Below are 244657 nucleotides of genomic sequence, written 5' to 3'. Positions count from 1 at the left end.
ATGCAGTTGTTACATCGATATGGTCTATTTCTAAATTTAGTTCAGTAGCAATGGAAAACAAAATTCTCAGTGTGCTATGCCTCACTACAGGTGCAAAGGTGTCCGTATAGTCAATGCCCTCAACTTGACTAAACCCACGGGCAACCAGCCTAGCTTTAAATTTGGCAGGCTTACCTGACGTGTCGAGTTTCTTCTTGTAAACCCATTTACACTTAACGATGTTTTCATCCGCAGGTCTGTCTACCAAGATCCATACCTTGTTTTTAATTAAAGAATCATACTCACTCTGCATTGCCCTCTGCCATTCATCTTTTTCGGAAGATTTCATGGCTTCGCGGTATGATATAGGCTCATCTGGCGAATAGCCTTCTGCCATCATGGATAAATCATAGTCTGTAAGATGCTGTGGCACATTACCTCGTGTTTTACGTATGGGACGTGAACGAGACGTGTCGGAAACAGCCGGCAGCGTCGGCTCACTTGGTGCTGACTCCGGCAGAGAAGTCATGGCACCCCTTGGAGTACCAACCTCATCACCGTCGTCATTATTATCAAATGATGACTCCGGCAGAGAAGACCTGGCACCCTTTGGGGAGCAATCTTCATCACCGGGACTGTCATTTGCACCTTCATCGCCCGTACAGTAGTGTTCAGAGAGTGGCGACCACGCCGGTGACGTTGGCGTCTCTGCATCTGAAAATTGATGTAAAGAGGTTGAGCACTCAGCTGATTTATATTTTTCATTATTTTGAATGACATCATTAACATTAAAATCTTTGTTAAAATTAGTCATTATTAAAATTATTCAATGCATTATTTTCATTAGTGGGCATTGGAATAATAACATTGTCTTTCTCGATATAATAATTATAAAAATTGGCTCCACAAGTCTTTTTACAACTGTCATTTTTTGCAAAAAATTTATCCTCATTAAAAATAACCGATCTGGACTGTATGACTCTGTGAGGCTTAGTGGGATGAACTAAACGGTATCCTTTAAAGGTTTCACCATAACCAACGAAAATTAAAGCTTTTGCTCTTGCATCAAGTTTTTGACGCTTTTGACTAGGAACATGTGCATAAGCAGTACACCCGAAGACACGTAAATGACTGATGTCTATAGGAGACCCAGTCCATAAGCTCTCGGGAATTCCGCCTGAAAGCGCTCTGGTAGGAGACCTATTTTTCAGGTAAATGGCTGTCATAACTGCCTCTCCCCAGTAACGGTTACACAGGCCGGATTCCTGCAGCATAGCCCTAGTTTTATCAAAAATAGTTTTAAAAGCCCGTTCCGCTGTTCCATTTTGAGCAGCATTGTAAGGGACAGTGGTTTGGTGTATAATACCATGGTCTTTAAGATAATTGGCCAGTTTATTATTTGTAAACTCAAGGCCATTGTCACTGCGCAAAATCTTTATTGATAAACCAGATTGTTTCTCTATCATAGTCTTAAAATTTATAAAATGTGAACTCACCTCTGATTTGTGCTTCATAAGGTAGCCCCACGTCTTGCGGGTATGGTCGTCTGTGAAGGTCAAAAGGTAACGAGCTCCACCCCAAGTTTCGACTTGCATAGGTCCAGCCACATCTGAATGGATGAGTTCAAGAGGTTGGGTAGTGCGCTTTGTGCTGACAGCAGGATACGGTGCTCGCACCATCTTGCCTGTCAAGCACGGCTCGCAACTACCATTGATGGTGTCTTCTTTCTGAAAGAGTAAGTTCATGCATTTCTTCCCATCACCTAGAATCCTCATACCTGGTTCAGACAGATGAGCTAGACGTCTATGGATTAGGTCCATTGGCACAGTCGAAACAGCATGAGCATTCGCTGTCTCTTGCCTGGTCTGCAAGAGCTTGGAAGACTCCTCCTCAAGGATGTGTCGCACTTGAGCCTTATATTTATACAGACCATTTTCCTTAAAGGCAACTAAGACTTGATTGCCAGTGACTTTAACATCATCAAAGACTTTACAATGATCCCTATTAAAAATGACAGTATAACCCTTGTCAGTAATTTGACTAACGGACAGTAAATTGCTGGAGAGGTCAGGCACATGGAGAACGTTTGATAGGCTAATATTGGAGCACAAAGAGACCCTACCAGTACAATTGCTATGTAACTTATTACCATTAGCTATATAAATAGTAGAATTTTTACCTCTAGGTTCTTCCAGTAACTCCTTATCAGCAATCATATGCTGAGACGCACCCGAGTCTACCACAAAGTCATGGCTGCTGCTGCCGCTGCATACCATGGCTGATGCAAACATAGTGTGGTTCTCTTCATTGTTCTTCAGCTCCTTCTTGCGTTTAAAGCAACGCTTGATAGTGTGTCCGCTCCTTTTGCAGAACTGGCAAAACATAGGCGATGACTTCTTCTTTTTGTTTCCTAGGTAGGCCTTCACTCCTTCCTGATCACTCGCATTTCTCCGGTGTTCTTCTTGCAGCAATCTGGTACGCACGAGCTCCACCGTTAGTGTGCTTGCAAGACAGGCAGTTTCCAGTCCCGACACCAGGTTGTCAAATTCCTGTGGTAGACCACTCAACAGGATTTCCGCTACCACATCATCGTCTATCTTCTTGCCCATATCGGCGAGCTGTTGAACGAGCCGCATAACCGCCTCGACATACTCCGACATGCTGCTGTACTGGCTGTATTCAATTTTATGCAGTTGACGTAACAAGAGCACTTTCCTGTATAGCCCTTTGGACTCGAAGGCATCGGCAAGCTTCGTCCAGGCATCTTTTGCCGACGTGGCATTTCGCACGTACTGGTACAACGCGGGCTTAATCGTTAAGCATATCTTTGCTAAGGCGCGGCTTTCGTGGGTCGCATCGGTATCCGTACCTTCCACACAGCCCCATAGACCATCCAGCGCAAGTAGCATTTTCATAGCAAATTTCCAATTTGAATAGTTTCCCAAACCATCCAGTTTCTCGACGGGAATGTGCCCGTTGTGTTCATTATGTGACGACATTCTTGACGACGTTATTGTGATGTTAGTTAAGCAAACGAATACTAGGTTATAATCACGAGGGCAGTGAATAAATAACCTCAAAGTGTTAATGTTTCCGACATACCTTTCTTAGGTTTTCAGTTTCCACTTCTAGTTTCCTCGCGGCACTTACATCTGGGCCCATAACCTGATGTGCAGGATGGAGGCGCAGGGCTCTGCGTTGAAGTGCAGCGAAGGATTGTGGAGATTGTCGACGGAAATAAAATCGTATTCGTGCTTAACAAATATGTAGTTTTAATTTGCTATAAATCACACTACATTTCGTTCTTGTCAACGATTGATTAAAATAGATTAGAAATTGTCACATATTATAATAAGTACTTTTAAAATTGGGAAAGACTTATGCAGAGCTACATATCGAAAGAAGGGCAACGAAAGACAAACCGGATACGGTCGTAGAGCGGTAGCATAGAGAGACAAGTAGGTGTTGCCTGTATATATATATCAATAGACAATACATGTAAAGGGTATACTACACGATTTCCAACAATAATTAATTACATACCTGTATCAGTGTCATATCAATTTTATGCAAATAATAATAAATTATGCATATTTTATGATTTATAAGAATTAACAAAAAATCTTTCACATAGCGGTGACAAAACGCAACGCGTAATAAATTAAATAAATCGATCGGCGATACGGATTACGGATAGGTACGAGACGCGCTAGTCACTAGAGTCAAAGATATAACTCCGTACTCCGTGCTGTAATGCGCTGCGTAATGTAGGAGATGCTGTAATTTGACCATCACGCGCGCGCCGGAGCGCTGTTTCTGTTTCACGTTCGGGTCATGTTTCGAGTGATGAGTGATGTGATATCTCAGTGTACTATTACGTTTTCGAAAAAGTGATGTGATATAGCATCACTTTTTGGAGCACTGTTTCGCGCATGTCTAGTTTTTAGTAGTTACAGTTACACTAAAACTGTTTAAGCTAAGTATATTAATATCATACAACATGCCTGCGCAAGGCGTGCAATATTAGCCTGCTGTGCAAGCGAGTAGCAAATGTAGCAATTAGTTCAGGAGTTTATTAACCAAATATTGCTACTACAAAGCAATTATGATACAAGTATCTATTTAACATGTTTTTCAATGTGTAATAATGATTCGCCTCCATGTAAATCTCTGCCTACGCAAGGCATTTGAGAAATTATTTACACTTTCGTTTTGCTGCAAAAACACACCTCACTAATAAACATTAAATTTTCCCGGGGAGACCCTAAGTCTTAATATTATAAGACCCTAAAAAGATAAAATAAGCCATAACACACTCACTGCCAGCGACCCGCTAGGCGGGTTCCCTTTCGTAGGCGCTTTTCGCTACATACTTTTTCTCGTGTTATTAGCTACGCTAGCAACGCGTAGTTCGCGCTGGCATTGAGTGGGTTAACTGGCTTTTAGGGCAGTAAGATTAGAAATCACCATAAGCACCATGAACCCCGTTTTTAACAAACCAATCGATTAGGCTAGAAGTGGGTTCAGACGCGGTTCATTCACTCAAGCAAATAATTGTGTAATTCCTATGCCAGGGCCAAGGTCACGATTTTATAAAGTTCATGATACTAATCGTTGAACTAAAATTTTAAAATTTAATTTTGTTTGCCATAACCAGTGGGCCGCCCCGGCGCCACATATGATGCAAGTCATTGCGATTGCAAGTTAATGGGCCACTAGTGCCTGAAATAAAGTTGTTAATTTTTTCATTCATTTTCAGTTTATTCATTCATTAAAAGGTAGAAATACATTACTCTTGACGGGCTCAGGCCAAAAATTCATCATTTAATCCCATGTGGGTCAAAACATTAAGAGAAAGGTTCCTTCTCTGCATATAATTATAAATGTTTGATACAAGGTATCCCACCTGCAAGGGTGCATTGTAAGAAGTTAACTTTAGATTCCCTTAACTTTGTATTGTCTTCAGGAAAGACGTGAACGAGGTAATCAAATTACTATATGTATAAAATGTGTATGACTCTCACATTGCAACTCATCTACTCAGAGTATCAGTCCAAATGAAACAAAGCCATTTTGTTTATCAATCCAGATGAATAACACACGTTAATGTTATAAATGTCCTAGATTCCCTAGACAACTTCAGGTTAACAACAGAGCCCTCGCAGGCTCGCACGTTTTAAGGAATGGGGACAAAGGTATTTTCTGGAAAACTGATCCAATCCCTTAAGTTAATAAGCTGAAAGAATTTACATACATGTATCAATGGGTTAAAATCCAACAATAAAAAAAACGGTCAGTTTGTTTCTAAATATCAAAAGCTAAAAATTACTCAGGAAGCAGTATTAAGGTAATCTCGATGGTTATTACTGTACTAATGCTCATTAATTGGTGTCCGGTGAAATTCTTCCCATATTTATTGTTTTTGGTAACAATATTTTAAAAACAGTATTAGCTTTGTGAGAATGGTACAAATACATGCGCGAATCAGTAAGCTCACTCAGATAACTATTATTTAAATCATCCTAATATAGAGGGTTGATAAGATTTAAAGCTAGGTGCCTGCGCTATAGCCCAGGCGGCGGGTTGAATTGGTGCTCAAATCACGTTTGACACTTCAAGGCACTTCATTTGAAAGCTACATCACTATCTTTCTTTCGTTTCTCTTCAAAAACATAAAAAGAAGAAGGGTGCTTAATGCCAAATGATTGAATGCTGATCATTTTACACGCGAAGGCCATTGACCTTACCTACCTAACCCGCCAGATAATAATATCTTACTGTTATTCTTGCGGTAATACAGCTCTCGGATTAATATTATACTTACCATCAGTTAAATCTATAATCTATATATAAATATATCTTGCTCTTCCTTGAGCTGGCACTACGGGTAGTACAAGTAATCCCGAAATAAGGTGCTGTTGTAGACAAAACGCCCTAGCTTTGTAGCCGTCTTCCGGGTAGCATGGCTGTTATAGGTTGAAATTATGCGAATGCAAATATTTGTTTTGAAACACTACGCAGATCTGTCGTCTATGCACGGGCCAAACCTTGGCTAAACAGAAACGCAAACAGAGTACCTAATGTGTAAAATATCAAACGGCACAAAGAACCAAGCGGAAGAGCAATTCTCTGGACAGAGCTTAGATTCAGTTGTAGCTGGTTAACCGAATTTGACGGGGTTTTTATTACCAATAATACAGCACTTGCTTATGACTTTATTTATTTCCTTTAAGTACAATTTTAATTTACATCATGTTGTTCATAAGAGCAGGAAACGATTCCTCCGTACTAGTAAAAACTGTATGACAGTAGGAAGCACCACCTCTCCCGGATCACATTTAATCTTATCTAGCAGTAGGTATACATGTATTTGCGCAGTACTAGATGTATATATATATATATATATATGTAATATTGTATAAAGATGACAAGAAAATGAAAAAATAAAACAGGTTGCAACAAGAAAAAAAAAACAAAGCAAATAGCATTGGAAATAAGTGTTTGTGTATGTGCGCGCGTGTGAGTGTATGTGTGTGTGTGTGTGTGTATGTGTGTGTGTGTGTGTGTGTGTGTGTGTGTGTGTGTATGTGTGCGCGCGCGTGTGCGTGCGTGTGTGTGTGTGTGTGTGTGTGTGTGTGTGTGTGTGTGTGTGTGTGTGTGTTGTATGTGTGTGTTTGTGTGTGTAGTTGTCATCACTAGTGAGATTCTAAAGATCATGAGAAGCATAGCATGTATGGAAGCATATATGGATATATGATGGATATGTAATATGTGAGGGAAGCACAACGTATATAGAAAAAAAATAGATATCAAGATTATCAAGCATTGCGTGTTCATTTTAAGTGGAGGGTAATTCTTTAAAAGTCCAGGTTTTAGTAAGTTAGGTAACCTTTTTGTATTAATTGTATTTAGTTTAGTTTAGACAGTGATTTTTAGGAGTTTTTCAGTGTCATCGTAGTCGTATAGTTTCAAGAAAGATGTAACGGCCGCTTTACAACGATTCACTGTTAGCTGAGTTAAGTTAACATTTTTCGAGATCTTGTTGTACAGAAATGGGCCAAGGAAAAAGGCAAAGTCATGGGCAAAGCTAGTTCTACTAGGTGGATTGATAAAAATTCGGTTTCTCCTTCTCTCAGAAACTGCTGAAGATGGTGCTTTTTTGTGTTGTTTTAGAATGATGGACTTTATATATAATTGTCTTACCGATAGAACATTAAATTCTCTATATATAGCGGTCGTTGAGTATCTGAAATTTTTAAATGTAGCTACCTTAATAACTGCTCTTTGAGCTCGTTCTATTGCAATCATATGAGACTTTTTGGCACCTCCCCAAGCTTCAATGCCGTATGCTATAATGGACTGGCATAGTGCAAAATATACATTTTTGACAACAGTAGGATCCCTCAAATGCCTAATGTTTTTAAATATATACATTAGTTTTCTTACTCGAGAACATAGAGTATTAATGTGGTAGTTCCATTTTAGATTTTGATCTATATTTACACCAAGATATTTAACAACATTAGTTCTTTCAAGTGTGTAGCAGTTGCAGGGAGCCGCGTAAGTGTCTGGACAAGTGTAACCTTGAATATAAAAGTTAGATGGTTGCATGGAGTTCTTTATGCTAAACGTAACATATTTTGTTTTGCTTAGATTGAGAGAGAGGGAATTTTGATTGAGCCAATTCATAACGTGATACAGGCCTTTTTCTGCAGTGTACTTAACATCATGCCATGATGTTCCATCAAACATAAGTACAGTATCATCAGCAAAGGTCACAATAGCTGCATTTCTTAGTTTAAGGCGACAGAGGCCATCTATATATATTAGAAATAAAGTAGGGCCAAGAACGCTACCCTGCGGTATTCCGAATTTTACCAGAGTCTCATCACTTTTATGTTCACCTATTTTAACAACTTGAGTTCTATCAGTAAGATAGTCAGTGAAGAGTTGGTGAGGAGTTCCTCTTATGCCTAGGTTCTGTAGTTTATCAAGAAGGATTGGGATAGAGACAGTGTCTCTATCCTAGTGTGTGAGATAGAGACTTTGATCAGATACGGTCACTACGTTTTTAATCTAAAACCAAAGGCCAAGTTAAGTTATATATGTCGTACGCCCTAATATACTAATATTATATACATCTTGCACGATGTTACATATTTTCACAAATAGTAATGAGAGGAACACGGCTCTAATTATTGCTTGTGTAATAAAATAAAACCACAGAATAGGTTGGTTAGTATGGGCTTAGGCCCTGGAATATTTTGGAATACTCTGGAGTTAGACCTTACCAACATAGCGACTAACATAGAAAAGTTTAGTTTTTTACAAAATGTATATACCTATAATAAGGGCATTCACATTATGAATAGCTGAGGCTCAGCTGCTAAGCACTGTACCTACACAACGGCAGAGAGTTCATGTGGGGTACCTGGCTGAGGTAACTCCTTCAGATGGGCAACAGAAAGTTGTTATAGCCCTACCGAAATTAACTTGTCAACATAATATCATTCACGATCTAATTGTTATTCAAGATTGTACCATAGCTAGAAAATAATGGTAGCTAATGAGTTAATCCTTTAATTGATTGACCGAAAGCCTTGATCACGTTTACACTGTGGTGACAAGTGCACTTTACATGTTAATTACCTGCCTCAAATACTAAGACTTTTAAAAAGAAACAAGTGAGGCTCGGAGGAATGTATTGAAAACTCGTTTTTGGGTGCCTGTAAAATAAATTGTATCCTGCCTTATCATTACTAATGTCTGGTATTATTACATGGGTAAATGACACTTAAAATTTTCAACAATCAAGGTTTATTTTCCTCTTTGCAAGGTAAATACGTTGAATACAATAATAAATATTGAAAAAGAATACAAACACAAATTATGGCCTGAATACATTTGTGGGATGGATGAAATAAAATATAATAAGGTTGTCAGAAATAATTTTTAATAAACATACTGATATCTATATACATTCAGTTTTTGACAACCCTAATTACCCACCTATAAATAATTAGGTGTAGTAAAATATGTTACTTCACACTTAGCCCATTAGTCTATTTCACATTCATCCATGTACCCGGATTATTAAGTGCACTTGTACTAGTTGTTTCCACCAGTTTCACTTATTGAGTATAAATGAGTCACATAAGTCACATTGGCGTTTTCTGACCACCAGGCGATCACAGACACGTCTCAAATATTAAAATATAGGCTTCAAATAACGGTACAGAAGCTTAATAGCAGCGTTTTACCTTACAATAAAACGCTTATTAAGCGAAATACCTTATTTGAAGCCTATATTTTTAACTTCGCCTGTGGCTACAACACTCAGTTGCAATAAACCACATCACTTTTATTTTATTATGCCCGTTGAGGGTACTTTTGGCACGCTGCTTTTTATCCTATACCATGCAATATGCAAATAGCAACATCTACTGTCTTTACAGTTCAATGCCAGTGCATACCAGTGATACCAGTGTATGTCTTTGTTTTATTACACATCGGAATAATAAATGAACTGCAACCCTTTGGTAAATGGTATATTGCAACTTTGTTTTATTTAGGTATATTTTGAGACCCAATGAACCAAATCCGCGGCCGCACGCCACGGACGGACGCTGGTGGAGGGGGTTAAAAATGAAATTGGTAAGGTAGAAACATGCCGGTAGGTGTCAGCACAATCATGAACCGGAACCGCTCGTCACTGACAAACTGCATCGCTCTCTCAAATATTAAAATATAGGCTTCAAATAAGGTATTTCGCTTAATAAGCGTTTTATTGTAAGGTAAAACGCTGCTATTTGACTAATTTTTGAAAATGGTTTTAATTTATTGTTTATGACTTAATAATTACACTACATTAATATTTCCGTGAAATTTCCTGTATTAAATATAAAAAAACAATGTTAAAGTTTATTTATTTTGAACGCGCCTTAAACGCTGTTTTTGCAAAGGGGCTAATCACGTGACACGTGTGACGTCACACGCGAGTAAACTCAGTCAATGACCTTAGTAAATCTTATGGTTTATGTGCATTGAATTGATTATTTCACTGTAAAATGGTATATAAATGGTGTATAGTGCCGCAATGTTTAAGTACGACTATAAAAAATCCAGATAAATTGTTTGTTTCCGTTCTAACGAATCCCAAAAAAATAAAAATGTGGTTAAAACTAGCGCGAAGAGACCCAAAGAGCATTTAAGCGCATATAAATGTTTTTATCTGTGAAGACCACTTCGATGTAAGTAATATTTAACTGTAAATAAATATGGTAATTAAAGCAGCGGATTTTGTTATTTAACGAAACAAGATCTAGGTATTTAATGTATTACTACATAACCTCATAACATAGCTCTTTCAGCATTAGTAGGTAGTTAGTAGCATACTTTTTCTTTCAAACTAAAGTGCAGTACTATGGAGATATTATTCTCGTCATCGTATTCTATATTATATTATTATTATTATTACGAGCCTATTGTGTCCCACTGCTGGGCAAAGGCCTCCCCCCTCTTCTTCCACTCCTCCCGGTTTTGAGCTACATCTGGCCAGTCGCTCAAAAAGGAGTCCAAGTTATCCCGCCATCGCCGACGAGGTCTGCCGGATCCCCGGTTTGACTCATGGGGCACCCACTCTGTGGTTATTTTGGCCCACAAGTCATTCGGCATGCGGCAGACATGACCAGCCCAGTCCCACTTTAACTTGTCCGCTTTCCGAGCTACATCTATTATTTGGGTTTTAGAGCGCAGCGTGGTGTTCCGGATGCGATCCCCGAGTTTCACACCTAATATATTATGCTGCGCTCCATACCTCTCTGACAAACCCCGAGTTTGGACTTTTGAGCTTCCGTCAGAGACCAAGTCTGAGCACCGTAGGTGAGGACTGGAAGTATGCACATGTCCATGAGCCTACGTTTGAGTGATAGAGGTAGGTCTCCCTTCATGAGGTGTTTCATGGACCAATAGCTCTTCCAGGCGTTCTCGATCCGTCTGTCGACCTCTTTTTCTTGTCGCGCCTGGAAAGAGACTTTTTGGCCCAAATAAAGGTATTCATGGACATATGCAATGTGTTCTCCGTTTACCTCAATCCTACGTTTTGTGCTGTTAGTCATGACTTTGGTCTTTGACATATTCATCTTCAGTCCAACCTCGAGGCTTGCGTAGCTAAGGTCTTCTAGCATATGATGTAGCTCGGATGCCGTTGAGGAAAAAAGGACAATGTCATCGGCGAAGCGAAGGTTGGTTAACCTTTTCTCTCCGACAACCAACCCCTTGTCTCCCCAACGCGGCGCAAGCTTCTGGAAGACATGTTCTAATGTGCTGGTGAAAAGTTTCGGCGATAGCGGATCTCCTTGTTTTACTCCCCTTTGCACTTCGAAGGACGGGCCAGAAGATTGTAGTTTTATGGCGGCTGTACTATGTTTGTATACGGTGCTTAGAAGTTTGATGTAACTAGAGGATATTTCTTGGTGACTTAGAGCTGTGAAGATGGCATGGTGTGATATGCTGTCAAACGCTTTTGAATAGTCTACGAAGGCTAAGTAGAGGGGGAGATTATGTTCGTGGCATTTTTCGATAACTTGGTTTAACGTGTGTAGGTGGTCGGTGGTAGACAAGCCAGGGCGGAATCCCGCTTGTTCGGGTGGTTGGTGCAGATCAAGTTGACCCGAAATGCGGTTTTCTATTATTTTTATAAATATTTTATAAAGATGGGATACAAGGCTAATAGGGCGATAGTTGCCTATATCAGCCTTGTCGCCCTTCTTATGCAACAGGATTATGTTCGAATGGCACATATTTTTAGGAAAAGATTGAGTTGCTATAATTTTATTAAATAATTTACAAATGTGAGGAATTAATGATGGCTCCCCAACTCGCAACGCTTCAGTTGTGACGCCATCCTCACCCGCGCTTCTGCTGTACTTCATTTTCACATTCATTTTCCGATTCTATATATATATATATATATCGTCGTCGTATTCGTATCATCGAAATCGAAATGTTTTTACATTTCTAAGTTCCGCAGCATAGTAATCTGGATTATCTTTAAAGAAAAGTGTAACCATTAATGCTTCTGTCTGGTAGATTGCGCTATCAGCTTTCACATATTTCGGCTCCATTTTGAGATTCTTATGAATATTGTGCTACAAGATATACGGATAAATCGGAATATATCAGAAAACTGTGGAACAATAACTAAAATTAACTTAGGTAAATACAAATAAAACAGTTAAAACACTCAAGGCAATCAAGAATTTTTACCCGCGTGTGACATCATCCGAGCGTTGACCAATCACAGAGCGTTCACGTCCCTGATGAAATTTCAAAAAATATTAAATTTTCTTTCGTTTATTTTCCAAAAAATAAACATAATTTACATTCAAATATAGTGAAATATACTTTATTAGTTTATTATCTTTCAGGATGACAGCAATTCGTTATATATTTTTAATGTTGTCAAATACCCTATTACTGCAATGTCCTTTTTTAGTGCACCGTAGAGTAACTTATTCATACTGTACCTTTAACAGGTTTTTGACAAGTTTTCAGGGGACCTACCGGAAAACTCGAATCCGAAATTTCGTTATCTAGCTGCCTCTTTATCGCTCGAATACGCAAGAGTGACAGAGATGTTAGATAACGAAAGTTCGATTTTATTGTTTCGCGATAGACCCTCAAATTGTGATAGTGGCGCCACCTACGCCGAGTTTCGCGTAATATTCCCTATTATTAAATAAAAAAAATATATTACACGAACGTTTTTTTTTTTCATTTCCTATTTGGTACAGTCAGCTGCAGAGAAAAGGTACCCCACGTCCATACTAATTTACAGAACTTTGTATGCAGGGGGGGTGCCTTTTCTCTGCAGCTGACTGTACATGACTAGAAACTAAATTTAGTCTTTTAGCATTAGAAAAAACGGTAAACCATTTCCACGTGTCTTTTTATTGACAATCTTTTTTATAAATATAGCAATATTTTACTTATGAAAGCAAAAGTATGTAAATGATCGTATATTATATTTATTGTGACTTATTTTCAAAGTGTTTTTCGATAAAACGACACGTTAAGATCGCTCGCCTTCTTTCTAATGATAAAAAAACGAGAGGTATAGTTAGACGGTTCTGAGTGGTAGACTGCAAATGAGATAAAAGCTATATTAGGTACATGCATTAATCCTCATATCAGGCGGTTCTTTGATTCCAAGGATTGCATAATTTTTATACTTTTTAATGATTTTTAGAATATGAAAATTATAAAAAGTATAAAAGTTATGCAATCCTTGTATTCCACGCATTTCATTTCAACGAGCCGCCTGCTACAGATTTCTTGAAATTGCCGCGTTTTTTCAGGTTCAACTTTCATTAGCCAGACTATTATCAATTTGCCAATTTCGTGATTATTCTTTTACACGGCACATAAACTTATGCATAATTTATCGATATAAAAAGTCGACACAGTTACATCCCTAGCAAATTATCAAACTTATGACACCGTACGTAAATGAGAAATAACAAGCATATATGCATCTCTTTTCGGCACATTATTTAATTCGTAAGGAAGTAAGTACGGGTATACATATTTGCGAAGCATTTTTGCCCGACTTCTATGCTTTAGTCATTATTCTGAGTGTCAGTCTATGGATGGTATAGAAAGGATCGCAATCTCTTATGGTAGAATTCAGCGGCGGCTGGTGATTCTATATTATGGGTGTTCACTATCACAGTAAAAAACTACACATTCAATTAACCGACACAAAATACGGTCATTGAACTCTCTTATAGAATTTCGCTATTACGAATATCTTGACGACCGATAGACGCTAACTGCAGTTCATTTTACAAATGGATTCTAGGTTGTGAATGTTGTTTTAAAATTTTATGTAAATATGTGCTAAATTGTTAACACATCGGTTTCGGTCCAAGCAAACTCACCGCACAGCCGTCGCCCGGGCCGCCCGCGCCCGCTCCAAACAAGACATATGTACTTAGGTAGGTAACACGATAAACTAAAACACCTAGTTACTTTTATCACAGCGACATAACACAACCACGGTGTTTTTGCATATTGATCTTATTTAATGACATATAAGTTTTTGTTTTTGACGAACATTGTTACGAAAGTTCAAGGTTTTCCTTTTATATTGAACTCGAGTCGATTTTGTAAACTTTTTTCACATTCTCCCGTTAAATTCATTCATTTTAAATACCTCACAACAAACAAATTATATGCACTTACTGCTTAAACTCTTGGTTAATTATTTATAATAAAAAAATGCCAAAATTCCATTCACGCGCGTACTTTAAAATTGACTACTAACTAAGGTCTGTTTACAAACAAGTGACAATCTGACAATATGGCGCGCACAATGCGCGCGCATTCGACGAGAGGGCGCAAGGTCAAACGGGCTACGGAGCGCCGCTCCAATTTTACCTCTTTCTTCATAGAAAATCTTCTGTTTCACGTGCGGAACTGTAGCGAAACTTCTCTTTCGCTCTCATTGAAATTCCTATTGATTTTATGTACTAAATCTTTTTCATAGGAGCGCAATCCAAAGCGCTCCGCTTCGCGCGTTACCTATGATTCCTATGAAATTATAGGAGTAGGCCGAGTAGTATAGGCCGTCTATAAACTTATAATGAATAAAGGTAATTATTTAATTGGTATTTTACTTTTGTACGATAGATCTTAAAGAGTAATATATTAATTAGGCACTATAATTTCATTATGATTATTTATGGGAGTGCACTGCACAAGCGCTCCTTAGAGGAAGCCGCGCCTGGTAGAATTGTTGTAAAAGTGACCGCGTTAAGCTTTAAATAATAGTTCCTAATCTCTCCGGTCGCGCTAGTTAGGCTCTGGATTCTCTCTGTCTACGTTTCAAATGAGACAGTCCTTTGACAAACTATATATGCAACCTTCTCAATGTTGTATTCATGCCTTAAAATTGTATCAATTTTATAGAGACATCTGGTGATGTAGTTTGCAAAATCGAAAGCATCGGAAGTCTCCTAGTGAGTATTATATTCTTTGATCGGAAGTCGACTTTACGCAAAAGTAGGTTGTCTGGGAGCAAGATATACAAATCGCCTGCATCTTTACTTTACCGATGTGTGTCCCCCCCCCCCCCTGGTGACTACGTAAAACTAAAATGATGACAATCTCTTATGGCAGAATTGTTGCAAAAGTGACCTCTTTCAGCTATGGAAGGTAGAGGTAAGGAAATGAATCTTCATGTATCAAAAAGTGACCGTAAAAAAACAGTAAATAGGCGGCGCCACCATACACTGAAGTGCCTAGACCATACACATAGTATTTTATATAGATGTTCACCCGTACGACCGTGAGGGACAGAACATACGCAATTTCAAAAAATTAAAAACACGTTTTAACATTCCTGACAAGATACCAGAAACAACCTACGTAATTTGGTCGGGTTATTTGCTGCCCCTCCCCTATTTCATATCTACATTATTATACCTCTATGGTTCATGTCATAGAGTGTCCTATATATTACAATACTCTTTGGTCTCAGAGCCTACCTAGCGCCACTGGAGAGATTAGGAACTATTATTTATTGCTGAAAGCGGTCACTTTTGCAACAATTCTGCCATAAGAGATTGGCATCCTTTCTATACCATCCATACTTTCAGCTTTAAATAATAGTTCCTAATCTCTCCGGTGGCGCTAGTTAGGCTCTGGGACATGAGTATAACATGAACCATATAAGGCAACAAATAACCCGACCAAATTACGTAGGTTGTTTTCGGTAGTATTTCGGTGTATGGTGGCGCCGCCTAATTACTGTTTTTTGATGGACACTTTTCATCTGAGCTTTTCATACATAGAGATTTGGTTCCTTTATATAGTCTCCATGCTAAAATGACAAGCATGCTTGACATTTTTGACATTGGGATGAGTGGCGAGTGCCCTTTCGGCTTTCGGTCAGCAAAGTAGCTAGCGGAATATATTTTATAAGTGTAATATTTCCGAAGTGTTAAATCGTTTAAGACATGGCAGAGTAAGTACATCAATTCATTCTTTATTCATTTTTTTTTCTTTATAGTTTAGCCTTGCAACCACTATTTGTGAGTTCGTCCACTTTATCGATATAATTTCAGAGCATGACTTGAACCTACGTAATGGAATTGTAAATACTGTTAAATAATGCTTGATAATTACTGTATTACGTTACTAAACATGATACATTAATTGATCTTTATATACATATTAACTCGCCACCCTAATATGTTACTTTGTAACCTGCGGCACCCTTTAAATCTGTTAATCATAAGTAGATACTTGTTAAGTAGTTTGGCATAAGTGAAGGCTTTTATACCTTGAAGGTTATCTGAAGGTGACACCTAGTAAATGATTGGAAGTTTACTATCACTAGCCTGAATTAGTGTGCCGTGGGGGAAATGTTCATATATATTATTTTAATTATTTTAATATTAGTTTTTTACTTATTTTTAAAGATACGTTAAAGTTTTACAGTTTAGTTCCTCTTTAATACTAGCAATGTTAGGTATAGGGTAATTTAACAAAAAGTATTATTACATTTACTTACAATTTTATATACTTATTGTAAAATTACTAATTGCTTAATTATTGCAGACCAAAAGCTGACATTGCCCTCATTGGGTTGGCTGTGATGGGCCAGAATATCATCCTCAACATGGATTCTAAAGGATTTGTAGTTTGTGCATTTAACAGAACAGTTGCCAAGGTATTATATATAATTAGTATATACTTTTTATAAATTAACACTCTTTAGTGATGTCACGTAAAAGTATACTATGTGTTGTGGTTTTCCTGTTCCTATGAACATGTATTTTACAGGTGGATCAATTTCTTGCTAATGAAGCAAAAGGAACAAAAATTATTGGAGCTAAATCCTTAGAAGACATGGTTGCAAAACTCAAAAAGCCAAGAAAAATTGTCATTTTGGTAAAAGGTAATAAGACATTCTAATTTAAGCTAAAAGCCTCTGATTTTATATCAATACTAATATTATAAATCCAAAAGTGTGTCTGTCTGCCTGTCTTTTACCTCTTCAGGCTTAAACCGCTGGTCGGATTTAGTTTAAATTTGGCATCTAGATAGTTTGAGTCCTGGGGAAGGACATAGGATAGTTTCCCTAAAGAGGGTGAGAAGGGGTGGAAATGAGAAAATTAATGAATTGCCTGTTAATTGGTGTAACCAATTAAGCATATTAGGCTCAAAATGATTGCCATTAGATTTTATCTGGAACTAATTCCATGCAAAACCTAACGTAACTAACGTAGCATATGGTGTGTGGTGAGCAGCTGTCGGACCGTCAGATCCAGGGCATACATTACTATTATTAAGTTTAATTGAACGAAGCATACAAAAGGTCTACGTTTTGCTTTTGTATGTCCGGATGTTCTCCTCTGCAGGTCTAGTGTACAGTGTACAAGCGCAATTCCAAAGAGAAACCGCAAATCAATGTACAGTTTAGCTATTTGGCACACTCATACTAGAGGTCAAAACAATGTTTTTGACCTGCAGTTCTTAAAAAACTTCCTTTAGGAGGGAAGTGCTAAGTATGGGATTGTATGGGATTTTTTTATTTGTCAGAAAGGTATCGCGTGTGGTATCATATGAAAGGGCTTTTTGAGGCGATTCCAAAAATATACCACATCATTACATTTCAGCCACTTTTTTTAAATTAAAACGAAAATTATTTTCAAAACAATGCAAATTTGGGCTCCTCCAGATACTAGGAGGATATAACCAATCGGAGTAGCCATTAACAGGCATTCCCCTCTGTCGAAAATAGTCTGCCAATGGTCATACACAATGTATGGACTGACGTTTATCTGACATGGCTATTTTGACGTAACGTATACATTTGACGTTCCCCTCAAAAATTGGCAGACTTTTTTGTACAACAAATTACATCCTCCTTTGGTTATATCCTCCTAGTCCAGATAAGTTTATTTATTTCATAATGATAAGTTACAATATAAATTATTCTTACACTAAAAAAAATACAGATATTGAGAAAATCTTAAACTAGTTACAGTATTTAAAAAATCCACAATGCAGGCTTCGTCTGGTGGCTACAAATGCAAATCAGCAACATGCTTTGTCCCAAAAATACCAATGATGATATCCGCAACAGGCCTCGTCATTTTTTTTTGTTTAAATAAAATAACCGTCACGAATCGTACCTGGCTCAAATGTCCCCATTACGCTGGCAGCGTTACCGCGCTGAATGGCCAACGAGATCTGTTGGACCAGGTACGATCCGACCAAGGGTCGCACTCGTACCCCCTGTCCCTCAGCCGCCGACCCAAATCCCTCACAAAGTCCCTGGCCTGGCCTCCACAGTCCAAGGTCCCGCAGTCTCGACTGCAACCGGCACAAAGTCGTACGTTGGTTCCAGGGCAGAGTACTTGGCATGCTTCATTTTGGCGGCATACTCCGCGGCAGTCCCAGCAGACCTGACAGTGAGACTCAAGTGGGACGGCGCAAATGTACTCACGCACGTTGCATCCCACAAGAGGCATCGTCTTATCTGCCATGGAACCAATGTCAGACCATCAGGCCTCTTGCCATCCGTGCGGCACAACCCTGGAGGCTCCAAAACGCAAGGAAAATTGGCCGACACCAAAGCCCTGCGGATGACATCATTGATGGCATGATGCATGGAAAAACGGCCCGCGCACTTCATGCAGCTTAGGCCATGGTGACCGTCTTCTTCAACCATGACCCCACAAATGCATCGATGCACTATTGCATATTTTACACTAAATATGAATTTATATTATGATCGTCAATAATTTGGAATGCAAACGTAGATTAATTGTAAAATGTCAACAATGATAATTAAAAAGCAATACAAATTACGAAAACTAACAATAAAATTTATAAGTTAAAAAAAGGTATTTGAAAATTACCGTCAATTCAAAACTAAACTAGTAGTTCGCCCCGAACTGAGAACTCACGGTTCGCCAAAAAGTTAGATCAATTGAATGCAGTTGCATTGCGGTGCGATTTATTGCAACGCTGATAGATTTAAGTCACCATAGAGATTAAAATGTGTCGTTTTCAAGCAAAAGGTACCACATTGTCGCTTGCCAATAAGAACGCTCTAACAGGTTATTCATATAAAGATGCAAGCAAATTTCGTCCTCATTGTAAGCGACAATGTAGTACTTTTTGCATGAAAACGAGACAAATAAACTGTATCCGTCATAGACGTATCCGTGGTAAGCCGTAATCTTGTCATATGTAAAATACCTACCTACAGTCTGGGAAAAGTGTGATAGAGAGAGATTCGCTACGGAACGAACGACTGGCATCTTGGCTAGGCATCCAGGTTTAGTACCAACAGTTTTCGTTAAAACTCCTTAAAACCAAATCTGTAGCTGGCCACTGAAATGGGTAATAGAAAAGCGTTCCGTATGTGTTTCGCTTTCCGGATGACCAGGGTACCTAGCCAAAATGCCAACTGTTTACGCTCCGTAGCGAACGAAACGCAACCGTCTCTGTCGCACTAATATGGAAGAGTGATAGAGAGAGATTACCCTATCGTTCGCTACGTTAAAAACCGAAACCCATGTTGCAAAAAAGGTAGAAATATCTCAAATTTAAGCACAAAAAGTGAAGTCAAGTTAAGATTAAGAGCTAGCAAGAGCTTATCTGCCTCCAAAATAGTGATGCTAAATGAAATTTGTATGCAAAATGTAGGGTATAAAAACGTTTGATCATTTTTAACGTATTTGAGTTTGTTAAGTGTTAGACGATGGATTTTATAGAAATACAAACTTCAAACAATAACACAGAATAAAACCTTTGACATTCCATAAGATTGCAAGATAAAAATAATGCTAAGTATCCCCATTATTTATTGGTTCAGCAAGTGATTAGTGATTATATCGAGCGTCGCCGTTAATTAATTCGCATAAGGGACATTGACCATAGAAATATATGCAAATAATATTTGCGAAAATGACCTCAACCTATTTTAAAGAAATCACATCCCACAGTTACTATTTTGGTAGCATTCATCGTGTTGTCACTGCACTATAACAGTGACGAAGGGGTATTATCACGATAGACATGCTGACAATGCCAAAAGGGTACTTTTGGCGGATGGTTCTAAACTAAGGCTGATGGCAATGGACTGGGTCCATATCAAGGAATATATGATAAAGGCACCTGTTATCAACTAATCCGCAAATAACTCCGGTCTGGACTACCTAAACATACGGTAATCATGTCGTGCAAAGTGCCCGTGTCCTAGTCATCACAAAGTCTGTGATATGTCAAATCCTGAGCCTGAAATGAAAGTCTAGTATATTAGCATGATAAACTATAATATTTGCAACTATACATATTTACATATGTTGTCACATTGTTATAAGAAGGAGAGGAGTGAAGGTGAAATGAAAATCCACTGAAAATGCATTATGTTACAGCTGGGTCAGCAGTGGATGAATTTGTTTTAAAATTGGTTCCACTATTGGAGAAAGGTGATATAATAATAGATGGTGGTAACTCTCAATACATGGACACACAGCGCTGGTGCAAGGAGCTGAAGCCCACTGGGATCCACTATGTGGGAATGGGTGTAAGTTCATTTATTTTATTAAGATAGGTACATGAGAAGGATGCAAATAAAAAAACTCTAATTAATTGCTTTATAAAAATACATTAATAATGAAATGAAGTAAATAATAATACATAAGTATAGTCCGACAAGAAATTATAGAAAATAAATGAGGGCGCCACTTCCTACGTAACTCACATTTTTGACGTAAAATGCTTAAACATGGAAACAATTTAGTAGGGATTTTTTTTAGTTCCATTTTATTTAAGAGGCCGTAGTCGATTTTGGAGCAAAATTGTAAAATTGATAGATTTAGTCGTTGAAATTATGCACGTTTTGTTACGTAATATCTAAATAACAAGTATTGGTTTCTATTAGCACGTCTTCTTATCTTGCCTTTTAATAATGAGGTCGCGAGCGTGCGTCACCGGTAATATATGAAGAGAAGGGGCAGTTTTTAAAAATCAATCAAAGCATCAAAAAATTATGGTGGTAAATTATACAAATTGATGAATAAGAATTGTTTCAGCAAATGTTGTAGATTGTTTAAGTATCAAAATTACGTTGAAATTAAGTCGATTTTCAGAGAAATTGTCACTTGTTTTGAAGTAATTTCTGGAGAAAATTGAATTCGTTTATCTTAAATTTACCACTTTTAGCAGTCCACACTTTACGAAATTTACAAATAAGATCGACAAAATCAGTGCTTTACGCGCGTTTACCTAAACGTCCATGAGAAAAAAAAAACATTTCTAATTTAGTGTCTGTTTAAAAAAAATATCCGATAAAAAGCAAGATAAGAAGACGTGCTAATAGAAACCAGTACTTGTTATTTCAATTAGGTAACAAAAGGTGTACAATTTCACCGACTAAATCCATCAATTTTACATTTTTGCGACTAAAATCGACACCCGCCTCTTAATAAAATTGCTAGTAGCTAACAGAAATTTTTGAACTTAATTTCAACAGTTGAATATTTTTATTAAAGCAGTTGTAGGTAAATGTCAGCGTGGTTAGATTTACAATGTAAATGTGTATGATCAGATACATGAAATATACGTCGCAGGTGAGTGGGGGGGAAGACGGCGCCCGGTACGGCCCGTCGCTGATGCCCGGCGGCCATCCGGCCGCCTGGCCCCACGTCAAACCGATATTCCAGGTATGTGCTCTCGATCAACCATTCCTAAGGTTGCTTTCCATTTTCTCATAAAGCCATGAAGAATCGGTCTCATATTATCCTCTTTGGAGAGGCTCAAAGTGGGCTCTCAATGTTGCATTTATTAGCTATATGATATTTTGGATTTGTTTTAAAAAATGTGGAAAATTGGGCTACAATAATTGTGGTACTGATATGATACACTATCATCGCTAGGTTCACTTGTGCTTTAGTCTGCAGTCAAAGAATGGTTGAATGAATATATTTCAAATTCAAAGTCAAGTATGTAGCTCATTTACTGCTAACCTATTCTTGTTTTTTTTTAGGGTTCCGTACCCAAAGGGTAAAAACGAGACCCTATTACTAAGACTGCTGTCCGTCTGTCCGTCTGTCTGTCTGTCACCAGGCTGTATCTCATGAACCGTGATAGCTAGACAGTTGAAATTTTCACAGATCATCTATTTCTGTTGCCGCTATAACAACAAATAATAAAAAGTACGGAACCCTCGGTGCGAGTCGGTGCGCGAGTCCGACTCGCACTTTGCGGGTTTTCTAACCGACTTCAAGATTTCAAAAGGAGGAGGTTTTCAATTCGGTTGTATGTTTTTTTTTATGTTTGTTACTCCATAACTGTCATTTCTGGACCGATTTTGAAAATTATTTTTTTGATTGTATATACATACAGATTGGTCCCGTTTTTGTCAAAACGCAGTTCTGATGATGGGATCCATGAGGAATCGAGGGAAATCCTCAAATGTGAAAGGCATACATATAGTGATTTTTGTATTTTCATCAACAAATCCAGCATTTCCATTTAAAAAAGTGACATTTGATGAAGTGGAGCTGCTGATGATGATCAGAAATATCAGAATGGAACTCTTTAATGACGCATAGTTCACGTTTGGCGTTTTGACTTCTTTTTATGTTTCTTAAGCAAGTTAAGTTTTAAAAACACATTTTCGTCAAGCTCGAGTTCTGATGATGGGATCCATAAGGAGGAACCTAGGGAACTAAATGTGTTATTGTTGTCTCGAGGCCGATGACTCGACGCTAGCGCTGTGGGCGGCGGGGCGACGAGCGGCCGAGCAAGGCCATTAATACATTGCTCGCGACCAAATGTATGAAGGGGGTTATGCGGCCGCTCGTCAAATCATGGTTTCTGTGCAGGCTATCTGCGCTAAAGCGAACAACGAGCCCTGCTGTGACTGGGTGGGCGAGGATGGCGCCGGCCACTTCGTGAAGATGGTGCACAACGGCATTGAGTATGGCGACATGCAACTCATCTGTGAAGCCTACCATCTTATGAAAGACATTTTAGGTATTTTCTTTTTTCATTTAAAAGTCTTCACCTTCAATGCTAGAATGCCGATTTGTGGTCTGACATGGTTTAATTTATATAACCTTAATAATGAATAAACAAAACACCTAAAATCAACTTTTTAGCATTAACAGAATAGCATTTTGCAACTTTGTGAATGATTAAGAAATAAATGAACGGAAATTAAGCTCGTTTTGTATGTTTGGGGTTATTGAAGCCAGTTGGAACTGCGGAATTTCAATGCAATATAATCATATGGTGCGTATCTTCTGTGTACCTCAGTGTTCCTTTCGTAGAAATCATTGTACCTCTCCCTAAAACGAGATATTAAAACAAAACTTTTCCACGAAATCAATAATCGCATTACATCTTTTGGGTTGGAAACGTGAGCTTCATTATCAGGTTATTTAAATAGTAGAAATAAAACACTTGCGTGAAATAAGTATTAAAATGAAACACAATAAACCATGTCTGTGCCCTATTCAAATTTTCAGGTATGGATCAAGGTGAAATGGCGCGTGTATTTGAAGAGTGGAACAAAGGCGAATTAGACTCGTTCCTTATTGAAATCACAAGAGATATTCTCAATTTCAAGGATTCTGATGGTAAGTATAGTGTGAATAAAAGCTTGTTCTTCTGATGAAATGATAATATTACGTAAAAAAATAGCTTTTAGCAAAAACTAATCCATAAAAGTCGATACCTATTTGTGTTTACCAAATATGTGTATACATAGAGGTTAGAGGATAGATAGAGAGATTTATTATTCAAAAATTATACATACAATTTATACAGTTTCCTGCAAAACTGTTTTCACAGTTTGCCTGCAGGTGTGCAGGTAAGATAGTTAACTAAATTATTCTACTTGCTATGCTACTTAACTTATTGCTTGTTATGCTAAATGATAATTATTGGCACGCTATATGTTTAGCTGTAGGTAAGTAGAAAGACGTATAGGTATTATAAAGCGGGGTACTGCAGTATTGTGAATAGTGTTTACAACGGTTTGTTTGTTGTAGGTAAATACTTGCTGCCGAAGATCCGCGACTGCGCGGGTCAGAAGGGCACGGGCAAGTGGACGGGTATCAGCGCGCTCGAGTACGGCGTGCCGGTCACTCTCATCGGCGAGGCCGTGTTCGCGCGCTGCCTGTCCGCGCTCAAAGGTCAGCTCACGTCCATCATAGTAATCACACAAATAAATAATATTATAATTATAATAGATACGTTATACGCGCTCCAAAATTGAACCACGTGACGATCGTACAGTTTGCTCTTGGTCGTCGAGTGCGTGTTCGACTTTATCTATGACGCGCAAGTGACAAACACTAGTCTCTTTTTAGGGTTCCGTAGCCAAATGGCAAAAAACGGAACCCTTATAGATTCGTCATGTCTGTCTGTCTGTCCGTCCGTCCGTATGGCACAGCCACTTTTTTCCGAAACTATAAGAACTATACTGTTGAAACTTGGTAAGTAGATGCATATTTTGGGGTTCCTCATACATAGAACTGAAAATCAATTTTTTTTATCAAAACCATACGTGTGGATACGTATCTATGGATAGGTCTTCAAAAATGATATTGAGGTTTCTAATATCATTTTTTTCTAAACTGTATAGTTTGCGCGAGAGACACCTCCAAAGTGGTAATATGTGTCCCGTCCCCCCCCGTAACTTCTAAAATAAGAGAATGATAAAACTAAAAAAAATATATGATGTACATTACCATGCAAACTTCCACCGAAAATTGGTTTGAACGAGATCTAGTAAGTAGTTTTTTTAATACGTCATAAATCGTAAACCGCAATTTACCTTTCACTCACGTTTCACATAAAAAAATACATTGTTTAAATTGTGTAATGTACGGAACCCTCGGTGCGCGAGTCCGACTCGCACTTAGCCGGTTTTTTATTTAGGTATTGTTTTAATTATGCTTTCCTTTTTACGCCTTTTGCGTATGTAGGTGTAAAAACTATAAACATATTGGGACCGTGCACGACGACAGCTCCACATAGCGGTTGCAGCTATTTTAACTATTTAAAAGTAATTGTGTTGTTTTATGAAACCACGATGCAAGTGAAACTTTTTTGCGGATTGTAGGCATTTAACTGAAAATTTTCGGAAAATTATTCGGTTTCGGGTTTTAAAATTGCGTTTTTAATCTCAACCTAATAAATATTCTCTTACAAATTATTTTACAAAAGCTCGCCAAACGCCAATGTAATTCAGCTACTCAACACGGAATGGAGCTGTAATTAATTATCGCTTATTTATCATACGCGAGTCAAGGGCTAAAGAAACCGGTATAAGGAAGCACTCCGATTACCTATAGGTTGTTAAGGATCCCACGGTCCCCTTACACTGGGGTTTTCGAGATGTCTACACGCTTGCGAGTACCCAACCATTGGGAATTGTTTGACGGAATCGTGACGTCCGTGTCCGTGACGTTCGAAAACAAAAAGTCGTATGTGACTGTAATCCCCACGCACGCCTTATAAATGACCGGGCCTGAAAACCTGAGAGTTTATAACGGAGATAAAAATAATAATAATAAGCCCGCAGGACAGCTTGTGGCGAGCGGTTGGGGAGTGACGACCCCACGGACCCGAGTGCTCCAGAGAGTCTGTCAGGGTCTCCGTCTCCGGCGTGTCTTCGTCGGTCGGAGTGGACCCCAAGGGGACCCGCAGGACTCTCAGCTCTGGCTTGCCTTCATTGGCCGTCCAGAGGGGAGTCGTAAGAGCTATATGCTCCAGGGGTTGAAGTGAAAGACGCATAAGACGCGAGTTGGCACAGTGGCTGTTAACATCAGACACTGGGTAGAAAGCGGCGCACACCTCTCGACACCCCTGAGCCGCTCACACCGGTGTTGCTCCTGGTCGTCTTCACGACGGCAGTTTCAGGGGCCCATCTAGTAAGCGGCAAGTCACCACCTGCCTCGATAACGTGTGTTAGCATTGTTATGGCAGGTGTCCGGACTTCTTTTCAATAGCCCAGTCTCATTATCCACCCAAACTTCAATCCATAGACCGGTATACTGTTCACTTTTTCTACAATAGTCCCAATGCCTGCTGCGACCGGTTCATGGGTGTCTGTTGTTGCACCTGTGAACGGGTTCCAGCAGGCGTTCTACATGACATTAAAGCTCTCCAAGGGGCCTCTACGTGTTGGATCTATATCCCCACGCAAGCCTATCAAAAGACCGGGATTTATAGGCCCGTGAAATCCGAGGAGATACAAATAATAATAATAAGCCCGCAGGGCAGCTTGTGGCGAGCTGTTGGGGAGTAACGACCCCACGGACCCGATTGCTCCCGAGAGTCGGTCAGGGTCTCCGTCTCCGGCGTGTCTTCATCGGTCGGAGTGGACCCCAAGGGGACCTGCAGGACTCTCAGCTCTGGCTTGCCTTCATTGGCCGTCCAGAGAGGAGTCGCTAGAGCTATATGCTCCAGGGGTGGAAGTGAAAGATGCATAAGACGCGAGTTGGCACAGTGGCTGCTAACAGCCACTGGGTAGAAAGCGGCGCACACCTCTCGACACCCCTGAGCCGCTCACACCGGTGTTGCTCCTGGTCGTCTTCACGACGGCAGTTTCAGGGACCCATCTAGTCAGCGGCGAGTCACCGCCTGCCTCTATAACGTGTACAACATTGTTATGGCAGGTGTCCGGACCTCTCAGCAATAGCCCAATCTTTTGACCAGCCAAACTTCAACACCATAACCGGCACTCTTTTCCACTGTGTTTATAATAGCCCCTACGCCTGTTGGAACCGATTTACGGGTATCTATTTGTACCCGTCAATGGGTTCTAGCAGGTGTATTACATAACAGCAAACTTCTCCAAAGGGCCTCTATATTATTATTATTATTATTTGTATCGCTAGATATAAGTGAGCTTAGTCTGACAATGAAGCTTATTTCAAATACTATGAGCTGTGAGCTATGTACTAGAAATAAAGTAGAATTTTACTAATGTTGTAATTCTGTAATGCGACATGCTAAAGACGGACCAAAAAATTTTAGGCGATAGAATAAAAGTTTCACTTTAATAATAAATAGTACATTATTGTCGAGGTTCGGAAGTAGCTACTTGCTGGCTGAGGATTCGTTTTAAACGGACGACCTTGAGAGTCCGTTTAATTGAATCCGAAGCCAGCAAGTAGCCTTCCAGCCGAGTCATATACAGTCATGTATAGTGCTTTTCTCAAAAATGGCGCAATAAATGCAAATATAATAGAAATATTTTACAGAAGCAACATTCTTATGTATATATTTTCACAGAAAAAACTAAAAAGATTTGCTTTGCCGCCGTTTTATTTTTTTTATTAAAATTGAAGTGTATTTTTCTGCTGAAAATACGCCAACCTATTTGAGACACCTAAATAGTCGCGGTACCAACATTATAATAATAAGTACTGATCATCTGTTTGGCTGTTTAATGAACCTATGCCTTCATTTGATATGGCCACTTCAACTTTTAAAAAGTATGGAACTCGACAAAAATGGAATTTGTATGCAACATTGCAGTCCCGAAATCGAGACTGCAATGTTTTTAACATAACTATGCACTTCGCGACCTACTTTTTAACCGGTAACGTCGACTTTGCTGTCCATTTTTGAGAAAAGTGTATTGTTGTAGAGGAGCGAGTGAAGGCGAGCGGTGTGCTGGCCGGCGCGGCGGGCAAGTTTACGGGCGATAAGAAGGCGTTCCTGGAGCACCTGCGCAAGGCGCTGTACGCCAGCAAGATCATCTCGTACGCACAAGGGTTCATGCTGCTGCGCGAAGCCGCCAAGGTGAGAGCTTTAATAACTTGCCTTTAGTACAACACCTATAGCCGACCACTAACCACTAACCGCCTAACAACCAATCTACCGCCCCTAAGACCACCTGACCAAACGTGACTAAGACCGCCTGTTGTTTACCTACCTCTGCTTGTGTTGCTGTTTTCTTTTATTGAGGTGTGCAATAAAGAGTATATATGTGACGTTTTCAAGTAAAAGGTACCACATTGTCGCTTACCATAAGGACGAAATTTTCTAGTATCTATACGAATAACCTGTCAGAGCGTCCTTATGGCAAGCGACAATGTGGTACCTTTTGCTTCAAAACGACACATATCTTATTATATTGTACCAGCTTTTGCCCGCGACTTCGTCTGCGTGGAATTAGTAATTTGTGTACCTTAATTCTTAAACAAATCTGCTATTTAATCCATCCTTTTTTCACCCCCAAATTGGTCCACACTATACATTTCCACCCCATTTTTTACACCCTTAAGGGATGATTTCGGGGATAAAAGTTATTCTATATCCTTTCCCACAGCTCAAACTATCCCCATACCAAGTTTCATCTAAATCGGTTCAGCGGTTATTGATTCCCCATACAAATTTCCACCCCCCTTTTCACCCCCTTGAGGGGTGAGTTCTGGCATAAAAAGTATCCTATGTCCTTCCCCGGGACTCAAACTATCTGTATACCAAATTTCAACTAAATCGGTTCAGCGGTTTAAGCGTGAAGAGGTAACACACAGACAGACAGACAGACTTTCGCATTTATAATATTAGTATGGATTAGCTGAGGAGCCGGCGATGCTAAATGTGTAGTTACTCGAGCGTCGTAGAGACCTATTGGAATCGAAAGATTAGGTGATAGGAAGACAAAAAGTTTATATTAAGTTTTCTTTTCCAGCGTGCGGGAAAAAGTCTACAGATTTTTTTAAAATTTCGGGGGGTTGGTAGAGGGTTACAAAAATCGTTAAGTAGATTATGGATTTGGTCGTTTTAAGACAAAGACAAAGGATTTATTGCGAACATATTACGTACATAATTACATAATATGGACCCTGAAAGGGCGCAGCAATCTTACAACTTAATAACAAAATAAATGTCTTCAAAAAACTCCTGTAGCGTGTAAAAGGACATCTATTAGAAATACACCAAGTGCTTTTTTGAAAAAAATATGGTTTTCTACCTATTTTATTGGTTGCGGAAAGTTTATTGAAGATTTTAATACACATCATGTGTGGTCCGGAGTGAAATATTTTTAAGCTAGAAGTAGGTAAGGAAAGGTAGTTATTTTGACGGAGATTTAATGGTTTTATATGGCGGTCTTTAGCTTGCAGAAAAAAAGAGCTGTGTATTTTGATGAAAGTCCTCCAAGTTAATGCTATATTTTTTCTATAACTTAATCTGACAATTATTTGTACACATTTCCTTGATTTGACGATCACAAGTTTGACGCCCGATTTCACATTGTAACCGTCAGTTTAAGGAAATAAAGTCGTCGTCAATAGAACTTGCAAACAATGTAAACAAATATGACAGATTTTATTAACGTTTGACACATAATAGTAAGTAGTATTCAGATAGTGACTTTTATCTCTCTGTACTGATTTTCTTTTCCGCACCAATTGTAAATTTTCTGTTTGGCCCAATAACTTGACTGGTAGAGAATGCCTTATGGCATCAAGTCCGCCATTTGTACTTTCTTGTACTGTGCAATAAAGGTTAAATAAATAAATAACCTAACATATTTACGAAGGTTATTTTCTCTGAAATATTAATAATTAACATTTAATTTAACTAAAAATTTATATAAATAAAATATTTAAGTATACGACTATAGACTGTTGATAAGGTCATAGTTGTCCTTTTAAAGAGCGAGATTACGAAGTAATGAGAGTAAAACGGTTTGTTTACATTGTTCGCAAGTTCTATTGACGACGACTTTAATAGCACAATTTTAATAACAAAACTTCCGTGAGACGTGGGACGTGAAAAGGCGTAAGGGACACGTTATTAATATATTTAATAGCACATTTATAGCATTTAATTTAGACTAAAATGACCAAATCCACAATCTGCTTAACGATTTCTTGAACCCCGCGCCAACCAACGGCTCAACATAGACGGCTAAAAGTGATTAAGGTGGACTCCACGGGGTAGCAAGATATCGCTCACATCTTACTGACGCGCTCGAGTAACTAAATAATCCCTTCTTGGGCTCCCCAACCATATTGTATAACCATTAGCCACGTGGCCGACATAACCATAGGTTTGGATACCACAGGATTGAAATTGGAACCATAATAGTATGACAAACTATTACTGCTGTATGCCCTCTTTCCCCTCTCTTCCCTAAGTGGTGGATTTCCAAAAAGTAACTTATGTCATGTACTCGACACCCTAGTGCTTACATTTTAAATATAAAGAAGCGGGGGACGTAAAAATACTCTTTTGAGATTCGCTTGCGGCTCTTCCGAAATTCCGATCTTCTAAAAAATTACAACGGATATTTTCTACCTGATAAATGTGGTATTTTCTATAAAAAGGGACCTTATTGTCGATGGCGCTTACGCCATTATAAACGATGCTCCGATATAAATACAATGCCGCGCGACGCTGTGCGGCGTAAGCGCCATCGACAATAAGGTCCCTTTTCATAGAAAATGCCCCAATTTGATTTGAGAAGATTTTGTTTGGTACATACTTTTTACCTAGATTAAATGGTACAATATTAATAAATCTACCAGCACTCATTTCTTGGAAGAGGTTAACACATACCTAAAGGAGACACTTCATGGTAAAAAAGAAAGTAACATTCTCTGGAACGATTTCCACACGTTCTGTCTAAAAAGCGCCGTAACTCACTTAGGAGTATCGAAAGGCAAACTGAAGACGAACAAAGACCCTACATGGTGGAATGAAAATGTGAAATCCCAACTAAAAGAGAAGGACTCTTTTAAGAAATGGCAGGAAACAAAACTGGAAAGCGACCGCCTAGATTATATCCTGCATAAAAAGAAAGCCAGAGAGTGCGTAGCAATATCGAGAGCGACTTCTTTAGACTACTTCTACCAACAGCTAGACCATGCCCAATCAGACGCAGAGATATTTAAGCTGGCTAAACGCCGTAACAACAATACTAAGGATATCAAACGCAACAAGTACATCAAAGACTCTTCCGGAAAGCTGCTGACCACCAGCAAAGACATCAACAATAGGTGGAAAGAATATTACCAAGTGCTCCTCAATGAAGAGTTCTCGCAACGGCCACTTTCGCCATTACCACCAGTTGAAGGACCAGTTGAAGAGATTACACAACAAGAGGTCAAAGCAGCTATCTCTAAAATGAAGAATAGGAAAGCAGCAGGACCCGATGAAATCCCATCAGAGCTTTGAAAACACCTAGGGGAGGCCGGTATAGAATGGTTGACAAATCTATTTAACATAATCCTAGTGAGTGGTAAAATACCAGATATGTGGAGATCGAGCAATCTGATACCTTTTTACAAAAACAAAGGAGATGTTGCCGACTGTCGAAATTACAGAGGCATTAAGTTGACTTCACACACCCTAAAAATTTGGGAGAGCGTCCTTGTTAAAAGGCTCACACGAATACTCCAAATCACCCCAAACCAGTGCGGATTCACTAGCGGAGTGGGTACAACAGACTCCATACTCGCCGTACAGTGCAGCGCAGTACAAAATGTGCAAAAAGGACCTCCATATTGTATTTATAGACCTAGAGAAGGCCTTCGATTGCGTACCACGAAAACTTATCTGGCAGGCGCTTCGAGCTCAAGGTGTCCCAGAACTCTACACGGAACTGCTAAAAGATCTGTACCACAACATTACATCCAGTGTCGTCAGCCCAGCAGGAAGAAGTGAACGCTTTGAGGTCAAAGTGGGTGTCCATAGTAATATAATAATGGCTTAGTCCCACATTATTCAACCTAGTGATGGACTACATCACGAAAGACATCCAGAAACCAGCACCGTGGTCGATTCTGTACGCGGACGATATAGCCTTGATAGCAGAAACCCTAGAAGAAGTGCAACAGGATATCACTACCTAGCAGGATTCCTTAGAGCAACGAGGGCTAAAAGTCAGCACACAAAAAACCGAATATTTGTACTGCAATTTCTCTGGTACCAGCACAAAAGATACTTCATGTCCTTCCATCTCAGATGCGCCACTCAAGAGAGTCGAAGATATTTAAATATCTGGGCTACCTTATTGCACCAACAGCCAGCACGGAGAAAGATATTCAAAACAGGATCAAGACAGGCTGGCTCAAATGGAGATCTTTCACTGGCGTTTTATGTGACCCACGTGTGCCTGTAAAAATAAAAGGAAATGTGTATACAAGAGCAGTGAGACCCGCTCTTCTTTATGGCTCCGAATGCTGGCCGACACGAAAAGTGGACGAACAGAAAATGCACGTTACAGAGATGAAAATGCTTCGCTGGTCTGGGGGAGTCACGCGTTTAAATAAAATAAGGAACGAATACATACGCGGAACTTTTAAGGTTGCTAGTATTCCAGACAAAATGAGAGAAGGCCGTCTGCGTTGGTATGGCCACGTTATGAGACGCGAAGATGACCACATCACCAAAAGAGTACTTGCCATAGAAGAGGGTAAACGAGGCCCGCGACGACGACCAGCAACCTGGACACAAACCATTCAAAACGACCTGAAAGCTATAAATGCAGTACCTGAGACAACCCACAACCGTGTGATGTGGCGCAAAAATACTAGGAGGGCTGACCCCAAGTAAAATGGGATAAAAAGCCAGGACTACTTTTTACCTAGAGTTCGTTTTTTATGTAGACGGAATTTAGTTTTTGAACTTATTTACTTTGGTCACTTTATGAAAATTTAATTTTGTTGTTTTGTTGTTATTTAGAGCAAAAACGATCTCAACTCTCGCAACACAAACATGTATATGTTTATTCTCAAAAATGGACGGCAAAGTCGACGTTGCCGGTTAAAAAGTAGGTCGCGAAGTGCGTAGTTTATGGTCAGTCAAAAAATTAAAAAGTTTAAAACATTGCAGTCTCGATTTCGGGACTGCAATGTTGCATACAAATTCCATTATTTGTCGAGTTCCACACTTTTTAAAAGTTGAAGTGGCCATATCAAATGAAGGCATAGGTCCATTAAACAGCCAAACAGTGATCAGCTCTTATTATTATAATGTTGGTACCGCGACTATTTAGGTGTCTCAAATAGGTTGGCGTATTATAAAAAAATAAAACGGCGGCAAAGCAAATCTTTAAAGAGCGAGATTACGAAGTAATGAGAGTAAAACGGTTTGTTTACATTGTTCGCAAGTTCTATTGACGACGACTTTAATAGCACAATTTTAATAACAAAACTTCCGTGAGACGTGGGACGTGAAAAGGCGTAAGGGACACGTTATTAATATATTTAATAGCACATTTATAGCATTTAATTTAGACTAAAATGACCAAATCCACAATCTGCTTAACGATTTCTTGAACCCCGCGCCAACCAACGGCTCAACATAGACGGCTAAAAGTGATTAAGGTGGACTCCACGGGGTAGCAAGATATCGCTCACATCTTACTGACGCGCTCGAGTAACTAAATAATCCCTTCTTGGGCTCCCCAACCATATTGTATAACCATTAGCCACGTGGCCGACATAACCATAGGTTTGGATACCACAGGATTGAAATTGGAACCATAATAGTATGACAAACTATTACTGCTGTATGCCCTCTTTCCCCTCTCTTCCCTAAGTGGTGGATTTCCAAAAAGTAACTTATGTCATGTACTCGACACCCTAGTGCTTACATTTTAAATATAAAGAAGCGGGGGACGTAAAAATACTCTTTTGAGATTCGCTTGCGGCTCTTCCGAAATTCCGATCTTCTAAAAAATTACAACGGATATTTTCTACCTGATAAATGTGGTATTTTCTATAAAAAGGGACCTTATTGTCGATGGCGCTTACGCCATTATAAACGATGCTCCGATATAAATACAATGCCGCGCGACGCTGTGCGGCGTAAGCGCCATCGACAATAAGGTCCCTTTTCATAGAAAATGCCCCAATTTGATTTGAGAAGATTTTGTTTGGTACATACTTTTTACCTAGATTAAATGGTACAATATTAATAAATCTACCAGCACTCATTTCTTGGAAGAGGTTAACACATACCTAAAGGAGACACTTCATGGTAAAAAAGAAAGTAACATTCTCTGGAACGATTTCCACACGTTCTGTCTAAAAAGCGCCGTAACTCACTTAGGAGTATCGAAAGGCAAACTGAAGACGAACAAAGACCCTACATGGTGGAATGAAAATGTGAAATCCCAACTAAAAGAGAAGGACTCTTTTAAGAAATGGCAGGAAACAAAACTGGAAAGCGACCGCCTAGATTATATCCTGCATAAAAAGAAAGCCAGAGAGTGCGTAGCAATATCGAGAGCGACTTCTTTAGACTACTTCTACCAACAGCTAGACCATGCCCAATCAGACGCAGAGATATTTAAGCTGGCTAAACGCCGTAACAACAATACTAAGGATATCAAACGCAACAAGTACATCAAAGACTCTTCCGGAAAGCTGCTGACCACCAGCAAAGACATCAACAATAGGTGGAAAGAATATTACCAAGTGCTCCTCAATGAAGAGTTCTCGCAACGGCCACTTTCGCCATTACCACCAGTTGAAGGACCAGTTGAAGAGATTACACAACAAGAGGTCAAAGCAGCTATCTCTAAAATGAAGAATAGGAAAGCAGCAGGACCCGATGAAATCCCATCAGAGCTTTGAAAACACCTAGGGGAGGCCGGTATAGAATGGTTGACAAATCTATTTAACATAATCCTAGTGAGTGGTAAAATACCAGATATGTGGAGATCGAGCAATCTGATACCTTTTTACAAAAACAAAGGAGATGTTGCCGACTGTCGAAATTACAGAGGCATTAAGTTGACTTCACACACCCTAAAAATTTGGGAGAGCGTCCTTGTTAAAAGGCTCACACGAATACTCCAAATCACCCCAAACCAGTGCGGATTCACTAGCGGAGTGGGTACAACAGACTCCATACTCGCCGTACAGTGCAGCGCAGTACAAAATGTGCAAAAAGGACCTCCATATTGTATTTATAGACCTAGAGAAGGCCTTCGATTGCGTACCACGAAAACTTATCTGGCAGGCGCTTCGAGCTCAAGGTGTCCCAGAACTCTACACGGAACTGCTAAAAGATCTGTACCACAACATTACATCCAGTGTCGTCAGCCCAGCAGGAAGAAGTGAACGCTTTGAGGTCAAAGTGGGTGTCCATAGTAATATAATAATGGCTTAGTCCCACATTATTCAACCTAGTGATGGACTACATCACGAAAGACATCCAGAAACCAGCACCGTGGTCGATTCTGTACGCGGACGATATAGCCTTGATAGCAGAAACCCTAGAAGAAGTGCAACAGGATATCACTACCTAGCAGGATTCCTTAGAGCAACGAGGGCTAAAAGTCAGCACACAAAAAACCGAATATTTGTACTGCAATTTCTCTGGTACCAGCACAAAAGATACTTCATGTCCTTCCATCTCAGATGCGCCACTCAAGAGAGTCGAAGATATTTAAATATCTGGGCTACCTTATTGCACCAACAGCCAGCACGGAGAAAGATATTCAAAACAGGATCAAGACAGGCTGGCTCAAATGGAGATCTTTCACTGGCGTTTTATGTGACCCACGTGTGCCTGTAAAAATAAAAGGAAATGTGTATACAAGAGCAGTGAGACCCGCTCTTCTTTATGGCTCCGAATGCTGGCCGACACGAAAAGTGGACGAACAGAAAATGCACGTTACAGAGATGAAAATGCTTCGCTGGTCTGGGGGAGTCACGCGTTTAAATAAAATAAGGAACGAATACATACGCGGAACTTTTAAGGTTGCTAGTATTCCAGACAAAATGAGAGAAGGCCGTCTGCGTTGGTATGGCCACGTTATGAGACGCGAAGATGACCACATCACCAAAAGAGTACTTGCCATAGAAGAGGGTAAACGAGGCCCGCGACGACGACCAGCAACCTGGACACAAACCATTCAAAACGACCTGAAAGCTATAAATGCAGTACCTGAGACAACCCACAACCGTGTGATGTGGCGCAAAAATACTAGGAGGGCTGACCCCAAGTAAAATGGGATAAAAAGCCAGGACTACTTTTTACCTAGAGTTCGTTTTTTATGTAGACGGAATTTAGTTTTTGAACTTATTTACTTTGGTCACTTTATGAAAATTTAATTTTGTTGTTTTGTTGTTATTTAGAGCAAAAACGATCTCAACTCTCGCAACACAAACATGTATATGTTTATTCTCAAAAATGGACGGCAAAGTCGACGTTGCCGGTTAAAAAGTAGGTCGCGAAGTGCGTAGTTTATGGTCAGTCAAAAAATTAAAAAGTTTAAAACATTGCAGTCTCGATTTCGGGACTGCAATGTTGCATACAAATTCCATTATTTGTCGAGTTCCACACTTTTTAAAAGTTGAAGTGGCCATATCAAATGAAGGCATAGGTCCATTAAACAGCCAAACAGTGATCAGCTCTTATTATTATAATGTTGGTACCGCGACTATTTAGGTGTCTCAAATAGGTTGGCGTATTATAAAAAAATAAAACGGCGGCAAAGCAAATCTTTACTTTTTTCTGTGAAAATATATACATAAGAATGTTGCTTCTGTAAAATATTTCTATTATATTTGCATTTATTGCGCCATTTTTGAGAAAAGCACTATATATGACTCGGCTGGAAGGCTACTTGCTGGCTTCGGATTCAATTAAACGGACTCCCAAGGTCGTCCGTTTAAAACGAATCCTCAGCCAGCAAGTAGCTACTTCCGAGCCTCGACAATAATGTACTATTATTGTTCACGCCTCAGGTGCATCAATGGAACCTGAACTATGGGAGCATCGCTCTGATGTGGCGCGGAGGCTGCATCATCAGGAGCGTGTTCCTCGGCAATATCAAGGTACAACAACTATTATTTCTCCATTATGTTGCCATAATAAGTTTATTGCAAACAGTCAACTCCCTTAAAACGTAACTGAGAACTATCTCGACAGCTAATGGTGTCCCACACTGGCTTATTTAACAATGTGCAATGTAATAAAACATTACCAATACTATAATTTTTACGATTTTATATAATATTATATAAAAGCCAGTGTGGGACCACCATAAGACATTCCGATCCGACAAATACCTGATTGGGGTCTACAATGTGACTATGAAAGAAAAATTATAAGACTGCAAAAAAATAGATATAGGTGAAACTAAGTTCGCTGGGTTATCTAGTGCTGGATAATTTTACCTCGACTCTTATGCAATTTTGTCCCAGTAGCATTTTGCATGACCTAAATGACATAGACATAGTTTTTATTCCGTGTAGTATGCGTGTTGTTATTTCAATGCCAAAGTCACATTGCCGCGGTACATTGTATACCTAAATATTCAATTGAGTTTTGGAATTTTAACAAGTGTCCATTTCATTTGCAAAGTACAATACCTTACTCAAGCATATTACGATGTGAGTATTGACTTAATTCACAAAGCAAATATTGAACCAATTTCGCTTAAATAGACAATCTATGAATATGAAATCCCACTGCTATGTTATTTCTCCTTTAAGATATTAATTTTGTCGGGCGATCGTAAAATCCGCCAGATCATGAAATTATTAGCATATAGTGATTGCCATGATTTGCCTAAATTGTACAGGTACAGTACACCTATATCAAGATGTGCCGTATAAATATAATACGGCAGATCGATGGTACAGCATTCATTCTATTAGGCCAGGAAATTAATGCTTTAAAAAAGCTATAATGGGAAATGCTTGGAACACAATTTTTGACTTCATAGCTTTGTTTGGACTAGTTAGGAGGTGAACATATCAAAAGTCCCCGCCCGTAGAGTAAGTAAGTTTCCAAGATATGTGAAAAACCGAAAAATTTTACCTTCAAACCCCTCTCCCCCCCGGCACCAGGGTTACGGTCGGGGACTTTTGATATGTTCCTCTCCTAACTAGTCCCTCTATACCTACCTTTTTATTGCTTGGCCTATATAGGTCGGTTTTTTTTTACTATATCCTATGGGCGTTCCATACTATTTCCTATTATTATTATTTATTTAATAAGGTACATCGGTATTCTTAAATATAGTCGTAGCCCCACCAAACTCAACAATGAGTTTGACTGAGGGGTCATCAGTCTCTAGTTAATGTAACTAAAATAACTCATTGGTAGTATTGAACTGAGTATTACTGCAATGTATGACAGCACATCGTAAAGTAGTTACATTTGTAGACCCTGGTTGCCACCAGGGCCACTATCACAGTCCTAGGTTATAAGGTAATACTGTGTATAATGTGATCAGGACGCGTTCACGAAGAACCCTCAGCTGTCCAACCTGCTGCTGGATCCGTACTTCACGAAGCACATCGGCGCGTCGCAGGAGTCGCTGCGGCAGGTGGTGGCGCAGAGCGCGCTGGTGGGCGTGGCCGCGCCGGCCTTCGGCGCCGCGCTCGCCTTCTACGACGGCTACCGCACCGCCTTCTTGCCCGCTAACCTGCTACAGGTAACTTCTTCATTCAACTTATGGACCTTATGGTACTGTTACTTTCATTCAATAATCATCATGGACTCATGGTTTTCTACTAGAGCATAACAATACATTAATTAAAAAGGTAAAATAATGAAATTTAATCGCGTTACACCCGTTAATTACTTTGATTATGAATACATATTAGAATTTATATCTTGCACCAAACTTGTCAATTATCTAGGGGGGGCGACGGAATTTGTCTTAACCAGTTGATATCTGCATAGCCGCTATTTTTTGTGAATTAAGTAATTAAATAAAGCAGGCTTTCTTTTATTCATGATTTATGAATATTTTATTTTTGCCTCCTGAATTTTTATATTATATTTTTGTTCAGGAATCTGGTTCTGATACTGATTTAAGTTGTGTCGTTTGTAAAATCTAAAGACAATTACAATTTATTGTTTTTCTAGGAACTCGCCGTGATACTTAATACAAATACAAATACAAATAGTTTATTATCATAAAAGTTGTTTACATGTGCATCGATATATCCGTCAGACTCCAAACTAGGCTGAGCCTGTATCTTGGAAGTCTGCGAGAGCGATTGACAATTATGTCCACGTTATTATACATATCTTAATACTAAAAGTAATTACTACAATACAAGCTAAAGAATACAGAAACTAAACTAAAAGATCTAAACATGATATTCAAGTTTGGGTGTGAGCGTGTGTTTGTGTGGGTGGTGTGTGTGAGTGTGCCAAAAAGGAGTGTGTGCATGTTTGCAGGTTTGTATTATGTGGGTAGGTTAAGCCTTCGTTGTCAGTTTTTCCGTCTCAGCATAAGATGAAGTATTCAACCATCTTGTCACTTTAACTTTGACATTGTGAACCGACAATGATTTTATATCTAGAGCCTATCACTTTTTCATTCGGTCGATCCAGTTTTGAAATCACGTATTTCACTCCGAAGTTGAGGCTCTAAATGGCCGTTTTGTATACGTCTACCGCCTCTTCTTGGGTTCGGTACCACGAAGACATTGCTTGATTTTAGGGAACGCAAACAAATCATTAGGGCTCAAGTCAGCGCTGTACGGCGGGTGGTCCAGAATTTCGACGTTTTGCTTTTGTAAAAACGCAATTGTTTGCCGGGAGGTGTGAGCTTGCATTGTCATCAGTCATGGCACTCATGGCGCAGTACCATAAGATGTTTTCGGTTGATTTTTCGGAACTCACTTATGGTTTCTAGTAAGCAAAGCAAAGTGTGATATACTAGTCAGGGTTAACTGTTTTGTGATATTCTAACCTGATAGTGGCAACGTTTCGTTTCGGCGACAAACGAGGTGACCTTTTTTTTAAGTACTTATTGAGCGTATGATTTATTTGGTCGTTTTCGGCTCGTTTTAGAACACTCAGACGGTGGATTGCTGTTTGGAATCTGGATCTTAAACATGAATCCAAGATTCATCACCACTGACAATGTCACAAACGAGTTTTGAATCTCCTATATCGAATTGTTATTGTAGATGTTTTTTTGGTTGTCCCTGAAATGCCTATAGAAGCTTCTATCTGACGGTATATCACATGGCGATCAGCTGCCGTACAGCATCAATGTTTTCCTGGTTTTCGCGGTTTTCGCCCGACCTTCACCCAGTCTGTCACTGAGACTAAAGCAATCGCGTTAAAATTTCAAATACCAGCGTTACACAGTCAGAAAATTAGAAGGCATGATGCTGTGTCAATGAAAACAGTAGACAGCTCTTTAAAGCACTGAAGTCGCGTTAAACCTCAAACCTCATTTAAAGTTATAGAAAATAATCGCACGAAAATTTTCCTATGAAATTTCCATTTTCACAACTGACTTGGCAACTTTGACTCGACGCTGTACTAAACAACATACAGTCCGTTAACTCTCAGAATGATAATCGATTTTCGGGTAAAATCGGACGTAATCGCGTAATAGATAATGACACTAATGACAGTGTCTTACTGATTTAGTTGCAATCCAACACCCAAAGCATGGAGACTATATAAAGGAGCCAAATCTCTATGTATGAAAAGTGTCCATCAAAAAACAGTAATTAGGCGGCGCCACCATACACCGAAATACTACCACAAACAACCTACGTAATTTGGTCGGGTTATTTATTGCCTTATGTCCCAAAGCCTAACTAGCGCCACCGGAGAGATTAGGAACTATTATTTAAAGCTAAAAGCGATCACTTTTGCAACAATTCTGCCTTAAGAGATTGGCATCCTTTCTATACCATCCATAACCCAAAGTGTGCAGTCGTCTTTTCAGCCTTAAATTATATAGAGTAGTTAATACCACAATAACTAGTAGGTAAATATTTAATTTCATATTTTTCGGCAATTAATTTAATGGGGACTGATCTCAAAAAGGGAATTTCTGTAAATTGTCAATAACGAGAAATCATATATAAAGTATATAAATATTTTTGAAAAGAAGCGGAAACTTTTAAGAAAAGTGATAATTGTAAATATTTTAATAAAATTCAAGACCGGGTGATAGAATTAACAGGAATTTCAAAAAAATACATTAAGAAAAATATTAAGCGAAGCCGACCAAAATCCATGCCCATTGAAACGCCAAAGAAAAGGAGACTGAAAAAAAGGACTTGTGTTAAATCTGGATAGCTTTGATTACGATGTAAGATATATCCGAGGGGGATATATCCGAGGAGGATATATTCTAGGATGGTATATGATTTCCATAATAGATTCAAAGATCTCCCAAATTTGAAAAATTGTATAATTTTACCATATGAATTGAAATATGTAACTGGTATTGAACTCTATATAATTTCCACCAGAAGTAGTAAATGACGGTGTGACGTTCCTTTTTCAAATTACCTCCGGATGAATTTCAAATTCTGATTCTATTTTATTTAGATTATGATAAAAAGTCAAATCGCACTATAGTCATCAACCGAATATTAAGCATAATGTCATTAAATTAGGGCTTATTATACATTGAGACAATAGGCATCCTTAACTTTTTGTGAGTTAATAAGTATCACCTTCGCGTGTCACCGCCGATACCCGATGTATCTTTCTTAAATCAGAAGGTCATTCTCAGAGTTAACCATGAAGTTATACCCTAAACAGGAGCGAGCTGTCACTTTTTTTGCCATACTAAATTGAACCTTATCACCGACCCAGAAAGGTGTTCGTACCAGACTAGAGAAAACGGTCCACATGAGATAGCAAAAGTGGGTCTCGGTGTCCCACTTGCACATGTTGCCAATGTTAAAAAAATACCATTTTGGTAGTATTTATACCAATAACTACTAAAATTAAATACCTTCTTATATTATTTAAGTGCTATATTCAGAGTGCGGTTCTGATATCTTTTACGTAATTTGTAAATAGTTATAATGTCAATATTATTAACTGATTTAACCAAGCATGTGCACAACAAAAAATACATTAATTTTAATATGGTAGACATTGTAGTAACTTTGAATATTAATTGGTATCCCCAACTTGATAAAGAAATTTTCAAAATACATTGTGTGTTACAAAGATATTGTGTGAAAGGTTGCAGAAGTGAAAGTTTTGTTGATTGTGGTATATCTTTTCACAGGTAAGCCTCAACTGTTAAAGTTTACGATAAAAATACAAGAAAACATTGTCAAACTCATTAGGGTGACTATGATGTCGGCACGATGTGAATCGGCCTTACAGAGTTCTTATTACCTACGTACTTACTTAATATAAATATAAGTTTACCTAAATAAGTATATCTTTATTTCGGCATGTTTAATTATTTGGTTGATAGATAGATAGATAGATAGATAGATAGATAGATAGATAGATAGATAAATGATTTATTTGTGCACGTAATGAGAGCTATATAATTGCCAAAATTTAAATCCAAAATCCTTAAATATTACAGACACATTTATACATAATATTCTATATAAGTTGAGCACACATTTCCGTCAGTACACGAAGGCGGCAAAAAAAAAAAAAAAGGTGCAATTAACTACGATGACGCTTAAAGAATAGCTGAAGTGTGCAAAAGAGAAGCCATTACGTATATGAACATACCATGAGTGCGAAAGAGGCAGACTACAAATGAAAAAAGTGACCATTTTTAGGGTTCCGTACCCAAAGGGTAAAAAGGGGACCCTATCACTAAGACTCCGCTGTCCGTCTGTCAGTCTGTCTGTCATCAGTAACAGCTTTTATAACGACTAAATTAAGTAAGGTTTTGAGAAGCGTTTTACAGAGGAGAAAAAAACTATATCCATTCTCTCTGACTTCCTATGCATGAATGAAAAAAGATCTTGGCCAAACTGTACATTCCAACTTATCCTAACATCCCACATACATATGACTTATGGTCACCCTAATTAGAAAGAGATGCAACCGCCCACTTTGACTTCTCATGTGGACACACTTTTTGGCCTGTGTACTCCATCCGGTTTATTAAAATCTAAATCCGTGGAGTTAACGGACTGTATATTATTATACTCTTTGGTACTAAAACGGTTCCGTCAATCGTAATTCGTTTATTTGTTTTTGAATTCTTAATTCAAATAGTTTGACACGATGGTATTTTTAGGGTTTCGTACCCAAAGGGTAAAAACGGGACCCTATTACTAAGACTCCGCTGTCCGTCTGTCTGTCACCAGGCTGTATCTCATGAACCGTGGTAGCTAGACAGTTGAAATTTTCACAGATGATGTATTTCTGTTGCCGCTATAACAACAAATACTAAAAAGTACGGAACCCTCGGTGCGCGAGTTCGACTCGCACTTGGCCGGTTTTTTTTAAAATAATTGTGAGATTTGCAAACGACAAGACTTACAAGGCGGCCCGCGTAGTTACTTTAGCCAGCCAGTTTTAGGTTGCAAGTTGACTGGGAACAAAGAATACAATCAATACTCATGACTGGGAAGCACTTTACTTTACTTTACTGCCTCGGTTACATTACCCGCCAAGGTGTTCGATGTTGCCGTCACTGTATTTACCAGCAGCATCCCTACTGCATTACGCCTTTTCGCATTGGTCTGCCATAATTTTAGTAGGGTGTTTTTCGTTTAGTCTGGCGATCTTCAGGAATACCCTAGCCATGTTGTCATTATTTCTCATATCCGCAGTTGTGGAAAGGCCCCTCGGGCCCTAGTTTTGAAAATACAGCAATATTTGGATAAAGCTGATATTCTAATGTCAACTACTTACTTTCCACAGCTTATTATGTGCAACGTGTATTTAGTTTAGAGCTTGTGTGTTTCAGGCCCAGAGAGACTACTTTGGCGCGCATACGTACGAGCTGGCCAAGAAGCCGGGCGAGTTCATCCACACGAACTGGACCGGGCACGGCGGCAACGTGTCCGCCTCTACCTACACCACGTAGACATGCTGACTGCATGTGCCACTAATATAATATGGTGGTATTCAACACTAGAGTAGCTACAGTAAAAAGAGAGAATTTTAATATACATTTGCGATTCATCTATTTTTCGTATAATATACCAACTTATACACGGTGGCTAAAAAATAAGTGCATTTCCGTTGCCAGGGAGGTTACTCTACTAGGTACTAGGTATACTGAGCAACTTTTACCATGGGACCAACCCAGAAATCGCGAAAAGAAATTTGGCTGTTTCATACATTTTGGCTGGTCCATTTTCTATGGGAGGGTAAATTTTTGTTTCGCGATTTCGAAGTTGCTGGTCCCATAGTAAAAGTTGCTCAGTATAATCCCAAAACCTCCCTGGCATCGGGAATGCACTTATTTTTTAGCCACCCTGTATAAAATTAGAAAGAGTAAAACTTAATTTTTTATGAAATTAATTATTTAATTTTTGGAAAGGTTTACATTTATATCATAATTAAGCGTTTATTTATTACACAGGCACCTAAATCCATAGTTTACTCTAAGTAACATTGAATACCACTTTAATTCAGCTTGCTCCATTTCTTTTTGGTTTTAGAACTCCAAGGACAACGGAATTGTATGTTTTAAACAAGTGAATTTATTTGACGATAACGGAAAGTATGTAGGTACTACGAAATAAACGCTTACTGTATTTGCATTGCCCCCAATAATTACATTGCAGTGCAGTCTTAACAATGGTCTTGACTCAGCTTTTTTGATGGTTTTTACTGTTTTTCCCTTGGGTGTGGCCATAACAGCCAAGTAATTCATTTTAAATACCCTCGATTCTTTTAAATATAGTGAGAGAGTAATCCATGTTATTGTTGAATGTTGATATTGAATGAAAACAACATAATTATGTTTTAAGTATAAGAGATAATTTTGTGTGTTTTAAATATCACTTCGAAACTATTTAATTTATTTATTACAATCATTCCTACTAATAACATTCCTTTGTCAGTCAAAAACTGAAGACTACATTAAATTACTATTACATTACATTTACATTGAATTATTATTATTTATTAAATATGGTGAATGGTAAATTATGGGGTGAAATGTAAAATGTTATTGTGATAATTTCCTGCGTCATGAGACTCATAAGACAAGTGATATAGGGCTTCCTATAATATTTTTTAAATAAATATATTTTATAAAAAAGTTGTTGTTTTTGTTCGAGGTGGTCATTCGTGTCCGTCTAAGGGTGGTTGTCCAAGGTCATTGTCCAATGTGCATTGCGTCTCACATTTTTTTAAGCAAAATGTAGTCTACATTCAGGTTACAAAAAAAGATGCTTACGAAGCTTGCACAAGCGTCACTCAGAAATGTTTTCAAGGAAAAGCAGATTTTGACTTTAACTGGAATCTACATACTCGAGCTTTGCCTCTTTGTAAAGCGCAATGGATAGTATTTCACAAAACTGTCCACAATAGGAGATATTACTGCAATGTTCTGCCACCAGAGTGCAGCACTAGCCTTTTTAGTAAACCATAGAGTAACTTATATTATACATACTTAGTTGAGTCATTATATGTTTTCAGACAAACAAATTAATAAAGTTTTAAAATTGGGGGAGAGTGGTGAATTCTAAACTTTATATTTTCTTTATAGTTTCATTTTCCCATACATTGCTTACATAGAATGACTCAATTAACTGTAACTTTAACAGGTTTGTGAAGTTTGTGGGATGTGTGTGGGAAGTTTTCAGAGATAATAAAATATGACATTGATGCATCAAGGAGGTTTGTTTACAGAGGACGTACCGAGAAACGCTAATCCGAAATTTCGCTATTTGCCTCTATCGCTCGAATATGCAAGAGTGACAGAGATGTTAGATAACGAAATTTCGATTTTCTTGTTTCGCGATAGACCCTCAGATTGTGGTAGTGGCGCCCCCTACTGAGTTTCGCGTAATATTCCCTTATCTAAAACCCCGCCCACACGAGATTTTTATTTTATTTCGAGCACTCGACTGTCACTACCGAAACCAGTGAAAAATGACCATCAACGCGCTATTCCAGTGAAGGTTTATCCTCCTACCATGTCCCTATATTATGCTCCATACTTGACGTAGCACTTGGCATGAAAACTAAGCGTGGTCCAACAGTAAATGCTACCTTATTCAACAAAACTCGTTGACTCTATAGCCTTGTCATCACATGTCATATAAATGTTTGTCACAATACGTCGTACGAAAACAAACTGGAAATATTTAATATAACGGAAATTCAGTGGTGCCTGTGGTGGGGTCGGCATGAAATTAGGAATGTTATGAAAACTACGTAAGTAATTTTACAGTTGAAATGTTAAAAGTATGTGAAACAATGGATACATATGTACCTACCTACCTACATCACTAGAATAATCTGTAAAATAATGGAGCTGATAGATGGAATAATGCAGTTCTGAATAAGTACAATGACCTACATACGACATAGCCAAGCGGTACGCCGGGCAATTGCGTTCCTCATTGAGGCCTGTTTGAAATACCATCAGGACAACATTAGAATCTTAAGTTTAGTTTAGGTGACTGCCTGATTACCTACCTACTATTAATACCATTTTCAATACATAAATAAAATCATAATTAGGGGAGGAGTGGCATATTTTTTTTTGGAAATTATTCTTTATTTGTGTCGTTTTCAAGCAAGCGTCCTTATGGCAAGCATTGTCGCTTGCCATAAGGACACTATGACAGGTTTTTCGTATAAAGATACAAGCAATTTTCGTCCTTATGGTAAGCGACAATGTGGTACCTTTTGATTAAAAACGTCACACCTATTTGAGTATGTAATTTCGTACAGAAGATCTTAAACAATATATAAAAATCAACGAAATATGCATTTTAAAAAAATGTGTCATTTGGCTCTTTCATCACTATTCGGCATTGAAAGTGCTGCTACAAGAGCCGGTACATATTACTGCGATGTATTAAATAAGGGTAGGTTAAGATTTACGCGCCTACCTACTGAAGGTAAATAAAACAGTCTCGAATATACTTGCGCGCTGTGTTATTTGACTCCCAAATATTAATTCTCAGTACATAACATTTGGCTGACGAGGATGTCGAAAACACTACCTTTTAACGTTAAGGAGTTTAATTTACGCTCGGGAAAGTGGAATACGTATATAAGTCAGTTAACGGCATGGTTTGAGGTAACAAACGTAAAAACAGAAAATCGGGTGCAGTACCTCATTGCGGTGGTTGAAACGGAAACTTTGGACTTAATAATAGATTTGTGTTATCCATCGTTGCCGGCTACAGTGAGTTTCGACGATATAGTGTCAAAAGTTCGCGAAAATTTATCACCTAAGCGATCCGAGCTAGCAGAGCGTATGACATTTCGGGCATGTAAGCAAACGGCCGACCAGTCCATTAATGAGTACGTGGCGCAACTCAGGCAGCTTGCTCATAAATGCAATTTCTCCAGTTCTACGCACTTAGAAGAGAACCTACGTGATCAGCTGGCATATGGATTGAGAAGTGATGCGATACGTTTCAAGCTGTTAACTGAGGACAAATTAACATTCAGCCGCGCAGTGGAGATAGCGACGTCGCTGGAGGCGGCGGATCGAGACTCGAATAAGGCCTGCGGACCCAGCAGCGGTGCTGGGAGCGGGACATCGGCGTCGATGTCGACGGGAGAAGAGGACGTGCACGCGGTGCGCGTCGGCAACCGGCGGCGGCGCCGCGCGCCCGCTGTCCCCGGTGCTTGGGCACGCACCATCCGAGGAGCTGCTCATTCATGAACACGGAGTGCTATGTGTGCGGCAAGAAGGGACATATTGCTAAAGCGTGTAAAAACCGGAAACATCATAGCGTCAACGCGTGCACGGAGTCTACGGACACGAGCGACGACGTCGGGTCGGAGGACGGCGACGACGAGTACGACGTGCCGTTGTACTCTATAGACGACGACACCGGCGGTGATCAACCATGGTGGCGTACAGTGACGGTGAACTGTGGCTCTGCTATAAGCGCTGTGTCTAGCAATTGTTTTAATCAGCTGTTTAAAAATGTTAAATTGTTGCCTCCTAAGACAAAGTTAAAAATGTACGCGGGACAAAAAGTCACACCGAAGCGCATTATGTTGTGTGAAGTTATGTATGGTGATAAAAAGAAATCAAATTTAAAGTTAGTCGTAGTAGACACAGACGACAGCCCGCCCATTATCGGACGTCGGTGGATGACGGCGTTAGGTATACAATGCAGTCCTGAGACTCCCGAGTCGATATATAGTATTATTAATGGTCGTGAGCGTGTAGGGACACAGCTGGCTCGAGAATTCCCGCAGGTGTTCGCGCAGGGAACTGGCAAGTTCACAGGTAAGCCGATACAACTAAGAGTGGCCAGCGATGCGCGGCCCGTATTCTGCATTTTCTGCAAGCCGCGGTCCGTGTGTGCCGCACGCACTGCGCGCCGCCGTCGAGGCCGAGCTGGAGCGCCTGCAGGCGGACGGGGTCGGTGGAGACTAGCGAATGGGGGACGCCTGTCGTGCCCGTCATCAAACAATCAGGTGAGGTGAGACTGTGCGGGGATTTTAAAGTAACACTAAACCCGGTATTAGAGGATGATATATACCCGGTACCTCGTATCGATGAAATATTCTCTAATTTGCAAGGAGGGCAACTGTTCAGCAAAATAGATTTGAGTCACGCTTATCAGCAATTACCGCTTACAGAAGAATCAAAACAGCTGTGCGTAATTGTGACGCAAAAGGGTAGCTTTTGTTACAATAGATTACCATTCGGTATTAAGTGTGCCATGAGTAAATTTCAGCGCGTCCTTGATAGTCTATTCAAGAATATGAACCTTATTGCAGTGTATTGCGATGATATTTTAGTCACGGGAGTTACCTAACGACGATGACTATTATAAACGCTTGATATATTCAAAATATTGTCTAAGGCAGGATTAAGAATAGCACAAAATAAATGCATTTTTTTTTTCAAAAATCTGTGTCTTATCTAGGTTACGTTATCGACGCAAAGGGCCTGAGCACACAGACGAGCAAAATAGATGCCGTTCAGGCAGCCCCGGTACCGGACACCGTATCGCGTTTAAAGGCATTCTTAGGGTTGGTCAATTATTACGCGAAATTCATACCTAATATAAGTACAGTTTTACACCCGCTTTACGAGCTATTAAACAAATATAACAAATTTATTTGGTCTAGGGAATGCAATGAAGCATTCATGAAAGTGAAACAAATGTTAGCCGCGAAACCAATGTTAATGCATTATAAACCAGATGCACCCCTTTGGCTTTATTGTGACGCATCTCCTTATGGGGTGGGGGCAGCGCTGGTACAGAAGGGCGAGGGGGGTGATCTGCCAGTGGCGCACGCCTCGCGAACTCTCACACCGCCCGAACGAAATTACGCACAAATATGTCGTGAAGGGCTGGCAATTATTCATTCATTTCATTCATTTATTTATTTCTATAACAATATGATATTGTGTTAGAAAAATCTTACAAACTATGTATTAGCATATAAATAATAGCGGGACATGTCAAGAAATAAAATTGCAAAAATACAATTCAAACAAAAAATGAAAAAAAGTACAGATAAAGTAGGTAATAAAAATGTCATCATTCATGTGTAAAAGTTACATAAGATAGTTTTGTAAAAACAGTTTAATTTGCAAATATCTCGTCGATGCTGTAAAAGCACCCCCTCAATAAAAATATCTTCAAGTGCTTACTAAATATTTTATAATCTGTAATATCCTTTAGATTTGCAGGTAGTTGGTTAAAAATTCGAATGGCTTGGTATCTTACACTATGCCTTGCTACTTGTTGTTTAGGACAGAAGAAGTGCTTTATGTTTTTTGTTCGTGTTTGAAAGCGCAACTCCTGCACCGCAGAAGACTCAAAATTAGCAATATTTTTCACAAAGTCAGTCAACAAAACGAGCACGTATAACGAAGGAGCTGTCAAGATACCCAGCCTTGAGAAGTGATCACGGCAAGATGCCCATTGTGGTATGCGCATTATTGTTCGGATTGCTCTTGTTTGTACTATTATGGCTCTATTTATATTGTATTTGAAGCTGTTTCCCCAAAGTTTGATGCTGTACCTTAGCCTGGACTCCACTAGCGCATAGTACACTACTTTTAGCTGTTCAATCGAGAGTTCCTCCCTTAGGCTTCTAAGCGCGTAGCAGGCTGATAGGATTGTGTTTTCTACAATCTCTAACTCTGGTTTCCAGTTTAGTTCAGCATCAATACGAATACCAAGAAATTTAACAACATCTACAATATCAATTGGTATTCCATCTATGATCACTTCTAGCTTGTCAGTTTTTTTTGTGTTGTTTTTGAAAAGCATTACATTTGTTTTTCTAGTGTTTAGACTCAAATTATTTACAGTGAACCAGTACCGGAATGCCGCAAACGCCTCCTGTATTAGTTCGCTAAGTTCATTTATACTATGGGCAGATATAACTCCACTAGTGTCTTCAGCAAACAAAGTTAATTGGCAATCAGGTACTGTTTTATCTATATAGTCAACTAGGTCATTTGTAAACAAAATGAACAGCAGAGGCCCCAAGATAGAACCTTGCGGGATGCCCCTCTTAACACTAACATAATGAGATCTAATCATTTTTGGCGTTCAAAAATTTCATCACTACCTTTTTGGTAGACGGTTTACCTTAGTTACGGACTGTAAACCATTGGCGCATATTTTTAGCCAACATAAAAGTATCCCGCAAATGGTAGCGGGGCGCTTGCAGCGGTGGGCGGTAATTTTAAGCGGGTACGACTATGAGATAGACTGTTTAGCCGATAATTTGTCACGCCTGCCGTTAGACATCATAAAAGACGAACGAAAAAGTAAGGAATCGTGCGAATTTCTGAATTTTATAGATTACGGTATATCGATAAATCATCGCTATACTTACAGCTGATCCAACAATGCTCTTTTAAGATAGCTTGCAATATTATTAGATGAAATTTCTGCCTTCCATTCAGTTGGGAGTTTATTTATGAGGTCTGGTATTATATATTGCGATGTCCTTCGTCCATAGAAGTTTTTAAATTGAGGTTTCTTTAGCACGCAATTTGTAACTTGCCTGGTCGTTTTTGGGTGATCAACTGTATGCTGTATTTCGATCCTAATATTGTTCTTTCAGCATTTGATATTCAAATTTCATGTGTACCGGTAAAACTTTGCACATTCTAAAGAGGTCTTTATCAGATTTACGATTAGTCGTAAAATTACAGACAGTTAATTTCGCATTTACATTATTGTATAATAATATTCTCAGTGCAACGGTGTCGGATTGTTGTAATTGTAATTTAAATAATAGATTATTTAAATTGAGCATGTTATGAACTTTCCTATGTTGTTGTTATATTTTATTATTGTATCAAATCTACTGCGGATGGTGTACGGAGACAAACCTTACTGGTTTAACAGTACTTTTGTAATCAAGTTGTCATCATCATCATTGGCCTTCAACATCAATTAAATGATGGTATAAACAGCGTCCCTAACACTGCGGCACTTACGTAAATGACTAGTAAGTCCAATGCGAGAGCGGCAGCCGCGACCGCATAGCGGGCAAGAGAATGTTGTGCCCGGTGATGAAGGTGGGAAATCAGCGCGCTGGTGTCTTAGTTCTCGCCTAGTGTGAAGGAGGTCAAGCCATGCTTCATCGTGTGCAGCTGCTCCCTTGCCCAGGGTTTTCCTCCAGTGGTCGCGGTCATCAGCCTCCCTTTCCCAGTCGGTGGGATCGATCCGGAAGGACAACATATCTCGCTTTGCGCAATCCTTATAACGAAGCATTGGTCGCCCAACCGGTCGCGCACGCGGAATCAAGTTGTATATTATGTGTATTTACCTGATTAAATAAAAAAGTGAAGAATATTAATACATTTTTAGACGATCTAGAAACGCATTCGTCGTCCACCGATAAGATACGGGTTTGAATAATCTCATAGTAAAAGAAAAATACAATGTTAGTATAAGCGCAAGCTTGTCGATTTTAAACCTTATCCAATAGTGTTAAAGGCGCCTTAGATTAAGTAATAATATTGGTGTAAGTTAGGCGCTCATTAGTTGCATGTTTAGTTGTAGGTAATAGTACATTATGATACAAGTGTGCTAAGTTGGTCATTACACACGAGGCGATGATGATGATGCTCTCCTGACCGATTTCGGCCACAGCGACTGTGTGCTCTGGAGTAGGCAATTTCTAATTCGCGTTATTAGCGTGTAGCTGATCCGCTCTCTGGTGCGCCCTTAGGTGGCTCACGTACCCTATCTTCTTGCTAAATACTCGAGCGCATTTTGGGCACGTCAGCGCACCACCTACATAGTTGTAGGATACAAGATACAAGTCGAGAAAGTAAATCGAGGTTGGCGGCCGAGCCTTAAGCTCATCTCGTTTCCTGTCGAGCTCACTGCGGCGTTCAGTCTCGAAATCGGTGACTCGATCGTGAATGAGGCGCCGCCACTCGGGCCGCTGCGCTGCCTTCCGCTCCCAGACCGAGGGTTGTAGTTTGCATCTCTTCATATGTCTGCGCGCAATAAGAAAGCCGATGTGTGTAATGACCAATGCACACGCGTTTCATACGACGTTTTTCAACACACTTGCGAGAAAAAAAGAAACTTTCATATTAATCAAGTTTTAATAGTTAAAACAGTTAGTATTGTGTGTTTCATCTGTCATACTCGTACTGCCGGCCGGGCTGCGCGCTGGAAGTGGAAGTGAGGAAAGTGTGACTTTCCTCACTCCAGGGAGTGAAACAATGTAGCTTTTTAATTTAGTGAAGGCCATGAACTTCATACTACGGTACGGTACGGTACGGTACGGTACGGTACGGTACGGCACGGTACGGCACGGCACGGCACGGTACGGTACGGTACGGTACGGTCCGGTACGGTACGGTCCGGTCCGGTACGGTCCGGTACGGTACGGTACGGTCCGGTCCGGTCTCGTATCGTATCGTATCTTATCGTATCGTACATATTATAATACTTTTTTTATCTGTTTATTCTGTGTAATTCGAAATACATTTTAACCTTTAATATGTTCTCAATACTGAGGTGAAAAATTACGTGTGCAACACGAGAGCAAAGTTATTTTACATCTCGTGTTTATGAGTCCCTCGCTACGCTCAAAATTTTACCTTAGAATCCCTTGCTTCGCTCGTGATTCAATTATAGAATCTTTCGCTTTCTCGGGACTCAAAATAAACACTCGCAAGAAAAACCAACTTTCCTCTCTTGTTGCACAAATAACTATTAAAATAATAAAGACCTTGTTGTCATAATTTGTAAACTTGATATCGCTCGATATCGCCGACTGAGTATAACAATAAGGTACTATTTATTATATTATAGTAAAATAGTAAACGCATGATTGATGCGGAAACCCAATATAGCGGGCAAAACTTATGTTGTAAGTATTTAGTTAGAATAAGGGTTCAGGGGTAGCCTATATGTTATTAACCAAACATGTATGTTATACTAGTAATCAGCTAGCAACGAAAGCTAGATTTGGGATAGACAAACTGACACTAAGCATAATTACTATTAATAAGGTAATTTACTATTAGGGGGGAAGGATGCGATTTATTAAATAAGGGTAGGTTAAGATTTACGCGCCTACCTACTGAAGGTAAATAAAACAGTCTCGAATATACTGTCTGTATTTTATTTACATCGAGTGTCTGTGGAAGGTTTATGAGTAGAATGATACCTATTTACAAGCTTGCACTATATTTGTACGGATCAAATCTTGCATGTTAAATTTGACCCACTTTCCAGTTTCCGATAAAGCTGAGTACCTATACATAGGTAACCTATGTAAAGTCGGTGACAATGCAATATTTTAGTCGGTACCATGGAGCTGATCTGATGATGGAGACAGGAGGTGGCCATAGGAACACTGTGATAAAACTACGCAACCTTGCTGTGTTTGATGTTTGAGTTTGTTACAATTGCCTCAATGAGTACTATAGTTGGTCAAACCAAATTGGCAGTAAATAAGAACCAAAAAAACTATACTCCTCCTTTTCTTTTGGGTGCTAGTACTAGTGTAAGACGAAGATAGTATCATTATCTCTATCTATGTTTGAAATGAGACAGTCCTTTAACAAACTATAGCTGCCTGTTGAAAGAAAAGTACAGTCAGCGATAAAAGCTTGTATCAAAAATGAAACTTTTGACAAAATACCTATTTACGAAACAGTATACTTTTCAGTTTTAGCTAAGTTCTGTATTACAGACTAGTTGTGGATCAGACTGCAAACACTGCGCACGCACACACACAATGGTGTACGAAATGGTTCTGGTAGCAGCGCTGCTTTTGATGTGGGGCCCTTGCCTCGCGGAAGGTCTTTGCGCTCCTCCGGGTCCTGTGTATGCCAAAGACCGAAAAAACCGGATTTTTATGATCTCTAATACTAAGACATGTAATGAAGGTGAATGCGGTAAATAAATAAATTATTAACATTTTGAAAATATGTAGTTTTGGTATTAAGTATGTACCTACTTATAAAATATATGTAACTTGAGTCTCTTTCTCGCTCTTACTTATGGGTGCGTCACACACGCAACGCTTTTTAAGCTCTCGTGCGAATGGAGCCTTAAAGTAAGCATTTAGTATAGGTACTTACGTAAGTTTAATAAATGGTCAAAGTAATATATTCGTACCAAACCTCCACCTTGCCCCACTCTCCCCTATCGAAATTGTTAATTTTCTAGAGCCGCTTAACATTCAGGAACACAAAAGAAAAATTGGAACCTAAATACTTACATGTAACGTAAAATTAGACGTAAAATTAAAATTACTATCTAAGGATTCCGTCTTAGGGTTCTTAGGGTTCCGTCGTACCCAAAGGGTAAAAACGGCACCCTATTACTAAGACTCCGCTGCCCGTCTGTCTGTCAGCAGGCTGTATCTCATCTCGGTTGATGAACCGTGATAGCTAGACAGTTGAAATTTTCACAGGTTTCGTATCGACAAAGTTTCTAGCAAAAAGGCTTCAAGATTGCTATTCATATTTTTTTGGCAACCGTATTATGATCTAAAAAGGCGCTACGAATTTTCAAAATTTTTGTTGGCTGTATGTACCCACTGCACCTCAAAGGTACACTGCAGGTAAGTACAATAAGTATGTATGTATATAAATATTTCATTGAAATTCCTGGAGGTTCACCGGCCATCCCGACATTCCCGACCTTCACTAATTACAAGTAGCAGATATTATATTAGATTGCGACAGTTTTTTGATTGCATTAGTAAATATGTATTTTTCACCACACGCCATTTCTTTCAAGTTCCATGAGTGTAGTACAGTCAACATCAAAAGTAGCGGATCCGACTTCGATTACTTAACAAAAAGAGATATTATGTATGCTCTATATGTATGTAGAATAATTAGACTGATGTAGATAATAAGTTTGTACGAGAATAGCGTTAACTGTAAAAATGTATCTCTATTTAGGTACAAAAGTGTTCGAGATAGCAGATGCTTTACTTTTGTCTCGTTATTTCATCCGCTGCTATGAATGTATTTGCGTTACGTTACTAGGTACATGTCGCGGGGCGGCTTTCTGAACACGAGGCGAAAAAGGAACAAATGGAAAAAAAAAATTCCATTTGTTCTCGTTCCATTATACAAGAGGATTCTGTTATACTTCGCATTAGGCAAGATGAGCTTTTTTGTGTTTCTTGTGTTACTTTATGACTCATATTTATCAGAAGAAGGTAAATAAAACACAAAATCAGTTTTTTTCTTCATCTGTAGATATAATATTGATCATAATTTTTTAAACACAAGCAACCATGAATTAGCATCTCCAATGAACATTGAACGTCTAAGTACACATTTAACATTTAGGTATTATAAGTAGGTACCGTAAGCTTGCTGAACATTCCTGCCTTGAAACCCATAATAATGGGAAAAAGATGACAAATTAGGTACAGTCAAGTGTATAAATATGGGTGCACAAATCATACTCAAAAATATGTCTATAGCTCTTATAGAACCATGGGACATATATTTTTGAGTAAGTTGTCTACACCCATATCTATATATATTTTTACACTTGACTGTAGGTACCTAATGTGAAGTAAATAATTACTGTTTATTTTCAAGCCAGGCAATGTTTGGCAATTTTGAGGCAATCAACAGTAGGTAATAACATTTACGAAACACACGAACTTTAGGTTGAACGAACTCAATTGTCTCACCATCCTCCCAACTCCTAATTTTGAATTTGTTGCGTAAGGGCCTCTCCAAACGTGTGATTCTCTCCTCTCCTCTCGCATGTGATTTACAATACATTGCGACATTCGGTCGATCGATTGAATTCATTGCTCCTACTTAGTCAGCAATTAGGTATCTAAAATCACATGTCATTAGTCGCAACGTGTGTAGAAGCCTTAATGGCAGAATAGAGTCGCAACACAGACTTTCAGAGAAAGAGTTTCAGACACCACTAAGATGGACGATTTTTTTATCAATCAACTCTATTCCTACGAGTAAATAACAACGGCTACCTACAACATCTTGGATTACTACATGCCCAGAATCAAAAGTACCTACCCGAGGTAGGTTGGCACTAGTGATTTTAATAGGTATACAATAGACCTACAACGAAGTATTGAGGAAACAGGCACTTTCTTTTCGACTATTTTCTAGCCATTTAAAATTGTGTTCTATTGTTGCACATATTTTACTACCGCAAAAACTCCTGCTATTTTAAACGTGCAGATAAATGAGGGTAATTTTAAGATGGGTTTTATTCTATAAGGATAATAATAAGTAAGTTTTTTAGATTCCATCAACTGTTAATAGTTGTTACATCCTGACGGGTGCTGGTGCTACTCGTACACCTCTGCGTGCGTGCGTCGCATGACCCATGACAGGCAAGGGCAGTATTCGCTCGGTGTAGCCCTTACATTTCATTAAGTGTCGAAAGGGACCACATGTTGGCTTTGACTACGCACAAAGGGCCGGAACATCGTTTGCGTGAACGGGAAAAATAATGCTTAAAAAAAAACGAGGTATAAAATTAAGCAAGAAGTAACTCTGTGAGGAGTGAGTCGGTCAAAGTTCATGTCAAAAAGTTGAAATCGTCGGATGGGTTACATAATGCTCCAAATTCAAGTTTCTGCCCAGGGTGCAAAGTTGTATTTTACCCGCGAGTGTGGAATTGAAACACGAGCAAGCGAAAGGATTCTATTGTTAAACCACGAGCGAAGCGAGTCGAGCGTAGCGAGTGTTTTAATACACGAGAAGTAAAATACATTTGCACCCGTGTGTAACACAAAACTTTTCCCCTCACTATAGCGAGGAAAGTGCAACATCCACATAGATCATCTTCATCAACTGGAATCACTCATTTTTTTACGATATTATAACAAAAAACTGGAAATTCTGTACTTTCACGTGAGAAGTTTTTAAGTAAAATTTTTGTTGACAATGTTGACATTTCTGACGTATGAAATGTCAATGATGCGTTTTGAAATTGCATCGACTTAACTTGTGCGTTCAGAATTATATTTAACATAATTATTAAAAAACAAACGTTTATTATGCAATTTTAAGGTTTATGACTTAAAATCATTAAATAAAGCTTAATCTGGTATTTTTTATTAACTTCTCAAACCATTTATTTAATGATAATTAATATCGAACGAACCATTATTATGAGCGTTTTACGTTTTGTTATCTGTCAAGCTACTTAAACACGCTCCATCCAAGGTCAAATTACTTTCCCCACTAGTGGATAAAATGCGTTTTTCCCCGCTTGTTTTAAAGGATAAAAGACGGCTTTCCGAGCTAGTGAGGGGAAAAGATATTTTTCCATAAAAAGACCCGTCAAGATTGTTTACCTGTTTTCTAATGCTAAAAAAAACGAGGTATAAAATTAAGCAAGAAGTAACTCTGTGAGGAGTGAGTCGGTCAAAGTTCATGTCAAAAAGTTGAAATCGTCGGAAATGCTCCAAATTCAAGTTTCTGCCCTTGAAAGCCCTCAGGGGCATCGTGAAACCAATGGAAATCATGTTTTTTATCTTTTTAGGATTTAAGAAATTTTCCTATTGTTGTGAGTGAAAGTTTCGCGATCGGGCTTGGCGTGCCAATGTATTAACGTTTAGGGAGTTATTTCCCTATGTTGGTAGGGAAAGTAAATAAATAACTACCAACTCGTTAACAAAATTAGTAGGTATATAAAAAAAAACTAAAATTTTAAATAGGGTCGTGGCCGTCGTGGGTGGTCAAGGCCCATCTACACATCTGCCGTTTTACATTTTATGATAAAATTATAAGTTTACCTAACTAGTTTACCTTACAAATAATAATACATTTAACATTTATTTATGTACGTATTAAAAAATGTTATGCTTTAAAAATTGCTAAATTTCAAATAAATTATAATTTAAATGGTACCAATTAACAATATCGTACGAGCATATCGAACAAATTAATTTATACAACATATTTCCAACAACAACGTTTAAATAATAGTCAACGTTTACTTACTTCAACTATAATGCGAAAGATAAGCTAACTAAGTGATCAGACTAGCCTATATGATACCAAAACTTAAAATACTAAAATACACAGAATGAAAAAAGTAAAAATAACATATTTAAAAAACTGAGTGGTCACTTACCTAACAAAGTAAGGTATAAGCAAAGATAGATATAACTCCGTAATAGATGGATACAGTCTAAGGAAAAAACGTGCCTCGAAAATCACGAAAATTTGATTCTCGATCAGATGGCGCCACTAGTTTTGGCCTACTCTCGTATAGAGGGCGTTGACGGTTTCGTTTGTTATTTATAATTTTAACGCATATTCGTTGAAGAACATGGGTCCAAATTATATAAAAATAATTAATGCAAATAAAAAAATCATTTATCCATATTTAAATACATTTGAACGTATTTTTATTAATCTTCATTTTTAATTTTAAAGTATGTCGATAGATGGCAGTGAATTTACAGTGGTTACAAAATTTACTATGACAGTACCGCTCTATCTTATTATATCCTCATTGGTATAAGGAAGCAATGTTGTTGTTTACCTCTTGTGCTTATATCGCTTACTCAGGCGAGTCTAAATTTTCAAAAATCTTGATCGTTGCGAGGGTTTCAAGCAGGTGTCGTAACCGGTATTTGCATTTCCGGAATATCCTTCTTAAATACTTACTTTACATTTTTCTATTTTTACTTTAAGATGGGTGTTTATTAACATCAATCTATTAAATTAAACGGTTTACGGTTATCCGAAATCATTAACCGGTTTATTGAATAAAAAATACCGGTATCCGACCCCTGGTTTCAATAAGGCACGAGGCAAAATGATTTTACCCACTGCCGAGTGTAATACAAAATTCTTCGTCTCACCTCCGCGAGGAAATTAATGTAACATTACTTACAAATTAATTAATGAGTAATGACATTAAATATTGTCTCTAAAAATGGGTGGTTTTAAAAAACTAAACCAAGAAAAAAAAAACGATTTAAAAATTGTATCAAATTACTGGATAGAATCTGTTTCCTCACTTTTTTTAAAGAATCCAAGCGGTGTGGTGAAAATATGATTTTATATAAAAAGCGTTTTTCTAATCGAAGGTATTGTTTTAGGTACACATTGTGCTGGCTTTGGAATAATAAATCTTAAATTGTATAAAATAGATTGTTCATCAATATACATTTTAATTACAAAATTATGCCTTCTACTCCATTACTACACTACTAATGACTTTCTAGAAAATTCTGATTGGATCTATAGATTTAGCACAATCGGATTAGGTCTAACTTCGAAATTTCTAGAACAGCAGAACCCCATTTAAACCCTAAAATCTGTTTTTGCAATCACATTATTTAGCCCTAAACATTTTTTCTCCATTAATTCTAGTAAATTTGTATTGCATAGCACTCGTGTAGCAATTATGGATCTACTTATGTCTATCTATTGAAATTGATTTAATAGTTTAGGCGCTAGAAATAAAAATATGATTTAATAGTCGGCATTCTTTCAAGGCGGCTGTATTCATTTTTCTTTAATAAAACAAGTGTAAACAGGTTTTTAAAGGCAAGAGGAATCCACCGATATGTTATTTAAAAAAATCCGTCCAGTATCCTAAGCTACAGGATTTACTGAATCATCAGTAATATTGTCTTCGGTTACCGCGATAGTTACTCATGAAATAAAACTATGAAAACGGATTATATCGCGTATATTGAATTTATAATACATCCCGACGTTTCGAACCCTTTACAGCGTTCGTGGTCAACGGGTGACTGAGGAAAAATTACAAAGCGAAAAAATACCCACATACTAAAAATAATGAACAATCATAGACTATAAACTTTAAGGCTGGTTGTACATGCAAAATCGGTTCATAAGGCTAGTTAAACACTACAATTATTTTCAAGTAAAGATATATATATACACGCAATAAAAACTACGCCGGCTCCAACCCTACACGTCGGACCCGAGAAGATTTAACGAACGCTGTAAAGGGTTCGAAACGTCGGGATGTATTATAAATTCAATATACGCGATATAATACGTTTTCATAGTTTTATTTCATGAATCATCAGTACTTAAACCCATAACCCTACTTTCTGGTTAAGTCGCAGTCGAGTAAAATGTTGATATTGAGTTGGTAAGACGTGTACAAATGTATAGACAAACGTGGAATTCATATACAATTAATAGTTTAAGAAATAAGATTTAAATTTTATTATAGTTTGACATGCATGAATTATTATAATGTCATTTAATAATATGATTTATTATAAATAGTATGTAAGTGTTTTGGTTTAGAACTGTAAACTTGCATATTTAGAAATAAAATAAAATTCCTCCAAGTTTCCTATTAAGAGAATATCCCCTGAGAGAGTATAAGCGATAAATCTGGATTCAGCAAGTATTTTCTATAACAAGATATATTTTTTCTGCAAAAATATACAGGACTTTTTTGTGTAGAATTTGATAAGCTGTAATATACAGGTGGCACTAGTGGCAGTCATTCTAGTAGGCTCCATAAATATGTGGTTGAGATTACATGATTTGTAAAGATTCAACAACCTACAAGTTACTGTTGAATTTTCCAAAATATTTATATTAAAGTTGCCGCATATAAGTAATTTCTTACTAGAAGGTGATATTTTAAGTAGGACAGATTCAAATATATTCAAATACATTCCATTATGAAATCCAGAATGGTACACATTTTCCAAGATGGCTGCGATTCCTCGAGGTCCCCTTATGTCAAATGGTGTGGACATTAAAAAGGGGCCTTTAATTTATATACATACCAAATTTCAGGACTGTTCTAGAGATTTCGAAGTTAGACTTAATCCGATTGTGCTAATTACCAAACGAACCTATTCAGTAAGACACGCAATTTTATTTGAATTACTTAAGTACTAATAAAAATATTCTTATATTCTAGCTTTTTGTATAACGTATTAGTTTAAAACTTTTCCATTTATTATTAAGTGTAAATATGTGTAGCTACCTAAAACTAGAATGCTTAAATATTGAGTACCTAATTGTCACTAAATAAACAAACGAGTCAATCAGTGAAACACAATGTAGGTATCTGTAATGTCAGTAATGTGTAAGGAATCAGAATACATAATACAGTTACATACAGAGTAGGTACAGTTACATACTATACAGGTTTTAGTTAAGTAATATATTATTTTAATTAACATATCTTGTTTATGTGACATTTTGTGATATACATACATATGTTACCATGAAATGTATTAGATAGTACTTTGTTAGTGCTTTAAATATTTTTCACAAGACGGGGAATGTCTGATAAACCCACGGTCATGTATATATATACATATATATAATTACATAAATATATTACTACTAAGAATCAACAGGCACGATACATTTTTCCTTAACCCCGATGCATTGGAGTTTTTAACATTTTAATAATTTTGTACATACGTAAATCAAACGCCTTAGCAATGGGACAACAGTCTCATGCGTCATATGTTTTGGACCCATGCTTCAAAAGTTAATAGCGGGAGGAGCGATAATTTCCGGAAATATTTACTTACTCAAAAAATGGTTATGGAAGACCTATCCAACGATACCCTACACCATTGGGATAAAGCAAAAAAAAAAAAACATTTTGTGTGGGATATATTGTATACTTGTATTTTTAACCTTGCCAGGTTTAAAGCACGCACAAAAGTCGCATACGCAGTGATCACAGAGATCATGTATGCAGACGACTTGTGCTTTGTGACTGAGTCCCCGGAAGGCATGCAGCAGCTCATGTCCAGTTTCGACGAGTCTTGCCGCAGATTTGGGCTCAAGATCAGTGTCAGGAAGACTGAAGTGATGGCGCTGGACGTTCTCAGTCAACAGACACTGGTCGTTAGACTCGCCGAGGACCAGCTGAAGCAGGTAGACAAGTTCCGCTACCTGGGGAGCACGTTAACATCTAAGTGCGACCTTGATGCTGAAATTAACAGCAGGATAGGGGCTGCGGCTGCAGCTTTTGGCAAGTTAGATCTCAAGGTCCTCAGCTCACATGATTTAAAACTGGCTACCAAGGTAGCCGTATATATGGCAGTCGTGCTGCCTAACCTTCTTTATTCCGCTGAAACGTGGACTGTTTATCGCCGCCACATTCGCATGTTGGATCGATTCCACCTCAGATGCCTACGCAAGATACTGGAGATCCGATGGTCTGATCTTGTTCGGAACACCGAAGTGCTGCGTAGAACAAATGTGGGTGGTATCGAAGTATATCTCATGCGACGCTAGCTTCGGTGGTGCGGTCACGTTTCGCGGATGAACAACCAGCGTGTGGCTAAGCAGATCTTCTATTCACAACTTGAGGAGGGCAAGCGGAAACAGGGCGGCCAATTCCTCAGGTACAAAGATGTGCTTAAGCGGCACATGAAAAAGTGCCGCATAGAGCCATCGCGGTGGGAGCAGCAGGCAGCCACACGTACAGAATGGCGGGCTGCGATAAATACTAAGATCACTTAATTTGAATGCCAGCGGCGCTTGGAGCTGGATGCCAAGCGTGACGAAATAAAAGCCAGACCACCTGCGGCAATACAATATAATTATATGAATGGTGTGCTCGCATGCCCGCAATGTTCGCGAATTATTTTGTAGTTTTTATTTTACCGTTCTGTCGCCATGCATGAATTATGTATCCATACCAAATTGCAGCTTTCTAGCGCTAACGATCACGGAGCAAAGCCGCGGACGGACATACAGACGGACATGGCGAAACTATAAGGGTTTCTAGTTGACTACGGAACCCTAAAAAGATAATTGGTATTTCTTGTATTTAAATTTTGTTATTATAAAATATTTTCATATAAAATTAAGCTAAAGCCTGACCAGTAATATATGATCATTGTCAAGAGGGCGCCGTTTATTCTCATGTATGGGGTGACAGTTCAGTATAGTATGAAAAAATTAGTTCTAATGAAATTCCGCAACATGGCGCGTGATCATTCCCGGTCAGGCTTTACATCAGTAATAGTCTCAAGCATTATTGTTTTTTTTTATATTATTTTTGTATTAATGGGAGAATCCCAGAAAATGTTCTGACTATATGAAAATATTATGCATCGGGGCTAGTCTATAAATTCCTAGCTTAGAATGAAGTAACATTTAAAAATTCCTTTCAGAATACAGTCATAGGAAAGTGATTTGTATACGCAATGTTCTCTCAGATAAATTTATTATGAAACGGTTAAATCGGCTATTTATTTTCGAAGAGTTAAGTACGTAGGTACCTACGTTTAAATTTAACTATAATCAAACCGAAACAAATGAGATAAGTAATGATATTTAGTAAAGTACTTGGTAACTAGTTGTAGGTGTCATGAGAATTTATTAAGTGTATAGCCGCCATATTACATAGTGTAGCTGCAGCCCGGTTCTAGTACCTACTAGGGAATGCATACCGGTTTTTAATTGTATGAAAAAAAAACTGGTTAATAAATTTCATACAAATAAAAACCGGTTTGCATTCCCTGGTACCTACAGCCACGCGACTACGTGAGTATGGCACGGTTACCAGATTTCCAAAGGCTGGTCCCTTATTCATCGTTGTAACAGCTCCTGCAAAAACTTCGCATCAGAGATGCGCAGTCAAAGCCTGTATTGAGTTTCACCATGGTCACAAAAATACATTGTTTTCGTTGGCTGTTACAAATGTAAAACTATCTAAATTTAAGTTCTCACTCTGCCCTTCGGGCTATCACATTAACAAAGACAGCACCATTTGTAAAGCCATTGACAACGCGACTTGCGTTTATTCTTCCCCCTTCAGTCCTTCGACTTGGCGCGGCGTCATTCCGCCTGCTTGTCCTTGCGGCGGCTGTTCGCGCTCTCGCTTTTGCTGCCTCCTTTGTTCCTGTGTTAAATGTATATTTATATTATTTGTTACATATCATTGCATTTAAATCGCTTCTAAACGTGCATCGTGCTTTCTTTGATGATCTGTATTGAAGTATGATACTACTCTGCTAAAACTTTTATTGCAAAGGCAATTTACAGTCAGTGGCTTAACTAGATGCCATAAATTCGCGTCTACAACGCTACGAGTATAACCTAAAGAATATGCCATTTACAAAGCACGGAGCTGGGGCAGTTCCACGTGAGCAGAAGGCGCAGGCTGAGTAAGCTACTGTAGGTACGTTAACTTATAATCTACTTATAATATTCTTGCCTTGTAAATGTCATCACCCTCCAGCCTCTTATGTGTCATCCCTCGATTTTGGAGTGCCAACCGCCTGAGCTGAAGAATGAACTGATAGAAGAGTTTAGCCACTTTAATTCAGTCCTGGCCTTGTAACGATTTCTCGATAACGATTCATGGTTTGACGTGAAAAGACATAAATTGATTCCGTCAACCGTATAACAATAATAGGTGACTGCACAAATATACTGTAATTAAAGGTAGTTAAGGACCTGTAATTTGTCTTAAGGCCGTTCCATCGGTTTGCCGCTGTCACTGTCACATTTCGCAAGAAAGAACGGGAAAGATTATACGCGCCAAGTGTCAATTTTGATCGAATTGTGTCGATTTTTATTTATTTTAAAAACGTTACCTTACAATATCGAAATTCGAAAGCTATGAAATTACTATTTAAGTTAAGATTGTTTTTTCTTCTTTTTTTGTTTATAGTATCACATAATAAATAACCGAGTAAAGTAGGATTAAAAGTCAGAGTTAGAGGTTACTTTGAGAATTAATTGTATCGAGCGAAGTGTCATAATTCGTGTATCGGAAGCTATGTTGTTAAAGATAATATAACTACATATATTTTTTCCCCGTCTACAAATATCAACGCCTCTTAGAAAAACATGATCATATAAGGCGATTTTTCGCCTTATGGCTCAGGGAACCGCCTTAAGATAATGGATTACATTGTATTACTAAAATTAAACATGTAAATAGTATAGTATTGTATTTATTGTACTTAATTCACAAACCTATTGGTTTATAGTATACGTATTCACACTTTCATGCATGTAACATAAATAAAAAAATGCTTAATGTCGTAACACGATGGAATCAATTAACTTAAGACTAAGTATAGGTCCTTAACTACGTACCTACAATTTACAAAAGTGCTTGCAATTTCCGACAAACATGACTTACATTTATAATATTTTTCAGTGCCGTAGCTTTTATTCGTTTGAGCGCAAACTACATATATACCTATATGTATAAAATATATTGACAAGACCGGGCACAAATGGATTGAAAGTAAGTATTTCTAAGATCCGTAGTCAAAATTAAAAAAGAAACGGCCAAGTGCGAGTCTGACTCACGCACGAAGGGTTCCGTACCATTACGCAAAAAATGGCAAAAAAAATTGCGTTTGTTGTATAGAAACCACTTAAATATTTATTTTGTTCTGTTTTTAGGGTCCCGTACCTCAAAAGGAAAAAAATGGAACCCTTATAGGATCACTCGTGCATCTGTCTCTCTGTCTGTCTGTCTGTCCGTCTGTCACAGCCTATTTTCTCCGAAACTACTGGAACAATGAATTTGAAATTTGGTATAAGTACATATGTAAGTTTGTGACCCAACGACTGACATGTAAGGTAAAAAAATGAATTTTAACCATGGGGGCCACTTTTAGTGGGTAAATGAGAAAAAAAAAAAAAACCGGCCAAGTGCGAGTCGGACTGTGAAAATTTCAACTGTCTAGCTATCACGGTTCATGAGATACAGCCTGGTGACAGACAGACGTACAGACGGACAGCGGAGTCTTAGTAATGGGTCCCGTTTTTACCCTTTGGGTACGGAACCCTAAAAAAAAAGATTTTCAAACTATATTGTGTTATATATCAAATGAAAGAGCTCATTGTGAGGATCTTAAATATATTAAGGTCAGTACGGGTAAGTGTATTAGCTACGAGGCAAGTGTAACTGACCTTCATATTACGTAAAATAATTGAGATTTAGATACTGCTATAATCTGTTGTCATGAGTAAATAAACTATCAATTGTAATTTGTTACTAAAGGTGACGTTGTCAAGCAGTTTTGAAATTATCGTCATTTTGAAATCTCACAATTTTTTTAATACGAGTTGACTGGGACAACAAGCGCCACAGCGTTATGAAGTGTGTTTATTCATGGTTTATTCCTATAAATAGAAGGTAATTTTTGTTTAGTTCACATATTTTTTTTCAGTCGTAAATATTTTTTTCTTAAGTGCAATTTTCATTAAAAAAGGTTTTCCACCCCAGGTTGTTACATATATGTCACAGTTACCCCGGATTATATTTTATCATAAATGATGATAACTAACTAAGTATATAGTATAGATCAAAATTTATAAATTATCATCGTTTAGTATCATGGTTACTGCGTTTTAATATTAAAAATTGTTGTCTAACGTGCACTAACAAAGTAGTCACACTTACGTCATTTTGCTGGGAAAGTGCGATCTTAAATACCATCTTTAAATCATCAAACGAACATAAAACACATTGATTTCAGCTAAAGTTGAACCGTACCATATTGTACCTTAGGGCAGTTTGAAATCCAACTTTATGATATTGATATTTATAAAAGTATGTCACACCTACCCATATTGACCTTACTTTATAATTTTAGGATAAACAGTTTAGAAGTTATTTAAGAAAATAGGCAAAAAATGACCATTTATCCCTTTATCTCCGAAACTACTGGATCAAAAATTTTGAAAAAAAATACACAAAATAGTTCTTTACCTATAGATCACAGGAGAACCTATTAGAAATGTGCAGTCAAGCGTGAGTCGGACTTAATTACTTTGTTTTTGATCCGACCCCTACGGGGTTTTTAAAGGCATTTTACTCACGTTTCACATAAAAAATACATTGTTTAAATTGTGTAATGTACGGAACCCTTGGAACGCGAGTCCGACTCGCACTTGGCCGGTTTTTAGACCACGTTTGACTTCTGATCTTCGTGTTCTTAGGCTTCAAGAAACTCGATGTTAGCAGGCTTAAAAGTGGCCATTTTTAGAAAACCAAGCAATCAATTTTTCCAAATTTTAAACCCAGTAGTTTCGGAGATAAAGGGGGGGTAATGGTCATTTTTTACCCGACTGCCAAAGGAGGAGGGTAATGTTTTTCGAGCGTATGTATGTATGTATGTATGTCTGTTTCTTTGTGGCCTCCTGTAGCCTAAACGGCTTGATGGATTTTGATTTATGAGGTATCGTTAGATTCGTCTTGATCACGGGAGTGTCATAGGATACATTTTATCCCGAAAGTCCTACGGGATACAGAGATAATATTTTCTTTACATTCACTTTGAAATAATTTTATATATGAGGTATCATTAGATTCATCTTCATCACGGGAGTATCATAGGATACATTTTACCCCGAAATTCCTACAGGAACATGTTAATTCCTCGTAAACGCAAGCCACTCACGCGTCAGCAAGCAATGAGCAAATCTGGGGGCACGGGAGTGCCCCCGCCCCCCGCCAAGTCGAGCAAAACAAAGACGCACGGCCGTACCATCTCTTTCTCGAAGCCACTCAGGCCATTTTCAACGTACTGTAATTTTGTGATAGTTAAGCTAGAACCTTGAATTTTCAGTGACGTATAGAGCATAACATGATTTAGATATATTCTCAATAACATGTAATTTGAACATGTAGTTTAAGAGTTATTGCATGTCAAAGTTCCTTAGTTTTGTCACTGACACACTCACTCACGATCATCATAATTCTAAGGTACTTCTAGCAGACCCACAAGCTCCAAATTTGAAACGTAATTAGTTTTTAGCCTATTAAGCAAATAAAAACTTAGAAATACAGCAATATCATTTACATTTTAAAGATTTAATAACTGCACAAGTAAGTTGGTAATCCTATATTAATATATGCGATCCTATATTAAGTTTGCAGTTCGTACAATTAGTAGGTTAAGTATAGGTACACTACGTTGGACGATGACTGTGGAGTATGAATGAAGATGTGTATAATTATTGTGATATGTGAATACATAGTATGAGTATGGTATGGGTATGAGTACACGAAAAGAAGGCCTGCCTACAAAAAGAGATGAGATCCCATCAAAAACATTACATGTAAAAAGATGCAAGTCTCGCAACGCAGTTCTTCTACTACAAAAAAGTTTGAGATGTAATGTGAAACCAAGTCGGTTATTTTAGTCTGTGCCAGGGGGTGTTAAAACCGTAACAATATTAGATACCTTTATTTTTTTAATACATATAATGACTTGGCAATCGCACACAATGCAACATGTCATTAGGGCTAAGCGCTATGTTAAATTAGTTAAATAGTTGACGAATTATCCTTATGTCGCTATGTAGCCGTGCGATTGCCAAGTCATCAACATTTATAAATTATAATTATTTAGTTAGTATTTAGAATAAGTTTTTATTTATTTAACTATCGATTACATACACATTTCATAGTGCATTTTTTATATTGTTTAAACGGTATTCCATAGCTTGGTTTTAGCATTTGATTAAACAATATTTCTTGTGGGGCTTGTTTTCCTCTTTTTAGCGTGCAGTCGGGTTTTTTGTTTTTTTCTAATAATTAATTTTTATTACCTATTTTCTTGAATAACTTCTAAACTGTTTATCCTAAAATTATAAAAAAATATATTTGAGATTTTCATAATGAGATCTTTCATTTGATATGTAACACGATAACGTTTGAAAAACTTTATTTTTTAATTTTCTCGTTTACACCCCAAAAGTGGCCCCCGTGTTTAAAATTCATTTGTTTACGTTACATGTCCGTCTTTGGGTCACAAACTTACATATGTATACCAAATTTCAACTTAATTGGTCCAGTAGTTTCGGAGAAAATAGGCTGTGACAGACGGACAGACAGACAGACAGACGCACGAGTGATCCTATAAGGGTTCCGTTTTTTTTCCTTTTGAGGTAAGGAACCCTAAAAATTAAGCACACGACATTATTCCTGGAGTTATTGCCTTACCATCATTCAGGCGGCCCGTAAGCTTGTTGTGAATACATTAATCAGCACATGTACGACATGGCCCTCTATGTCATCATGACATCTCACCGGCAGATTAGATGGCGCTGATCGCCGCCCATTCGCCGCCGCAAAGTCGCGTTCTGTGTTTTAAAATAGGGCCGTGTCGTACAGCTGCGTTCGTTCGTGGCCCTCAAAATGGTTTCGCCGGAAGATCAGCGCTGACTTTTGGGTTAGCATTATGCTGAGGCGGGACCATTTCGTGGTAAACTATTTATTTTTATGTTTATATTTCTTTGTTCTTTTATACTTTTGTATGTCATAGTTTATCACGAATAAATGCGATGATTCTGATTCTGATATGTCCATCTTTGGGTCACAAACTTACAAATGTGTACCAAATTTCAACTTAATTGGTCCAGTAGTTTCGGAGAAAATAAGCTGTGACAGACGGACAGACAGACGGACAGACAGACAAACAGACGCACGAGTGATCCTATAAGGGTTACGTTTTTTCCTTTTGAGGTACGGAACCCTAAAAAACAAACAAATTGATAAACTCTACCTTTTTTGAAGGCGGTTTAAATTAAAGCCATTAATTAAAAGCGATTACGGGAGCACTCAATCTCGAAAGTTAGTAAAAAATTATGTTTATCGCAACTTGATCGCCCGGGTGAATCTCCATAGTGATACCAGTGCAATAAATAAACTACCCGACAAAAGCAGCTTTTACTTTTCCATTAATATACCAAAATGTTTTATGTTAAAATTTAGTTTCCTTTTAACAAAGTCAATATTTCTGGAGTACAATATAAAAAGATTTCTAATAAATATGGAAAATATGGACACTGTACCTTGAATGCTGCAAAATTTTTTTGTCGCCACACCTTTGTTTACATTAATTTCGTGAGAATAAAATTCAGACTATAGGTATATTTCTTACCTGCTGCTAATCAGGTGTTTTGACTTTTTCTCCTTCTCCGTGCTGGTACTTGGAACTATTACTGGATTAACGGCGCCTTGTTCACTCTACAATCGAAAAATAATGCTTTATGTAAGGTATAAGTTTTTTAACACATTTAGGATATTCCTCCTCCAAAAGCCGTAATAAACTTACATCATATAGTAAACGACTGAAATTCTTTAGATTTATTTCACTAAGTAACAGGAGAAAAGTGCTAGATTTAATGTTCCTCTACAAATTGGTTAATAGTAAGGGGGCTGGATTGCCCAGAATTGTTAAGTAAAATTAAAATAACTATTCCTGCTAGGCTACCTCGTCCTGGTTTGTATAAACTGTTTAGCATTCCATTTGGAAAAACAAATTTAGGTCGTAATTCTGCCCTTTTAAGAATGGCAAAATTATACAATCACATCCCAGGCTCTGCGGGAGATGACATATTCAACGACAAACTTGAACAGTTTAAAAGAAAGGTGACGAAATATGTTGGCTCACTGGATATCCCAAAGTAGTTAGTTAGTCATAGTTTATTAAAAATTCTTAATAATACTTAATAAAATATTTATAGGAAATATTTTAGTTAATGTAATGTACTAATTTCATATAGCCATAAGTTTACTGCATGTTTACCATTGTTCACAGGTACAGACACTTATATAAGTTGTGGTTACCTATAATTAGATAAGCATCAGTCATGATTGTTATATAGATTTAAAAGGGCATGTAAGATGTTGGTAATCCTAACTAAAGAAAATGAAAATAAGTTTCCAACAGGACGAAGGATGACGAAATAAAAAACCGGCCAAGTGAGTGTCGGGCCATGAGTAATGGACGATTCCATAATACCTTCATACGATATAGAAAGCCACTTTCCGGCACTTACGTCCTTTTACTAAGTGCTGAAAAAGCTCATTAACGGCTCAACCGATCAAGGTAAAATATTTTTTTGTGAAAAGTATTTATTAAGTAGTATTCGTTTTAAATGTTTTTACCTTATATGGAAATATTTTCTGGATTAAATAATTTCATTCATTCATTCATTCATTTAGCTTTATTTTCTTGATTTTCCATATATTCCCTACTACTAAGTACTAAAAGGTACTTATTAGTTCGCATAGGTTCGCATGGTTTGGAGGCTATCTGCTACCATGGGCCCAGGAGGGGGCCAGCCCGGGGCTCACATAATCGTGGGTTGTGTCCGGATTGCCCTCCAATCAACGATGCGGTATCTGGGCATCACCCTAGACAGCCGTTGGTCGTTTCAGGCCCACTTTGAGCGGCTGACTCCGAAACTGCTGGGTGCAGCTGGTACGCTCGGGCGCCTGCTCCCGAATATAGGGGGCCCGAAAAGTTCGTGCCGGCGTCAGTACTCGGGAGTCGTACGCTCTAAGTATATCCCTGTACGGAGCCCCAGTGTGGGCTGATGGCCTTAATAACAAGAACGTCACACAACTGCGTCAAGCGCAACGGGGGATGGCAACACGGGCAATACGGGGTTATTGTACAATTTCTGGCATGGCTGCATGCGTGCTGGCTGAATCTCTGCCGTGAGATTTGGACGCGAGAGCCCTTGCGTCAGTTTTCTTCTGGCGCGGGCCCGAGATTTCTGGCCAGCACCGCGCGAGATCGAGGTCAAACAAGAAGAGCTCTCTCGCGAGGCCACTGATGAGTGGGTGAACCGGCTGGAGCGACCGAGCGCGGGCGTCCGAACAATTGCGGCGATTCGTTAGCCATAGTGGGGTCGGACCTGTCACTGCCGGCCGTGGTCAAGTCCATGGTCGACAGTGACAGCTCGTGGCAAGCTGTAAATACCTTCTGCGAGGACGTCATACAGCAGAAGGAAACGGCGGAACGCGCCAGGGAGATCGACCCAATGGCCGACACACGGCGCCGCAAGCGTGCTTGACGCAGACGGGTCGCACATGACCGCCGCCTGCCTCCGTAGGTTGACCTCAGGATGACAGGCACGGGGACGCCTGCCATCCTTCACACACGTGGTCCCTGAGAGGGCGACCGTACTGGATACGGTCCATAAGAAACCGAGGCCATCAAGGGCCTCCGGAGGCGGTGGTCCCAAACACGGACTGGTACTGGTGGTGCTGTAGAAGTAAAGCGCGAGCGTTCCTACAGCCCACCGCTACAGCACAATGGCGGCAGACGGGGGGGGGGGGGGGGGGGGGTTGTTTAGAGGGTAGACTTGGGGCCCCATTAGCCCAAAACAAAGAGTCCCACATAACCACTCGGGTTCGTCCCCGTGCCCGAGTGGTATGCGTAACCTATATAAAAAACTTAAGAAATTCAGAAACTATGTTTAACTATGGGTTAACATAAATAGTTTGAACCATGTAAGAAATAAAACACATGAATATGCCTTCGTATATGCAATGCAACATTGCGTTCTCCGTATTGAAACAATAGTTAGGTAAGGTCAATGTAGGAAATACCGTCTATAAGGGAACATCGTCTACAAACTCTTTCGTCGCTTTTACCTCCTGCGTTTTTACAGATATTCTAGTTACAGAAGGTCGGTAGACTAGAAGGAGTGTATCTCTTCCTTTCTGACTGTGTCTGAGCGACGTTCGTATACAAATACGAGAATTCATGCCCTATACTATGATGACTGTCTTCCCTGCTATAGGTCCACGTTGACCTTAAATTGAAATCAGTAGAGCGTAGCATTCATACCCGTACTGCAGCGGAGGTGGAGGGCCCCGGCTGCGGCTCGGGATGCTGCTGCTGCGACTGGCTGTTCACGTGGCCCATCTTCGACAGCGGGGGGTACTTGAACGAGTCGGAGAAAGCCATGCCGCGCCTCAATGCGGCTCTGAAAGTACACTCAATCGATAAACAATATCAATTAAATTAAATGTTGTCTTTGACAACATTACATATTTTCTAAAGATCTTAATTCAGTTAGACATGTTACTATCGGTTATCGGTACCTAGTCGGGCTGGGAGGCGGATAACTGGTGCCCCTGTGATCGGGGCTCAGGTATTGGTGATGGTGCGTGGCAGACAGCCGATTTCGTTGTAGCAGCTCTTGATGAGATTGGTATAGTTTTTCTGACGCCGTTTGAGGAGTTGGTCTGCAAACATTGTAATACATAAAATGATTTATACTTATCGGTATACCTATATACAAATACCGATTTTAACCAGTTATTGTATAGATCGATGACTGCTGACGTTACCAACAGGCTTTCGGAAAATGCTGTCGCGTCAAGATCGAAGGCAGTAGGTGTTTAAATTCTGACAACAAATTGCTTACCGATGATTTGGACAGCTTGAGTTGACAGTGAAACAGGAGAAATGGACCGTTTATCCTGTAGGCATGTATCCTTTGCAGTATTTTCGGCATGCTAGGTGCATTACTTTTTATGGCTGTACGGCTATGGCCTGAGCTAAAATTACAAAGACAGCAGACGTACGGTGGCGCAGGGCGTGCAGGTGGCGAGGACGGGTCGATGGTGAGGTCGGGCAGGCTATGCACGAGCGCCAGCACGCCGCTCTGCGGCTGCACGCGCAGCGTGTTGTGCGCGGCGGCGGCGCTCGGACTGCGCAGCGGCAGCCGAACGGACGGGCCCTATATCAACATAACATACACGTGAGTTGGTGTAAGCGGGTCTTGCAATGTAGGGAGGCAAGTATAACGAATGGTATTAATGAAATCACAGAGGAAAAACTAGCACGTATGGACTTATGAATTTCCAAATTTTAAATGGTGTGCCTACACGATTGTTGTTAATGTTTCTTTCCACGATGCATTACCTATACACAAAATCCCTATTGGTCGTTAAAAAATATTGCCATGTTAATTGCGTTCTGGTCAACAGGTAACAGCACTAAACCAGACTATTTGAGAACTTTTTAGGGTTCCGTATCTCAAACGGAAAAAACGCAACACTTATAGGATCACTCGCGTGCGTCTGTCTGTCCGTCCGTCCGTCTGTCACAGCCTATTTGCTCCGAAACTACTGGACCAATAGGCTAGATGACAAATTTTCATTGATGGTATCAATCGATTTATAGTTTTTTTATCTCTTTAATAAATTAATAAATATCTAAGTGAATAAGTATCTAAGTGAGTTTAAACCGTAAAATGATTTAATGTTAGTATGTCTCACAACAGTTTAAATTCGATTAATAAATATAAATAATGCCATTAATAGTTAGCTTGTAAACTAAGTACTACATTCTTAGAATTGTTACCTTACTATTAAACTATTGTTTTTTTCGAGTAGTTGGTTGATAAATAAAATAGGTAATCAATTTCAAACTATTTGTTATAGTCGGAACTATTTTTTTCCTGTGAATTATAGTTTGTTCGTAAAAAACACTACTACATGCCGTTTTGCTACTAGGTATTTTTGCCTATTTCTACTAAACGGCAATTCGATTAAAATTATCTTTAAACTAAAAAATGTTTTAACAGTTCTGTAAATACAATGTAGCTTATAGCTTATGTCAATATTGTTTTTAAAGAAATTGAGCATTATTCAACATTTCCTGCGTAGGTAAAACAAAACAGGTGTGGCCGGCACCTAAATACTACTTATTATGATTAAAATTGACAGCTTGTGGGTCTGCTAGAAGTACCTTAGAATTATGATGATTGGTACGATAGGCCGTTTTGCTAGTTCTTAATCGATTAAAATTATTTTTAAACTACAGAAACAATTTTTTTAACAGGTACTATACATACATACAACGTAATAGGTAGCTTATGTTAAATCAATTATTTATTGTTTCGAGATGGAATGGAACATTATTCAAAGGTAAAACTTGAATGACATTATAATATGTCGGTTAGAAAACATTTACTTACTTATTTATTTCAAATGAAGTTTTCTCAAACATACGTATATTATAGTATAATATATACGGATATTATCATTACATTCATTGTAATAGACCGCAAAATACCGTGTTGCGCTCGCTAATGCGCGTCGCAACCAAATCAGCGCTCTGCAGTTATTTATTCTTTGGCCACAATAACTCCGATATTATAGCACTTTGCTTGTGCATAAGCGAACATAGTGCAAGGAAGGCACGGAGCGACGAGCGACACAGCCTCCTCGTCTCAAAGCTGGCACACGACTGCCGGCCACGCCATTTTCAGGCTGCATACGCATGAAATGTGGAAAAACGTTCGACTTCTTAAGAAAATATTTTTTGATTAACAAAAGCTATGTTGCATTTGTAGAACCTGTTAAAACATTTTTGTTAGTTTAAAAATAATTCTAATCGATTAGGCCGTTTAGTAGTTATAAGCAAAGTTAGTCGCAAAACGGCCTGTCGTGTTTTTTTTTTTCGGTGAAACTACAAATTTCAGGAAAAAAGTCAAATGCTACAATTGTTGTGCATAGTGAAGATGCATGGCCAAAAACTGCGCGAAGCGCCTTAAAGCAATACAAAAGTCAGAAATGATAGTCAAAGTCCGACAGTCGTACTTCACTCGCGAAACGATCCTAACAAAACGAAACGTGACGTCAAGGTCACGGATAAGCCCTTTTTTAAATATTGCGTTTATGTATATAGTTGCTGTACAATCTTTTTTTGGATAAAATGTAAGGAATCGAATGGTACCCTTACTTTTTCCTGTATTTTGTATCATTTCCATATATTATTTTAATATATATTATTTTAATGGTGATAAATTGCTCATTTGCTATCTATTTTACTAGATTTTGTTATAAAATTCAACATGTGTCATCATCCCTATTAAGTTGAAATTTGGTACACATAAGACTGTGACCCAAAGACGGACATGTAACGTGAACAAATTAAATTTAAACATAGGGGCACTTTTGGGGTGTGAATGAGAAAATTAAAAATCAAAGTTATTGCAAACTATATCGTATTACATATCAAATGAAATGGCTTCTTGTGAGAATTGCAAACATATATTTTTTATAATTTTAGGATAAACAATTCAGGTTATTCAAGAAAATAGGCAAATATGACCCCCCCTTTATTTCCGAAAGTACAGGATCTAAAATTATGAAATAAATACACAAAATAGTTCTTTACCTAAATATGACAGGAAAACCTATTAGAAATGTACAGTCAGGATTGAGTCGAATTTAACAACAAAAATGCGGTTAGACTGTTTTAGGGACACAGCTAGGGTTGCCACCTTTTTTCTATTCACATATAGTATTTTTGTCAAAATATTGAAAAAATATAGTATTTACTGGGAAATTTGAAAAAAGTAGGACGCCGATTTGAGGCGAATTGAAAATCCAAGTAGCATACGATGCGATATCGGTTACATTTGTATACCCCATTCTTGAGTGATGAAAATATAATATTTTTCGTACTATATTGTTTTTGTATAATATATAATACAAGTGACTAAAATATAGTACGATACTATATATTATAGTATGGGTGGCAACCCTAGACACAGCCGCAATAGTTCCCGTGAGTTATAAAATAGAGCCATTCTTTCTTTTTTATACTAGAAAACAGTGAAATGAGGTCCGAAAATAAAAGTTACTTATATCGGGCTAGTTTTTCGGGATAATAAAAGTCTAATATCCGTAGATGTCATGGAAATACCCTTTATAACAGTGACCACATACAGCTTAGACCACTTGTCTTGATCCTAAACGGACAGAGGGTCATATACGAATTACGAACCACAAACTTTTAGAGCAAATAGGTATTAAACCAAAAAGCAATAACTGGGATAAATTGTGACTAACTACTACACATTACATTACCTGGAATACAACCAACAAATTTCGACACATAGCCCACTAATACTACCCTTATCGTATTTTTTTTTTCGGTATGACAGAAATTTTTAGCGGGAGAAACGCAACTCAAATAAAGCTGGCAATTTGAATTTGACAACTAAAACTTCAAAGAAATTTGCTTTGACACATCCATTTTTTGCGTTCTGAAATTGGTCACTATAATCTATATATATAGGTATGTAAATGACATTGGCCTTGTAGTAACTGCTCGTCAAAAAAAATTGCTTTGTGGTCGTTATGAGATCAATCACCACCTGGTTAAGGGTTAATTAAGTAAGATCTATCAAATGACATAACTTTTTTCTAAATACGTCCATGGACTGATGAGATTACTAAGTAAATACCACGCATAAGGGTTATTTTAGCTCCAAATGCGTCATTACTAGCGCAAAATGAGCGTCATCTCTGTCAACGGTGCAGTCGATTCCAACTGTTCCAAGTAATCTTAATCTTCTTTTCTAAACATATGAAAACTATGCAAATAACTAGCCTCCGCGCCATAAAACTTTTCGTTACATCTGGTTTTTGATCCGTCCCATTCCGGTTTTTCCAAGATGTTTCACTCACGTTTCACGTACATGAAAACAACATTCAAAAAAATTGTGTGATGTATGTGTAAACGCACTTGGCCGGTTTTTTTAAAGAAGATTAAATGCTGTTTCACATATAAATAGGTACGACAGATAAGGACGGTTAAGACGGTCCCTAATAAAGAAATGTTTGTACCTAAAAAAAGGCGAGAAAACTACTTACTGACTAATAATTACGTATCTTATTGAAAGCAAAAACAAACCATCTAGGTGGATGCTCAAATGTAACACCTATACGATACTATGAATTATTGATCAACAGTATCAACACTCGACCCTTGGGTAAAGGATCTTATAATGGGCTTCCTGATAACGTGCAGCGAATTTTCAGGTAATTTAGGCACCTTCGTATAGAAGCTGCGAAACTATTTACGGCGTTAACAATAATATCATCAGACTGATTATAGAATAATACTTAGTGTCAGTCTTGACGTATTCTTAATGACTTTTTTAGATCTTGTCCTACTTATATATGTGTGACAGATAAAACCTGGTCTAACTGTTGATATGTGTATTATTTTGTATTATGTACTATGTTCTAGGGGTTTGATCTGAGGGTATTTTTAAGCCATATCTGATATAATTATATTTTTTCTTTTTTTCTTTTAGGGACTTTATGGTGCTTTAAATATCGTCTAGCAAATTCATCTCGGACAAGCCTATCGAGCTTATTTGAGACTATTTTTTTTATTTATTTTTTTATTAGGAAAACTTACAGCTGAAGTAACACGTTAGGTAATAACATAGAAGCAGTGAGCCAATTACAAGTTTCCACAGATAGAACCTGCGTAAAGTGCATGGTGTGCGAAATTACAACTAATAATACTTACTAACTTATAAATATACTTTACTTATCTTACTAGAGAGGGAAAATTGGTTTAAACAGTTAACAAGAAGAACAAAAGAGAGAAAAAAGAACAGGATAGAGATACAATGTTGAGTTAACACTTTTTCAACTGTTAACACTTAACAGTGGGAAAAGTCCCGAGTCATTAGCTTACGTATCGAACTAAAGCTATCGCAGAACAGATCGATGAGATCATGATGTTTGCAAAGCTGATTGAAAGACTTACCAGCTCTTAGAAGGAAGGAGTTTTTCCTGTAATTAGTATGAACGGAGGGAATATGGAAGGTTTTTTTGGTGCGAGAGGATATGCGTGGGGATATGCGTGGGGATATGCGTGCATTTCACTGACTCCTTGGTGCGATTTAAAGAAACAAAAGGTTCAGAAGCTGCCTAAGCATGTTATCTAAGTTTCCTCTTCATGATTGCTCAATTGAGCAGCTGCGGAATAATTTTCCATCCTGTACTTCTCTACTTCACTTTTTTAAACACAGTAATTGTCTCTACTTCACTTTATTAATCGAACCATCCAAACTACAAAAAAAAAGATACTTGAGTGACAACTCGACTAAAATATGTTTCTCATGCTCGTAAACTCTCTCGTGCGTAGACGACATAAAGTTTCTTATTATGTTCTAGAGCATAAAGTAAAATCATCTATTACGACCTTTATTGATTTAGCAATAAAGTCCAAAATCTGCCAAACAAATGCCAGCCCTGCCGGCGCGCTCCCGACCGGCCCGAGTACAATTTTCTTTAGTGTTGAATAAATACGGTAAAATAACCTAAAATATTGAATACTTTTATACGTATATTTAACTCACAATCGAAGTGAAAAGCAGTGTATACTCGTAACTCAGGCATAAATGTCAATTTTTATCCTCTAAATTGCCTCGAATTAAAATGGATCGCTTTATGCCCTTATTGTACAATCTACTATTCAATGAAATGCCTGTATTATATATAGTAAACTGCGGGATGAGAAATATAATAGGGTGCGAAAAGCCCATCCGTGGCCACGTTTTGTGAAATTCCGCTGATTTAAGTGGTCGATTTAACGTCAAAGCTTTTATGAGGAGTTGAAATGTTATCATTGAATGTTAAATTAGGAAGGACGGTTGACACTTACAAAAAAGTAAGTATAGCCTTCCTTAAACACATTTTTAACCGCCTTAAAAAAAGGTTCTCAGCTTGACACGTATGTTTGTATGTATGTATATATGTATGTTTGTTAGTTCGCGATTATCTCGCGTTTGGCTCAACCGATTTTGATGCGGTTTTCAGAAAAGTGGTTGTTACTTTCTGGATAAGGTTTTAGTATACATAAAGCTGAGCTGATGCTGAACCCTGGCTGTACCTAGTGGTACTCGGGTTTGGTGCAACATAGGCACACGCTGTTTTGGTCTTCCGACACGTCTTGATGAGCACTTGGGAGAGCAGTACCCAAGATAGAGCTGATGTTGAACCCTGGCTGTACCTAGGGGAACTCAGGTTTGGTGCAACATATTAGGCACACTCTGTTTGGTCTATCTAACACGCCTTGATGATCACTTGGGAGAGTAGTATCCAAGATAGAGCTGATGCTGGACTCTGACTGTACCTAGTGGAACTCAGCTTTGGGGAAACATTATAGGCACCTACTGTTTTGGTTCACCGACTCGTCGTCGTGTGCCTATGTTGCAGGTGGATCGATCAACTTTTTTTAACCGCCTTAAAAAAAGGAGGTTCTCAGTTTGACCCGTATGTTTGTATGTATGTATGTATGTATGTATGTTTGTTCGCGATTATCGCGTTTGGCTGAACCGAATTTGATGCGGTTTGCAGAAAAGTGCTTGTTACATTCTGGAGAAGATTTAAGTATAGGTACATGGATGGTTTGAAAACCCAATTGGACCTGGTAGGTGGCGCTGCTATCGGTATACGTATCGTCTTTGATTTGCTAAAACCGATTTAAATGAAATTTTGTGTTTAGATGAAATAGTGGTAGTGGGATTGGGACTGGGAGTGGGAGTGTCTAAGGTAAACTAAATATTAGTTACAATAGGACGATACATAATACCTATACCTAATAACTAAATTTACAAATCGCTTAACACTGAAACGTCAAAGTTTCGTCGCAAATAATTATCGAGGTTGGCCATCGCCTACACTAGAGTACCTACTAGCCCAAAACTAAATGGATATTCTAACTGGACACAAACTAATATTTTAACCCTAAATCTAAAAATCTAAAATAAATCACTAAAAAGAAAAAAAAAGAAAAAAGAAATAAGTAAAAACTATTTAATAACTTAATTTAACTTCTTTAAAAAAAGGGAACCGCCTTCAGAAAATCAACCCACTGAAAAGCACAATAGTTATTTACGATACAAGTGCGGAAAAGAGGAAATTCGAAACGTGGCGATAAATAAAAACACGACCGCAGGGAGTGTTTTAAATCGACACGAATTGCGAATTACCTTTTCGCACGTGTATGAAACAACGTTTTACAGTACATATGGCCCTTTAAACTTTCGACATATACACAGTGCACTTTACGCACTAGTGCGAGAAAGTAGCACCACATGTACTGTAATGGCTATTTATGCAACAAGTGCGGAAATCATCTTTACGCACGTGTATCATACAATGTTTTACTATGCATTGTGCGAGTAATAAAGAAACATATCATGGCAAATAAGTTTAATTATTAAAAAATTGAAAACAATAAGCACTAGTGCGGAAAAGTGCTCTTTTCCGCACTAGTGCGAGAAAGATACACCATATGTACTGTAAAAAAAATTGAAAACAAAAAGCACTAGTGCGGAAAAGTAGTACTTTCCGCATGATATGGCTCCGTAGGAAACGCACTTTTCGAGCACATGCATTGTAAAATAATTTTTATATACCCCACCCCTATCCTTGTCCAGTCCCTATCCCGTCGTAAAGTAAATTTCTGCCAAAAAGTAATTAATACCTAATAATTAATAACCATCCGGGAAATAACTTAGTTTTTGAAGTCGGTGCCAAAATATTTTTATGCAAGTGCAGCGTTCTTCTAAAATTTTTGGCAGCAGAAATTTGCTTTACGACGAGATAGGGACTGGACAAGGATAGGGTTGGGGTATATAAAAATTATTTTGTGCTTTTCAGTGGGTTGGTTTTTTGAAGGCGGTTCCCTTTTTTTTAAAAGAATTGAAATTAAGTTATTATATTTTTGTTTTTATTTTGTTTCTTTATTCGTCGTTGTTTTCAAAGAAAATAAAAAATATTGGCTTGTCACGTTTTAGGGGCAGTAGGTAGTCAATGATGTGCTTTTAACGTACTGAAACCTATCTATCCTCGATCATCAATAATGTTCAGAATTAATGTGAACGGTCTTAGAAACTATATCATTCCACCTCACCCCACCACCTCCTTTCCAACTTCTTTCTGTGTTTTTAATATTTTAATCATCGGTTCAAGGTCAAGTTTAATAGCTGAATGGGTGGGTCTAGGGCGTCATATGTTTTGTGGGAACTGAATTGTCAAACCTCAACTATTGACAACCAAAGTGACAGCATAATGTATAGTGCCGCACAGCGCTGTCTACATTAAACGTTAAAATTGAAGAGAAAATTGGTCTTAGACATTACTCATACAATCAAAATAGAAAATAAAATTAGGTATTTCATATACATAAAGTACTAAATTATTAAATATAAAGTATCGCATGACGTACAAATATTCGCGCATATAAGTAAATAAATTAGTATGCTTAGGTATATGATGAGTCACTTACCGGCTGCTGATGCGACGGTACCACCGTTTCCGATTCACTCTCGCTAACCACGTTCACAGTTATTGATGTGACAGCTGGAAGGAATAGGTACATTATGCATAATTTATTTCATAAGTGAAACAGACGTTTCTAATGCACTCGTGACAAAAACACAGTTAAATACCTAAGTATTTCTAATAGGTAGTGTGTTTGTACAGATTCGTTACAGTCGGACCTAGTTCACTCTGCTCTGCACACACTTTGCAGTGACAAAGTGTGATGTTGTCACCATAGACGTCAGATTTCTATGAAAAAATGACTTTAACAATGGCACAACCATACTTTGACACGTCAAAATCGGTGCAGCTACGTCAGCTTAGACGGACGCCATATTTTATGTTTTTGCGCTTACGAAGCGTATTCCTCTTCAGCAACGCTCCGGTGCTTAAATATATCTAAATGCCTACACTCTACCGCCTTGATAATAAACCCGTGTTCAGATAATTGTGAACATTTTGGCTGCTCTACGATAGCGGGATTTAGGCTTATAGGTAAATAGTGGTTTCCATGAGGCGATTTGTTCGGTAACCGATGAGAAACAGCCATTGTAGTAATTGTTGGGTAATAAATTTCTATGGCTTACAATTTGGCTTTTTTGTTGACGACAATTACGGATAAGGGAGCACTAAACAGTAAACACCTACCATTTTAGTAAATATAGACGCTTCATGTGGACACGGTTCAGACATGAAATTTGGCGCCATTGTCCTTCGAATGTCCTTCATCACAAGCACAGTATTTAAGTAATAGTGGAGTCAATATAAAGTTTAAGTTACATTAAATGCACACTCAAATTTTTCTACATGGGTGAATTCTATATCATATTGAATACCCGTCTGTAAAGTAACAACTTGATATCAGTTCCCGTTTTTGAGAAATAAAACTTTTTTTTAAATCTTTTATACTACTTAAACAATAATTCCCACATAAGATATTTTTCGTAGAATGGGTTATGAAGCTTATACGACTACACGGTCAGAATATCTCTCGACAATAATGTAAATTATAGATTTGTTGAAACAAATTATTATTTTGTAAGTTTTTCATGACCGAGGAACTCCCACACCGAGAGAAAAGTTTACTATGGTGGTTATGAAGTAGTTGTATCGATCATGTTTAGAAATCTCCCGAGTCACTACTATATTTGTAGAATAGCAGAAAGATTTTGGAAACAAACAGCAAATAATGTTCTGCACAATTAATGGACATTTCTAGTTTTTTGCCAGTAACTGCACAAGTTATGGAAGAATAACATATTCATTTTTCTCTCGATAATTAAATCAATTTCCAGCATAAAAAATTTAAAAAGTATGCGGTATTTCCAGGCATTCACAGAGGCCAATTCGAACTTTATTTAAGATGTCAATAATATATCATTTTGTTATCATTCGCCCGACCGTCTCGCTCGAACCAAAACATATTTTAACTAGTACGAGCGAAACGCACACGCAAATTAAAAAAATGACATCTTTAATAACATATACCTTATGGCTTATGGCATTGCGTTAAGGTTCAATAGTTCAATGCATTAAGTGTCTGTCTTTATATGAAAAACGATAGCTGTCAAATTTTTATATCTATTCACAAAACGTTTAGAATACTGGATGCTGTGTCAGATATAAATAGACCCTTGAAGTCTTACAACTACCTATTATGCTTGATCTGAATCTTACTGGTTAGTAAGGACCGTCCACTTAGTTATACTTCGAATAGCCGCCCGGACAAATTATAAAGCTAATTTCGAATTTTAAATTTTGACAATTCACGAGAAGAGTAACGTAACGTCAAACGATATGTTTGTCCCTTTTCAACGGTCCTGTCATCCGATGCTTTTAGCAGCGGGAGCTGTGAGAGTGAAAAGACGCAAATGTCAGCATTTCTTACCGCTTGGTATTTGTCAGAGAGCGCATCGCGACATGTAACCAGTATGAACCTGGCCCTCGATTACGTATAATTGTAAGGAAACTTGGGATCAAGTTATATTAGTCTCAGGTCTAACAGTTGAGAATAAGACGTGCTCTGAATATACAGTGTGGAAATTTTTTATGATCCCTGAAGGGAAAGTGCCTTAAAACCTTAAGTTAGCTCATTTTATTTTTAAAAAGAAACAAAACTGCATTCAAAGGTTTTTTGAAATTCGCTTGTCTCGCCTGGGAATCGAACCGACTAAAAATTCCAAACAATAAACACTCCCTATTTTATTGTACTAGTCGATACAGTTAATGTTAATGATAACATTTCTTCAAGAAACATTAGGTCTTACACTCGTATGTCGTACAAAATTTCCATAAAATCGAATATTTAGTACTCAAGGATATTTTTAGACAAGCAAAATTGAAAAAAAAAAATTAAAAACCTTTGAATGCAGTTTAGTTTTTTTTTAAATAAAAGAATGTGTCCTTTAAGTAAAATGAGCTAACTTAAGGTTTTCAGAGAATTTCCCTCCAGGGCCCATTAATTTGATTATTAAATAATAGTGGTAAGTAAGCGCATTGAGTATGCACTTTTGTCTCAGGCGATGCCGCTTGGCACGATTGATTGTTCCTTAGGGCAAATAAAACTGATTCAGCCCGGTAGCCACGAGATCGTAACGCCCCCCAAAAGGGGGGTGAAAGGGTCGGCTCCCCAAGTCCAATCTATGCTATATTTCTTCCTGTTATTGGCAACTAGGGCAACTTATATATCATTTTCGTATAATTTAGGAACGAGGAATTCATTTTTGAAATAATTATTAGACCTATACAAAAAAAATGAGTTGTTTACAAAAAAATTAAATGTTATGTAATTTTTTGTGACAATTTTCCCTGTTACAGTTACAGTGTGGCGATTTGCACTAAATAAAAAAATGGACAATGTAGCCCATTTATTGTTCATTCTGGAAAATATCACTTTAAAGGAATAGCTGCCGAAACGCCTGTCAAAAAAGAGGCGTTTTTTCTTACTAAACGGCGTTTTAAGTTTCCAAAGTTTTTATTCCTTACTTGTTGTTTTTATTCCTCACTTGTTGTTTTTATTATTTTTTCGCAACTGTGTTAAAAAACGTCGTTCGATACACGTGCGGAAATGTCATTCTTCACTCGTCCCGAGTCTTGCCAATATACCTATCTCGGTACTCGTGAAGTAATGACATACTTTCCGCACTAGCATCGAAATGTACTATTTATTTCATTTGGGCACCAAGAAGTATGTTGGTAGTAAACCTTTTAGTGCGAGTAAAATAGTATGTAATAATGATTTAATATAATATTGTTAATTTACTAAAGTTTTATTATTGCGTCATTTCATCTCATAACCCTACTACCCATTGAATTGAATGACCTTTTTCACGTTTTCTGCAGCAATGCAGTCGACTGCAGCAATATTGAAGCGCGACATTGCTGTCGACTGCTACGGCAGTAGCCGTAAATGTCAAAATCAAATTTCCAGTCTGGATTTTGACGTTCATTTAAAATAAATAATCAAAGGGGATCATCGATTTTGGGCCCGGAGGACAAACCATCGCGTATATTATGGTACACTACACAGACGGTTACAGTAATCGTTTATAATTACTATCGTTTATATACATTTGATTACGGAAAAAGATATAATATTGGGTGTAAATGAAACGGGAATGTATTATACAAATATACAATAAAATAAATTATATCTATTATTAATTTCCGTAAATCACACCATCATCTTTATTAGCATAGCATAGTTTAACGCTCAATTTCGCACAAACCGTGAGGTTTTTCACTAAGGAGTTTAAAATTCTCTTTGCACTAAACTTTATGGTTGGTAGAAAAGTCTGTATTCTAATTTGGCACTAACTGCCACTGTCTGTCATTGCTATGTCATAGCCTGAGGTCATAGCCTCATAGCTGACATACGTGAGATATATGCCGCAATGTATGCATTGCGCGTTTTATCGGAGCTTTGCCTGAGGTGTGTTAGGTAAGCGCGCAATCAAAATTAAACATGCGTAAACAATCGTTACGCGTACCGATGAAACTGGGTAAGTTAGTCATGGGAGAATTAACAACGGTCGACCGCATCGCGAACTCTCGGCAGTTCAAGTGGACCGATCGTCTACCGCGAACATTAAAGTGAGATGGAGATATGGAAGTCGATCAAACGTTCTCTACAGTGAATCAGTACCCGTCAATTAGTGTCTGCGTGGGTAATTTAAATAGCTTGGACGTCGTAATAATTATGGTTGTATTCCATACAATATTACAAATACGTGAGAATTTTTTTGTTATTACACTAACATGAGTAAGAGATTTATGAAGGTGAAACAAAAGTCGAGTGGCCATTTTCTATAAGCAACAAAAAAAAATCGAAACAAAAATGGTTAATAGTAATTAAACGGATTCATTTACGTTAGAGATTTTTTTGTAGAATATAGTAAATATAAAGAGTTTAATTAACATGTAATTTTTATGTACACATTAGTTGTTATTTTTATGTAAAAAAAATTTTTAATAAAGAAAGTTATTGGCGGCAGATTTCTTTGTCAAGCTGGAAGAAAATATAAATACTTAATGAGTATATGCTTGAGAACAGCATATTAGAAAATCTCTAGTGTGGGATTGATGTTTTGGTTTATTTTTCTATTTTAGTAATAATTTGGATTTATAAAAAAAAATTGACATATTTTGTGGAGATTTTTTTCAAAATATATTATTTGTAACATAGGTAATCACATCTCAAAAAATCTCTAATGTGAGAATTAATGTAGATTTCTCATACAGTTTGAACTGTGCTGACCGGCCTATAAGTAATTTAATTAGGTTAGAACATTAATTAATACCATAAATACCTAAACTATAAGTTAAAATTATAAGTAGTTTATAAATAAAATTAAGTAACTCATGTATACCTACAATATTTCCTAAATAAAATAAAAAGACTGTTATATTTATAGAGGAGTGGGGCATCCTGATACAGGTTCATTCACCTAAAAGGAAGTTTAGTCCCAACCACTGATGGCAATTTGTAGATTAAGCTTACAAGGAAATAAAACAATTTTCATTTCATTTCATTGTCCTTCGAAAATACGATCGACATTTTGCGATTGTAGACTGTATTAACATTTAACTTACTTAGGTATATTAATCAATTATCTTAACAGTCATGTAAAAGATTGCTCTAAAATTGTTATATTATTGATTATTATTAAGTGATTCATACCATCGTCAGGATTTTGAGGAGGAATGACGTGCTCCACGGAGCTGCCGGCGCGGTAGTAGTTGCACCGACTGGGCCCGGGCTGGGGCTGCGGCTCATCGTGGGACGCCGCGCTATAACGCGTCACAACTATTAAGTACTACATTAAACCTTTTGTCTTTATGTTCTCACCTAGTCGGTGGTATATTAGACCTGTACCAATAACTTCTGAGGTTATAAGAATATTAATGTTGCTTATTTTTTATATATAGTTTCCAGACCATATACTAAACCTAAAAATAATATTTTGTGTCATCCTAGGTATTTGCTTAGGTAGAAATTTAGGTATTTCTTTTTTCAATCAGCATTCTGTGAAAAAAATATTAGAGACGAAATTCTTTGTTTCCCTGTAAAGGCAAAGTGGCTTCCGACGTCGACGACGCATTTTGTGTCATTTTCATCCACGGGTATAATGGCATTTAATAAATACCTAATATTGATCCTAAAACGCCTAAAAAAATATTAGAGTCGGTAAGTGAAGTGTTGTACTTTACAGAACATTGTTATATGTTATTCAAACAAATCTGTGTCAAATTCATCCACCGCTTTCATTTAAAAAAAATTTTTTTCTAATTAACACCCTGTATCTGCCACAAAAAAAAATTTATATTATTAAGTTTACGTTTACAATATTATAATACCACATTGAGACATCATTCATAATTTGGGTCATTTTGATCCACGGTTTTTTTACTATCTGGCAAAATAAAACTCAATTGAGCAAGAAGGGCGTGCGCGGGGAAGGGTACCTACGCGGGTGGGGTGCTTATTATACTTGCCGCAATATCAGCTGGCGACTGAGATCTTAATACTATCTCCTTTACCCTTGTTAAGACCAACCAAGAGTGAAAGAGATGGCATTATGAGCTGTCTCGCCACTTAGTTTTGCGATACAGTGCATTTATTTCATTCGGAGGCATAATTACATTGTCTTATCAATCTTACCGTAGTAGGTATATAAATATAATTAAAAATAAACTGTAGGCTGCACTCATCATACTGACCAACATTTGTGACGTTCCTAATCAAAAGGTACCACTTTCTCTGACAGGTTATTTGTATAAAGATATAATCAAATTTCGTCTTTATGGTAAACGACAAAGTGGTACCTACCTTTTGATAAGCGACTTAAAAATTACTTTTGTTTCGATTTTTAGTAGACTTTTTAAGTTTATTTTAAGACGCAATTTATTGTGATTTTTGTTATGTTTAAGCGTGGCAAGCAACATTAATTACAATGATGATGATGTTCATTAAATACAATATTTTTTCATACTATACTGAACTGTCACCCTATACATGAGAATGAACAGCGCCCTCTTGACAATGATCATATATTACTGGTCAGGCTTTAATATGTGTCATAATTTAGTAAAGTCCCCTTTGTGGATTCTAAGTTTCCGAGTTACAGCAGTTTAGTGAAAGCGTTTTTTTTTTTAAATATAAATTAAGGGTTGAATAAAGAGGAAAGAAAATTTGATTATTTTTGCGCTACGACGCACGGTTTAGGAGATACAGCCCTATAAAGTTATTTTTAGTTTTTTTTTTTTTCTTTTTTACATTGTGTTTTTTGTATATTACTTTGGGGTTTCATAAAGGGGAACGAAAATTTAATTATTTTTGCGCTACGACGCATGGTTTAGGAGATCAAGCCCTATTAAAAAAAACTCTTTTTTTGCGTTTTTTTTGTATAAATTAATGGTTACATAAAGGGGACCGAAAAGTTGATTATTTTTGCGCTACGACGCACGGTTACAGCCCTATATAGATTTTTTCTTTTTCTTTTGTACGTTTTTAAATCTTAATTAAGGGCTTCTTATGGGGAACGAAAATTTGATTATTTTTCCCTACCATGCACGGTTTAGGAGATACATCCCTAAAGTTTTTTTTGTTGTTTTTTTTTTTTCTTTTTTTTTTGTCATTGCGTTTTTTGTTATTACTTTGGGGTTTCATAAAAGGGAACGAAAATTTTATTATTTTTGCGCTACGACGCACGGTTTAGGAGATACAGCCCTATAGAGTTTTTTTGTTTTATTTTCTTTTTTTTCTTGTGTTTTTGGATATTATTTTGGGGCTTCATAAAGGGGAACGAAAATTTTATTATTTTTGCGCTACGACACATGGTTTAGGAGATACAGCCCTATAAATATTTTTTTTTTAAATTTTGCGTTTTTTTTAATATAAATTATGGGTTGCATATAGGGGAACGAAAATTTTATTGTTTTTGCGGTACCACGCACGGTTTAGGAGCTACAGCTCTATAAAGTTTTTTTTCCTGGTTTTTTTTTGTTTTTTTTTTAAGTATTAATTACGGGTTTCTTAAAGGGTTTTTTTTAATTATTTTTGCGATACGACGCATGGTTTAAGAGATACAGCCCTATAATGTTTTTTTTTTTAAATTTTGCGTTTTTTTAAATATAAATTATGGGTTGCATAAAGGGGAACGAAAATTTTATTATTTTTGCGCTACGACGCTTGGTTTAGGAGATACAGCCCTATAAAGATTTTTTTTTTAATTTTGCGTTTTTTTATAATATAAATTGTGGGTTGCATAAAGGGGAACGAAAATTTTATTGTTTTTGCGGTACCAAGCACGGTTTAGGAGATACAGCTCTATAAAGTTTTTTTTCCTGTTTTTTTTTTTGTTTTTTTTTAAAGTATTAATAACGGGTTTCTTAAAGGGTTTTTTTTTTATTATTTTTGCGCTAAAACGCATGGTTTAAGAGATACAGCCCTATAATGTTTTTTTTTTAAATTTTGCGGTTTTTTTTAAATATAAATTATGGGTTGCATAAAGGGGAACGAAAATTTTATTATTTTTGCGCCACCACGCACGGTTTAGGAGATATTATATCTATATATATAGCTATAATAGCTCTATAAAGTTTTTTTTCCTGGTTTTTTTTAAAGCTTTAATTAAGGGTTTCTTAAAGGGGAACGAAAATTTGATTATTTTTGTGCTACGATGCACGGTTTAGTAGATGCAGCCCTATAAAGATTTTTTTTGTTGTTTTTTTTTCGTGTTTTTTGTATATTTTTTTGGGGTTCCGTAAAGGGGAACGAAATTTTTGTTATTTTTGCGCTACCACGCACGGTTTAGGAGATATAGCTCTATAAAGATTTTTTCCTGTTTTTTTTTGTTTTTTTTTTAAGTATTAATTAAGGGTTTCTTAAAGGGGAACGAAAAATTGATTATTTTTGCGCTACGATGCACGATTTAGGAGATGCAGCCCTATAAAGTTTTTTTTTGTTTTTTTTTTTCATTGTGTTTTTTGTATATTAGTTTGGGGTTCCACAAAGGGGAACGAAAATTTGATTATTTTTGCGCTACGACGGTTTAGGAGATACAGCCCTATAAAGTTTTTTTTGTTTTTTTTTTTATTGTGTTTTTTGTATATTACTTTGGAGTTCCGTAAAGGGGAACGAAAATTTTATTATTTTTGCGCTATGACGCACGGTTTAGGAGATACAGCCCTAAAATGATTTTTTTCCTCTTTTTCTTTTTTGCGTTTTTCAATCTTAATTAGGGGTTTCTTAAAGAGGTTTTTTAATTATTTTTGCGTTACGATGCACGGTGTAGGAGATACAGCCCTATAAAGTTTTTTTGTTATTTTTTTTTCTTTTTTTTTCATTGTGTTTTTAGTATATTACTTTGGGGCTTCATAAAGGGGAACGAAATTTTTATTATTTTTGCGCTACGCCGCATGGTTTAAGAGATACAGCCCTATAATGATTTTTTTTAATTTTTTTTGCGTTTTTTTTTAAATATAAATTATGGGTTGCATAAAGGGGAACGAAACTTTTATTATTTTTGCCACCACGCACGGTTTAGGAGATATTATATCTATATATATATAGCTATAATAGCTCTATAAAGTTTTTTTCCTGTTTTTTTTTTTAAGTTTTAATTAAGGGTTTCTTAAGGGGAACGAAAATTTGATTATTTTTGTGCTACGATGCACGGTTTAGGAGATGCAGCCCTATAAAGATTGTTTGTTGTTTTTTTTCTTTTTTGCGTTTTTAAATCTTAATTAGGGGCTTCTTAAAGGGGAGCGAAAATTTGATAATTTTTGCGCTACGATGCACGATTTAGGAGATACAGCTAATACAGCCCTATAAAGATTTTGTTTCTTTTTTTTCATTGTATTTTTCATGTATTACTTTTGGGTTACATAAAGGGGAACGAAAATTTTATTATTTTTGCGCTACGACGCATGGTTTAGGAGATACAGTCCTATATTTTTTTTTACAATGCATGTGCTCGAAAAGTGCGTTTCCTACGGAGCCATATCGTGCGGAAAGTACTGCTTTTCCGCACTAGTGCTTTTTGTTTTCAATTTTTTTTTACAGTACATATGGTGCTACTTTCTCGCACTAGTGCGGAAAAGAGCACTTACCGTGCATATGTCGAAAGTTTAAAGGGCCATATGTACTGCAAAACGTACGATACACGTGCGAATAGGTAATTCGCAACTCGTGTCGATTTAAAACACTCCTTTTAATAATTAAACTTATTTGCCATGATGTTTTTTTATTTACTCGCACAATGCATAGTAAAACATTGTATGATACACGTGCGTAAAGATGATTTCCGCACTTGTTGCATAAATAGCAATTTTTTTTATCAAAGAATGAAAGAAAGTCACGGTATTAATAACCAAATTTTACTTTAGTGGTACCTTTTCCCTATCACTGTCACAAATGTATGTGGCGTTCACGTAAACGCGATATTTTTAAGATTTCCCTGCGCAATGTTGCCAGCTCGCTCGCAAATCAAACATGTACTTACAGTTCTTTTGCATAATGGTGACATTGTACAATATCTATAAGTTTTAAATAGGTAAAAGATAATTCGACGCATTCTTTGCTTGCTTGTTGCTTGTTGTTGTGTTGTTTGCGTAACTTCTTTGAATAAGTTGCGTTAATTTGGCGCACAGGCGAAGTAAACATGCGTTGCGTACGGCAAGGTCACGCCGCGGCCCCACCCTGCACGGCCTCCGTTGCCCATTCAGACCGCCCGCTAGCTTCGTTTGAACGCAAATAATATTTTTGTAATATTTGTTTATGCAGTGGATGCAAGTGACACAAATTCATACATCTTATTTATCCCGCATTTCAAATTAATAAGATGTTAACTCTAATATCTTTAATATTCTTTTGTAACTGTGACAGCCTGTTACAACAAAATCATCAAATATCTTATGAAGCTATGCCTTAATAAGACAAAATCATTTAATGGACCTATTTAAACGATTAAATTCGACCTAAGTAATTTTTTTTAACTCTAATTTTTTTTTGTGTCATTTAGAATATTATGACATAGTATCAGATTGCAGTGGACGTAATTGACACAAACGATGTTTTCACACTAAAAACACTATCCTAAATGCAACACAGTTACATGTTTTCTCTCGAATATTTTTTTCTCCAAAATAATTCAAAATAAAAAATAATTACCACAAAATAACAAATTACTAGAAAAGCAAATTATATATATGACACAAAACAAAATGTAAGATTTACATCTTAACAAAGTATTCATAAGCGAAAACAGAATTGACTTTAATATTTTTATAACCTAGGGGTCAAAATATAGCCAGCGGTACAGGTCTATATCAGCACGCGGTACATTTAATAAAATACTTTATACTACTAGGATGACCGCGTAACTAAGCAGTGTAGCACCCTCGCACGGGCGTGCAGTGACGCCCGGTCATGTGGACTTTGATGACGACGTTTTCCGATCGCTGAAGTGAGAAATTTCTCACTATTGGCGATAAAATAGTAATGACAAAAAAGTTTTGAGATGTAATGTGATACCAAGTCGGTTATTTTAGTCAGTGCCAGGGGGTGTTAAAACCGTATCAATATTAGATATCTTTAATTTTTAATACGTATAGTAAGGATGGTACGGCCGTGCCACTTTGTTTTGCTCGACTTGGCAGGGGCACTGCCGTGCCCCTAGAGCAAAACATATCTGGGGGCCTAGCTAATATGACAATCGTACATTGGCAAACGCCAAACGTAAAGAAAAAAAACGTTTTCATATCTCATGCTCTGAAAGTGGGTCGTTGCTGTTCTAAAAAATGCGCAGAAAGTGATACGTTTCTGCTCTAGTGCAGAAAAGTGGTGTACTCCTCTGCGTCCCCATCCCACGAGCAACTGGGTGGAAACAGAATTGAAAAATAGTGTCTTAGTTTCCTCGCCTGGAACAATTGGTAATTGTTCTAATTTTACTAATCCCGCATTAAATCGTTTTTTATCAAAAATGCTGTAAGTAAATTGTTAAAATAAATTATTCTTGATTTCTTTTGTTGAATTGTATTTACTCGATTTCATAAGGAGGGAACCAAAAGGAATACACCAAAATATTTTTATAAACCTTACACTTGCGTAAATGAGCAAAGACATCTTATACAGCCGCAGTTAAACGTCTGTACGATATTAAATGGGTTTTAAAGTTATTTAGCACTATATTCATAAAAATAGAATAAAATAAAATATAAGATAAATTGCTTATTTTATCCATTAAATTGTAATTTATTATTTACATTTTTTTAAATACTTTTATTATGTTGGCTAAATGACTGGGATGCCATTGACTATTTGGGAGTTTAAAGGGCCCTCCACACTCGTGCGCGAATCTCGGCGCGAAGCCGAGAACGTGAGTGTGGAGTCTAGTTCGCTAATCAGCGAAATCGACTCCACACTCGCGTTCGCGGCTTCGCGCCGCGTAGTCTGGAGCGCGCTTTAAAAAATTAAAAAGTAAGAGGCAATCCCGCTGATTTTCGTGTTATAATGAACAAAACATTTTAAAATTACAGTTAAAATCGCAGTTTGTAAAAATATGTGTGTCCCCGATTGCAAGTAAGTCCTAAGGAAAAAAATCATGGCCGTATGTCTATTAGGTACTTTAATTACTGATTTTGCAAAATTGCCTTGTCTTGTTTTGTTTCCTCGTATTCGATATGAAAAGTAGAGTGTTTAACTCGGTTGAAAGGCACCATTTCCGTCTCGGACTATTGGCGCTCTCACTGCGTTCGAGCGCCAAACTACCTCGACAGCAATGGGTGCCATTCAACCCTTGGTTAACAATCTACTATAACCTACTCAGAAAACAGCTTCTAATGTATTTTTAGGAGACCATCTGTATAAGTTTGTTCATGAACCATGGACATGAAATAAATCATTACAATATTATTATTAAAGAAAAATGTATAGGGAATTCGGGAACGGGATGACAGATGCTACGAAAAGTCACGTGACTATTTCCATACATTAAATTAAAGTTTCGATTGGTTTTCTATTAACGTTTGTCATCTTGGCTAGGCCACCTGTAAATTTAAATTTTAGTTTTACTTAGCTGACTAGCGCTGCGGTAAGTCTGCTGCTAATTTTCGAGTGAAAGCGGCGTGTAGTCTTCGAAAAACTAGCACGGATGTTTACAAACTTTAAATCATACCATACCATACAAAATGGGGAATGTTACCGGGAACGGCACAACTCTATACGTGAAATATTAGAAATATGTCGGAACTGACCTGGTGGAGTACTGGAAGCTGGAGAGACGACTTTGACGCGAACTGCCGCTGGTAGAATTCCGCTGCATGGGATGGCGTAGGCTGTGCAGGGTGGGCGCACGCCCGCTCGCGCCCGCCGCGGCGCCCGATGCCTCGCCTGCCGATATAGGGTTATCTATTCATTAATAGTTTGAATTAGAACAGAATTGTACAACAATTAACACCATAATATAATTAAATGCCATACTGTAGCCTTTTACCATGTCCTCCGTGTTAGGTTAGGTTAGGTAGACTTGTTCACCCCTAATTGAGAGTCTTGGTCCCAGGGGGATCAAGTCTCCCAGGTTTTTGGGACACATGGTAAAACAGATTTTACCGTGTTTCCACATACCAGATTATCATTGATTATGTAACTCGAATCGCAATTAGCAATGCATTTAGAATTAGGAAAACACACAGCGAACATATCTGTATATGAGTACCCTAATGAGTTCCTTGTATGGGAGACCCATATTTTTTAATATATTTTTTTATAAGTAGGGTCGCCTAAGACCGGATTTGACCGAAGATCGGATGCACAGAATTTACCGCAAACGGAGCGATATTTTTCCCTGATGGCAACATAGTTTGCTTCGCCATTTTGTTCTGCCCCTCCTGTCATTCCGCGATCGGTACGTGTGCACCGGACCTTTAAAAAAAGTTGGCGTTTTTTCGAATTTCATGGTGATCCGGACTTCCCTCCTCGAGTTTGTTTTGACGATATGGTAAATATGAATTATTTTATTGCTTTTTAAGTTAATTGTTGCGAGGTTTTAGCAAATTCTCTATAGATTTGTATACTTTAGTTTACGCCTAGGACGTCTGTAGGCAGAGATCCGGACTTTCCTCCCATTGCCGAAGATCGGACTAATCACCGAGGCACTTAAAAAACTCAGCCGTTCTCAAAAGTTCGAATCGTAATAAAGAGATATATAATGAAAAAACATGACACATGACAAGACAATTATATCTTCGTGAATGCAGCGCTTTTTTGCAAATAACCTATGTATATCCGGTCTTAATTCACCATCTTAGAACGCTCCCAGGCTGAGTCATTAAAGTTCGAGAATCTCAATTTAGCTCAAATTTGCCTGAGGAAGTAGTAGAAGTAAGATCGGACAAAAAAATCGCAAAAAAAAAGAATTTGTTGTTCTAGTCACACCCACGCGGATGATCAGGAAGATTTTTTGATATGTTATTGTTAACTTAAAATCGGATATTTTCCTTCTGTGCACTCTAATGCCGTAGCAACAGAGTTGAAATTATGCAGTAGTCCGAACTTCGGCATCACTAGAGTTTCTTGTCACGTAACCAGAAAAAAAACCGTCACTTTGAAGGCGTGTCTCATACAAACTATTGCGATTATTGAAATAAATAAAATATTACCAAATTAATTATTTCATTGTTAATTACTTTCAATAACAAGACATTAGAAAATAGTCGTAGTCGCAGTCCATCTGATAAAGGAACAAGCGAGACATAGACTGTGAGACCTTAGTGTTGGATGATGTTGGACATTCTGAGTATAATATGTTTTGAAAAGATGTGTCCCGCCGAGTTTGTTGCCGGTTCCATATTGGGATACCCTCCTTCAATTTAGGAGGGAATTAAATCTTCTCGGGTCCGAGGTGTAGGGTTTGAGCCGGCTTAGTTTTTATTGCGTATATGTATATATATCTTTACTTGAAAATAATTGTAGTGTATAACTAGCCTTATGAACCGATTTTGCATGTACAACCAGCCTTAAAGTTTATAGTCTATGATTGTTCATTATTTTTAGTATGTGGGTATTTTTGCACTTTGTAATTTTTCCTCAGTCACCCGTTGACCACGAACGCTGTAAAGGGTTCGAAATGTCGGGATGTATTATAAATTCAATATACGCGATATAATCCGTTTTCATAGTTTTATTTCATTCGTACCTATTCTCATATTTCTCATACTAGACGCTTTTTTTTTTCACCAAAAGAGTCTTACTCCGCGCACATAGATAAAAAGTTTCAAATGCGTGCTAAAAGATTCAACTAATGAATAAATATTTAAAAAAAAAATAATTAATGCAAAAAAGTAAAACTAAATTACAACAAATACAATATTACCCCCCACTCTGATTATCCCCCGGACCAAATGTGCCAAAAATACTGGCGGCATTACCTCGCTGAATGGCCAGGGATATCTTTTGGACGAGGAAAGAATCAGAGCGAGGGTCGCCGCCCCTTTCCCTTAAGTGTCGCCCTATATCCTTAATAAAGGCTTTGGCCTCGGCACACCAAGGCGCAGCCGTCTCGACGGCAACCGGGACAAAATCGTACACCTGTTCAAGGTTCGCGTACTTGCTGTGCTTGAACCTAGCAGCACTTTCAGCCGCTGCACCTGCCTTGTTCACCGTGCGCGCGAGATGAGTGGGAGCAAAAGTACTCACACAGTGGCATCCCAAAGTAAGCTGCGGCCCTTCGCCCAAGGAACAAGCGTAAGGCCGTCCGGTCTCTTACCGTCCAAACGACTTAGACCCTGGGGCTCCATGATGCATGGGACGTTCGCCGACACCAAAGCTCGCCTTATTAAATAAATAAATATATTAAAAAAATAAAGGATAATTAAAGCCCTTCGAGTGAGTTTTGTAACATAACGAGGCCTTACAACTGGGAATTCGTATTGCGGTGCGGCGCCGACGATGATATTTTCCACCTTTAAAGCACTGTATATTTTGAACAATACCAAAAAAATACTCAAAATTTTCAGAATATACGTGTTATTTCAACTGTTATTTCTTGCAATAAAAATTATCAAAAAAATATATAGGGTGTTTTATGACCCACTCAAAACCTAAAAACAGTTTGTTCAGAATCGATAGGAGAATCGATCGCGCTATGTTTTAATGGGGGTATTTTCTTATTATTTTTTATTATTTTTACATGCCCATCTACAGGTCTGTAATGTAACAATATCAATAACTAGCATTTGACACGTTATTTGTCAATGAGCAACACCCTTAACTGGCTATTGGTAAATCTTATCTCGTTGCAGTAAGGTATGCATATGGTTTGTTAACAGTGCTTTCGATGGTAACTAGCAATTGTTTGATGTCACTAAAACGACGAAGCATCTTGTGTAGAATTACCAGTCGAATGGAACTGTTAAGAAAACCAAACTAATATTTTTTTTAAATATTTATCGGATTAAAGAATAAATACTCAAGATAAGTTCAAAATAAAAAAAAACTTTTGGGTGTCTCAGGTTTTCATAGGCTCAAGTAACACCGTGTATAGGTCTCCATACAAGGAACTCATTAGGGTCGCTATGTAGGGTAATAATGGCCGCCATCTGGAATATCTCACTTCCGGTCAAGATTTCGATCGGGCAACCGGCAAATTCGGATTCAGCGGGGTTAAATTAGGTTAAAAAATCTGGTTGCCAAAAAGTAACATGATTTGCCAATCGCATCAAGAAGGAAAGCGATTTTGAATTTTTTTGTCTAGACTAAATGGTGTTTCGGATTTTGGGAGCCGAAGCTTACACATAGAGCCTCATAGAGGCCTTTTTCACAATTTATTGAAATTTAAAGTGGTACGCCGAGTGCTGCTCTTGCATGTATGATGTTTAATGAGGCAGTTTTTGCCAGGATGGAAGGGCTACTGAGAGTTGATGGAATCTAAAATTTTGTAGGTTATTGGGTGAAAACGATGGACTAAATATGTACTGGCGAGCTATGGGATAGAAAACCTGACTCCTAATAAACCCTGATAAGTATTTTAACTTGATTACCGTCAAAGGAGTCTGTGTTCATGGAAGCCTGTGAGAAGTCGTATTCAGTGGAAGCGCCCATGCTGCGATGCAGCATAGCAGCCACCCGTTCGCGCGCCTCTCGCTCGATGTTCACGTCGTCTGAGTTCTGCTTGCTCTGCCAGTGCCAATGCCAGTACAAACAACACTTACTTTACCAAAAGTATAGGCCAGGAAATGAGTGCTAAAAAAAGTTATAGAGAGAAATGCTTGGAACACAATTTTTGACACTTCGTAGCTTTGTTTGGACTAGTTAGAAGGTGAACATATCAAAAGGCCCCGCGCCGCCGTAGGCCTGGTGCCGGGGGGGGAGAGATGGGTTTGAAGGTTCCAGCTTTCGGTTTTTCGATTATATATCGGAAACTATGCGTCTGAGCGACATGGCCACTTATACAAAATGAAAAGTAATTTAATTTTTTACAAATTTTATTCAGGTAAGTTTTTCAATATATGTACAGTCGAGTTCATAAATATGTATACATTTCTTCACCTTAATCCATTGCAATAAGGTGAAAAAATTTATACATGTTTATGAACTCGACTGTACCTATAGTTTTTGAGATATCTACTCTCTACTCTTGAAGGTTTATTTAGGGCTCTCATTTTTATCTCGATTATCTATATTAGTGAAGCTGCTAGGCCGGGTTCGGTATCGTTTTCGTATAAATCGGCGATGCTGAATTCATTTCTGGTACACATTTGACAATTTGACACCATTCCTTAGTAAAAACAAAATTTAAAAAAAATGCTTTTTTTTAAATTTGATATAGAGATGGTTTGAGTCCCGGGACAGTACATAGGATAGTTTTTACAACCAAAATCAACTTTTGAGGGTGTGAAAGTGGGGTGGAAGTTTATATGGGGAATCAATAACCGTTGAACCGATTTAAATAATATTTGGGATGGTCTACATCACAGACCTAAAATTTCTACATGCTTGATTTAGTTAAAAATGATACCTAATATGACTTCAAACCTAAACTTAAACAGTCACACAAAATTTCACGCCAATTTTTGAGATAAAAACTATCTTATGTCCTGTCTCGGGACTTAAAACATCTCTATACCAAATTTAAACTAAATCGGTTCAGCGGTTTAAGCGTGAAGAGAAGTTAAAAAAGGCATTTATTTAAAGTTTATATATATGTTTTTACTTCGAAATGGTGTCAATGTGGTACCATAAATGAATTTAGCACTCCCAATTTATATGAAAACGATACGAAACATGGCCTAGTAGCTTTATTGATGTAGATATCAATATCAAGATAAAATTGAGAGCCCCTAATAAACTTTTAATACAGAATATCTCGAAAGATATTCAAGACATCGAAAAAATTTACTGAATTAAACGGGTTACGGCCGGGGTTTCTCCTCCTAACTAGTCCAAACAAAGTTACGGAGTAAAAAATTGTGTTCCTAGCATTTCCCTCTATACCTAATGACCTTTTACTAAATAATAGACGCGTGACGTTCATAGTTGACAAAACTTAAATGCAGGCAATATTTAGTTGGCAATACTTTTCTTGGATGATTAGCTGATTAGATGATTAGCTCTAGATGATTGTGAAAATCTTGACACATTGGCGTCAGCCGTAGGATTTACTTACTCGATATAGGTTCCGGAACCTATATTTGATGGGTCACGATCGAGCGCCGGGTGCCATATTTACCTCCCTTTACTTACATCCATGACTATACCTTTTTATTGCTCGGCCTAGTAACCATAGACATGAAAAGTGTGGGAAAAAACAAGCCCCTGTATTGACAGGTGAAGTAGATGACGCAAAAACTGGACGTCAGTGGGAAAGAGCTCTAAGGCGCTAAAACGAGGGCGTTGATGACACTTTATTACTTCATTGACGTGGCGGCGAAAAGGTTAAGGCTATTAAATAATAATTACCGCTTTCGCGGAGCTAGTTCCCGCGGCACCGTAGTCGGAAGAGGAATCCACGTCTACTTCAGAGAGATCCCGAGATGGATTTCTGGCAAACCACACGCCAAGGTCGTATGTGAGCCTAGCCTCTCGTAGTTTTTGTTCCCATATCTAAAAGAAATGTATTGTCATTATTTGTCTATGAGGAGTCGACCTAAAACGTACTCTATATCATCATAGTCTCACATCTAATATAGTAAACATGTTTTTTATTTTACCAAAAAAGGTGGTAAAGGCTCTCTTGATTGTTATAAAACTAATAAGAAAGTTGCATTTTATTCACATGTGAGGCAAAGTAATCAAATGCAAATTTTGAGTTGTTTTCTTACGTTTGCAGTAGAATTGACTTTTAAATGATGATTTTGAATGATAAATATTTAATAACATTAATTTTGAACCGAATTGCTTTGATTTTGTTTAATATTTTATAGTTAGCATTTTATTTATTTATTTATTTAATCTTTATTGCACAAAAGAAAATACAAATGTACAAAAGGCGGACTTAATGCTACAAGGCATTCTCTACCAGTCAACCTTCGGGCAAAGCAGATAACTTGTAGGCGGTGCAACATAGTAGGTATTTTACACAACTCATACAACTAAACAAATACAAGTAATATCAATAATACATAGGTATAATACATACACATATATTTTTTTTAAAAAAGGGCATGGTTTTCCTTGTGTTGGTGTGGTGAAAAAAATTGTGTTTCACTCAGTGGCAAAATTTATTAAACCCTCGTGCATTAAAACCCTCACAACGCTCAAGATTCCATTTTTAGAACCACCCGCTATGCTCGTAGTTCAATTTTGGAATATTTGACCCGTTATAAAACAAATAACTATTAATATGAATAGTTATCTCTCGCTTCCAATACTTATGGTGAAAAATATTTTAGAATAACTTATACACGTGGACTGCTAAAATCGTAATAGTTTTTGGACTTAACGTAGGTACCTAATGGACAACATGAGTTAGAAAGTTAAAAAAAATGCTTACTTTCAACGTGCCTTGAGGGTTGGGGTCCTTAGCTGGCTCAGACAGAGAAAAACTATGGTACGAAGAACCAACTTCGTCGACCATGACGAATATTAAAGACGCCAGTTCCCTAGGGTTCCTTGTGCTGTATCTTGGGAAGTGGATCATTCTGTCCACCATATATTTTGGCCTACAAGTAGAGGTAATATGTAGCAAATTATCAAATAAAGGAAAAAAATGGATAATAATTTTATAAGGTAGGCGAAAACTGAAAGTTGAATATGCATTCAATGTTTTTTTTTTTACCTCAATGTAAAATAAAGCCGTATTTCAAATTTATTTATTTTGACGTTAAGTATGAATCCGTTGCTCTCGATTAAGTTTATGAAACATAGGCTTTTTGTCACAGTTAGGTACTAGCATAGGTCAACTAAAATCTATTTAGGATTCAGTTAATGAAAATCGCACAGGGTTGCATTAGGTATCTGGAAAGGTTTACAACTTACGAGGTGGTACCTAAATGTGAACTTGGCTACATACCTTATTAATTTGAAAGGGTACACGCTGCCCTTAGTCATTTTTTTACATATAAGCATCATGTCAGTTAATAGAAACACGCGTACGTCGATCTGTAAGTTGAAGTATTTTAAAAGTGTAGTAATAATAAAATACATTTTTCATTACATTACTGGAATTAATACGAACTCGCAAATGCATGATTCAAATTCGCAGGTGCAAATTACTTCGCATGCCCATCGCATTTCAGTGTTTTCCCTAGTGCCAATGTGTGATGGAGCAACATGTACCTATTCAGATATATTATATGGTTTTGTATATACATGTATATATATATATGGTGAACTGATGGTGAATAGTTGCCCGCCATTTAGAAGTCAATTTTGATACGTGTCATTTTACTACATTACCTGCCATAAACGTCACTTTCAGACACATAATGTATTGAAAAGACAGTGTGTTAAAGATAGACCCCTAAACGGCAGGTACCCAACAGTATTTTCTTTCAACAGTACGTTTTACACCACACATTGGGACTTGGTTCAAAACAAGTCTACCCGGATGCATCCGTACAAAAGTAAATAAAAAAGGAGTTGCTTGCCTCCTTGACGTTGTCTCTGTAGCGGAGGTCACCTTGATAGATTATGGTTCTGCTATGGCTCGGCAAGCAGTTTACCATCGGCGCCCGCAGGTTTATGTGAGAGTACATTCGGAAATATCTGTCCATGTCGTCGTCCCTAAAGTCCTAAAAGGAATAAAAATGAGCAGTTATATGAGGCGATTGAATTATGATTATATTATTGTTAATAAAATAGGTGGATATTCCAGGCAAATTGCTCCTACAAACTCTTACTCATTAAACAAATAAACTATAAAATACATATGTTCATATATGACGTACCACATCGAAAACGTCAATAGAGTTCGCAAGCTGCTCCAGTCTTTCCAACTCTTCGCGTTGCCTTATCGTACGGTTTATGTCAAGTACATAATTTTTAGCATTTGTTTCCTGAAAATTCAACATAATGATTTATGTCCAGGTAGTTTTTCTATAATATATCGTGGTCGTGTGACGTACTCGTAGATGGCCCGTTTTACCGGCACGTGAAAGCGCGCAGACGCTGGCGCCCCTGATATGCTGTTACCGTCCACGGTCAACATTTAGTTGCCTTACCCAGGTAGCATTTATTTTATACTATTTTATTCGTCATTGTGACGTCCGTTACGTCATTATGACCTACAAATGACGTCACTTGTACGTCGCTGACGTCACTTTGCTACCTGCTGCTAATTACTTTATCATGACAATAAAACGTGCCGTGAATGTGGGACGTTAAAAAGTTAGTTATGAGGTGAGGTCTTAGTAATTGAAATTACCATAATTTTAAGCGAGGTCCTTTCTGGCTCGGCGTCCGTGTGCGAGATGATGCGCCGCAGGAGTATGCCGTACTTAGTGAGACGCTGCATGGGCTTTACCATCAAATCAGCTAATTGAAGCCTGGGTGAACACACGTACAGTAAAATAATTTTAAGTAAACTAACGCGTAGGATATTGTTGTGGAATTTCGATAACTTTTTCATATGATGTCATGTTCTCTGGCAACTCCACATTGCAGTTTGACATTTTTATGAAACATACATACCTACATAAGGATTTAGTACCTACACAATTGGTTCTTAATTTGTACTCACTAGAAAAAAAATAGGCACTTACCTAAAGTTTGAGAGTAAAATACAAATGTAATAGAGATTGCTGTAAAGCAACACTCCAGCAACTCAACTCCAACTGAAATACAATATAAGTAGGTAGGTACCTACAGTCAAGTGTACAAATATGGGTGCACGGCACGCACACATCTTACTCAAAAATATGTCTCATAGCATATCAGTTATATACTCTGATGTCGTCGTAACTATGGAATATATTTTTGAATAAGTTGTATGCACCCACATTTTTACACTTGACTGTAGGTACTTACTTTTTGGAAAATCTCTTTCTTAAATAAATATATGTAAAGTGGATTGTTTAAAACCTGGTTGTAAGGAAGCTCGCGAATTAAATAAACTTTGGACATTACTTAAATTACATAAATTAGTATTCTCGTAACACCAAGCCGCAAAATAAGCATATACCAGAGAAGTATCTATGCTCGTTTATTTCGCATAAAATTGACATCCATGGACATACTAATAACTCGACAAAGTATAGTAACTTGCGGTTTTATTTAAATCACAACAATAGTACATTATTGTCGAGGCTCGGAAGTAGCTACTTGCTGGCTGAGGATTCGTTTTAAACGGACGACCTTGGGAGTCCGTTTATTTGAATCCGAAGCCAGCAAGTAGCCTTCCAGCCGAGTCATATATAGTGCTTTTCTCAAAAATGGCGCAATAAATACTAATATAATAGAAATATTTTACAGAAGCAACGTTCTTATTTATATATTTTCACAGAAAAAAGTAATAAGATTTGCTTTGCCGCCGTATTATTTTTTTAATTAAAAATAGAAGTGTATTTTTCTGCTGAAAATATGCCAACCTATTTGAGACACCTAAATAGTCGCGGTACCAACATTATAATAATAAGTACTGATCATCTGGTTGGCTGTTTAATGGACCTATGCCTTCATTTGATATGGCCACTTCAACTTTTAAAAAGTTTGGAACTCGACAAATAATGGAATTTGTATGCAACATTGCAGTCCCGAAATCGAGACTGCAATATTTTTAACTTTTTAATTTTTTGACTGACCATAAACAACGCACTTCGCGACCTACTTGTTAACCGGCAACGTCGACTATGCCGTCCATTTTTGAGAAAAATTAGTTTATGTCCTTAAAAATTAAATACTTAAGGACATTTTTTGTGTAGGTACTAAATCCGCATGTAATGAAAATGCTAAAAACGCAATGTAGAGCCCGAGAGCAAGGCAAGTCATATGGCTACTTAGAAAGGTACAACTTACGAAAACGAAACGGCACAGTTCTTTTACATTTCTCTTTAAGTACCTATATATTTTAGTTGTAGGTTGTATTCATAATGTTTCCATTAAGTAATAATAATAACAATTTAGATTTATACCATCAGCCCAATGTAAACATGAATGATAATAGATTTTAATAGATTTGATAAACAGTGTTTTGTACTATAGGCCTCATTCTCACGAGCGCTTTTTCAACGCGCGTTAAAAAAGCGCTTGAATCTGCTCGTACGCTAAATTCGATTTAAAGACCAAGGCTTAAAGTTGAAAATCCAACAACGCTTGATGAAAAGCGCTACCGCCATCGTGTGAATAAGTACACATGTTTCCATTTGTGTCATTCAAAAACGCTTTTTTAACGCGCGTCGAAAAAGCGCTCGTGAGTATGAGGCCTAATTCCCTGTCATGTTTACCTGTTGCACGTCCTGTGCCCATGACACCATCCCAAGTACGCTATGAAGTCGGAGTTGTTCGAGAGCGTGCGAAAGTAGTCCAACACTTTGGTCTGGTCGTTGACATACCTCTCGTACGGTTGCATTATTTCACGAAAATGACCAAAGCCGTTTGACATAAATTCTGTGTTATAACTGAAAAAATAAAACAAACTCGGCAAACTTCATCAACAGTTTTCTATAAGTACCTACTGTTCTTAGTCTATTATTTATAACCACATCAGTCCCTCGTACGCGATATCGGGTTAGCAATAACGTTACAAATTGAATTCTAAATTTTAAAATGTCCAGTCGTGTTTTGGCTAGCAAATTGAGATCTCTGTGACTCGAGGGGTTAAACTTGCCCGTAAACCTATTTACGTCAATCAGTCATGTAAATTGAGGTTGCCTGTTAAAAACCGTAACAGACTACCGCACCTCACCGCGACCTTGGTGCGGTCAAAATATCTCTTTCTCGCTTTAACTTATAGCTGCGTCCGGCGACCACCTTACACACTATCGATATGTGCGCCGCACTGCACCAAGGTCGCGATGCGGTGCGGTAGTCTGTTACGGCTTTAATCGCAGTCGTGATCGAACAAAAAACGAAAGGCATACGACAGCAGCGATATACAAAAAAAAACAAGCCACATGATAACTAATCAAGTTATAACTACATCTTCTTTCTCCGTGCCTTTTTCCATTTCATTTGGGGTCGGTCCTACGAATATTTTTCCGCCATTCGGCTCTGTTACACGGGTCAGCTAGGATTTTCTCTGACAGTCTTTGAAGGTTTCTCCACCAGGTTGCTTTTGGGCGTCCTTTAGGTTGTTTACCAATGTCAATACTACTATCACACGTGTGACAGTAGTATGGAACTCGTGTACTAACTACTATCACACGTGTGACAGTAGTATGGAACTCGTGTACTAGATACTATCACACGTGTGACAGTAGTATGGAACTCGTGTACTAACTACTATCACACGTGTGACAGTAGTATGGAACTCGTGTACTAGATACTATCACACGTGTGACAGTAGTATGGAACTCGTGTACTAACTACTATCACACGTGTGACAGTAGTATGGAACTCGTGTTCTAACTACTATCACACGTGTGACAGTAGTATGGAACTCGTGTTCTAACTACTATCTCACGTGTGACAGTAGTATGGATCTCGTGTACTAGCTACTATCACACGTGTGACAGTAGTATGGAACTCGTGTTCTAACTACTATCACACGTGTGACAGTAGTATGGAACTCGTGTACTAGCTACTATCACACGTGTGACAGTAGTATGGAACTCGTGTTCTAACTACTATCACACGTGTGACAGTAGTATGGAACTCGTGTACTAGCTACTATCTCACGTGTGACAGTAGTATGGAACTCGTGTACTAACTACTATCACACGTGTGACAGTAGTATGGAACTCGTATACTAGCTACTATCACACGTGTGACAGTAGTATGGAACTCGTATACTAACTACTATCACACGTGTGACAGTAGTATGGAACTCGTGTACTAACTACTATCACACGTGTGACAGGAGTATGGAACTCGTATACTAGCTACTATCACACGTGTGACAGTAGTATGGAACTCGTATACTAACTACTATCACACGTGTGACAGTAGTATGGAACTCGTATACTAGCTACTATCACACGTGTGACAGTAGTATGGAACTCGTGTACTAGCTACTATCACACGTGTGACAGTAGTATGGAACTCGTGTACTAGCTACTATCACACGTGTGACACTAGTATGGAACTCGTGTACTAGCTACTATCACACGTGTGACAGTAGTATGGAACTCGTGTACTAGCTACTATCACACGTGTGACAGTAGGGCGCTCCACGGGTTAGTTCCATTTTAACTGGGTGGTCGTTGTCCCGGCGCATGACATGTCCATATCAAAGCAACTGGCTTTCTTGGAGCTTTTCTGAGATTGGCGCTACTTTAAAGCTACCTCTTACATACTCATTTCTGTCGGCATCGCAACATTTGCAACAGGCGTTCTCATGCAGAACAGAAACAAGTTATTACCGGGCTGTCTTCTATAAATATTGTTGAGTCGCATGACTTTGTTCGACTGATTCTTAAACTATTTTCCTCAAGTGCAAGTCAAACTAAAAAAAAAAACCGGCCAAGTGCGAGTCGGACTGGTGTTCCAAGGGTTCCGTACATTACACAATTTAAACAATGTATTTTTTATGTAAAACGTGAGTGAAATGTCTAAAAAACCCGTAGGGGTCGGATCAGAAACTAAGTATTCAAGTCCGACTCACGCTTGACTGCATATTTCTAATAGGTTTTCCTGTCGTCTATAGGTAAAGAACTATTTTGTGTATTTTTTCCAAATTTTAGACCCAGTAGTTTCGGAGATAAAGGGGGAATGGTAATTTTTTGCCTATTTTCATGAATAACTTCTAAACTGTTTATCCCAAAATTATTTAAAAAAAATATTTGAGATTCTCACAATGAGCTCTTACTATTCATGTGTAACAAATGTGACTTTCTATTGTTTGAAAAACTTTATTTTCAAAAGTGGCTCCCATGTTTAAAATTCATTTGTTTACGTTACATGTCCGTCTTTGGGTCACACACTTATATATGTATACCAAATTTCAACCTAATTGGTCCAGTAGTTTCGGAGAAAATAGGCTGTGACAGACAGACAGACAGACGCACGAGTGATCCTCTAAGGGTTCCGTTTCTTCCTTTTGAGGTACGGTCGGTACGGAACCCTAAAAAGTAAGGTATTATGAACTACCTCATCAGTCCCTAGTTATATTTTAAAAACAGCACTGCTGCCATAAATAAGGTTTTATTTCTCTTTAAAAAGGGGAGAGCGGGGACAAACGTAACACTTTGTACTTTGACCTTAGTTTCTGGTTAACCGTTATTATTTTGATGAAATTAATGCAGTCATATATAACTTCAGTTTATGTTCTGTACATTAACATCTTGATTAACTTTATAATTGTGTATTTTGTATTAGTGAAGTAAAAAAAATCGTCTTTTGTTACTTATGACTAGAGAGTGGTAATGTGGACTTTGCCGAAAACGAAAATTCGGCCGCGCATTCGGTTCGGCTCATACCGAACCGAATATTGGGCTGAAAGCTGAAAACAAGTTACTACAGATCCGTGGTTCCGGTGAACACCGATCCGATCTTTCTTTGTTACCCCAATTACGCCATAATTGGAGGAAAAGAGAAAGATGCCCGCAATTCACGAACTTCGGTATTCGTGGTAGGCCCTCTGATCGCGAAGTGCACCCGCGCCAGCTATTCGGTAAATATTCGGCAGTGCGAACCAAACTATTCAGCCAAATACGAACATTGAAAAATATACCGAATATGCCGAATACCGAATATTCGGCTTATCTCTACTTATGACCCTGTTGGCGGGCCGAAAGTAACACGTCAAAAGTATCAAGACACTGATAGATAGAAACTCATTTTAAAAACTTTCTCTTCAAATATAACCTAACTTACGGAGTGCCATTTTCATGTGCATCTTGGAGCATAGGATAGAAAGTGGCTTCCCAGAAGGCGAGGCTTGCGTTGAGCACATCGGGTATGTTGGAGAACAGGCGCGCCGTGTCCACCGCTAGCATTCTGCCGCTGTCCTGCAGCGCGTGCGCCGCTGCCATAAATACCTGCATGTAATATGCCCCTGATGTAAGTCTTGTAATTGGCAAACACGAATAGAATAAATGGTGTGTGAATGGAGACACACACAGGTACCTTTTTATCAGTTTCATTCGATACTATTCGATAGAGTCCGTGAAAGTCTGCAACGATTAAGTGTGGGAGTAAGTACTATGTTTTATATTTACAATTGTTTCTGTCTTATAGAACATGCATTTGAAAAAAAAAACTTTCATTGAAGTGGTTTTAATAATAATAACAAAATACATTCTACCTTACTTGTTGTTTCTCTTAGGGCCTACACACAATTAGACGTTACGACGACGTGCCGTGGCACGTTGCGGCGTAGTGTAACGTTGCGACGTCGTGACGTGCAAATCTACGGCGTGTAACGTAAAAAATCACGTCACGGCGTCGTGTCGCAGGCCCTTGATACGTTGCCGTCGAAATTTGAAAAATATTATATGATGTTTTCGTATATATGGTGTTATCCGTGCCAGCAATTCTTCAAAACATGGTATACTCATTCTAAAGAATTCATAAAACTTTGTCATCCCTTTTTAGGGCACTATACTTTCTTTTAGTGATTTCCATCATTCATGATAGAAAAAAATGAATGGACCCAGTATTTTCTGTGTTTCTGCCTCTTCTTTAGGCTACTTCTTAATAGCAGCAGGATGAAGACAAGTCTGGTGCGGTCCATGGCTCTTGATCAACTGCGGCATATTTTTCAAATTTCGATGGCAACGTATCGACGGCCTGCGACACGACGTCGTGACGTCGCACGTTGCGGCAACGTGCCACGGCACGACGCCGTGACGTGATTTTTTACGTTACACGCCGTAGATTTGCAAGTCGCGACGTCGCAACGTTACACGACGCCGCAACGTGCCACGGCACGTCATCGTAACGTCTAATTGTGTGTAGGCCCTTATTTTTTCGCAACTGTATTAAAACACGTCGTTCGATACAAGTGCGGAAATGTACTATTTCAATCGTGTTGAATGCCGGACGGGCCTTCGATGCCTAGCCAGGGGGTAAAAATATTGCAAACTCAAGTATATAATTTACTCCAGCCTGCGGCTATCGTGAATAATAGACCTCGTTAGCAACCATTTACTTAGCCCCCTCGTTGCACAATGTACTATTAAAGGATTATCAAGTACCTAGTTAGTAATAGTTTTTTTTGTTTACCTATTTAGTTATTGAAAAAATACTATCTTTATACCTATCTTTTACTAATGTATCTATAAAAAGAAAATATCGATGCAAATCACTGAGCTGTATACAGCGATTTCTGTTCCTATTTTATTTCGATTCCTATTCAAAAGGGTTTTGGTGTTCCATGTAATGTAAACTTGTAAGAACGCTAACGCAAGGAAGTCGTTAGAAATACCTACGGCTGAATCAACTATCTAGTCACTTGTTGCAATGTTGCTATGACTAAGTTCTCCCGGGTCACTCTTAAACCCCTGGCTTTGTGTTATTTGAATTAACCTAACACGGATTTCTGTGGTTGTTATAAGCTTTTTCCTTGACTGGCTGGCTGATGGGACCAAACAACCAACAACCAAATACCTATCTGAGCCCGCCCGCCCATATAATATTATAATAAATTAATTTTTAACAAGCAGAAACGTCTGCTATCGATGCTATTAAGCTTAGAATAAATTTAAAAGTGGAAAAATTACTGCCTTGGGTGAGACTTGAAGAGGCCAGAGTCCGTGAGTTCAAGTCTCACCCAAGGCAGTAATTTTTCCACTTTTAAATTTATTATAATAAATGTTTGGAAACAAGAAGTAGACAGTATCTCATCATATGGGTGAGTAGCCGTGGGGTCGGATTTAAAGCTTTAAGGCTCGGCCAAACACAAGGCGCGACGCAGCGCCGCGGTCGCGCGGCGCGACCGCCGCTCATGCTAACAGGTTAGCGATGTCAAACAGACTGCGTCCCGCCGGCATCGCGCCCCGCTTCTGTCGCGCCCCGCGCCGCGCGGCCCCGCGCGTCCACGCGGCGCGGCACGCTGGGTCACATCAGTCGGACATGAGGGTGTGTTGAGAGCGCGAGGCCGGCGCGATTCGCGCGCGACCTGTTTGAACAGGCATCACGCGGCGCGGATGCGGCGCTGCGTCGCGCCTTGTGTTTGGCCGAGCCTTTAGCCTCGTAAACGTCCCAGCAAAGTTACTTGTACTACTAATCCAAATCGAGTTTTGAACTCTTATGGAATTAAAGAAAGTTCGAAATACAAAAACGCAATATTCGAATGGTACGTACGAGGCTAAAGTAATTTCGAGTGGAGATAATGAGCATATCTTGGCCCCTTCCTTGTTATTGCCAAATTTAGCTTTGTATCTAATGAGAACAACTTCCTATCAAACAATATACGTTAAAATGTTGACTCAATCAAAATATCCCATTTTTTGTTTAAGCCAGCGAAATGATGGAGACTAGAATGATACTTGAAGGGGACAATAGAGATTTATTAATAGAAAACAAAAACACTTGCGTCAAATCGTGTTCCCTCCTGCCCTTCGCAGACCCTTGACTGGGGAGGAGTACGGTGATCGATCTCCCTGCATTCAGTCGCCGGCTTGGAGCCACCTAGTGCCCTCGATATTTGGAAGATTAACCTTTCAGTGAAACAGGTACTCCCTCGGGTAATCTTGTTCCATTCCCAACACAACGGAAAAAATATCAATCCAGAATAGGCTGCGTTTTCCTGACGAATCATATTTTTCATATTACATGAACCAAGCGCCAATAGAAGTGGCCAATATACGACATACGTGTGTACAGTTTGGCACTTAACCTTAATATTTACGAAAAAAATATTTAACCTACCTACAACTATATTCTTTTTCATACCACGTCGGTGGCAATCAAGCATGCGGCCCGCCTGATGGTAAGCAGTTACCGTAGCCTATGGACGCCTGCAACACCGGAGATATTACACGCGCGTTGCCGACCCTCTAAAAACCTGTACACTACTTTTTGGAAGAACCCCATACTGTAGCCCCTCGGGAAAACCTCGGCAAGCTCATTCCACAGCCGAAGCGTACGCGGGAGGAAATTCCTCTTAATATATATATATATATATATATATATGAGCATAACAATAACTACCGATTAAATATAACTATATTTTTAATTTTATTTTATTTACAATACATATATTTACACGGCATTACAGACAAGCCAATACACCGAGAAATTAAACATTGCAAAATACACAGTATACAAATACATGAACTATATGTCGGTGTTATGTAAATAACATATATATAAATATTCAGTACGTATTCTCGAAGCAATTTTCATAAGACGTTCTAATAATTTACAATGCATAAAAATTCTACACTATTATTTTGTTCATTAACAAAAGTTTCAGCTTTGTACTAACAGGAGTGCAAAGTTTTTTGGCTTTTTTTCTAAACTTTTGTCAGTTATGGTTTTATTTTATTTAAGCGGCAGTATTAACAAAGGGTGGCTAGAGCAGTTACGACTGTTAAAATGCGTGGCGCGGGGCAATGTGTACCAGTTTTTGATGAATTAATTCTGATACCCAGGTACCTACTAATTCTGTCATGGCCTCACGGTGATGTGTACCAGTTTTTGATGAATAAATTCTGATGCCCAGGTACTAATTATTCTGTCATGGCCTCACAGCGATCCTGTCACGATATTTGCGATGTTAAACAGAACGAACTTTAATACCGCCAAGTCGCCAACCTACATAGTAAACAATATTGTGAATAAAACGATATGCGATTAGCCTCTGAGTGAGGATCTCTATATCTGTGTTATTACTTATTATGTATAGGTAACACACGGATTTTTTGACCGGAGCACTTACTTGTAGGAATGCGAGATGCGAGTCACGCATTTAACTTAACTTTTCATAGAATATACGCGCACACGGCACAATGCATGGAAAGTGCCGATCATTTTTTGGCTACAACGCTTTGTGAGCGAACGGTATCCCTTATTAAAAAGGGTTTCTTGTAGGAAGCCGGGTTTTCTTAGTTCCTTTTTTATTATGTACGTATGATTTACGAGATATCTAGTACCCCATACTGTCAACGCACGTCCCTTCTAATTTTGAAATATATTAAACCGAATCCAGTGAGTTGATGACATGTAATCCATATCCATATTAGGGCTTCCAAATACCGGACCTTTCGAACCTTTATTGAACCTACCGGTATTAATACCGGTATTGGCAACTTCAATACCGGGATCCCGGGATTCCGGGATTTTTTAAAATAAATAGGAACCAAGTAAATTTGAAGAAAAATACCACATTTTAATCAAATTCTTCTTTATTTTGCATGCGTGTTACAATGTATAGTATGTTTAACAATGATATCACTAAATAATAAACCTCTTTTTCTCGCTATTGATTAGTTTCTGCACTTGCAGCTCAATCGAATTCAGAAACATTTTTAGTATAAAAGGTTCAATGATTTTCGAACATAAATAAAGTAGCACTTACAGTGCATTGTATAAAAGACAACATCTTCTAAGCATTCGCTAAATCATTGTGCTAAAATGTACTTAAAATATAATAATTTAATTTGTTTAAGTTAATTTTTAAGGTAATTGTACAATTGAAATGCAAAATAAAATAAATTTAAAAATCAGTAAATAATTAGCAATTTCCCCACTTGTAATGTAATAAAAATCAGTCTACAACTCGAAACACGCGCACATTTAAACAAAAAATCTAAATTCAAGTTCTAAGACCCATAACGGTTATGTGTTTCTTTTTTAATATTCAAACATTAAATAGTCTTACAAATCTTACAATACCATTTAAAATCAAACGTTATCAAATTATCTATTGTACTTAAAAGTATTTAAATTTAAATAAATAAACCGATTTAATTTTGGTATATTTCTCCCTTCGGAAGAAACATGACATGAGTTATAAACCATTTCGTGACTTGATCCTTATTGAGTATATCTAATAAACAAATAATATATGCATACTTACATTGTTGTGAGATTCACATAAACCACAGCCGGCGCGGAACTATAACTACAGAGCTTATAGCTTACGTAGACATCACTTCAAGTTACAAGCAGAAGCACCAAGAACCGACTGGCTACACCGTTACCGCTCCACGTCGCGTGAGCAAGACAGAGAATGCTGTCGAATTGTAAAACGAGAGGAAGACGCAAGATCTATGCGCGCAAAGCTTTGTGGTGATGCCGAATTTTAACGTTTCGATGGGTAGTTAGTTTGTTTTGCAAATTTTGTTAATTAATAAAAATACCGGGATCACGGTATTTCAAAATTAAATACCGGTATTGAAATCTACCACAAAAAAGACGGTATCCGGGGATCCCGAAATACCGGGATCCCGGTATTGGAAGCCTTAATCCATACTAATATTATAAATGCGAATGTCTTGTCTGTCTGTCTGTCTGTGTGTTGCCTCTTCACGCTTAAACCGCTGAACCGATTGAGTTGAAATTTGACATAGAGATAGTTCGAGTCCCGGGGAAGGACATAGCGTAGTGTTTATTCCAGAAATAGCCCTTTAGGGGGGTGAAAAGGGGGGTGGAAATTTGTATGGGGAATCAATAAGCACTGAACCGATTTACATGAAATTGGGTATGGAGGTAGTTTCTTCTCCCCTCCCCTCTCCCTTCCTCCTCTCTCCTCGCCTCGACTCGACTTGACTTGACTTAACAATAACCTCTCCTCTCACCTTATAGGGAGTGTCTACCAGGATACCTTTTATATACTTACGTCAACGTTCTCCTACGGCTTACTAATTCTTCTCTTATCTTCTCTTCTCTTCCCTTCCTTTCCCTTCCCTTCTCTTCTCTTGTCTTCTCGTATCCTCTTCTGCCCCTCCCCTCTCCTCCTCTCTCCTCGCCTCGCCTCTCCTCCTCTCCTCGTCTTGCCTCGCCTCGACTCGACTTGACTTGACTTAACAACAACCTCACCTCTTACCTCTCCTCTCCCCTCCTCTTATAGGGAGTGTCTACCAGGATACCTTTCATATACTTACGTCAACGTCCTCCTAACTTTAGTACAGATAAATATCTGATTAGTAAAAAATAAGCTACCCAAACTACTAATTCCACGCAGGCAAGTGACGTCAACAATGCACCGATATAATAATGTGTGATTGAATTAACTTGTCAAATTATTATAATTATTATTTATTTAATGAATGTCAATTAATATTAAAGTGATGGCAGCAATATGTCAAGTTAACAGTCTTACACTAATTCGATGTCATATTTATCTAACGTATTATCTTCCAGGAATGATTCGACTGTGTAATAACAATTTTCTATTAATAGGCTTTTCAGTTCAGTTAAAAGTTTTCTCATTTAGTTCGTATTTGATAGCATTAGGGATTTTATTAAAAAATTGGATACATTTATACTGTGGTCCATTCTTATACATAGCTAAGCTAGGTCTAGGTAGTAGCAGCTTATTTCTATATTGACTTCTAGTTTTACACGTATCGACTTTTAATGGAAATAATTCTGTGTGTTGTCTGACAAATTGTACAGCCTCCATTATGTACATTGAGGGCAACGTTAACAGTTTAAACCGTATAAAGTGAGCGCGGCAGCTGTTAGGAATGTGTACGTTCGCTAAGATTCGTATACACTTTTTCTGTAGGATGAATATATCTTTGGCGTCTGTGCTATCTCCCCAGAGACGTACGCCATATCGGAGGCCAGAATAGATATAAGCAAAATATACTGATAAAGCCGACTCAAAATCCGTGTTCGCTTTCAATATACCAAGAGCGTAGATAAATTTGATTATTCTTGTTTTGAGACTTTGGATATGCTCTTTCCAGTTTAGCCCTGAATCTATAGTTATACCCAACAGTTTGAAATCATTAAATAATTTACCTCTTCTATTGTATTGTTATTTATTTGTAGTTGCAATTCTAATGGTTTCTTCTGTGTCGGTTTGAATTGGATAATTTTTGTTTTCTGTAGGTTTATATCTAAATTATGCTCGGCAAGCCATTTTTTGACAGTGTGTAAAAGGGTCGAAAGTTTTAGGTTAGCTTCGGTACTGTCCGTAGCGCTAAACAGCAAAGAGACGTCGTCTGCAAACATGACACATTTTGTATTTTCATCTAAAATTTTGGGCAGATCGTTGATATACGCTAAGAATAGGGTACAGGCCAAAATACTTCCTTGAGGGAGGGAGCAAGTGGTCTGACGTAGTTGAGAGTTTACGCTCGCTACCTTTCGGCTCTGGTGGTCGTAATAATCTATTTGGACATATTGTTTCCGATTCTGTAGGTATGATTGGAACCATTTGTAGGCTCGTAACTCGTGTCGATTTAAAACACTTCCTGCGGTCGTGTTTTAATTTATCGCCACTCGTTTCGAATTTCCTCTTTTCCGCACTTGTATCGTAAATAACTATTGTACGGTTTGTACCATTTACTCGTAGCATACGCTGTCATTTGAAAGTATATCCTGACTCGCGCTTGACTAAACTATTACCTACCCGCAAAGATAGATATAACTCCGTAATAGATGGATACAGTCTAAAGAAAAAACGTGCCTCTAAAATCAAGAAAATTTGTTTCTCGTTCAGAGGGCACTACTAGTTTTGGCCTACAGTCGTATATATGGCGTTGACGGTTTCGTTTGTTATTTAACAATTTTAACGCATATCAGTGAAAGAACATGGGTCAAAATCATAGAAATAATTAATGCAAATAAAAAAAAACATTTATCCATATTTAAATACATTTTATCGTATTTTTATAAATCTTCATTTTTAGTTTTAAAGTGTGACAGTGAATTTACTGGGGTTACAAAATTTACTATGACAGTACCGCTCTAGTATAAGTTACTCTATGCTACCCGTTTATGTCACAGGATAACCTAAATATACGACAAGTGTTATCGACTTATCGAGCATTAATGAATATTAACGGGTATTATTATTTTAATCCATATTAATATTAAAAATGCGAAAGTGTGTTTGTTTGTCTGTTACCTCTTCACGCTTAAACCGCTGAATCAATTTAGTTGAAAGGTACAGAGAGAGTTTGAATCCCGGGGAAGAGCATAGGATCCTTTTTAACTCGGATATCATCCCTGAAGAGGGTGAAAAGCGGGTAGCTAAGCTACGTCAAATTAAGCCGAAAATGGGCGATCTGCGGAAATAATTCGTGTAGTTTTGAAAATTGGTATAGTTATACCTTGTGGTGTACAGATGAACATACTAAAAGTCCTCGGGGGTGGGGGTTGTGCTAAGGGTGTAGGAGGGGGTTGAAGGTACCTTTTTTCAGATTTTTGCTCATATCTTGAATATCTGTACGAATAGCATTATAATTACTTCGGACAAAAGATTGTACATAAAATTTTCTACAAATTAGGTCATATTCATTTTTGCTCTACGGTCAATAAAGAAAACTTCGTTTTTTCGTAGTTGTTCATCATAACTCAAATTTTTAGTTTAGAATAAGCAAGCTTAGTAACCTGCTGATAAAATATAAAAAAAACCAGGCCAAGATCATGTCGAACCATGCTCACTGTAGAGTTCCGTAGTTACCCATCCGTCAAAATATACTTTTTGCAAAAACTCAAAAACGGCTGAACCGATCAGATTCGCTTTTGTTTTCCATGAAAGTCTTTACTAAGTTCTACTTTCACGATTTTTTTCATATTTTTTGGACTCGTGGTTCAAAAGTTGGAGGGGGACTCAGAAACAATCTTTTTTCTTGCAGAGCGAATATTTCCGGAAATATTACGTTTATCTAAAAAATGTTCTGTAAGACTCATATTCATTTTAAAAGACCTATCCAATGACACCCCACACTATAGGGTTGAAGCGGAAAAAAAATTCATCCCCATTTCTCGATTATGTGTTCTAACTTTATCGTGAAAGTAAAGCTTATTAAAGACTTTCAAGTTTGCAAAAAGTATATTTTGCCGGGCGGGTAACTACGGAAGTACGAAACCGTACACAGAGCAGGACCCGACATGCTCTTGGCCGGTTTATTTAGATTTTTGGTCAGCAGGTGACTCAACTTGCTTATTCTATACTAAAAATTTCAGATATGGTGAACAACTACGAAAAAACAACGTTTTCTTATATCATCTACTTTTTATCTCTTTGTTAACTTAAACACTCTGTAGCTCCTAAAGTATTAACCGTAGAGCAAAAATGAATATGACCTAATTTGTAGAAAATTTTATGTAGAAACTTTTGGTCGAAGTAATTATAATGCTATTCGTACAGATATTCTAGGTACGAGCAAAAATCTGAAAAAAGGTACCTCCCCCTCCTTAACCCTCAGCACAACCCCCACCCCCGAGGACTTTTAGTATGTTCATTTGGACACCACAAGGTATAACTGTACCAATTTTCAAAACTACACGAATTATTTCCGCAAATTTGTCTAATTTTCTTGGGTTAGGGGTGGAAGTGAGATAATTGATGCATCTCCTGATTATATATTATTGAGTATGTACGAAATATGTAGTAGGATAATAATTATATATATTCTAGTATTTTTATTTATGCATTATATACTAGCTGTTGACCTCGACTTGGTACGCGAAGATTTGTTTGTTGGTGGTTATATATGGGGCATTTCACGTCAAGCGGGCAGCAAAAAAATGGTCAGGTTCTGGATTTTGTTCATAGTTGAATTAATTGGACCTATATGTGAACTAAAAAATTTGGCATCATTACTTTTTAAATAAATTGCTTCGTTAAAAATTTATACGCATTTAAAAAAACTACAAAATTTGAGGAACGGATTTTTAAAAAAATATTATTGCAATTCTTTCAATGGATTTAATAATAACTAAATAGTGATTATTTGAGAATATTAGTTGATTTCCCTGAAAATTTATAAAAAAAGTTTTTTTTATCTTTTTTTCATATAACAAACCGGAAGTTAGTATTACATCTTTTTTTTTCCAACTTCGCATTTTTTTAAATTTTTAATTTTTACACAATAATGTAGCTTATGGTGTCCAATGGTGGCTAATGTCCTATAAAAAAAATTATAATTGCATCTCGATTGGTTTTGAAGATTCATGAAGTAATTCGAAAGTACTGCGCGACGCTCCGTACTGAGCGGTAGTTCTATGTGGCAGTCTTTAATGGCCAATTACGGGTTTTTTTACTTTTGCGTAACGGAATTAAAGCAATAAATAATATTTCATCGGTTAAGATATATAAAAGCAAATCATGTATTATTCAATCGTGCCTTGTAGCGCTATCTCTGATCAACCATATCTTGGAACTGAAAACAAAACGTTTATGTTTTAACAAAACGCTAGAGGTAACTTAATAACTATAGCTAGGTTTAGGCGGGGTATGTCACATGCTTAAGAGGTCACTTTCGAGTTAGGTCACGTTATGAGGACGCCACTTTTTGTACGTCACATTCTGAGTTTGTCACATTCTGAGTACGTCACTATCTGAGAACACCACTTTCTGAGGACGTCACTTCTAGTATTTTTATTTATGCATTATATACTAGCTGTTGACCTCGACTTGGTACGCGAAGATTTGTTTGTTGGTGGTTATCTATGGGGCATTTCACGTCAAGCGGGCAGCAAAAAAATGGTCAGGTTCTGGATTTTGTTCATAGTTGGATTAATTGGACCTATATGTGAACTAAAAAATTTGGCATCATTACTTTTTAAATAAATTGCTTCGTTAAAAATTTATACGCATTTAAAAAAACTACAAAATTTGAGGAACGGATTATTTAAAAATTATTATTGCAATTCTTTCAATGGATTTAATAATAACTAAATAGTGATTATTTGAGAATATTAGTTGATTTCCTTGAAAATTTATAAAAAAAGTTTTTTTTATCTTTTTTTTCATATAACAAACCGGAAGTTAGTATTACATATCTTTTTTTTTCCAACTTCGCATTTTTTTAAATTTTTAATTTTTACACAATAATGTAGCTTATGGTGTCCAATGGTGGCTAATGTCCTATAAAAAAAATTATAATGGCATCTCGATTGGTTTTGAAGATTCATGAAGTAATTCGAAAGTACTGCGCGACGCTCCGTACTGAGCGGTAGTTCTATGTGGCAGTCTTTAATGGCCAATTACGGGTTTTTTTACTTTTGCGTAACGGAATTAAAGCAATAAATAATATTTCATCGGTTAAGATATATAAAAGCAAATCATGTATTATTCAATCGTGCCTTGTAGCGCTATCTCTGATCAACCATATCTTGGAACTGAAAACAAAACGTTTATGTTTTAACAAAACGCTAGAGGTAACTTAATAACTATAGCTAGGTTTAGGCGGGGTATGTCACATGCTTAAGAGGTCACTTTCGAGTTAGGTCACGTTATGAGGACGCCACTTTTTGTACGTCACATTCTGAGTTTGTCACATTCTGAGTACGTCACTATCTGAGAACACCACTTTCTGAGGACGTCACTTTCTGAAAAAGCCACTTTCTGAGGCCCTCGCTTGAGATTTCAAACTGATTATCTCCGTCGCGCTGACGGGGGCGGCGCCGCCATATCCCCGTGTGTGTGGTGCACGCACACAGACGCGCACGTCATTTGCGCTCACGGACCTTATGCCTGCAAGTCGCGTCGCGGTCGCGGCCCGCTATATAGGCATATCATAGGCTATAGCTAGTTCTTACAAACTTTTTCTGTTAGCTTAGCTCGCTACCACCACTGAGCGTTTACTTATTTCCTGTTATTGTGATTTAACTTCTTGATTTTAGGTAGCTGAATTCAATATCCTTCTACAACCTGCAATCCAAATAACATTTTGACTTTTACAGGAGAGTAAAAAAACAATCATTTCTTTTCTCGTTTCCGTGCGGAAAGTATCAACTTTCGACACGCTGTGCTATTAGTACCTACATTGTGCAACGAGGGGGGTAAGTGAGATTTTGTAAAGGAGGAGTTTACAATATTCTTACCCCCGGAGTTACACAATGGTTTTCGTTACACTTGTGATGAAAAACTAAATTTTCAGGGAAATAATTATAAAATACGGTGACATTTCAAATATTCGTCCGCCATATTGTCATTTCTTGACAGGTTAGGCATCTAAGGCACAGACCTTCGGCATTCAGCCACGATTGAAAATTTTGTGTAAAAACGGCTATTAAATTAATCCAATTAAATATTATAAACAAAAATACTAAATTATAATTGTCAGTATTTTAGAAGTAAAACTCCCTTACACACCCTTATACTTTAAACCAGGGGTCGGCAACCTTTTAGCAGCCAAGGGCCACATAGCAGTTAACGAAATTGACGCGGGCCACACTTTGCTAATATCTATGACTTTATCAGGTATTGTCGTTTGTCAAAATTACATACAAAATAGCCAGGGAGGCTCGCGGGCCGCAAGTGAGAGGTTCGCGGGCCACATGCGGCCCGCGGGCCGCCTGTTGCCGACCCCTGCTTTAAACAAAGTATTTTACTTATAACTTACTTGGTTCGTACTTCGTATGAATTAGTGACATATCTAATTAAAAAAAGAAAGCTATAACTCCCGCGGGAACAATATAGGCCTTTTGTTTTCCCTTCAGACACCTGCATGAAATAAGATTTTTTCGAGCAAGTGTGATGAAAAACAAATTTGTCGCTCTCCGGCTTCGTTGATTAGAAAAAAAGAATGCCTCAGGTTAGATAAAATTATCATAACAAAGAAACATGTGACATGAGATATTTCTTACGTTGATGTAATTATACAGTTTTATTAATGGTCCGTTTTTTATTTATGAGTCAGATTTTGATTAAAATAGGTATGTTTGAAGAGCTCCTAATCCTGGTCGGAATGAATAAGAAACCCCAATTTGGGACAATAGTCTAGTCTACAAAACGTTCAAGGTGGTTAAAAATATAGTGTAAGCTGTTCGCATTAAAATACCGCAAATCGATGTACAGGTTAGCCGTTTGGTACACGTATACTAGAGGTCAAAACAAAATTATCGACCCGCAGTTCCTAAAAAAAAATCCCTTGGGAGGGGAGTGCTGAAACTTTTTTTTGTATAAAAAATCTTTTTTTTTGTATAAAAAACTTTTTTTTTAAACCTATCGTATTCTTCTCTTATCTATCATACGAAAGGGCTTTTTGAAGCGATTCCGAAAATATACCACATCATTACATTTTAGCCATTTTTCTTAAATTGAAACAAAAAGAATTTTCAAAACATACCAAGTTTGGGCTCCTCCAGATACGATATGGCTGGATTTTTTTTTGTACAATATACCAAAAATGATACGTGATTTCCTCATATCTAACCCAAAAAAAGGAATTTTAAAAATAATTTTATTTATGAAATAAAACTATGAAAACGGATTATATCGCGTATATTGAATTTATAATACATCCCGACGTTTCGAACTCTTTACAGCGTTCGTGGTCACCCGTTGACCACGAGCGTAGTTTTATTTCATGAGTAACTATCGCGGTAACCGAAGACAATAATTTTATTTAGTTTTTTTTTAAATACAAAGTGACACAGTTAGGTTTAAAGATCTTTATTTTCTCATAAGAATACATAATATTCACTTACACGAGAATTAATTGTTTTTTCACGCAAAATACATTTTATCGGTGAGCGCACACTTAACCTATAACAAATAACTTAATACTGTAGGTATTAACATATATGACTTAAACTAAAAGTATACAAATTAAACTAAATTAAACAAAAAACACTTTTTTTGTTTTTTTTTGTCGGGTATATCAATAACTTATAAACAGAACAATTAGCAATGGAATGCGAGCGTAGTTGCTACGGCCCGGACCGGCCGTTCTACTTCAATACCTATTTTACGAGACTTATGGAACTGTACTGCAGATACGGTACATATTAATCATACAAGGATACGTAATATCCATATATCCAACGGGAAATACCTCTTTAACCCTTTAACTTGACCCCAAACTTGGTATGTTTTGAAAATTCTATTTGTTTTAATTTACAAAAAAAAATGGCTAAAATGTAATGATTTGGTATACTTTTAGAATCGCCTCAAAAAGCCCTTTCGTATGATACCACACACGATAGGTTTTTGAAAAAAAATAATGTTTTTTTCCATACAAAAAAAAATGTTGTAGCACACCCTTCCTAAGGGATTTTCTTAGGAACTGCGGGTCAAAAAATTTGTTTTGACCTCAGTATGCGTGTGCCAAACGGCTAACTTGTACATCCATTTGCGGTTTTTCTTTGAAATTGGGCTTGTACGGCTGCCACTAATAGAGATACTAACTCCTAAAAATACGTATGATACCTCATTAGATTCGGAATGATGTCTAGAAAAATGTATTCGAAGGATTCCCACATAAAAAAAGTTCAAAAGCTATTAACAAAAAACGCAAACGTACCATTACGCAAAAAACAGCAAAAAAATCACGTTTGTTGTTTGGGGAGCCCCACTTAAATATTTATTTTATTCTGTTTTTAGTATTTCTTGTTATAGCGGCAACAGAAATACATCATCTGTAAAAATTGCAACTGTCTAGCTATCACGGTTCATGGGATACAGCCTGGTGACAGACTGACAGATAGATTGACAGACAGACAGATATTATTTTAAAGGTATTAAATATTCTTTTAAAAATTAGAAAAAAATATGGTGCATTTAAAACATATCATGGAATATACTACGGTTATAAGTTGATAGTATGTAAAGTTATTTTTTCAACAAGTTAGGCAATCTTTGTTGTAAATAAAAAAAAAAGAAAATAATTGGCGTAAAAAGTATTTCGCCTCGTGGAGCCCTTTTCATATACATACTTAATAAGATCACGTCATAAACGATTTAATAAAAGTAATACTTTATTTAAAATAAATTTTAGAATAATAGTGAAAATTGTAAAATATAAAACAATATTTTAACCAAAGTATTACTAATTCTTTTTACAATCAAATGTATGAATACGTACTTAGAACTGATACTTTTCTAAATAACGAATAAATGGACTAAATTGTCTAATTAATTTTTAGTGCAAATCACCACAATTTGCTTCTAAAGAGCAAATCAGTGACCAAAAATTATATATGATTTTAATGTTTCGTTCATATATTCAGATTTGTGTATGAAAATGTGAAACTATTATTTCTAAAATAAATTATTCGTCCCTAATTTACACAATAATTATACCAAATTTGATCTCATAGCAACAGATATGTAGAAATAGAGGCAAAGACTTTTCCCCTCCCTTTTTCGCGGGTTACCAGGACTTAATCTCGTAGCTAGTGCGTCAGCTCAGCTTTGTATGAACCAAGGAATAATAAATAGTGTTAAACGATATCCCCTGAGGCCAAAGTGCATACTCACTTTACTTACTTAGCCTACTAAGAGGCAAATCGCGACTTTGAAAAGGTTTATCGATCTTATCACATCACTAGATTATCGACATTTAATGTCGACTATTGCCCATCACTTTTCTGTCTGTGTACGTATTTAGAAACTTGACCCCGCCCCTAAAATTAGTGCGATAAGAACAACTGCAGCTTAGGCGAAAAATCATGCGTAAAAATCTCAAAAATCGAGGTTTTGTACTCGACTGTTTCCTCCTCCAAAACTTAACCAATCGTAACCAAATTTGGAAATCTAAATGATTATGAAATTGTCTGTGTCGGACTGTTTTGATTTTTTGGCTAATTGATACCAGTTTTGAATACCACGCCTCTCATTGCGGCATAGTCAGTGAGGCCATTTTTGGCCATGTGTGAAGGGCTCTAGCGCCTTAAAAAACAAAAATATCAAAAAAAGCAAAACACACCGACACAGATATTGACAATATTAATCTGTGTTGAAAAAATCATTGCTCTAGCTTCAAAAACCACGGAGAAAACAGTCGAGTACGTTTGTATGGAGAAATGACCACTCCTGTTGGCTCTTAAGTTACCTCTAGCGTTTTGTTAAAACATAAACGTTTTGTTTTCAGTTCCAAGATATGGTTGATCAGAGATAGCGCTACAAGGCACGATTGAATAATACATGATTTGCTTTTATACATCTTAACCGATGAAATATTGTTTATTGCTTTAATTCCGTTACGCAAAAGTAAAAAAACCCGTAATTGCCCATTAAAGACTGCCACATAGAACTACCGCTCAGTACGGAGCGTCGCGCAGTACTTTAGAATTACTTCATGAATCTTCAAAACCAATCGAGATGCCATTATAATTTTTTTTTATAGGACATTAGTACACCATAAGCTACATTACTGTGTAAAAATAAAAAAAATAAAAAAATGCGAAGTTGGAAAAAAAAAGATATTTAATACTAACTTCCGGTTTGTTATATGAAAAAAAGATAAAAAAAACTTTTTTTACAAGATTTCAAGGAAATCAACTAATATTCTCAAATAATCACTATTTAGTTATTATTAAATCCATTGAAAGAATTGCAATAATAATTTTTTAAAAATCCGTTCCTCAAATTTTGTAGTTTTTTTAAATGCGTATAAATTTTTAACGAAGCAATATATTAAAAAAGTAACACTATACCAGCAATTGTTCTGTCCAAATTCTAAAACATAGTTTACACTCATACATACATGTTAACATAATTCTAAGCCATTTAGTTTTCGACTAACAGCGAGTAAGGGATAATGTATCAAGGGTCTGCCTGAAAACCAGCGTTGTAGTAAATACACTGCAACATTATGCTGAGGCAAGCTCCTATTTAACACGCATGAATATTTCTCTCTGATGTGCAACTCAATTTCTTAGTTTTGTAAGTCTAAATTTAAGGTTTATCTATAAAAAATGTACTACGCTATCTGTTAACTCTGCCATTTCATGTGACGTTGAATAAAAATGTTCTATTCTATTCTATTCTATTCTATTCTAATGATGCCAAATTTTTTAGTTCACATATAGGTCCAATTAATCCAACTATGAACAAAATCCAGAACCTGACAATGTTTTTGCTGCCCGCTTGACGTGAAATGCCCCATATTCTATCTTATATGAGCATTGTTCATGTTCACTGACGAGAGAATGGACTGTAAAGGGGGGCGATAAGTGATGAAATTTAGGGGCCGGTTGAGCAAGAAAGTTGTGCTATAACTAAAATTAACCTGTGAAATTCAACTAAAGTGCAAAATAGTGTAGGGCGAAGTTACCTTGCAATCCGGGAGTTGTGGCTTGAACCGTTGGCCTCCGTTGTAAACCCTGGTGTTGGTCCCAGGCTGCCCTTGTCGCAAGCTAGAGGTAAGCTTAGAACCGTTACCTTGATCGTCCAACTTAGACCTAGGATTCTCCACTTCACGGATGGGCACGGCGTCCTTCGGCTACACAGCACTGGTTTTAAAATATTCTAAATATTGGCAGTAGTGCTTTTAACAAATTGCGAGAAAACTAACGATAATGGCGAGACACAGTGTTAACTGGTAGTAGGCTCACGACATACTGGCTCTGACAGCTTATGACAGGGCAATATTCAAATTCAAACCGTAACGTGGTGTTGCCACAGTAATCACAAGAAAAATCCTAAAAATACAAAGCCAAAGCTGAACAAGCATAGAACATTATGCAGCAAAAGATATAAGCAGTACGGACGGTTAATTAATTATTATAATACGATTAATTAATTAATTAAGTTAATTATTTATTATACAACGCATGAGACTTGTCTGTCACAAGCCCCTAATTGAAAATAAATGTTCTCGAAATAATCCCTCTGAACACTATAATATAGTGCATAATATTATTATGCATTTTTAAGAAGTTTTAAAGCATTTGTAATGGATTCAATCTTTATTTAACGCTTTTGGGGGATACATTTTTAAAAACACTGAAATTACTTTTTCATTTCTCATGCTCTGAAAGAAGGTCATTGTTGTTCTAAAAGGTGTGCAGAAAATGATACGTGTCTGCACTAGAGCATTTTACGTTCGAAGTACGATTTTTTTAATTTTTTTTACGATAAGCAATAGAAAGAGTGCCTTTCAAAATATGAAGAAACTGTTGACGAACAGGAAGATTAATTTACACTTAAGGTGGCGAATGGTGAAATGCTATATTCTTCCAATCCTCATGTATGGCTCCGAAAGCTGGACGCTAAGGAAAAATTTGATCAGTAAATTACAGGCTTTTGAAATGTGATCTATCGTAGAATGCTTAAGATAAAATGGACCGACAAAGTTAGTAACGAAAGAGTCATGTTGTTAATGAAGAAAAAGGTGGAAGTCGTAACAACTATTAAAGAAAGGAAAGCTTCATATTTCAGACATATATATAGAAACGCAAAATACGACTTGTTAAAACTAATAATTGAAGGGAAGATTGAAGGGAAACGAGGACGTGGCAGAAGGAGAATATCATGGACAAGGAACATAAGAGACTGGTTAGACGTGGACAGTACAGAAAAACTAATTCGCATGACTACGGATAGAACGGCATATAGGCATAAGGTCGCCAACCTCTGGGACGGAGAAGGCACTTGAAGAAGAAGAAGAAGCAATAGAAATTTGAGTTTAAATGAATTTGTTATAAAATTTCTATTCCGATATTTAACTCTCCATTCCATAAATAACGATACTGTTGCCTGAATTGTTAATTGAAAGTACCCTCAAGAAATATTATAAAAATGTATACTTAGTCATGTTTATAAAAACCACATGCATTTTATTTACCTCATATTCGAAATAAAAAATAGTGTTTAACTCGGGAGAAAGGCATCATTTCATCCCTTGGTTAACAATCTACTATTCTTGTATTCTAAGAATATACCTTTAAACAAAGATTCAAGTCCCGCCCTCACAAAAACAATTGATCTTCATAAGAAATTTCAACCCCTTTTTCACTACCTTGGGGGATGAATTTTCGAAAACGCTGAAATTATTTGTCTTATATTTTAATAAAATACCTTTTAACAAAGTTTCAAGTTCCTAGCTCAAAATAAAACTTGCACCCCATACAACTTTCGTCCCCTTTTTAACTCCCTTAAATTTCCAAAAGTTGAAATTACTTTTTTTGTAATCGGTTATTATGTCTTTATAAGAAGTTTCAAAGCATTTGTAATGGATTCAAACTTTCAACCCCTTTTTAACCCTTTTTGGGGGTGATATTTTAAAAATGCTGAAATTACTTTTCTTGTATTCTAATAATATTCTCATATTCAAAGTTTCAAGAACTGCACTAAAAAAATGTTTGATATCCATACAAACTTTCAACCCCTTTTTCACCACCTTAGGGGATGAATTTTCAAAAACGCTGAAATTGGTTTTCTTCTGTTTTAATAAAATACCTTTTTACAAAGTTTCAAGTGCCTAGATTTAATAAAACGAACCCCATACCAATTTTCATCCCCTTTTTAACTCCCTTAGGGGATGAACATCTCAAAATCGCTTCTTATCTCTTGTACAAATTATAAATGCAACCTGGTGTGTTAATTTCAACTTTTTATCTTTTCTAGTGTTGGCTCTGCTTTGATGAATCATTTAGTCAGCTAGGATACACGCATTTATATACGACGAGTACGAGTATATATATGTTTAGATAGATAAATAGATGTAGGTAGTTTATCAAGTCTGTCACTTGTTTACGATAGTTCTAATAAATATATTTTTACTTTTCTCCTTGCACCATTTTTACATGTCTCTGTTTGGGCCGATGGTTTACTGGTAGAGAATGCCATTAGGCATTAAGTCCGCCATTTGTGTTACATTATTTTTGTGTTTTGTGGAAAAAATAATAAATATATAATTGATGTAAGTATGTGCTCAAATTGAATAATTGCAATGGCCATAACACTTTATCCAGGAGTTGCAGTTGTCTCTCAAATACCTAAAGGCTACGTCACACACGCGCGTTTTGCGGGCGGGGCATGAGCGGACGCTGGCGCGACGGGAGCGCTCTCATCGCGCTCCGTTCACGGTCCGCCCGCAAAACGCGCCTGTGTGACGGAGCCTTAAGGAAGTTTGTATGGCGAATCAATAAAAGCAAAAGCTAGTAATATAATAGTCGTTTATGCAACTGATACATAATGAGAGGCCTTAAAACATAAGTGTGGTTTTATGAAACGAGCGTTAGCGAGTAGTAGCGAGCATAATAGAATCATACGAGTGTTTTAAGGCCTAATTATGTGCAGTTGCATACACTGCTTTATCTACACACATATCATAAGTACTCTAAGATGGGTTCTGAAGCCGTAGGGAAATGACCTGCATTGCCACTCGTACTACCTGTAAAATATCTATAGAATAGATATTAAAATAATGCAATAAAAAATTATTTTGAACAAATTCAGAATCAAACTACTCATATTCTCAACTATAATGTAAATTACAAACAACTTTTCACAATTCTACTTTCGTAACAGCAAAAAACCAACAAACAAATGGCGGCAATTCAATCCTCCGTCAAGACGAATGTTTTTATTTATTTATTATAGACAAACGAATCAAGTCCCTATCCTCATGTCACTCGGGATTAAATGCCGTGCGGTTTATATTAAAAAACATACTGAATTGACGTTTCGTATCGATAACTGTTTTAATATCTATGGATACTAGAACAGAGACCCACTTGAGTTTCGACAGCTGTTCCAAATTTAAACTCATAACCTTACAAAAATCTATAATGTAATAACATTAAAGTACAGATTTTACCTACTAGCCTACTACCACAGATAAGAAAGTTCTCATAGTAAAATTGGTTGTAATAATTGCTGGTCATTTCCTACGGTTTCTGAACGCATTTTAGAGCACCAACGATATGTACGTAGATAAAAATAGTTAATTTACCTGCACTAAGGAGATAAGGTGCCGGAGATAGTCAGCTTCGGTGCTCATCAGCTCACGTATCACTGCCTGCCTTGCTTCTTCATTGGGACTCAGCTCTGAAAACCGATTGAAAAATAAGGCATAGAAATAAAAGCACATACCTACTTTGAATCACAGTTTTAGTTAAGTGCGATCTAATTTAATGGCCGGATACAGAAAAATAATGAATTGTGTTATTAGTCCGGTGGCAGACTGCATGAAACCCTACCTGATAATAAAATAGAAAATACCTACTCAGTAGCGGTATCTGACTTTTAGTAGCTTCAACGGCTCTTGCTCCGCCGCGACTAACTTGGCAAATTTTGGGCAAATGGCATAAAAGTGGTACAAAAATGTATCAGAAAAACATCGAAAAATAGAATTAAACTTTTTTTTATATAAATTTGATTGAATTACAAAAACTGCCAGGCTAAGGTGAGGCCGACCAAGACATATGTACGTCAACTCAACAGGTTTTAGCTATTATAATCCGTTTGTAATGGCGCGCCTACCCGCGCATTACAACATCATGCAACGGCCACGTGACAGACAGCGGAGCTACCTATCGAGCCGCGGCCACCGATCGAGTGCCAGCCCACTCGCCCCACCCGCCGCGCGCCGAGCCGAGCGTATAAAAGCGGCGCGCGCCCATACAACAGCGTCAGTTGGGCTCACCGCCTTCTGCAGTGAGGACAGCTGATCTCCCGGTCGAGCCGACGTGTTTTCAGACGCGTAGGCACCCGGTTCCCCTCCGACCCTTCCTGATTCCCGTAGCCCAGTCAGAGCCGGCGTGTTTTCAGACGCGTAGGCACCTGGGGCCCTATTCGAGATGCACAACTGTCAGTTTCGGCTTCAACATCAGTTCAACAGTGGAATGAATCATTTGTTCATCAACTGTGGAAAGTATCATTTGGTTGTACACCAAAACTCATTCATTGAAAAAATTATGCAACAAAAATCAACTTTGTTTTCTTACTACTATACGGTTTAAAATGGCTCTGAACTCTGCGTGGTTCGGTTTGGTTTCGTTGTCACCTAACTGTGGATTGCTAATGTCAAATTTACCTATTTGACAACACACGATTTCTTCCATTCAACTGAAGTTCAACACGAAACGTCACTTAACGCATGTCGAATACCGCTCCTGGATTACGTAACCTATCCTACCCTGTATCTTGGTCAGAGCCGGCGTGTTTTAGACGCGTAGGCACCCTTGATACTCCCTATCGCCCTGGTCAGAGCCGGCGTGTTTTAGACGCGTAGGCACCCTAGGCGCTCCCCCCGATTCGCATATCCTTCCCGTCTCGCCATCCCCTTCACTCTTAGGGGATACCGTTCCCGAATCCGCGAGTAGCTTAGGGTCCGCGCCACACCGTTGCGATAATTAGAGTCACCCCCGCGTCGTACCTAGCTTAGGATTCCTAGACCTAAGCAATCTTGATTTATAATAAACCGGCATAAAAGCCCACCGATCTATACTACAGCATTAAACCTGTGTTTCTTTGTCTCACTCTGCACCCTCTCTCTCCTCTGAGCTAACTAGGAAACCCTTGCTCCCGTCTGGAACAAGGGAGGTGTATGAGGCCGCGCCCGCCCCGGCGAACGTGACCCCATCACATCTGGCGCCCAACGAAAAAACTCACGAAGGAGTCCATAAGGTATCCTGGAAGGAACCATTGCTCGAGAGAGGACAGAATAAATAAATATTTAACATATACCGCCCCGTGTACTCATATATTCCATACAGCCGCTACACGTAGCATCACCGCACCGAGGCAACTGGGACTGTCGCATCCCGCCCACCCGTAGAGTACACCTAGCCCACACAGAGGTACACCAGGACCCCCGACACGCTCCATCCAAGTAATAAGGTTAAAAAAAAAAAAAAACACCGTATACCGCTGCTTACCGGTAGGTATTAGAAATGCCTACAAGTTGGATATACCGACTGAAAAAACCCGAATTAATACAAGAAGCCACGGCACGTGGCGTACCGACTGAAGACTTAACCGTGGAGGAGATACGCAAGGGCTTGGTGGAGATCCTGAAAGAGGAAGAAGCCGATAAAATGGCGGAAAACAATGCAAAGGTGATCACAAAATTAATAAAAGAATGGAACCTCTCGTTTAAAACTACAGACAACGCCGTCGAGTTCATCGAAAGATTGGAAGAGCTCATCGACGCCAGCAAGGTCGGAAAAGAGGACATACTGCCCGCACTACCACGCATCCTGCAGGGCAGAGCGCTCCTGTGGTACAGAAATTACGTAGACTCATGGACCGATTGGAATCAATTCCTGCAAACATTTAAGCTGTACTACTACCCGGCCAATTATGAAGAGGATCTCATAGCCAAAATTGTCACTAGAAAACAAGGAGACCAGGAGAGGTTTACCGACTACGTCACAGACATTCTGACGCTGATGCGTAGGTACGGAAGTCTCGACGAAGCAGCGAAGTTACACCGCATCCACGAGAATATGTTACATAGCTACAAGCTATACATCAAAAGGCAAGACTATAAGACCTTACCAGAACTATTGAAATTAGGAACCGAGTATGAAAATATAAGGACACCCACGTACGGTGCAACGACGTCGTCAGGAGCGTGGCGAGACGCCAGCGACAACAACAAATGGAGGGAGGACAAACAAGCAAGTAGCGAACAAACGACCCAAGGTAGGGACGACCGACGCAGCGACAACCAGAAACCGAAATCCGAACCGAGAGAGAGTACGAGCCACACAGTGCATCCGAAGTACGACCCCAAGACCAGCTGCTGGTCCTGTGGGAAACCGGGACATAACGCGGACGCCTGCAGGGGCAGACGCCAAGTGTTTTGCAGCCAGTGTGGAAAACTGGGAGTGCTGAGTAAGGCCTGCTGCAGGAAAGCAACCTGGATAGGGCAGGAAAAGCTAGGAGCAGCCGATAGCCCACAGGCGAGCGACAACCGCATATACACCGATTTGCACATAATGGGAAGAAAATACCGAGGCGTAATAGACACAGGATCCACCAACTCGTACATCAACCAGCAAGTATATAATGAATGTAAGAACATCGCGTACCAAAATAAGCTAAAAACAAGAGAAGTAATACTAGCGAATGGGACCAGGACACAAACCCACAACAACTTGTTGGTCGACATAGAAGTCAAAGAGGTAAAAATCAGACACTGGCTGAGGGTGCTGCCGTCAGCGACGGACATTATAATAGGAATGGACGTCCTGAAACGACTTGGAATGTCAATAAAATGGCCAGGAGAGAGCCAAGACGAAGAAGACCCCGATGACAAAGATACCCAGAGAAAAATCCGAAAAACGGAGAGGACAAGCAAAAAAATAGACACGCCAGAAGAAAATCAGAATAGCACAACCGCCGAATCCAGTCAACAGCAGCCAACCACACTGCTCACAAAGGTACATCACAGAATAGAACTAAAGCACACAGGACCCGTAAAACAGAGATACAATCCGCGAAATCCGAAACAGCAAGAAATAACCGACAAACACGTGAGTGACATGCTTCAACAGGGCGTGATCGAGAGGTCACACAGCCCACATAGTTTCCCCGTCGTAACAGTGGAAAAACCGTCAGGTCAGTACCGATTCCGTGTAGATTACCGTGAGAATAACCAGATATCCGAAAAGGATGCGTACCCGCTACCACAGGTAGATTTACCACATACCAGGAACATTGACCAGATATCCGAAAAAGGTAAATACACAACAAACCGAGTCCCGCACCGCCGAGCAAAAGCGAACCTTACACAACACACACAGAGTCCAGCGATAAAATACAACCGGAAGAAGAAAATTCGAAAAACACAAACCACGCAGCGCGGACACGAACCGACTTCAGAAATGGAACATAAACGTAAATTTAATAAAAGAAAAATAGATATCGGAGGGATAACAAAAAGTAAGTTACAGATCGCCAGCCCCCTGGCACCGGCACCGTCCTCGAGACCAGACACGGAGGGCGGAAACAAGAAAAGGACGCGCAGGGCGGGCAGAAAGAGGAACGGCGGCCAACAACACGGCCATACGAGAAGGCCGCGAACGCGGCAGGCGCACCCGCCCTACGAACGTCACAGCAAAATAAAAAAGGGGGGAAAAGAAGACTAAATAAAAAAAATTGTGAAGTGAAATAATATAAAAATATAACAGTGATTATATTAAAGTACCGTAATAAGAAAAACCAATAGTGTAGTAAAAAAAAAACCGTAATAAAATGTAGTAAAAAAAAACCGTCAGCAGATTTAAGTACCGTAGAAGCATTAAAAAAAATGTGTATAAAAAAAAACCTATTGTTTAAATAAAGTAAAGTAATAAAATGAAGAATAATTACGTAGAGCTCAAAATAAATAAACGTGTAGCAAATAGGAAGACGAATACTTAGAATAAATACAAAAATGAGAGATAAACATAATAGCATCCAGTAAATAAAAAATAATAATAATAAGAATTAAAAAAAAAGAAAAAAAAAAGAAATGGTATCGTCTTTCAGCCAGCATATTCTAACGGTGATTTTTCCCCATAGGTAAAAATCTCCAGACGGGTGACGGGACTGTAATGGCGCGCCTAGCCGCGTCGTACCTAGCTTCGTACCTAGCTTAGGATTCCTAGACCTAAGCAATCTTGATTTATAATAAACCGGCATAAAAGCCCACCGATCTATACTACAGCATTAAACCTGTGTTTCTTTGTCTCACTCTGCACCCTCTCTCTTCTCTGAGCTAACTAGGAAACCCTTACTCCCGTCTGGAACAAGGGAGGTGTATGAGGCCGCGCCCGCCCCGGCGAACGTGACCCCATCACACGTTTTTTATCAGGTAGGGTTTCATGCAGTCGGCCACCGGACTATATTATTAAACGTCGTATAAAGTAGGTGGGTACATTTATTTTATCGATTAAACATACATGTATGGTAATCCCTATATAGGGCGCAATTTGTATTATAAGCCAAAAAATGTCCACTGTATGACATCATCTTATCGTAGGTACTTATTTTTTCTTACATAACATAATTAGAACTATAATTATATGAAATGGCAATGAGGCTTAAATTGTGTGTTTTCTTTTTATAATCTAGTCCGTTACAAAAACCCCTTTGTTTTATTAACCTAAACTAAACCGAAGACAATATTAGGTGAAACTAGTTTTCACTGTAGGTATTCTGTCAGAGTTAAAGGATAGGTTCGACGATGAGCAAAGCGAGAAGGAGTATGTTAGGCTAACCGTGACCAATCAGCGTGAATTCGAGAGAATGGCGATAAATTAAATGTCGCATAATTTAATACTGAAACGGGATTTAATAGAATGCACTTACTTTTATCATTTTGGCCTGACGTTTTGAACGTCACATTACGTCCGCGGCTACAGGCAAACTCAAATCAATATAGATAAAATGTATTTTTTCTTATTGCTACTTTCATATACCTCTTATTAAAAATTTCGGTAAAGGGGTATTTGTAAGTAACGAACTTAAGAGACAAAAACTGACTTTTCATTTTGAGTCGTGTCCAGTCTATAAGTTTCACATACCTACAACAATCATAGGTTATAATAACATGAGGTTTTATACCTTCTTACTGTTTTTGACGTATTTAGTTTTTTACATACGAAGTTGTTATTTTTATTGTCAACTTTGACGTATATTGTGTTATTTTGGTGTTTGGTAAATAAAGATATAAAGAGAGATTTTATGCTACTGGACGTGAGATATAAGAGGGACAGTCGGTGTCTACGACACGGATATCAAATGACGCCTCCCTCTGTGCATCCTAGACGCCGCGGCAGCAGAGATCGCCGCGAAGTCCATCGTCGTCTTCTTTGACCACGTTCCCCCAGATTATATTATATTATTATAAGAGTTAGGGGCGAAAACCAGGTTAAATACAATTTTTGAAAAACTCCTATAAGTCGGGCATAGCTATGATTAAAATACATCAAATTGTGTAAAATATGTCAATATCTAGGGAGGAAAGTGAGGACTGCGTTTGTGCGGAAAATCGATTGTCCCCTATCCTCTTAATGTATGCTAGACCTCATACTATTGTTACTGTGACAAGGTACAAAATAATTTAAACCTGTTAGAAATACCTTAAGCAATGATAATAGGTTTATCTAATAAGCTTTATCATTTCATAGTGTTTGAGATATGCCTAAACTTTAATGCGTCATAACGATGCGTCATCACCTGCAATAATATGTTACTCTTCAAATGCCGCAAAAATATGAGACACGCTCAGGCTCTACAAATAAGACCATGTCAGATATTTTTGCGGCCTTCGTAGAGTAACGTATTATTGTAAATGACTGTACGATAGTAGATAGATTACCTACTCACGGAACACTTTGCTGCCGCTGGTTTTTCAATTTTATTTATATTAAGTAAGCATAAGTACCGGCCAATAATATATAGTTTGTCAAGGGACTGTCTCATTTCGGGCGTAGATGGAGAGAGTCATGCTGTCTTTGTCTTGCACTGGTGCTGGCGCCCAGAAGAAGGGGATGAGGGTCGTTTTTTTTGTTCTTATTGACAAGATTTGCTTGACCAACTATATCACCTCCATGTTTTTACGGTATAACCTTTTTTTATATATTTGTGAGTGACTTCCAACTCACTGCTTTAGGTAGTCTAGTAGAGTTAGACCAAGAAAAGTCTGCAGCGATTTTGATAGCATACGCAGTGCAAGTGTTATTTTAAACGACAAACTTCTATGAAATTATGACGTATAAATAACACTTGCACTGCGTGTGCTATCAAAATCGCTGCAGACTTTTCGTGGTTTAACTCTAGTATTCCTTTGTACGGGCGATGAGAAAAATTGGTCTCATGTAATGGTTTTTTCATAGGTTTTTTTATTTATTTATTTTTTAGTAACATGCTGAGTATCCTATTGTAATTCACAGGAATCCTTGGAAGAAAGCAAATCAATGAGTAGAATTCCTAAAAAACAGAGAACAATTAAGCCCTGGATGACCAGGGGGATTCTTAGATGTATTTATAACAGAAATAACTTACAAAGAAAGTGTAGATTGGACCCCCATAACGAGGTTCTGAGAGTCACCTTCAGGAGATATCGTAACTTCTGTAATAATATAATTAAGAAGTCAAAGATAGCATATGATAGGGATAACCTAGCAAAATTAGCACAAAATCCGAAGGCATTATGGAACACAATAAAAAATATAACCAACTACAAACCCAGAAATAATCATAACATAGACTTGCTTAACTCAGGGCCATCCTCTTCTGTTGCAGTTAATAATGTTAACAATTTTTTTGCTGACACAGGGAAAAAACTAGCAGACGCCATTATAGTTAATAATCATCAGCCACTATACACCTTTCCATCCAATGCTCAACAATCTTTTGTCATGCTTGAAATTGATCCAATGGAAGTAGACCAAGTCTTGTCGAGCCTTAAGAGTAGCAGTGCCCCAGGTTGTGATGGAATACCTACAATTTTTTTAAAACTAGCTAAAACCGTCGTTGTGCCTATCATAAGCAAACTTACCAATCTCTGCTTCGCCCAGGGAGTTTTCCCGGAACAGCTCGAGAAAGCCATCGTCACCCCGGTTTATAAGAGTGGGGAGAGAGCTGACGTTAATAATTACCGCCCTATCTCCGTCCTACCTGCTATATCAAAACTAGTGGAAAAGTTAATTAATGTCAGACTTGTCGGGTATCTCACCAAATTTAATATACTCTCTGATTCATAGTTTGGCTTCAGGCGCGGTAAATCTACAGAAGATGCGGTCTTATCTCTCACAACAGAAATTACTCGGCAGGTGGATAAAGGAAACAAGTGCCTTGCCATATTCTTGGACCTGCGGAAAGCGTTCGATACGGTCTCTCTCCCCACTCTAATCCATAAACTTGAGCACATGGGCATCCGGGAAAGCCTCTTGAGTTAATGACAAGCTACCTCACTGGTCGCACTTAATCCGTTAGGATAGGTAACGAAATAAGCAGTGTAAGATCCATATCTTATGAGGTCCCCCAAGGAAGCGTTCTGGGGCCCACGCTATTCCTAACCTATATCAACGACCTAACTAATCTCCCCATCGAGGGAGGCAGTGTGTTCTCATATGCGGATGACACTGCAATTGTCTTTAAAGAACGCTCATGGGAGGCTGTATACCAGAAGGCACAACAGGGTCTAATCAAGGTTAACCAATGGCTACAACTTAACCTCTAAATACTACGAAGACCAATTACATGTGTTTTTCGAAGTATGAGAACACACAGCCCCCATCTCACCTCAAATTGATTATACATAAGTGCAAGTTTGACCTAGCTACAACTACAAATTTTAATTGCACCACAATTGAAAAGGTACCTACTGTTAAATACGTTGGTATAATCTTGGACCAAAGGCTCTCTTGGAACTCTCACATAGAATATCTAAATGGTAGAATACGGAAGCTCATCTGGATTTTTAAAACCTTAAAGCACATAGCCTCAACTACTCATTTAAAGCAAATTTACACTGCATTGGCCCAATCCATAATGAGCTATTGTATCCCAGTCTGGGGGGGCAGCATTAAAACTAAATTTATAGAAGTCGAAAGAGCACAAAGATGTCTCATTAAAGTCATGCTTTCTAAGCTGTACTGGCATCCTACTACTGAATTATACAAATAATGCGGTCTTCTTTCAATGCGCCAACTGTATATGGTTAGCGCTATTGTAAAAGTGCATAAGACACTGAATTATAACCAAGCCATTGCGGGACGTAGGAGACGAAACAGTGTGGCTCCCAGACCTCCAACTAAATCCAAATTTGCTCAGAGACCATTCGCTGCACAATCAGCCTATTTATACAACAAAATTAATAAAATCATCGATATATATCCACTACAACTATTTGACTGAAAATCTGCAACCATAGACTGGCTAAAAACACAAACCTATGAAAATACTGAGGCGTTACTTACCTATACTACATAGTTGTCCACAACTAAATAATAATTATGACGACCTATTTAATTAACATATTGCATTTAAACTTTTGCTTACACACATACCTTCACACACGCACACACACTCACTCTCACACACACACACACACACACACACACACACACACACACACACACACACACACACACACACACACATACACACACACACACACACACACACGCACGCACGCACCAGTCAGGCTCTAAATACATAATTAGGAATTGTTACTGAAGTAATTAATAAGTATTAAAGTTAAAAATGTAATTATTGTAACCATCATGATAGTACTACTTTTTAGTATAAAAGAAGTATTTAGTTTTAGATTTAAGTGTTAAATTTTTTTTTTATACTACGTCGGTGGCAAACAAGCATACGGCCCGCCTGATGTTAAGCAGTCTCTGTAGCCTATGTACGCCTGCAACTCCAGAAAATAAAAATACTAGATAAATACTAGATTTAAAGACACAAACATAATGGTTTATACCTAAGGAACCAATAAACATTTTTTCTTTTTTTAATTTTTTTCATTTTTCAGTATTTCGTTCATCATATGTTTGTATAAAATGACTAGTAAAATATGTAATCTACAAATTAACCTATATTATTTACTCTATACAAGCTCATACAAAAACACTCAAAGGTGATATATTATTGGCCGGTACTGTAGTGACTCCATAGATCAGTTTTGTTACCAAAACGCTTATGATTTGCGTAGTCAACATCTAGCGTCAAGTAGATGATTTATTAGTACTGCTACTCGACAGCAGACGTCGTGACGAACGAAAAGTCTAAAGCTCAACAGTTTTCAGCTAATATTATAATATTAGCCGGTCTATCCGGGTATACCCGGATAAACCGGAACTCTATTTTCAACTACTTCTGCTTGTAATATTAGTTAAAATTGAAATTGTTGAGCAATACACTTCTCGTCATTCGCGACACACGTGACATCTAGTGTCAAGTAGCAGTACCTACTGATAAATTTGCTACTTGACGCTAGATGTCGGCTACGAAAATAATAAGCGTTTTGGTAACAAAACTGATGTATGTAGTGAGCACTGTGTGCTTACTTATTTCTCTATGGTATTGCCAGCGACATACGCTGGGACAGGTATTTAAGCGCCAGCCTTATGGTCGCCCGAGGCGTCTACCAGCCGTGTCGCTGTCGCATGGTCCCCATAAAGGTTCGCCGACTTCGGTCTCCACTGCAAGCACCGCAAACTTGCAATCTTGCAGTAAATATATATGAGTATTTGCGGCGCTTGAGTAGTAGTGTAGCGTCCCACACCAAAGGCCTACCCAGTCCCCATCAAAAAGTAACTCATTTATACCTACTTGGTTCGTATGAATTAGTGACATAATAAAAAAAAATATCTCCCTCGGGAGTTAAAGCTTTTTTTTCACAATCCATAACTCCCGAGGGAACAATATAGGCCTTTATCCTTCAGTATACCTGCATGAAATTAGATCTTTTTCGAGCAAGTGTCATGAAAAATAAATTTTGAAATGCATGATTAGTCATGCAATAGTTAAGTATATGTATAGAGATATATATATTTAAACGTTGTTATTGGTTACACAGTGAACGTGGTAAATAAATAAATTTTAATAGTAAAAAAAAAGAATACACTGTAAATTGTATTTTTATTTATCTTATTAGTATTCCCATTATTCAGATTAATTCGACTCTTATCAGTCGATTTCGAATGCCGTATCGAGTCAAGAAGAGAATAAATCTCCATTTATGAAATCAACATTCATCCGCTATCAGAGAAATCGAGATGGAAGAGATTAATGAATTGAAATGCTTATCTTTCATAAGCGATTCATTCTTCCAATTAATTTGAATTGACGTTTGAACTTTGAAGACGTGCTTATGTTTGCATGCAGAAATAACAGTTTTTCATAAGATAATAAGTACCTATAAGAGCTTGAGCCCGACCGATACGAGAAATTTTCGATTTTTCAAGCGTGGAAGTGTATTGCTATAGATGGCGTCACAATACAATACAATACAATACAATACAAATATATTCAAAATATTTAGATAAGTACGGTTTTTACTCACTATTATTTTTAGTCGTTTTTGGCGACATGTTTCGGATTCTTTGGGAATCCTTCCTCAGGCACGAGCGTCCGCGGCGGTTGTACGTCGTGCACTGCCCGCGCCGCCCGGCCTTATTATCAATCGCAACACAAATGGACACAGAAAATATAACTGCTTCTTAAAATAATTAACTAAGGTACTAGTTTTAGGGTTCCGTAGCTTAAAAGGAAAAAACGGAACCCTTATAGGATCACTCGTGGTCTAACTGTCTGTCTGTCCGTCTGTCACAGCCTATTTTCTCCGAAACCACTGGACCAATTAAGTTGAAATTTGGTATACATATGTAAGTTTGTGACCCAAAGACGGCCATATAACGTAAACAAATGAATTTTAAACACGGGGGCCACTTTTGGGGGGTAAATGACAAAATTAAAAAATAAAGTTTTTCAAACTGTATCGTGTTACAAATCAAAACAAAGAGCTCATTTTGAGAATCCTAAATATAAAATTACTGGGTCAAAAGTTTTGAAAAAAAAATACACAAAATAGATCTTTACCTATACCTATAGATTACAGGAAAACCTATTAGAAATGTGCAGTCAAGCGTGAGTCGGACTTAATTACTTAGTTTTTGATCCGACCCGAACTACGGGTTTTTTGAAGACATTTCACTCACGTTTCACATAGAAAAATATATATAAGATATTGCCACAAAAGCCTCTTATATTTAATATCCTAGGTACCTATTTACCTAATTAAATCTTAGATCTAAGGGGCAGCTAATTTCCTTAAGGTAACTGTACCTACATGATCTTAATCAGTTAAAAGTAGATAAGAAACTTAAATATATTCAAACATTACCTAGGTACTTACTTCAATATAATCAGATAAAATAATAAATCCATCTCATTTGGACTTTTCAATCATCAATCAATCAATAATTTATTTCGAACAAATAAGTCCATAATGTGTTAGTAACATACATACTAATACTTAAATCTAGGGTTAGTACAAACATAATATTAAAACAAAATTTCACATAATGGGGCATGTAGCTGCACCCAGTGCTTCAGCCACGGTGAGTCCCACCGGTCGGCCAACGTGCAGAGGATGGCATTCGAGCTGGCGCGCCATCGCCTCAACAGCGAGCTACACCGCTTCCTGATGATCGCGTGGAAACCATCGATCCGTCCCTCCGTGAACATACCCGATGCGCTACAGTGTCGCGGCAGCCCGAATACCACCCTGTACGCGTTGTTGTACTGTACCCGCAGAGCGCTGTATGCCCGCTGCGTATAACTGATCCATAGGCTGCACGTGTAGAAGGACTGGCAATATGCTTTAAAAAGCGTAGCCTTCACCTCTTCAGTACATCGTGCAAACCTACGAGCCAGCATATTGCAGCTCAGCAGCACCATGTCATCCGCGTAGCTGATGTTATTAACGCGCACTCCGTCTATGGAACATCCCACACTGGCACTGCTGAGCTCCTCCAGCAGTCGATTCATATATAGGTTGAAGAGGCGGGGTGAACTTAACCCCCCTTGCCTCACCCCGCACTCCAACCTATATGTCATCGAATACGCTCCAGCCCACTTCACACAATTTTCTTGGTTACCGTACCAATATTTAAGCAACGAGGTAACTTCATACGGCAAATCCGTATCAGATTGTAACTTATGCCACAGCACGTCGTAAGATTCGAGGTCGAATGCTTTTGACAGGTCCAAATAACAGGCATATACAGGCGTTTTTCTTGCCGTATAGTACTGGACAGTCTGCTTCAGACATAGGATGGCAGATTCGGTGGATAGGCCAGGTCTGAAGCCGAACTGAGCGTCGTGCAGGCGGATATGCTTTGCCAGCTGTTTGTCAAGCAGACTGTCCAGCACCTTAGCAATAACATTGGCCAACGAGATGGGCCTGTAGTTGGACATGTCAGAAACATCGCCTGTATTGTTTTTTACAATAGGGACAATTACTGTGTGCATAAGTTCATCCGGCAGGTAACTGTGACCCAAACAAAGGTTAAAAAACAATGCAAGAATTCTTGGTAAGTGTACACCCGCGTTCTTCAAGTGCTCTATGCTTAAGCCATCCTTCCCGGGAGACTTCCCTCGCACCATCTTATTAATAACTGAAGCTACCTGTTTAGCAGAGAATCTCACAATATTTACCTCAGGATGACTCACAGCATCGCACTTATGAGACGGGGGGGACAGCGGTGATTCTACCTTAAAGTGTCGCTGAAACGCATTGGCTATATCACTCGGCTCATGCAGCCCAGCTACGCTCACAGGCACGGCCGCCTTAGGGTTTAATTTAATTGAATTTAATAGTTGATTTCCAAAATTTACCAAATTTTTTACTAGAATGTAGATGCGCAATAATATCCATTCGGATCTGATCTTGATTAATTTGACAATATTTTAATTTAGATTTGAAAATTCTTTTAGATTCGTACATTTTAGTATAAACATCTCCGGAAACCGGTTTACCGCACGATAACCACAATAGATAACAGCGCCGCGCCTCCCTGTGAGCACAGCTTACGTGCTTGTTCCAGCCGGGTATGTACTTATGTTTCCTACCTTTAGGCGAGTTATGACAAAGTTGCGCGCCCTCCGTAAGTATACATGTTATATTTGAGTACATAGTATCCAAAAGTGATCTATGATGTTGATCAATACATAATTTATCTGCGCAACCATTAAACATGGAGGGAAAATTAATGTCTCTAAATTTTGAATTGCAATATTCATGAAACTGTTCTATCTGTTTACTATCTCTTTCACCCCAGACTACTTTATTACAGGCTGCCGGACTAGTTACAATTTTAGGCACAATGTTTGTAATATTACATTCAACTAACAATGGCAAGTGATCAGACCAATAAACATCCTTATTTAAAACATAGGTATTCACAACGGCTTGCCGCGCCGCACTAGTCACAATGCAGTGATCCAGCCAGCGTTGGCACCCATGCGCCTCACTTACAAAAGTGTAGGTACTTGTCGGTAACAAGTCTATATCTACGCACGACCAATTCTGTTCATCACTGAAGTTCATTAGTTCAAAGTAAAACTGCTCACCTGGATGCGAATTAAAATTTTACTTAAACCAATTTACAATATTAAATCATTGATTTTATCTACCATATCGGATTTAAACTTACCTTTAAACAGCTTTAACCGATTTCCAATAAAGTGAGGTCTATGATTCGCTAATCCGGCGCGGGCGATGAACCGTGTCGCCACCTGCCGGCCATCTGCCGCCGGTAGCTACTTTCTTCCATTATCGGTTCATGTTGCTATGTAATGATAATGACCTATGACTACATTTTGATCATCAATACTCGTACATTATTAAGGATTAGAACTCCGCAGAATAGGGTTGCTCACCTTGTCGTGGTGGAGGGGCTTAGTAGCCGTGGCTTGGTCACCCACGGTGAAGCGAAGAGGCAACCAGGGCCGGCCTGTATGAGGCGCGGGCTGGCCCGAAGAGGACGCTCCAAGTGGGCTGGTGTAGCCCGCTTGTGATGCGCCGAAGGTGGACCGTCGAGGAAGAGGAGTGTTGGTATTGCGGTAAGCCGTTCTCCCTATCCTCGGCGGCCGAGGTGGGATCGCAGGGGAAGAGGAGTGATGGTATTTCGATACGCCACTCTTCCTATACCCTGCGAACTTGGCGGGGCCGTTCCGCTGTAGCGGCGTTGGTGGGGCTGCAGAGGAAGAGGAGTGTCGGTGTTACGATGTGCCGTTCACCCTGTCCTCTGCAGCTGTTGTGGTTTTGCGGCAGAACCATAGACCTGTTCTGTCGCCGGCGCCGGGGAAATTCCTAGCGCCCGTGGCTTCCTTGTGGCGGGCTCGGGGGGGTCCGCTACAATGCAGAATGGAAGCCGAGGAGGAAGGCGCGTCGTACCACCTGGCGCGCCTAGCGTGAAGGGCATTCGCGGAGGAGCCGCGCTCGTGGGCGGCTGCCGCCGGTGGGGTCGCGGATGAGTACGCAAGCGGGAACCCCACCAATAGGGCGGCGAGGCGGCATATGGGGGGTTTTTAGTGGGTACACCGTGGGCCTCATTAGCCTAGACGGGAGTCCCACATAAGCACTCGGGTCACCCCCCGCACCCGGGTGGTATGCGGAATGCATTTATCCCTCCTGATAAAAAAAAAGGTTTGAACTGCGTCCCCCAAGAAAACGAGTTGTCGCCAGAAGAGTCGGTTAGGTTAGGTTAGAACTGCGAACCTCACGAAATCGAATTGTTGCCAGAAGAGTATGTTAAATTAAAACTGATTAGGATAATCCTAATCAAAATTAGGATAAAAACCATGCCAGAAGAGGAGCGCGGACGGGGCAGGCCCAGACGGAGATGGCGGGACTATATTTGGAGTCGTGGAAGACAAGGAAGAGGCCTTTGCCCAGCAGTGGGACACCATAATAAGCTAGTAAAAAAAGTTGTTTCTTGACTTAAAAGGGGTAAAATGGAAGGTGTAGGTATAGCATTAATGAAGTGAATTTGATTCAAAGTTTATGACATAAAACATGGAATTATCAAATAAATAACATAACTTTCTTATATATCAAATATGGCGCTTATTGTTTTCTGTTAGTAAATAACATTTTGAAAGCCTTTCTTAAGATTACCTACTTTGAAATAAAAAAGAAATAAAATAAATTAAAATTATAATTACTGATTAAAAATAATTACTCCATTAAACCTTTTGAAAGTATCTATATTCTTCATAAGCAGAAGTTGCACGAAATTCTAAATATCCTATTGTCGTATTAATCGCACATAGATATGTGTAAAGTTTTTAGATATTTTTAATAAAAGAATAGATTACACAAAATGAGCCACTTAATCAAAATTTGAACGGCTAAAAGTAGCCAGACCAAGGCAATAAGATAGCATTAAATTAACTTTCATGGCAATTAGTGATTCTATTATAGCCCGCCATTTATACGATCCGCCGACACCCGAGGTCTTCGCTAACTTAATGAACTTTTATTTATTATTTATATCGCTTTCCCTAATTTTTTTTAAACATTAAAAATATTATATGATTTATAAGTATACCCGAATATTTATCGCGGTTAAACAATCACGCGGCTACGAATGACGTTTGATATGAAGCCACAGAATAAATAGTAGTACTAGGTAAGTACAGAAGGCCTATTCCTAACAAAACGCGTCTATTAGGACAGATATGACCGCAAGGTGACGTGACGCAAGCGCGAACAGGCGTCCGTTCCGTAGCGGTGCGGTGCGCGGCAACTCTTATTAGCACAATCGGAATAGGAGCAATCTCGAAATCTCTTGGACAGTTATGAAAGTTGGTACATATATTAAATGAAGGTCTTTTTTTCATGTTCACCTCATTTGACATTTGGGGACCTCGAGGAACCGCAGACTTCTTGGAGAATATGTGCCTTCCAGGAAAAAATTGCATTTTACTCTGAATCTGCGCATTCTATGGAAATATGGTGTAAGGAAACATTAAAGCTTATTAAATTCTACACAAACCAGTCCTACATACCTGTAGTATGTGTAAAATGGAACGCTCACTTCTGCAGTGTCGTGCCTTGTGTATTGTTACGCTCCAATAAAATAAATCTACAAAATTAAGTAGTTATAATCCAAGATACAATATTGGCGACGAGGACACTCGGACAGCACGGTGCAACGACTAAATTAACCGGAGGAACATAAAATCGGTCACAAGTAAGAAATAAATGACTTCAAAATATGTGATGATAATGGCGGTGGCAAACGCACTTAGAGGTTATCTACAAATTAAAAGGTACCTTGATAAATCGTTGTTACTAACATTCATGGACCGACTGAACGTGAATTGAAACGTTATTATGACAGATGTCACAGAGAATAAGAATGAAAATAATTTGGCAGAAGACGCCGATGTTCTAATATCTTTGGTAAAACAAGGAAAAAGGACACACACACACTACCTAACAGGATTATTACAGTTTATAATTTATATATAGTAGTGTGACTACTTAAAAAAAACCGGCCAAGTGCGAGTCTGACTCGCGTTCCAATGTCGGTCGTTACATTACACAATTTAAACAATGTATTTTTTATGCGAAACGTGAGTGAAACGTCTTTAAAAAACCCGTAGCGGTCGGATCTAAAACTAAGTAATTAAGTCCGACTCACGCTTGACTGCACAGTTCTAATAGGTTTTCCTGTGATCTAAAGGTAAAGATCTATTTTGTGTAGGTTTTTCGAAATTTTTGACCCAGTAGTTTCGGAGATAAAGGGGGGGAACGGTAATTTTTTGCCTATTTTTTTGAACAACTTCTAAACCGTTTATCCTAAAATTATAAAAAAATATATTTGAAATTCTCATAAAGAGCTCTTTCATTTGATATGTAACACGATATAGTTTGAAAAACTTTATTTTTAAATTTTCTCATTTACCCCCCAAAAGTGGTCCCCGTGTTTAAAATTCATTTGTTTACGTTACATGTCCGTCTTTGGGTCACAAACTTACATATGTAGTATACCATATTTCAACTTACTTGGTCCAGTAGTTTCGGAGAAAATAGGCTGTGACAGACGGACAGACAGACAGTGAGACAGACAGGCAGACAGACGCACGAGTGATCCTATAAGAGTTCCGTTTTTTCCTTTTGAGGTACGGAACCCTAAAAACACAAATCAAAATATTTAAGAAAAATAATTTGATTTGTTCCCAAAAATTGAGTAAGGAAAAAGGAGTTAAGTACATTTACCGGTGTAGAAAAGACATTTTTAATAAGAATATAAATGAAAAAGGTTTACAGTTACGGAAATTGTTAAGTGATTACTACCAAAATCAAGTGCAAAGCCAACCTAAAATTTTAAAACACAAGATCATGACAAACTACGAAATAAAACCATTTAACGGAGACAATTGGGAGGTCTTCGAGCAACAGTTAGAATCTTTAATACTCTTAAATGATGTACCAGAAGAAAAAAAAGTGGCATTGCTTATTACTAAAATAACCTCAAATGTGTTTGAAATATTACAAATTCTATGTAAGACAAAAAAACCAATAACATTAACTTAATAAGAGTTATGCGACACGCTACGAGAATAGTTATTTTCCCCTCACTAGCTCGGAAAGTTGTCTTTTATCCTTTAAAACAAGCGGGGAATAACGCATATCCCCACTAGTGGGGAAAGTAATTTGACCTTGGATGGAGCGTGTTTAAGGAGCTTGACAGATAACAAAACGTAAAACGCTCATAATAATGAATCGTTTGATATTAATTATCATTAAACAAATGGTTTGAGAATCTAATAAAAAATACCAAATTTAGCTTTATTTAATGCTTTTATGTCATAAACCTTAAAGTTCCATAAGAAAGGTTTGTTTTTTAATAATGATGTTAAATATAAGTTGAGTCGATGCAATTTCAAAACGCATCATTGACATTTCATGCGTCAGAAATGTCAACATGGTCAACAAAATTTTTACTTAAAAACTTCTCACGTAAAATACAGAATTTCCAGAGTTTTTTGTTATAATATCGTAAAAAATGAGTGATTTCAGTAATGAAGATGATCTAACGCCTGTGGATGTTGCACTTTCCTCGCTATAGTGAGGTGAAAAGTTTTGTGTTAGACACGGGTGCAAATGTATTTTACTTCTGGTGTGTTGAAACACTTGCTACGCTCAGGATTCTATTTTAGAACCACTCGCTTCGCTCGTGGTTCAACTATAGAATCCTTTCGCTTGCTCTTGTTTCAATTCCACACTCGCGGGTAAAATACAACTTTGCGCCCTTGTATAACAAATAACTATTGTGCAACAAGAGAGGAAAGTTGGTTTTTCTTGCGAGTGTTTATATTGAGTCCCGAGAAAGCGAAAGATTCTATAATTGAATCAAGAGCGAAGCGAGTGATTCTAAGTTATAATCTTGAGCGTAGCGAGGGACTCAAAAACACGAGATGTAAAATAACGTTGCTCTCGTGTTGCACACATAATTTTTCACCTCAGTAGTGAGAACATATTAAAGGTTAAAATGTAATTCGAATTACACAGAATAATACAGAGAAAAAAATTGTAATTAAAGTATGAAGTGGCAGTTCACTAAATTAAAAAGCTACTTTGTTTCACTCCCTGGAGTGAGGAAAGTCGCACTTTCCTCACTCTAGGGAGTGACGAAAGTAGGCTTGTTCGAGCTGCTGAGGTGAAAAAATATAAACACACTAAGAACCCACTATTAGACAGGGCGTCAAGTGAACCATGATTCCACATTCTTTTTAATTTATATATATATATGTATGTTTATAATAATAGGGATTATTACGTGGCCTTTAAAACAAATTTTATTTTAAAAACTAAATAATTAACCTTTAATAATATACCTATAGTTAGACGGGTATTATTATTATTATTAAACAATGTAATCATTTTTTTTTCAATTTGTCAAATATTTAAAAGGAACACTAACCTTAAATAAAAAAAGCAATTTTGCAAACTAGTATGAAAAACACTTCTACAGTACATATAGCGCTACTTTACCGCACTAGTGCTATAATAAGTACATTACGTAACTATGTTGAAAATTTAAAGGTTCATATGTACTGTAAAACGTTGTACGATACATGTGAGAATAGGTAATTCGCAACTCGTGGCTAGATTTAGCAAGAGGAAGCTGCAGGGTGTACTGAATCATCAGTACTTAATCCCATACTTTCTAGTTAAGTCGCAGTCGAGTAAAATGTTGATATTGGGGTAGATCGTGTACAAATATAAAGACAAAAGTGGAATTCATATTCTTCCAAGTTTCTAATTAAGAGAATATCCCCTGAAAGGGTATAAGCGCTAAATCTGGATTCAGCAAGTATTCTTTACAAGAAGATTAAGTTTTTCGCAAAGGTATGTATTTTTTTTTTGTGAAGAGTTTAATAATCTTTAATGTTGCCTTACACCCCATTTTTTTGAGAACGTAGATTTAGAGTAAAACGCGAATTTCTCCAAACCAACCAAAATGTGTACTATACTTTTTCCAAGATGGCTGCGATTCTTTGAGGTACCCAAATGTCAAATGGTGTGGACATGAAAAAGGGGCCTTTAATTTATATACATACCAAATTTCAGGACTGTTATTCTATTCTCGGGGGAGCCTCACCCCTAGAGAACGCGTCCCCAGGTGGCGGATAGGGGAACGCCCGTCTGGTGTCTCGCAATCGCTCTGGACTGCAACTTGAAACAGCGAATAATCAATGTGGATAGAATAAGCGACCGACTCATGGCAGTAAAACTCGCCTTAGATGGTCAGCTACCTCTGAACATAATATGTGCGTACGCTCCTGAAGCCGGATGTACCGAAGAAGAGGAGAGTTTTGGGAGGACTTCGATGACCTTACGGGCCTTATACCAACAGGCGAAACAAAATTCATAGGTGGAGACCTGAACGGTCATATTGGAACAACATCTCTCACCTATCCTGAAGTTCATGGAGGATATGGCTATGGTACAATAAATAAGGAAGGAAGGACCATACTGGATTTCTGTTCAAGACATAGCCTTGTTATTGTAAATTCATATTTTAAAAAGAAATCTGAACACCTCGTAACATTTAAAAGCTCGGGAAATAGCACACAGATAGACAATGTACTCTGCCAAAAACAGTCTGTTAGGTATTTCAGGGATTGCAAAGTTATACCCGGGGAAGAACTTACTTCTCAGCATCGTTTACTAGTATCGGTATTCCTCCTACCAAAACCGATCAAAGTCCACAGAGATAAGACAGCAAAAATCAAATGGCGTCAACTATACACAGAAAAGGGTGAGAATCTCTTGACAGCTCTTAGAACCTATTTAGCTAAAGACACCACTGAGTACATCGATGCCAATCTCATGTGGTCAAACTTTGAACAAATGTGCAAAAGTGAAGCTTCGAACATCTTGGGAGTTTCAAAAGGTGGTATAAGTACTGAGAAAGATCCTACTTGGTGGAATGAGGAAGTCAAAGAAGCTGTTAAAATCAAGAGAGAACTCTTCAAACTTTGGCAGCTCACGAAACTGGACGTGGACAAGATAGAGTATATAAAAGCTAAAAAGTCAGCAAAACAAAAGGTGGCACAGTCGATTGCTAATTCGAAAGAACAATTCTATCGTAGACTTGAGGACGCCAAAACGGATGTTGAAGTATTCAGAATCGCTAAACAACGGCACAAGACCTCACTGGACATAAAACGTAATAAAATACATCCGTAACACAGATGGCCAGCTGTTAACGTCAGATGCGGACATTAGTAGATGGTGTCAGTACTACAAAGAACTACTGAATGAAGAATTCCCCAGCCAACAGCTACAAGATATCGCACCAACCCTAGAACCTATTCATGCAGTCACTGTCGATGAAGTGCAGAGAACCGTCAATAAAATGAAGAACCACAAAGCTGTAGGTCCCGATGAAATACCAGCTGACCTATGGAAGAAGATGGGTCCTATAGGATGGGAATGGCTGGCACGACTGTTTAACGTGATTTTAGCGACTACTAAGATACCGAATTCTTGGCGACAGAGTTTTCTTATACCTTTCTTTAAAAACAAAGGCGATGTAAGTGTGTGTGGAAATTACCGTGGAATTAAACTTACCTCACACACTTTGAAAGTCTGGGAAAGGATTATAAACAATCGCCTCATAACTCTGATGGATGTGTCGGTAAACCAGTTTGGCTTCACTGCTACCAGGTCGACGACCGATGCGATCCAGGCCGTCAGAATTATTATGGAGAAGCACTGTCTCAGTCGTGAAGACCTACACCTTGTATTTATTGACCTGGAGAAGGCATTTGACCGCGTGCCTAGAAAGCTCGTCTGGCAAGCTATGATAGCTCAAGGAATACCTTACTCTCTCATCAGCTTAATCAAAGACGTGTACGACGACATAAGCACGAGGGTCAGAAGCCCGGCGGGAGTCAGCGAACCGTTTGCGGTAAACGTAGGAGTCCATCTGCACTGAGTCCACTACTATTTAACTTGGTGATGGACTTTCTAACCAGGAATATTCAATCACCTCTTCCATGGTGCCTGCTGTATGCCGACGACGTTGTGCTGGTCAATAAGTGTGCACAACATCTGCAAGAAACCTTGGAAGCATGGAGACACGCACTGGAAAGCAATGGTTTGCGTATCAGCAGAAGCAAGACTGAGCACATGGAATGCCTATTCAGCACTGGCACCTCGCATCCATGCACCATAAACCTCCAGGGAAGTCCTCTACCAAAAGTGCACCAGTTCAAATACCTTGGGTCGATGCTCTCAGCGGATGCCACTATTGAAGCCGACGTCACACACCGAGTCAATGTTGCTTGGCAAAGATGGCGAGATCTCACAGGGGTTCTGTGTGACCGAAGAATGCCGGTCAAGACCAAAGGCAAAGTGTATAAAACGGCAATAAGACCTGCCTTAACATATGGTGCTGAGTGCTGGGCGCTGAAAAAGGTGCACGAACAAAAAGTCCATACCAACGAAATGAGGATGCTGAGATGGGCTGCGGGTGTAACTAGACTTGATAAAGTGCGTAACGAGCATATCAGAGGAAGTTTCAAAATAGCGCCCATCACTGAGAAACTCTTCGAACAGAGGCTGAGGTGGTATGGACATATTATGAGGCGTGGCGATGACCATGTCGTGAAAAAGGCACTGGCCCTTCAGGAAACCAAAAGAGGGCCAGGGCGCCGGCCCGGCGACTTGGTGGTCCACCGTGTCAAAGGATTTAGAACGAGCCCAATTAAATCCACAGACAACCCAGGACAGGCGGTCCTGGCGCATGAGAACGAGGAGAGCCGACCCCAAATAATGGGATAAAGGCAAAGACGAAGAAGAAGAAGAAGACCAAATTTCAGGACTGTTCCAGGAATTTCGAGGTTAGTCCTAATCCGATTATGCTACATGGCTAGACACCAAAATTGGTGTGGGCCGCAAGTACTTGTAGCGACGCGACGAAATCGCGGAGTGAGCCACGCCTGATGAAGCGTATAAATGCTACGTGCTACGGTGTACTACGCGGCACAGCGCCAGGCTTTAAATGCGTGTTTATAGCTTTTCTTTTGGGCCAATTTGAATTTGAGTTTGGGTTTGTCTGGTAATAAAACTAATAAACTTAGTTAAGTCTTCTCTTGTTAGTGTGGCCGAAGTGTTCCGATAGACGCTCCATGTTTGAAATTTGTAATTTGTAGACTCAGTTATTATTTACTTAATTGATTAAATTCATTAAATAAGCCTTTATTCAATATAAGAGACACTTGTAAATACAAATTTATTTACTTAGCTAAGAAGTAAATGTCCAGGATTTAATTAATATGTTCAATGAGTTTGTGTACTGTTTACAACCACTGGAACTGATGCTAGTAAAAGAGGAACTTTAGCTAAATTCATCACAAATTGTAATAGGTATCCAGGAGCCGCATTTGTACGTTAAAACTAATCTTGATATGATATTGATATAATATTACTCTAGTAGGTACTTTATATATACTTATTTGGTACAAACGAGATACACAGCAAGAAAACTTACATGAAAACTTGACGGTTGTCATTTGTATAATAAAATGGACTTAATAACATCATACTTTTCGCGGCGTAGTTAATTCCCTACCACGTGCTACATTCATTATACATCTGTAAGATAAATTGTATAAAAATATGAACCCAACAACATCATATTTTTCGCGCCGTAGTTAAGACGAATGGGGACGACCGCCTCGAAACCGGTTTTCCATACAAACGTATTCCCCATTTTCCTCTCTGGATATTAACATTATTGAAAATATTTTTACACAATTTGATGTATTTCGACCGTTTGATTTTTTTAGATTTTTTTTATTACTTATTATAAGAATTAGGAGCAAAAAACAGGTTTCATACAAAGCTTTAAAAGCTCCTTACCCTTATAATAAAGTAAAAATCGAAAAAAATATCAAACGATCGGGCATAGCTATGATTGAAATACATCAAATTGTGTAAAAGTATTTTCCATAATGTCTGTGGTGACTACAACTGGACCCGGACAATATCCAGGGAGTATGTATCAGTTTCAAAATCAACTACTTATCAGTGTAGGCTACGTATGGAAAAATAACAAATTATTTTCTGAACAAATTATGTTGGTAACAAAATATGCGTGTTAATCTGCTAGTTAAGGAATATTCTATATCCTGGCAAGATATGGCCCAATAAGGGCATGTTATCAACGTCGTACATTTTATGATCATTGTCTGTTAATACGACAGTTAAAAGAGTCGCGCCCGCGACTGCACGTCGCGGCAGTAACGAGTTCTCCTTAACTAGATACCTTAAAGCCCGGCAACAACACAAAAAAGAAGGTTCATGATTTTAGTAGTTATAATAATAGTGTGTATAATAATATTTATTCATGTACGAGTATGCTTGTTGTCAAATAGTGTTAATCCTCTGTACAGTTAAATCTTCTGTTTTTATTATTTGGATGACATACAAATTACAAGCAAATATCAGCCTTAATGAATTAAGTATTGTATCCGTGATGTTCGAAATCAAAAAGTCGTATGCTAATTTTAAAGACTATGAACTCTAAGTACTAGAAATAAAGTAGAATTTGATTGATTGGGGCGATAGAATAAGTTTCACTTAAAAAAACCGGTCAAGTGCGAGTCGGACACGCGTTTTTTTTTTTAATGTTTGTTACTCCATCACTCCGTCATTTCTGGACCGATTTTGAAAATTCTTTTTTTGATTGTAAGTATATATATACAGATTGATCCCGTTTTTGTCAAAACGTAGTTCTGATGATGGGATCCATGAGGAATCGAGAAAACTCCTCAAATGTTAAAGGCATACATGTAGAGATTTTTCTATTTTCATCAACAAATCAAGCATTTACATTTAAAAAAGTGACATTTGATGAAGTGGAACTGCTGATGATGATCAGAAATATCAGAATGGAACTATTTAATGACGCATAGTTCACGTTTGGCGATTTGTCTCCTTTTTTATGTTTGTTAAGCAAGTTAAGTTTTAAAAATACATTTTCGTCAAGCTCGAGTTCTGATGATGGGATCCATAAGGAACCGAGGGAACTCCTTAAATGTGAATACATATAGTGATTTTTGTATTTTCATCAACAAATCCAGAATTTACATAAAATAGTGACATTTGAACTTTTGTGAACTGCGATCCTCACAGAACCGAACTGCTATCAGAAAAGTGGGTTAGGTTAGGTTAGAACTGTGACCCTTACAGAAACGAAATGCTAACCTAACCTAACCTAACCTAGGTTAGAACTGTGACGAAAGAAACAGAAACGAAATGCTATCAAAATATTGGGTTAGGTTAGGTTAGAACTGTGACCCTTACAGAGATCTAAAAGGAATTTGAGCTCTCTTTGTTATTGCAGCTATAATAATTATAACCCCAACTATCCTCATAGAAAAATCCCCAGATATAAAATTTAAATAAAAAATATAATTTCAACTCCCATAATTTATTATTCAAGAAATAGAAATTAAAATACAAACATCCCCAACTCGATTAGAAAGAGCTGTTAACATACCAGCATTAGAAATAAATGCTACTAGAAAAGTGGGTGGTTTTACCTCCTTTTAGTTAGGCAAACGGTGCTGTCTTTTTCATTTCATTGTCTGGAGTGCACCATCAACAATAAATAACCTCTCAACGGCATCCCCCATTGAAGTCGGTTTTTTTTTCTTAAAAATTATCTTAAATAACTTCTAAACTGTTTATCCTAAAATTCATACAATGTCTCTATACAATGTTATCATCCTGGAGCCTAATAGTAATGATTGGCGAAAAAAAGTGCATGACCTAACTTAGGTTAGTATTTAAGAAGTTCAGAAAATTAGTCAAAATTAACGATATTGTCACTGACTGTACATATTTTCCAAATTCTGTAAATGGCACACATTATACTTTAAAGAGTGGGATGGTCTCTTTAGACCATTTTTATGTACCAGCCCGCGGGAACTGGTAGCTGCCCTCGGTGCCCCATTAAAACAATTCATTCTGTATATTGTAAAAGCTCTTCTAAATCAACTAATTCTGATCTCGTAAATATTTCTAAACCAGAACGAAAAGCACAGCGCCCGTTAATACAAGCATCATTTAAGGGGTTTGTTGTTTTTATGATTGATTAATCTCATAAACGGATTGAAACATGTTGAGCGTATATTCGATCTATATTACGTGAGTGACCCGGTTTAAATATATTTAGCAATAATTTGATAGTTTTCGGTGGGAAGGGTATTATTGCTATAGAAGGGCCATTCACATTGGCGACCTTCTGTTTGGTTAGATTTCCCCTTCGCGCCCGTGTTCGATTATAATTTGGGCCGGTGGGGAGGCCTTGGTGTGGGGCCTATTTAACACGCACGCAGGAAGCGTTCGCCTCGAGCCTTCAAAGTACCTAATCATAAATTTGCTGATGTAGCTACGGCAAATGTTACAACATTACACTATACCTACTTAAAACGACCTCATAACATAACAATAACATTGAACTTTCATTTTAGTATTAATTAGCTACGTCCATTAACGTCAAAATCCGATTAGGAGAGATAAATCGCTTATACTCGTACTCGTATGTATGTACGAGATAATATGACGTCGAGTTGCGAAACCAAGCCCGCGAAAACCTATAACCTGTAAGTATGTAGGTTGGATTGCCTTACACGACGACAATGAACGAACTTTCTGTAGGTACCTAAGAACACACCTTAGAACACACGGTCGAACCGTCGTATTTCTTAAAGAGCATTTCTTAGTAATTTTTGAACAGTCCATAGCACGCAAGTGTGGTATTAAGACTGAGTTATTTCCTGTCCCTTATCCAGAGGACTACATTTCAAAATATAAAACAATTCAAGGAACCTTCATGCCAAATTTCAGCTAAAGCGGTGCAGTTGTTTAGGCATGAAAAGGTAACAAGAGGCAGACAGAATTACTTTCACGTTTATAATATTAGTACAGTTGTAATGGGATTTATAGACATAAAGCTGATTATTTTTGACTGGTATTGTTACTACTTGGTTTGGCACCGACTTCAAACATATCAGTTAGTAACGCATATACTTAAATACGGAACTTTAAAAAGGATAATATTTATTTCATCCTTTTTGAAGTCGGCTATCTTTTTTTTGTAAATAGTTTTTATTTTTCCATTTTTAGTTTTAAGGCATCGTTAAGAGCGTGACGCATGAATGAAAAGCATAATCATTTTTAACTCTTCATTTTCCTCGAGTCCGTCTGGGAAAACATGCCTGTCACTACATTAAATCCATTCTCCGCCCCGCCACTGACCCAATCCCTTAAACCCCCCCACAGCACATCAACTCCTGATCACTGAACCCCTCGACCCTAAACCACCAACCCTTTCGCCACCATTCCCCGACCCCTAACCCCAGACCCCTTAACACCTAACCCTAACCTCAAATCCCTCAACTCCCAACCCCTCAGTCTCCGACCCATCAACTCACCGCCCCCTCAACCCCCTAACCTCGCAAACCCTGACTCGTCAAACCCCAACCCCTGAACCCCCAACCTCAAACCCCCCAAATACTACCCTCTACCTTGGAATAATACTTGTATGCAAATAAGAAAAAAGTTGCCTTATTTCGGTGCTTATTGTTAACAAAGCATCTTTAAAAAATTAAGATTGTGATATAAAAAGGATATGAGAAAGGTGAGCTGAGCGCCTCATGGAATGGGCGCTGCTACAGGCGGGCGGGCGTGGGTACGACGGCGTGGGGACGTGTTCACGCAACTAGGTCGCGGGCTCGCGGGCTCGCCATCAATCGTGCTTCAGCCACCATCGGTCTACTTTGCCCTCGATCTATTGATACCTTCTAGGAGTTATGAGTCAGTGAGTAACCAAGATTCATACAGGCGGCACTTAATTATTCAATCCAGGAATAGAGCTTCGCTTGGCCATTCGCAACCGAAATACGAAATAAATTTACGGAACATAATCTAGGTACCATCGAATCGGGCCATTTTCTGACTAATTCAGTGATTATATATTACATTTATAACTTGATTTCACCTTAAAATTTTAGTTGTTATGATAACCCCTGTATGTCTGAATATACTAGTGAATAAGAAGTATCCACTGTTCTTTCGGTATGATAAATTAGCTGATTGCTAAATAAATTACCAATGGACCCTTGCTTGAAAATTAATTTTAATGTATTTATATTAATTGTAAGTATAATTAGTGCTGCATTTTCTAATACAGTGGCGGAGGCTACAAATTGGTCTAAGTTTTGCCTTCTAAAAATTAAGTTCTTCGTGCATATTAAAGAAAATAAGGACAAGTTTACATTTAATAAAATAAAAATTAAAAAAAATTAAAAAAATTAAAAATGATTTATTCAGTAACAACAAGCGCTTTTAACAAAATACAGGTTGGTGTCCCTTTTTAACCGACTTCAAGATTTCAAAGGAGGAGGTTCTGAATTCGGTTGTTTTTTTTTTGTTTTTTTTTTAATGTTTGGCTCTCCATAACTCCGTCATTTCTGGACCGATTTTGAAAATTCTTTTTTTGATTGTAAGTATATACATACAGATTGGTCCCGTTTTTGACAAAAAGCAGTTCTGATGATGGGATCCATTAGAAATCGAGAAAACTCCTCAAATGTGAAAGGCATACATATAGTGATTTTTGTATTTTTATAAACAAATCCAGCACTTCCATTTTAAAAAGTGACATTTGATGAAGTGGAACTGCTGATGATGATCAGAACGGAACTCTTCAATGACGCATAGTTCACGTTTGGCGATTTTTTCTCTTCGTTATGGACCCAGACCTAAACTTGGACCCGGACTCGGACCCGGACCCGGGTCTGAACATGGACCCCAACTCGGACCCGGACCCGGACCGAACTCTGACCCAAACTTGGACCCGGACAGCCGGACACGGACCCGGACTCTGATCCGGTCCCAGACCCGGACCCGGAAATGCTACTAGAAAAGTGGGTTAGGTGGGTGGTTGGGTTTTGAACTGCGATTCTCACAGAACAGAACTGCTATCAGAAAAGTAGGTTAGGTTAGAGCTGTGACCCTTACAGAAACGAAATGCTATCAGAAAAGTAGGTTAGGTTAGGTTAGAACTGCGACCCTTACAGAAACGAAATGCTACTAGAAAAGTGGGTGGTTTTACCTCCTTTTCTACATTATTAGGCAAAAGATGCTGTCTTTTTCATTTCATTGTCTGGAATCTAAGAGTGCATCATCAACAATAAGTGAACTTTCAGCGGCATCCCCCATTTAAGTCGGTTTTTTTTTTCTTAAAAATTATGATACTTATTAAGTATATAAATACTTGTGTTAAGGAACACCGCTCTTCCTTAGAGATTACCTAAAAGCTAAAAGCAAAACTATGATACTATAAGGTATAAACTAAACAATTAATAAGTAAGTAAACTATGTAATACTAAAACTAAGATGTTAGTAGCGGAGTAACTAATGTAATTTTAAAAGTTTAAGAGCCACTTATGTAATAGTGTTTGTGTGTGTGTGTTACGGGAATAGTTTGGTTGCTTGAATTATATTAGATTATGTTTTAAGTACAAGTAACATTATTTTATTTATTTCCAACCCTTAAATCGATAGCGTCCAATATACTGGACATCCCAAGAAAAAAAAATCTGCACCAAATATTAAAGCATTGCGATACTTTCCTGGTAGCGTAAGTAAATAATATGGTATTTTTAAGTAAATAAAAAATATTGGGAACCATTGTGAACAGATTATTTTTGTCAAAGTCCTACAGAACGGAGAGCTTGCAAGGAAGCATCCGACAGACTGTCATTTTTCCCGTATTTCAATATTTTTTTATATGACAGTATTATGACAGTATTATATATATAGCGTTAAAACATGTAATAGGTTACTAACTATTTCTTACGTTGCAGTATAATTTACATAAAAATGTGTTGTATTTATGGGTAAAATACACTTAAAAAGTGTAATGTCCAGTATTTTTCCCATTGTCGATTATACGGCCCTTTTGCAAAGTCCAGTATCTTGGACGTTGCCAAGTATGCGAAGAGTAAAATTATTAAATTTTCTGGTATTTTTTGTGGTAAATAAATTGAACACAGGGATGTTAGGTATTCAAAACGTTTTAAAAAGTCATTACTAGCCGTGTGACAACTTAATGAACCAAATCAATAAAGAATATATTTTTTACGGATTTTTTTTCCTTTTCGTTCATCAAGAGAATGACCCGATTACAAATGAGAAATTTCTTACGAAATTAAAAAAAAAAACGCTTGCATTATTGTAAAAACCATTGCTCAGATGTTACTGCATCCTACGATACCCCGCTAAGTTTTTTTAATGTTAAATAATGACGTTAATGACTGGTAAATTTTGAACACCTACGAGCTATAAAGTTGTTGTTGAAACAACAAAAATAAAAAAAAATATAGGTTATACTTAAATTCATTACATAAGTTGAAATTATCGGTGTGTATTTCTAACAAAAAACAGCAATTATTCTATATTTATAAAAAAAAAAATAAGTTTGACTAATAAACATAAAGTGCTGTATACCCGGCAACGTCCAAAATACTGGACGTCTTTTCCTTTTGCGGCTATTTCATTACTTTACACCGAACCTGGCAACGTCCAACATACTTGACATATGTTTTTTTCGGAACTATTATAAATAGATTTTTTAATACAGTTGCTCAAAAAGTGCTACTTTTCGTAGCTGTTTAGCGTGCGGAAAGTTGGTTTTCGCGAACTAGTGCTTTTTACTTTTCCAATTTTTTTAAATTGTTACTTGTTCCAATTCATGACTACTTATTGATGAGTGTTAATATTAGTTTCCTTTATTTATTTTATTTTTATTTATTTATTTAAGAAACAAACAGTCTTCTATAGTTATACATAACACTGGAAATTTTCTTAAAGCTAGACTTACAGTTTCCTTAATGAAAATATTTTAACATCATGTTTAATAAAGTTTCTACAGAGTAAAACAGAGTAAAACTTTATACGTCGTAATCAACATAAAAACCTACTGTTAATGTAAGAACACGAAAAATATGCATATTTCATATTTTATTACTTACCTCTTCATCATTATAAGTATTATAACACGTTTATTTTTTAATGTTGAAAAACCGTTTTTAATAAGTTGTCTAAATGGAACGGAACGCCTGTCAAAGAAGAGGCGTATTTTCTTACTGCAAGAATGTTTTAAGTTTAAAAAGGCAACATTCGATATTGTTTCTATAAATATACGATACACAAATAATGGTAAATAACGATATTTAGGTAATAATAGTACAATGTTTTAATATTTACAATTGTTTCTGTCTTATAGAACATGCATTTAAAAAAAAAAAATTCATTGAAGTGGGATCAATAATAATAACAAAATCTAATAAAAGCTAGAAAAACACCTCTTCATAATGTCAATGTCAATGATGTCAGTGTCACAGAATTAATAATATAAAAGTTTCGAATTCCATTCCTTACTTGTTGCTTTTCTTATTTTTTCGCAACTGTATTAAAAAACGTCGTTCGATACACGTGCGGATATGTCATTCTTCACTTGTCCCGAGTCTTGCCACGAGCCTACGGCTCGTGGCAAGATATCTCGGTACTCGTGAAGTAATGACATACTTTCCGCACTAGCATCGAAATGTACTATTTTTCATGATTTTTCTGCAATAAATAAACAACCACATAATAACACCAAAAAAACCGATACAACACAGTTTATTTAGGTTTTTTTCCCTTGTCGATTTGAGGGAGGAGTGAACAAATTTGGGCCTAATTATTTGACTGTGAAACAGTTATATACCTGGTTTAGTGCATTTCATAAACAAACTTTTCACCACAAATTTTAGTGAAACATATATTTAGACAGTGACCGCATACACCACATTTTATGAATTTAGCCTCGTGCGATGCGCTAAACTAAGTACCTCAAAGTGGAAAAGCTTTAATATGTGAATTTGATAAGTTAGGTTGATCGTTGTTCTTCATGTGTTAATAGACCTGACCTGACTGCGCCATTTATTCGTGTATCGTCCAGAGGCCGTAGTCGATTTTGGAGCAAAAATAGTAAATTGATAGATTTAGTCGTTGAAATTATACACGTTTTGTTACGTAATATCTAAATAACAAGTATTGGTTTCTTTTAGCACGTTTTCTCATCTTGCCTTTTAATAATGAGGTCGCGCGCGTGCGTCACCAGTAATATATGAAGAGAAGGGGCAGTTTTTAAAAATCCATCAAAAAATTATGGTGGTATGTTATACAAATTGATGTATAAGAATAGTTTCAGCAAATGTTGTAGATTGTTTAAGTATCAAAATTACGTTGAAACTAAGTCGGTTTTGCAGAGAAATTGTCACTTGTTTTGAAGTAATTTCTGGAGAAAATTGAATTCGTTTAACTTCCATTTCCTCGAACTCTAAGTCATATAACAAAAATTGTAATCTGATAAAGGTCAAGTACAGAATATGCATAATACAAATTTACCATTTTTAGCAGTCCAAACTTTACGAAATTTATAAATAAGAGCGACAAAATCAGTGCTTTACGCGCGTTTGCCTAAACGTCCTTCAGAAAAAAAAACATTACTAATTTAGTGAGTCCGTTTTAAAAAAATTGATCTGAGAAAAGGCAAGATAAGAAGACGTGCTAATAGAAATCAGTACTTGTTATTTCAATTTGGTAACAAAAGGTGTACAATTTCATCGACTACATCTATCAATTTTACATTTTTGCGACTAAAATCGACACCGGCCTCTTAAAAGAACAAGGTTTAGAAGGGAGATTATGTTATACGTACGCATAGCTTAATCATTTATCACATAGCTTTCTTCGTGGAACCACTTGATTAGCGGCCGCTAATTAATATGGCTTTCGCTACGTACGGCGGACAAATGGCGATCCGTAAGGTAACATTCATCTTCATTCACATGTACATATAGGTATACACCGTGGGCTCGAGTAACACGACAGATTTTAACCACACATTCCTGAGGTAATAAGGAGCAAAAAATGTTAAATGACTTTTGGTCAAATTCGGCAAAAAAAGTTTTTTTTTTGTGAGTGTGTGTTTTTTTGCACACAACTCGTTATTTCTTTTTAAAACTTTAAGATTTTAACGTTTTGAGATACAGTATTCTAAACATATCTATAGTATTAAAAATCAGTACAGCTATATTTCTAATACAACGCAAAACCAACAAATACCAACCCATAAGTTGTTTGCCAAACACAAATACCTAGAATAATGAATATTCTATTTACACATTGAAAACATGAAAATGTTGACGCTGTCGCACAGTTGGTTGCAAAATCTATTAGGTTAGCGAGTCACTCTAGTGGCGGTGGTCATAATTGAAATCACGGAAAGATTGGGCACGGAGCACGAAATAACTCAACTGAAATACTCATTTAAATTAACAAGGTTTTTTTTAATTGCTCTAGATAACTATATTCACATAATTTACAGCCTCTGACTATGTGAAAAATCTTATATCACGAAATAATGGGGAAAGTATAGATGATACGTACACTTTTTACTCTAAAGCTAATAGACTCGGAGCAATCTAACTCTGCATGGCATTTGCAATGACAAAGTGTGGGCATGTCATCACACTACTGTAAAATTTCTATGAAAACAGAACGTTTATAATGCCACCCTCAATTTGTTCTGTTCAAGTCGGTGCAAAGTTGGCTTAAGGGGCCCACTGACTATCAGTCCGCCGGACGATATCGGCCTGTCAGTTAGAACAAAAAATTTACAGTTCCGAACAACTGACAGGCCGATATCGTCTGGTGGACTGATAGTCAGTGGGCCCCTTTAGACGGACGATGGAGACGGAAAAATGTTCTTATAATAGGTTGTCTAATTCGAACGTACATTTTGGTACCTATCTAAATGGTCAATGTCATTTAGTTAACATTCGCGCGTGCATTTTGCTCGTACTTGTCCGTATATGTATTAGCGAGAGCGAGACGCATCGGCAAAATGGTAATAAATTGACAAGCCCAATCCATAATATTTATCTGAGAAAAGACAACAAGCTAAGTCTTAGCCAAATATAGTTATTTGTTATACAAGGGTGCAAAGTTGTATTTTACCCGCGAGTGTTTCAACACACGAGAAGTAAAATACATTTGCACCCGTGTGTAACACAAAACTTTTCCCCTCACTATAGCGAGGAAAGTGCAACATCCACAGGCGTTAGATCATCTTCATCACTAAAATCACTCATTTTTTTACGATAATACGATATTATAACAGACAACTCTGGAAGTTGTGTATTTTTACGTGTCGGAGTCGGTGAGAAAATTTTTGATGACAATGTTGACATTTCTGACTATGCGTTTTGAAATTGCATCGTCTCAACTTGTGCGTTCAGAATTATATTCAACAAATAGAATTTTAAGGTTATTAAACATTATTAAACAAATCTAAATTTGGTATTTTTTATTAAATTCTCAAAGCATTTATTTAATGATAATTAATATCGAACGAACCATTATTGTAAGCGTTTTACGTTTTGTTATCTGTCAAAAGCTACTTAAACACGCTCCATCCAAGGTCAAATTACTTTCCTCACTAGTGGATAAAATGCGTTTTTCCCCGCTTGTATTAAAGGATAGAAGACGGCTTTCCGAGCTAGTGAGGGAAAAATATGTTTACTCAACATATACAGGTTAGCTATATGCTTTAGATGGTGATGACTTGATGGGGTGAGAGGTTGGTGGTTGGTTGCTTGTGCCCAAAAGAATATTTCGAGTTAACTCACGAAAAAGATTTGCTACAGTTAATACAAGATAGATGTTATGATTTTAATTCTCTTCAAACCTTCAAGAGCGGATATCTCAAAAACTATACAAGATATCGAAAAACTTGACTTAATAAAACTTGTAACAAATTAAATCACTTTTCATTTTGTATAAGTGGCCATGTCGTTCAGGCGCATAGTTTCCGAGATATAAACAAAAAATCGAAAAATGGAACCTTCAAACCCCACTCTCCCCCCCCCAGCACCAGGGTTACGGCCGGGGACTTTTGATATGTTCACCTAACTAGTCCAAACAAAGCTACGAAGTCAGAAATTGTATTCCTAGCATTTCCCTCTATACCTTCTTATTGGAAAAGTGGGAAAATGTACTTTTTCCCCTCACTAGCTCGGAAAGCCGTCTTTTATCCTTTAACCCTTAAATGCATGATTTTTTGTATAACTTTTTAATAAATTGAAATAGATGTGTCATGCTGTATAAAAGTAATAAATGTGATTTTGGATAGCTGCATATTGAGCCACGGACCATCAAATATACGATGCATATATACATCATTATGCATTTAAGGGTTAAAACATGCGGGGAAAAACGCAGTTTATCCACTAGTGGGGAAAGTAATTTGACCTTGAATGGAGCATGTTTAAGTAGCTTGACAGATAACAAAACGTAAAACGCTCATAATAATGGTTTCTTCGATATTAATTATCATTAAATAAATGGTTTGAGAATCTAATAAAAAATACCAAATTTAGCTTTATTTAATAATAATTTTAAGTCATAAACCTTAAAATTCCATAAGAAACGTTAGATTTTTTATAATGATGTTAAATATAATTCTGAACGCACAAGTTGAGTCGATGTAATTTCAAAACGCATCGTTGACATTTTATACGTCAGAACAGAAATGTCAACATTGTCAACAAATTTTTTACTTAAAAGCACTTCTCACCGACTCACGTAAAAATCAGAATTTCCAGTGTTTTCTGTTATAATATCGTACAAAAATAAGTGATTCCAGTGATGAAGATGATCTAACGCCTGTGGATGTTGCACTTTCCTCGCTATAGTGAGGGGAAAAGTTTTGTGTTACACACGGGTGCAAATGTATTTTACTTTTTGTGTGTTGAAACACTCGCGGGTAAAATACAACTTTGCACCCTTGTATAACAAATAACTATTTATTGATGAAAACTTGTTTGTATTGAACAGGCCTATAATCACAAAAATGACAGAATGTACTTTTCTAGTCGCCTTGGAGAAGCCGCAGTCATTCCTCATCGCCAAAAGCCGGATTCAGTTATGGTTTGGGGTGGTATTTGCAATAGTGTGCAGCAGCCAAGCGGTGCAATGAAAAATTACCCGGATTCATAAGTTCAAAAGAGTGGCCACCCTACTCGCCTGATCTAAATCCAACGGATTATAGTTAGTGGTCAATCATAGTGACAAGGGACTGTGTACTAAATACAATAGTGTAAACGCTTTAAAAGCAACACAACAAAAAATGGGAAAAAATATCCTTAGAGCTGCGATATCGTTGAAAATTTTAAAATAAAAAAACGTTTGCGTTTGTGTATCAACGCGAAAGAATGCTATTTTTAAGACAATTAATTTCTGTTGCATAAAAAAGACTAGTTTTACTTTTCAACTTATTTTGTACTAGTTACGTAAGTACTAAATAAAATTGCCAGCCTGTACATCCATCAACCAATTTAATCCTTTCTAGAATTGATACCTTGCAGGTATGGAGTTGCTTTGCGAGAAGGTACCAACTCATTCAGTTTATTGGGAGGTATGTCAAATTAATAAAATGTTGAAACTCTTACGTATGTACATGTATTAGCACCTTAAAGTGTTTAAACATCACTACCCTTACTCAACATACGTGGAACTAAAACGTAACTTACCTATACCAATAAAACGACCTTCACCAGATACGCTAAATTACGATTATATTTAGTACAAGGTATACATATAAGTGTAGTAGTGAGGTAGGTACTCACGAGTCCAGTCGTAAACTCCGTCAATGTTGGGTCGCTCCTCGGCCCACAGGAGGTAGCGGTAGTGAGGCTGGTCGTCGTCAGTGAATTCGAAACCTTCTAACGGAGGTACACCATTCCTCGTGAATTCTGCCAATTGGTTTGACAGCTCGAAGTTAGCCTACAAGTAAAGTAAAAGTTAACTGATATTGTAATAATAAATGTAAATATTTTTTTACCACACCAGCTCATAAATGCCCTTGATTGTTCAAAAATTGACGAGAAAGTTGAGTTTTATCCACATGTGTGGCAAAGTAATCAAATGCAAATTTTGAGTTGTTTCCTTATGTTGGCTGGTAGAATTGACTTTTAAATGATATTTCATAACATTAATTTTGAATTAACAAACCTTTTCTGTACCAGTTAAAACAAATTAGAATAAGAATTACTAGTCTCCTATATTTTTATTTATAATAATAACATTGAACTTTTAAAATTAAATAAACTAACTAATCTGTAAAACTAAACTAAACTTATAAATTAAACTTATAAAAATGCTCCCTAGGCCCAAAACAGTGGCAGCGTTACCTCTTTGGATGGCCAGACTTAGTCTCTGGCTAAAGTAGCTGCCAGCCCTCTGGTCACCAGAGGCGTCTACAAGGCGCTCGGAAATATCTTTAAAAAGGGATTTCGCACTGGGCCCCCATGGTCCCAGAGTTTCGACGCATACGTTTATCCTTTGTTTATACCAATGGGTCACCATACAATTCCGACCGAACACCGACGCCTTTCCCACTGCGCAATTCGCCACACGACTGAGCGCGCTGTGGCCTATTTAATAAAGCTACAAGTTACAATTTACAAGTGGAAGTCTCTTTCTAACCCTATGTGTTAAAAAGAGACTTCTGCTTATAAATTATAACTTGTAGTTTTATTAAATAGGCCACAGGTGTAACTAAATGCGATTTTGACTCCAATGTATCAATTGTAATACTGTGGTATCGGCCCCATTCTTAGTGCTCGTAAGGCCGGTCTACGAAGTAATATATTATGTCTATGTATTAAACAAACAAAATTGTCTTAAAAAACATAACCTCTGTTAGTAAAAACAATAATGAGGTGAAACACATTCCAGAAAAAGGTCACTTTTGTGAACAACGCTACAAAATTTAACGAAGCAGGTACCTACATAATATTATATCATATTTATTTATTTATTTAAGTCTCAAGTACCTATTGAACAGAATGTATCCCGCCTGTAAGTAAGAGTGCATGGTAAAATTACCATTATAAGAGAATCAAAAGGGTGACATATCATTTAATAGTTATTTACGATACAAGTGCGGAAAAGAGGAAATTCGAAACGAGTGGCGATAAATTAAAACACGGCCGCAGAGAGTGTTTTAAATCGACACGAGTTGCGAATTACCTTTTCGCACCTGTATCGTACAACGTTTTACAGTACATATGGCCCTTTAAACTTTCGACATATGCACGAAAAGTGCTCATTCCCGCACTAGTGCGAAAAAGTAGCACCATATGTACTGTAAAATATATGAAAAAATATAAAAAGAACCTGTGAATGTGTTTTTTGGCGTTCCTCATAAGGGTAAAGAAACGCCCGGATATACGTACCTACTACCACTTAGACTCTGAACCTGGAACTATGGAGTCCATAGTTCCAGGTTCAGAGTGCTCTAGTCCATAGTATGGACTAGAGCAATGCATATAGTAAAAGTGCTAAATTCGGAGCAACGGCCGCTAAAGATACATATTTGAGTGAAATCCACAGCTTTATTAGGTTCAGAAGGAACAGCGTCATAAACGCATCTGGAATAGTACATTTCGATGCTAGTGCGGAAAGTATGTCACTACGTCAAGAGTACCGAGATATCTTGCCACGAGCCGTAGGCGAGTGGCAAGACTCGGGACGAGTGAAGAATGACATTTCCGCACGTGTATCGAACGACGTTTTTTAATACAGTTGCGAAAACATAAGAAAAGCAACAAGTAAGGAATGGAATTCGAAGCTTTTATATTATTAATTCTGTGACATCATTGACATTGACATTATGAAGAGGTGTTTTTCTAGCTTTTATTCGACTAGAATAAATTTTTATTGAACCCACTTCAATGAGTTTTTTTTTCAAATGCATGTTCTATAAGACAGAAACAATTGTAAATATTAAAACATTGTACTATTATTACCTAAATATCATTATTTACGATTATTTGTGTATCGTATATTTATAAAAACAATATCGAATGTTGTCTTTGGAAACTTAAAACATTCTTGCAGTAAGAAAATACGCCTCTTCTTTGACAGGCGTCCCGTTCCATTCAGACAACTTATTAAGAACGGTTTTTCAACATTAAAAAATAAACGTGTTATAATACTTATAATGATGAAGAGGTAAGTAATAAAATATGAACTATGCATTAACAGTAGGTTTTTATGTTGATTACGACGTTTAAAGGAAACTAATATTAACACTCATCAATAAGTAGTCATGAATTGGAACAAGTAAAAATTTAAAAAATTGGAAAAGTAAAAAGCACTAGTTCGCGAAAACCAACTTTCCGCACGCTAAACAGCTACGAAAAGTAGCACTTTTTGAGCAACTGTATTAAAAAGAAATTTATGAATGCAATTGGAGAACTGTGTAAAATGGCGTGTGAAAAGTTTAGTGTAACTGTGTGTGTGTAAAGTGAGTTTTATGTATTATACTGTACTTTGCACTATATAGGTATACAATAGTGTTATTTGTAATAGGTAGGCGTGTCTAAAGTTATATGTATTACTGAAAACCTTGTGAATGCGCTTTAGTAACGCCTATTATTTATTAAGTTGTCAGAGCATAATTTTCAGTGTATATTTCCATATGTAAACCATGTTTTAATAAATAATACAATGTTATAAACATATAAATCAAGTGATAATACCACAAACAAGGGATAATAGCCTGTCCTTGAGGTACTTATTTGCATCTTTCATATATGTATTTCGTGTTATGCATGTGTTATGTATTAGATAACAAAATACTATGTTTATCACAATTGTCAAACCAACCCAAATTGTCAGTAAAAAAGAACAAAAAAATACTATACTCATCCTTTTCTTTTGGGTGCTAGTACTAGTATAAGACAAAGAGTATGATTATCTCTATGTATGTTTGAAATCAGACAGCCCTTTGACAAACTATAGCTATAAAACTTGGAATAACATGTAAAAATCTTTAAAAAGATCCTCTGAACAAAGTCTAAAGCTTTTATGATAGGTATAAAAGACTGGTAATTAAGGTCATTATGGTTAGTCTGTATTATTTCCATTGTATTCTTAAGGGTCCTTTGAACACAACAGTCCCTCTCGGCTGTGCCTTTCATTTTAAGCAAAGTAACCTCTTTTACTCATGTCATGTGTGTTGTTTCATAATATATTCGAAGCTGCTCACGCAGAATCTCCGCACACATAGTGACGTAGATATCTATGTATTATGTAAGTTAGGGGTTAGGTTTTCTAGTCGACAAGGTACCCTTACAGGGGTTTGCTACTGGAGTGCGACACACGCTCATATATAGTATTGTTAGTGCGAAGTATGATTAGGCGATGTACGATTGTACGACATGTCATTTGTGGGAACTATTGTTCGTGCGAAAAAATATTAGGCGATGCACGACTGCCGACTAAACTTTGAGCGAACCATCGTTTGTGCGAATTATTCGCGTTTTAACCGTGGGCCCATTGTAAAATTGCCCAAATAAATACCTACTATTATTAATACTAATTATTGTTTTATATGGAATATAAATTATAATTGTAAATTTGAAAATGTGACGTGTAAAATTTTTATTTTATAAATAAATAATTGAATTGAATTGTCCAAAATCATTTTTTGTCAAACATTGTTCAAACAAAACACGGTTTGACCTTCAGGCATCTAAAGCTACCTAACCACTTTTGTTTCATACGCTACATTTGATGCAGACTGCACTATTTAGCTTGTGCAGTTTGCCAATGATTTTATTTGTTTTATAGATAATATATTTTATAGATATTATTTTTTATCTACAAAATAAATAAAAATTGACCTATTTGCCTATGAGTTAACGAAGGGTGGATTGTTCTGGAAGCAAACGACACTCATTAATGTTACGCAGCTGCTATCATATCAAGGAAGGTTAAGTTAAGCTAAAGTTACTTCAATCTGCTGTGATAGTCTCATAATTCCAATTTTCTTAACCCATTTTTAGGATTCCGTATTTAACAGTTAGTCACATTACCTATGAATAGGTATTCATTATGAACTATGAGTATCATAAGTAAAGCCGGCGGTGAAGCTTTTGTTGTACGAGTATTAGTAGCTTAAAGTAAGGACGAGGACGACCATACCATACAATAGGTATAATAATATAAATATATAATTTCAATCGTCTTGAGAGCTGTAACGATGCATCGAAATAATAAAGATTTAATAAACCTAAGGAATTCCTCCAAAACTGAAACAGATATCATACACTAAAGAAAATGTGACTAAGTCCGCCGGTGGCCTAGAGGCGGGAATCGAACCCGCGTCTTCAGCTTACGCGGCTAACGTCCTAACCACTAATCTCAAAACTGGAATTCAAGACCAAAAAATCAACGACAGATACGTCACAGTCAAAAGTGACAAAGTCACTTATGTCACTGTCAAGTAAACATTTCAGGTTTCGCCAACCTTTTTGCAATATGCTTCTTGATATTGGCTTCATCACTATTGATAAATGGGTGAATTGCAGAAAATATGTACTTTTTGGATTTCGTTACTAAACTGAGAATAAACGAAACTGATAATTGATGTAACGAAACTGATAATAACGTAAGGCGTGGGACACATGGAAAAAAAATATGTTGCTCGGTTTCATAAAAACAGAAAATAATTATTACTGAAACATTATAATTCCAAACAATAATATTTATTATAAATTTATTAAAAATTTACAACTTTAATCGTATTTTGTTTGAAATTAAGTAGGTAGGTAGGACACAAAGTTTTACTGTATGGTCTAAGCCATATATTTTATCAGTTTCGTTACGTAACGAAAAATAACGAAACTGAGAAGGATGTATGAGAAATCATACCCTCAAAAAATATTTATCGTCAAACATGTCATATATTTAAAACCTTGTAAATTTGTAGGAAGCAGAGTAAAAACAATCGTTTATGAATAAAACTGTGGACGATAATCAAAGTATTACCAGGGAAACTTACCGTTAATCACTCTGAGATTTTTAAACCACTGACACCACGCATCCATCCATGAGCCACTTTGTTGGAAAAACAAAATGGCTGTCGCTGTGTTTAACGTTTTGACAGTTGTGCCACTGTGTTGCCCGACAAATGAGAAGTAATTCTACTAATATTGTAAACAATCTTTGGGATTAATCCTCCGTAACTAACCCTGAGTAACGAAAGTTCTATAAGTTGGGACAATATGTATTAATACCAAAATGACATATTATTCCTAATAAAAGGAAATATATTCGTACTGAACATAAAGAAGAACTTATAAGTCCTGAATAATTTACAATTAAACTTTTAAGAAACTAATATGAATCATAACAAACTTCCTCGATAGAAATACGCTCGACATTGGGACATGATTATATTGTTCTGAAGTTACTGCATGCATCACAGAAATAAATAAATAAAGAACAGCTATAATTGCTATAAGGTGGTTTTTATCTGAATCAAAAGGATTACTTTAATTAAATTAATATAACTCCGATGTGTCTTAATCTCAAAATATATTGTTTAATCCTCCGTGTTTTCACGGGACACTAAATACCACATATTTTCTGCAATTCACCCAAATAAGATTTTTTTGTCAAAAAAATGGTACAAACTTTTGTCTCCGACTTATTTATTTTTAATAGACATCTAACATCAAGACATTTCTAAAGAACTTATAAATTCACTATTTCTCTTCGTGTTTTTTTCATCAAAGATAAAAATGTAGATGCCAATACATCAAGGGATAAAAGGGAACGCTTATTTAGAGTTAAATAATAACTTAAATTTATAAATTACATCTAAGTTTGTTCTTAACTCCAGTTCGTAAATTATTGCACCAAATGTTATGAATACCCGAAGTACCTATATATTAGATTATTTTAAACCGGGTCACTCACGTATTACGTACGTATTTTTCTAATATGTTTGAGTCTCACGAAAGTTTTATAGTTAAAATACCCGAAGTGTTGCAAGTACAATATCAGCTTTGCGACTAAAAATCACGGACGTTTATGTTTTTACTAGGACGGTTTGTATTTATGTAATAATAAATTGATACAATTACTTCTTTAAATCATAGGATTAAAATTACTAATAAATAAATTATTTTAGCGTGTTTTTTTGTAAAACAGGAAAATACTATTGCACTAACATTTTATTGCAGTGGCACCCTTGTGGTAGATTTTTTGGTCTTGAATTCCGTACCCGTCCCAAATTCCCTGGTGTATGCTATCTTTGAAAGGCTAGGCGCCTTTGAACAACTCTAATAATATAGGAGGAGGATACTACTCTTCGTATAGGAGGTGTGAGCACACACTACTCGCCCTTAAAGTTGGTCAAAGGCGCCTAGCCTTTCAAAGATAGCATACACCAGGGAATTTGGGACGGGTACCGCCGTGGCCGGGTGGTCTAGTGGTCAGGACGTTAGCCGCGTAAGCTGAAGACGCGGGTTCGATTCCCGCCTCGGCCACCAGTGGACTTGGTCACATTTTCTTTAGTGTATGATATCTATTTCTGTTTATAATTTAAATATAGTAGGGTGACTACCTAAATATATTTTTTTTTCATAAAATAATTTGATTTGGTCCCTAGTTGGACTCCCTCCTAAGTTAAATCAAGTCTATAATCCGGGTGACTGCACCTATCCTGCCTGTCTTTTATTAATACCGTGATAACAGCCGCCCGCGCCCCAACCCCATTATTTCCCCTGCGCTACTCCTATAACAAACATTAAACAACGAGCGCTATCGTTTGCCACACTTTCTTACTGTCACATTACCTATTGTGAAAATAGTGACGAAAACATCAATACATATAATGAGTGTGTTAATACGACTCCTGCTGTAAACGAAGACTACCCATTAAGTAAATCTTCAAATACCTAATATTATTATGTTATCTCAGATTACAAATAACTCAGATTACAATGCTGTTGTAAAAAGCTGTTATCAGCCTCAACTCCGTCTTGATTGTAAATAATATATTATTCTTATTGCTTTAATATTTGTAAAACGCGAATGACTGAGCCTTATACATCGTTTCTTTACCTTTGTCTCACAAATATGTTTCGTTCACATGTTCATTAAATAACCCATTTTTTTATGGAGTTGAGATATTGAAGATGGAGATTAGAAATATTGTTATGGAGTTGGGAGACCGTGGATATGAAAAATTTAATTTATATAATATTACAATCATATTTCATATTTTCATTAGGATAAGATTACCCTGAAGGGCACACAGCTTATTCTTCCAATGCCTTTTTGTATGGCGATTTCAGGTCCTCGGAGGTTTTGTATGAAATTCATGGGGTACCTCATCGGGATTAATGTTTTTTTTTACACATAAATATTTATGCAAGAATCTTTTAACAGTGTCATGTGAATACTGAGGGATGTCAGAAACTGCTGATATTACAATTTTTTGTCAGTATTTTTTATTAACCGCACAACTGTGCGATGTAAACTTTTGACGTCGCGCTCTTTAATGACATGCTTCTCTATTTGTATAAGCTTTGCTTCTCTGTGATCATTCGTTTAAGAACTACAAAAGCGATTAAATTTGTAATTTTAAGAATAAACAGAAGTACGAGAACTAGGCTTCATTATGAAAATATAACTGAAGCATATTGTAACTCTGTTGTTGGCTGAGCACACGATGAAAATCATTTAAAAAATAGTGAAACGAAAAAATTCTTGGGTCGAAATAGGAATAACACTCGACGTACAATTTCCAAATTGTCAGCAATCCTGAATCACAAGTAACGACTAAATGGCATATACCTCAAAAAATTATAAAGAGATATTTTCATAAATAATATGCCTCTTTTTGTTATATGATCTCTAAGTAGCCATTTCTAAGAACTTTTAGTGTGGCCCTATGAAACTAATACAACATCCACAAAAAAATGGCTAGTCTAAAATATAGATGATTAGGTATAAAGATATTTTACCCGACGCTCGAAAATCAAGCTCTCTGAGAATGACCCGTGTAAGGTACAGGGTAGAGAGCATACAACATGCAGGGAGCACATGCAATGCAGACTTACGGAGTCTCCGCGGCCTCCCACCGGCGAGTGCGAGCTCGACAGGCTAGAGCCCGGGCGGCTGGGCCCGCTGCCGCGCCCCTCGCGGGCCTCGCGCTCGCGACTGCTCGACATCTTCTCACACCTTATTCACATTACCTTTTTAACCAACTTACTTAACACACAAATCTTTATAACCATTATTAATACTTCACACGTTAGTTACACTATTCCGTTAGCAGTGAGCACAGACCTGTGTACAAACAGATAGTTGAATATTCGCAAATTGCGACCAATAAAAAGTAGGTATGAGCAAATTGGGTCGTACCTACACAATAGCTATTTATGCAACAAGTGCGGAAAGGAAATCATCTTTACGTACGTGTATCATACAATGTTATACCATGCATTGTGCGAGTAAATAAAAAAACATATCATGGAAAAATGTTTAATTATTAAAAAAATAGAAAACAAAAAGCACTAGTGCGGAAAAGTGCTCTTTTACGCACTAGTGCGAGAAAGTAGCGCCATATGTACTGTAAAAAAATATTGAAAACAAAAAGCACTAGTGCGGAAAAGTAGTACTTTCCGCATGATATGGCTCCGTAGGAAACGCACTTTTCGAGCACATGCATTGTAATAATATTTGAGATATCACGCAGAGGCCGGAATTCTCGTGGCAATTTGAATTGTCATTAGGGACTTCTCGTTTATCGACTCTCGTTGTACCTGTATCGATACAATGTAGAATACAACATATTTAAAATGATTTAAAGTAGAGGTAAATTACAAGCGGTCTTATCGCTAAAGAGCTATTTCTTCCAGATAATTTTTTGAGTAGTTGAAAATGCGAAATAGAGATGTGCAATAAAATCAATGAAAACTTAATAGTTAATAGTGTCACATTTAATTATTTCAATTCCGTGGTTTTTCAATTTCACGTTCAAAGTCTGTTTTAGCGCTAACCAATATTCCATTAGTTTCTTTATAAAAGAAATAAGTATCCATATTATCTACTTAAATTACTTCTTTTACAGTCAAATATCCATTAACTATTATAACTTTTTTAATATTTTGTGTTCTACATTTTGTCGATAAGTATACGGGTATCAGAAGTCGATAAATGAGAACTCCCTATGACAGTTCAAATATGCCACAATAATTCCGGTCTCTAGAGATAGGTCTCGATCTCTAAGAATATTGTACATAGGGACAGACATCCATCCAGACAGCAGGAAGCGACTTTGTTATATGTGTTCTATGTAATGACTAATGATTAGTTGCAGCTTCGCATCCGTGCCTTTCAGAGGTCATAAAACCAAGAAAAAAGTTTTAAAATAATAATGCAGTGCACTGCAATACTCGTAATGGACGGGGACGGGGGACGATGGTACGGTTGGAAACTAGCTCGTACGTGGACAAAAATAAGCTCATAGGTGGACGGAAACTAAAATAACACTACTTTGGAATAGGTACATTTCGATGCTAGTGTGGAAAGTATGTCAAGACTCCACGAGTACCGAGCCGTAGGCGGGCGGCATGACTCGGGACGAGTAAAGAATGACATTTCCGCACGTGTATCGAACGACGTTTTTTAATACAGTTGCGAAAAAATAAGAAAAACAACAAGTAAGGAATAAAAACAATATCGAATGTTGCCTTTGGAAACTTAGCTTAGAGTAAGAAAAAAACGCCTCTTCTTTGACATACTACCTTCCATAGCTATTCCGTTCCATTCAGACAACTTATTAAGAACGGTTTTTCAATTTTCAATATTAAATAATAAACGTGTTATAATGATGAAGAGGTAAGTAATCAAATATGAAATATGTATATTTTTCGTATTCTTACATTAACAGTAGGTTTTTATGTTGGTTACGATGTTTAAAGGAAACTAATATTAACACTCATCAATAAGTAGCCATGAATTGGAACAAGTATAAATTTAAAAAAATTGGAATAGTGAAAAGCACTAGTTCGTGAAAACCAACTTTCCGTACGCTAAACAGCTACGTAAAGTAGCACTTTTTGAGCAAGTGTATTAAAAATATTATTTAAGGTCATAAACAATATGAGCAATAAAAACAAATATAACACTTTTAAGTAAGATTATTTTAAGATTTTTTTTCGCATTTCAGTTGGCATCTCCTACAAATGGACGAAACCTGACACACCTACCCTACGTAGTGACAAGGCACAGGCGATTATCCTGGTATTTAAAAGGGAAGTTTCGATTGCAACCCAATCCCATCAACTTTTTTCCGTTGCTTTTTAATCTGGAAAGTAATATTGGTCTGCTGACGTTCACAAACAACATTGCGTTTTTTCATCTTTTCATTTGATTTACCTACTGAAATGAAAAGATGAAATTGCTGGTTTTAGGTATAAAAAGCCGTACATTTTACTTTATTTACATGAATAATGCCAAATAACTTTAAAACCCCATTTAGGGCCACTTGTACCATTCACTAACCCGGAGTTAACCGGTTAAACGTAGAGTTACCATGGTTACCAGTACAATTTGACACTGAGTTAACGGTTTAACTGCTTAACCCCGGGTTAGTGGGATGGTGCAAATGGCGCTTAATGTCGTAATAACGTTTGAACTGTGGCTGTACCTACGACTTTATACTATGAAGGGGAGACTTTTTGCGATAACTAAAACGGCTAACTTGATCATGTTCGCTATAGTTTTCATTTAATGTCTTTCTTAAGCCCTATTTCTACGATTTTTTCATATTTTTTGGACCCATGGTTCAAAAGTTAGAGGGGACACCTTTTTTTTTCTTTTGGAGTGATTATTTTCGAAAATATTCACTATCAAAAAATATTTGTTGAATTCGTTTTAAAAGAACTATCCAACGATACCCCACGCTGTAGGGTTGAAGGAAAAACAATACACCCCACTTTACGTGTAGGGGAGGTACCTAAATATATTATTTTATATTTTATTGTACGACTGTCGGGTTTATTGATTTATATATGTATATTCATGCCAAAATGCAGCTTTCTAGCATTAACGATCACGGAGCAAAGCCTCGGACAGACAGACAGACAACCAGACAGACGGACATGACGAAACTATAAGGGTTCCTAAAAAAAGTTTATAGTTAAGTTTGTACGTAATTGATATTTTTTTATTTACTTACTAACACAGGGAAATGGCGGCCATTCTTAAGAGGATATTCAGAGAGGAAAATCGGGACTAGGTACGTCTGTATGGAGAAGCGGTCGTCCATTATCCTCTTAAGAATGGCCGTTTTTGACTTTTTGAGAATCATTGCAAAAGTGCGGAAAATCTTTGTCTGGAAATGCCTTTAAATAATAAAATTTTACGAACATCCTGTCGCGTTAAATGTTCGCGAGTAAGTGTGATATGGAAGCCAAGAAAAGTCGGGTCGGAAGGTATGTGATGTGATTTGCACTTACCCCAAACCTACATGCCTTATAAGTGCTTACACTATAAATTAAATAATATTATATTTGACTAGCGACCCGCCCAGGCTTCGCACGGGTTACACAAAACCTTAACAAATTATACACTTAAATCTTCCTCAATAATCACTCTATTCATAGGTGAAAACGTAGTTTTTGAGTTTATCGCGAACATACAGACACACAAACATACAGACAGACGCGAGTGATAGTGATTGCGGAGTAGGTAATACAAGTACATAATTTGGTTTGATTACACTAAGTGTTTAAATTTTCTTATCGATCCATGTGGTTGCCTTCCACACTATCTAAATTGCTTCCATCAAACTGGGTATGCTATTTGACCAATGTTTCAATCTAAATCAATTTCGTTAAGCACAATCAAAGGGAAACCTTTAGGACCGTTTTGATTAATGTTTAAAAAAGTTTTCTCCCATACAAAAATCAGGGACACACCATTTTTGTATATTTCTGCTGCGTTACCGTACAAAATGTAACTTTTATCTGATAAAGTTGTTAATTTAGGGAGTTTAAAACACGAAATCAGTGTTCTAAAAGTTGATTCACCCAGGTAACAACGATCACGAAAGATAGTGATTACCTACCCTTTCTCATGGAAACTTTCACAATAAAGTTCCAGCTTTCCATTTTATACATACCCGTAGATAGGTACATATAGGAGTGAGGATTGAGGATATTAAGTCACTGATATCTAAGAAAAATCTGGCTAAGTCAAAATATAAAGGTAACCCGTCTGAAAAAAACAAATGCAGGTACCATACATTACGAAATAGATGTAGTACTGTGTGTCGTGATGCCCAGAGGCGTTATATCCATAGGTCTGTCGAGAATGGTGATCCTGCTAAAGTCTGGAGATCTCTTAGGTCATTGGGAGTTGGGAAATCTACACAAAATTCTATTAGCACAGATATTGATTTTGATCTACTGAATCAGCACTTTTCTACTTCTGCCGCTTTTTCTGGCCCAACAAAATCTGAAACTCTCAACTACCTTTCTAACATCCCAACTCCTGACCATCCCTCCTTCTCTTTTACTCAATTTACCGACGTGAAATTGTAAGCCGTATGTTACGGTACACAATCTTTCGATAGTTTACAATCTCGCTAGTTAGATTATAATCTAACGAGTTTTACAATGTTACGGTGACATGTACTTATGTTACCTCAGATCTCCGTCATTTCTGAGCCGATTTGGAAAATTATTTTTCTGTAGGAATGTATATAGTCCCTAATTGGTCCCGTTTTTGTAAAAACCCAGTTTTGATAAAGGGATCCATTAGGAATCCAGGGAACTCTTCAAATCTTATAGGCATACATATACCGGTTTTAGTATTTTCATCAACAAACCAAGCACTATCATCCAAAACAGTACCATTTGATGAAGTGGAAATACTGATGATGACCAGAACGGGACTCTTTAACAACGCATATTTAAATTTTGGCGATTTAAGTCCTCTTCGTTATATTTGTTAAGCACAAGTAAGTTCTGAAGGAACATTTGTGTTAAGGTCTAGTTCTGATCCATGAGGTCCAATTCCTCAAATCTTGATAGCTTAGATCCAGACCTTGAACCTTATCCGAAGTGCAAAAATGTTTAGTGCCAGACAGATGAAGAAACACTAAAAATGAAAAATAGAATTAATCTTTAAAACAAAGTAAAACCGACTTCAAACGGGAAAAAATAAAATATCATCTCGTTTTATATGCGCTAGTAAACTGATACGCTAGAAGTCGGTGCCAAGCTAAATAGTTACAATACTGGTTCTTTTGATCTTATCAAACTATACCAGGGCACAGACTTCAAAATCAGTTTGCTAGCGCATATAAAACGAGATAACATTTTATTTTTTCCCGTTTGAAGTCGGTTTTACTTTTTTTTAAGATTAATTTTTGTTACTGCAGTTATCTAAGGTCGTTTCTATCTACCTAATGCAAGAAGCGTATGCAAGTTCTTTGATTTCCTGGGGGCCTAGCCAAGATCACAATCCTTTACGCCATGACAACGAAACGCTATCTGTCTCTCTATCGCACTAATATGGAAGAGTGGAGTGGAGCGGAATTACTCCCCCTGGTAAGATAAAAAGGCAAAGTTATACTAGATACCATCAACCGGGGTGAATAGGGACAAAACTTAAAATGTGACTGACATTCAATTATGTACCTCGACGTACATTCAATTATGTACGAGTTTACTTCAAAAATAAACGATCTCAAACAAGACATATCTCATAACGCATCTACGTTGACCCTGGAACAAAGACGACTGCAACAGAGCATTAATGCAACGAGCGAACTGATAAAAAATTAGAATATGAAAAATTTGAAATTTCGGACCGAGTTAAATGAACTTAAAAACAAGGTTGAAGAAAAAGAACGAAAAACTACTAATGAAAGTTGCCTAAATAAAACAATAGTACTTTACGGTTTGGATGAGTACCCAGAGGAAAATTGGCACGTACTTATACAGCGTGTAACCAATGTGTTTCGTGAATTCTTGAGCACAGATATCAATGCATTTATTGAGGACTTGAAAAGAATAGGAAAGCGTGGATACCGACGGCCTGTTCAGATAGAACTAATAAGTAAACGTATGAAAAACTACATTTTACATAACAAACATATTTTTAAGAACACAGGCCTCGCAATCTCAGATTTTTTGAACACACAGGAACTGAAAAAAGACAAGCACTCAGGGATACCATCAGAGACGCGCGTAAGCGCGGTCTGCACCCGATAGTAAAGCAAGACAGAGTATTTATAAATGGTTGCGAATACTTACCATCTCCGATAATCGAACATGGACAACACTGTGCATCTGTTCGAAGCCTCAGCCCCCTCTCTCTGATGAACACAAGCTCTGCCGACTGCACCAAAAGCTCACGGATAACTCAGCAATCTAACAATGCCCACACGAGTGCATCGTCGCACTCTATCCCTGAGAGCTCTCAGTTGATAAATGACAACAGTAGGAATAATTTTCGTCACTAACAAAAACTTTTCTGTCTTATTTCAAAACATGCAGAGCCTCAATAATAAAACACACATTTTAGAGAGTTTTTTAGAAGATCATTGCTTTGATGCGCTTTGCTTAACGGAAACCTGGATGAAGTCATTACAACTTGATCTAGTTGATATACCGGAATATGAGGTAGCCACAGATTTTAGCCGAAGCGAACACAGTGGAGGAGGAACTTGCATTTTGGTTCGAAATGGAATAGAATACGTTGTAAGGAATGACATTAACAAATTATCGACTGAATTTGTATTTGAATGCTGTTGTATTGAATTACCCAAGCTAAACACTATACTTTTATGCATCTATGGACCTAATAGAGATATTGAAATATTTTTTAACTGTATGGAAACCATATTAGAAAATATTAAACACAAAGAACAGAATAAAAATATTGTGATAGGTGATTTCAACATTAATATGCAACAAAAATCTAAATATTCTCGGCGCCTTTCTGATCTTATGCTGACTCTTAATCTGCTAGAAATAATCAAAGAACCAACGCGAACAACATTGAACTCTGCCACTTGTATCGATCTGGTTTTTACTAACAATAATTCGTACGATACTTTAATCAAAGACTACGGGCTATCCGATCACACAAGCATTATTTGCGAATTTCAGATTCAATCGTACAAGGACATAAACAGACCTAATAAATCTTATATAACACATAAAAGAATCCATAATCTGGAAAACCAATTGTCGTTTAAAAATGAACTCGCAAAAATCAACTGGACCCAAGTACTTACCTGTAATAATATAAATGATAACTACAATACTTTAGCCGAAATTTTAAGCAAAATATTAAACGATACAATCCCCATTACACGCCTAACTGTTAAAAGAAAACAAAAAAAAAACATGGCTTACCCGAGGACTTAAAATATCTTGTAAAAATAAAAGATTATTAAAAATAAATGCTTGTAAATCAAATAGCTCCATTCTTAAAACACATTACAAGCAATACACAAGCATTTTGAAAAAGACGGTACTAAAATCAAAAAGATTAAACTACATACATGAAATGCAAAAATCAGTCAATAAAACGGCTACAATATGGAAAATTATAAATAACTTAAAAAATAATGTAAAAGTGAAGAAAAACCTAAAAATTACGGTCAAGTCACAAAATATTACAACAGATAACCCTAACCTCATAGCAAATACCTTCAATAATTTTTTTGCTTCAGTTTACCATAGTCAAGATACTCACGACGACCATCCTCAAGTCGCCCCACGTGGTCGTCCAGTTCGTACTCCAGTTACTACATCTATGTTCTGGTATCCTGTCTCTGAGCTTGAGGTTTTTAAACTTATACACGGACTTAAAAACACACATAGCACAGGAATTGACGATATCCCTTCAACATTAATCAGATTGTGTGCCACCGAACTTGCAACACCACTGTGTATATTAATTAATCAGTCTTTTAATGAAGGGGTGTTCCCACAGCAACTTAAAATATCAATTATAAAACCTATACATAAAAAAGGTAGTACTCTGGACACTAACAACTATCGGCCCATAGCTCTCTTACCCACCCTTTCTAAAATATTCGAAAAATGTATGTGCAACCGTGTCTACAATTTTCTGGAAAAAAATGAGGTACTGGACGACAGACAATATGGCTTTAGAAAAAATCGTTCAACTGCCCTTGCCCTAACCAACTACACACAAGAAATCATGGAAACCATAAATAACAAACGCCTGGCCGTCGGATTACTCTTAGATCTTACAAAAGCATATGATAAAGTTTCTCATGAGATTATGCTAAATAAGCTATACGGGTCAGGAATTAGAGGCATAGCTTATAACTGGTTCAAATCTTACCTGGAAAACCGAACGCAGCTTGTTCAGATAGACTACCTAAATCCATCCAGTCATGAATTAGAAACAGTTCGGTCTGACATTACAGAAACAAAAGGCTCAATCCCACAGGGCAGTGTTTTAGGCTGTCTTTTATTTCTGCTATATGTTAATGACCTACCGAAAGAAATTGATGCCAAATGTACATTATTTGCAGATGACGTCTCCCTCCTTTTTAGTTTTAATAGAAATGAAAACTACAACGTAAAGCTCGCTCATACCTTAAATAATATTAACCAGTGGATGCGCGACCATAATCTCACAATAAACTCAAATAAAACAATATTAATGCAATTTTATCCATATCAAAGAACACCATTACAATTAAAACTGTCACTTAACAGAACAGATATTGAGGAAGTAGATAATTTCAAACTCTTAGGTATTACCCTTGATAACAATATTAATTTTAAAACACACTTAACATGCACTAAAACTAAGATATCCCAGTTTCTATATGGACTTTTTACGCTTCGCAAAACCACAAATTTAACAACAGCTCTAACTGCCTACTACGCCTTTGCAAATTCATGGTTACGATATGGGATCTTAACATGGGGTAACAGTACTGATGCACACGACTTATTTGTGATGCAAAAAAAATGCATTCGTGTATTAATGGGAATTCGAAATAGGGATAGTTGCAAACCTCATTTTATTAAACTTGGCATACTCTACCATCTATATATATTTTTGAATTGGGCATGTATGTAAGGAAAAATATTAACTTATTCAGAGAGCTACCAAACAAAAGACTAAAATATAAGCTTGAGCAACCTGTCCCAAATCTAGAAATATATCGGAAAAGCCCTCATTATGCAGCAGTAAAATATTATAATCACATCCCAAACCATATAAAAGCAGAGGAAAGAGACGCGACATACGAAAAAAAGTTGAAATCATTCCTTGCAGAAAAAGCATACTACTCAGCCACAGAATTCCTAGATGATATTTTTCATAAGTAATTAATATAATTTTGATATACCGCTATTATAAGGCTTGTTAATGTTCCAAAGTTAGTACGTAAGTAAACTTATTAATACTTAGCTTAAGAAAATGTTTGCAACACCCTTCTGGGGTCCATGTGATATTTATATACTCTGTATTTTTTTGTAACAACTTTTTACCATGGTGCAATAAACGATATTATTATTATGATTATGATACCTGACAATTTCTTTCACAAATACATACACAACTCGTATCATACAGAATCTACTGTTATTTTCACTCGAATGATACAATGCGTGGGTATTTTTTAAGAAATTGTCTCACATCTTAAGTTTTGTCCCTATTCACCCCAGCCATACCTATTCACCCCGGTTGACGGTATTGACTTTTTTGGCGTCCCCGAACTACTTCAATCTTACCCTACCATTATCTTTGGAGTTCAATCGCCGAGTCGTATCAAAGTGACCAGACCTGTTCGGCTACTACCAGTTGGACACTGACGGAAGAGAAAGAAAGGAAGTAATGCAGACGACAGCAAATGTGAAAGTTTCACACTGCTAAGGCAGTCGTGATAAGGCTACTTATCATGTTTCTTCTTATCTTTGTGACTTCTTTACTTGAGACTATTTTAGCAAGCACTAGAGTACATCGTCTCTAATAGGATCTCTTATTTACTCCGTCGCGTCGTGCTCATTATCTACGTCTCTCTGCTGTCAAATGTGTTAAATGTCATAATGAAAACTTGTCAAAAAACTGTTTAATGCCTTGTACAGTACTTACTATGTATAAGTTATTCTATGGTTTAGTATGTACACTAGTGCTGCACTCTGGCGGTAGAGCATTGCAGTAATACTCCCTATTCGCAAAATTTAATTGACGATTTTGAATTACAATGCTTAGAAATAATAAAGGAAGTGTAAAACTCACTGTCTCGTCCGAGACCACTTTTCCTTTTTTCTAAGAATTTCGATATCGTTTTCAGACGTTTTTACTTATACTTAATACAAAAGGAATTTGAATTAACTGCTATTGTGTTGTATTGTTTTTATTTTGTTGCGGTAGGTTGGGCACTTACGTCATTATAATGAGTCCACAATCAATGCGAATTAAAACTGTCAGAATATAAAATAAAATCAGTGCGTAATCATGACGTAATCCATCCATAGTGTTTTTATGCCCACTTGAAAGACTGACTGAATACTTTTGCTTTCTGTTTTTCCCTATCTTCAGTTCCGGTAGTTGATAATGTTCAGTTGATTCAGTAATGTGAATAAAACACGTGGGGAAGATAAACAGCGGATAGAACACGTACCTACCGACGCTCACAATCCACTCAACCTATTTTAATAATAATTTAACCTATTTAACCTATTTTAATTTAATTTAATTTTAATGGCAACCAAAGGTGGCCGAAGGAGCTTTGTGATCAGGTGATCAGGTGATCACACAACCACAGATTAATAAATAGTTACTACGTACACAACCCAGCAGCATACAATTTGGCATCGTTAGGGCCATTTTGGTAAGAAGTGATGCTTATCCAAGAAATGCTTGCATAAAAAAACCGGCCAAGTGCGAGTCGGACTCGCGTTCCAAGGGTTCCGTACATTACACTATTTTTAACAGTGCATTTTTTTATGTGAAACGTAAGTGAATTGTCTTTAAATAATTTTTAAGAAAAAAAAAACCGACTTCAATGGGGGATGCCGTTGAAAGGTTACTTATTGTTGATGGTGCACTCCAGACAATGAAATGAAAAAGACAGCATCTTTTGCCTAACTAAAAGGAGGTAAAACCACCCACTTTTCTAGAAGCATTTCGTTTCTGTAAGGGTCACAGTTCTAACCTTTTTTTTTTTTTTGCCCAGGAAAAATCTTCGAAAGATTCCCCAGCGCCAGGGGGAGGCACTGAGGATATGTGAGATTTCTACTCACTAAAAAACCTGGGGTGTTCGTCTCTCTGCCTTTGGGGTGGAGTCACGGGCACGCGGCGTCACTCATCCGCAACCCCACCAGCAGCTGCCCGTTAGGGCCCATCACCGGGCGGATGTTTGCCCGAAACCACCATTAAGGGCATGTCCGAACACTTGACATGCCTTCCAACCCGAGGACCTCTTCCCTATGGGTGACAGACGCCCCCGTGTCTGCCACCCGGAGGTCGATGTTAAGGTGGCAAGCGTCTGTCGTGCGCAGCACGCCTGCGTCTGGTTCTAGGGCGGCGCATTGGGTCAGCCTCAACCTGGATTTCGCGCTCACGCTCGGCCGCCTCCTTTTTGGCCATGACGTGCTCTGAATAATCCAGCATCGTCTGCCACACCTCTTCACCAGACAGCATAGCCTGCACTATGGCTGGCAACGACAGATCTTGCCCAACACGGGCAATCACCTCCTCTCTTTCGACGCCCCAGACCGGGCACTCAGCCAGTGTGTGCTGGGCCGAGTCTTCGCGTGCGTCACAGTTCTAACCTAACCTAACCCAATGTTCTGATAGCATTTCGTTACTGTAAGGGTCAAAGTTCTAACCTAACCTCCGCATTATCAAAATCATGTAACCTTAGTTGAAAGAGTTCAAAAATCATTTGTCCGTTACCTCTACTATAAAATACATGGCTTCTATCTGTACTTGTACCCGACACTGTTTGTACTAGGAATGGTATCCTACCAAGGCCTTGAAATGCGTAGACGACTTGCTATGGTAAAATATTTCTTTAAACTGATACGAGGCACATTGTCTAATCCTTACTTATTGCAATTTGTATCGCTTAAAGTACCACTACTCATAAGAGGTTCACTCCGTCCACGCCGACGGCCGCTGTTCCTGGTCCCTTACGCCAAAATGAATCTAAGCAACTCTCCTCTGTACGTGGCCCTGAACGACATCAACAATATACTGCTCTTTGACCCAACCCTGGACTTGTTCTCGCAGTCGGAGTCGAGACTTCTGGCCACAGCCACTCGCTATTTGGAGTCAATTAACACTTCTACCACAATACAGTATTAGATAACTTGTTGTGTATATTACCTACGTCGAAATGTGTACTAAAATTAATGTATATTAAAATTTAAATTGACACCTACCTATAAATTTGTAATGTGTTTATCAAATAATTTAACAAAATGTTATTTTTAAATATGTTATTAATAATTTTATATTTTTGTACTGTGACCTATAACTTTCATGTTTGGCAACCTGCTGTAAATGTAAGTTGGTTAAATAAACAAATAAACAGATCGGTTCTGCGAGGATCGCAGTTCAAAAAAAAGTCCAGGTCCAAGTTTGGGTTTGGGTCCATAACGAAGAGAATAAATCGCTAAACGTGAACTATATGCCGTTGAAGAGTTCCACTCTGATCATCATCAGCAGTTCCACTTCATCAAATGTCACTTTTTTTAAATTAAATGCTGGATTTGTTGATGAAAATACAAAAATCACTGCATGTATGCCATTCACATTTGAGGAGTTCCCTCGGTTCCTAATGGATCCCATCATCAGAACTCGAGCTTGACAAAAATGTGTCTTGAAAACTTAACTTGCTTAACAAACATAAAACAGAAGACAAATCGCCAACCGTGGACTATGCGTCATTAAAGAGTTCCATTCTGATATTTCAGATCATCATCAGCAGCGCCACTTAATCAAATGTCACTTTTTAAATGGAAATGCTGGATTTGTTGATAAAAATACAAAAATCACTATATGTATGCCTTTCACATTTGAGGAGTTCCCACGATTCCTCATGGATCCCATCATCAGAACTCGAGCTTGACAATAATGTGTCTTGAAAACCTAACTTGCTAAACAAACATAACGAAGAGGACAAATCGCCAAACGTGAACTATGCGTCATTGAAGAGTTCCGTTCTGATCATCATCAGCAGTTCCACTTCATCAAATGTCACTTTTTTAAACGTAAATGCTTGATTTGTTGATGAAAATACTAAAATCACTATATATATGCCTTTAACATTTGAGGAGTTCCCTCGAATCCTCATAGATCCCATCATGAGAACTGCGTTTTGACAAAAACGGGACTAATCTGTATATATATACTTACAATCAAAAAAATAATTTTCAAAATCGGTCCAGAAATGACGGAGTTATAGAGTAACAAACATTTAAAAAAAAAAACAAAAAAAAAACACCCGAATTGAGAACCTCCTCCTTTTCAAATCTTGAAGTCGGTTAAAAAAACTCGTATTACCCGTAGGGGTCGGATCAAAACATAAGAAATTAAGTCCGACTCACGCTTGACTGCAAATGTCTAATAGGTTTTCCTGTAATCTATAGGTAAAGAACTATTTTGTGTATTTTTTTTAGAATTTTAAACCCAGTAGTTTCGGAGATAAAGGGGGGGGTGGTCATTTTTTGCCTATTTTCTTGAATAACTTCTAAACTGTTATCCTAAAATTATAAAAAGTATGTACTTGAGATACTTACAATAAGCTCTTTCATTTGATATGTAACACGATGTAGTTTGAAAAACTTTATTATTTAATTTTCTCATTTACCCCCCAAAAGTGGCTCCCATGTTTAAAATTAATTTCTTTATGTTACATGTCCATCTTTGGATCACAAACTTACATATGTATACCAAATTTCAACTTAATTGGTCCAGTAGTTTCGGAGAAAATAGGCTGTGACAGACAGACAAACAGACAGACGCACGAGTGATCCTATAAGGGTTCCGTTCTTTCCTTTTGAGGTACGGAACCATAAAAAATAGGTATATTCGTCTAAAACTTAACACTGTAGGATTTATTAATTTCAATCCATGCTCTATTTTAGGGTTCCGAAGTCAAGCCAAAATGGCAAAAAAGTTTCATCATGTCCGTCTGTCTGTCTGTTACCAGGTACATCACAGCCCTTATACTCTAAGACTATAAGATATATTTCAATAAAATGTAGGTGTATATTGTGATCCGATACGTAGTTTAGTAGTTAAAATTTATAAAAATATATTTTAGGGGGCGTTACTTATAGTTCCATACATGTAACTATAAAACTAAAAAATTTTTTTTAGGTATTAAATATTAACGTGTGGCGTGTGGCACATCATTTGGTTGCTAGGAGCGTTTTTTTATTCAATGAACACTTTTGGAAATAATCGCTCCGTAAGTCAAAAATATTCTCCCCTTTTGAACCGGGCATGCAAAAATTGGTTGGTTATTTCAAAAAACATCGAGCCTTTTTTGTACTGCGTAGAATACGCTGTTTTTGCTCGTATACCTTTTTGTATTGTATAAACTAGTATAAAGGTACAGAACAGTGTCGACACATGGTCGTCACGTACTTGGTCGGTTTTTTATTAGCTAGCTTGAACCAAAGAGGATATAATAAGATGGAGCGGTACTGTCATAGTAAATTTTGTAACCACAGTAAGTTCGCTGCCGTCTATCGACACACGATTAAAACTAAAAATAAAAATATCAAAAATTTATTTATATACGGTATACGGATAAATGATTTTTTTTATTTGCATTTATTATATTAATTATTTTTATATGATTTTCATTTTTTGACCCATGTTCTTACACTGATATGCGTTAAAATTGTTAAATAACAAACGAAACCGTCAACGCCATCTCTACGAGAGTAGGCCAAAGGTAGTGGCGCCATCTGATCGAGAAATTTTCTTGATTTTCGAGGCACGTTTTTTCCTTAGACTGTATCCATCTATTACGGAGTTATATCTATCTTTGCTTGAACGAATGATGTACTTATACATTATACATCACATTTTTGAGAAAGTAAACGTAAAAATATAGGTATGTTAAGAATACAATGAAATATTAATTAATTTCAATCTATGCTTTTGATCAAGTATGCGAGAGAAAATATGCGTGATATTCTTATTTCCTGTTTTTCAATGAAGCGTTAAAACTTCTGACTGAGCCGATCTTGATGAATGAGGTACCTACCTTTCGGGTTGTATCTCGACCTCGGGTGACATAGGTTTCAATATTAACCTAACAAATACCTATGTACAGTCGCCATCAGTCGCCATATATCGGAGCGGCCAAGGTGCTCAAAAATATCTGAACACGCACTCTAACGCCTTGACAATATAGGCGTGTTAAGATATTTGTGAGCGCCTCGGCCGCTCCGATATATCTGATAGCGACTGTACTACTGAATAATGTTCATATAATTCATTGCCTATTATTGTATTTATGCCATACGATTAAAAAGCTAATTTTAAAACGTTGATGATGTTTTAAAACAATTACAAGTCGCATTAAAATTATTATTTAATATGTTGTATTTAAGTATATTTTGTTTTCTTAACTGAGTGACTTTAAAAACTGTAACGGTAAATGTGAAAGACACTGGCCTAGTTTCCAAGAGTGAAAAATTAAGTGACGAGTTAACAAAACACCTTGCCCAAAATCAATATCAAGGCAGATTTTATCGCGAACACCGCTGGGTAAGTACTAAAGTTCATTCCGTGAGGAGCCGGCAAACGCCAAACTTACCCAATAACGAACACAGCGGCGCGGAGCCGCGACCTTTACCCGCCAGTAATGCCAGTTCCAACACCCGCCCTCAAACTTTACCTACTTCATGCCAGATTCAACCCTTACTACTAACTTACTTATTTAATGCATAATAACTTATTTCGTCTACGTGTAAAACTCACCTTGCAACTATGCAAATCCAATACTTAATGCACAAAAATTATAAAAATAAATTCTAAATCAAACTAACGTCAATAATATTATTATCGCTGTTAACTGTTGCAGATTACGGGTTGTCGAAAACTATTGTGAAATAACTGGCGAAAACTCGCAACTTACTTCATACCTATGTTAGAAAGTTTACAACAGCGTGTTAATCTTGGAAACTATATTTATAAGCAGATATTTAATCAAAGGTGTTTTAAAAGTGACCCGCGGAAAACTGCGTTTAATTGAGCGATACGTTTTAATAGCTTTTTATATAGCCTTGAATAATTCGATGTGTTTTGTCACGAGGGTTGAAAGAATTCGCTCGCGAGGCGGAGCGGGAACTCGACCCCACTGGCGGCGGGCGGCAGTGGGCACGCTTTTATATACACCTTCAATGCGCGAGAAACATGCGCATTAAGCCGCATTTTACCTTAACATAAATACCTGCACGTAGTTTGCAATGTAACCGTTTTTTGATAGCATAATTGAAAAGACCTTCGTTTGCACTTTCTACCCTCTCTTCCGTCGTCTTTCGTCATTTGCCAAAACTTTATAGGTCACAAGCCAACGAGTATCTACTGCTCTTTATTTCGAAGTTATTTTAGTATACATACATACATACGTGCTTAAATACCTTCAATTTTTAATTAATGAATACAATAATTAGAAGACTTGATGTACAGTCAGCAATACTATTCACTTAGCACCTTTGTATACAAACTTATATGCAGGGGGGGTACCTTTTCTCTGCAGCTGACTGTACATATATGGCGGCAAATTTTTCATAAAAAAATTAGAAGTACTGTACTGGTATTCTAACGTGAACCTACTATACGGTAAGAGATGCAACTAGGCCATTTGGGCAAATACATAATAGATCTGCATAGAATATGGGTATCGGTACATTTTACTAACACTTTCATCATACAACTTTTAAAATGTAGTTCAGAAGGTTTGAACATACATATATATTATATTATATTATATTAGTATGTTTAGTTTTTCTTTTCTCGACTTTAAAAATCGGTATTAAGAGGCCGGTGTTGATTTTAGTCGCAAAAATATAAAATTGATAGATTTAGTCGGTGAAATTGTACACCTTTTATTACCAAATTGAAATAGCAAGTACTGGTTTCTATTAGCACGTCTTCTTATCTTGCCTTTTATCAGATCAATTCTTTGAAAACAGATTCACTAAATTAGTAATGATTTTTTTTCTGATGGACGTTTAGGTAAACGCGCGTAAAGCACTGATTTTGTCGCTCTTATTTGTAAATTTCGTAAAGTTTGGACTGCTAAAAATGGTAAATTTGTATTACGCATGTTCTGTACTTGACCTTTATCAGATTACATTTTTGTTATATGACTTGGAGTTCGAGGAAATGAAAGTTAAACGAATTCAATTCTCTCTAGAAATTACTTCAAGACAAGTGACAATTTCTCTGAAAATCGACTTAATTTCAACGTAATTTGGATACTTAAACAATCTACAACATTTGCTGAAACTATTCTTTTACATCAATTTGTATAATTTACCACCATAATTTTTCTCATATATTACCGGTGACGCACGCTCGCGACCTCATTATTAAGAGGCAAGATGAGAAAACGTGCTAATAGAAACCAATACTTGTTTTTAGATATTACGTTACAAAACGTGTATAATTTCAACGACTAAATCTATCAATTTTACATTTTTGCTCCAAAATCGACTACGGCCTCTTAAGTCGATGTCCCGCCTTGAGACACTCAAGGAAGAGGAGCATCGGCTTCCCCAATATATATAGTATTTCCTAGTACTTTAGATAAAATAGTAGTTGTATGGATGGCTGCTTGCTTTTGTAAAATGTGTATGTTTATTTGTGCATCTAGTTTGTCTATATATCTGTGTAAGTTTTTGGCTACAATACCGGTGGCTCCTATTACTATCGGGATTACTGTGGCAGACATTTTCCATAATCTCGTTACTTCTGTTCTTAATAGGTGATATTTGCTCAGTTTTTCCACCTCTTTTGGTCCTATGTTGTAGTCTGATGGAACAGTAATATCTATTAAGTATAGGTATATGTGCTTTTGTATTTTATTTATGTATATAATATCTGGTCTATTGTGAGCTACTGTTACGTCTGTTTGAACCGGTATCTCCCACATTAGCTTTGCAGTATCGTTATATTTATTATATTACATTATATTATATTATAATGTAAATTAATATAAGAATCCAGCAAAGATAGCTTTGGAATCCAGCAAGATGATTAGGCTTATATTTTCTGTTAATTACGTCCATTTATTTTAGATGTTCACAGAAAGGACGTAAGGTATCGCTAAATCATACTAGGAATTTTAAAACCAAAACTTCCGTGAGACACAGACATATTAAATATATTAATAACGGGTCACTCACGTATTTTAAGTCGAAAAACGCTCGACATGTTTCACTCCGTGTCGAGCGTTTTTCGACTTAAAATACGTGAGTGACCCGTTATTAATATATTTAATAAATCATACTAGGTTTTTATTTTTACCCATCTTGACGCGTGTCTATAGAACCCCGTAGAAAATATGAACGTCCGCTACCTGGCGCGATTGCACCGAGCGGGTGAGAGGGTTAACGAAAAATAGTACCTACGAAATATGACCGCCCGCTCCGTGCACCTGCCCCAGCTAGCGGACGCCGTAGTTTGCACTACGTTAGTAATTAAGTCGAGTGGCGAGTATTTGTGACTTTGCATGCCTAAAGGGTTTATGCTGCACATGAAGCATAAGGACCCTTTAGGCATGCAAAGTCACAAATACTCGCCACTCGACTAAATTACTAACGTAGTGCGAACTAGGCTTTAGTTCTCAATACTTTCGATGTTTAATGTCGTTAACTTCGTGATTTGTTATGGCTCCTCTACACTATCGGCGATGAAAGACGATGACTGGCGGGCACGATAGTGTAGAGGGCATATTCGGCAGTCTCCGCCAGTCATCGTCTATCATCGTAGTTGTCGGTTTTTTGGGCACGCATCAAAGGGAATCGCCGGGTGATTACGTTGTACATGCGATCATGTGGATGCTTGCACGATGATTTTGCCAATAAAAGACGATGGTACTATCAACGATGATCGTCGATAGTGTAGAGGAGGCATTAGGTACTGCATTTTGAAACTACGCCACTTTAGTTTGATATGTTGAGGAAAGAGAAGCAGACAGCGCAACCTGAATTGAATATAAAAAAGATATTCTCCTGGCGGAAGAAATTTACAAGTTCCTTAGGGTTTCGTGTACTTCTGGCTAAATCTGTTAGGTACGAAAATTATTTTGAAGACAACGGACGGAGTTTCACAAACAATCTACAATTAATAATTGACATTAACAAACAAAATGTATCTTTCGTGTTGTTGTTGCAGTGGCATTTTTAATTATGGCGTTATTTTATTATTTTTCTATAATCTAATAGCAAAGTTAAATCGAAGTGAGCCATGAGCCTATAATGCCGTAATTATCGGCAATTGACGGCGAAAGGCGCGACATGACATGACATTCTAATAACAAAAGGCTACATCTAGTAGGCATACAAATACATGAAGGGGAGATACAGGTACACTCATACTAAAAGCAGCCTTTTGTTTTCCACAGGAATAACAAGCATATAATATTAATTCATACCTATACATAATGTTAAGAATTTTCCAAGGCGTCTAGGGCATGTAAGGGCAGGATTAAAATAACACTGAAACATGAGATTTTATGACACATACACATTAGAGAATCTAATGTTTTATATTAAACTGTTAAGAAAACAACCTTTGACAGTTTATTAAGGACAATACATATCTGACAACTGTGAAATGGGGGGATAGGGCAGCGCCCAGCGTAGGTGGGGAGCTCATATTCCATAATGGATATAGGTATTATTAATTCCAGAATAAATTTAATACCTAAACTAAGATACAATACCTACACTTTTCATTGCACGTACATGTTTAAGTACAAGTATGACTTAAATTGAAATTTTAACCATCTATCTATATATATATTACGCGAGGCCGATTTTTGTTCATCCCATCAGATCTACAGTTATGGTCCGATTTTAATAAATTATATGTCATTTGATTCGTCTCATGCTACAGATTTGCAATAAGCTCTTAGTTTTTTGATTTTTTCCCGAAAAAGTACTAAAAAGTTAATTTGAAAAAATGTACCACGTGACCTTTGTTCTGACTTGAGATTGAATTGAACTCAAACCTATATCCAATGTATGTAAGGTATCCAATCCATTCAAATATTTGTTTTGAGACTGTAACATGCATACACCACACTAAAAATTATATTAAAACACCATAAAATTTTATTATTGTGTTTGATAACATGTCAGACATGTGTCATCCACATCGTACTCATCAAGATGACACATGTTTATTTTATTGTTGCTTTGGCACATAGAAGGTAGGATCCTATAGAAGTGGCTTACCGCGTGTGCCCGTGAGGGACAGAATTTGTAGCCCACCATAAACCATACAAAACGGTGGGGAAAAGCATCTATATTTACTTCAAAAAGCACGTACGACGAGGTTTGTTCTTATGAGGATGTTAAATGATGTCGGATCTTTAAGGTAAACGGTCAGCCAATGGGGTTGGCAACTGTCAAAAGTTTGCAGAGATGGCGCCATCATAGCTTGCCCCTTTTTCTATGAGATTTGGCTTAAAGGGCTGGCATCCAGGGAACTAAAAAAACAAAAATTTGTCTCAATTGTAGGGATTGACAGGGCAAGCTATGCTGGCGCCCTCTGCTAATTATGTCGACCGGCCAACCCCATTTTCCGCATCGGTCCGCACCCTTGGTGCGGTGCGGCGTATGTGCGATCATATGTAAAATCCGTAACAGACTACCGCACCGCACCGCGATCTTGGTGCGCCACACCCATAAGTGAGAGCGAGAAAGAGAATATCTCGAAAAGCCGTATTGGTGCGGTCAAAATCTCTTACTCGCTCTAACTTATAGCTGCGTCCTTAACGTATGTACAGTAACAACCTTGCACACTATCGATACGTGCGCCGCACCGCACCAAGGCCGCGGTGAGGCGTGGTAGTCTCTAACGGCTTTTACGATAGACTATTAAATACGGCTATAAAGCGGCTAACACATTCCCGCATCGCACCAAGGTCATTGTGTCACTTACTTATGCATGCTTACTTATAGGTGCATCGCACAATGACCGGTGCGGTGCGGTAATGTGTTAGGCGCTTAAGGTGGGGGCCGTACGCCGAGAGCGAGAAAGAGATATTTTGACGGTACCAAGGTCACGGTCCAGTCGTTGAACAGACTTTCAAAAAAGTAAATTAAAAAAAACTAAATTAGGTTCAAGGGCCTGATATAGAAAGATAGTCTTATTGCGATTCCTATAAGAGGAAAGAGAAAATAGTGCCATGCTTTATTTTTATCACCGACCGGGCATTTTTTCATGGTCGGGTTTGCTATGATGGCATAACCCGACCATGAAAAAATGCCGAATGAAATGGAGGCGATGGCGAAATACCGAAATTTATAAGAGTGAAAGAGAAAAAACCGGCCAAATGCAAGTCGGACTCGCCCACCGAGGGTTCCGTACTTTTTAGTATTTGTTGTTGTAGCGGCAACATAAATACATCATCTGTGAAAATTTCAACTGTCTAGCTATCACGGTTCGTGAGATACAGCCTGGTGACAGACAGACGGACAGCGGAGTCTTAGTAATAGGGTCCCGTTTTTACCCTTTGGGTACGGAACCCTAAAAAGGATTATGCTGCCATACATGAAACTGTCAATACATGAATATGTCTTTCTCTTACCCCTGGTCACAGAAAAAGGGGGTGGTCTGTGCCCCTGGTCCATGGAGACTATATAAAGGAGCCAAATCTCTATGTACGAAAAGTGTCCATCAAAAAACAATTAGGCGGCGCCACCATACACCAACCTACTAAAACAACCTACGTAATTTGGTCGGGTTATTTGTTGCCTTATATGGTTCATGTTATACACATGTCCCAGAGCCTAACTAGCGCCACCGGAGAGATTAGGAACTATTATTTAAAGCTGAAAGCGGTCACTTTTGCAACAATTCTGCTTCTCCTTTCTATACCATCCATACCCTGGTCGCTCGGTTTCATGTCTATAACTACGTGTATATACTATGTCTATTATTAGGTCAGAGGGTCTACCGCGAAAACCGAAATTCGCAAATTGCGGGGATTTTTCTCTTTTACTCCAATGAAGGCGTAATTAGACTGACAGAAAAAGATGCCCGCAATTTGAACTTCGATTTTCGCGGTATAGCCCAGACACGGAATGTCACGGAATGTTTGTAAAATGTTTGTAAACTTCAGTCTCATGAATAATAGGAAAAAGAGAATTAAATATAAATTATACTCTAGCCCTATGAAATTTTAGGCATGAGAGCCAAATGACAAGAAGGCATCCTATCCACGAAATCTTGATTTACCGTATCATATCGCGGTCGCGTATCGTGATTTTTAGTTTAGAAAGATGCGAAAAGATAGACAATAATTATGTCTTTTTTGCATCAAAACTAACGATCACAAAACATGCTGGTAGGTGCTACGCGACCGAAATATAGGTATAATACGCTAAAATTATACAAACGTGTCGCCATTTTATAATAAATAATTATGTGTAAGATTTCATATTCTGTGGGTATAGTCAGCATAAAATAGATAGTGACAGCCAGTGATTCATCTGAAGACGTCACATTTCCTGATTTCATTAAGCGTTCAGTCTTAGGCTGCCTGTCCACAGGAGCGGAGCGAGGTGGCGGAGCGATGAGCGAGAATCCACCGTCTGAATGGCATAAAATCTCCGCTCTGAAATTTTAATGAAATTCTATTGCTGGATTTTTTCCCCGCTTACCGCTCCGCTTCAGTGGAAAGGCAACCTAACTTTTAGAACCATACTCTAGCGGCGTTTTAACGCCGCAACAGGTCTCTAGTAAAACATAATATTTAAGTAAGTACAATTGTTCTACCAATTGTGGCGACCATTTTAATATACTCGTAACTGCAATGTTCCTTGCCTTGAGCTTCGAAGTGAGATTCACAATTTTTTATTCGTAGGATCGACTCTAGCTTAACCGTGTAATAAGTTTTCCTGCAGGGGGGGGGGGACTAGGAATATAGTAAACATCAGTAAAGATGGAGGATGATGGCGGCAATTTGAAGAAGGAAAGAAAAATTGCGTAAAGGGACTTCCGATTATGGAAACTACGTATACCTAGTTTGTCAAAACCTTTCTTTATTTATAATGCTGTTACCTAGCAACTGTTGTTTACAGTCAGACAAAACTAAATGTCGTAAACAGATATACCTAAGCCTATTTTTTAGGGTTCCGTACCAAAAGGGTAAAAACGGGACCCTATTACTAAGTCTCCGCTGTCCGTCTGTCCGTCCGTCTGTCCGTCTGTCCGTCTGTCCGTCTGTCCGTCTGTCTGTCTGTCACCAGGTTGTATCTCATGAACCGTGATAACAGTTGAAATTTTCACAGATGATGTATTTCTGTTGCCGCTATAACAACAAATACTAAAAACAGAATAATATAAATATTTTAATCGGGCTCCCATACAACAAACGTGATTTTTTTGCTGTTTTTTTCCTAATGGTACGGAACCCTTCGTGCGCGAGTCCGACTCGCACTTGGTCGATTTTTTATATATAAATATTAACTTCAAAGTGTAACCGAGTAAAATGGACCAAGCAAGCATTAAACACGAGTATAAGGAAATTATTGAGAAAGGTTCCACTACAGAGAGAAGATGGGATGAAAATACTGAATAACCTGCCATACTCCTTTCGGAGGTACAGAATGCTATAAAAAAGCTGAAGCACAAAGCGGTGGGTCCGGACGGTATATCAGCGGCTATGATCCAGCATCTGGGTACAGAGGGTACTAGCATCATACACAGATTGTGCAACAAAGTCTGGAAAACTGGTCAATGGCCACAGGACTGGATACAATCCGCCGTCATCCCTCTCCACAAGAAGGGGTCTACAAGAAAGTGTGAAAACTACCGCACACTATCGTTGATGTCTCACGCTAGTAAAATCCTTTTGCACATAATTAATGCTAGACTATCCGCATTCACAAATCAGCAGATCCCTTGTGAACAAGCTGGTTTTGTGGCTGGTAAGGGGACCAGAGATCAAGTTATGAATGTTCGTGTACTCATTGAGAAATGCCGAGAATTCAATAAACCTGTGATCCTGTGCTTCATAGACTATGCTAAAGCATTTGATTGCGTGCAGTGGAGTACAATGCTGGATGTGCTCATAGAGATGGGAGTGCCTGAACACCTTGTATTTTTGATATAAAATCTTTATCTAGATGGTACAAGCTTTGTTAAGTTAGATGACAAGAAGTCGAAACCGTTTCATACAGAACGAGGTGTTCGTCAGAGTTGCATTTTGTCTCCAAAACTATTTAACTTGTATGGCGAGTACATCATGAGGAAAGCACTGGAGGACGTAGAGGTCGGCATTACAATAGGCGGCCGTAAGATCACCAACCTGAGATATGCAGATGATACCACTATTGCAGCATCTAGCGAGGAAGAGATGGCCTTTCTGTTGAAGAAAGTGGAAGCAGAGAGCATCAAACTTGGATTGAAAATCAACCACAGTAAAACCAAGATCATGGTTGTGGACAGAGCACAAGTCCTTCCCCAATCCAATGCTCTAGATGGATATGAGAAAGTGGACCAGTTTGTATACCTAGGGCCCTTAATAACAAATGATGGTGGCTGCACGCAAGAGATTCGCCGACGTGCTGGAATGGCTAAAAGTGCTATGACTAACCTCAAAAAAATATGGAAGAATCGAGGTATAGGCCTTGTTACCAAGGTACGATTAGTGCGGGCGCTGGTATTTTCCATCTTTATGTACGGTGCAGAAACCTGGTGCATCAAAAGCTTGGACAAGAGCAAAATCGATGCTTTCGAGATGTGGTGTTGGAGAAAGATGCTAAAGAATCCCATGGACCGCAATGAGAACAAATGAGTCCATTCTGAGAGAACTAAAAATCACCAAACGACTCTCAACAATCTGCCAGGAGAGGGCTCTCAGATTCTTTGGGCACATAATGCGATCGCCACACCACAGCCTCGAACGTACAGGAAGAGCCCCTGCAAGATGGTCGGATTCCATTAAACAAGCATGTGGTTCCATGCAGAGGGCAGCCCACATAGCCCTTGATCGCGTTAAATGGAGGGATATAGTTGTTGGTCACGATCCTCAGTCATGAGGGAACGACGAAGAAGAAGAAGATAAGGAAATTAGCCTCCCAATATTACAACACTTGGAGGCTTAAAATTTTAATAGTGCTCAAGGCAAGGCCGGGATGTTTAGATATGCTCGAAGTTAAAAATGAAATACCATAATTGGCGCTCACGGCTGCTAGCGATGAAAAGACTAGCTATGAAAAAGACCGATGAGATTCTGCAAAAAATCATGCGATTTGATTCCGCTAAAGACACGTGTATAAGACGGCGAGCTTCAGTAAAAGACTCAGGAACTCTTAAACGACTTTTATTTGCTTCAGTAACAATTACTGTGTTTCATAAAAATCCAGATATAATTTTATTAATCAAACGTCTGTCTCCGGCAACGTGTGTTGTCTCTTTCTAATCGCCCACCGGCCGTCGTCTGCGGACGGTGCCTAAAACTATGGCGCCACTGTGACAGTATACGTTGGCGGAGACTAGAATATCTTCTAATCGATTTAAATACTAATTTAATTATTATGATAGTTATTACATTACCAAAACAATGATAAACCCTAATATAAATAAAACGGTAATTCTAACAATTCGGCCATCCGCAACATACACACGTCCCGTGTACAAGAGAAGTAAAATAGAGCAGAGCCATCGACCTATGTCACAAAATCATTACTTACAGGCCGCTACAATATACAAATAATTTTTAGGTACTTTACTTGGCTAAAATCACTTCTACTTCGATGACATACACATATTGTGCTTAAGAACAAAACCTTATTCTATTCTATTTACTTTTTTATATTATTATATAAACTTAGATTTGCAGTACAAGTACCTTGATACCGAAACCAACTTAATTAACCACAAAATTAGTGGTACAAGTCGCTACTACCTTGAAACCACCTCAATCGTGGCGCAGTTCAAGTCGCTTCTACCTTGAGCCTGCCTCTACTGAACCTATTTAAAACTTATAAGTGCGGTACAAGTAGCTTCTACCTTGAAACCGCAATCAACTTAATTAACCACGAATTTTGTGGTACAAGTCGCTACTACCTTGAAACCACCCCAATCGTGGCGCAGTTCAAGTCGCTTCTACCTTGAGCCTGCCTCTACTGAACCTATTTAAAACTTATAAGTGCGGTACAAGTCGCTTCTACCTTGAAACCGTAATCAACATAATTAACCACGAAATTAGTGGTACAAGTCGCTACTACCTTGAAACCACCTCAATCGTGGTGCAGTTCAAGTCGCTTCTACCTTGAGCCTGCCTCTACTGAACCTATTTAAAACTTATAAGTGCGGTACAAGTTGCTTCTACCTTGAAACCGTAATCAACTTAATTAACCACGAATTTAGTGGTACAAGTCGCTACTACCTTGAAACCACCTCAAGCGTGGCGCAGTTCAAGTCGCTTCTACCTTGAGCCTGCCTCTACTGAACCTATTTAAAACTTATAAGTGCGGTACAAGTCGCTTCTACCTTGAAACCGTAATCAACTTAATTAACCACGAAATTAGTGGTACAAGTCGCTACTACCTTGAAACCACCTCAATCGTGGCGCAGTTCAAGTCGCTTCTACCTTGAGCCTGCCTCTACTGAATCTATATACAACTTATAAATGCGGTACAAGTCGCTTCTACCTTGAAACCGCGATAAACAATCAACGATGAAATAGGTGGTACAAGTCGCTACTACCTTGTAACCACCTTGAGTCTGTCGTTTTCTTTATTTACAGCATAACATAGATTTATTCATCTCATATTAAAGCAAACTACTGGACAATTACTCACGACACAGTCTCTCCTTCGTCACTACTACTAGGGGAGGAATCAAGATTTGCTCTGTCAAAACTGAGCCATGCCTTCATTTTATCCACAGAAACTACAGCACAATATTTTCGGTTCGACTTCTTTGTTAAGGGCGTATCTTCTACCCGATACCGGTCGTTGTCTAGGACCGCGGTGACACGATACGGACCTTGATACTTAGGTACAAGTTTTCTACTTTGACCAGTCGACAGAACTGATACTTACTAAATCGCCAATTTTGAATTTTAATGGAGTACTAGCCTTTTTGTCATATGCTTGTTTTTGTTTCTCCTGGTATTCTGTAATATGCTTATCAACCGTTTCCCTTATTTTGTCAACCGTACTCGTACATGTACATGTTTAAGTTTAACGTAAGTTTAACGTCTTTAAAGAAATATTTAATTTTAACTTCCTTAAAAAAAAAAAAATTATTAACAAAAAAAAGGCATACTATCAGATCCACAGCGAAGGCTTCGTCACATTACAATAAGCTCATCCACCTCAGGTTTCATCAAATACTTCCTTAAATATTTAATGTTTACTTCCTATCCTACCGGCTGCGCCATTTAAGGATGTAAATCAAACACCAAGTTCGGGCTGAAACTGACTCGTACTTTACTTACTTAGGTACATGCGTATATCACAAATATCGGATCTACCCACAATATCCTATTTTAATAAGTTTTATTACCTATATATATAATTTAAATTAAAACTCACTTTTTCTGCTACATTTCCCTCCTAACCTGTGTAGTTCAACTTTAACCTGTATCTCAAAACTTCGACTTGCCATAACTTCTTCATTTTTATTAACATTCTGGTGCCTCTTAGAAATTTGGGGTTCTTGAAATATTAGAAAATATTTTTCATTCTTAAAAGTAAAAAAAGTATAATTTTTTTTATTTTTGTTTAACTTTAACTTGCCGATGCCGCTTTTTTGAGAATCACTCTAATACATTTGTATTTGTATTACACTTACAGACTAGATTTAGTCGTGGAAATTGTACGTAACTTACAGTTACGAATTATCCCTTGAACTTGAATGATAATATTGCAAAAATTTATCACAACTCATTTCATACAAAAACACTTTGACAGTTGCAATTTGTTGAATTATTTTGATACAACTAAATTTTAAGTGAAAATACTGAAAATAGCGAGCGCCGGTATTACTTTTTAATTTTAATTTTTTCTGTTAACGACAGCCAACGGGGCAAAGATAGTTTCATTCAGGCAATAATTAAAAAAATAAACATGTAATGGCGAAATAAAAAAATATATAAAGTAGTCTAACCTGTTCGTATAAAAATACCGCAAATCGATGTACAGGTTAGCCGTTTGGCACACACATACTAGAGGTCAAAACAAAATTTTTGACCCGCAGTTCCTAAAAAATTTCGCTAGGGGGGGTGGTAAAACATTTTTTGTTGTATGTAAAAACTAAATGAAACTATTTTCAATGTTGCTTTCTTGGGGTTCGATATCAAGATATTACGTATCATTTGTGGTATATTGTACAAAAAAAACAGCAAGATATATCGTAGCTGGAGGATACAACCTTGATATTTTGTGTCAATAACTAAACAAATTATACCAACTGATGAAAAGGCGCAGTTAAAGGGTTAAAGAGGTATTTGCCGTTGGATATATGGATATTACGTATCATTTTATGATTGATATGTACCGTATCTGCAGTATAGTTCCATAAGTCTCGTGAAATAGGTATTGAAGTAGAACTGTGTCACTTTGTAAAATTGAAAAATTAAAAAAAAAATTGTAAATGATATTATTTTCAAAATTGCTTTCTTAGGGTTAGACATGAGGATATCACGTATCATTTGTGGTATATTGTACAAAAAAAAATCAGCCATATCGTGTCTGGAGGAGCCCAAACTTGGTATGTTTCGAAAATTCTTTTTGTTTATGTAAAAAAAATGCCCGAAATGTAATGATGTGATATATTTTTTGAATCGCATCAAAAAGCCCTTTCGTATCGTACCACACTCGATAGGTTTTGGAATTTTTTTTTCCATACAAAAAAAATAATGTTTTACCACACCCCCCCGCAGCGAATTTTTTTTAGGAACTGCGGGTCAAAAATTTTGTTTTGACCTCTAGTATGCGTGTACCAAACGGCTAACCTGTACATCGATTTGCGGTATTCCTTTGAAATTGGGGTCGAGCGGCTTCCGCTAAAGCATTTGGACATCCAAACTCTTTGGTGTGGACGTATGGATTACGGTCAGAAATAAATTTAAAAAAAAGTTGGAAAAGTTAAAAGCACTAAGTTCGCAAAAACCAACTTTGCGAACGCTAAACAGCCACGAAAAGTAGCACTTTTTGAGCAACTGTATTAAAATAGTTATTTACGATACAAGCGCGGAAAAAAGGAAATTCGAAACGAGTGGCAATAAATTAAAACACGACCGCAAGGAGTGTTTTAAATCGACACGAGTTGCGAATTCCCTATTCGCACGCGTATCGTACAACGTTTTACAGTATGGCCCTTTAAACTTGACATCGAGCACGAAAAGTGCTCTTTTACGCACTAGTGCGAGAAAGTAGCCCCATATGTACTGTAAATGTATTTTTCGGAAACGTATATCGCTAAAGAATATTATTACTATTCGTTGAAGGATAACATAGCAAACTAGGGCATGTTCAGATTAAATCTTAAAAACGAGCTATAGCAATCGCTCTTAGGCAGGAAAATCGAGTGGCAATACGTAATCCGTCAACCTCCATTAGGCAGCAACCCGAAAAGCACTAAGATTTATAGAGGTCTATAGAGTAACAAGAAGTGATGCTAGCCTACCTCTGAATGTTCTGGAATTAAAGGTTTCCTCTTCAAGCTGGAGTCGTATCTGGGCGCGGGATCCTCGCCGGACACGGCGCGCTGGTAGGAGAGCCGCCGGCCCTTCGAGTCGGTCTTCGGCTCGTGCAGCGAGTTCTCGGGGATGCTCGAGAAGTCTTGGTACGAATGGGCTGCGTACATCTCCCTGCTCGTCTCATCTTGAGTCAAACGGCGCAGGTAGTTGGTCAAGCCTTCACTAGCCACCCATGTTACTCTGAAACATAGGACCAATGTCAGACATAACATAAGCTATTATAACATTTCTACAACCTATATATTTTCTATATAAAATACAATACAATACTATTTACTTATGTCACATGCACATGTCACACAGTGGTCAATACATGTACAGAAATATAAACAAAGACAAATAGACAGAGGTAACAACAGGCCATGCGCTCTTATTGCTTAAGAGCTTAAAAGGGGACGACCGCTTCTCCTTACATTCGTAGTCCCCATATTTTCCTCCCTGGACATTAACATTATAGACAATATTTTTATGCAATTTGATGTAAATCAACCATAGCTACGTATATTTCATTTTTTGATTAACATAACTTAGTACCGAAAAAGAAATTCCATTAAAAAAACTCGTATCTAATTAAACATTCCGAAAAAACAACAAAGGAGTAGAGCTGTGGTTGATATACTCGTACTCTCTCGTACATCAAATTGTGTCAGAATATATTATTTTCAATAATGTTAATATCCAGAGTGTAAAACGGGGACTACGTTTGTATGGTAAGACAGTTTAGGGGCGGTCGTACACTTTCGCCTTTAGAATTTCCAGGGAATTGTAACTGAATATACCAAACAATACAACACAGTCATACAGTAATACAACATTTATTAGTAAAAGTAAATATAACTTCCGCCGTAATTTCATTACTTAATAAATAATGTTTTTTATAATGTTATTATGTATTTTGTACTGTTTTGTATGTGTTTTTTATATTTTACTTTTATACCTATTCATATTATAAATTAGCTATTGCTAGCTTTGACTTCGTACGCGTGGATTTGTATGTTGGTGGCTATATATTATACATGAGCATAATATAGAACATTATGCAGCAAAAGATATCAGTAGGGACGGTTAATCATTTGTTATACAACGCATGAAATTTGTCTTTCACAAACTACGAAGTTTCAAGACCCTAACTGAAAAAAATTGTTCCCGATATAATCCCTCTCGACCCTCTTAGAAGATTTACAAGTCCACTATTTAAAAAAAATATTCGCTCCCGAAACTATTAATACAAACTTTTCAAAAACGGTGTAAGTAATCAGTTTTCGTCTATTTTAATATAATGCCTTTTTTACCAAGTTTCAAGTTCCTAGCTTAAAAGAAAATTTGTACCACATATAAACTTACATCCCCTTTTTAACCCCTTTAGGGGTTGAATTTTTAAGAACGTTGAAATAACTTTTTTGGAATCTTATACAATGCCATTTCTAAGAAGTTTCAAAGCATTGGTAATAAATTCACTTTCAACCCCTTTTTAATCATTTTAGGGGATGAATATTTAAAAACGCTTAAATTACTTTTCTTGTATTCTAATAATATGCCTTTATACAAAGATTCAACTCCCGCACTCAAAAAAATATTTGATCTACATACAAACTTTCATTCGCAACACAAGTCATTTAAAACCGAAAGCACATATCAGGTACAATTATCATAAGGCAGCATATGATGAGTTAGTTAAGGAAATAAAAGGCGTAGATTGGCAGAGTAGGCTATCGAGCTTGAAGGATGTCAATGAAATGACTGGCGTATTTTATAAATTAACTAATGATCTCATTGGCAAATTCGTACCGAAACTAAAAACTAAAAAGTCAAATTATCCCTCATGGTTCAGCCAGGCTCTTATAAAACTCCTGGGGGAGAAAAATAAAATTCGGCTTAGGTATCGCAAATATCAAAACCCTCGTGACGAAATAGAGTTCAAACTCCTGCGTAGTCGGTGCCATAAGCTGTATGATGAATGCTACAAACACTATAAAGAAACTATTGAAGCAAACATTCCAAGTGACCCTAAGGCATTTTGGAGTTTTATTAAAAAGAAAAGAGGTGGTCGGTCTACTCTCCCCGCGAAGATGCATCTGAATAATGACATAGCTGAAAGTGGACTTAATATAGCTAATCTATTTGCCAAACACTTTTCGTCCGTGTATATATCAAAGAACTCTAGTAACGGGGTTACAGGAGACGAACCAAGCACAAGTTGTATTAACAAAATACATCTGACCGAATCAGAAATACTGCGGGCTATCAAAAAACTTGATTGTTCAAAAGGTGCTGGACCCGACGGTATACCCCCTATATTCGTGAAACGGTGTAGATCGGCTTTGACTTTACCACTTTATCTGATATTTAATCGGTCACTCACGGAGGGCCGCTTTCCTGATGTGTGGAAAGAGGCTCGAATTGTGCCAGTTTACAAGAAAGGCGACGAAGCTGATGTGCAAAACTATCGTCCGATTTCAATCTTATCGTGTTTCTCAAAGCTGTTCGAGTCCCTTATTGTGCCTATACTATCAGGATTGGCGGAAACCAGTCTGTCAGATTATCAACACGGGTTCAGACCTGGTCGATCAGTGATGACTAATCTCGTGCCTTTTGTTACTGATCTATGCCAGCAGGTTGATAGAGGTTCACAAGTAGACACTATATACACTGACTTCAGTAGCGCATTTGATAAAGTCGATCACGCAATCCTACTGAAAAAGCTGAGTCTCTTCGGTGTAGGCTATGACTGGTTGAGCTGGTTTGAGTCGTATCTCGCTAACAGGCCGCAAAGTGTGGTTGTACATGGCTACCAATCACTAACTTACTATGCCGAATCGGGAGTTCCACAAGGGTCGCATTTGGGACCGGTGCTTTTCTTAATATTCATTAACGATATTACGGGCCACATAAAACACTCTAACTATTCACTATACGCAGATGACCTACAAATCTATAAATCAGTGTCTTGCGAGTCGGATGCCAGAATGCTCCAAAGCGACCTAACTAACGTAATGTCCTGGTGCAATAAGAATAGAATGACTCTAAACGTAAAGAAGTGTTTTTTTATAGAATATTGCAGAAAGAAAAAACCGCTTGTGACTAAGTATCGCATTGGCGGCGTCGAGTTAACGGAAGTTGCTGAAGTTAGAGACCTTGGAGTTATACTCGACAGTGAATTGAAATTCCGCGCACACATTGATGCAGTAGTTAAAAAGGCTGCACAAATGCTTGGCTTCATAAGGAGAAACTCTAATTGTTTTAGACATGAACAAACTAAAATTATTTTTTATAACACCCCTGTACGCAGCCATCTAGAATCCGCCTCAATTGTATGGAACCCCTACTATCATGTTCACTCACAGCGTATTGAAAGTATACAGAGAGCATTCACAAGACATCTTGCGTTTCATACACCTGGATTCTCACATAGAAATACCTATGATTGCCGGCTTGCCAGATACAATATGCACAGCTTACATGATCGGCGCCGAATGCTAGACTTGTGCTTCCTACATAAGGTAGTGAACGGACAGGTAAATTGCAGCAAACTAATTGAGAAAATCTCGTTCACCACTCCCCACAACTACCCGCGACGGCCTATTGCTAAACCCTTTTCTATACCAGTTACCAGGACAAACATTGGTCTGCAGGCCCCCGTGGTACGAATATGCTCGAGTTACAATAGTCTTACTACTCGCAAAAATTTCATTGACATCTTTCACGACCATCTACCTATATTTAAATCTAAGATATTGCCAAAACGAAAATAGTAGTAGTAAACCATTTGTATTAGTATTTATTAATTTGTTTAAGGATTGCCGTAAAATTGAAAATAATGTATATATTAGTTAATTGTTAATTGTTTTAAAAATTTAATGTTTCTTTTTATGTATAGTTTAAGATCTCGTTCCCAGTCCTATTATACACAGTCAACGCTATGTACTCCTTAATTGTCGTACTGTATCAGGTGAAGTACCTTGACACAATTTTAATGCAACATATGTAATACATACGATGTGGATGTACTTAATAAATAAAATAAAATAAAATAAAACTTTCAACCCCATTTTTATCACCTTGGGGGATGAATTTTCAATAATGCTGAAACAAGTTTTTTTGTCTTTTAATTATATATATTTCTATGAAGTTTCAAGTACCTAGCTTAAAATAAAATTAGGACCACGACAAACTTTCAACCCCTTTTTAACCACTTTAGGGGATGAATTTTTTAAAACGCTGAAATCACTTTTCTTGTATTCTAATAACGTGCCTTTATGCAAAGATTCTAGTCGCGCACTTAAAAAAATGTTTGACCTCCATACAAACTTTCTACCCCTTTTTCACCACCTTAAGGGACGAATTTTCAAAAACGCTGAAATTACTTTTCTAGTCTTTTAATAATATGCCTTTATACAAAGTTTCAAGTCCCGCACTCAAAAAAATTTATGATCTCCATACAAACTTTCAACCCCTTTTTCACCACCTTAGGGGATGAATTTTGAAAAACTCCTTCTTAGTGGATACTAACGTCATAAAAGCTATCTATTGAGAAAAATTCAGCTCTCTAGGTACAACGGTTTGGGCTAGGCGTTGATTTAAGTGAGTCAGTCAGTCAGTTAGTCAGGACTTTTGCGTTTATATATATAGATTACCTGGCCTAAGAAGGAAAACAAATAAAGAGAATAATAAAGATTAAAATGAATACACATACGAAAATAAGTATTTCTTACTGAAGGCTTATGGCATCCCCTGCCCCCCTAAGGTAGAACAGTATGGTTCGACCTCCTCATAGAATCAACTCAGCTGATTCCGAGCTAGCGAGAGAGATGGCAGTGCCAATAAATACTATTAGAACAATTTTTTTTTATTATTTTTTTTTGTTACACATCAAGTAAAAATTACTACTTTATAAATTATAAACTGAAATAAATGTCATATACCAAGAAAAAGTGACCAAGGCCTCCAGTTCCCAAGGCTGGAATCGAACCAGTCAATTCTAATTCTCTTAAACAATAATAAAATGCAATGTGGGGTTGACAGATAATAAGATATAGTCTTATATTTAGCCGTTAGGTACAGGGTATAGTGTTAAAAACTTAAACAGAAAAGGCATAAAAGGTACTAAATGTACACTAAATAGGTATACTGATCAAGTCCTATTCTATAACGATCATGTTAGGGTTACGAATGAGCAATGTATGGCATAATGGGAAAGTAATTTCCTTCCCGACGTTCAATGGCACCGTCAATAATCGTGTGTGACATTATTTTAATGAGGCTAGGGTAAGATAATCCCACACTTAAGCGCAACCCGCTCCGTTACGCTATTCAGTAGTTAGTCGAATTATATCATCGGTTCACTAAATTTACATAGTATTAGAAACATGAGTTTTCATAAGTATAGGTAACTAATTTTTTGTTATTAAATGTCGTATGACGTGGACGTAGGTACTTGAGGTACCTCAAAATGGGGGCGTAAAATGTGTGATGAGTGGGAAACGTCTTATATTTATAACATTGATCACTCATTTCATAGAACAATAAACGTATTTGGAAGTTGACCATCTGCGCCGCAGGTTTAGGCTAACATAAGCTGACCGAAAACTACATTTATTGTTTTATCAAACAAACATGCTTGGCCATCACACCATCTCATACTTATGACCGGCTGTTCACGATGAAAATACAACCAAGACCGAAGGCAAGTGAAGGATTGAAGGATGTAAATAAATAGGTAAATAACGGGCCAGTGCGCTGATAATCGAAGTGGCAGGGGCTGTTAGGTTAGCACCGCACTGGCTTTGGTTTTAGGCTTTGTTCACTAATATTTCTGACGATTATCGTCAGAAATGTCAACATTGTCAAATATCAACAAAAAAGTTTTCTCGCCGTAAAAACACACAACTTGCAGTTTTCTGTTATAATATCGTATTATCGTAAAAGAATGAGTGATTCCAGTGATGAAGATGATCTAACGCCTGTGGATGCTGCACTTTACTTTACTCGCTATAGTGAGGGGAAAAGTTTTGTGTTACACACGGGTGCAAATGTATTTTACTTCTCGTGCGTTAAAACACTCGCGGGTAAAATACAACTTTGCACCCTTGTATAACAAATAACTATTTTTGGTGGGTGGAACTCTTGAATTCCATTACGTTACGGACTCTAATTCTAAATAAAAACGCCCTGTAACTATTTTAACTGTTGCGGTTATCGAGACCCCGTAAAATCGACTTTTAAAAATGTATGGTTTATTGAACAAGTGAAAACCAAATGTACTAGTACCTACGTAGTTACCTGTTGGATCGAGACGTCTTCCGGCGCCGCTGCCCGAACGCGGAGTCCAACCCCGAGCTCATGGATATAGCCCGAGAATTGAGGAGTGAGTCCTGATTATATGCTTCATTACTGCCTGAAAAGTAGATAGCCTATGGTAAATATTAATTAAAAACAGTGAAACAGGGGAAGGACCTTACAGAAAACCGAAGCCAAATAACACTAGACCCTAACTCATGGTGTTGATTAATGTGCTAAATCATAAGAACTACAGAGGTTTTAACTTTACATATTTTTCTCCAATCAAGCCTGTAAATAATGTTGTGTAAATTGTAATAAGTTGCTGCCTTGAGCAATTTAAACATTGTTTTTAAATATTTTTACCCTAATTTCAAAGATTCCACCAGTGTGCGGCACTGTGCGGCTCCAGCATTTTTGTACTGAATATGCTGGTGCCGCACAGTGCCGCACAATGGTGGAATCCCGCCTTTACACATACCACGCATCAAAACTTAACTTAGTAGCAAGCGAACTACTTAATAAGTATGTATGTTATCCTTTGTACGGTATGTATACATACAAACGTAGTCCCCATTTTCCTCTATGGATATTGACATTATGAAAAATATTTTGATATAAGTTGATGTATACCTATTACTATGCCCCTTCGTCAGACTTTTTGGATTTTTTTACTATTATAAGAATTAGGAGTAAAAAACAGTTTTTATACAAGTTTTTAAATGCTCCTAACTCTTATAATCAAACGTAAGGGCATAGCTATGTCAATATATATCTAATTGTATCAAAATATTTTCAATAATGCCAATATCCAGAGAGGAAAATCAGGTGATTTCGTGCGGGTCCTCCACTTTCGTATTAAGATTATTTTTGGTGCAATATGTTTATTTTCCTAAAAGTGTTATGAAAAACACTGCATATGTAGACGCGGTAGCGTGTCCAGCCAAGTTTAAAAAAAAGGAACTGGCGACGCAGCAACCGTGTGTAATATTTACACGAACCATTTCGACCCTTTACAACTTGAAAGCTATTTAACCTGCGCATATGAAAGGCACATTTATTCAAGCCTCTTACCTTGTCTACTTGTCTAGAATACAAAGTTTCATAAACGTAGCTCAAACAGTTATTGATTTCACGTTTAAAAACCGGCTAATTTATGACTCTCACTGACTTGTAGATCAGAAACCTAACCCACTTCCAGATGACCTGGAAAATCCTGAAATTATAAATAATTTGTCTTGGCTAGTTTTATACGTATAGATAAGCTATTATATTTGTTTATGTTATATTTCTAAAATTTGGTTTGTTGGTAAAAACTAGCCAAGTCAAATTCTTTATAATTTCAGGATTTTCTACACAGCACAAAACTTGGCACCCGTATAGATCTCAATTCTTTTATCGCCGAGTCAACAACGACACATATTATTTATATTGAACTTGATTTTATTATTTATATTGATTTAGTACACGGAAGATACTGAAATTTTAAATTTTACTTAGTATAGGCCTTCAACTTCGATGTCGATGTCGATTTCTATTTCGTTGATTTTGGCCTTCTCTCATAATAACTATAGGATAGGGTAACAGGTATTATATGACATAAGCATTTCGGTTAGGTCAGGAAATAAATGTCCAAAAACAGCTATAGAGGGAAATGCAAGGAACACAATTTTTAACTTCGTAGCTTTGTTTGGACTAGTTAGGAGATGAACATATCAAAAGTCCCCGGCCATAACCCTGGTGCTGGGGGGAGAGCGGGGTTTGAAGATTCCATTTTTCGGTTTTTCGATTATATCTCGGAAACTATGCATCTGAGCGACTTGGCCACTTATACAAAATGAAAAGAGATTTAGTTTGTTACAAGTTTTATTCAGTCAAGTTTTTCGATATCTTGTATAGTTTTTGAGATATCCACTCTTGAAGGTTTATTTAGGGCTCTCATTTTTTTCATGATTATCTACATCGGTGAAGCTGCTAGGCCGGGTTTGGGATCGTTTTCGTATAAATCGGGGGTGCTGAATTCATTTATGGTATCAACATTGACACCATTCCTAAGTAAAAACAAAATTAAAAAAAAAAAAAAATTTAAACTTCTTTACGCTTAAACCGCTGAACCGATTTCGTTGAAATTTGGTACAGATGGTTTGAGTCCCGGGACAGTACATATGATAGTTTTTATAACCAAAATCATCTTTTAAGGGTGTGAAAAGTGGGGTGGAAATTTGTATGGGGAATCAATAACCGCTGAACCTATTTAAATAATATTTGGGATGTTTTAATAACAAAACTTCCGTGAGACACAGACATATTAAATATATTAATAACGGGTCACTCACGTGTTTTAAGTCGAAAACGCTCGACATGTTTCACTCCGTACCGAGGAGCGTCATCAGGAGCTTGCGTCGACGGTGACGGACCGGCGCAGACTGCGGGCCGCAGCCCTGTGCCCAGAACACTGTTTAATCGGGCCTTGAACCTCTGTGATCCGCAGTACTTGGACCATGAGCTGGGTCACGTGAGGTGTGTATTGGAATGCAATGGCTTTAACTGGAGGCAGAGTTATCGTGTTGCGAACGCATCAGCGCGTCCCCGTTTAACTACGGCAGAGAGATTGCCCCCATACCTACCTTACATTAAGGGCGTGACGGATAAAATCGGACCCTTATTACGCCGGAGATACTGCATTAAGACGATTTTCCGTCCTCATATGAAGCTAGGACAGGTGCTGCGTTCGCCAAAGGATAGGGAGCCTTTGAACAGTCCGGATGTATACATGATTCCTTGCTCCTGTAGGAAAAACTACATAGGAGAGACGGGCCGAAACATTTCCACCAGATTGTCCAAGCACATACGTAGTATGAAGAACAGGGATAGCCGGGGTTCTGCGGTGACGGAACACGTATTGGATTTGGATTCGACTCACTATATACGTTTCGATAAGGTAACCGTGCTGGCGAAAGAAAAGTTTGTGATTCAGCGAAAAGTACGGGAGGCTATCGAAATTGGTCGTCATCCGAATTTTAACCGTGATTGTGGTTGGTCAGTGCCTCCGAGCTGGAAAACTGTATTGGGTACTACGTCGGTGGACAGTGTGGACGAAACATTAGCGAATGACGTAGTGAGTGTTGTGTGCAACCCATCATTTGACAATAATGCCGTAAACGAGGGTAGTTTCTCGCCCCCCCTGCTGCCATCGGCGCGGGCGCCGAGTCATCGGGCGCGGAGGGCTGCGGCCCGCAGTCTGCGCCGGTCCGTCACCGTCGACGCAAGCTCCTGATGACGCTTCTCGGTACGGAGTGAAACATGTCGAGCGACAACAACAGAAACACAGAAAGACAACAGGAATTCAACTTCGGCGAAGACGCTGAATTCCCCTCACACCAAATTTCACACCTTCAAAGTATGATTTTTGAGATAAAAACTATATTATATCCTGTCTCGGGACTTAAAACACCTATTTACCAAATTTCAACTAAATCGATTCAGCTGTTTAAGCGTGAAGAGGAGTTAAAAAAAAGTTATTTGTTTAAAGTTTATATGTTTTTACTTCGGAAAGGTGTATTGTTGATACCATAAATGAATTCAGCACCCCCGATTTATACGAAAACGTTACCAAACCCGGCCTAGCATCTTTACTGATGTAGATAATCAAGATAAAAATAAGAGCCCTAAATAAACCTTCAAGAGCGGATATATCAAAAACTATACAAGATATCGAAAAACTTGACTGAATAAAACTTGTAACAAATTAAATCTCTTTTCATTTTGTATAAGTGGCCAAGTCGCTCAGACGCATAGTTTCCGAGATATAATCGAAAAACCGAAAAATGGAACCTTCAAACCCCCCTCCCCCCAGCACCAGGGTTACGGCCGGGGACTTTTGATATGTTCAACTCCTAACTAGTCCAAACAACGCTACGAAGTTAAAAATTGTGTTCCTTGCATTTCCCTCTATACCTTCTTATTGCTTGGCCTAGGTAGGCATTCAACTATTTACCTACATAGGTATGCGTAGAATTAGACCAAGATAAGTCTGCAACGATTTTGATAGCACACGCAGTGCAAGTGTTGTTTTAAATGTCAAACTTCTATGAAATTATGACGTATAAATAACACGCCCGTATGCTACCAAACTCGTTGCAGAGCTTTTCTTGGTCTAACTCTAACTAATACAAAGAGTAACGGTAAACACATGTGTTTTTAATTCGTCATGAGCAGCGATACTTATGTAATATTATTTTACACATGGGTTGGTGTGTTTACATTCAGTGTAATTATTCTGCAGTAATTTTTAAATACAATTTATATTAATTGATGATTAATTCAAATGATCTTCCTCTCTAGGCAAGGACTGTAAGTTGCAATTGTTCGTTTGCAACAACAGTGGAGTTAATATTGAATCAGTCGACGATGAGGTCGACGGCTTGCCCCGACAACTACAGACAGAACACAATGAGGAGCTTATATTAACAAACCAGCCTAATTTTATACAAATCAACAAGAAACTTGTCAATCAATTAAAATTCAACCCAAATGGAGTAATCTAAACAGAAAACTACCATAATCATACATACATACATACATACATATAATCACGCCTATTTCCCGGAGGGGTAGGCAGAGACCACGGATTTCCACTTGCTGCGATCCTGACATACCTCTTTCGCTTCCTTCACTTTCATAACATTCCTCATACACGCTCGCCGGTTTAGGGTGCTCTTGACCTGGCCTTTCTTCAGGATTTCCCCGATCTGATCAGAGAAAGTCCGCCGAGGTCTGCCCCTTCCAACTCCCGTTTCTACCTCTCCTTTATACACTCTCTTTGTTAGCCTTCTTTCACTCATTCTTTCCACGTGTCCAAACCATCTCAACATACCTTTCTCAATTTTTGTCACTACATCTTCGTTCAGTCCACACTTTTCCCTTATCACACTGTTCCTAATTCTATCTTGTAATCTCACACCACAAACACTTCTCAACGCTCTCATTTCCACTGCATTCACTTGGCTCTGATGCCTCTTCTGCCATACCCAACTTTCGCTACCATACATAAGTGTAGGCACCAGCACCCCTCTATGCACAGCCAACCGTGCCTTTTGCGACACCTTCTGGCTGCTCATAAAAGCATTAAGTGCCCCATTCACGCGATTTCCAGCACTCACTCTCCTTTCAATATCTTTATCATGCTTAACGTCCCTAGTGAATAAGGTTCCCAGATACACAAACTCTTTCACTTGTTCTACTCTTTCTTGACCAATCAAAATTTCACAGTTTGTCATATATTCTTCCTTTTCAAATACCATTACTTTCGTCTTACTTACATTAATTTTCATTCCTTTCCTTTCAAAAGATCCAAGCATTCTAGTTACCATCTCCTGCAACTCTTCACCCGATGACGCTAGCAATACCAGGTCATCAGCGTAAAGAAGACATTTGACGGGTAACCCACTCATTCTCAGCCCACATTCATCATTTCTCAAATCATGCAAACTACTGTCCATGAACAGATTAAACAGCCACGGTGACGCTACACATCCCTGCCTAACACCCTTTTCGATGCTAAACCACTCAGTGTACGACCCGTTTACTCTCACACAAGCACTGGAATCCTCATAGAGCGATTTCAGTGCCTGAATGAGACGGCCGCTCAATCCATACACCGACAGTAGCGACCAAAGTTCATTCCTCACCACTCTGTCATAAGCCTTTTCCAAATCCACGAAAGCGCAATAGACCTTCTGACCTTTAGCCAAATGCTTTTCGGCTATGCATCGCAAGGAAAAGACTTGATCCGTACATCCCATACCCTTTCGGAATCCCGCTTGTGCATCCCATACTTTCTCATCGGTTTCTTTCACTACTCTTTCAATCAATATCTTTGCATACAATTTGCCGACGACGCTGAGTAAGCTAATGCCTCTGTAGTTTTTGCAATTCAGTTGTGATCCCTTTCCTTTGTAAAGAGGTACAATGACGGCCTTGCACCAGTCCCTGGGCACTTGACCGGTTCTCAAGCACATATTGAAAAGGCGGTACAACTGACTTGCTACAATGCCTTGTCCAGCTTTCAGCATCTCGACAGAAACTCTATCATATCCTGCAGCCTTTCCTGATTTCATTCCTTTCAACGCTTTCACAATTTCAATCCATGCTAATACTATCTTCGTTCTCCGACACGTTCTCAATGCTTTCATTCAACTCCGAAATTGACGTGCTTGCCTCCTCTTTATCAAACAAACTTTCAAAATACTCTTTCCATCTTTCTAAGATGCATTCTTCCTCATTCACTAATCTTCCATTCTTGTCTTTTATTGACTTTAGCTCAGAACTCTGGGTGTTACCCCTGGCTAAACGAACGGACTTCCAGAAAAACTTTATATTTGTTTGGAAATCTTGAGACAGCCTTTCTTCCATTTTATCTTTCTGTTCGTCTTTCTTTCTGTCTACTAAAACTTTCATTCTTCTATAATCCTTTTTCGCTTCACTGACTTATGACGAAGTCGTGAAGCCGTGTGATTTCTTTGGTTAGCTCTTGTGGCTAACCAATTCAACCACAACTGTTTCTTCTTACACACAGCTTCTTGCACTTCTTTATCCCACCAAACATTCTTCTCCTTTTTTCCTTTGTGCCTCTTCCTCACTCCACATACTTCACTTGCCACACTTACTACTTTATTTTTAAAACTATTCCACAATTGTTCAGTCTCACTAATCTCATCCATACCATTGAATTCGGTTTTTAATCTACTCCTATACTCATCATTTACTCCTTCTTGTTGCAAATTCTCCACTTTTATTCTTTTTAAATCGGCAGTAACTGTATAGGGTCGTTGTCTCCATCCTTTAAACAAGCCACTTAATCGGCACATTACCAGGAAGTGGTCAGTATGGATACCCGACCCTCGATACACCCTGGAGTCGATAACATTCTTCCTAATTCTTTCATCCACTATCACAAAGTCAATCATACTTTTCCTAACATTCTCCGCCTCTCGAGTGTATAGGTGAATCCATTTGTGGTCAAACATCGTGTTTGTTACACAAAGGTTCCACTCTTGGCAAATTTCTAACACGCTTCTCCCATTATCATTCACTCTCTCGTCACCGTACATTCCAAGAACCTTTTCAAATCCGTCCCTTTTTATTCCTACCCAGCCATTGAAGTCACCTAACAAAACTAATCTTTCATTACTCTTACATACTTTCAAAACCTCTCTCAGTTCATCCCAAAATATCTGCCTTTCATCCCAAACGCGCTGTGAGATACTCGCACCCCGGTCTACTGGAGCGTAAACGCCTACCAAAAATATGCGCATCATTCCCACTTTCAGTCTAATCCTAAGTGCAGATAGTATCATAAGTGCAGATAATTATACTGCAGGACACACTGCATCACCGGTACACTATAAGGAAACGCAATACTAAGCCTTCGACGGAAGTGTAATACAAAGATATGAGTAGTATGATTCTCTCTGTCTGTTTGAAATGAGACAGTCCTCTGACAAACTATAAGCTTCTTAATCCCTATGGTTGGAGAGCCGGCAGTAAAGTTTCGAACCAACGTGATACCGCGATGAGATGCACAATGGTTTCCCATAAAAGTGATGCTAAGTCCGAATTTGATAGTCTGCCACGGCGGAACTGGCCGGAAGTACAAAAAAGATAGCCACTTCCGGTGCGAAAAGGGCCGGTCATTTAACCCATCTGATACTGCAATAATAGCTATGGCATAAGTTAAAAATTTACTGGTAGATACAGAAAAGCGAAATCTGCCAGTATGATTCCTGCCGGAAGTGCTTGGCATACGCTCTCAAAGGTGACCATCGGGACCCCTAATTCAGGAATATATAAGTCTGCCAGGGCGTTTTTAGCCGAAACACCTTGACATACGAGATTTTGTGGCGCAACATCCGTGGTACCCGTATTTCGGAATTGTACATATTACGGACATTTCAAATACTGCAGGCTTATTAATTTATTACTCTATGCTTATATTTGTATATTATTACGTTATTAATAACATATATTTCAAATTTATTAATATACACAATATAATTTGGGTATTAATTTAATACCTGCTTACGGCTTTGTACTTCTTTGTTTGCCTTATAAAGGTGCTAACAAATTAGCTACCGATATCTTTACAGTATATATATGTAAGTATGAAACATTATAGGTTTTATGATGTTATTTTGAGAAAATTGGAAAACAAATTTGCTTTGTAAAAAAACTCTGTTAATGAGATAATTAAATGAGACCTCATTGAACAGATTCTAAAACCTCTTTTAAATATAAAACGTAACTGGCCACTTCACGTTGATAAATCAAATGACACGTTGACAATGACATTTAAGACAAGCAGTTAAATACATGATGATTATTTTTTAGATATAATTATAGTTTATTTATTTTGTTCGGTAAATAAAATAAAAATTATGAGAAAATTTCTTAATTTCTGTTAAAAGTTAATTGTTCTAGTGTAAAGTACCATCTCGTAAAATTTCTGTAGCTAATTTGTTAGCACCTTATATATAAATAATAAAATAATTTCAAATTACAATATCCTTTATTTACCAAAATGAACAAAATTATTATTATTACATACTTATTGTAAACGGGTGTGAAAAGACAGGATTTTCAACGTCAAGGACGATTTTTACCAATAATCAAAATATGAGCATTTTACATCATTTTTAGGGTTCCGTACCCAAAGGGTAAAGACGGGACCCTATTACTAAGACTCCGCTGTCCGTCTGTCCGTCCGTTCCGTCTGTCACCAGGCTGTATCTCATGAACCGTGATAGCTAGACAGTTGAAATTTTCACAGATGATGTATTTCTCATTATTATTTATCTCCACGGGACTTAATCGCGTAAAATGTATTTCTGTTGTTATTTATAAATATTGGGAGTATTATGGGTACTAGGCGAGAATATACATACATACTTACTATATAGATAAATATATACTTAAATACATAGATAACAACCATGACTCAGGAATAAATATATGTTTTCATCACACAAATATATGCCCTTATCGGAATTCGAACCCAAGACCATCGGCTTTGCAGGCAGTAAGTAGGCCAGACCGGTCGTCAATAGATTAGTTATCTCAATTTGTAGTGTTATAAAACAACACCCTGAATGTTAAACTACGTCATTTTTGCGTCAACGTCAAGAAATGTAGGGGAGAGGTGGGAATGACGGTATACTTAAAGTTTCAAGTCCAATAAAACTAAAAATGCTATTCTTTTTAAGTTTTTGTTATTTTTATTATTATCTTTGGTAATCAGTCTTTCATAATCAACACTTACTAGGAACTCTCTAGTTAGATAATTAAATTAAAAATAAATTAAAATGGCCAAAAGTGCCTACTCTCCATCTTGCCCCCCAGGTATGGTAAGATGGGGGAACCCCTACCGGACAAGATAAGAATGATTCATAGAAATATTATATTTAGGGCCTAAACAAAACTTCAATTTTTGGATATTGGGTCCATCGTCTAATACCTTCTCACGAACTGTTTTACTTTTATTTCTTAAGTCGTCTGAGAGACAGAAAATGTGTTTACAGCTAACATGTACCCCATCTTCCCTTTATAACAGCATCCACCGCTTTTTTCTTGGCCTCTAACCACTCTCCTCTATTTGACTTTCTTTTATACTTTTTCACCGTTCTACAAGAGAAGAATAAATAAATTCAAATCCGCAATTCTTCATCAGTTTATCACTTTAAAACTACGGCCGTCAACCCTATCTTGCCCCATGTGCCTAATGAAATTCGAAAATAAAAAAAAAACCGTACTTGAAACCAAACAAGTCCTTAGCTGTTGGCGTGATTGCTGGGCCATAGGAATAAATTAACAGTATATATGTGCTGGTGATAATAAGGAAACAAACGCAAACCAAATAAAACACAAAAACCGGCCAAGTGCGAGTCGCGTTCCGTACCATAATACCATTACGCAAAAACGGTAAAAAGTCATGTTTGTTGTATGGGAACCCCACTTAAATATTTATTTTATTATGTTTTTAGAATCATTTATGCATCAATTGTGCATTACAGGTAATGAATACAGGTGTTATAAACAATTAGTTATAGTTTGTTGTTATAGCGGCAACAGAAATACATCATCTGTGAAAATTTTATCTGTCTAGCTATCACGGTTGATGAGATACAGGCTGGTGACAGACGGACAGACAGACAGCGGAGTCTTAGTTATAGGGTCCCGTTTTTACCCTTTGGGTACGGAACCCTAGAAATAACAAGGAATATGGCAAAAACAGTTTTGTTGCAAATAAATAATTAACGACACCATTTGTCTAGCCGGTCACTGTGCGAACTGATTGCCATGATGGCGACGCATCGTCATGCACTAACGGGATTCTGATGGTTGGTCAGTCGTGTCGCCATATAAAGCCGCTACCCCGTCTTACTCGTCTTGCCCCTCTCTCCCCTACATAAGATAGTGATTAGACACACCAAATAGGTGAAAAAACGCCTCAAGCGTAAAAGAAACCACCAAAAATCATTTTATGTCGCATTTCAAGCCTGATTTAGTTATGAATACTAATACCCCCTTATTCGTAAAACTTTAAGAGCCTTAATTAGTTAAATTATGTTTTATCCTTTTCTTACAAATACATAAGTCAAAATGACAGACAAAGACAAACGATTCATATAGCTAATTCAATGACTATCAATCATATTAATCACATTATTTAATTTATTTTAACTTAATTTATTATAAATATATGTTATTAATAACGTAATAATATACAAATATAAGCATAGAGTAATAAATTAATAAGCCTGCAGTATTTGAAATGTCCGTAATATGTACAATTCCGAATGTCGAATTCCACGGATGTTGCGCCACAAAATCTCGTATGTCAAGGTGTTTCGGCTGAAAACGCCCTGGCAGACTTATATATTCCTGAATAGAAGGTTCATATCTACCGACTGGAATTGGTTTCATGCTGGTATCAGATGGGTTAATTTAGGGGTCCCGATGGTCACCTTTGAGAGCGTATGCCAAGCACTACCGGCAGGAATCATACTGGCAGATTTCGCTTTTCTGTATCTACCAGTAAATTTCTAACTGATGCCATAGCTATTATTGCAGTATCAGATGGGTTAAATGACCCCCCCTTTTTCGCACCTGAAGTGGCTATCTTTTTTGTACTTTCGGCCAGTTCCGCCGTGGCAGACTATCAAATTCGGACTTAGCATCACTTTTATGGGAAACCATTGTGCATCTCATCGCGGTATCACGTTGGTTCGAAACTTTACTGCCGGCTCTTCCACCACTACCTATTTATTAGTTACGAAATACACCGGGCTGAGCACGGTAGCATTTTTATCGCCTGTCACCATGCCTGTCACGTTCTAACAAGTATGTAAGTAAGTGCGAGAGTGACAGGCATAGTGACAGGTGATAAAAATGCAACCATGCTGACACCGCTGGTTTTATCATTTCGGTACAGTCAGTAGCAATAGTTGCTATGCGGGCGAGGTGTTCAAAATGATGTTGACGCGACTTTATTGTGAAGAGAATAAAAGCGCGTCAAGGTAATTTGAACAATTCGCCCGCATAGCAACTTCTGCTGCTGACTGTACTGATTATTTAATAAGCAAATCTCACTGTTCTGATCTTATGAACGTTTGAAATCAAGCAAATTAATAAGGACGATATTGGTAACGCCGTCTGGTCAGCCAGCGATACCTTTTGTATTAGGTAAAAAACTTTGCTAAAGCCCCTCATTGAATGTATGAATGAAGTCACGAAGTGAGTAGTGTTCGAACAGACATTCCATTTTTTAAATTTGTAAAAAAACCGGACAAGTGCGAGTCAGACTCTCCCACCGAGGGTTCCGTACTTTTTAGTATTGTTGTTATAGCAGCAACAGAAATACATCATCTGTGAAAATTTCAGCTGTCTATACCTATAACGGTTGATGAGATACAGCCTGGTGACAGACAGACGGACAGACGGACAGAGGAGTCTTAGTAATAGGGTCCCGTTTTTACCCTTTGGGTACGGAACCCTAATACATTAACGTATGGTTTACAAACTCATGCTCTTGCTTGTCTTTTAAGTTTGATTATTCCTGTCTACTTATGATGCTATCGTCATGGTGGAGCATTCCACGGGCTGTCCCGTACAGACTCATTTTATTTCATGTGTTGCGACTTTTTTTCGGCATTTAAAGCAGGCGATTATTTTTCTGTGCACATTTTTGACCATTTATCATAGAAAAGGAAACTCTTATACCTGCAAATATTCAGATAATTCGCGTTTGTAAGTACGCGTACGGGACAGCGGCAGAAAATATCATGGAGTGCTCCTGATACATAAATAGTTATCAATTTCTAGTAACTGTATTTTTTGCGTCGTTCATGATTATCATCACTGACCCCATGAGTTCATGGAATTCATGCCGAATTGAGGGAACTCCTTAAATCTTACTGGCATACATATTATTTATTTATTTATCTAATCTTTATTGCACAAAAGAAAAATCTTACAGATAGATAGATATAGATAAAACGTTTATTTGGATGCTGCAAAACACACAATTTTAGTGTAAAGTATAAGTAGGTACATTGCAGTCAGAACAAAACTTATGTACTAAATTAAATTAACAAAAATTTTTTTACTTAGACACGAAAAATTAGTTTTTAGTGGTTAGCTGCACGCTGTGTGCATTGCAGCAACAACAAAAGGGTTCCGACTCAGCTATACGCTCCACTCTATTGAGCGGAGCACTGATATTCTGCCGGAACCCAGATCACGTTACAGTTAGGTAAATATGACGGTGATAAGTATACGGTACTGTAAAAAGTGTGTAGTTGAGTGGTGTTAGAAAGTTCTGAAATAAAATACATAAATAAAACAGAAAATAAGCATAAACATAGAAATAAAAATAGAAGTGGCCATAAAATAAGAGTGAGAAAGCGCGAAAGGTTCGGTACAAGATCTCATAGCAATACCGATTAGATCCTGAAATCAGCAACCAAAAAGCCGTATGGTATCCCTGTTTTTTGTTTTTCAAGCAGTATCTTTTTAAACTGGTGTTTAAAAGTTTGCTTTTTTTTGAGCCGTCTTACAGGTGGAGGGATATCATTCCAGCATTTGGTCGCGAGATACCGGAAACAACCGGTAAATGCAATCGTTCTATGAGGGTACATTTCTAAGAGACAACGCCGAGTTGACCTAGTGTCATGACGGTTGTGAAATTTTGAAATGTTAATTTTGGAAAAGAGATATTCCGGAGATTTATTGTTTAAGACGCCAAAGAGGAGACATGTTGAGATGAGAGATGTAGGTGTCGCCGAGAAGACATATTCAGCATGGACGGTTTGTTCAAATACGGGGTGATATGGCTTCTAGGGGGTATAGAGTAACAAAATCTATAACACGCATTTTGTACTGTTTGTATTAAGCGACGAGTTTTATGTTGCAGGCGTGGTCCATAAAGTATATCACCATAATTCAACTTTGAAAGAATCAGCGATTCACATAAAATCATGCGGACGTTCTCACTCAAAAGGTTGCGGATCTGGTATAAGACCTTCAAGCGAAAGAAACATGACCTCACCAGTTCACCTACGTGTTTCTCAAACCTCAACTGGCTATCAATCACTATACCTAGGTTTCTTGCTTCTTCTACGCGATCGATTGCAGAGCCTTTGATGTGTACTTGAGGATCACAGTGCAAAATACAAGATATCTGTGTTTTGGTGCCCATAATCATGTACATCGACTTAGAGGGTTTAATAACAAACAGTTTCTTTCAGCCCAGGATGAGATGTTTTCAAGATCTTCGTTGATTTTAAAGATTGAATTGGCGAAGTCATTACAGCGATCTGAGTAATACAATTGAACGTCATCTGCATATAAATGATATTTACAGTGCCTAATAACATTAGTTATATCGGCACTATATATAATGAACAGTAAAGGACCCAGTATCGAGCCTTGAGGGACACCACGAATTATCGGTCTAGCATCAGATACCAAAAAAGTGCCGTCATCTTTACATATTTTGACTGACTGGGTACGCTCATCAAGGTAACTTTTGAACCACAAAAGAGACTTTGTATCTACACCATAATACTTTAGTTTTGAAAGCAGTAAGTCAATATTTATGCAGTCAAAAGCACGAGAAAAGTCCAATAGCACTAAACAAGTCCCTTTGCCAGAGTCTTGTTCTGTAATAATATTGTCCACAACATTTATCAGGGCAGTCACAGTCCCCATACCCTTGCGAAAACCTGACTGTAATTGAGGCAGAATATTGTTATCCTCTACATATTTATATAACTGGTCATAGACTGCTTTTTCCAGAATCTTTGAGAGGAAGGGCAATATACTTATAGGTCTAAGGTCTTTTAGTTCTCGCGCGTTATCCACCTTAGGTAAAGGAGTAACCAAGGCAGATTTCCACAGAGCAGGCACCTCGCCAGTCAATATAGACCGATTAATGATTGCCGTAATCACCTGCAGGGTGCGCGGAAGGGTGAGTAGCACCATATCTCGGCAAACTGCATCTACCCCAACTGAATTGGTAGTAATGGACAGTATATATTTACATACTTCGTTCTCGTCCACTGGCTTCAAGCTGAAAAAAGTATGACCATAACGGCGGGTTTCAAAGAATGACTGGGTATAATACGCAACCTTACCATTGCCAGGCACATTCAAAAAATTGTCATTAATCAAATTTGGGTCATTGAAATGACAAGGAAGACTATCTCGACTGTTAAAATCTGTCAAAACAGTTTTTTTAAGGTTTTACAGTACAAATTAATGCCATTATAGTAAATTTCGTATTTACATCAACAAATAAAGCATATACTTATATTCAAAACAGTGACATTCGATTAAGTGGAACTGCTTACGTACGTACGAATACGTACTTCATGTTCAGCAAGTTAGATGTTTTAAGCTACATATTTGTCAAGGTCGAGTTCCAATGGATTGTTCCATTGGATTCCATGGGGAAGACCAGCGGTGACAGCATGGTTCCATTTTTATCGCCTGTCACTTTCGCACTTACCCCCTTGTTAGAACGCGACAGGCATGGTGACAGGTGATAAAAATGCGACCGTGCTATGGCCGCTGAATGGTACTCCTCCACGATAAGTATTTTACGTCTTGGGGCTAATTGTAATTGTTATTCAGAACTCTAGCTCTAACAATTAAATGGTTACAAATAAATAACTTGAAAATAAACTTAGACAAAACTAACTACATTCAATTCCATACCAATAAAAGTAACTCACAACAGTTAGACATACAATATGACGATATTTCCATAAAAGAAGTACAGCATGCACGATTTTTAGGTATTTATATAGACAATCAACTAAACTGGAGACAACACATAGACACATTATATTCCAAAGTAAATAGGTTTGTATTTGCCCTGAGAAGAGTGAGTCAAACTGTCTCCATTCAAGCAGCGTTAATAGCATATCATGGATATAGACATTCGATTTTAAGGTATGGCATAACAATCTGGGGATACTGCACTGATAAACATAACGTATTCATTGTCCAAAAGCGCTGCATTAGAGCCATATTTTCAGTTCATCCTAGAGATTCATGCCGTACATATTTTATAAAACATAACATTCTTACTTTTACCAGTCTCTATATTTATGAAGTTTCCGTGTTTGTCCCACAAATATAAATACCTATTCACGGATAATAACACATTGGGTTCCCACGTAACTAGACCTAAATACAAACATAGATTGCCTAAGCCATATGTAAACTTGTCACTCACTGCAAAAAACGCCTATATTATGTGTATCACAATTTATAACAAGTTACCGGATCGTTTTAAAGACATATCCATGTCTTTAAAACGATCCGGTTACTAACAAACTATTCAAGTCAAACACAAAAATGTGGCTTATAGAAAATTTTTTTTACTGTAAACTGAAACTGTTTTTTCTGTAAACTGTTTTTTCCTTCGTATATGACATTTATTTCAGTTTATAGTTTAAATAGTAGTGTGTCTACACGAAAAAACACAAATTAAAATATTTTCATGGAATAGTTATTTGTTATACAAGGGTGCAAAGTTGTATTTTACCCGCGAGTGTTTCAACACACGAGAAGTAAAATAGATTTGCGCCCGTGTATAACACAAAACTTTTTACCTCACTATAGCGAGGAAAATGCAACATCCACAGGCGTTAGATCATCTTCATCACTGGAATTACTCATTTCTTTACGATATTATAAGTTATAACAGAAATAAAACTATGAAAACGGATTATATCGCGTATATTGAATTTATAATACATCCCGACGTTTCGAACCCTTTACAGCGTTCGTGGTCAACGGGTGATTATATCAAAGTTGCAAGAGCTGCCAAGTTATCTATATACACTCTAAGTGTACACTCTAAGTGTATATAGATAACTTGGCAGCTCTTGCAACTTTGATATAATCACCCGTTGACCACGAACGCTGTAAAGGGTTCGAAACGTCGGGATGTATTATAAATTCAATATACGCGATATAATCCGTTTTCATAGTTTTATTTCATGAGTAACTATCGCGGTAACCGAAGACAATATTATAGGTATAACAGAAAACTCTGGAAGTTGTGTATTTTTACGCGAGTCGGTGAGAAAAATCTTCTTCTTCTTTTAAAATTATGGCTTCAGCCCAGTGGGACTATTTCGCCAGTATCAAGGTATTGAGAGGTTTACAAACGACAAAAATTGTACGGTTGTAGTACAAGACAGTGTACGGTGATTTGTTAGCTCTTGTAAATCGATAGCTAGTCTTTACAAGAAGCACGTGGACTACCGGCCGTTGACTCCAAGATGGTGGTTAAACGCGCTTCAAAATTAATTCTCCATTCACTGCACACTACCACATTAGTTTACTGTATAATAAGCTATCGATATTACACTTTAAACAATATTAATAAGCAAAAAACAAAGTAATTAATCACGATGCTAACTATCAAGATGGCGCTCGAACCGGAAGTCGGTGAGAAATTTTTTTTAGTAAAAAATTTGTTGACGTTGTTGACATTTCTGACGTATGAAATATCAACGATGCGTTTTGAAATTGCATCGACTCAACTTGTGCGTTCAGAATTATATTTAACATCATTATAAAAAAACAAACGTTTCTTATGGAATTTTAAGGTTTATGACTTAAAATCATTAAATAAAGCTAAATTTGGTATTTTTCATTAGATTCTCAAACCATTTATTTAATGATAATTAATATCGAACGAATCATTATCATAAACGATTTATGTTTTGTTATCTGTCAAGCTACTTAAACACGCTCCATCCAAGGTCAAATTACTTTCCCCACTAGTGGATAAAACGCGTTTTTCCCCGCTTGTATGGAAGAATAAAAGACAACTTTCCGAGCTAGTGAGGGGAAAAAGAATTTAATTTGTTCTAGAGTGTTTTTACTGTGTTAACGATTATTTAAGTAAGTCATAAGTAATTGCAGTATTTAGATAAATATAAATATAATGTTGCAAATGTATGTACACCTGAAAAGGTAAAGTCTCAGTGTAACTGAATGTGTAATTGTATATTCGACCTGCAATGTAACCCGATTCTTATATACAATAAAAACTTACTTAAGGGCGGGTGTACCGAAAAAAAAACTGTAAACTTCAAATGAAAAAAACTGATGCAATTGATAAGGATTTTTGGAATTTCGGATTACTAGAATATGAAGCTACTTTTAATTTAAATAATTATCAGTTTTTTTATTATTTTTCCCCTCACTAGCTCGGAAAGTTGTCTTTTAACCTTCAAAACAAGCGGGGAAAAACGCGTTTTATCCACTAGTGGGGAAAGTAATATGACCTTGGATGGAGCGTGTAGCTTGACAGATAATTGCAGATAACAAAACGTAAAACGCTCATGATAATGGTTCGTTCGATAGTAATTATCATTAAATAAATGGTTTGAGAATCTAATAAAAAATATCAAATTTAGCTTTATTTAATGATTTTAAGTCATAAACCTTAAAATTCCATAAGAACCGTTTGTTTTTTTATAATGATGTTAAATATGATTCTGAACGCACAAGTTGAGTCGATGCAATTTCAAAACGCATCGTTGACATTTCATACGTCAGAAATGTCAACATTGTCAACAATTTTTTTACTTAAAAACTTTTCTCACCGACTCGACTCCGTAAAAATACACAACTTCCAGAGTTTTCTGTTATAATATCGTAAAAAAAATGAGTGATTCCAGTGATGAAGATGATCTAACGCCTGTGGATGTTGCACTTTCCTCGCTATAGTGAGGGGAAAAGTTTTGTGTTAAAGTTCGTAGATTTCAAACAGTCCCCTTTCGGCTTATCCTTTGTCTATTGTTAAATGAAACCGCACGTGCTACTTACTTTACTTCTCGTGTGTTGAAGCAATTCGACACTCGCGGGTAAAATACAACTTTGCACCCTTGTATAACAAATAACTAATTAAGTCTCTGCAGGAGTGATAAGAAGCTTTTTCCAAGCGCATTCAGTGGCAGCTTTGTCCGGAGCTGGTTTTCATATTTGCCTGCACCATCCCAACACCTGCTGGAGTTGTTAAAGATTTTTGGCTGTTTTATCCTCCTCTTTTAATACACTCTTGATTTGAGCCCATGAATAGTCGAGAGAACGGCACTGCAGGACTTATGGTGGTCTTACTTTGCTCATCGTCTATTACAAAATGCGACTTTTGTACGAAGGAAATTGTATGATTTTCGACTTGGCCCAGAAATTAATTATGCAAATTTTCGGTTACTTTAGCTACCCTAACTTTTGTACGAATCTATATACTATGTTTCTTTATAGTTCGTTTCACTTAAGCCGCATATGTACCCCAATTTTTCACGATAAATATGACGGCATGCGGGGGCGGGCGCAAATTATATTACCTAACATTCTTTCTGATGATCCTAGAGTCACTATTTCCTAGAGGTCCGCTGCTTCGAGACCTCTGTTCAAGAGACAAGGTACAAAATTATTTATTTATGTCATGAAATGCACGAAACTTCGAGGTAATTTTAAGTGTATCAAAAGCAAGCATGGAGGATGTTGAAAATTTTCTTGCCATTTGGAAAAGATTAAATTTCAGTGATCTCTATCTGTTCTCCGGTGTATCGTCGCATGGCGTAAAACCAGAATTATTTATATTGGAACATATAATAGGACTTTTAACTGCGGTTAGAAAGCTATCGTCATCTTGCTTGGAAACAAAATTACAGCCGTTTGAAAACAGTTTTTTTTTTCGGTACACCCCTTACTTACCTACTACTATGATTGTAATTCGTTTTAATGGCATTTCAAACTGCTATTATTTAAAGTCAGTTTTTTCTTCGTGAAGTTAATTTCTGCTCCAGTTAGCGGACTGGCTATCAATGGAATAGGTTGGTTTACTCACTGGTGGGACTGCCGTGACTGTGCACGACGCTGGGTTGGCTGGCCGAGAGGACAGGCTGGCTGCCCGCGCTGTCGCGCTCGCTCGCACCAAGCGTCGAGTTCGACGCCACGCTTGCCGCGCTCCCGCGCACCTCCTGCTTACCACACACGATTGTACTTACAACAGAATGATCCACTATTGATTATTCGTAAACTTGTAACATTTCGGTAATGTATAATGTAGCGTTACAGCTCGAGCATTGACAACGTGCACCCAACCGAGCTGCTCTGCATCACTAGACTGTCCCTTTTTCGCGTAGCGAATCCCTTCGAGGGTTTTTATTCTAAATAAGTAAGTCAGCATACAAGTGCACGCTTGAATTGGATAATCGATCATACCAGAGCGAAGTGCTTACTCGTATAACGATTTTCCGTCTTGTTGATGTTATACAGTCAGCATCAAAAGTAACGTATCAAAATATGCGTCTAAAGTATTCTCTAAACTAAAATATTCTAAATCATAGATTAACAAGTAGACATACTTTTATGTTTCTGTATGTAGATTAATTAGACTGTGGTAGATATTTCACATTTACTTGAGGCTCGAAGTAAAGATAAACGCTATTTTGTTTGAACTTGTTTTCAGTTCCTAGGAAGGTCGCGAGTCGCGACCGCGTCTGATCTGTACATTTTGCTCGTAACTCTTAATGTAATGTAGGTACACTGGTACAGTCAGCATCAATAGTCCCAAATAGTAATTTTAACACCCAAATATTTGATCCATTTACAGTTTTTACAACTTAATAATATAGCTCTTACCTGTTGACTAAGTGCAGCTCTGTTGTATTGGTCTCCAACCGTATCCAAGTTTTCATTTAAAGATTGAAGAGACACTGAGATGGAGCCTCTACGGCACATAGTGTGAGCCTTGCTCCCTAACGACTGTCTCTTAAAAATCTCTGTTGTGTTCTTTAAGAAACTGTCCATTTTTTTTCTAAAAAATGATGATTTTCTCTCCAGTGGAGATTTTCCTATAGAATGTAGATCCATTTCCGATTGAGACAAACTCTCTAGGCGGGTTAACATAGTGTTGTCCAAAGATAATTTCCGCTCCCGGTTTTTCGCGATGTTTGTTTTGGTTTGTAGTGAATCAGCTTCAGAGACGGATTCTTCCCTTTTTAAGTGTTCTTGGTTTACCTTGGGCTCATTGAGCACACTTTCTACTTGTGAAGCAGACAGTTCGGTCTCCTGAGTCAAAGGATTGTTATAGTCAGTATCGTGTGCTGATTGCAAGCAGTCCTGATGGGGCCCAGGTTGTACCATATTAATAGAAATTTCATTTTGCAAGTGTGTGCTCGGACTTTCACTCTCTTGTATTAAATTATTCACTAAATCGAAGTTCTTGGCTTCTTGCAAGTCATCAGGTTTTGTATCTTGGAGATCACTGTGATCATCGGAAGCATCTTCTTGGACATCAGTAAACTCATTTTTGTCCATTACAACACTGCCTCGTGGAGCCTTGATTCGCATACTACTATTCATTTTTACAGATCTCAATATTTCCTTTATTTTTAAATTTTCTTTTATAGTCTTTACGTCCGTGAACATGGGAGATTTTTCCTTTTCTACTTTCATGGGCTTATCTTTTTTCGTTTTTTGTCTAAACCTATCCATATTTATAATAACAATGTGTCACAAGTTAATCACTCAAGCACCACAACTAATATAGTGAAATAATAAAATCTATGACCAAATTTAGATTTGGATTCCACATGTCAAATGAGTAAAATTTCGGAATAATTATAATATAACACCTGTGCACATCATTTAAAACAACACTCAAGAGAGTGTGACGACAACACTTATCGACAAGGGCGATCGCGCCGACCCCGCAGTACCTCGGAGATGTTTATGATTTACATTGAATTCAATTGCACATTTAAATTTAACACTGAAACATTTCTAAGTGGACTACTACTAACTAGCGTGTCGATGTCACAAGAGGAACGACGGTACGTTACTCAACGAATGTAAACACGTAAAGAAACGGGTACGTCTGCGCCTTATCAGCAGCCAGGCACTTACTACCAATAATATTAATAAGGCAGGTATGCACGTGCCAACTGCACGTTCAAGCCGTAGGTACAGCAACTACTTCACTCGTTTTATTCATAAAAATGAGCGTGTGTAATATTAAAGTTTTATCGGATGTTATGTTGCAGCTGAATGGTAGATGTAGTGAGCGTTGAAGTGATTCAGTTAACGTAATAATTAGGCTCGTATCACGAGAAGTGTGTCAGCCGCGCTCAAACCCTATCACACAGCGATATTTCATGCCTTAGATAATTGTTGATAACAAACTGATATCATCAATAAATAAATGGCTAATAATTTTTTTACGATTGATTTGTATTGTATTGTTACTTAACAATTAAGCAATGCAGCTAGCATGACCAACTGTCAAGTCGCGAGAAAAACATCTGGGCGAATCCATACGATTTCAACATGTGCTGCATGTACACCGATTGAAGTAAAAAAAAAACGGTCGTGCGAGTTCGTTTAACTCGCGCACCGAGGGTTCCGTACAAACTTTAAATTTTCTCATGTATAATTAGAATCACGAAAGACTTGACCAGAAGTATACTAAGCTTAATTGTGTACAGCGCCATCTATCGGCAAATTGGCTAACTAATTTGCGCGATCTGTATGTATGTTGGTTTTTCAAGAATACTTTTAATTCTTTATCATGTGAACCGATTTCAACAATTTTTGTTTTTTTTTGAAAGAAGGTATTTTTAGGGTAATCTCATAGACAGTTCAAGTATAACAAACACCCGATGGGCTTAGATTGCAAATTAAATTAGAAAAGTATTTTTTAACATTTTCCTTCATGTCAATTTTTTTTTACTATGAAAACAAATAAAAAATTGTTTTGTAATGTTCAATTCGAGCTCTTTCAAATGATATCCCACTCGACCTAGTAAAGACTTTGACTTTCTGCCCCCTCTCTATATTGGGCATTTTTCATAATTATAAAAAAAAAATTGAAATCGATAGCTTCAGTAGTTCTCGAGGTATTTAGCAATGTGACAGACAGACAGACCGACGGACAGTCGCACCATAAGGGTCCCTTTTATGTACCTTTTTGGTACGGAACCCTAAAAATGAGGATAAGGATGGTAGCAGAAGTGCTAATCCACATTAATTCATTTTTTTACCTTATAACATCCAAGCAGTGTCCATCTACTAAAAGTAAAAATTTCTACTTTAAGTAGAAATTTTTGTCAAATTCATACTTGCACCTTTTTAAATGAATATTGTTTTTCATTTCTCATGCTCCGAAAGAGAGTCATTGTTGTTCGAATAGGTGTTCAAAAAAATGCAGAAAATGATACGTGTCTGCACTAGAGCATTATTGTACCGTTATGTTATTTATGTTATACATATACAAGCGAGGAAATACCTACAGTTACAAAAAATAGTTTGAATTTGAAAAATATTTATTATGGCTTTGGAGCCGATCAATCTTGATCATTGACAATGTACCAAGCGTACATAGGTCATAGGTTACGGAATATATGTAGATTATAAACGAAATAATTTTTCAGCTATAGAACTGAGCTGAGGTGGTAATGGTATGTTACGACTAAATTATATAAAAGTATCTGCAGTAATTATAGTTTTTTTTTTGTTTTACTTATAGTATCAGCGCTGGTGGCCTAGCGGTAAAAACGTGCGACTTTCAATCCGGAGGTCGCGGGTTCAAACCCCGGCTCATACCAATGAGTTTTTCGGAACTTATGTACGAAATATCATTTTGATATTTACCGCTTCTTAGTCGCTTTACTGTGAAGGAAAACATGGTGAGGAAACCGGACTAACCCTATTAAGACCTAGTTTTCCCTCTGGGTTCGAAGGTCAGATGGCAGTCGCATTCGTAAAAACTAGTTGTGGGTACGTCAATTCTTGGGATTAGTTGTCAGGCGGACCCCATCGAATTTAAACTGTTGTGAGACATACTAACTTGAGAAAGGAGACCTACTCTCTCCGAAACATGTCGCGCGAGTGACTAAAATAAGTGAGTCTAAACCGTGAAATTATTTAAATCAGGCGTAATTAGAGTACCAGAGAAATATACCCGCAATTTGCGAACTTCGGTGTTCGCGGTAAGCCTTAAGGTTTTAAGCCGCCAAAGAAAAACAAACCTAACACAAAAAAGTAGACACAACTAGACGACTTTGACCTGTCTGATACGTAAGAAAATACGTGAATTTTATACGGTAAAAAAGAAGTACCGACAAAAAAAATGTGGACCGAATATTTGGATTCTGATTTTGATTATTTATTTATTTATTTGGATTACGGTGAACAAAAGTATAAGTCAAAATAACGAGTTTTCAATCCACGCTGTTCAGACTATAGTGAATTGTTGCCATATAAATGAGAATGATAGCGCCCTCTTGACAATGATCATATATTTCTGGCATGAATCTAGTATAACTGGATCGGTCATGAGGAGTGGGGGAAAATGACCGAACGGGATAGTCTTATGTATCTTTCAGTAGGAGTAGCAGAGAAAGCGCTGTTATTGTTTGTCCTTGTCATAGTTTCACTTTTCCACCGCTGCCACAACCGAGGTTGTGGCAAACAAATAAGTACGTGACATGTCATGTTTGTTCGTTGCTTGTTTAATTATCGTTGTTTTGTATGAAATTGTGCTTTCTCTTATGAAATATAGTGATGGTTAGCGTTTTGAATGCTTGAACTTTGATAAAATACTGGTGAATTGTTCTGTAATCGGCTGTAATAGCCGCTCTGAGCAAAAATATGAGATCATAACCTTTCACACGTAAGTACGGTATTTTACACCTTTCTCTTAACGCAATATGTGAGAATAACATCGTAAAATTACGTTACACTCAAAGCAATGTAGAATCAAACGATTTCAATAAAAATATCGCAATTATTTACGCAAATTAACAAAACATTATTTGTAAAATTATCCGCCCAAATTACGTAGGTAGGTAAGAGTCTGAGGTCAGCCATTTTTAAACTTCTTATTAATTTAGCTGCATAACAATCATGTTAGGGATACCAGATGAAAATATCATAATTTTATGGGTAATTTTGACCTCGAAGTTTTTTCGTACTTCTAATTCCAAAAAATAAATAAACAAATGTTGTGAAGATTAAATGTGGTGTACATTAATTGGTGTGATTGCGATTTGTGATTTGTTTAAATTAAAACTCACAATACATTTTATTTTACGTTTTATTTACTAAACATGTTTAGTTTTGTACCACCTGCGCGAATTATAGGAGGTATTTCATTGTTTATACGCCTAAAAAGAACGGCCCATTGACATTTTATTTAACAATTTTTTAATACCGTCAAACAAGCTAACTTTGCCTCCAGGGTAATCGCCCGAACGTGATATCAAATATTGGGGTAATTTTTACCAACATGGTATCCCCACGTTTATGACGTCATCTATGTCTATCCCTTACGGGCGCACGCGTATAGCTGGTCTATGTAATGCTAGGTCTATGATTTCTGGTCAGGCTTTATCTCCCTAAAATAGGTGGGGCGACCATCAGTTAATTTCCTTATTTGTCGAACGATCACTCTCGGAATTATTTGATTAACCGTACAAAATTTGTCACTCCCGATTTATACCAAAACAATACCAAACATGGTCTAGTAGCTTCACTGATGTAGATATCAAGATAGAATTGAGAGCCACAAAAAAGCTTTCAAGAGAGGTTATCTCGAAAACTATTCAAGATATCGAAAAACTTGACCAAATTAAACTTGTAACAATTTTAATCAGCTTTCGTTTTGTGTAAAAAGTCATGTCGATGTCGCTAAGACGCAAAGTTTCCAAGATATGTGAAAAACCGAAAAATAGGACGTTTAAACACCCCTCCCCCCCGCCGCTACGCTACGGCCGGGGACTTTGATATGTTCACCTTCTAACCTAAAAATTGTGTAACAAGCATTTCCCCCTATAACTGTTTTGAGCGTTCGTTGCCTGGCCTATAACGTAACATAAACTTACCATTTATGCAATAAAAGCAACGAATCGATCCACCGTGCGACAAACCCTGAGCTGAAGTGTTTAATAATGAGTTCAATGTGTGAACTACCCGGGGCGGGGTGAGCACAGAGGTGTCATTCTAAATAGCTCATCGAGCGCATGCGAGCGTTCGTCTGAGGCAAACTAGTGAAAACGAGGTACCCGTTTATACATGTTTATTGCTGGTTTCGCCGTGACCCGAGTCGAATGCTGGCTAAGCGATAGAAATGATTGCCCGGGCGGCACGCCGGCCCGCGGCAAAGCCGTTTGCAGTAAATCAAATACCAAGATAAACTATGCTCTCTAGGTGTTATTGGTTTAAATGATGACATCTAATAACATTAGGTAGGTACATATGTGTAACGTTGAACCTAAACTTAATAAATAGTTTAACATCACAAACATTAAATTTCAAACGAATATTTTTGTTTTTTGTCATAAATATTTTGTTCCATAAAGATCGTTACCCTAAACCTCCTTACAACCACTTGTCTACTACTCTAAAAGGAGTGGTACGACGAATACAATACAATCTTACAATACATTACATTGGGTACATCATATTTAAAAAGTAGCGTCCCGATCCAAATGGTTTCTACCTTATACCTATTTACCTATATTTACACCTAAATAACAAAATTGGGAACTAGGTACTAACTTTATTCTGTTAGCATAACTACTTCGGTTTGGTGCAAATGTAACAAGAGAGCTCGAGGGGAAAGCTTGCTGTTGCTCTGGTGACTAATAATCGTGGTTTCACCTAACGATGAAACTCGCGTATCGTCGAGTTCGTCCTATATATTGCAGCTTTCTGTGTCCTTCCTTTGTTACGCTGCGTCTTATATAAGCGAACAAGTCGCGAACGCGAAGCGAAGCGGCGCGGCGCGGCGAGCCCACGGCGTTCGCGTTCGCAACAAGATCGCCCACGCACACGCACGTAGGACACTTCTAATAGACACAAGTAACATTTTAGCGATAAAACTAGTTCTATAAAAGCCGACTATTATTTCGATTAAACACTGGTAACGATAGTGCGGCCTAAAATTTAGCGATATAGCACGCTATAACTCTCTTACAGTCGGAATTAGGGACCGACGTTAGTGCTTGAAGCTCTACAGTGTTTCATTTTATGTGCAATAGTGATAAACTAGTGATATAATAGTGCTACAATAGGGAATATTCTTGCCGGAAGTGATAATAAAGGGTTAAAGTAGCAGTATTTTTACTTATAGTTCTAATAACCTTGTAATATGTTATTTTGTATCACTTAGTGATAAACTAGTGATATAATAGTGCTAGAATAGGGATTATTCTTCCCGGAAGTGATAATAAAGGGTTAAAGAAGCAGTATTTTTACTTATAGTTCTAATAACCTTGTAATATGTTATCTTGTATCACTTACAGTATTACAAGAACGCTGCAGTAGTGAAAACAATCGTTTGTAGTTTTAAATGTCAAAATATTTAATACAATTTCCAATAATCACTCAGTGTTGCGTGACGTAGTCAGACAGATTGTTTATAATGGCGACAGCTTGATGGTTTATTGGAATTATTATTACCTGGTACACAGCAAACTTTCACGACACGTATTAGAGAATTCAACTGAAATTCTATTGCGGTTATTACTTTTCTGTCATTATATATGATATTTTACATCTCAATTTTCAAGCGCCTTGTAAATATACATGTTTTGATAAATTTTGTATACTAAAAATACTAGCCTAGTTTATTTTTTGTAAGTAAGTTAATTATAATCTTTAGTTTTGTGAATGGTTATGCTAAACATACTAGATATTGTAATATCAGAACAAAATTACCTTAACAATTACTGCTTTATTACTAGATATTTCAAGCATTTTTGTGTTTGTTTGTAAACAAAATGGCGTTTCACGTTCTAAACACATGGCTAACTCCAAAAGTGATAATTTTACTTTATGTAGAACTGACAACTTTAAAAAGGCTATATTTGATGTAGTATTCAACAATGTATCACGATAAACCATTAAAGGTTATAGAGAGAGGCATCTTATACCTGAAATACTTAAAAATAACTTTAAGCTGTAATAATGTTCGCACAAACACTCTTGAAGAGCTACGGTTCCATACTGCTGTTATAGCACTTCTAGCACTAAAAAACTACGTGATTTAACAGGGAAAATTATGTCGGTTGTATCACTATATTACTAAGAGCTATAAGAATTACTGTTGCCACTCCTAAATGGCTTAAGAGTATTTTTATAGCTGTTGTAACACTGTAGGCGGCATTAAGCACAAAAAGGTAAACATAACACGAGAGCTATAGCGCGAGTAACTTATAATGGGCACCCCAAAAGAACCTTCAGCGTTAAAATCTACTTAAAGTGGTAACCATAATATATAAAGAGGCAGCTAATACCACCTTATTACAGCCTTTAGCTGCATTATGCAATCATATGTCTATTATATCACCATACTAGCGCCAGTGTATTAATAAGACCGTTTATTTCCATAGTATCACCTAAAACTATTATTATGGGTCTTATAAAACTACTATGTCACTCAGGACTCTAAATGAGTTGCTGTTATGGCTAATGTGTTTGTTGGGACCTATAGAAGCGTGCGTGATACCTATAGAAGTCTTCTATAGGTATCAAAGGATTGATTCACCCCGCGCCGCATCGCTTCGCTTCGCGTTCGCGTGTTGTTCACCTACGTAGTACGCTGCGTTAGCTACGCTTGCTTTGTTGTGGATAACTGACAAAATCGTGATTCTAACAAGGCTCCAACTGCGACTACTAGCTTTCAGTAAGCCTGTGATTGTAAAGTACGTAACTGTTTGTATATACCAACTTTAGCCCCAGGAGTTTCCAATTATTAAATATGACACGGTTTAGCTTTGTGAACCTTTTTCTTTTTGTTACACCTTATAATATTAGACCAAATGCTAACCAAAACACTGGTTTAAAATTGTAGGTGGAAGACCATATCTTTAAAAAAAAACTTTTTTAACCCTAAACTTAGCAGTGTGCATTCTTATTGACCCAGTTAAATTAAGGGTTTCACTTCGGAATCGGAGATAATAAGCTGGAAACTCATATACACCTTCGTTATAACGCTTTAAAGGTTCTCTTAAAAATCTACGCAAAGATCGTGTGCGCGCCAGAAGTTATTCAAGGTCAAATGTCATACAAATAGGTTTTTAGCGGATATTAAAATTTCTATAGCTCCGATGTTATTTACATGTAGAAAAGAGTTGTAGAGCATACAATTTGCGATAATTAGGTACCAAAAATGTTTCCATGTGATTAGTCGTTTTCAAAATATACGGCATAGAAGGCGCAGCGGCCAGCCAAACGCACTATGACGCAAGGTTAGCTGGTAATCTCTGTGAATACAACATTCTATAGTTTTTAAATCGTTAAAATGACACTTGTGGGTCATACATAGATTCTAAACCAAAAGTTGCCCCTCCTGTGGACATTAGTTAACAGCTTGTGTGCATATAATGATTTTATGACTTAGTTTAATATAAAAAGGGTACCCCTTTATACAGGTTTAATCAGGAAATTAAGCTTTATAGCCTATAACTTTAGGTATTTCTACAGGAAAGAGGTACATTTTAAGTAATAATAATAATAATAAATGTTTTCACAAGCTTTTATTTAACTCTCGATGTTCGTATCTAACTATGAAACTTGGCTACAAAATTTACCCACCATTTCTCGGCTACTTAATTGTTTCAGATTGAGCTAAAATTTGGCATACATTATTAAAGATCGATGACAATGTAATAACATAGAGCTGATCTGTTGATGGGAACCTTAGATGGCCATAGGAACTCAGTGTACAATCGATTTCAATAATAACCTGTAAGTACGCCGTACGTATACTTAAATACCTGGACACAAGCGGTTACTTATTTTCTGCAGGACAGACAACTTTTAAAAGCCGTATTTGATCAATAAAAGATTATTAAATAACTTTATAGAAGGTATTATTAGGTATTATTCGCCAATATTCACGATTGACCTTGCTTCGAAGTCAAAGTCAATATAATCTTTATTCAAATAGGCCTACCAACAAGCACTTTTAAATTGTCAAGTTTTAAATATTACCTTCATCTAAATATCAGAGCAATTTATTGATGCAGTTATTATTATTCTTAAAAACATTGAATTATTATAGATATGTCAAACTTAATAATAAGAATTCACAAAAGGATCGTCAAACACCAAAATTGTATAAAAAATACTAGTCTAGAATCTTCATAGTACGTATGTCTGATCACTACGCTTTCTGTGCCCTACATCTCGAAAACGTCTCATCTCATGAAAAAATATTTGATATCTAACTTGTCGTAAATTTTATGCTCTACAACTCCTTCCTACATGTTAATAACATCAGAGCTATAGACATTTTGATATCCGCGAAAAACCGATTTGTATGACATTTGACCTTGAATAACTTCTGACGCGCACACGATCTATGCGTAGAGTTTTAAGAGAACCTTTAATACGTCATACCGAAGATGCCTAAGAGTTTCCAGCTTATTATCTATCATTCCGAGGTTGATCCCCTTTTTAGGCCTAAAATGACTGGCCCATATGCACGTTACACTTTTTTAAAATCTACGCAACTAGTTAACAGCCACATTAATTCGTGTTAACAGCCGAATATTATTTTTCCCCTCACTAGCCACTAGCACTAGCGGAAAGCGGAAAGCCGTCTTTCATCCTTTAAAACAAGCGGGTAAAAACGCATTTTATCCACTAGTGGGGAAAGTAATTTGACCTTAGATGGAGCGTGTTTAAGTAGCTTTTGACAGATAACAAAACGTAAAACGCTCATAATAATGGTTCGTTCGATATTAATTATCATAAATAAATGGTTTGAGAATTTAATAAAAAATACCAAATTTAGCTTTAGCGGGTTAGGGGAAGCCCCAACAGTCTCCTGCAGACCACGACCACGACCAGTGAAACCTGTGTCGAAACGTCGGTAAATAAAGGAACCAATAGTTATTTGTGCAACAAGAGAGGAAAGTTGGTTTTTCTTGCGAGTGTTTATTTTGAGTCCCGAGAAAGCGAAAGATTCTATAATTGAATCACGAGCGAAGCGAGTGATTCTAAGGTAGAATCTTGAGCGTAGCGAGGGACTCAAAAACACGAGATGTAAAATAACTTCTCTCGTGTTGCACACATAATTTTTCACCTCAGTAGTGAGAACATATTAAAGGTTAAAATGTATTCCGAATTACACAGAATAAAAAGAAAAAAAAAGTATTATAATATGTACGATACGATAAGATACGATACGATACGATACGTTACGAGACCGGACCGGACCGGACCGGACCTGACCGTACCGTACCGTACCGTACCGTACCGTACCGTACCGGACCGGACCGTACCGTACCGTACCGGACCGGACCGGACCGGACCGTACAGTACCGGACCGGACCGGACCGGACCGTACCGTACTGTACCGGACCGGACCGTACAGTACCGGACCGGACCGGACCGTACCGTACCGTACCGTACCGTACCGTACCGTACCGTACCATAAAAAAAATGTAATAAAAGTATGAAGTTCATGGCCTTCACTAAATTAAAAAGCTACATTGTTTCACTCCCTGGAGTGAGCTTTCCTCACTCCAGGGAGTGACGAAAGTAGGCTTGTTCGAGCTGCTGAGGTGAAAAATAAATTCGCGATAGACCCGTTTCTAAATGTGATTTATTTTATATTTGTGATCTCGAAAGTTTTAAATGTTATAGTCTCCTGCAGGTCGTGGCCGGGAGGCAGGCCAGCGCCTCGCCTCGGCAGGTTCAACGAGCTGCATGCTCCGAGTGTGCGTGAGCCTCGGTGAACCGCGCGCCACGGCTCTGTTATGCAGGGCTTTTAGCTTAGACCTTTGTTATTGTTATTAAGTAATACTAACTCATTTTAGTTGTAGTATCTTAGTTTTTTTAGTATTTAGTATTAATAATTTTAGTTTTAATTCTTAGTTAAGAACTTACTAACAATGCTATGGACCTATGAGTTGTCTGAAAATAAAGGCATTTTTTATTTTATTTATTTATTTATTTAATATTTAATGATTTTAAGTCATAAACCTTAAAATTCCATAATAAACATTTGTTTTTTATAATGATGTTGAATATAACTCTGAACGCACAAGTTGAGTCGATGCAATTTCAAAACGCATCGTCAGAAAAGTCAACATTGTCAACTTCAAACATTTTACTTTAAATTTTTTTTCACCGACTCCGACACGTAATTGAAGTGATTCCAGTGATGAAGATGATCTAACGCCTGTGGATGTTGCACTTTTCTCGCTATAGTGAGGGGAAAAGTTTTGTGTTACATACGGGTGCAAATTTATTTTACTTCTCGTGTGTTAAAACATTCAAAATACAACTTTGCACCCTTGTATAACAAATAACTATTTTGACGCATATTTTTTGACTCATTACTTTACTCAATTGGTAAAATAGTATTTTATACATTCGGCGGACTTATTGGACACGGTGTAAATATGAAGGGGTGACTTGTTGAGAACTCAAAAACTAAACTGATCATGTTCGCTATCCATTTAATGGATTTCTTAATCTATTTTTCTACGACTTTTTTCATATTTTATGGACCCATAATTTAAAAGTTAGAGGGGGACAGTGCAGTAGTGCAGGACAGTAAGTGAAAAATCATATCCTACCAGTGGGTACCCTAAAAAAAATTTTTTTAGATTTTATTTTACGACCTTTGTCGGTTTGATTGATTTATATATCTATGGCAAATTACAGCTTTCTAGCAATAAAGATCACGGAGCAAAGCCTCGGACAGACAGACAGACAGATGGACATGGCGAAACTATAAGGGTTCCTAGTTGACTACGGAACCCTAAAAATGACTCGAGAAAAAATAATAAGGCGATAAAGGCTTGTGTCGAAATGCTTTTTTGGCAAAATCTTATTATTATAATATTTATAATAAAGCCCAGACGCATTCACATTTGGATAACGGTTGACGTTTTGTGATTTTAAAGTCCAATGGTTACTTTATTTACATAAAATTATTCAGTTTTTTTCACACACTACACTATAGGTGCAGGTAACAATAGGTAGACCTAAAGTAGAGGCAAAGAGGATATAATAAGATAGAGCGGTACTGTCATAGTAAATTTTGTAACCACTGTAAATTCACTGCCATCTATCGACATACTTTAAAACTAAAAATGAAGATTTATAAAAATACGTTAAAATGTATTTAAATAGGTATGGATAAATTATTTTTTTATTTGCATTAATTATTTTTATATGATTTTGAGCCATGTTCTTTAACGGATATGCGTTAAAATTATAAATAACAAACGAAACCGTCAACGCCTTCTATACTAATAGGCCAAAACTAGTGGTGACATCTGATCGAGAATTAAATTTTCGTGATTTTCGGGGCACTTTTTTTCCTTAGACTGTATCCATCTATTACGGAGTTATATCTAAGTACCTTTGGTAGAGGTAAGGTACCTAAACTTTGTAGGTATCTAAGACAGAAATGTACTTTGGCCAGATAATCTTCAGTTCAAAGTAATTTATGAGATCGCCAGGATATATTGATATTTAAAATCGGAACGTTTTGGTGTGTTCAACCTAAATTTAAATTGACTAAGAGGGCACAGCCACGCGTAGTTTAGATAAACTACAGTTGTTCACAATTAGACGTAATGACTTCAACTTGGAGGATATATGGCACACGGTGTGCTATGGGGTGCCTTTATAGGTAAATAAAGGACTGACCGTCACAAGTTTCTCAAGTAGGTATGCTATAATATTGTGATATTAAATAGGATTAAATATTTACTAAGGTATTAAATTTACAATTAACAAGTTATAT

At 37.5% G+C, this 244657-nt stretch overlaps 2 protein-coding genes and 1 non-coding gene across 4 annotated transcripts; 2 read left to right on the top strand and 1 right to left on the bottom strand.

Moving 5' to 3' along the window:
* Positions 1–15876: 15876 nt before the first annotated feature.
* On the top strand, positions 15877–44929 carry LOC134754315 (6-phosphogluconate dehydrogenase, decarboxylating). 2 transcript variants are annotated; one of them, XM_063690572.1, is made up of 12 exons: positions 15877–16006; positions 16603–16714; positions 16828–16942; positions 20436–20587; positions 21633–21725; positions 22890–23040; positions 23535–23645; positions 24060–24203; positions 27671–27825; positions 36741–36830; positions 38237–38437; positions 43670–44929. In XM_063690572.1, exons 1-12 carry the CDS (start codon positions 15999–16001, stop codon positions 43787–43789), a joined length of 1452 nt encoding a protein of 483 aa, XP_063546642.1. In that variant the 5' UTR covers positions 15877–15998; the 3' UTR covers positions 43790–44929. The 2 variants fall into 2 exon arrangements, with proteins under 2 accessions (XP_063546642.1, XP_063546641.1); XM_063690571.1 differs by lacking the exon at positions 15877–16006 and adding an exon at positions 16492–16520.
* An 18241-nt stretch (positions 44930–63170) lies between these two features.
* On the bottom strand, positions 63171–232783 carry LOC134754471 (uncharacterized). Its single transcript, XM_063690805.1, has 23 exons — positions 231529–232783; positions 230732–230864; positions 211300–211414; positions 204948–205200; positions 166850–167006; positions 130014–130108; positions 109132–109295; positions 105603–105776; positions 103586–103706; positions 103110–103217; positions 102810–102953; positions 102233–102321; positions 101714–101882; positions 100681–100824; positions 98763–98898; positions 94980–95115; positions 87403–87512; positions 82189–82262; positions 73662–73816; positions 73176–73319; positions 72919–73057; positions 70216–70301; positions 63171–64202 (listed from the first exon to the last, which is right to left on the bottom strand). The coding sequence occupies exons 1-23, from the start codon at positions 232381–232383 to the stop codon at positions 64139–64141; spliced, it is 3765 nt and encodes a 1254-aa protein (XP_063546875.1). The 5' UTR covers positions 232384–232783; the 3' UTR covers positions 63171–64138.
* Trnat-cgu (transfer RNA threonine (anticodon CGU)) lies at positions 173495–173566 on the top strand. The gene has a single exon. It is a non-coding gene; the product is annotated as a tRNA-Thr (tRNA).
* Positions 232784–244657: the final 11874 nt, after the last annotated feature.

This window comes from Cydia strobilella, chromosome Z (genome assembly GCF_947568885.1).
Source record: "Cydia strobilella chromosome Z, ilCydStro3.1, whole genome shotgun sequence".
Taxonomy (NCBI): Eukaryota; Metazoa; Arthropoda; class Insecta; order Lepidoptera; family Tortricidae; genus Cydia; species Cydia strobilella.
Note: the sequence above shows the minus strand (reverse complement) of the source record. Positions and strands in the feature narration are given on the sequence as shown.

Coding starts and splice junctions, on each gene's coding strand:
- LOC134754315 (XM_063690571.1), top strand. Junction 23,646..24,059: donor CAATTTCAAGGATTCTGATG/GTAAGTATAGTG, acceptor TGTTTGTTGTAG/GTAAATACTTGCTGCCGAAG. Junction 27,826..36,740: donor TGCTGCGCGAAGCCGCCAAG/GTGAGAGCTTTA, acceptor TTCACGCCTCAG/GTGCATCAATGGAACCTGAA.
- LOC134754471 (XM_063690805.1), bottom strand. CDS start 232,383: ATGGATAGGTTTAGACAAAAAACGAAAAAAGATAAGCCCATGAAAGTA. Junction 98,899..100,680: donor GAACTAGCTCCGCGAAAGCG/GTAATTATTATT, acceptor TGGCACTGGCAG/AGCAAGCAGAACTCAGACGA. Junction 73,817..82,188: donor TACCGTCGCATCAGCAGCCG/GTAAGTGACTCA, acceptor ATGTTGATATAG/GGCCCGTCCGTTCGGCTGCC.